The sequence below is a fragment of the Urocampus carinirostris genome, chromosome 11, assembly GCF_059441175.1.
Source record: "Urocampus carinirostris isolate Australia breed hairy pipefish chromosome 11, RoL_Ucar_1.0, whole genome shotgun sequence".
NCBI classification, from domain to species: domain Eukaryota; kingdom Metazoa; phylum Chordata; class Actinopteri; order Syngnathiformes; family Syngnathidae; genus Urocampus; species Urocampus carinirostris.
In genome coordinates this window covers 35,717,000-35,996,756 of record NC_142359.1, presented here as the reverse complement: position 1 = coordinate 35,996,756, position 279,757 = coordinate 35,717,000, and the positions used below count along the sequence as shown (strand labels likewise).

At 40.3% G+C, this 279,757-nt stretch overlaps 11 protein-coding genes and 1 long non-coding RNA gene across 24 annotated transcripts; 7 read left to right on the top strand and 5 right to left on the bottom strand.

The window, feature by feature from the left end:
* The first annotated feature begins 3,098 nt into the window (after nucleotides 1–3,098).
* On the top strand, nucleotides 3,099–27,944 carry chpt1 (choline phosphotransferase 1). The gene is made up of 8 exons (XM_088348598.1): nucleotides 3,099–3,496; nucleotides 15,327–15,474; nucleotides 15,543–15,684; nucleotides 15,754–15,838; nucleotides 16,982–17,113; nucleotides 21,895–22,053; nucleotides 24,273–24,398; nucleotides 25,107–27,944. The coding sequence occupies exons 1-8, from the start codon at nucleotides 3,257–3,259 to the stop codon at nucleotides 25,221–25,223; spliced, it is 1,149 nt and encodes a 382-aa protein (XP_088204724.1). The 5' UTR covers nucleotides 3,099–3,256; the 3' UTR covers nucleotides 25,224–27,944.
* A 41-nt stretch (nucleotides 27,945–27,985) lies between these two features.
* On the bottom strand, nucleotides 27,986–85,314 carry gnptab (N-acetylglucosamine-1-phosphate transferase subunits alpha and beta). Of its 8 annotated transcripts, none has more exons than XM_088348597.1 (22): nucleotides 85,010–85,314; nucleotides 83,710–83,796; nucleotides 80,805–80,924; nucleotides 77,374–77,424; nucleotides 77,101–77,303; nucleotides 75,734–75,798; nucleotides 75,524–75,658; nucleotides 61,208–61,369; nucleotides 57,180–57,359; nucleotides 56,928–57,098; nucleotides 55,977–56,100; nucleotides 53,458–53,670; nucleotides 53,270–53,378; nucleotides 46,425–47,121; nucleotides 45,142–45,341; nucleotides 43,114–43,333; nucleotides 41,693–41,806; nucleotides 41,532–41,617; nucleotides 41,371–41,469; nucleotides 39,529–39,696; nucleotides 34,777–34,867; nucleotides 27,986–31,575 (listed from the first exon to the last, which is right to left on the bottom strand). In XM_088348597.1, exons 1-22 carry the CDS (start codon nucleotides 85,195–85,197, stop codon nucleotides 31,504–31,506), a joined length of 3,555 nt encoding a protein of 1,184 aa, XP_088204723.1. In that variant the 5' UTR covers nucleotides 85,198–85,314; the 3' UTR covers nucleotides 27,986–31,503. The 8 variants fall into 8 exon arrangements, 6 of the variants coding, with proteins under 6 accessions (XP_088204723.1, XP_088204721.1, XP_088204717.1 ...); XM_088348595.1 differs by having other exon boundaries at nucleotides 83,710–83,795; nucleotides 85,032–85,314; XR_015852129.1 differs by lacking the exon at nucleotides 27,986–31,575 and adding an exon at nucleotides 36,376–36,667 and having other exon boundaries at nucleotides 83,710–83,795; nucleotides 85,032–85,314.
* Nucleotides 85,315–94,109: 8,795 nt separating this feature from the next.
* dram1 (DNA-damage regulated autophagy modulator 1) lies at nucleotides 94,110–109,356 on the top strand. The gene is made up of 7 exons (XM_088348303.1): nucleotides 94,110–94,380; nucleotides 98,221–98,288; nucleotides 105,413–105,555; nucleotides 105,624–105,801; nucleotides 107,856–107,914; nucleotides 107,998–108,090; nucleotides 108,902–109,356. The coding sequence occupies exons 1-7, from the start codon at nucleotides 94,250–94,252 to the stop codon at nucleotides 108,935–108,937; spliced, it is 708 nt and encodes a 235-aa protein (XP_088204429.1). The 5' UTR covers nucleotides 94,110–94,249; the 3' UTR covers nucleotides 108,938–109,356.
* A 7,525-nt stretch (nucleotides 109,357–116,881) lies between these two features.
* On the top strand, nucleotides 116,882–130,200 carry LOC148357233 (N-acetylglucosamine-1-phosphotransferase subunits alpha/beta-like). 3 transcript variants are annotated; one of them, XM_088347299.1, is made up of 18 exons: nucleotides 116,882–117,029; nucleotides 118,271–118,365; nucleotides 118,639–118,758; nucleotides 120,621–120,823; nucleotides 120,944–121,005; nucleotides 121,080–121,214; nucleotides 121,316–121,480; nucleotides 121,582–121,791; nucleotides 121,923–122,093; nucleotides 122,167–122,218; nucleotides 122,351–122,437; nucleotides 122,514–122,749; nucleotides 124,064–124,266; nucleotides 124,347–124,566; nucleotides 128,528–128,617; nucleotides 128,691–128,776; nucleotides 128,842–128,940; nucleotides 129,024–130,200. In XM_088347299.1, exons 1-18 carry the CDS (start codon nucleotides 116,922–116,924, stop codon nucleotides 129,181–129,183), a joined length of 2,502 nt encoding a protein of 833 aa, XP_088203425.1. In that variant the 5' UTR covers nucleotides 116,882–116,921; the 3' UTR covers nucleotides 129,184–130,200. The 3 variants fall into 3 exon arrangements, 2 of the variants coding, with proteins under 2 accessions (XP_088203425.1, XP_088203426.1); XR_015851994.1 differs by lacking the exons at nucleotides 128,842–128,940; nucleotides 129,024–130,200 and adding an exon at nucleotides 128,406–128,444 and having other exon boundaries at nucleotides 128,691–128,778; XM_088347300.1 differs by lacking the exon at nucleotides 122,167–122,218 and having other exon boundaries at nucleotides 122,314–122,437.
* A 7,963-nt stretch (nucleotides 130,201–138,163) lies between these two features.
* On the bottom strand, nucleotides 138,164–140,847 carry LOC148357232 (cerebellin-1-like). Its single transcript, XM_088347014.1, has 4 exons — nucleotides 140,706–140,847; nucleotides 139,473–139,901; nucleotides 139,284–139,403; nucleotides 138,164–139,202 (listed from the first exon to the last, which is right to left on the bottom strand). The coding sequence occupies exons 2-4, from the start codon at nucleotides 139,740–139,742 to the stop codon at nucleotides 139,005–139,007; spliced, it is 588 nt and encodes a 195-aa protein (XP_088203140.1). The 5' UTR covers nucleotides 139,743–139,901; nucleotides 140,706–140,847; the 3' UTR covers nucleotides 138,164–139,004.
* Nucleotides 140,848–144,767: 3,920 nt separating this feature from the next.
* Nucleotides 144,768–158,302, top strand: LOC148357230 (E3 ubiquitin-protein ligase TRIM39-like). Its single transcript, XM_088347013.1, has 9 exons — nucleotides 144,768–144,913; nucleotides 148,420–148,635; nucleotides 150,036–150,403; nucleotides 153,120–153,215; nucleotides 153,280–153,513; nucleotides 154,022–154,169; nucleotides 156,326–156,352; nucleotides 156,416–156,591; nucleotides 157,821–158,302. The coding sequence occupies exons 1-9, from the start codon at nucleotides 144,832–144,834 to the stop codon at nucleotides 158,247–158,249; spliced, it is 1,776 nt and encodes a 591-aa protein (XP_088203139.1). The 5' UTR covers nucleotides 144,768–144,831; the 3' UTR covers nucleotides 158,250–158,302.
* LOC148357231 (uncharacterized) lies at nucleotides 150,049–150,793 on the bottom strand. Its single transcript, XR_015851983.1, has 3 exons — nucleotides 150,698–150,793; nucleotides 150,487–150,601; nucleotides 150,049–150,341 (listed from the first exon to the last, which is right to left on the bottom strand). It is a non-coding gene; the product is annotated as an uncharacterized LOC148357231 (long non-coding RNA).
* Nucleotides 158,303–163,974: 5,672 nt separating the features above from the next.
* On the top strand, nucleotides 163,975–178,020 carry vbp1 (von Hippel-Lindau binding protein 1). Of its 2 annotated transcripts, XM_088347660.1 has the most exons (7): nucleotides 164,115–164,139; nucleotides 171,575–171,675; nucleotides 173,672–173,796; nucleotides 173,867–173,933; nucleotides 176,225–176,323; nucleotides 176,403–176,541; nucleotides 177,489–178,020. In XM_088347660.1, exons 3-7 carry the CDS (start codon nucleotides 173,690–173,692, stop codon nucleotides 177,563–177,565), a joined length of 489 nt encoding a protein of 162 aa, XP_088203786.1. In that variant the 5' UTR covers nucleotides 164,115–164,139; nucleotides 171,575–171,675; nucleotides 173,672–173,689; the 3' UTR covers nucleotides 177,566–178,020. The 2 variants fall into 2 exon arrangements, with proteins under 2 accessions (XP_088203785.1, XP_088203786.1); XM_088347659.1 differs by lacking the exon at nucleotides 171,575–171,675 and having other exon boundaries at nucleotides 163,975–164,139.
* A 1,597-nt stretch (nucleotides 178,021–179,617) lies between these two features.
* Nucleotides 179,618–232,273, bottom strand: LOC148357227 (ras-related protein Rab-39B). 3 transcript variants are annotated; one of them, XM_088347655.1, is made up of 8 exons: nucleotides 232,243–232,273; nucleotides 223,524–223,707; nucleotides 210,982–211,089; nucleotides 210,763–210,918; nucleotides 204,305–204,444; nucleotides 195,913–196,174; nucleotides 191,890–192,070; nucleotides 179,618–184,230 (listed from the first exon to the last, which is right to left on the bottom strand). In XM_088347655.1, the coding sequence occupies exons 6-8, from the start codon at nucleotides 196,125–196,127 to the stop codon at nucleotides 183,985–183,987; spliced, it is 642 nt and encodes a 213-aa protein (XP_088203781.1). In that variant the 5' UTR covers nucleotides 196,128–196,174; nucleotides 204,305–204,444; nucleotides 210,763–210,918; nucleotides 210,982–211,089; nucleotides 223,524–223,707; nucleotides 232,243–232,273; the 3' UTR covers nucleotides 179,618–183,984. The 3 variants fall into 3 exon arrangements, with proteins under 3 accessions (XP_088203781.1, XP_088203782.1, XP_088203784.1); XM_088347656.1 differs by lacking the exons at nucleotides 210,763–210,918; nucleotides 210,982–211,089; nucleotides 223,524–223,707; nucleotides 232,243–232,273 and adding an exon at nucleotides 205,337–205,388 and having other exon boundaries at nucleotides 204,305–204,441; XM_088347658.1 differs by lacking the exons at nucleotides 204,305–204,444; nucleotides 210,763–210,918; nucleotides 210,982–211,089; nucleotides 223,524–223,707; nucleotides 232,243–232,273 and adding an exon at nucleotides 200,852–200,893.
* LOC148357228 (ras-related protein Rab-38) lies at nucleotides 205,615–222,815 on the top strand. The gene is made up of 5 exons (XM_088347654.1): nucleotides 205,615–205,758; nucleotides 210,805–211,069; nucleotides 218,275–218,405; nucleotides 218,463–218,612; nucleotides 222,409–222,815. The coding sequence occupies exons 2-5, from the start codon at nucleotides 210,874–210,876 to the stop codon at nucleotides 222,607–222,609; spliced, it is 678 nt and encodes a 225-aa protein (XP_088203780.1). The 5' UTR covers nucleotides 205,615–205,758; nucleotides 210,805–210,873; the 3' UTR covers nucleotides 222,610–222,815.
* An 8,999-nt stretch (nucleotides 232,274–241,272) lies between the features above and the next one.
* Nucleotides 241,273–255,334, bottom strand: rasl11a (RAS-like, family 11, member A). The gene is made up of 8 exons (XM_088347653.1): nucleotides 254,852–255,334; nucleotides 250,835–250,891; nucleotides 250,687–250,769; nucleotides 245,763–245,803; nucleotides 245,575–245,704; nucleotides 242,306–242,381; nucleotides 241,685–241,761; nucleotides 241,273–241,601 (listed from the first exon to the last, which is right to left on the bottom strand). The coding sequence occupies exons 1-8, from the start codon at nucleotides 254,973–254,975 to the stop codon at nucleotides 241,455–241,457; spliced, it is 735 nt and encodes a 244-aa protein (XP_088203779.1). The 5' UTR covers nucleotides 254,976–255,334; the 3' UTR covers nucleotides 241,273–241,454.
* A 6,984-nt stretch (nucleotides 255,335–262,318) lies between these two features.
* Nucleotides 262,319–279,431, top strand: usp12b (ubiquitin specific peptidase 12b). The gene is made up of 11 exons (XM_088347444.1): nucleotides 262,319–262,576; nucleotides 262,671–262,745; nucleotides 265,399–265,479; nucleotides 265,560–265,643; nucleotides 267,939–268,068; nucleotides 269,685–269,965; nucleotides 272,090–272,166; nucleotides 273,411–273,494; nucleotides 273,566–273,763; nucleotides 275,608–275,686; nucleotides 275,755–279,431. The coding sequence occupies exons 1-11, from the start codon at nucleotides 262,481–262,483 to the stop codon at nucleotides 275,854–275,856; spliced, it is 1,287 nt and encodes a 428-aa protein (XP_088203570.1). The 5' UTR covers nucleotides 262,319–262,480; the 3' UTR covers nucleotides 275,857–279,431.
* The last annotated feature ends 326 nt before the right edge of the window (nucleotides 279,432–279,757 follow it).

The following is a 279,757-nucleotide window of genomic DNA, read 5'->3' as shown; positions in this document are numbered from 1 at the left end:
TGTCATGCTTTTTGCACCTCACCAGCAACATATTTATTCTACACTTCAAGTGCAACACGTATAAACAGTAAACAATACAGTAATAAAATAACTATCAGCAGTCAACAATATAAAGCGAGTTTAATACATTACATCTAACTCCTACAACCTGAGACAACTGGTCAAGTACACATAGCCTACTGTACTTTTAATTATTCTTCCACAACAAAAGTCAATAGTAAAACAATATAAAGTGAGTTTCACTCTGTAGAAAAAATCACAATCTCTGGTCAGACAACTGCTCAAGTAGACATATGCTACTGTACTTCAAGTATTTTCACACAGCAAAAGTTAAGCATTCGTGCTGGTTGACAGTGGTGGAAGGGAACGAGGCAGGCATTCAGCCTTAGCGAACAGAAACGTTAAGCCCTGCGCATTTTGCTTGTGGCGTCAGCTCTGCGCACTCAACTCATCTGTCGAAAATGTTTCAAAATACATTTCTGGCACCAGTTTTTTTTTTTTAAAGCTAAACCAGAGGTGTCCAAACTTTTCATAAAGCGGGGCAGTGAGATGGGCTGACTATTCAGCCAAGAATTCTTTGTATTGCTTGTCAATCAGCGTCGTGACCTTGTAGCTCACCTTTGTGGCATTTTCATTTGACTCACGGTCTCATGACAATGCACTGTTGTGCCGTAAAACAGCTTCCTGTAGCTCCGACTTTTCCCAGTGATCTCTTACAGTTAACTTTTTGTAATCAGCATGGTTTGTCTGGCAGTGCCTCTTGATATTATATTCTTTGAGAACAGCCACAGTCTCTTGGTAAATTAGGTTAGATGCAGTTGTTTTAGTTTTTGATCAAATAAAAAAACAAAGACAAATTCCACTTGTCCTGGAAGTGGTGGCCCTCACAATCAACTTTTCTTTTACAGTCAACATGTCGGAAATGGGGTGGGCTAAATTTCTCACAGGAAAGTCAAGGGCAAGGTGGCCAAAACGCTAGTATCGTAATGTGCTGAAATGGTGATTTATTTTTTTTGTACGGGCCATACATAAATTCTATGTCAGAGGCCGCGGGCCAGTAAAAATATAATCACGGCCAGTAACTGCCCCCCAGGCCAGAGTTTTGAAATGCCTGGCTTAAGCTATTATGTGGCCTAAATTGACAGTAGAAGGTGTGTTGTCACTGTGGTTCAGGAGGTAACGCAGGCTGTTTTTAATTTTGCTTAATACTTTTACGGTAACAAGGCATTTTACAATATTTTTATGAACTATTTCATACAGTTTTTCTAGAAAAGAATGATAAAATAAAACTTAAAATGGGCAAAATGTTGTGTAACAGCTTGTGGAACAAAAAACTTTCAACCGTTGTTCTTTTTTTTCTTTTCAGTAAAAATAGCAGTACAACAATGAAAATAAACAACATTATGAGCAAGACGTTTTACTATGTTGGATTTGTTTTAGAATTTTTTTGCAGTGCAGTCTTAAAAGGCTTTTGTCATGAGCACATAGTTAGTTTACAAAAAGGAAATAAATATTACCCTTTGCTATGGATGAGTTTTACAGTTACTCGACTGATCACTGGAAGAAACCTGTTTTTGCAAAGATAAAATTAAGGTCCCTTTTCAAGGTTTCTTCATTTTCCTCACGCTGAGGTTTTGAGTTTTTCCTTGTCCTCATGTAGGTTTTAGATCAGGGGATGGTGTAATAATAGTATGTAGTCTGTTCTAGTCATTGGTCTGTGCAGCACTTTGAGACTCCTTGTGATTAAGGGCTATACAAGTAAACATGACTTCACTTCGCAGTTTCCTGCAGCACAAGACAAAGTCTCACCCAAACTAGTGTGTCCACGTGCACTGTCTGAAAAACACTGAAATATTGGGTTAACAATGAGAATTCATTACCTGATAAAAAAAGAAGTAAACCTTGCAATTAGTTAACTTCATCTTTTAAAGGTAGTGTAAACCAAATACATTTTATGAAATATTTTCCTTTTTAAAGGAGCAGTACGCAATTTGGAACTTTGTTACTCTCTGCCGCCATCTTGTGGCTTGAAGTCATAATTAGTCAGCTCGTTAATGATGCGTGTGCAAGTGGGGGCATTTCTTCGACGCACTCAAATAAACTCTTCTTTTTCCATCTTTTTTGTGTTTTGGGTTGGTGTTTGCTCTCTACAATAATATAATAATAATAATTTCCTTTGTATTGTCATTCTTTGTAACAATGTACACAGAACGAAATGTCGATACACCTGACCCGTTGTAGCGAGTCGGTGCAGCCACAGCCAGAGGGCGCCGCCATTATACCAATTAGGTATGTCTCGGTCGAGGCGCGAACCAGCGACCTCCCAGTCTCAAAGCCGGCACACTACCATCTAGGGCTTTTCTTACTTTCACCATTTTCATGCTATACTAATAGAAGCAGAATATAGAGCATAAAGGCTCTTTTAACCAAATTGGACATTGTTAAAGGGATGCTGAGTAATATTTAGTGCCCCCTAGTGGTCCAAAAAAACTTTGTTCAAGTTAAAAAAAAAACATTTATTTAGATTCTGGGCAAACTATCAACAATGTTTTTTTTAAATCTAAAAAAATACATATTAATAAATGTGTATTTGTTTTACACCGTGGACTCCCCACTTAAGTCAGCGCCATGACTGTCCATTATCCTGCTGCCACACTCTGGCTTTGGCTCGTATCAGACAACCCAGTGCAATCTAGTGGGCAAAATTTCACATTGGGGCTTTAACTAAACAAATACTGTACTTAACAGAGAAAATATTTCAATGTCAACTCATCCAAGGGCTCCTCAAAAGATGCACCCCACCTTTAAAAATGGCATGCTTTTTTTGCAAAGATGAAATTTAGACCAAAAAAAACGAGGCACACTGGTTGAAAAACACGGACATATTGAGTTACTAAAGATAATTCACTCCCTGATCAAAAAGGAGTAAACCATGCCAATGGCAGGTTTCATTTTTTGTACTTAATGAGAACCAAATGAATTTTATGAAAAAAAAAATGTTTTAAAATGAAAATAATCGTCTGTTTGCCTGATGCGGAAGTGACTCGCATTTCCGGAGTTTAACTTCCTGTACGTACTCAACCCTGTCCGAAACGTCATTGCTCGCTTCGGGTTCCGCCTTGGAAATGGCCTAGCCACTATCGCGTCCTTCGACTGGTTTAATGCGCTGCTATGTTTTGGGATTGCTTGAGATTATATATCCGAATTTGAGCTTCCTTCCCTGGGGAATCGTCGCAGTCCATTTCAAGGCGAAACTATGGCCCATTTGCTGTGGCCGGAGCCGCTGACAAGCGCTCAACTCAAGCGACTGGAAGAGCACAAATACAGCGCTTCGGGTCGCTCCTTGCTGGAGCCTCCGTGTCAGATTTACTGGAACTGGCTGGTCCAGCAAATACCGACTTCGGTTGCCCCCAATACGCTCACTATCGTCGGCTTAGTGGTCAACATCGCTTCCACGCTCTTGCTCGTCTTTTTTTGTCCCACGGCAACAGAAGAGGTGAGTGGAGGCGACCTTGGATACCGAAACCCTGCTCGCGCATGGAAGAGTTACTTTATATTTGTAGCTTTTTATTTAGGCATAGCGCAAAAAAAACAAAAACAAAAAAACCCGACAACAATATCAATGATGTATTAACCAAAATGACCCAATTAGCCATTTTCACGAAAAATAACAATAATACATTTATACAATACATAAACATGTGCACAAACAGAGTAGGCTAAAGCCGTGGCGTTTAAAAGTGTTTATCATTGTTTTTCTTGCAGGGAAGACATACCGTAACCGAAATCAAAACAAAACAGCACCATAACCCACAATAGAAAATTAGATAACAAAGAAATGACATTGACCCACTCCCAACAAATATTGAACAGTTGTGTAACTTCAGAGCACTCATTTTTCTCAGGCGAATCCATAACTTCTGGGTCCAATATTCTCATAAAATATTGAAAAGCCTTTTCTCCACTCGAAAAGGTGTTCGTTATCATTAGATGATGACCTTTTAAAAGTCCCTTATTGACATCATCCATCCATCCATTATCTGCACCGCTTATCCTTAGTAGGGTCGCGGGGGTGCTGGAGCCCATCCCAGCTATCTTTGGGCGTAGGCAGGGGACACCCTTAACTGGTTGACAGCCAGTCACAAGGCACACAGACAACTCACTCGCTCATTCACACCTAGGGACTATTTGGAACGGCCAATTAACCTGATATGCATGTTTTTGGAATGTTGGAGGAAATCAGAGTGCCCAAGGGAAACCAACGCAAGCACGGGGAGAACGTGCAAACTCCACACAGGAAGGTTCGATCTCATGACCGCAGAACTGTGCCGCACATGCGCTAACCTCTGTGCTGTCATGCTGCCCTTATTGACTTAAATTTAATATCAAGTCATGTTTATTTGTATGGCCCTCAATCATAAGATGTCTCAAAATACTACACAGGCCACAATTACACCATCCTCCCTTCTACAACCGACATGGGGCAATGAAAAACTTCAGCATGAGGCAAATAAGAAACCTTGAAAAGGGGGCAGCCAAATGGTAATCCCCCCTTTCAGGATGACCAGGGTGCATTGTGTAAAACTACATGGAGCATAGTCAAGATCCACAAAAAAACATAGCTAATATGTAAAATTGTCCAAAAGTTCCATAACAACAATGACGCGGCTTCCCATCTCAGCCGTATGGTCGATACAGATGATGGATGACATGCTTCATGTCCAGGTGCTAGTCTGCTGACTCTTCCGGATTCGTCCTTCTCACTCAATTCACCTTCAACTGAGCAGCCGGAAAGGACAGGAAAAGAAAAGTATGAGGTCGTCATCAACCATAACCTATAGAAGTATTGTTTAAGTCACGATTTAAAAACTTCCACCGATGTTGCAAATTTGATCTCATAGCATACCCCAGCACTGGTCCCCTACAGATTTCTTCTTGGCTCTTGGAGTCACAAGTAGACCAGCATTTTTCTAAGCAGGGGTTCTGTGCAGGAGCATAAGGGGGAAATCAAATCAGAGAGATAAGTGGTGGCAAATCCGTGCAAACATTTGTATGTTAGTAAGAGTATCTTACAGCCACATCTTAAGCGGACCAGGAGCCAGTGCAAGTTAGCTAATATTGGAGTGATATGGTCAAACTTCCTTGTCTTAGTCAACTGTCTCACTGCTACTTTTTGACTAAGCTTCAAACTTTTAATTCCAGTCATCGGGAGACCAGAGAGCATACATTTCAGTAAGCAAGCCGAGAAGTAATAAACGCAAGTATTCTAATTCCAGCATATGATTTCAACAGCATTGGGAAAGCAAAAAAAAAATCATATACTATACAAATAACAAAATCGCGCAGCAACAGAGACAAAAACACACGTATCAACCAATTAACTAAAAGCGAGTGACTCTACAAAAGAGTTCAAGCGAGCACACTATGGAGTTTGCGATCTTTTATGTAATGATATATCATTGTTATTTTGATCAACTTTGCATTTATACATATTTGAAAATATGTAATTTTAAGATAATTTTATGAGAGTCTGGTGGGCACCTAGACTTTCAACAGTATGGGGAGCACTGGTATTCTATGAGTCACTAACAATACTATTATAAGTTTGAAATACAGTGGAACCTCGGTTCTCGACCAAAATCCGTTCCAGAACCCTGTTCGAAAAACGATTTGTTTGAACACCGAAATCATTTTTCCCATTACAAATAATGTAAATCGTTTTAATCTGTTCCAACACCCTGAATGTTTACCTTTGTTTACCTTTAAGACACAAATAACATAAACATAAATGTAACCCAGGCTAATCGTACGTTCGCGTTGTAGTAATCTTCCGTACGAAAGATTACGCTAACATGAACGTGTAAAAATTAAAAAAAAAAGGATAAAGAAAAGAATTATGAATAGGATTTTTTACCTTTGTGGTGGTCAGCAGAAGGCGCAGGTGGACGGTGGAGAGAGATGGAGGAGGAAGGAAAATTGTTGTTTGGAAGGAGAGTCCCCTTCCATAAAATCTTCGGGGAGCTCTTCTGTCTGAGGGGTGCTCAGACGTTCAAATCTCTTTGCTACGGATGACTCTGCTACAGGATGTTCTTTTCTCTTAAAATATCTATCCAATGACACTTGCTTCTGCCTTCTTTTTAGCACTTTTCGGAAGTGGTTCATGACAGTGTCGTTAAAGTCATTGATGACTCTGGTGGCTGCAGCTTCATCGGGGTGGTGGAGTTCGACGAAATTCTGTAACTCGGCCCATTTGCTACACATTTGTTTAATCTCGGACGTTCCCTAGTGTAGTGGAGGTGCAATTGCACCTGAGAAAATTAAAAGGAGTAAAATAATGTGATGTGAAACATCCACCCCTAGACGGTACCACTGCACTACAGTTAGCCATAGCTGTAGTACCGGCGTTCGAACTCCGATTTTTGTTCGAACCTCGAAGCAAGAATTTCTCGAATTTTTTGTTCGGACTCCGATTTGTTCGAACTGTGAGTCGTTCAAAAACCGAGGTTCCACTGTATCATACCTTCGTTATCTTTTTTTTCTTTGTGGGGTAACATTGTGTTTTCAATTTTTGATTTTGAATATGTCTTCCCAGCAAGGAAATAATGGAACAGGGGTAATCACTTAAAAGCTTCTGCTTCAGCTTTGGGCTCATGTTCAACGATAGTACTATTGTATTGTAGAGCTGGTTTTGTGCAATTGGTTTATTGTTTCCTTGTACTAACTAATGATTGGTGCTGTTTTTGTGCTGTGCCTAGATACAAAACTCACAAAATACAAATAAATAAACATTTCAAATTTATATCACAGGATTTGAAAACTTATGATTTCTTGTGTTGTTACATGCACCGTACTGGGTCAACAGTATGAATTTAATGTTGTTCTTTCCAGTACATATAGGGCATAGTTTTAAATACAGTTTACAGTTTCCTTCATGCCCTCTCCTAGTGGCGTCTGCACCGTGGGTAAATACAGTGTTATCCTCATTTTTCAACATTTTTACTAAAGAACCTTTTGGAAGCCATTATTTATGACAAAAATGCTGGTCAAAATCAGCCTCAACATTCTTAAGTAACTGCGGGATGGAGACACATTTCAAGTTGTGTTTTTGTTGATATGGGACAAAGGGTCTGTCATTATTATTGTTTTTAATAGATTTTATCAAATCATGAAACGTCACACAATAAAAAAGTATGTGCTGAAGAATTAGCTTTTGTCTGGATCGCGGGTTTAGCGGTTTTGTTGAGTTTTCTCTTAAAATACTGTATATAATGTGGCTCTCTGAAAAAAAAACCTGAATATTTTTGATTTTATGGCTCCTTGGGTCAAAAAGGTCCCCGACCCCTTTTATAATAGTAATAACTCCTTAAACTTACAATACCCAAATAAAGTCGACCTATTAGTCTACTTTAGTATACTTATCTAAAATACGAATCGTTAATTATTTTTTAACGGATGTAAATTTGGGACTGTTTTAAAGTCATCATCTAAATTAATAACTGTTCGAGTGGCGCAATGGATTTTTAATGTTGTGCGAAAATATTAGAACTCAATGTATACCCCTCATATGAGTGTCTGCTCTGTAGAAAAACAACTGTTGAAGATTTGTTGGGAGTTGGTGCTTTCTTGCTATGTATCCTAATAATAGGAATTTAAGTTTCACTATATCTTCAAATATTAACATGTTGGATTTCATAAACTGTACGTTCTTTATATCCAGTGTTATGCACAATCCCGATAGCTTTCTTCTGTAATCGAATAAGCAATTCTATATTGCTCTTATATGTATCTTCCCAAATGTCTATACAGTACCACAAATCAAGTAAGGCTAAAATAATTAACTTTACATCAATTGAAGGCTTTTTGGGTCAAAAATATCCCTGCATCTACTTTTAACTGCCATGTACTTTGCTAATGGGGATTGTATGCTATTTATATGAGGTCTCCAGCTAATATCATTGTTAGTTTGATCATTTACGGGATCGGTTTGGTTTAAACCAGTGTTTGCCACCCTTTTTTGTGCCAAGGCACACTTTTCATTAAAAATCTTGAGGCACACCATCAAAAATGTTTACAAATTGATTTCTGGCATCAATTTAAAATATTTTCTTAACCTTAAATTATCATCTTACCTAAATTAACTATAAAACATGTTTCATTTTAAGTGTGTTCACCGTGGTTACAGGTTATCTATTCTAATAAATGTTTTTATTTTTATTTAGGGTTTTACTATATTTTTGAACAAGTTTTTCAAGTGTTACTTTATTTCTTTTTTTATTCTTTTTTTTTCAAAAATATAACAAAAGACGCTTGAAAATAAGCAAACATTATCGGGCTTTGGAACATTTTTTACTACTTTCTAACTTTTTTTAACAGTAAATGTAAGAATTAATTGAACTGATTTATCATTTTTTGCAGTGCTTTCTTAAACACCTTCAAACAAAATAAGTTGTTAAATATACTAAACTATTTTATGAGCAGATAGTTTAAAAAATAAGAAGTCAAATAAAGTAGCCACCTACTGATGAGGATGAATCTTTCAGTTACTCTGCTGATTACTGGAAAAAAAACAAAGATACTGAACAATGCCATGCTTTTTTCCAAAGATAAAAATGGGGAATTTTTCTGCAGCACATGGGACAACGTCTCATTGCACACTGTTTGAAAAACCCTAGTTTAATCCACTCACTTTGTTTATTAACAGCAGAAAGTAGTTTCTTTTTGGAGTTGGCTGTAGAAATTATGTCACCAGTCACTGAAATATGTCATGCCAGATATAATTGTAAAGCTTAAACTCTAGGGATTCATCATATTATGACCATTTTAAAACGTACTCATCACAGAGAAGTCACGAGCAGTCTGAAACAAGATACCTGAAATCTATAAAGCCAGTATAACTCACCAATTATGTCTCCTTGTTTTTCGTGGAAGATCTGAACAGCATGCACTTACACTTCGGCGCTGAAGTATGCGCGGCGCCGAAATGTAGCTTCGGGGTTACTCCGGGTTCGGTTCCTCAAATCAAGTTATTCGGTCAGGTTCAGGCTGGTTTGGGCTTTTATACCCGCGGGCCGGGTCGGGTTGTTTTTTTCCTAGGCCTAATCTTACCTCTAGCATGGTACAGGCACATCTGTACTAGGTATCCTGAGAGGCTGGGCGATTGGGTGTATCTTTTACCCTTTTCCAAGCCACATCTTATCCGAGACAAGTTGGATAAAATTTTGTGGTCAAACACAGCAACAAATCGACATGGATAATGTTAATAAAGAAGTCTACATCTGTTCTAAGGTAAGTCGACATAGTGTTGAGACAACATATTGTCACCTTGATGGAGAGAAATATAAAGTTACACAATACATCCCTAAAGTTAGCTTTTGGCTGCGTTGTATTTCACGTCACATTGCTTTCTGGGAGTTCAGTGGCCTGTTATGTGCCAGCTTTTTACTTTGGTGATTAGTAATCGTTACCCCTACTGACGGTCAAAAGCAGTGCGTTACTTTGGTTCAGAATGGTAACTGCGGAATGCCCACGCAGACCTGGTGCCATTTTCAGCTGCACGATTTTCGCTCAGTTTTTCACATCACGTCTTTTGGGATCATCTCACCATTGAAAATAGCGACTACTATATAGATAGATAGTGATTACGCATATAGTGTTTACTAAAGCACCGAAAGAAAAAGCAAATGAGTCGCAAAAAATGTGAGACTTATATCTGAAAGCGTCATCAGTCGATGCAGCAGCAACCAACTCGTGTTGTTCGCGAACAAAATGCGGAAGAAGGGAGCCGGCTTCCCACCAATCAACAAGTCAAGTCATGATTATTTGTATAGTCCTTAATCATAAGAAGTCTCAAAGGGCTGCTTAGACTATAAAGACTCCCCAGACTAAAGGCTACCTTACACCAAGCACTTAAATCGTAAACACACTTTGCCCGAAGACAAAAATTCATCACAAATCCAGTACCGTGCACGTTGCATCCAATTAAGATTCAGTTCAACAGTGCTAATGATCTCCCTCCGCCACTAATCCAAGGTTGGTTTAATTGTGGAGGTTAGGTCTAATAATACACCTTCTAGTTTGAGAGGAAATCCAAAACGAAAGTGATGCCCCATTTTCACTTTGAAAAAAAAAATGACCACACAAAACGATACACTAAATTAGGTAGATGTATTCAATAGTTCGCAGAAATACTTTTGTCATCAATGTCACAGCTGGTTTCCTTTCGAGGTGCCTTTTTTCTCCAATCATTGGTCAATATGCATTTTGGGTGGATTCGGTGTTGTTGACTTTAAATTTGTTAAGCATATTAAAGGTTTACATTGTTTTGTATTTGATGTTTTTTTTGTATACAGTGGAACCTCGGTTCTCGACCATAATCCGTTCCAGAACCCTGTTCGAAAACCGATTTGTTCGATCACCGAAAATCGTTTTTCCCATTAAAAGTAATGTAAAATCGTTTTAAACACCCTGAATGCTTACCATGAACGTAAACATGAAGCTAACCCAGGCTAATCGTACGTTCGCGTTAGCGTAATCTTCCTTACGAAAGATTACACTAACATGAACGTGTACAACTAAAAAAATCAGGTCGTTTACACGTCATTTAGCACCCGGGTCTCCACAAAAAGTGGTGAGCGGTTAAAGGATAAAGAAAAGAATTATGAATAGGATTTCTTACCTTTGTGAAGGTCTGCAGAAGCCATGCTCTATTCCCTCGAAAGAAGGAAAACTCGCACACCTTCTTCATATTTTGCTATTATTTCTTTCTTAAATGCAATCGTTGTATGCACTACCTTTCTTTTTTCACCTGTAGCAACTTTGCTGCTTGCACCAACCTTCTTCGGAGGCATAATTAGGGGCTAAAACACTCCGTTCACCGATATCTAAAGCGAAAAGAAGTGCGCGCGCACGTCATAACAGTTCTTCACGAGGGGTGGGGGCAATCTACACCCGTATGCCGCTCAGCATCGCACTCTAGCGTACCGGCGTACGAAATCCGATTTTTTGAACGAAGTCGAGAACCGATTTGTTCGAACTGAGAGGCTTTCGGAAACTGAGGTTCCACTGTATTTATAAATATTTTAATTGTATGTCCTCTTTTTTAGTGTTGATATAAAGTGTTTATATAAATATATAAAGTCTTCTTTTTTCTTCTATTATCCCTTTTTTCCTTTGATTGTGTTTTTCTCTTTTGTTTCCTTTCCCCACCTATTTTCCCATTTAATCTATTAAACTCAATTTATATTGTTTACTGTTTGGATTTTTTGACCATCAACTGTAAGAAAAACCTGTAGCTGTTGAAGTGCAGTAAATACGACTACATGCCTGTTTTTTCCCTAATGGACTGACTCAAATGCTGCACAGAATATTTAAAATTATTTGTCATACAACTTTTTTATAAAATGAATGGAAATAATTACTTTTCCTGGTAACTAGTTACTCTTACTGTAGAGTATTTCAGTTGCCAACTCTATTACCTTTTGGTAGAAGTAGTGAGTAACTATAATTACTTTTTTATTTTAGCAGGCCCAACACTGATGACATAGAACTTGCTAATGTATGAAAACAGATAGTTACAAAAGATAGTTGCTATATTTTTAAATTGCTTTAATAGAAAAGTTTTTGTTAGGCTAACACGACGCTTTAAGGTAAGTTTAGAATAATAAAAGCTAGTAGCAGTAACAAAGCCTATTTTACAAGTCACGACAAGTTAGGTTAATCAGTTGAATGTAAATCACATGTCTTACCCTGCAGCGTATAAACAATATTGATCCTCTATATTGTTGCTTAATATGTTGATGACAACGAGATTTATCTCGTTTACATTGCGACCTGTACATTTTTGCCTGAAGCTGAAGATTTTTATTGACCTCAACTATGAAATCAATAATTTAAATTGCTAATGCAGATCATAATGCATATTTCAGGCCTTTTTGGTTACTTTGAGAGGATATGTGATCATTCTGGGCCCAAAAAGCATCAGTTGCCTCCTGCCAAATGTCTCCTACTGTGACACTCGCCATTGCGCTCTTCACTGAATGTTGAATGTTTTTACAAGTGAGTAAAGTGGGGCTGCCTGTATTTTCTCGAGTTTATCAATCAAGAACCATGAATATGTATTTCATTCCAACCAGAGTGGACCTGACAAACATGTGACCACGAAGTCAAATGCGGTGCACAACACCTCCCTTATCTCTAACAAGAAAGCTCTTTTTAGATGAAAATTTAGCCTGCTCGCCACCCATGGTGATGTCACTAATCCTGGAGCACTTTTTTTTGGCCCCTCTCAAATTACACAGTCTCCGTGTGTTGCTCCCGTTTCATGCTTGGAACACTCACAAAGTCCACGTTTTATCTGTTGCATGCTTATCTGTGCTGATTATTCACTCATTAAGCTACAAGCCATTCCAGTACACTTTAGTTAGTTATGCAGAACCTAACACTTACAATTTATTTTTTGAAATTGGCAAATGCCACGAATACAGTTTATTTTCTTAAAAGGGCTTGACTCACTTTCAGGAACTCCCTACAGTATATCAGTGACATATGGTTAGGTTTGTGTCTGGCCTGGCACAGTCAGATTTAATAATAAATTAACCTACATCTTATTTGATTGGCAGAACAAGAGAGCAATATATAAATTCTAGCATAGAAAGCAATCGTTTTATTGTCTTAACACGCTGCCCTCTTTGAATAGATCGGTAATGCTCCGTTATGAAAAAAAAAAAAAGTCAATGCAACGATAAATAAATGACTGGATGGCTTGACTAGCTGTTGTTGGTAATACTATCACTGATTCTATTGTTCGTAGATAAGGTGTGTGCCAAATCAGAATCCTTGGTCTCTTTATCGCCATCTTCCATCTGCAGACCCTTAGGCCAATAATACGCTACATTCTTAATTAAAGGTGAGGTGAGACTTCCTTAAAAAGTTGAACATTTTTCTCTATTAATTCCTGTATATGTTAACAACCGACTGAGTTCAAAGAGGGCTTATGCTTCTATTGCGCCAATCTGCTTTTATCTTGCTTTTATCAAGATGAAAAAAATTATTCAACAAATTTCATGTTCTTGGTCGCAAATCTTGGCCCCAGCCCAATGATAACATTAGTAATAATAACAATGATAATAATAATTATAATATACTCAAATCCACTGTCTAATCACTAGAACACTAGAGATATAGATGACATAGAAAAAAGCATTAGATTTTATCACACTACTTCTACTCATGGTACACCGTTGTCCAACGTTGTTTTGGCCGAACTATTTCCCATAACGCGCCATTATGGCGTTGTACAATTTGGCACCAAGATAAAATCAAATTATGTTTATTTGTCTTCTACAATCCTAGTGGCCTTGTGATTTGGTATCAGCGCTCTCACAAGCGCAATCAGGGTTCAATTCCCATTGCATCCAGTGCTGAGCAAAGAGGTCAGCGATATTTGTTGCCCGATCAATCATTGCTCAATCTCGTTGATATACAACCGTAAAACCTTGGATGAACGCGCACCCAAACTTTTAGTTTTGTTTTCAGAATCAGAATCACCTTTATTATCATTGTGTTGCTACAATGAAATAAGGGTTGCAAAATATACAATATAAAAAATGATACAAAGTGTTTATCTCTATTATGAAGTACTGTATTCACATCCAAAAGAAAAACTTTACACAACTGGGATTTTGCACTTTAGACAGTGTTCCAAAACTGGTTTAGCGTGTTGATAGCGCTGGAAAGAAGCTATCCCTTAGTCTGTTAGTTCAGACCTTGTGGCATCTGAACCATCGGCTCCATGGTTACAGTTCAGAAAAGCGGTTGCTGGAGCAAGATTAACCCAAATCTAATCAATACTGCAATGTGACTACGATTGTGTCATCGCAAGACGGTGTTTTTTTTTTCAAGAATGTACAATGAAGCAACCCAACAAAGCTCCCAAGAAGAGGGTGCTGTTTACTTAAGTTTAACCCCTTAACAATCTTGTAAAATTCACCCAAAGTAAACTGAATGCTGTTGTCAAGCCGTTGAACAGTTTAGGTCTCTTTTGAAAGGTAGCACTCTGAAGTTTTGTCCCTTACGAAAATAATCACTGCAAATGCTACTAACATTTACTTCTTTTTATTTTCTTTGGGTTTTTTTCTTTTTTTGTTGCTGCAAAATGAAACTGCAAAAAATATTAGCTATATTGCAGGAAACTATACATACACCTTGTGAATTATATTTGGTTTTTAAAATTGCTGCTGCTAAATGTTTTTTCACTTACTGTCTTTGTTCTACTATTAAAGTGCACTATTATTTTTCCCTGCATTATTACAACTTAGGAGAGCTACTTAGGCCAGTTTTTCTTAGCACTAGCGTTGTAACAATTTTCTTTTTTCTCTATGCTGATCGTCTTTAGTCTTTTATCATTTTTCTCTTCAAAGTCTTTATTAGATGTTTCACCCTGGAGTGTCATGCGTTATCTCGTTGCATAAAATGTTTCAAAGTCTTGATATCAATGACAATTCTAGTCTAATATTGAAAAATCTACGTTGAAACACACAGAAATGGAACACTTTTATTCTCGCCTGAATATTGTTTTATTATCACATGCCTGAACATGAGTGTAGCATGGGCATCTTTACTGGAAAATAGCTGGGACAATAGCATGAAGCCTTACCTGGTTCCAGGTCAAAGTTGATCAAAATTTGAAAAACTAAACATTAGTATTCTACACACATTTCTAAAGGTATGTCTAGGCGTTTCCAGAAGGAGCAGTGACTGGTGACATCATACAGACTTGTTTTTCCTTCTTAAAAGTTTGATGTCCCTGTCACTAGTATTGGCCATTGGATGCATTAGTGGGATCAAAAGTGACCTCATGCGCTTTTATTCTTCAAGATCTTTAAAAATAAAAAGTTGTAATATTGTCATATTCCTCATAAAACATGTTTATGACTTAATGCCATTAGGATTTTTGAAACCACTCATGGAAGAGTGTATGCACTGGTAGTTCATGCATCCAAGGGTTATTCACAAAAAAACAAAACTAGCACAGAAAATTAACTTTTCTTTTAAAATCAAGAATTGCATCTAAATCGCAATACTGGTCTGAAAAATCGCAATTAGGGTTTTCTTACCCAAAACTGTGCAGCCCTAATACACAAGTAAATACGGTATAAGCCACAAATAAGCCCTTTTTTTCCTTTCCTTACGGTGGTTGCGGACTACTGATATACAGTACATGCAGTTTCAACATGAATTTAATTTCTCCATCACACATTGATTCAGGTGTGTTCAGAGTCCAAGGATTGTCCTGCTTCCTTAAAATTTAAATCAAATATAATTTTTAGGCTCCAGCTTGGGCTTTTATCCTGAGTGCTCTGGGCCTGTTCGTGTACCAGTCTCTGGACGCCATTGATGGCAAACAGGCCCGCAGAACCAACAGCAGCTCTGCCCTCGGCGAGCTCTTTGACCACGGCTGCGACGCCGTCTCCACAGGTATGCCATAATCCTGTTTACGGTTTTCAACACAGTTGTTGCCAAAGTACTACGTTGTCTCACCACAGTGTTTGTCGCCGTGGGGACGTGCATCTCCTGCGGCATCGGCCGATACCCTCACTGGATATTCTTCTGCGGCTTCATTGGGATGTTCATGTTCTTCTGTGCCCACTGGCAGACTTACGTGTCTGGAACGCTACGCTTTGGCTTGTGAGTCTTCAAGCTCAGGAACATGCCAATTTATGCTTGTCCACACCAACCACTAGGTCTTCTTCCTAGGGTCGACGTTACAGAGGTACAGTTTTCCATCATGGTCATGTACCTTATGTCTGCCTTCGGAGGGGTGAGCCTCTGGCAAACAACGGTAACTATTCCGCCTTGTCCAAATTTGCAACGGTAAAGGTTTTTCAGGACGATACTGATTATAAGTATTAAGAGGAGGCGCATAACCGATATTTGAAGCCAATAGTGATTCTCTGTAAAAGCTTTAAAATTGGCGTTAGAAATTGCGTTTTTGAAAATACAGCATTACGTTGGAGCTTTACCTACAGTCAGTCCCTAATGCACTGTCATTGTTAGAGTAACTTTGGGATGGAAAAGTGAAACTGATGCCCAAACCCTTCGTGGCGGGGTAACGGCGGCAGTCGGTCGGGAACTTTCGTCACAAGGTCGACAAGCTGATGTCCGGAACCCGTTGCTGTGGTGGTGTTGGGTGCGGCGGGGATAACCGCGGTAGTCAGGCACGGAGCTCCGTCACAAGGTTGCCTGGCTGATGTCCCAAACCGTTGCAGTGGTGTGTCACTACGCCACCCCGGATGGTTCCGGTTAGCCCGCCTCTGCACCCACCCACCTGGAACCTAAGAGAACCAGGAGTGTGTGCGGGCTTTATGGGTCAGAGAGAGCGGTCGCCCCAACACGCCAGTGCGGCCTGGTTGTCCCCAGGGGAGTTAAGTTCCAATGGATGGTCCCCCAGGTGCATCACATTCTGCGGTATTCCCCAGGGGCGCCCCATACTCCACATGTCTCACTCTTACCCTTACTGCTCGGGCACCCTTGCAAAAATTAGCCGCTTCATTTCATAAGCCGCAGGGTTGAAAGCTTGGGGGAAAAGTCGTGGCTTATAGTTCGAACTTAAGGTATATTACTCTTGTCGAACACTTAATTGATACCGCCTTTGCATGTCTCTTTTTGAATGAATGTCAAAAACGGAAATTATGTATATATTTATCAATTTGACAAGCATTTTTAATTTGCATAACAACAAAGCACATGCTATAAAACCTGTTGAGTTTTTTAGTAGAAAAAGCCTGTTCTGGAGCTGGCTTACTGTATCTGGAGCTGGCTTACTGTAATCGTCATAGTAAGTAAGCTGAGCTAAATTTGAATTGCTTCCATGCAACCGACTTGAGTCTAAATTCAGCCAAAATTAGAAACATATACCAGCTCATTCCCTTATCTTGGTTTCGTACAATACCCTCAAGAAGTCTTCATTCTTTGTCTTTTTCAGTTGCCCCTCATTGGACTGAAGCTGTACGTGTTTCCCATTATGGGGATCATCGGCGGGGCCCTCTACTCCTGCCACAACTATTTCTACGTTATTCTCAATGGGGGCGTTGGTAAAAACGGTTCCACCGTGGCAGTAAGTTTTGCTCAGTAACATAACACCAAAAGATTGCTTTGTTTTTATGTTTACTTTCTTCCCTCTGTTCATCCAAATACAAATTTTTGAAATTCAGTAATCCTTCGTTTCTCGCGGGATACGTTCCAAAAATAACCCACGATAGGGAAGATCTTCTAAGTAGATTTTTTTAATTATTTGGCAATTTCATAATTCTGAATTAAAACCAAAGAACAAACCCTATTTACAGCCTAAAGCATTTGTTTAAAGGGACAGTGTGTGATATTTAGTGCCCAAACATTGATTTGAATATTGGGCAAATATACATGAACTATCATAACAAAATTCATTTTTATTAAAAAAAAATCCTAGGTCAAGTAATTTGTATTTCTCTTACACAGTGGACTTCACTTTTAGGTCGCCACCATGTTTGTCCAACATCTTGCCGCCACGCTGTGCTATGTGGCACTGGCCCTCGCTCACACAGACAACACAGCCATTTAGTGGTCAAATGTTACACACTGGGGGCTTTGACAAATATAAGTAATGTACCTTACAAGCGTTTTATGTTTTTACAAATAACCTCTGTATTGTCAAATTGTAATTTTAATCATCAATGTGAACTGACTGATTCAAATTGCCGAGATTAGCACCACCTGCCACGACACGAGTAATTGAATTGAACAGGAGAAAATGAAAAATAATTAGGAAGAAAATGCAAAGTACGGTCTAATAGTGACGCAGGTGTATGTTTTTGTGTTTACGGGCTTTTATAATAAGAATGAGGCAGGTAAACGTGCATATGTTTAAGTGAACAGTATTTAACTCCTGCGTGTGCGACATGTCACAACACTGCCACTGGGGCATTCCATTGCACAATGGGGGAAAGGAGGGGCTCACATTCCCTCTAACAGTGTATTTCACTGCTCTTCACTGCAGGTTTGTTTTTTTGAGAAAAAAATTCATACATTTTATGGGTTTACGTTCATTTCTGTGCATGTTTAAGTACATGCTGATTATTATTACTGTTAACTTTTTATATGTATTTTTGTTGCATTTCAAGTGTAGGATAAATATGTTGCTGGTGAGGTGCTAATTTTTTTTAAGTAACGTGCCCAAAACTGCTCAAAGGTGAATGAATGAATGAATGAATGAACTTTATTTCGAACATTATAAAATAAAAACAGGGTAAAAACAATGACTCTACCACAAAAATAATGTTAACATACCATGTTCGAAAAGGGGAAGTAAGAAGAAGACGCTTATTTTTCCTACTCTTTCATCTTCCTTATTAATTACATTTTACAGATAGCTCCTCTTTTGTGTCTAAATATAAAAAAATCTCATGGATATACATGTTACATAGGTTAGATATCAATAATTATAATAAGAACAATATTCACATTTTATACACTAATCACCGTAGTACCCATCTATTAACGTTGTAATGCCACTAGTCACTAAATATCATTGTGACACCAATGATAATAATAACAATAGCAATAATAAAAGTTATGATACAATAATAGTAACAATAACAACAAGGTTAACTCTAGTTGTAAACGCAGTATTTCCAATCTCTCGTATCACTCATACCACATTTTCTTCATCTCTGTATTCTGCCAGTCATGTTTTTTTTGTATTTAAATTTGAACACGTGAATAGTTGGATATTGTTTGATCTCGTCTTGTAAATTGTTCCAAAGTTTGACTCCACACACAGACACACACATACTTTTCCTGGTGGTTCTCACCTTTGGGATTTTGAATTTACAACAGCCCCATAAGTTATAATTTACCTCTTTCCGAGTGAATAATTTTGGGATGTTTTCTGGCACTTTTTTGTTGACCTTAAATAGCAGTTGTGAAGTGAAAAATTTTACTAAATAATCCAATTTTAATACTTTGGATTGCAGGAATAAAATATTTGTATGATCCTGATATCTGCCTTGGGTATGGTTCTAATTGCACGTTTTTGGAGGATAAAAAGGGGCTGTAGTGAAGTGTTGTTATTATTGCCCCAGACTTCTGCACGATATGTTAAGTATGGCAGAACTGGAGAACAATATAATAAATACAATGCATTATAGTTTAAAAGGAATTTGGCTTTATTAATTATTGAAATGCTTTTAGATACCTTAGTTTGTATGGGTCTGGTGTGTGTTTTCCAGCTTAATTTATTGTCTATTATGCAGGGATCAGAATGGAGATTTTCATTTTCAGCTGAAATAGCCAGGGTCCAGGGGCCGCAGGCCCCGGCCAGGTCCAGGGCCAACAGCATTTATCTTATTTGCTATGTGAAAATTGCACTTGAATGAATTAAATCCAACAAAACAGAAACCTTGTATTATATATATATATATATATATATATATATATATATATTGACATTAAAAGCATTTGTAATATTGAACATGATCATGATGATACAAAATAATTTATTTTAATCATGTTTATAACAAATTTTAAATTTTGTTTATCCTGTTCTAAATATTGTATAAACACAAAAGATAAAATCATTTCATAAATAAATAGATTTATAAATACCTCAGATTGGGATTTTCTGTCACACAGGGGAACCAGTGGTTGACTGCTGCTAGTATTTGAAGTGGAAGGATTTGGAACGGCCAATAATGTTGAACCGGTGGTGTTACTGTTAGTTTCACTGCCGATTTTAAATGCGGATCCGAGTGCATCATTTGATCGCCGGCAGGCTAATTTTGCTTTGTGCTTGTTCATTTTAGCATGATCGATCAGTGCCACACAACCTCGCGTACCATAATTGATCAGATCGACACAGTATAGACACTTTGCTTTCCCTGGAACATCACACTTTGCGTTGAACTGGCTCAAAGTTTCTGTAACTTCCTCGATCTTTGCGCCGATTTTAACGTTTACTGTGACAGTCTTCTCCAGCCATGACCACTTAAATTTATTCTTGATTCCTTTATCAATCTCGGAGACAAAAGCCTCGTCTTCTTTTCTTAGTATTTTCATATTTACTTTTTCAAACACTCATTTCACCGTTTGAAAAGAAAGGAGGAAGGAGCACCATGTTTGAGAAAGCCAATGCTCTGAACAAAAGCTCCGCTGATTGGTTATCAGCGAACCTATCGACCAATGGTCTAAATGCTAACTTGGGGTGATGAAACAGTCACGTATCATACCTCACCCCCCCCAAAATATTTTCTCATCGAATTTAGACGATTTACGGGAATGACCTTTGGGGTTCAAAAACAGCGGAAATCCGCGGATCCGCGGAAAATTCTGATCCCTGATTATGACCCCTAAAAACTTAATTTCTGATACAATGTCTATTGAGCCATACAATATGATTTGAGACAAAAGTCAACAAAACCGCCAAACGAAAAAGTTAATTCTTAAGCACATTTTATTTCACTGTGATGTTTGATCATTTGAAAAACTCTATGAAATAAAAATAATACCAGAGCGTGTGCCCTATAATCATTCCCGCAGTTATTTAAGAGTATTGAGGCTTATTTTGACTGGCATTTTTGTCATAAATAATAGTTTCCAAAAAAGTGTCACAAAATACTAACGAGGATACCAACGTATTTACCTGGGTGAGGGGAAGAGGAAATGTGCTCGCTGTTTGGATAGCTCCACTCATTCCTATAGATCACCCAATTTAACTGCTGTGCTTTACTATAACTTGCTGTTTAAAATTTTCTGTGGCTTTTCATCATAAAGTGTCTCAACAATGAACAGAAACTGTTAAATGAGCTCCTATATAAGGACTATTTAGCCATTTACAGTCAAAAATGGTCTTTTGGTGTGACACTTTGACTGTTAACTCGAGTTAAAATTGTGTCCCACATTATGTCTCGGCTTGTCACATGCGTCAATCCCGACCTTTGCCATAAAGGATCAGCATTGTTTACCTTCAACTAGTTAACCTAACGTGGCGTGACTTGTAAAAGTTTTTTTTTCAACTAGCTTTTATTAGCCTAAGCGTAGGTCAAAGCTCCGTGTTAGCCCAGCTATATTTTCTGCCAAAGCAGAGTTTAATGATATACTAGGTTTTGGTAAATATCTGTTCATGTGCACTAACAAGTTTGATCTCATTGATTAGACACGTCATCTGGATTAAATCCATAGGGAAACCGGTTACTGCTCCGTTCCACTAAGTGGACCAGCTGCGGGGGAAGCAAATTTTACGCTCCATAAGTTAACGTTTAGATGACTTTGGACAACAGCTAACAATCATGTATGATTACCAAAGTACAAAACTAACACATTACAGGCCACTGAACTCCCAGTAAATAAAGTGACGTGATGTACTACCTAGTCAAGAGCTAACGTTAGCTAACGTCCGCCTAAAGTTGGAGATGTTAAGGCTATTAATAACTTTATATTTCTCTCCAGCAAACTGACAGTACCATGCCTTACCTTAGCAGTTATTAACATTATCCACATTGAGTTGGTGCTGTGGTCGACTATTTAAATGTGGCTTGGGGAAGGATTAAAAAGAAAACACACGCCATAGCCCAGCCTCGCCAGTTACCTTGTATCAGATTTTCACGTACCGCATGTACACCGTTGGACCATTTTAGAATTTGAAATGTAAGAAAAAACACCAAAAACGAAATAAAAATGACAAAACTGCAATGCATTTAAATGAACATGCCAGCAGAGAATGTCCAAGTGTACTGGCTTGGCTATGCAGACTGATTGGCTCATTACATTTGAGGGCGGGGCTTAGCCATAGGTCAATTTCCCTGATAGCCTCAAGATGCCTTGATGTTGCACAGCACCACTAAATCCACATTTTTTGCGGTGCAGGACACCAGCGTGCTGAGTCCGGGTTTACACATCGGCCTCATCCTCACGCTGGCCTTTATCATCTTCAAGAAGGCCTCCAGTCAGCTGTTTGAGCACCACCCTTGCCTTTACCTGCTCACCTTCGGCATGGTCATTGCAAAGATCTCCAATAAGCTTGTGGTGGGTTGGTCTTCTGACAGTGGTCAGCAACTACCCGACTGCGGACCGGTCGTGGGTACGGGGCCTCGCAGAAAGAAAGAAAAATGCCTTTTTTTTTTTTTTGCTTTTACAATTTTTTTTTGTGCGTACAAACATTTTTTCACCTACCCCAAAAAAACTCAAGTTTGGGTGTGCAATCTGCGTATTACAGAGATTTTGAGTAGTCCAGGTTTTTTCTAGAGTGAGGCTACTTTTTGCTAGTAATTGCCCCAAAACACACCCAGTTTGATAAGCATTTCTAAAATAGCAACTTAGCTAGATTGCTTGCTAAATAGCTCAAAAGTAGCTTCATAGCTAGAAAAGTAAACGGGTAAAAGGGGAGCTAGTTAAGAGTAAAAATCTAACTAAATAGTGAGGTAGTAAGCTAAAAAAGCTAGATAGGAGGCTAAAATTTAGCTTGATAACTAGCAAAAAAAAGTTTGCTAAATAGCAGAAATTGTAAGACGATATGTAGCTAGAAAGCTAAAAATGTATCCAGATAGCTAGCTAAAAAAACATCTTTTGCTCATTCACTTTATAAAACCCATAAGTTAGAATTTAGAGGGTTTTCCTATTAAATACATCAATAAAAAGATGAATGAATAAATGTGTTGAATAGATTCAGATTCTATTATCTAAATTAATATCTTAAAACAAATTATCAATACTTTTTTTTGTCCATGAACTGATATTTATTTGAATTTCTAAAATAACATTTTCTCATGTTATTACTATGTTGTTATCAGGTTAATTATTAGAAAATAGGGTTAAATAGACTCAGTTAACCAATAAAAAAATATTTTACTAGAAAATCACAATGACAGTTCTGGTGGCCTACTTTCACAACAGGTCTGCAGGCAACTCAACTGTCCTTAGGGACCACGATCGCTAACCTATTTGCACAGCATTTAATGCAATGGGAATGGAACCCCGCATCCCGGCGGTGAGGGCACCAAAAACACTACGCAATAAGGATTGTAGATGGCAGGAAAAGGCATACGAAAGCATTAGATTTTCTCTCAACCCTTTTTTGGAACGTACTAACGGTTTCATGTTGTGCAACGTTGTAAGGGAGCATTATTGGAAAGAGTTCAGCCCAAACATTGTTGTACAAAGTGGTTAAAAGATCCCTTAATCTCCAAGGTCGTGGGGGCACAACTTCCTGTGTTGTGTCCTGGGCAAGTACACCCTCTCCAGGCTGTTTTTAAGGGTAGGGGTTTGCCTCCTCCACATATTTTTTTAAAATTCATTTAAATTATTCATTTTTCATGGAAAAGGTAAAAATATATCAGTTGTATCTTTTAAATGTATTTTTTTATTTTACACTTTTAACTTATCCTTAATCAAAATGTTAAAAGAAAAAAGTAAATAATGAAAAAAAACACGTGTAAAAATATATAAAACCAAGAGACTTCACAAAATTGTCATCGCCACAAAGTATGAATCGCCAACCAAAATATGAACGTCACAAGACGGTACCGGGTGTAAAAAGTGTCATGAGATAAAATCGAATGCCTTTTCCTACGTCAACTAGATGCCTAGTGGTCAAGCCTTAACATTAGGGATTTGGGCAACGCCGCTAAACAGAGACACGAAAGCCGGGGGGAATCGGAGAGGAAGCGGACTTGCTAACACGAGGTGGTGTATCCCTGGATTTTCACAAAGAAAAGTTTTTCACCTGCCGCAGGGATGTCGAACTTTTGGACTGGCGTGACGTCATCCACTCCGCTAAAGCACCCCTAGGGCATCATGTTAATCTGTTAATAAACAACGGGGTAGACTGCTGGAAGTGTGAATTTCCCTACGGGGAAGAATAAAGTATCTATCTATTGTTTTCGTAGTTCAGCGGTCAGCACATTCAACTAACACGCGAAAAATCTGTTCAAGACCGAGTGGAAACATATGTTGGCCTTAAGAAGGATGGGTAGCACCAGGCTGTACTTGCCCAAGACACACCACAGGGAATGGTTCCCATACGACCTTAGTGGTTAAAGGATCCAACCATTATTACTAATGTTAGAGTTGGGCTGGGAGAATATAGTTTTATAATGAACTGGTCTGTGGTACACACAATATTGTGGACCACTGTTCTAACATGTGGTAGGGGCTGCTGTCCATGACATAACTTTTTTTTTTTTTTTTTTTTAGAAGTGCAGGATTAACGATAAATCTGATAAAAGACTGTTTCCCCCATGGCACAGGTGGCGCACATGACGAAAAGTGAGCTTCACCTCCCGGACACGGCCTTCATCGGCCCAGGTCTCCTGTTCCTCAACCAGTACTTCAACAGCTTCATCGATGAGTATATTGTTCTCTGGATTGCCATGGTTAGTCCTGCTATTTTACTTTACAAATTACATTTTCTTTTCCTCACGGGTTTGCATCCCCCAAGTCAGGTATGCCCTAAGTCCAGCTCGGGGGCCAGCTACGGCCCTGATCAAGTTTGTACTGCCCCCCGGTCTCTCTCACAAAGTTAATATATGGCCAGCCAGTAATGTTGTCCACAGTATATATTCCATTTTTACCCCAGAAAGTCACCATTTCACCAAATGTCATTATATGGATAAAAAAAGAAAGTTGACTGTGGTGCGCTGTTTCAGGACAAGAGTAATTGGAGTATAATTTCACCGAAATTGCCCAAATTGCCAAAAGACTGTGACTGTTTTCAAATATATCAAGAGGCACTCCCAGACAAAACATACTGACTACAAGACGCTAACAGGAAACAAACGCTGTGAAAAGGTGAAGCAAGTGGAAGCTGTTTTAACGGCACAGGAGCGTTATTTCACGAGACCCTGCGAGTCAAATGAAAATGCTACAAGGTCGCGACAATGATCGCCAAGCACTGCAAAAATATCATATACTGTTAAAAGAATGCCAGGCTCAATAGTTGGCCCTCACACATTTTCAGCTTAGCAAATCTGCCCCGCTCTCTGAAAAGTTTGTACACCCCTGCCTTAACTAATACCAACACATGCTTTTACAAAGGAATCTTTTTATGTATAGCTCATATCGGAATACTTTATGGGTTTTAGGTTCTCTCCCTGTTGGACCTGACATGCTATTGCACAGCCGTGTGCCTCCAGATCGCCGGCCACTTGCGTATCCACGTTTTTAGCATCACGCCAGCTAGCCCCGCACACAGTGACTGACAGCTTGCCCGGCGGGAAGAGGCAGGGGGGGACGCTGACTTCTCCCCGCTTCTGAAAGTAGAGGACGAAGATGATGATAAAATATCCTGCACCCAAAGCCTTGTTCAAGTGACCACCTCTGCCTAAAACAAACACCAAAATATAGGGTGTTTCCAAAAGATTGAGATGTAAATATCACAAAACATAAACGATTAAGGCAAATTAAACTAGAATACCTGTGCGCCATTAAAGCATAGACCGCGTATGAGTTGCAAATTTATTTTTGGGGTAGCATTTCCCTATTTGGCAGGGTCGTTCACCTCTAGAGTGACTTACCTGATTGCTTGTAAAAGATTGTTGTTCTGGCCCTCGGAGAGTAGAATGTCTTTTTGGGAAAGCTACAGAGTCAGCAAAACCAAAAAACACAAGTCAGCTTTTTCAGAACATAGAGTGTAAAAGATTGTATTGATATTCAATAGCATTATGGCTGGGTAGAGTGGAATGTCTATCTGGAAAAAAAATACTGGGTCAGCAAAACCAAAAGTGCTGAGTCAAGCCTTCCAAGTGTCTGAAAGACATTGTGTTGAAATAGAATGCTGTTCTGTCCTGGAAGAGGTAAATTGTTTTCTGGGTAAACTGGTGAGTTGGCATAACCAAAATAGCTGAGTCAGGGTTTTTCTTTTTGCATTTTAACCTCTATAGATACTTACCCTATTGCTCACTATGATAATGGCCAAAGTTGTTCTGCCCTGGGAGAGAAGAATATCTAGGAAAGCTGCTGAGTCAGCAAAAGCTAAAATTCTGAATCAGCTTTTTTGGGGCAGTTTTCATACGTGAGGTAACCTGCCTGACTGTCCATCAAAGATTGTGTTGATATTCAATGTCGTTCTTGGCTGAGAGAGTGAATTATCTTCCTGCAAAAAAATGCTGGGTCAGCCAAACAAAAAGTGCTGAGTCGATTTTTTGCGACATTTTTTCACATACAAGTCATTCTTCATAACTGTCTGCAAGAGATTGTGTTGAAATTGAATGTTTTGGGCTAGAGCAGTAGAATGTCCTTCTGGAAAAGCTGCAGAGTCAGCAAAACCAAAGTGCCGTCGTTTTTTTGTCACCTCTAAAGTGACATATGTGAATGCTTGTAAGAAAAAAAAATGTGTTCCTGGCCAAAGTTGTGGCCTGGGAAAGCTGCTGAGTCAGCAAAACCGAAAATGCCATGTCAGGCTTTTTTTCTGTGATATTTTCATCTCAAAGGATATCAAATTTTTTGAAACATTCTATTTAGAAAATTAAAAAAAAAAAAAAACTATGTATACCAAAGTGTTTTTAAACGATTTTTATCTGTGAATATTTGTCCAAAAATTGATTTTTTTTTTTCAAATTGGCGAACAAATGTGACTAAATCAAGGTGGATTCAATGCGTAAAAAAAAACCTTGAGAGGTGTTTTGGTCAGAAGGCAGTGTCACTTTTCATCTCATCTCCTTTTGTTCTGCTTTCTGGCTTCTCCCTTAAGGGCTAATAATGATTGTATGTGATTGTAATGAAATTCAGATGAAGTCGCCTTAATTTTTTGTAATTAAAACTAGTGTCGATATTGCAAACCAAATCACTTCTGTTTTGCAATACAGAAGTTTTTTTGTCTACATTTTGATTATTTTTCAAACTGGTACATTTCTTTTTAAGCTAATCTGTCATTTTGGGTTGTTGTGGATAATAGGGATGTCTTCCGTGGTACTGATTGTATTCTGGAAAGTAGCGTCTGTTTCTATGACCAACGATTAGGGATCGACCGATATGGGGCGGATACAATTATTAGTATGAAGAGGCTGATAACCGATATTTGGAGTAGATATTCATTTGCTGTAAAAGCAAAAAAATTGCCGTAAGAAATATTCACTAATGCAAAAAGAAATCCAAGAATATTTGTTATAATTTCAAATAAATATAGCTCTCTGAAACCTTTTGCAGTTAAAAACATTTGAATTTCAACACAACTAACTTGACTTATCTTTCACTTAAACCAAAAACAGTCCAGGAAATAAATCTAGCAGCAACTCGTATAAAGGTAAAGAAAACGTAAATAGCTCCCCTGATTTTTTTCTTCAATAAATGAATAAAACTGTCAATAAAACCAACATGACTTATAACAAAAAGTGCATCGAAATTCAAACGAAGCTGGCCAGATTGACGAACTAATGTTATGGTAACAGCTAATCACCATCACTTTTAGTGTGCTTTTTTTTTTGCTGTCAATCATAAACACTAATGCTTGATTGAGGAACTAATGTTATAAAAGCTAATATATTGGTGTCCACCTAAATGTGCCTTTCTAAAACGCAACACTTTTTACGCCATCTCCTAATTGAAAACACGCTCTCCTATAAGTCTGGACGAGTTATTCGAGCTGCTGTTTTAACATTGTTCCTGCTTTAGTGGCTCCGCTCATTCAAGAAGGCGCAGGGTGGGTAGCGAGGAGGGGAGCAAAAGAGAGTGAGTCTCAGCTCCATCTGAGACTTAATCAACCAGTCAAATAAATAAAAATGCTGATACGATATCTGTCAAATTCTCAAATATCTGTGCCGGTAATCGGCCCGCCCGATAATCTGTCGACCTCTACCAACAATGTATTGAAATGTTCAAGACTTTCCACTGTTCACTAATACAAACTCTATGACATTTTTTTACTAACAGTGTGTAGAAAGGTGGTAAAAGTTTATTATAATAAAGAAACTATTTTTCATGCATTTTGTCGTCATGTTTTTTTTTTTAAAAAGCAGACAGAGAACATGGCCGAAGACTTTTATTTCAGTTGGAAGAACCTGAGGCTTTTTAAAGGGCGGCGACACAGAATTACAAAGCGCTCGGTCTCCACGTCACAGTTACAATCCCGAGAAATAAGTTAAGAACTGATGTGTCTGAATTTCAGACATGATAACGCTTCTGCTGGGTCCCACGGGGACACGTGCGTGCAGATGACAAAGGGGGAAGCTGCCGCCGTCCAAAAAAGATAAAGTTCCATTGAGTCCAAAACACACACAGGTAGACATCTTTTCACAATAACATTGAACAGAATGAACATACAAGGCACTTCTAGATCCTCTATCCGGCATTAACTTACTTCAAGGGTGGGCAAACCGTGGGCACCTAAATGACAGGCTATGTAAAAAATCATATCAAAGGTAAACACTTTTACTGTAAATTCTGGATGACAGGGTTTGTCTGCTTAAAAGATAAAAGCAGATAGCTGAGAAAAAAATCTATAGGTTCTTTGTTAATACATAGAGAAAATATTCTACCTTCGACTTTACGGTCAGCTCAAACGATGAACCCCACCTTTGAAAAAGGTACATAGTATTTTGCTTTGCTTTAGTTCATTGCAGCCTGGTCATCCTGGAAGGAGGATTACCTCATGTGCGGTCCCTTCTCAAGGTTTTATTTTCCTCATGTTGAGGTTTTTGAGGTTTTCCTTGCCCTCATGTAGGTTTTAGATCAGGGGATGGTCTATACAGTCTGTGTCATGCAATCTGTGGTCTGTGCCGCCCTTTGAGACTGTGTGATTAAGGGCTATGCAAATAAACATGACTTCTTCAAAACCAATTTCAATAGATGATCTATTCATAGAGGAATAATAATGTACTGTACTATATATGTATCAAAGCTGCACGATTAACTGAAATCTAATCGATATCGCCATGTGACGTGGCGCGATTGTGTCATCGCAAGACACTTTTTTCAAGGCTTTATTGTTCCAGTTTGTTAATAGAGTGATTAGATTTGTCACAGTTTGGGTTTCAACAGTGCCGGCCAATCAGAGGCACATTTTACTGGCACTAGCCAATAAAGGCGAAGTAAAGATTGCAAGAGTGCACAACTGTGAGAGGCTGGTGTAAGCCGCCAGTCAGTCAAATAGCCCTTGCATGAATGCAATGTTAACAATAATAAAATTAGATTAAAAAGGCCCACAAATGGAAATCTGTCTTTTTCAAATAACAGCAAAGATATGAGAAGAATTGGATGGTCCTACATCTATTTAGGGCGGTATGAGCTCTCAGGAGGTAGAGCGCTCGTCTTGGAGGTTGCAGGTTCGATTCCCGGCTCCTATGTGTTATATGTCGAAGTGTCCTTGGGCAAGACACCGAGTCCCTAATGCCCTCGATAGCATGGAGTTGCCTTGCATGGCTGACTCTGCTATCGGTTAGTTAGTGTGTGTGAAAGGGAAAGTGTGAAGCACATTGTAAAGTGCTTTGGGAGGTCTTCATTGACTTCATTAAATGCAGACCATTTACGTGATTTTTTTCCCCCTCATGTATTGCAGACGTATCTATCGAGATTCTGTGTTGAAATATACAAAAATATCAAATCGATCATTTTTTTTTCTTCTTGGATCAAGAAAATGGCAAAGGAGTGCAACTAACGTGGCCCTGCACTCAAAAAGGTTGCCCACCCCTGACTAACTATGAATCCTGTCATAAAATTCTGCTAAAACAGATGAATCAAATGCTTAAGACAATCCCAAAAATATCCTTAAAGAATATGTCACCTGCCAAATTATTGTCAGTTCATCATTCAGCACACAAATAGTAAACGGAGTGTTCAACGTCTTCATTGGCGGTAACTTCGGGGAAAAAAAAAAAAAAACATTTTCCGGACTACAAGTTGCAGGTTTTTTTTTTTTTGTCAGTTCGGCTGCAGGCGCGTCTTACACTCCGGTGAGTCTTACAAGGTTACAACACCTTTTACATGGCCAAATGAAAGCATTTTAAGGACTTTCAAAGCCAATTTCCCATTTTTCCAGTACCATTCAAAAATAAATCCAGCGCATATCAAAACAAATGAGCCTAAACCTTAGTTTCAAACCTCAACTCTAGCCCAAACCTTATTTCGTAAACATAATATTGGTTTAAAATCTTAACTTGTTGCCCAAACCCTAGCTCCTAACCCTACACCTAACTCTAGCTGTAACCCGAGCCTTAACCCCGTTTCAGACTGTAACCTTAGCTCTAAACCTATTTTGGAACCCTAATCTGGAGCCCAAATCGAAGTTCAACTAACTCTAGGTGTAACCCTTGCCCTATCCCTATTTCAGAACCCTAAATTCAGTTTAACACCCCAATAAGGAGCCTAAACCTTAGATTTTAACCCTAGCCTACATCCTATTTTAGAACCATTAAATATGTTTAAAACACTTATTTGAAGCACAAACCCAAACACCTAACCTAAAAAACATGGCAACAATTTCAAGCATTTACATGCATTTCACCTAATAGTCGACCACTTTTCAAACCTTATAAACATGATTGAAATTCAAGCATTTTTAAGGCTTTCAAGCACTCGTATAAACCCTGAACTTATATGTAAAACTATCAACAGATGTTATATCATTGAGTTTTACATTTTTCTTACCGAAACATTATTTTAAATGTTATTTTCACACTAAACTGCAAGAGGCCGCTATAGGAGACATAGAAGCAGGAAGAGGAAGCGGCTTATTGTTTACCTCTTAAGTTAGAGGAGTTGTTACTGTTACTGGTAAAAGTGAAACAAAGGATGAATATTTGAATAGATTCAGTGATTTGGAGTAAAGATAATATGTTGGTAAGTATGTTCTTTATGTTAGGAAGTCATATTATCTTAATCAGATAGTGTTAGATATGACCTCAAAACGTGGAAGTCAGAGTTTTCCAACCAGGAAAATATAATTAAAATGACATATCAGGAGGGAGGTCCTAGTTGCGAAATTGGGATACATAGCTTTTCTCTTGGTCAGAGATTTCTAAACGAGCAGCAATAATCTGAATGCGAATAACTCTCAAAATGGTCCTTTGATACTGACATTACCAGGCAGGTCAATCATGTAAGGTTCGCATACAGTTATTCAGCCTGTTCTCTTATTTCATTTTTCATATTAAATTACATTTCAAAATGACAAGTATGTTTTGGTGCTGGGTTTTATCAAATTTCCTTTTAAAAATGAGCCTTATACTGCGGGTGCAACTTATGTATGTTTTTTTTTATTTCTTAATAAAAGCATATTTTGGCTGGTGGTTTTTTTTTCGACTTAATCCTGCATTTTTGACTGGTGCAATTTATACTCCGGAGCAAACGTTATAAGTTTTCCTTCTTAATTATTTATTTTATGGGTTGGTGCGACTTGCGTATGTTTTCTTCCTTCTTTATGATGCATTCTTGACTGGTGCGACTTATACTCCGAAGCAACTTCTAGTCCGAAAAATACGGTACATTGATCCATGTAGGAGGTGCTGACACTGCTGATTACGCTGAGGCGTTGGAGAACTTCCAGGCTCAAACTCTCTCAGGGTTGTCGTCCTTGGCCAGTTTGCGTCGAGGGAACAGCCTGCGTTTTAAGCGGATCAGCTGTGAAAAACAAATAGGAGATATAACTGAAAAATGTGTCTTGATACAGATATCCAACATTACAATTTTGAACCCCTGACCGTTCCTGTAAAAATCCCAATCAAAGACGCACCCAAAGTAAATTGAATGCTGTTCTTGAACCGTTTGGAGAATATGGACGGTTTCGGTCTCTTTTGAAAGTTTGGTCCTAAACTGAAATAATCACTGCAAGTGCTACTAACATTGAGTAATCGAGTTGGAACACACAAAAATAGAATTTTTTTATTCTCGCCTGGATTTTCTATTTGCAATCAAATGTCTGAACAAGAATGTAGCATGAGCATCTTAGCTGGAAAGAATGATTGTGATGTTTCTGTGACAAGTACAGTGGCTTGAAAAACGATTTGGCCCGCTTGAACTTTGTGACCTTTTGCCACATTTCAGACCTCAAACAAAGATATAAAAATAATTTCCTTTTAAGCATCAACAATAAATGGGACACAATCATGAAGTGGAACACACTTTATTGGATATTTTAAACTTTTTTAACAAATAAAAAACAAAAAAGTGGGTGTGCGAAATTATTCTGCCGCTTTACTTTCAGTGCAGTAAACTCTGCCCAAAGGTTCACAGTGGGGATCTCTGAATGATTCAATGTTGATCTGAATGACTAATGATGCTAAATGGAATCCACCTGTGTGTAATCAAGTCTTTGTATAAATGCACCTGCACTGTGATAGTCTCAGAGGTCTGTTTAAAACGCAGAGTGCATCAGGAAGAACGAAGAACACACCAGGCAGGTCTGAGCTACTGTTGGGGAGAAGTTTAAAGCTGGATTTGGATACAAAAAGATTTCCCAAGATTTAAACATCCCAAGGAGCACTTTGGTAGCAATAATATTGAAATGGAAGGAGTATAAGACCACTGCAAATCTACCAAGATCGGGCCGTCCCCCTAAACTTTCAGCTCAAGGAGAAAGCTGATCAAAGATGCAGACAAGAGACCCATGATTACTCTGGATGAACTGCAGAGGTCTAGAGCTGAGGTGGGAGAATCTGTCCATAGACAACAAGCAGTCGTATACTGCACAAATCTGGCCTTTATGGAAGAGTGGCAAGGAGGAAGCCATTTCCTAAATATATCCATTAAAAGTGTCGTTTAAAGTTTGCCAAACGCCACCTGGGAGACACACCAAACATGTGGAAGAAGGTGCTCTGGTCAGATGAGACAAATCGAACTTTTTGGCAACAATGAAAGACGTTATGTTTGGCGTAAAAGCAGCACAGCTCATCACCCTCAACACACCATTCCCTCAGTCAAAAATGGTGGTGGCAGCATCACGGTTCTGGCCTGATTTTCTTCAGCAGGGACAGGGAAGATGGTTAAAAGTGATGGGAAGATGAATGGAGTCCGCAAAAGACCTGAGACTGGGGCGGAGATTTGTATTCCAACAAGACAATGATCCAAAACAAAGCAAAAGCTAAAATTGAATGGTTCACCAAAAAACATATCAGGGTGTTAGAATGGCCAAGTCAAAGTCCAGACCTCAATCCAATTGAGAATCTGTGGAAAGAACTGAAAACTGCTGTTCACAAACGCTTTCCATCCAACCTCACTGAGCTCGAGCTGTTTTGCAAGGAGGAATGGGCAAAAATATCAGTTTCTCGATGTGCAAAACTGATAAAGATATACCCCAAGCGACTTGCAGCTGTAATCGCAGCAAAAGGTGGCGCGACAAAGTATTAACTCAATGGGGCTGAATAATTTTGCACACCCACTTTTTTTTTATTATTTAAAAAAGTTTAAAATACCCAATAAAGTATTTTCCACTTCATGATTGTGTCACACTTATTGTTGATTCTTCACAAGAATTTACAGTTTTATGTCTTGATGTTTGAAGTCTGAAATGTGGCAAAAGGTAAAAGTTCAAGGGGCCAAATAGTTTCGCAAGCCACTGTATATTTTGAAATGGTCACCATATCTTGAATCCCAAGAGTTTAAACTTTCCAATGTGACTGGTGACATGGTGAAGACACGACTGTTTATCAAAGGAGGGCCGTCAGAATGTCTCAAACTTGTGGCCCTCAAGGTGATGGTTTGAGGCCTTATATTAAAGTAACTGTCAAAAATACAATACAAGACTGGAAACGATTGCTTTCACCTAACCCGTTGCAGAGGGCATTGATTTAAAATCACTGTGAAACCTTCTATAGAATAGAATTGTCTTTTTTGTCATTTATTTCAAAGTTGTGAAACATTGTAAACATCGAGATTAGACGCGGCACATGTAGAAGAGATTTCAAAGAGAAAAAAAGATAAAAGATGATCAGGATAAATAGGCAAAAAAATATAAATTACAACATAGTGCTTAGAAAAACTGTCCTAACTTATAATCATAATGCAATGAAAGTAAGATGAATAAGAAAAGGGTAAGAATATAAAGCTAGCTGAAGAGCCATTAGCCCGGGGTTGGCAACAGGCTGCTCTGCATGCGGGTCCCTAGAGGCTCTCTGGCACTTTAAGAAAATAATAATGATAATGAAAAATTATATGGTTTCTCTAGGAGGAAAAACATCACACAAACATTCTTACAATCATCCAATGAATATGAACATATACAGTATGAATGGTTTTTGTTGTTTTTTTGGCTCTTTCAACATTTTGGGTTGCTATCCCCTGCATTGACTGCAGCTGCGTGCGCCGCCATCTTGAATGTAGTACATGGCCCTTAATTAAGGTCCATATTTGATACATAATTCTTGCACTAATAGTCATAGTGCACTTTTAGGTGTAGCAAGCATTTTCCTAGGTTTCAAGCACCCGTACGAACCCTGGTTATAAGGCTTTCATATTTTAATGCAACTCCTAAGATTTTTGTTTTATTGCCGACCTCTGCCCTAGCTCTAAAGGCTCTCAACTCAATTGAGTTTGTGACCCCTGCTTTAAGGGCAGAATGGGTGTTTAGTAGCACAATTCCTGAAAGGTCTAGCCCCCTAAAGCAAGATTTTGGGCAACAAAAATGGTGGAAAAAGGGCAACTGGCTTCTAAGAGAGAAGGATGCCAAAGAGCCAAGGGAGGGGAGGGGTTTGTCTTCGGTTTCAGCCGAGTCAGGTCCTGGCATTGCCCGCAAAACATGAGATGAGCGAGACGGCGGTTCGGGAATTTGGGCGGCCATGGGGCAAAACGCAGAAACTGAGAAAAAAAAGCACGGAGGACACGGACCTGTTCAGCGAAGAACGATACCACGGTGAAGGCCACCAGGGTCACCAGTACGCAGTGTGTCCAGAACTTCAACTTGTCTCGGTAGGCTCGCCTAAATGGGGGAAGGTGGAAGGTTACATGAAAACTTATTTTAGCTCAGGGGCCACATGGTAGAAAAAACACTCACGTGGGCTGGACGAGCAAATGAATGGCATAAAAAGTGTGCCTTAGCTGGAGGGGTGGGGGTCTTTTTGGAGGCACAGAATTACACGACAATTCAGGCATGTAAAATTTGAGGGTTTCATTTTCCCAATACTTTCTTGCTTCACTAAGATGTAATCTCTTGTTGTGTTCGCCAACTGCATTTGCAACTATAAGCAAAACATTGACATTGAATTGAATTCATTTCCACTTAACAAAGGAAACTTATGCAAACTGGAAAGTGAGCATACAAACACGAAATCAAATGATTGTTTTAATATTTCAAGACTTTCAGTTTTTTATTTTTATGAAACGTTAAACATGGATATGGGAACTTTTTGTATCTTTCCTATTGCCCTAAATTCAGTGACTTTTAAGTAAAATAACGCCGAGATTGGTTGAATAATGTTAGTCAGCAAATACAGCTACATTGGGTGCTTAGCAAGTGGTGCTTTGCTTTTGTGACATCGAGTGGACATATTCAAAACCGCAGGTCATTTTTTTCTCTTGTGCTTCTCATATGTTGCAAGCCACATTTAGCCCCGGGGCCATGAGTTTAAAACATGTGCATTAGAAGATATGTGAATGGGTTTTTAGCAGAGGTGGGTAGAGTATCCAAATGTTTTACTTAGGTAAAAGTTCTGTTACTTCAGAATAATGTGACTCAAGTAGAAGTTAAAAGTAGCCATCCAAATAATTAAGTCAAAGTAAAAAAGTACTTCGTTAAAAAACTACTATACTACTTGAGTAACTGTAGCAACCTCTTATTTATTGATTTTTATTTCAAAACAACCATTCAATCAGATCATCAAAGTCCATCCAATCAAACAAAAAAATGACAAGGCTGTTTTATAGTAAGTGCGAGTACTCAGTTTGTTTGGGCTAACGCTCTGTGAATTTAAAAAAAAATAAATAATAATAATTATCTATCTATATATATATATATATATATATATATATATATATATATATATGTAAGGCTACAGCTATATACACATACAGTACCAAGAAAAATGTTCCTTATCCTGTTCACAAGTGCCACCGGCTGGTGGTTTGGGTCACTGGTCAACTCTAATTGAAAGAAACAAAGTCTGACAAAATTAATGTGCCTGAGCAGGGACAGAAAGACCCGTACTTACTTAGAGGGGAGAGGGGATTTAAGTAATGGGTTCAATGTAACCTGATGTAAGAGTAGTTTCTTCTTTGCAAATCTACTCAAAAGTAAAAAAGAAAAATGATTTAAATATACTTCTAGAAGTACAGAATGACCCCAAACGTATTCAAGTAAATGTAACTGAGTAAATCTAACTTATTACCCACCTCTGGTTTTAAATAGGTAAACAAAAACAAATGTGGAAGCGTCTAGTGGTGACAAAATTTCACTGCTAGTGAACTTAGGTGATGAAACGCTCAGCTTACCACTTCCATGTGAGGAGCTCTTCTAATTTTAAAGTCTCTGCGTGGGGCCTGACACAGACCCCACCCCAACCCCTTGAAGAGCGGCGAAAGTCTTTGGATATGATTAAGCGTCCTTCCCTCGGGGTCCCTATGGTGACGAGCTGGCAACACTCGACCCAGCGTGCTGACAGCCACTTGGGTGCTTGTGATGTTATGATGTTGCCATTATTAGCAGCAGGCTCCCAAAACAAGTGCTGAGAGACGTATTGATAACCTCTGCCAGGGAGTTTATTTTGAAGGGAGGAAAATTCACCTTTGTGTAAAAATCCATATTTTTAGGTTTTACTTTTCAGTGAAATAAGACCTAGACCAAATAAATCTGATTTGTATATCGAACATCTTTTTTTTTTTAATCTTAAAAAGAACTCAAAGTTTGTGTGTGCATTATAAACAAGGTTTTACGTTAGTACTGTATAATCTGGACTGTAAGTCGCTCGGGATTTAGAAATCGCAATAGAAAAGAAATGCATAATTAAGAAGGATAGAACATATATAAGTCACACCTGGAGTATAAGTCATGGTTTGGGGGGAATTTATTTGATGAAATCCAACACCAAAAACATATATGTCAACTTAAAAGGCAATTTAAAATAAAAGACAAAAGCAACAGGCTGAATGAGTGTACTGTATACTCCTAACGTTACATGATTGACATGCCTTGTAATGTCAGTAACGAAGTACCGTTTTAAGTTTTTCAGATAACTCTAGCATAAAGAACACGCTTACCAAACTATCAGTTTCACTCCAAATCACTAAATCATCTGTGTCACTCTTATCAAAGATCTCGAGAGGTAGACAATGTGCTGCTTCCTCTGCTGTTTCAACGTCGCTAATGTCAGACTCATTGTCCTCTTTGCTTTATGCTTATCCACCGCATATTTCACTATTTGTAGCTTGTATAGTCATCATCTCTCGAATTCAAAGAGTTTAAGCTTTCCAATGATATGTGGCATAATGTATTTTAGTGACTGTTGACATCGTGAAGACGCGACTCAGTCTGACGGCACGCAGTGCTAAAGAGTTAAGTCGTGTATAATATAAGTTATGATATGTAATCATTAAATAATTGTTTTTACTCTGCAGGTTTTTACTCCCGCAAGACTGTTTTGGAATGCAACCCCTGCAAAAAAATAAGGGATATCTGTATTTAATGTTATAGTCAATTCAGTAATTTTCTTATTTTTAATGAGATATTGGTACCCGTCAGATGGCCACATGGGATACGAAGAGGAAACACTGCATTTTACGCTTCTTTCAAGCTCAAAGTTGCCGATCATGCAGACCATTTACGGAAATCGAGCAATAAGACGAAAATTCACGTTACCATAGACAAATCTTAAACGGAGAAAATGGAAAGTCATCTTGAAAGATATAAATAAACACAAAACAGCTTGACGAGGAAAACAACTCTTTGGTGTATCTGATCATGAATCGGATTTTGAATGACATTCAATTTTGTAATTTTATTTTAGTATTGTGTTCACAGTTTACATTGTCAAATTATTTTAATCATGGCAACAATGTTTGTCACTTACAAAGCTTAGTTTTGTTGAGCTGAGACCGAGTGACACAAAATTTTATACTGATGTTTTTAATTAAAAATTAAGGGTGCATGTTATACACTAGTGCACAATAAACTTCAACTTAATCCGAAGCGGCACATTTTTATTCTCTGTGTGCAGGAAATTTTAAAATAGAACGTAAATGTCACCATATGTGCATACAGTACATATCTGCATCAAAGCGTTGTGTATCTGGACTTCTATTTAGGTTGATCAATCCGTCAGTTTTAAGGTGAACGAGTAGAACATTTTACAAAAACTAGTGTTTAAGAGTACAATTTGAATATCGACACCTAATTTTCCTACTTTGTATTTCATTTTTTTAGGAAATGTTTTGGAACAGTTAAGCACAGAGAATTTGCACTTTGTATAGAAATTACTTTAGAGCAAGTTGAAAATATTTATTCATGCAAAATGACACCACCTTTTCTTACTAATCGGGACCGCGGATGCCCATAAGATAAGGCATAATTTCGCTAAAGTAAATGTTTTAAACTTGCTCAAAATTTATAAAAATAACTGATCAGAATGGCACTGAAAAGAAAATCATATTCTGCAGATTACAAGCTGAAAATAGTGAAATATGCAGCCGAAAAGCAGAAAGCGTAGGAGACGATGAGTCTGAAGTAGGCGATGTAAAAGCATAAGCGGTGAGATTGTTTACGATCACGGGGACATAGAGGATGAAAATTTCATTGGATTTAGTGATTAATAGTTTGGTAAGCATGTTATTTATGCTAGTTATCTGAATATCTCTTAATATGTTACGTCGTTACTTAAATTAACAGACACGTCAATAATGTAATGTTCGTATGCTGCACAAACGTATTTAGCCCCTTGCTTTCTTTTATTTCAAATTGCCTTAAGATGACATGTAATTTTTTGGTGTTGGGTTTTATCAAAGACATTTCCCCCAACAATGAGATCTATACTGCAGTGCGATTAATATATAGTTTTTCCTTCTTGATATGCATGTTTTGGCTGGTGCGACTTATAGTCCAGAAAATACAGTGCCCGTGCCTTGGCGGACGTCACTGATTATGATTCAAAGGCACTACCTCAAACGCCTGATTCAATAAGGTAAATTTCGTAACACCCGCCAACCAATCTCAGAACATTTTCTCTTCGGATCTATACAATTCACGTAGGTCACCTTTTTTTTTTTTACTTTAAAATAATGAATTGCTCCTAAAAGTGAGATTTTAAAGCCTGAGCAATGCTTAACTCAAATTTCAGTGTGGACAAGGCGAGGAACGAAGTGAAAAGGCAAGAAGTACCGTAATCATTATATCCAGTTATATAGCCACACAAGCGATTTTGACATTTTTATTAAAAACCAAAACTTGTGGGTGGAGAGATGTGGTTGAATTCAATGTTGTGCCATTCTGGTCAGCGATATTTTCGACCAGATATACAACCCTAATACATCAGATAGATTACACGTTACACTCGAATAAATACAGTACCCTAAACTGGTACTGAGAGTAAGTCATGAGTTCTGAGTGTTAAATTGCCATTAAAACTGGAGCCACCTGCAGTGGGAATGACCTACCATTCATGGAGCTCGTCCATGTGCAGGAAGCGGTTGCGGTACTCTCTGGGCAGCTCAAACTGAGACGGCAGCGGGAACATGGAGTCGTAAAAGTCTCTCAGCACGGCCTTGACGGTGGCGGCGTCCTTGTGGGCATGATCGATGTTGTCATTGAGACAGATGAACTTCCTGCGGAGGAGCGCAAGGTGTTAGGTAGGGCTGCAACGATTGGTCGTTGTTGTCGACATTGTGAAAAGTCAAAAATTCCACTGTCGACAACTGTTGTTTTTCCATATATGGCTCAGAGATCAAATAGGACTTGCGCAATCACTTTATGTTTACATAGAGAGCTGATTGTTGTACGTGTCTAGCCGAGACAATACAGACTGCTATGGGGTTCGCTCCAGATAATATAGGACACAATTTTGACTACAGTTTAGAGTCAAGGTCTCACACCAACAGACCCCATTTTGGCTGTAAATAACCAACTGATCCTGTATTCGGAAACTCAATAAGCTCAATCAAAAGCCCTAACAAAGCACATAGAGCAATTTGATTAAGTACAAGGTCTAAATGGGCAGTGCTATTCACAGGGCGCGTGCATTCCATCTCCTCCTCACCCAGCGCCATCTGCATTGGTTTGCAGTATTTTGTGACCTTTTTACAAAAGAACTTTGCTCGCACCTTGTTTTGAAACCATCATTTAGGACAAAAATGACTCAAAACTTAAGTAACTGCGGGAGTGAGACAAATTACAGGTGGCATATTTGTTAATATGGGGGAAAAAGGGTCTGGCAAAAAGGTTATTCAATAAATTGATCAAATCGTGAAATATCACACGGTGAAAAACATGTGCTGGAGAATGAGTTTTTTCCTGGAGAGGTGGTTTGGTTGAATTTGGTTTAAAAATATATGATGTGGCTCTCTCAAAAAATATATATATTAATATTTTTTGCTTTTATGGGTCAAAAAGGTTCACGACCCTCGCAATACTCAGCTAGTCCCAGACTATTAACTCATTCAATGCCAGATGTTTTTCTCAAATTGGAAGTGCCTGTGCAAGTCAATTTTTGCTGTTTTGACTCAATTTTAATAAAGGCCTGTTAACCCTCATCTTTCATTAAAAAATAAAGTATGTTTCGAGCTTTTATCATTGTTTAGTGAAAACAGTCGAACATTGCAAGTTTCTCGTTTCTAAGAAAACCTCTGAGAACAATGGATTCCTGCGAAAGGATCAATTTTAAGCAGGACTTGATACGTCTAATGTCCGAAGAATGCTTTCAATAAACTCAAGGGCACTTCGCTTACAAAATAACATTTTACTGCATAAAAATTTGCATAAAAGATGCATGAACTTTCAGTCACCATGGCACTTGTGTTTCCTCAGGCAACCGCGTTCCTGGGGCCGTGCACAAAACGTCATCCTTCCCGGACGAGACAATGGGACTTTTTAATCCTTTTTTGAAAGGAATAAACTCTGTTGAGGAGTTAACTGCCTATTAATATTCGACCGTATCCCGCAACGATCACCACACTGCTTCAATATGCCTACTCGCCGTATGGGGCTGCCTACACACACACAACAAATGGAAGCAACACTAAAAAAACGGGGGCTTCCTTGATGTGTTGGCAAATATCTGATAAAAGCCACTTTTGCCATCCAATGGTAATTTGTTATAGTGAAATCATTTCCAGAGGCTTGGTACTTACTGATGCACCCAACCCTTTAGAATACTTTTTATTAAATAAAACAATAAAAACGTATTTACACATTATTCATTAAATAAGTCAAAATAGTTGTTAGTCGCTGCCCTAGTGTTAGGTAGCGAAACCAATAAGGTTCCCTGTCGGGATGGAAACTACCTGGGATTCTTCCTGATGTCGTCCAGCTGGCCCACTACATGCGACACATTGGTGCGGACCATTTTAAAGGCGATGTCCTCTTCGCCTTTAATCTCAAACCTGCGGAAGTAGCCAACTCGTAAGTGTTTTAAAAACGTCCGTGTTGTCCTTGGTCATCTCACTTGTACTTGTTCTGGTCCACAAAGGCTTTGCGAATGCGTTCCGCGATGGGCAGGCAATTCACGATGAGGCCTTTAGTGACTGGCGGCTGGAAGAATAGAATAAAAAAGCTAGATTTTAAAGTGCAAAATCAAGAGTTTTAAGTGTCACTTTAAGGGCTCACCATGCTGTGGTCATAGTAGGCCTCCTGCGTGGGGTTCACCAGGTGGACCTGGCTCAGGTTTCTTGGGATTGTTTTGGAGCAGTTGATCAACATCTGCTCCAAACTTGTAAGGTCCTGGAAGCACGGGATAAATAAATGAAAACAAAGTACTGTATTTTTGTTCTACTTACCAATAGATAAAAGAAAATACAGCGATTGATCTACAACGTACTTCACTAAGGATGCCAGTATCTCTACCACTATTTTCTTGGTACATCTGTCCCTGCTGCAAGTTTTCAAATGTGCATGTTGAAAAAAAAGCATTTCCGCCTTTTGAAATTAACACTAACAACCAAAACATTTTACAGACAATTTTGTCTTTAAATACCTTATGCAGGCATTTTGTGCAGGTTTATTTCCCTCCTTGTACAAATAACTCACCTTCAACTTTAAACCTGCATTATTAACATTCCTTATTTTACAGCACCTGTGGTCTACCTTTAGGAACGATATTCAGCTATACAGTAAGTATCAAACCTCTGACAATAATTAAAAATAAAATCACTATTAAATGGCAGGAAGGATTAGATCTTGGCACACACATCAAGGGAATCCCCTTTTTCTAGAGTTGTTTCCTGTATCAAGCGATCAAATTGTGTGGGCGGCCCCATATGGCGAATAGGTAAGTGCAGCAATGTGTGAGAGAAGTGATCATATGGATGCATACATACAAAGCCTTTTTCTTTCTAAAACTGATGACTAAGTCCTTTGGTCACCGTCAGAGGAGAGAGGAATGAGGTTTTGTGCATTGTGATCACGTCACCAGAAACATCGGGTGCTGAAAGGTTCTTTAAAAGTATGCTTGTTCATGGACAAGTTCACTGCTCTTGCAATAAAACGTTATATTGCAAACAAGTGCACAGTTTGTTTACTTTTTAATGAAACAAAAGTAATTTAAAGGCTTTGGCGCTGCTGATCAGAAAATATCAAGCCTCTGGGAATGATTTCGGTATGATAAATCACCACTAGATTTCAGAAGTCGCAATTATCGGAGCTTTGTCTTCACATCGAGGAGCCCACACTTCCATGTGTTGCTTTGCTCTCTCTAGCAATCTAGCAATTGAGTGTGCAGGTAGCCACAGAGACACAGAAATTGTCTGATCACTGAAAGGCTCTCACAGAGATAATGCATAAGTTTAGCGTTCTTGAAATAACAAGAACGCTAAATGACTAGGTTAGATAGATCTAATGAAATACTATTTTGAAGCATTATTTTAAATAGTGCTATTCCTATATAGCTACAGAACAAAAAATTTTGTAGGCATTTAAAAAATGGCAGCGGCTCTTCCAGTTTGAGAGAAATGTCTGGCATTGAATGAGCTAATGGAGGACCTCTTGAATAATCAACAAAGGATGGAATACAACCGATTAAGGAGACAGACCTGAAGGCTAAGCGGCAGTTCGTGAATCCTGGTTGCGAGAGTCCTTATCTCGCGATCGGAGAGAACTCCGGAGTGGTCAGTGTCTACGTCGTCGAACACCTCGGATACATTGAGCTGCTGCTGAGTGCTCATCAAGAAGTAGAAGTAAGAGAACGCGAACTGCATGTCGTCCGAGTGGCGCACACGATGGCCAGACGTCATGTCAAAGTGTTCTGGGAATCTGCGGAGAATTTAAAAGTCAAAAGTGATGCAGCTCCACGACTAAGACTCTCCGCAAACGGTCCCCTAACTATGGCCGGCCTCCACATTCTGTCTGGCACACTAACAATACTAGTGAGCAATTTGACGCTTATTAATTTTATCACCAAGAAAATAGTTCAAAGACTGAGTGTGTGGGGATTTAATCCCAGGACATGGCAGCGTGCACACCAAACTCTTACCACTGGACTACCAGTGATATAGATCAGTGTTCTACTACTGGTAGGTCACCCCCAAAAGTAGGTCACGAACCTGTTTTCACAATACAGAGACCACTAGGTTTTCACAGGTAAAGGGGACCAAAACCACAGGCGAAAAGTAAAAATCCGCAAAAGTAGTTTCGCACCTTTTTTTTTCGGTGCCTTGAATTAGAGCGGATTTATCGACAGACTGAGACAGAGAGATGGGAAGAGAGAGAGAGAGAGAGAGAACGAGAGAGAGAAAACAAATAGAAAAAGTTTAATTTTAAGGTTATTCTTTTTTGTAATTTTTTGATTGGGGGGGGACTTGCCCTGTTAGGGAAAGAGATAGAAAGAGTGAGAATAGAAAACAGTTTGATTTTAAAGGTATACAGTATTCTAAATTAGTTCATGTATTATTGAAGGGCACGCCTACATTAGAGCAACTTTCTGACTTACTGACAGAGCAAGGGAGAGAGCGAGAGAGAAAAATTGAAATGCAGGAAATATTTTAAAATGGCCAAAGTTTTTGTTTTTAGGGACGCACCTTGACTAAAAGCCTTGCCTACCGAAAGCACGAGAGGGAGACGGAGTGAGAGAGAGACAGAGAGAGATGCATGGTTTAGCAGGCACGACCAAAGGAGCGAGACACAAACTCTTGTCAGCGAGTTGTAGAAGAACGCAGAGTCATAGTTCAGTATGAAAGACCCTATGATTTAGTTTGGCTAATCGGCATAGGAGATCTCAAATCAAGAGAACCTTGCCAATTGGCTTGAATCTTGGCTACCTGAAACATTCCTCGGAAAAATGGAACAAAGAATAATTGAGGGTCATTTAAACTCCTTAACAGTGGATGGCGACTATTCCCTGCAAATGAGAGTTGACGCCCACCATTTCATACCAAAGAAAACGACTGATAAAGTTTGTTTACAGCGTTTAGCATAGCCTAACGCAGAGGCAGCGGAGAATTATATATATCCAGGAGGCACGGCGGCGTAGTGGCTAGCTGGTGTGCGGCACAGTTCTGAGGTCATGAGATCGAACCATCCTGTGTGGAGTTTGCATGTTTCCTTTGGGCACTTCGGTTTCCTCCCACATTCCAAAAACATGCATGTCAGGTTAATTGGCCGGTCCAAATTGTCCCTAGGTATGAATGAGATAGTGAGTTGTTTGTCCCTGTGTGCCCTGCGACTGGCTGGTTACCGGTTCAGGGAGTCCCTTGCCCACTGCCTGAAGTCAGCTGAGATGGGCTCCAGCACCCCCGCGACCCTACTGAGGATAAGCGGTGCAGATAATAGATGGATGGATGGATATTTATATATACGTATAAGTGAATTTTATAATATTAAATACTAAGCTGCAAAAGTGAAGCATATTGGATTTCATTTAAAATGCAGCTGATTGGGCAGAGAAAATTAAAACTTGAAGTTGTTTTGGTTTCACTAGTGTTTCCTATATGATTATATTCTATTATCTCTCATTAAAACTATACTGTCCTTGAATTCATACATACATTTGAGGAGTGATTTTCTTAATTTGTGTTAATTTTTGACAGAGAATAATTGAGCTGCACTGCTCTACGCTAACTCACGTGTCTTGCAGCTCTTGCATGACGAGCCTGTCGATCATATGCGGCATGTGTGCGGGGACTTTGCGAGACGCAAAGCCAAACTGGCGGTTGAGCAGCTTGTTAACATGGCGCAGCGAGTCAGCAAACGTGTCCTGTAGTTTGCGTCTGCTTGCCCGGCTGTCTGTGGCGTACATCAACGCTGTTTGCAGGCGCTCTTCCTCCTAGGAGACAACACAAAAACACTGGAATGGCAAACGCATTCAGATGCTTCAGATCAGTGTTTCTCAATTGATGGTTCACGACCATTGTTGTTTTTCTCAGTAACGAGTACTGTAAGGATTTATTATTACAATTTTCAGCTCAAATGCCGTTACAACAAGATGCGTTACTCCACTACTTGTTAAAAACCGTTCATGAATTTCAATGTTATCTATTTGAGCGTGATTATTTAGGCCCGGATGCAGCAGAGCTTCTCTCCCTATCTCTTGCTTTTTATCTCGGACGCTACACACCCCTCACCTTTTGATTGGATAAGCGACCAAGCCACTAAAGAAGGAGGCAGTACGTTCAAGCGGAGTAAACATCGGGAGCTGTGTTAACTCCTGAGTCCTGACATGCCTGTGAATAAAGATCACTAATAATAATAAGATTTTATAAAGTCTGTTGTAGAAAAGCGTGCGTAATTAAGAAATAGTGTAAAAAGTGTAGTTAACTTGTTTTAAGGAAGCACATTCAGTAGTTTTAGATCCTATCATTACATTGGTTCGTCCATCAAGCATGTTTTGTTGTGACCGAAAGAGCATAAAAAGCCCACCAAAGTGGAAGGCTGAGTGATTAGTGGTTACCATTACATTAGTTTGACAATCTTGATCCAAAACATTGCCTACACTTTTCAAATCGGGAGATTAGTCATGTTAGTTGTGTTTGAAATTCTAATTTACCGTAAAAAAATTCAGGGAGCTATTAAAGTTTTATCAGAATTTGTACCAAATATCCTTTGTTTCCTTTTGTGTTATTAAAATTTTCATACGCATATTTGAAAGCTTTTACAGCAAATGAATATCAGCTCCAAATATCAATTGTCTGGCTCCTCTTAATAGTAATAATCGATATTGGTATCAGCCCTGAAAAGCCATATCAGTTGATCCTTAGTTAGAACTTTACAATCCTTCCATTCAATAAATTTGAAAAGTGGATTTTTTTTCTTGATTTGGGTAGTGGTTTGTGATTAAGGTGGGTCCTGAAGTCAGACCAGTTGAGAACCACTGCTTTAGATTACAGGAGCGGAATTTTGGCTATCTCACCTCCAGCAGGTCTTTGAAGTACTTCCTTTTCTCCCACGGCATAAAGCCTCTGTCAGCAGGGACAAAATGCTGGAGCTTTCTCTCCACTGGGACAAAGTGAGGACGCTCTACTTGCCACTCTGAGTATTTCCCTTCGGTGATGTGGTTCAGGAGCTTGGAAGTTTTGGGTCTTTCCACAACATTATCAACTTTGATTCTGTCACGTCCTTCAAGGAACGAAGTTAGCATTTGAGCCTTGGTGAGGTTGAAACCCTTCAGTGTGATGTCTCCACTTAGGAGTTTCTCATCCAGCTTCTGAAGCTCTCTGCGTACCGAAGCCGGCAAAAGTGACACATTGAAATGGGGAACCTCTACAACGGACTCCAGTTCGCCAGGCTTTCTTCTCTGAATTTTGGGGCCTAGCTTGTACTCGGGTATATCTGAGAATAAGAAGGGCGCTTCTGTCGTCATGGGAGTTCTCTTGCTGGAACTCTCCCTGCTGACCTGAGTCCTGTTGGATTTCGGAAGTTGCCGTGTGTCCACGGCCACATTGAAGATCTTAGTAAACGATGTGCCATCCTGTCTTTGGAAGGTGACATTGTAATGGAGCAGGGTGGCGTTGTGGCCGACATGGAGCAAAAGGTGGATGGTCTTCCACTTGTTGGCCACAGATGTGTGACGTACTGCTAGGTTGTCACTCACGTGGGCTTCTGTGGCTCTGTGAGTAGGAGGCAAAGTACTAGGAAGTTGTATTTTTTTACCTCTGCTAGGTTTATCAAGTACAGGACTGTCTCAGAAAATTAGAATATTGTGATAATGTTCTTTATTTTCTGTAATGCAATTAAAAAAACAAAAATGTCATACATTCTGGATTCATTACACATCAACTGAACTATTTCAAGCCTTTTATTATTTTAATATTGCTGAATTTGGCTTACAGCTTAAGAAGACTCAAAAATCCTATCTCAAAATATTAGAATATCATGAAAAAGTATACAAGTAGGCTATTCAACTAATCACCTGAATCATCTAATTAACTCGAAACACCTTGCGAGGGTTTCCTGAGCCTTAAAAACACTCAGCTTGGTTCAGTAAACTAAATCACAAGTATGGGGAAGACTGCTGATCTGACTGCTGTCCAGAGGACCATCATTGATACCCTGCATCAGGAGGGTAAGACACAAAAAGAAAATTCTCAAAGAGCAGGCTGTTCACAGAGTGCAGTTTCAAAGCATATCCACAAAAAGTCTGTTGGAAGGGAAAAATGTGGCCGGAAACGCTGCACAACCAAGAGAGATGACCGCAGCCTTAACAAAATTGTGGAGAAGAGCCGCTTCCAGAATTTGGGGGAGCTTCAAAGACAGTGGGCTGAAGCTGGACTCCAGGTATCAAAAGCCACAGTTCACAGACGTGTCCGGGAAATGGGCTACAATAGCCGTATTCCCATGGTCAAGCCACTTCTGAACTCAAGACAACGGAAGAAGCGTCTGACTTGGGCTATGGAGAAGAAGCACTGGACAGTTGCAGAGTGGTGCAAAGTCCTCTTTTCAGACGAAAGCAAGTTTTGCATTTCATTTGGAAGTCAAGGCGCCAGAGTCTGGAGAAAGGCTGGAGAGGAGCAAAATCCAAGTTGCTTGAAATCCAGTGTGAAGTTCCCACAGTCAGCAATGGTTTGGGGAGCCATGTCAGCTGCTGGTGTTGGTCCACTGTGTTTCATCAAGTCCAGAGTAAATGCAACTGTGTACCAAGATATTTTAGAGCACTACATGCTTCCATCTGCTGAAAAGCTCTATGGAGATGAGGATTTCATTTTCCAGCATGATCTGGCACCTGCCCACAGTGCCAAAACCACCATTAACTGGTGCACTGACCATGGCATCACTGTCCTTGATTGGCCTGCTAATTCCCCTGACCTGAACCCCATCGAGAATTTGTGGGGTATAGTTAAGAAGAAGATGAAAGACACCAGACCTACAAATGCAAATGAGCTGAAGGCCGCTATCGAAGCATCCTGGGCATCAATAACACCTCAGCAATGCCACAGGCTGATTGCCTCCATGCCACGCCGGATTGATGCAGTAATCCGTGCAAAAGGATTCCCAACCAAGTACTGAGTGCATCAATGGACATTTTCAAATGTTTGATTTAGTTTTTCTGTTATAAAATTATTTTTTTTACTTGGTCTGAGGAAGTATTCTAATATTTTGAGATAGGATTTTTGAGTTTTTTTCAGCTGTAAGCCAAAATCAGCAATATTCAAATAATAAAAGGCTTGAAATAGTTCAGTTGATGTGTAATGAATCCAGAATGTATGACATTTTTGTTTTTTTAATTGCATTACAGAAAATAAAGAACTTTATCACAATATTCTAATTTTCTGAGACAGTCCTGTATATCAAAAATAAAACTATTGAAAATGAAGAACCTACAAGCAAAAAACGTGAGGCCAGGCCAGGGGTAGACAAATCAAAATGTTGAAAGAGCCATATGGGACCAAAAAAAACCCCCAAAACAAATATCGCCGGAGACGCGAAAAATGTAGTCTTTTATAAGCGTTATAATGGGTGCAAAGCATGCTGCATGCATCTATACTAGCTATGTTAACATACTATACAAAACAACTACGTTTAATGCACTGCATTAAATGTCGGACACCTCTTGAAGTTTAACGTCATTATAATATTGAAAAAATAAATAATTAATTAATTACAGTTATTTATTTAGTATTATTTATTTATTTATGAATTTATGAATACAATTTTTGATGTCATTTTCATTTTGAGGATTGGAAAAAAAGTACGACATGGAACATGCAACAGAGTGCAATGAAACGTAGAATGCATTTCTAAAAATAAAACAACAGCCTTTTGATAAGGTAAAATAAATAAAATCAGATTAATGCAGTTTAAGTTTGTTCTCTGTACAAATGTCAAAAAGTTCAGTGCATGGGTAAAACACAGCAGCATCCTCTTCTTTCTCTTGATACTACATGTTGGGTTAAGAACAGACAATGGTGTCATTGTAATCCTGTGCAGTCCTTTAAGACATTTTTGTGATTAAGGGCTATACACATAAATGTGACTGACTAAAAGCAGCCATCCTGGGGCCTGATCAAAAAGTGTCATTCAAAATATACACTGACTGAAATCAGCTACTTTGTTCCTAAAAAAAAGTGCCTTGGACATCATTGTGCTTTTACCAATTTAATGCGACGCTGCTAGTTTAAAAGGGGCGGAGTTGCGCTCCCCTCGGCTCAAACAGGAAAGATGGGAGAGAAGATACAAGTGAAGGAGCTGATTTGCCTCTTGTCTCGTACCAGTAGTAAAATCCATAGTTGAAATGTAATATTAATTCTACACATTTTTACAGCATTGGCAAACGTTACTTTTTGTCATGTTTGTCTTCCTACAAAAACCATATGAAAAGAAAAATATATTTCCATCCTCCTTTTTCTATTTATAATTTTTTTTGAAAAAGTGCCAGGGTGCCACTCAGCAGGGCTAAAGAGCTGCATGCGACTTATGAGACGCACAATGCCAACCACGGTGGGGTTGGCATAAAAGCTTAGGAAATATTTTTCTTCTATTTTTGTTGCTGCCGTTCTAAAAACACTTATCACCATTTCATTGGGACCTTTTAATGTATATGTTTTGCATTAATGGAATGTTAACAATGAAAATAGTGCAAAGATGCAAGACATTTTTAAAAAAAAGCCTAAAAATTTGAGTTGTTTTTTTTTTAATAGCAGGAAATATTTGAAAGGTGACATGCACAGTTATATATTTAGATGAGAACTTGCTTTGCTTACAATGCAAAAAGTCAAGTTCTTATCGTTCCAAGAACGGGGTTTCATTGGCAGATCATTTTGTGCATTTTACATATTTTTCTAATTACATTTTAAAATAGGAAAAATAAACTTAAAACAAGCAAAATGATCTGCCATTTTACATATCAATTAATTTGAATCATTTTAAATGTTGTTTTAGTCTGAGTATTTTACAATATTTAAAGAAAATCAGTAACAGAAAACTGCAATGAAATAATATAATATAAAATGGTAAATAAGTTTGATCATTTTGAATAGGATTTTTTTAGTTTCACTATATTTTTGTATTTTCCTGGCGAAATGGAAAATGAAATGAAATGATCTGCATTTATATAGCGCTTTTCAAGTCAATGACTTCCCAAAGCGCTTTACATTAACGGTTTGCTCTCTCTGCCAATGGAAGCATAACTCCGATTGAAAAAAAAGAACATTTGTTCTTTGAAACACATCCCCCATTCCCCCAAACCGTTTTGTAGTAGTCAATAAATCTCCTTTTGATTAAATCTGGAAAGCTGTCTTTTGGTTGTGTGTTTTCAAGTAAATACCAAAAAAAAGATCCATAAAATAAGAAAATTAAATGGAATGGAAGATGTCTGATATTTTAATATTAATAAAAGTAGTTTAAAATATATCTAAACTTATATATAAATCCCAGTTTGTGTGTGTGTTTTTGTTCGTATGTGGCTTATTAGGCTCCACAACCTCTAAACTGATTTTCGTGAAATTTTACAAAGTTGAGCTTTAGGCCTCTGGGAGTGTTTTAGCTAGGTTCCATGTTAAGACACCCCAAACAAATACCAAAAAAATTGATAGACATGTGCCTTTGTTATGGAAACCCAAGCCCCTACCCTACAAGGCAGACTGCACTGGGTGGGCTGGCACGCCCTTTCCTATGGGCGTGGTTGTGAACCACAGTTACTCGCCAATAAACGCCCTGCAATCGATTGGCTTCTGGGAATGGTCCTACCTGAGGGCAATCTGCAAATTACACAGGGATCTGTATTTACGGACAGCTGCCTAAAGAGAAGACTAGATCACCAAGCTGGGGAAGAGAGAGCACAAGTCCCTCCAAAACTCTGGGGCAGGCGGCCAGTGGCGGAATCTTTTGTGGGAAAGTAAAAACAGGAATTGGGTTTGGTTTAGAGTGATGAAAAGTCAAAACTGAACGGACCTTTCGAACATTACTGGAAGGCAGGCCTGGTTTAATTTTAACGGTTTGCTCTCTCTGCCACAGGAAGCATAACTCTGATTGAAAAAAAGAACATTTGTTCTTTGAAACACATCCCCCATTTCCCCAAACCGTTTTGTAGTAGTCAATAAATCTCCTTTTGATTAAATCTGGAAAGCTTTCTCTTGGTTGTGTGTTTTCAAGAGTAAAACCTGCCGTTGTTTCTGGGGTTGCCACATCGTGTACAAACGGCTGTGGAGGTGCTGGCAGCCATTTGGCTCTTTGGCACTCCCAAGTGGCTCCCTGGTGCTTTTTCTACAATCCTCCAAAACTTGGCCCAAGGAGATTTCCCAGCAACGCCGAGCCATTCTGCTTGTTTAAACAAGAGTACCGTAAATTCCGGACTATAAGCCGCCACTTTTTTCCCTAACTTTCAACCCTGCGGCTTATTCAGTGCTTCGGCCAATTTATGTAATTTTTCTTTTTCTAGCGGCGCCCGAGTGTTGCTACCATTAACTGCCCTGTCAAAGCTATATTATTATTATTAAAGCTTTGAAAACTCTCTCGGTGTACCTTCATTGTAAATATGTGTAACCCATATATAATATGTATTTGCAACTGTATATTTTTGTAATGGATTTATTTGTATTTATTTTAGACACTTATTCTGATATGTTTTGCACGGGTGAACGAAAAATGAGGGGCGGAACAAACACGGGGTGCCGAGTTTAAGTGGGGACCGCTAAAGGTGAGGGACAGACAAGGAAAGAAGAGGGGGTAAAAAGTTGGTTAAAGAAAAAGAAGTTGCGTGAGTAAATGTGTTCATCTGATATATTTTTTCCACCCTTACCCTTGGAAATATACACTATTTTCCTTGGATTACTTTCAACGGGACCAAAACTCTGCAGGTCTGCATCAAACCTAAAGTATTGGTATCATTTTCCGTTCATTTTGCCGGCTGTGATTTTTGGATTGTGGACTTTAATGAAAGACGTTTAGCTTCAATCGTGGGACTTGAAGTTGGGTTTGGGTTAATTTTGTGTTTGTGTTACATGTTTAAATGTGGGCGCATGCGGCTTATATACAGGTGCGGTTTGTGTATGTACGAAATCGGTTTTCCTCCTAAAATGTGGTGGGTGCGGCTTATAATCAGGTGCGCTCTATAGTCCGGAATTTACGGTAGTTAAAAAATTGGGTCAGATATCTATTTTTTTGTCCTGATTTTATCTAACCCATTTTTCCAATAAAATAATACTTTTTTTAAAAGCCCAATTGTCAGGTGAACAAGCTTTTTGATTAAGATTAATAAATAAAATATTATTTTAAATAATAATAAATATTTATATTTTTGTTTTACAGTGGGAGAAAAATCTGGTGCCTTCCTAACAATTTTGTTTTGTAATTTTTGTTTCCTTTTCATATGATTAACTTTCAGTCCATCCCTATAAATCTTATGAATAGAAGACATTTGACCTTTGTCATGCTAAGACAAGTAAATGTGACCAAGTCAAGTCACATTTATTTATATAGCCCTTAATCACAAAATGTCTAAGGACTGCACAGGATTACAATTACAAAATTGCACAATTACCTGAGCCTAAGGAACAACTCAAAAACCTCAGTGTGAGGAAAAAAGAAACTTTGAGAAAGGACCTCACACGTGGTAATCTCCCTTCCAGGATTGACCAGGGTGAATTACAATTAGCATTACTGTACACAGAATAGTAAACATTAGGTAAGATGTTGAAGATGTCCGGAAAAAGCATGACACCAACGACGCCCCCAGCCTGTAAACTAGTCCAGTCTATGACGGCCACGACGCAGCTTCCCATCTCTGCAGGCTTGTAAATGCAGGAGTTGACCCCAGCTTACCTGTGAGCCAGCCTGTCAAAGCTGAAGTAAGGTCGAATTTCTCCAATTGGGAGGATGTACAAAGTCTGGTTACTCATCAAGGTCACACGGTACAGCTCACCAAAATGATCTGCCACGGCAAAACACCGGGTGGATCCATGATTTTACCATTATTTGAGGCTTATTCTTGCATTTAGTCCAAAACTCACCTGTGCCACAGTCGCCCACATCAAAGCCACATGAGAGCACATTGCAGGCCTGGTCGCAAAATTTGTCTGCAAGCCAGGAGGTGGCGCAACCTTGGTTACAGTACAATGCTGCGGCAAGGCCGACGTGACCACCAGCAAACTGCCACATCTGCCCAGCAGCTCCGCCAAGATTGCTAACGGCCACTCCTTGGAACCTGCTGCTCCCTGCTGCCCCTGAGTTGAAAAAAAGGAACACAAAGTCTGTATTATTCGAATTTGACTAAACTACCGTATTTTATAAGTCTTTCCGGAGTATAAGTCGCAAAGGCCAAAAAATGCATAATTTAGAAGAAAATAACATAAGTACAACTCGAGTATAAGTCGCATTTTATAGGGGAAAATTATTTGATAGAACCCAAAACCAAATACATACATGCTCCTACGATATACGAACTATATTGATTGGCATGCCTGTGAATTTCATTAAAGTCTTAACATATTAAGAGTTATTCAGATACCTCTAGCATAAATAATTTGCTTACCAAACTATCATTCTCACTTAAAATCACTAAATGTATTTTTCATCCTTGGTGTCACTATAACAGTAAACAATCCATATTTGATCGCGCGCTAAGGCGGCCCGCTAACCTCGGTGGATGCCATATTGGTCAGGACAACGGTACCATTAAGGAAATGTATGTACATTAAAAATAAATCATAACTTGATCAATTAACAACCGTTTTAGAGCGAGTAACTTTTTTGTCAACATTTAAAATACACAAACTGAAAAAGTTTTTTTAAAAACTTTTTTGAAACAATGATTTTTATTTTGTGAATTAAGGTAAATGAATACCATCTACATACACAAATAACCATATGCATAATAACTTATAGTCACCCGCTAGTCTAGGCTAAAATAAAAATCCTGCATGTATAAACATATTTCAAGACACAGAGTTAAGGAAGTTGTTCATTCAGTTTTGAGGTCTACTGGTGTGACTATATACAGTATGGTCACTTGCCACATAAAGGGTTATAACTATAAAACGGTTCTAGAAACCCTGAAAGAAGACCATTTTGCCATTTTCTTGTACTTCCACGTTGCAAATCAATGGAAGTGAGTCTGGTGGTATGGTGCACCCTTATTTCAAAAACATTGAAACAATATAAGCCGACAGGAGGGACTGGAGCTACTGAAGCTCTCACCGGAAATAAAAAATAGCACCAAAAACATTTTTACCAAATCAAGATTATTCCAGGTTTCCGGGACTATGGTACAGCGTTGAATGCACCCACAGGCAGCACAATGAGCTGGCATTTTCTGTTTTATTTTTTGGCTCTGTCTGTACTGGAACATTCTTATAGTTTGACCCCACAAGCTTAGGCTTGCAGTAAGCATGCCGCTCAAATGGGCATGTCATATCTAGTCTTTTATAAAGAGAATATATGTGATTAAACCGGTCTGTGGTACAGAAAGGGTTGGTGAAAACTGAAATACAGTATTGTATCGCCGACTTTCAGTCTTTACGAAGCGCATGAGATTCTGAACTGAGGAAGAGAAAGGCATTGTGGGAAGTAATTTGACTGTTCTTAACTGAAAGAAGGAAAAGGAATTGTAATTTGGTCTTTTTGTCACTGTTTGAGCTGAAAAAAAAGGTGTAACTAAATTTTATACCGATTTTAATCACTTTCAGTATTCTCATTTTTCTAGACATATTTGGCACTTCAAATAAAAATAGTACGATAATGAGATCATACCTTTTCATGTGTTTAGTGGATAGAACCCATCCGCGATCCTGGTTAGATTCAATGTTGGATCCACTGTTATGCAAATGTAAACAATCATTCATGCACCTAACTAGCGGCCAGGTGGTTAGGATCCAGTGCTCGTACCATTGCCATCCGGTTCAATCCCCGTTGCCACCATTGTTATGCAATTGAAGTGATAAAGGCGCATGTTTGAATTTCTGGCCGATTTGGGTCTTTTGGGAAGGCTTTACAGTCAAAAAAAATCGGTACTAACACTGATAAAAGGACTATTTTTCTTGTTTTTATCGTGCATTGTCCTTTTGTCTCTCTCACAGTATCGGGAATAACGCAATTATTTTACCAGGGATTTCTAACTACTTTTTCTACCGTTACGATGCCGTTGCAGTTACTGATGGCTGTCTTCTTTACCAGTTGACTGACTTGAAATTGTGATACATGCTAAAGTGAGGCTCACCATTTCTTGTTTTACTATCGACTTTTGTTGTGAAGAAAATATTTTAAGTTCAGTTGCAAATGTCTACTTGACCAGTTGTCTCAGATTGTGAGAGTTGGATTTAATTTATTAAACTCACATATTGTTTACTGCTGATTGTTATTTTGTTATATAGTTAACTGTCTCTAACATTTGTTTATCTTAAAGACAAACTAAAAAATGATGATAATAATTATGCCTGAATACAATACATATTCCTTAAATTGTGATAAATTTCAAGTTGTTCCCACATATTCAAATCTCTATTGCAATTTACAGAATACTGTGCATCTTTACCAGTGCAGTCTCCTCCATCCCAATCACATGCAGAGTTGTTGCAAGCCTTGTCACAATAGCCATCCTTTATCCAAGATCCCGGGCAGCCTTCCGCACAATTGGGAACAGGCCAGGTTAGATACACCTGCACGGAAGGAAAAGTTCAATCATTTTCTGTATATTATAAATAGTACTGACTTGATAGGAAGTTTAGAAACACAACTCTTCAATGTAGATTTTTCAAAAGTGTACTGTATATGATAATAGCAATTACCGGTAAATTGTACTTCAGATGTTTCTACATACAGACAGTCAATGTAGTGCTCATATAGGTGATTTAGTAAATTACAGTTTTAAATATCAGTACTGCTGCTTTTATGATTGCTGCTGTGACAGGATGCCGGTTCCTCTTAAATGGTTTACATAGATTATTTCGTACCCGTTTACCTCAGCCAATAGCTCCCCTTATTAAATATTACAATTCCCTTATTAAGTGATAATAAACCTTACAAACACAATATGACACTTATCAATTTACAGCAAGACAATAAAACAAAAAATATGTTGAGTTTTTTTCACATTCAAATTTGTTAATATGGAGAATACAATTTGAAATGATCAAAAAACTTATATGATATGGGGAAAACGTACAAGTTGACCGGTGTGATGTTATTGTAACGTGCAACCCTTTAGTGATTGGAATTCCGGTTCTTTTTAGAGAACGGACTCTTGCAAACTGAGCTCCAAAACGGCTCTTCAAATTGTGTTGTTGCTTTAACCGATATACTACCAATCATAATGTAACATTATGCATGAAATGAATGGTCCTCGCCTATGGAATGGTCTGCCGGAGGACATCGGGTCTGTGGGGACCCAAGAAATTTTTAATAGAAGGCTCAAGACCCACTCTATAAATTGTTGAATGTTTGTCTGAGTGAGTAAGGCGGTGGGGCTTTGGCATAGTTAATTTACCTTCTGCCCTTTAGAATGGCTGTAGAAGTCATCAGGCCAGACGTCTTTGCCAAACATCACATCATCATTGAGGTAAATAAACTTCTGAGAGAGTCCTGGGATGCGGTGGATGTGACTCTCGATGGCAGGAGAGCTGAAGGTGGGAAGGTGGCTGTGGTTCAAAAAGAGCTCCTGCGGTTTCAGGGGTGAAAAGAGAAAAAGGTTAACGGATTGAGTTTTGCTTGAGTACTCGGTGCACGCTTTGCATAATACCTGATGAGTGATCACTGAGACGCGGGGATTATCGAGATTGAGCCAGGAGGGAATCTGCCCGTTGGTGACGACAAAGACGTGTCGAACCCATGGAGCGTGTTTCTCCACGGAACGTAAAGAATAGCGCAGCTCCTCGTTGTCCTCGAAGCGGCTGGCTGAGACATCCTCATCCTGCTTGGACTGCAAAGCATGAGTAAATTATACTCGAGTTTTCAAAACAAAAAACAAAAAAGAAGATATTCTATTGTGGCATTGACAGTTCTAATTCGTCTGTACCGACCGTCACAGACGGGGGCTTCAAGCACTGAATGTTACCTTTGTGCATGTGTAGTTTGAGAAATGCATACTAAAAATTTGTTATTTATTACACCCGTGCCATCAGGAATGTCTATAAATTCCAGTCTCACCACAGGTACGTTTATCTTGTTGCGTGGCGGGTGCATGCCGCTATCTTCATCTTAGAGGAACTGGCATTTTTGCCGTCCCTACTGCTTTTAGCATTTGACTGTTGGTTTTTTTTTTTGCCCTCCTAAAAGGCTGCGTATGGTTTGCTCGCCTGCTACCTATGCGGTTTACATTCTGGCTTGCCTAAGCCTCCCTTCAGCTAGTCAAGTGTGACCTTTCGTTTTTTTTCGTCGCTGTTGACTTCTTTTCTGGCAAGCTCCCCGTTAGCATCGCAGCTAGCCTGGCTGTTGTCCCTGGTCTAGGGGGCGCCTGGTGCTGCCCCCTGCCTACTGAGGTGCCCTGCCTTTCAACCACGGCAATTGCCACTTCCTTGTCCTTGGACGACATCTGTTCTGCCGCCTCTAGTTCTACAGCACTAGATGTGAACTCCCACACACTGTAAGGCATTGCCTTTGGTCCAGCTGAGGCTTCCCATTGAGGATTGTTTCTGGGGTTCCTTGTGACTACACTGGTATTAGTCATTCAGAGCTTGAAGTACCGCAGTCGGTAAAGATGAAAAAAAACGAAAGTTACGAATGCATCTACGGTTCTATGAGTCCTGCAAGACTGCCAGAGAATCTTGTCATTGAAAGTCCTCGTGTATACGCGAGAATATTCGGAAGGAAATGTACCTGTGGTGAGACTGGAATTAACAGACATTCCTGATAGCACAGAGGTGTGATGAATGAAGGAGACATTTTTGGTATGCATTTCTCGAACTGCGAATGCACGAAGGTAACATTCAGTGCTAGAAGCATTGCATCTGGCAGTCATACGGGACCTCACAGAACCGTAGTTACATTCGTAACTTTCATTTTAGTCATTCTCTGTTTATTGAGTCTTTAACCAAAATTCAGTTATTCTTGTTAAGTGGTTTTGCATTGACTGGGAAAAAAAAGCTTTACTGACAAACAATCTTAGGGGCTTTTGATTTGGATTATTATTCAAAGATCTGTTTTATCGAATAATTTCTTTCTGGTTTCTGAAATCGTTTTTGTTTTTCAAAATATTTTTTCCAGGTTTTTTAAAGGTGGGGTGAGTCTTTTGGTGTGTACTTAAAAAGTTGAAATTTAAATATTTTCTCTATTAGGTACGTGTAAACAATGCGCAATTGAGTTCAAATAGCCCATATGCTTTTTTCCCACTGCGCCTATCTTCTTTTATCTTACTTTTAGCAGAGTTGTTCGGGCCGGAACACATTTTGCTCAAGAAATAGGGGTTAAAGTCAGTGCTGGAGAATGATGTCATGCTCGTCCACGCAGGTTTTTCATTTTACATCAATTTGTCAGTGGAGCATGAAAAGGGTGAAAGTAGAAAAAGGCCCGTCTCAAGTTGCCTCCAAACGTCAACCCACACCTCAAGAAAGATGAATAAAGAAAAGTTATTCGAGCACATCTTAGAAATGCACGTACTTGCAAACGACGCGCTCCATGATTGAGCTGAGTGAGGCTGCATTGACGACACAAACCAGTAGATGGAGCAGAGAGTAACAGACTACCAAATACCAGACAGCTGGTTTAAACTTGTTTTCACGTTTTTCCCATTTTTTTCTATAAGAGAAAAATATTCATCCCCAAAAAAACAGAAATAAATACTTAGAAAAACACAACTTCAATTTGTTTTTCTAAGTCATTTTTCAAACCTCTGAAATGATGTGTGCAAAATAATAGCGGACATTTTACCTCGCAAAAAATGGAAGGTTTTGGGGAAAAAAAACAATAAATAAAACAAATAAAATAAAATATATAGCTCGGTGGCAGCACGGCGGCGCAGTGGTTAGCGCATGTGCGGACCAGTTCATGTCTTGGAAACCTCCTGCGTGGGTTCAAATCTAGCTCCAGACTTCCTGTGCGGAGTTTGTATGTTCTCCCCGTGCTTGCGTGGGTTTCCTCCGGGCACTCCGGTTTCCTCCCACATTCCAAAAACATGCATGTCAGGTGAATTGGCCGGTCCAAATTGTCCATAGGGTGTGATTGAGCGAGTGAGTTGTCTGTCCCCGTGTGCCCTGTGATTGGCTGGCAACTAGTTCAGGGTGTCCCCTGCCCACTGCCTGATGATTGCTGGGATGGGCTCCAGCACCCCCGCGACCCTACTGAGGATAAGCGGTGTAGCTAATGAGATGAGATGAGATATAGCTCGGTTTAAAGAACTTTCACTTTTGTGATCACTAAAAGAATTTCAAACTTTCAGCAATGTTTTTCAGTATTATGCTCTATATTTCAGCCTACATCAGTAACCTGCCCCACATATTCACAAGTGACAACGATTTTTTTCTCAACGCAACACATATATTCACAAACAATGGTGTTTGGCATTGAAAGTGTTTACCAATTTAGGTTAAGACATTTCTTTTACCTAGAGGAATCCATACCTAAGGGCCACCATGTTTGACTGCAGACAAGCTGCTTGCTGTGGCACTGGCTTTCGTGCACATTAGACAACAGTGCCCTCGAGTGTTCAAATATTACACACTGGGGCTTTAAGGACTTTCTTGGCCAATTGTTCAGAAATCCGGTGTGAATCATGTGGTTTGCAAATGCACAAATATATCCGATTTTTAATTGTGCATTTATCAAGACATAGGACTTTTAGATCTTGAGTAAGCTGCGAAAACATTTGTGGATCTGAACAATACGTGTGTCAAATTTTTTTTAGACAAATCTCATGGAAAATATGAATTTAAAGAGATTTTAATGGACCGATTTATTTTTCAATTAGGCGCAGAACATAAAGTATTCCTCTGCAGAATCATGCAGATATGTTGGAAAATATTCCATGTGTTGCGAGATTTAAGAAAATTAGTCACAAAGTTGAGTTATTTGGGTCATATCCTTTAGAGCTGTGAGGTCACTGCACAACAACAAAGATGGACAATGGCATGCAAAATAAAGCATAAGGGCTCTTTGGAATAAGTTGGGAATTGTTAACGTACACTTTAGAGAGACAATATTTAACTTTCAACTTTAAGGACACCTAAAACTACGCACCCCACCTTTATAGCCCCAAAGTGTAATATTTGACCACTTGACTGGTATGAGCAAAGGCCAGTGATACAAGCCACAGCGTGGCGACAGGATGCCGAACAAACATGGCGATCTAAGTGGGGATTCCACAGTGTAAAAGAAATAAATATCCTCGACCTATGATTTTTTTTTTTTTTTTTTTTTTAAATTAACATTGGTATGAGAGTTCATGTATTTTTTCCCAGTATACAAATTCACGTTTTCTTTTAACTGGATCAAAAATGTACCACAAAGGAATTAAAAAAAATAAAAATGTTTACCCTGCAGCAATGTCTTGTCTTTTTAAACAACGTTCTTTACATTATTAAAGACAATAAAGGCATTTCTAATTCTAATAATTTTCTCAGTTACTGGTAAAGAAAACAGTCTTTATTAAAAGTCAGATAAAAGCAGATAGATGCAGTGGAAAACAAAGCATAAATGCTCTTTGAACTCAGGTGGGCATTGTTAACACATACGTGATAGAGAAAATATTTATCTTTCAACTTTTCAAGGACACTTCAATTTACGCAGCCCACCTTTTAAGATAAGAAGAAATTATCTCCAGTGTATAAACATTACCTGTGAAATAGCAGTCAGGTCCCAAAAGAGGTAGGCGGGGCTAATGTTCAGCTCCTTCTCATCAAGTGTCAGGTTCTTCTTGGCTTTCTGCACAAGGTCAGTGAAGTCTTGCGGGCCTTTGAGCTGCAGCAATGCGATGCTGGCTTCTGAATATAACTCAAACTGAGGAGCACAAAATTGAACACACGTCGGGACACCATTTTAAACCCTGGCACAAAGAGATGTTCTTTTAAGGGACGGTGTCCAACATTGACCACTAGATGTCGCTGTATTGTTATTGCAACTAAAAAAAACGAGTGCTAAAAAACACAAGAGGAAGCATTATATGACAGACTCAAAGTGATGAGCTTTTTTCTAATTTTTTTGCCAGTTTGTGAACAAAAAAAGAGGAAAAAAGGAAGAAAAAAACGAGGAGAAAAGAAAAGGGGGAAGAGGGGAAATAATGAAAAAACTAAGAAAAAGAAACAGGAAAAGCAAAAAAGACCAGAAAAGGAAAAAAAAACTAAAAAAGAAAGATGTTAAATAGAAAAAAGAAATGAAAAAGGAAAAAGAAAAAAATACAATTTTGGGGGGTACCCGTAGCAGAAAGATGGTGGATAATCATGTATGCTAACCTCATGGTGAGCCCAATCTTATGTCAAAAAAATGCAAATTTCCCAACCTTCCACTAGTCAAAAAAAATCTGTGTCACATATATTTTGCCTATTTAAATTAAAAATATTTTTCTTTAAGGGTGGGTTGGTTCAATTGAGGTATCCTTAAAAACTTCAAAGAATATTTTCTTAACGATGCCAAACGCAGTCCGAATGCAAAATAAGATAGAAAAATAAGTTTTTTCGAGGGCATCTAAAAAAGGCCTATACTCATTAAAGAGCTGACTGAGGTTGCGATCACAATTTTAAACCAGGACATGAAGGCAGTGAGTAACAATGTTTCCAATTATGTACAGTACCTTTAATGATTTTTTTGCCACTAGGACAGGGATGGGCATTGAGTTCAAAAATTTGGCCAAGCGGCCAATCCATGAGACTGATCCAGTAATTTTCATTTATGAATAAAAATGCACGCAGACAAGAAAATGTTTTACATTAATATATATATATATATATATATATATATATATAAACAAATACTTAAGTTTGATCAAAGTGGTTCTAAAAACTTACAATTAAACCAAATAACATACAACATGTTTTTGTATAATAGTAATACTGTAGTATTTCTTTATTGGTTTTTTTTTTCAGAACAAAAGAAAAATGATAAATGAGGTCCTTTTTTCTGCATTAAATGTGATATTTAGTTTTGTAGTAGGTTTGTAGTATTTCTGTTGTAGATACACAAACTTAAAATGGGAACAAAGTTAGCACCCAAATAAAACATGTTTTAAAAATATTAGTACTTTATTTATTTTTATATATATATATATATATATATATATTATTATTATATTAAATTATAATGTAACCATTTTCATTTGGTGTGGTGGATAAAAATGCTAAAAGGCTGCATGTGGCCTGTGGGCCTTAGTTTTCACACATCTTCTCTAGGAGTGCTAAATATTACACACTGTCCCTTTAACAAGCAAATCCGTTTTCTTTGGGAAATTCTCTGATGGCATCCGCACCAAATAACTGTGTGTGTGAGACGTTACTGTGTGTGAAAACTCCCCCTTCCAAATCTAAGCCTCCCAGGAAAACATTTTGCTCTCTGCCTTACTCCATCATCGAGCGTATCACATGCGCCACCTCCTATTTCTCCGTTTAGGTGAGGATTACTCGGGTCTTAGGGCGCCAGCGCAGCCCAGCTCACATTGCATCTCTATTATGGTTCTCGGCGGAAGGCTGATAATTCTTTCGCGTGTACACTAAGAGGGTGCTGGCAGGCAATCTCACGCCACCACCTTTCATTGCAGTCCAGTGTCAACAATATACTCACACAAATAATAGAGCACACAAACACCAAAAAGATAACAAATAAAAGCAAAACACTTTTAGTTGTTCATGCACCACAAAGAACCACCATTTTCCGGACTATAAGGCACACCCGAAAACCCCAAATAGGCAAATCGGGGCCTTGTGTACGTCAAAGATTGAAAATGCTTACCCTTATATAATAATGTATGTGCAATCATTGATCAGTTGATAAATATTTATTGGTGAACACACTTGCATATCAATGGTGGCAACAGGGGTAAAACAGGATAGCGATGGTAAGAGCTTCAAATCCCATCAACCAGGCCACTCAGGACATTGATGTCATAGGAACAGACATTAAGTCAGGGGTGTGCAAACTTTTCAGAAAGCGGGCAAGATTTGGTGAGCTGAAAATGTGTGTGGGCCGAATTTTCAGTCTGGCATTCTTGAACAGTCTTATAAATTCACCCTCAGTTCAAGATTTGCAGTGCTCAGCGTTTAGCGTCACGATTTTATAGATTGCCTTTGTAGAATTTTCATCTGACTTGCAGCATGTTTTGTCTGGCAGCCAAAGTCTCTTTGTAAATTAGACAGACGCAGTTGTTAAGGTTTTGGTGAAAAATACTCCAATTTCCACTTGTCCTGTAAGCGGCGGCACTCACAGTCAACTTTCCTTTTTTTTGCCAGGTAGGGATTGGGGTGGGCTTAAATTCTCACAGAAAGCCAATGACAAGGTGGCCAAAAGGAATACTGTAATAATCTCGTGAAATGGTGATTTTTTTTTTGGTACGAAAGTATTTTATACTAAGGTCAACATTACTGGCGGGCCACATATTAATAATTTTATGACAGAGACTGCGGGCCAGGAAAAACCTGATACGGGCTGTAACTGGCCACTGGGCTGGACTTTTGACATGCCTGCATTGGGTCTCATCTCTGGGCGATAAAACTAACTATCATCAGAAAAAATTTGCCCTGATAAATAAAAACGTTCGATGAAAGTTGATCATTTAAGCCAGGGGTCGGGAACCTTTTTGACTCAAAGAGCCATAAAAGCAAAAAATATTAATTTTATTTTGGGAAAGAGCCACACCATATATTATGAGACAAATTTACTAAATTGCTAAACCCGCGCCCCAGACAAAAGCTTAGTCTTCAGCACATTTATTTTTGATGATTTGATAAAAATTATGAAAAGAGAATAATGCCAGAGCCCCTGTCCCAAAATCAACAAACATACCACTTTAAACTTGTCTCTTTCTTGCAATGACTCAAGATCGGTTAAACTCCTTTTGACCCTTTTTTATCATACATATTGGTTTCAAAACCAGATGCAAGCATTTATTTTGTAAAAACGTCACAACATTCTGAGAATAGGGAGCCTTATGTGCTTACCTTTGGCGAGAGATGGGAAGGAGTGCTTGTACTTTTTGCATAGCTCCACCCATCCCTCCCACTCACCCAATCAAATGACTAAGTTCTCTTCCGGTGTTTTGGCGTATTTACAGTTCTGTGGATTCATCATAAGGTATCTGAACACTGAACACAGATTACATAGTGAACTTTTATATAAAGGATTCTTTAGCGTTGTACAGCTAAAACGAGTTTTTTTTTTCCCCATTTTTTTGTGTGACACCTTGACTGTAAATTGTAGTGAAAAACGTGCCATATATATACTGCGAAGTAATCATTTAACAATAAGTTTCGGTTTGGCTTTGCGTGTAACTTAACAGGATAGACGAATCAAGTTTTGGACAAGATGGAGAAATTTTGCATGCAATCAAATCTGTCTCTGAGCCACAGATACTCGTAGAAAGAGCCATATATGGCTCGCGAGCCATAGGTTCCCGACCCCTGATTTAAGCTGTAATTACCACCCAAACGCCGGAAAAGAAATGGGGGAGCTAAAGCAACCAAAACAGAAGTTATTCCACCATTTAAGACAGTATCACTGGAATAAGCTAAAGAAAAAAACAAGTGCTAGCGAAAATTCAACAACGACCGGGGCAGTGAGTGTTGAGCCCCACGGATAGCTAGCAAAGGGGGTCCCTGGGTATCCCTGCAAACAGGTGGGAACATTGTGACCTGCCGCAGAGCAGCATTAAAGCCCGCAACCTTTAAAGCAATGGCTGTTTTGTTTGTTTAGTTGTATCATTTTTTTAAACTTAAAGTTTTCTGTTATGTATTTATTTTGTTAACACTGTCAGACACCTTAGGACTTCATGCACAGTTAGATAGTTTATTTATGGTTATTTACTTTTAGGGGATTGCAATTCTTTGAAAGATTATGTGCAACATTTTTTGCGTTTTAAATAACCTTTGTTAAATTTTAATTTTGTTTGATGTTCCTCATATTAATTAAATGCTGTTTAGTTGTTTGTCACCATGCCTCTTTGTTCTAACATTGAAGGTTGGTTGAAGCCGCATCTGGTTTTGTCACCTTTCATTCAGGAGGAAAATTTGACTTAAATAAAAATATGTGATAACTATCGATATCCACTGATAATTATTTTAGCATTATCTACTTATTTCATCATCACACTATTTTTAGTCACAGTACCATAAGTGATTTTAATTATTTGAGGGGGGATCTGGTCCCCAAATACCGCGAAAACCGAGGGATCGCTGTACATTGTACTGATATGATGAACAGGACAAATTTAGCCTGCCCCAGTAGCATACGTAGTACTTATCTACACAAGCACACGAAAATTAGGGAAGCAACTGAAAATAATTCCAGCGAAAAAAGTATGTTGTGATAATGTCATATCAAACGTAAGATTATTATGCTTTTGCCCAGGGAGAATTTGTGTTCGACATGAATGCATAATTTAAATTTTACGCAAGAGAAGGAAGTCAAAGCAGGAGCTCTGCCAAACTTGTATTAACAAGATATTTTCTCTGAAGTTCATGCGTCCCTCTGCTCCCACTTATTTTTAGCCAGACTTTGGCTTATGTTGACATGTAAATGCTAAAGAGCTAACTAACTACACTTGAGTGAGCCGTTTTAATTTGGAAACACGTCATTTGTGTGTAATTTTAAGTTTCTTTGTTACAGAAGTATATTAGCTGGCACTTAACTATGTGCGGCGAGAGATTCACCCTTAGATGCATAAGTAGGGTCAAGAAATGAGGTCGGCTGATTATTGGCACCCATATTTAGGAGTTTGACAGTATCGGCATTTTAATTTATTCAATGAGCCGATTGTTTAGGCTCAGATGCAGCCGAGCCTTTCTGTCCCTCTCTCCCTTCTGCCCTCTGTATCACACGATGCATACGACTTCTGATTGGATAAGCAACCGGGGGTGGAGCTACTAAGGAAAGCATACGAACATTAAAGCAGAATTAACTTTGGCAGCACTGCCAACTCCTGAGTCCTGACATTTCAGTGAGTAAAGACCGCTGATAATAGAGATTTTAAAAAGTCAGTGAAAAGTGTGTGTGTGTGTGTGAGTGTGTGATTAAGAAATAGCGTAAACAGTGTAATTTACTTGTTTTTATGGAAGCATGTTCAAGTGAAGGACAAACATATTAGCTCTTATCATAACATCATCATAACATTATGTAAGTATGCTTAAGAGAAAGCCTGAGTTATTAGCTGTTACCATAACATTAGTTTGTTAATCTTGCTCTAAAAAAGGAGTGGCCACACTATTCCCTCCTTGAGCTTTGTTGAAATGTCGATGCTCATTTTGTTTTAGGTTAATTTAAATTATGTTGGGTATTTTGACACTCCACCTTGATCTGCTACCTTATCGTGGTGGAGGAGTTTGTGTGTCCCAATGATCCTAGGAGCTATGTTGTCGGGGGCTTTAAGCCCCTGGTAGGGTCACCCATGGCAAACAGGTCCTAGGTGAGTGGCCAGACAAAACGCAGATCAGAAGACCCCTAATGATGAGACAAAACTTTGGTCCTCGATTTCCCTCGCCCGGACGCGGGTTACCGGGGCCCCCTTCTGGAGCCAGGCCTGGAGGTGGGGTCCGCTGGCGAGCGCCTGGTGGCCGGACCTTTACCCACGGGGGCCGGCCGGGCACGGCCCGAAGGGACGACGTGGGACCCTCTTCCCATGGGCTCACCACCTGTAGGAGGGGCCAAAGGGGTCGGGTGCGCAGAGAGCTGGGTAGCAGCCAAGGGAGGGGTCCTTGGCGCGACGATCCCCGGCTACAGAAACTGGCTTTTGGGACATGGAACGTTACCTCTCTGGCAGGGAAGGAGCCCGAGTTGGTGCGTGAGGTTGAGAAATTCCGACTAGATATAGTCGGACTCACCTCTACGCACGGCTTGGGCTCTGGTACCAGTCCTCTCGAGAGGGGTTGGACTCTCTTCCACTCTGGAGTTGCCCGTGGTGAGAGGCGCAGAGCCGGTGTGGGCATATTAATTGCTCCACGGCTCGGCGCCTGTACGTTGGGGTTCACCCCGGTAGACGAGAGGGTAGCCTCCCTCCGCCTTCGGGTGGGGGGACGGGTCCTGACTGTTGTTTGTGCTTATGCACCAAATAGCAGTTCGGAGTACCCACCCTTCTTGGGGTCCTTAGAGGGTGTGCTTGAGAGCGCGCCCCCTGGGGACTCCCTCGTACTGCTGGGAGACTTCAACGCTCACGTGGGCAATGACAGTGAGACCTGGAGGGGCGTGATTGGGAAGAACGGGCCCCCCTGACCTGAACCCGAGTGGTGTTTCGTTATTGGACTTCTGTGCTCGTCACGGTCTGTCCATAATGAACACCATGTTCAGACATAAGGGTATCCATATGTGCACTTGGCACCAGGACACCCTAGGCCATAGTTCGATGATCGACATTGTCATCGTTTCGTCGGACCTGCGGCCGCATGTTCTGGACACTCGGGTGAAAAGAGGGGCGGAGCTGTCAACTGATCACCACCTAGTGGTGGGTTGGCTTCGATGGTGGGGGAAGATGCCGGCCCAACCCGGCAGACCCAAGCGTGTTGTGAGGGTCTGTTGGGAACGGCTGGCAGAATCTCCTGTCAGAAGAAGTTTCAATTCACACCTCCGGCAGAACTTCGCCCATGTCCCGAGGGAGGCGGGGGACATTGAGTCCGAGTGGTCCATGTTCCGCGCCTCCATTGTCGAGGCAGCTGATCGGAGCTGTGGCCGTAAGGTAGTCGGTGCCTGCCGCGGCGGCAACCCTCAGACCCGTTGGTGGTCACCGGCGGTGAGGGATGCCGTCAAGCTGAAGAAGGAGGCTTATCGGGCCTTCCTGGCCTGTGGGACTCTGGAAGCAGCTGGCAGGTCTCGGCTGGCCAAGCGGAATGCGGCTTTGACGGTTGCCGAGGCAAAAACTCGGGCATGGGAGGAGTTTGGCGAGGCCATGGAAGCCGACTTCCGAACGGCTTCGAGGAAATTCTGGTCCACCATCCGACGTCTTAGGGGGGGGGAAGCGGTGTGCCATCGACACTGTGTATAGTGCCGATGGGGCGCTGCTGACCTCGACCCGGGACGTTGTGAATCGGTGGGCGGAGTACTTCGAAGACCTCCTCAATTCCACCGGCACGTCTTCTGCTGGGGAAGCAGAGCCGGAGGACTCTGGGTTGGGCTCTCGTATCACTGGGGTTGAAGTCACCGAGGTTGTCAAAAAACTCCTCGGTGGCAGGGCCCCGGGGGTCGATGAGATCCGCCCGGACTTCATTAAGGCTCTGGATGTTGTGGGCGTGTCATGGTTGACGCGCCTCTGCAACATCGCGTGGACATCGGGGACAGTGCCTCTGGACTGGCAGACTGGGGTGGTGGTTCCCGTCTTTAAGAAGGGGGACCGGAGAGTGTGTTCCAACTACAGGGGAATCACACTTCTCAGCCTCCCTGGTAAGGTCTATTCAGGGGTACTGGAGAGGAGGGTCGGCCAGGAAGTCGAATCTCGGATTCAGGAGGAACAGTGTGGTTTTCGTCCTGGCCGTGGAACACTGGACCAGCTCTATACACTCTTCAGGGTCTTTGAGGGTGCATGGGAGTTTGCCGGTCTACATGTGTTTTGTAGACTTGGAGAAGGCATTCGACCGTGTTCCTCGGGAGGCCCTGTGGGGGGTGCTTCGGGAGTATGGGGTACCGCACAGTCTCATCCGGGCTGTGCGGTCCCTGTATGCCCGGTGCCAGAGTCTGGTCTGCATTGCCGGCACTAAGTCGGATTCGTTCCCGGTGAGGGTTGGGCTCCGCCAGGGCTGCCCTTTGTCACCGATTCTGATCATAACTTTTATGGACAGAATTTCTAGGCGCAGCCTTGGCGGGGATGGAGTCCGGTTTGGGGGCCTCAGCATTGCGTCACTGCTTTTTGCAGATGACGTGGTGCTGTTGGCTTCCTCAGGCCGTGATCTTCAGCTCTCGCTGGAGCGATTCGCAGCAGAGTGTGAAGCGGTCGGGATGGGGATCAGCACCTCCAAGTCCGAGGCCATGGTTCTCAGTCGGAAAAGGGTGGTATGCTCCCTCCGGGTCGGGGAGGAGGTCTTGCCCCAAGTGGAGGAGTTCAAGTATCTTGGGGTCTTGTTCACGAGTGAGGGTAGGATGGAACGGGAGATCGACAGACGGGTCGGTGCAGCGTCTGCCGTCATTCGGACCCTGTACCGGTCCGTCGTGGTGAAGAGGGAGCTGAGCCGAAAGGCAAAGCTCTCGATCTACCGGTCGATTTTCGTTCCTACCCTCACCTATGGTCATGAACTTTGGGTCATGACCGAAAGAACTCGATCCCGGATACAAGTGGCTGAAATGAGTTTCCTCCGCAGGGTGGCTGGGTTCTCCCTTAGAGATAAGGTGAGAAGCTCAGTGATCCGAGTGGGACTCGGTGTAGAGCCACTGCTCCTCCGCGTTGAGAGGAGCCAGTTGAGGTGGCTCGGGCATCTAATAAGGATGCCTCCTGGACGCCTCCCTCGGGAGGTGTTCCGGGCAAGTCCCACCGGCAAGAGGCCCCGGGGGCGGCCCAGGACACGTTGGAGAGACTATGTCTCTCGGCTGGCTTGGGAACGCCTCGGGGTCCCGTCGGATGAGCTGGAGGTGGTGGCTGGGGATAGGGACGTCTGGGCTTCCCTTTTAACGCTGCTGCCCCCGCGACCTGACCTCGGATAAGCGGAAGACAATGGATGGATGGATGGGGTATTTTGACATTTATATTTATTTATTGTAAAAAAAAATCCAGTATCTATTCAAGTTTTTATATACCTTAACACGAGTTTCTACTTAACCTTTTGGTCTAAGTGAAAAAATAGTAATATTTGTTGTGTTGAAATTCTAATGTATTACCTGTAATAGGTTTCAAAGAGTTATTAAAGTTTGATTTGAATTTAAAACAAATATTTTTCGGTTCTTTTTGCATTATTAAAAATGTCTTATTGGCCTCCTACTAATAATTGGTAACAGCCCTAGAAACTTAGTATCAACGATAGAAAAACATTCTAACAATGGAGATGGTTTAACAGCACTCGTGCTACCACCAGCTCTAAATATGGGCCGTCTCTTGCCACCAACTCCTACACCCCTTTGATTCACTAGCACCCTATTTCATAGAATTGGCTTGGCGACACCAGGAAACACCATCAGTCCACAATTCCTTACACCCACCCCTGTGCTTAAAATGGAACAAATAGGCTAGGGGAGGTCACATGCGGGACGGGGCATAAAAATCCTGATGACTTTCCAGTGGCATTGTTCCACTATAAACTGTTGCTCTAATATTACACATCACAATGGTGGCTTAGGTAAGGGCAGTGCTTCCCAATTATTTTTCTTTACTTCTTAAGGTGATCAGACAATATTGGTGTTGACAAAACAACAATTGAACGACATAGGTTGTAACACATCACCTACATCAATGCCAAATCTACGCCTTTCAGCACATTTTTGCTGAAAAAAAAACCTCAAGCATCTTATCAGCGTGATTGGGTTGTAATGTATTTAAGTGACGGTTTAAGTTATTTGGTTTTGTGTTGCCCTCTGCAAAAATTTCAACATAGCAAGAACACTGGTCTTTGCTCGTCTCCCTCTGTGGTTGCACTGAAGTAATACACACGCTTCATCAGACTTCCTTGTCTAAGCTTTAGGGAGGAGACTTTTGTTTGTCTCTTTACCCTGTCCCTCTGTCTCTGCATCCGTGTTAATATTTTTTCACTGGGTCACTTGAGGGCCTGGCTTCACTTTGTGTCTACACTTTATTTTCAATGCTTTTACTCCGTGTTTAATACACTGCGTGTAGGCTAAATGTTAACAAAACACTCTGCCAATGAGAATGACACTGCACCCTACTGTAGTGGAGGTGCAATTGCACTTGGTTCTCGAAAATTAAAAAAAATGAAGTCCCCCAAAGTTAAACGCGCCTGCACCCTCCATGACAGGGCCTAGTGCACTCCAGGAGGGGGCTGCCCCACTATTTGAGAGCCACTGGCTATGGGTGATCATTTCAAGGGTAGTGTGTTAACTCCCAAATTATCTTTTCCCATTGATATTTAATAAATGGAAACCCCACTCTTCTGTCGCACATCCACACAAACAAAAAAGTGATTTATGATTTCATGCTATTGGAAACTGTGCTTCATTTATACTGCACTTAACCCAACTGCAACATGCCTATGGACGGATAAAATTATCATTAATGTTGTGCTGCATTGTTTTTATTATTAATCTAGTGGATGCCTGCAATCCATCAATCAATAAAAAAGGATTATTTCTTTCAAGTCAATCTTTTTTGTAATGAAAAATTACTGAAGCGTGAAGTAGCGAGGGGGGTTAATAATATTAATTAGGCCAAGCTCTAAGCACTACGTTGTCATTTTTTTCCTACCTTTCATCCTCCTTATTAGATGTTTACCCTAGAATGTCATGTCCAATCTCGTTGCATACAATGTTTCACAACATCGATTTTAATGACAAGTAGGGCAATTCAAATTCAATTCAGTTATGTTTTGTGCAAGCCCATTTGTGATAGCAAAATAATATCAAATAATATGCTGTGAAAGTACCTCACTGGCTGGCACGAAATGGCTCCTGCATATGTATTTTTTTGTGTTTGGATAATTTTGCCTAGTAATCCACGCTGATATATGCACATAACCCTATATCCTGCTCGCTACATGACACTTCAGCTCCTTAAAAGATGATGAGACAATCTATGAATAGCCTTGCATTGGGTTACATTCCTTTAAAGCAGAAGTCAGGAACCTATGGCTCGCGAGCCATATATGGCTCTTTTCATGAGTACATCTGGCTCGGAGAGTCAAGACAAGTCATGTTCATTTGTATAGCCCTTAATCTGCTGCACATTTCTCTGTGGCGTTCAAAGGTTGGTTGATCAGATCATGATTTTGGTACATGCAAAGTCCAGATTATTTTGGGCATATTTTCTACAGTTTAAAGTCAGGGTGTCACCAATATACCCTGTTTTGACACTGGATCGTTAAGGAATCTTTTCAATTGAAGTTTACTAAACTATATATGTTCACCGTTGAGATACTTTGATGAAAACCCACAGAACAAACTATCACCCAAAAATGCCAGAAAACCACATAGAGCATTTTGAATGAGTGAGCGGTAGAGGTGGGCAGATCTCTGCACACAGCACTCCCTTAGCTCACCAAGTGCAGTCCGTGCCAAAAGTAAATACGACGATATCCTCATCGTTTGCAGTATTTTGTGACATTTTTACAAAAGAACTTTACTTGCACCTTGTTTTGAAACCATTATTTAGGACAAAAATGACGGTCAAAATGAACCAACACCAGTGGCGTCACCAGACATCAGTCTCACGGAGTGGGTGAGGCATATCAAATGCATGGGGGGCACCACTATTATTATCCCAGTGTTTGTTCTCCACAGCATTTAAGCGCACGGGCGCGCACGGGCACACACAGGCACGCTCGCGCACACGCGCACACGCGCGCACGCACACACCTTCGCAAACGGAGACAAAGACCCTTTGCACTGCGACTTGCATTTTGGCACGTGCACGATTCTTTTGCAACCTGGAAGCTGGGGGTAACAGCTCAATGCTGGGAGGGGCTGCTCTTTTTGCAGGGACAGATGAAGACACTGTGTGCTGTAGGGGGCAGGCGACACTAGTGTCTGCTGACATACACATAATGAATAAGATAGCAAATGCGCTGCCCAGACTGCAGTCAGTACGACTTCAACATTTCTTTTGGGGGGCAGTTTGTCTGTGGGTGGGCACTGCCATCACCAACCCCCCAAATCTAAATATTTTTTTCTTTTATGGCACTCTGGGTCAAAAAGGTTCCCGACCCCTGCTGTAAGGTATGGGGAAGATTTATTTGTGCACGCTTACTCAAGGAAAGCTTCGCATGGAAAAGTGCAATATCGCCACCTGCTGCTTTTTTCTTGTAACACCCATCATGTTTGAGGTCACTGATATTTCAATAAATATTATTGTATTGAATATTTTTGTGTTTGGCCATCCTGGGTGAAAATGGATTATTTAATCGAGTGTTGTTTGTTACTGATGTCTTGATAACATTGACTCCACTTGTCGAGGCCGTGTTTCAATTAAGTGTATTTAAGCTTTACTTATACTTCAACAGTTTTTTTTACTAGAAAGTAATTTTTTTAATGTGAATAATTCATCGTCTGGTTTGACTTCCTCACACATTCCAGCAGTCAAGACGCCTTAATTTTGATATGACACAAAAACGATGTGCTTAACTGTGGGGAAACTACATCCTGTCAAAAGCTTCTCACAAGAGAACAACTATGTGTCTTTTCCTATGCCAGAATTCTGTCATGTTATTAAATTACTGCAGAAGCTTGTTGAGCAAGTTTTATTTTAGCTCAGCAATATTGAAACACGACGCACAGAACATACATACATATTAACAGCTACAACATTTCAGACACAGTCATCTATCAAAGGGAAAAATGGTAAAAAGATTGACGCATTTTCTGTCCACAAGGCGCACTGGGTTGTAAGGCACACCCCAGATAGTCAGTTGATGTATATTGCATAGATAAGGTGTGTCTCGAAATATTGTCAGGTGTGCCGTAAGAAATTATTTGTCCGCCTGTGCGTGAAGTCTAGCACTGGCAGAGTAATTATGTAGTACTCTTCTCTAGCAGCAGCACCAGCAAGTGGCCAATTTCCTTGTGCTTGGAGACAAGTGAATTAGAGATGGTTCACAATTCCGACTAAATATGACTTATAAGCGATATCCTGTGACTTTTGTGCAATCTCCTGTGTGAACGCCACATATCCGCATGCGCAGAAGAGGGCACGTGACGTCACAAACAATGCGCTCAGTGTTTACCGAAGTACTCATGAAAGTTAGTGTACTCTGCATGTTTTTTCTGCATGTTTTTTTTAAATAAAAACTATTTGTGTTTATTTCATTCTGATTCAGACGTTATAATATAGCGTCATTCTTCAATGATAAGAAACACTTGTATTGTGAATACTGTCCTTTTTTCCAATTTTCAGTTGGTGGTGTCCCGTGGGATTTTTTTAATGAAAACAGAAAAGTGACGGTGCTCTAACTACCACTAATTGGGTTTGATTGCCGCTGAAAAACAATGTTTTTGCGATATTGGTCAGCAATGTTTAATCAATTATTGCACAACTAAGGTATCATATGGTAACGCATATCTATAATTACCGTAAGTACAGACGCTACTCCACTTACAAACCAGTCCTGGACGAATGCTTGTGAGTTGAATTTGTTCGTAAGTTGCTCTAGTGCTATATTTTATATGTTTAAGGTTTATATAAGTATGTTAAAGGCTTGTATAAGTAACCTGTATTGTTTTTTAGGAAAAAATAAACATTTTATAAAATAATATGCTCTATAAAAGATAAATGAAGTGAAGATTATCTTACTTGTAGAAGATAGGCTTCAAGAGTTAGGCTACTTCCTCCACCGTGGTAGAAAGTGGGCGATCCAACCATTTTTTCAACCGCATTAATCTTTCTTATTCCACTTTCATTTCAAAAGAAACGGCTCACCTCTTATTTACACAAACCATATTAAATGGATGCACGAGATATTAAACAATAACAACGTCAAAAATCTTAGATACAGTATGTTTACACACGAAATATAAAGTAGAAGCCGGATTTCTTTTTTGGGGTGATTGCTGGGTGACTTCTCACAGCGCCATGCGGCAGAAAGAAGCACAACAGTACTGTCTTCTACTCTGAAAAAGGTGCACACAATACAAAATCCAATTTACAGCAATGTCCTGATATTTTTCGACATCCCGAAAAAAAAAAAAATTCATATCTAACATTTTTTTGTAAATCGAATGGTCGTAAGTAGGGGAGCATTTGTGTTACCAAACAGATCCACTGTATTCTGCGGTATATAAAGCAAACCGGGGTATAAAGTGCGCTTTTAAATTTCTGGCAAAGTTGGGGTTTTTGGGTGCGCCTTATAATCTGGAAAATACAGTACACAGATTTACACTAACCTGTTTTATTTTGTTGGTGACATAAGAGGGCAGCTTTGTTCTTAGCTGCTGGGTCTCCTTAAAGGACCCCGGGAATCCACTGAGGTAGGCCAGCGTCTGCATACGGATCAGACCCGGAGCCTCTTTATCTGTGGTCTGAAGAAAAACAAGGACAAGATGATGGTAGTATGCCTTGACTATCGCAGGTAGGGAAATTAAAGCCATATTTACCAGGTAACATCTAGAAACAGAGAATTTCTTATCTTCTTTGCACACGTCAATGTAGGCTTTCTCAGCTAGAAGGATAAAATATCAGATCATGTTATGTATCTCATCATCCACACGCAATAGAAGTTAGGGCTGCATGATTAATCAAAATCTAATCGATATTGCATTGTGTAATCGAAATTCACTCCGTTTTTTTCAAGGATTTATAGGTCAATGATGGTTTGTTTTCTTTCCCCTTTGTCAATTGACTGATAGAATGTTGGCTAACCAGAATTGCCACAGTTATGGTTTTAACGACGCCGTCCAGTTTGAGGCAAGTTTTAACGACACTAGCCAACAAAGGCAGGGGAAAAGTTTGCAAGAAGCACGTTACGAATTGTTGGGTCATTATGGTGGAATCCCAAAATGCAGCCCCAGGTTTACAAACGACCGAGCAACGCTACAGCTAGTAGCTTTAGCAGCTCATTACATAGTAAAGACTCTGAGGAAAGTCAGAAGAGCGCAAAGAAATGGTGAGCACCAGCCGGTGCTTCGTGGATTGTTAGCACATCAGTGAGGCGATGTCGGAAGAGAAAGCAATAGCAATGCTGCTGGTCTGGCCTACTGCTAAAGCTAGGCTAACAACTATCACAAGCCACCCCTGCCATGCCTTGGTAGTCCCAAACGCCAGATCCATTACCCATGAAAAAAAATGACCTGGAGCTACAACTCGTGGGAAACCGTTATATTTGTAACTCTTGCATTTTAAATCATTGCAGAGACCTTGCTGAAGTCACGGTTACCTGATGCTAGCATGCAGCTAGACAACTGCTCTATAAAATCGCTCTGTAATGTCAATCTTGCCCTGCTATGGGTGGACATGTTTCGAACCAGAAGAAGAGGCTTAGCGTCCAAGTTAGAGTTGTTGTTTACCGGTACAAAAGGCACAGAGGATTAAGACTTGACTGGATTAAGTGATTTGGAGTGAAGCTGATTGTTTAATAAGCAAGTTCTTTATACTTTGAGTTTTTTTTAAATATTTCTTATCATGTTACATTTCTTACTGACATTTCCTATTAGCGTGTCCAAGCAATACACGTTCGTGTAACGTACTGTACCATATTGTGGTCTTCATTTTATTTATTTTTTTAAATTGTTTTTGGGGTGTTGGTGTTAATTAAAATAATTTCCCCCAAGAATGTGACTTATGCTCCAGATGCCAGTTTTCTATGTTTTTTCCTTCTAAATTCTTCATTTTCGAGCTTGTGCAATTTATAGTCTGGAGCGACTTATAGCCCGAAAAATACGATTTTTGCCAAAGAAATATTTTTGCCAAAATCGTGCAGCCCTAATAGAAGTGGATCGCCGCTTATCAAAGAATTTAGACCCACCGTCAGCCTGGGAATCAAACACCAGCACTGTGGCGGCTGTTGATGGGTGGACGGGTTTGCGGAGTTGTAGCAGTTCTTTGGCGGCCGCAAGAGAAGGCGAGACCGACGGCAAATCCTGGAGCGTTTTGTTGGCAAACAGGGCGGGCTCCAGCGCTAGCATGGGCGCTACAATGCAATGCGACAGCAAGCATTCTGCTTTGGCCCTGGAAAAGTTCACCGCAGTGGTCAGAGCAAAATACGCTTGCGCAAAAAAATTGTGATATTTGGTATTACCTGACTTTCGGTTCTTCTGTTGGCTCACTTGCATTTTTTCCCAGACGCTCTCTATGTGTATGAGAAAAACAAAACATTAGGAGATAATCACCGTTGTTGAACTGGAGCTTAGAGAACAGAGCATGCACTTTGCACGTAACAATGGGTTTCTACTTTTGAGCTAGAGGTGAGATGTTAGGCCCAAGTTGAGTCAGACACAAATTTTGGCCAGAGACGGGCCTAAAATCTCAAATATTACGTTCAGATTGGTCGAGCTTCTCTCCCGCTGACTTTTTATATCCTCCCCCAGTCATGGTTCTTCCTTGACTCACTACTTGTCAAGTCATGTTTATTTGTATAACCCTCCCTCTTAAAGTGTCGTGTTAGGGTTTTAGGGAGGTATGGCTGCTTTGGTTTATGGCCCAAATTTTGACCTGTCAATGACGGACAAACGTAATTTTCTCCCATCAACTCCGTCAATGATGGAAAATTGTCGGTTAATGTAATCTCTGCAGATACAGAAATATAAAATATGAAAATGTTTATAGTCTTGTTTTAAGTTGGATTTTGTTACCAAGGACAGGCTTTATTTGTTAAATCAAAAGTCACCACTCCTCCCCACAAATAAAATGTAGAATTTATTTATTTATGTGCTTCGGGCTCGGTCCTGCAAATCAAGTTCACCACTGCAGCGAAAGCGGTTCCAAATCAGGACGAAAGAGCACTCCACCTGGACTCATCTGACGTGAGGAAGACCCTGAGAAGGGTCAACACAAGGAAGGCTCCAGGCCCGGACAACATTCCGGGGCGGGTACTTAGGGAGTGCGCCGATCAGCTGGCTTGTGTACTAACAGACATTTTCAACACCTCGCTAGACCAAGCCAAAGTACCATCATGCTTCAAATTTGCCAACATCATCCCAGTGCCAAAGAAACCCCAGATCTTATCATTCAACGATTACCGGCCCGTTGCACTGACTCCTATCATAATGAAGTGCTTTGAGAGACTGGTTAAAGAGCACATCACCTCCAGTCTCCCCTCCTCATTCGACCCCTTTCAGTTTGCCTACAGGACAAACCGCTCCACCAGGGATGCCATCTCCTCTGCGCTTCACCTGAGCCTGACACATCTACAGGAGAAGAACACCCATGTGCGGATGCTGTTCCTGGACTTCAGTTCAGCATTCAACACCATCATCCCACAACATCTGGTAGACAAAATGAGACTCCTGGGTTTCAACACCCCCCTGCGGAACTGGCTGCTGGACTTCCTCTGCGACAGACCCCAATCAGTGCGGATAGGTCAGAACAGTTCAGATGTCATCTACCTCAGCACGGGCTCCCCCCAAGGCTGCGTCCTAAGCCCCTTGCTGTTCACCTTGATGACACACGACTGCGTCCCTAGGTCCGCCACAAACCACATCGTGAAGTATGCTGACGACACGACAATGGTGGGCCTCATCAGGGATGACAACGACCTAGCCTACAGAGAGGAGGTGGAGCAGTTGGTGGGCTGGTGCAGGGACAACAGCCTGGTCCTGAATGTTGACAAAACTAAAGAGATCATTGTCGACTTTAGGAAAAACCAGCCCAACCATGCCCCACTTTGCATCAACAACAAGGCTGTGGAGGTTGTCAGCAGTATCAAGTTCCTAGGGGTGCACATTACAAACAAACTCACCTGGTCCGTGAACACTGCATCACTGGTTAAGAGGGCACAGCAGCGCCTGTACTTCCTGCGGAGGATGAGGAGAGCCCACCTGCCCCCACCCTCCCTCATCACATTCTACAGGGGCACCATAGAGAGTATCCTGACCAGCTGTATCTCTGTGTGGTGTGGAGGCTGCAGCGCTACCGACTGGGGTAGTGTGAGGAGGGTAACGAGGACAGCAGAGAAAATAATCGGGACTACACTTCCCTCCATTCAGGACATTGGCCAGAAGCGCTGCCTATCCCATGCTAAGAACATTACCGGGGACCCCTCTCACCCCCATCATGGACTGTTCACTCTGCTAGCCTCTGGGAAGAGGTTCTGCAGTGTGCGGTGCAGGACCACCAGGCTCCGCAATAGTCTAGTCCCCCTGGCCATTAGACTGTTAAATGGTCAATCTAACATATAGTTAACTTAAATCTAAACGGCTGCTAATCTGACTTTTTGCACTACTGGCAGTTTTTTATAGCTTGCCACTCATTGCACATTGCTCTCTGCACTATGGTAATTACAGCGTTATTGTTACAGTGTTAATGTTACTGTGTACCTGACTTGTTAACCTGACTGCCCATTTTGCACATCTGGTTAGCTACTCTTCTTGCACTATCGGCACTATGGTAAAATACTATACGTAGCCAAAATACAATACAACTTTATTTATATCTGTACATTCAAGGAAACTGTGGGGGTCAGATGCATCGACATTTCGTTCTGTATACACGTGTACTAGAATGACAATAAAGTAGATCTGAATCTGAATCTGAAATCTGATCGGGCATGGGGTAGGTCGGGCTATATCACCCGCAGGCCTGGATTTTTTTAGGCCCAATTTTACCTTTACTTTGACCCGAGTGTGTTTAACATGTTTCTTCCTCCTTGACCCTGGTTAAATTTTTTGGTTTGTTCGTATTTGGCTGCTGCTGCTGATTTTAACCACGATAAGGAATCCGTACTTTTTCATGGGTTGTTGAAGCAAATACATTTTACATTACAATAAACTTGAAATGTAAGATATGGCCATGCTGTATAGCAACAGCAGGACATTGAGCCCAGGAACGTTTCAAGAGACATTGCAATATAAAGGACAAAAAAAGAGATTTTAAAAAATGAGTAAAAACAGGAAAATTATCCTAATTTTGATTCATTTAATATTATTAATGGCTCCAAAACATTGTACATTGTCTATCACTAAAAAAAGAATCTGAATCAGTCCCTTAAAGCCCAACAATTCGTGTTCCAAAATACCAATATTCAGTAGAGACTAAAGATATTAAGGGGATTGGGAAATGCAGGGAACACGCCAACAGGCATGCCGCTTGACTGTCCATTCTATGGTGTCTCACAAAATTCTATGAGAAACACTGAAGTGTGATTATGTACTGTACTGTGAAACCAACTAAATGAATCCACAAAATGTGAGTAATGCAACAAAATACACTGTTTGTCGTGGAAAAGTGGATGTAAATCTTGCTTGCGAGCTGTGCAGCTTTGTCCAATCACACGCAACCAAATTTGGTAAAATCTGAAAAATAAACTAGTTTTTGGAACCCCAACATAATTTAGCTGGATCTTACTCTGTGTGAAAAGGGTTTGGTTTTCACACGCATGACTAATGTTGCTGACACTCTTGTGTGAATCTTCAGACGAATGGAAAATTAGAGGTATGGTTTGTCACATCCCTTAAAGCCACACGCTTTTCATATTTTCGAAGCAATAAAAACAATCAGTCTGGGTCACAATACCTCAGAGCTCTCTGTTCCTCCGCCAATTGCTCCCTCACAGCCTTCAGCTCCCTCAGGAGAGCGACATCAGTGCCATTCACCCACGTGTACACAACATCGATAGGCATAGGCAAGCAGAGTCTACAAGGAATATAAAGGAAGCTCAGTCTTCAGACAGCGCAAAGTACCATATTTTCTGGACTGTAAGGCAAACCCAAAAACCCAGAAATTTGAATATGTGCCTCAATCTACTAGGATGGCAATGGTAAGAGCTACGGCTGCACCATTAACCGAAATCTAATTGATATCGCGATGTGACGAAGTGTGGTTGTGTCATCGCAAGACACTGCTGCTTTTTCAAGGATTTATAGTTCTGTTTGTTATTTTACTGAGTGTTTTCCAACTAGAATTGTCACAATTCAGGTTTAAACAGCGCCAGACAATCAGAGGCACGTTTTAATGGAACCAGCCTATAAAGGGGAGGCAAAGTTTGCATGCAGTGTGTGCGCGACTGTGATAGGCTGGTCAGTCAAACAGCCAATTCATGGCCACCAGAAACAACACGACAGCTCGTAGCTTTAGCGCCTTGTTATATTAAAAATAATTTCATCCATTCAAACGAACTCTGAGAAAAGTCAGAAGCGCGCAAAGAAATGCTCATAATCAGAGATTGCTATGAGGATTGTTATTGCGTCCATGAATAATTTGAGGCGGCGTCGGAAGGGAATGGTAACAGCTGGACTAACAACTCTTAAGCCACCACTGCCGAACGTGGCTCGTCACCAACGCCAGATCCATTACCCATGAAATGGATGACCTGGAGCTAGAATTTGTAGGAAACTGATACATTCGTGACTCAAACTGAAGTTGGGGATACCCGATGCTAGCGTGCAGCTAGCCAGCCGCTCAAATCCCTTTCTTGCACTGAGTGGAGAACCCCAATTTTGTCCAATATTGTTGTACTTATGTATAATGACAATAAAGACCATCTATTCAGGGATCAGAATGGAGATTTTTATTTTCAGCTGAAATAGCCAGGGTCCAGGGGCCGCAGGCCCCGGCTAGGTCCTGGGCGGAGCCCGGTGGGGGGCTCAGGGGGGCAAACCCACCCGAAGCCAACGGCATTTATCTTATTTGCTATGTAAAAATTGCACTAGAATGAATTAAATCCAACAAAACAGAAACCATGTATTTTTTTTCAGTTTTAAGATGTTTAAAACAATTGGGGGATTACAATGTTACAACCATCACTATTGTTGTTGTGTTTTGATGATGAAGATGGACCTTGTATTTAGCTACTAATCAACAATATATATGAAAATATATACATTAATAACCATTCATCATTAATTTGAAAATAGAATGCACAAACTGAACATGCTTAAAGAAAATACATGTCAGTCTGTGACAGTCTTCTCCAGCCATGATCACTTACATTTATTCTTGATTCCTTTATCAATCTCGGAGACAAAAGCCTCGTCTTCTTTTCTTAGTATTTTCATATTTACTTTTTCAAACACTCATTTCACCGTTTGAAAAGACCGGAAGGAGCGCCATGTTTGAGAAAGCCAATGCTCTGAACAAAAGCTCCGCTGATTGGTTATCAGCGAACCTATCGACCAATGGTAGGAGTCGAACTATTTGTTGTGTGTTATAGATCTAATGCGCTGCGCTTCTTTTTGCCGATTTTTCTCGCGATCTCTAACTGCTAACTTGGGGTGATGAAACAGTCACGTATCATACCTCACCCCCCCAAAATATTTTCTCATCGAATTTAGACAATTTACGGGAATGACCTTTGGGGTTCAAAAACAGCGGAAATCCGCGGATCCGCGGAAAATTCTGATCCCTATTTATTCAACGGAAATTCTGTTTTTATTTCTTGATCTATAGTTGTTGTTTGTTACAGTTGTATACTCCCAGTCAGTAATAGCGTCATCTCTAGGTAAGTTTGCATGTCACGATGTTTAAGTTCTCCCAAAAACAAATTTAAGACAGAACATGCACTTTTCTTTTAAACTCAAAAATCACATTTAAATTGCCATACAAGTCTGTATGAAAAATCGCAATTGTTTTTTTTTTTCTAAAATTGCAAATTGTAGAGCACCCAATCCTAACCACATGGATGGTTGACCACAATAGCATATTATTGAATGCAACAGGAATAGAACCAGGACTGCGGCAGGGAGAGCACCAAATCCTATCCACTAGACTACTAGGAGTTTAAGCGACACAAGAAAAGGCATTATGTCGTTGTCACACTATTTTTAATCACCAAATATGTTTCACTTTTTCTCATCACAAACTAAGCATTGTAGATGCCAAATATTTTCAATATGTCCGGCCATGAGTCTTTTTAATATATTTTAGGACGACTGGATTACTTTCCATTATGCTGTGCTCTTCATTCAGTTCATAACAACGGAATTACTTTTCACAAAGCCTTTCTCATCATTCAATTTACAACAACCGAATTACTTTTCACAATACCTTTCTCATCATTCAGTTCAGAGTTTTGTGTGCTTCATAAAAAGACTTCTGCAGCTGTACCACGGACCGGTTTAATGTCTGACAATATAGTCGCGGCCCGGCCCAATAACAAAATCAACAATTTGGTACCGTGACTAAAAATGGTGTGACGACGAGAGAAGACTTTGTCTTTTCATGTGTTGTTTGTATCCCTAGTGGTGTAGTGGATAGGATCCGGCGTACTCCACGCAGCAATCTGTGTTCAATGCCCATTGCATTCATATGGCACTTTTTATTATGTGCAACCTAAGCCCTTGGGGTAGTTCTAATTCCATGCGGTTTATTGTCCAGTTGACCTTGTATTTGAAAAAAAAAATCACATAAGTCTATTTTTGGGAGGGTGTGCCTTATAATACAGTGCGGCTTATAGTACGGAAAAGAAACATAATTTTCTCACCTGCTTTGAAATGATTTGCCACCCAAGTTGTCTCTGTAGGAATCAAACAGCACATGGTACTGGTCTCGGCTCCACTCAACCACAACCTGAAAGGAGAGAGCAAATGTTGTGAAATTGTTATGATTCCCTGTGTGTCCCGATTCAACTTTTTTAACTTCCAATACAACGGCGATCTAACAGCCCGGGGTGTTTTGTCCAAGAAGAATATTACCCGACCCAATATTAGCAGAAGCTTTACATGCCGATATTGTTTTTACAGAACTAGATCGGTGCAGTTTGTTATAAAAACAATCCTGTTTCATCAGTATCATTCAGAATTTCATTATCAACCTTAATTTGGTCTGCGCCTCTCAAATTTGGGTTATCCATGGTCAGTTCAAAAATCAGATCGCTAAAGACTAAGAGTTCTTTTGATCAATTATCTGAATGCAACAACCAGAAATCTGATCAAATATAAGATTGTTTAGAAGGCTGATTCCAGACCGATATCTGATATTAGGAACTACATTCCCCCATTTCCTCCTTAACGCTTTCTTATCGACAGGTTAGTTCTATGTTGCTCGTTAAAGGTGGGTGCGGCATAAGAAAACGTATTGCTGCAATCATGAATTTAAGCCAGGGGATGGAGGCAGAGTTACACATTATTTGCGTGCAAGTGCATAGCATTTATTAGACGCGTTCGATTAAACTTCCATTTTTCTTTTCGGAGGGGGGTTGTTCCACACCAAATGGGCCTAATAAAATAAAATATTGAAAAAGGATAGGTGCAATGGAAAATAAAGCATAAGGGCTCTTACAACTGAGTTTGATATTGTTGACGTATACTTAATAAACATTTAACGTTCAACTTTTTAAGGACACTTAAAGTTTAAGGCGGCAGAGTTACACACGATTTGCGTGCAAGTGCTAAGGCTTAAACTAAGCACCCCACATTAACTATTGCAACAAAGTTCAACTTAAGGCGACGTCAGAATGGTCACGTACTGCATCCAATTTCGTCATTGTGATAGTAGCCTGACATAGCCAATATAGACTCATACGGCATGCGTTGTATTCATTATAATGCATAAAAAGCCTTTTATTTCTTTGCAGCTCCGGGCAAATATATTTTTTGGGTCCAATATGGCGCTTTCAGTATTTAGGATTGTCCACCCTAAGACTAAAACAACTAAAGGAAGGCACACAACTTCATGCTTGGTTATTCTATGCATGAATTTATTTTTATTTTGAATCTGAACAGCTGCCGAGAATAGACAACTAGAAAAAAAACAAATGTGTGATGAAATGCTAATCGTGTAAACAAATACACGGAGGCGCCTTACCTCCCCGAACTGGAAGGCAGACACAATCATAAGGACGATGCCTCCGAAGCAAAGGTAGAGCCCATAGCGGTGGGACAGACATGTGTACGTCTGCCTCTGAAGCAACTTCAGCACCGAGTTGACGACTACCATGGCTCTCCTGGGCCAACCATAGCGCCGCATTCATTCGACCCCAACGGGTTTAAACAATTCACTCGTCAAAAGAAAATTATAAGCGAGTCGGAATTGTCAGCTGACTATTTGCACACATGACGGCCATTCGTGTCGACTCTTCTTCGATGGCATTTCCGATAACCCTCATTCGAATGTTGCTGCAGACTAGCGGTGGGGAGGTATAACGGCAACAATTATTTGAATTGACTTTATTATTATTGATAACAACGAAGTAAACATTGTTCGAAACGAGATCCAAAACATATTTACAACGTAGTATTTATATCAGTGTTTTTCAACCCTTTTCGAACCAAGGTACACTTTTATTTATAAAAAAGTTCCGAGGCACCCTGTCCGTAGAAAATGTTTGAAAATGAAGTTATGTCAAATGTTTAAAAAAATAAGAAAATAATACTTAAAACTAAAAAATAATTATTTGCTTTATTTATGTTTTTATTTTTGCAGTCCAATCTCAAACCGCTTTGTTAAACAAATTAAGTTATTAAATGTACTGTGCTACCTCATGAGCAGATAATTAGTATATAAAAACTAGATAACAATCTACTGTCACCTACTGACATGAATGACTATTACAGTTACTCGTCTGAAGATCGTAAAAATACTGAATAATGGTCTGATTTTTTTGGAAAGATAAAATTGGGCAAATTCCAGCTGCACACAAGATAAGGACTCACGGCACACTGGTTGAAAAACATTGATTTAGATACTGGCCTAAGTAATAAAACCCATGATAAGGTCTCCGTACTATACGCAATATTGTGATTGAAATAGAACAGTGAATCGGTACAATAGTGCAATAACATTTAGCAGCAATAGTCCATCCACTATCTGTCAAGATTGCCGATTGAGAGCACCTGCGACGGCTTGATTGGCGCCAACAGCCCGGACAGCTGATTGGCTGTCACTCTCTTTTTAAACCCCCGGCTTCCTGTTGGAAGCCGTCAGATCGTTGCGAACTGTTGCTTTCTAGCCTTTTCGTCCAACTCCGTTTTTGCCCAGCCTTTTTCTGCCTGATCTTTGTCAATGACCTGTTTCCGGACCTGATTTCGCCCCGTTCTGCTTGCCTCCTGCCACCGACCTTGATTACGAACTCGATATCGCCTTTAATCTCCAGTCCCGGCCAACGGCTTGCCATTCCCGCCTGTCTCTGTCCCTCCTCGCCCGACACGGAAGTGTCACTCCTTGCTCCTGTTGTCCGTCAGCCATCGGATCGTGGAAGAAAGCCTTACTTTCCCTCTTTTTTCAATAAAAAATGGAGAAAACGAGCGCTATTGGGTCCTGTGTCCGTTTCTGGTCTGTGACACTATCTTTTGCTAATCTTGTCACTGATGCAGCAGCCTCAGCAGGAAAGACCAAACAGTCTCTGCAGCATGTCCTGGGTCGTCCCCAGGGCGTTCTGCCAGTGTGACATGCCCAAACCACCTCATTTAGCTTCTCTTAATGCGTAGGAAGGAGCAGCAGCTATCGGGAGACCGAGCTTCTCACCCGAGATCTAACGTAGAACCCAGCCACCCTCCGAAGGAAACTAATTTCAGCTGCTTGTATCTTGTTCTTACCAATTGTGACCATAGGTGAGGGTTGCAACACCGATAGACCTGTAAATCGAGATCTTTGCCCTTCGGCTCAGCTCCTTCTGCCCAAATAATTTTGTCGATCTCCCGATTTTAGCAGCTAGAAAATCCCCCCAAAATAAGTCACAAGATTTATATTTTTACAGTTTTGTGCAATAACAATTAGCAGAAACAACAACAAAAAAGCAAGACAATTTGCAAGGAGTTGCAAGTTTGACTCAGTTTTGTGCACTTGTTTGGGGGTGTGAAGGCTCTGCGGAAGAAGCTGTCCCTGAGGCTGCTTGTACTTATATTAAGGAACCTCCTGTAGCGCTAGAAGGTAACAGGTCAAAAAGGTAGTGGCCGTGGTGGGAAGAGTATGTTATAATGGCTATGGTATCACAAGCTGGCAATGTCCTCCCAACTGTGCAGAGATTAGTTAATGAAATTTTGGGCTGTGTTGATTACTGTCACCATGTCTCCTGTCCACTATCAGCATACCACACGGTGACACCGTATACCACAAAGCTCTCCACTGTGGCTTTGTGCAGGGACACCAGGAGCTTCTTCCTGAAAATCTTCAGGTAGTGGAGTCACTGCAGGGCCTTCCCAAACACAGCCTTGGTGTTACCGGACCAGGAGAGGTCATCAGAGAAGTGCACACGCAGGATTTGTTTGCTTGTGCAAAACATTGTGTTGACTTGAGCAAAGTTTTTCAACCAGTGTGCCTTGTACAGATCAATGGTTCACACCTGGTCTGAATTCAGCATCCACTGAATTATAATGCACAACCCAAATCAAAAACAAAATTTAAGAAATGGCTTCCTTCTTGCCACTCTTCCATAAAGGCCGGTATGTGTGCAGTATACGTCTGATTTTTGTCCTATGGACAGATACTCCCACCTCAGCTGTAGACCTCTGCAGTTCATCCAGAGTGATCATGAGCCTTTTGGCTGCATCTCTGATCTGTTTTCTCCTTGTATGAGCTGAAAGTTTAGGGAGACGGCCTGATCTTGGTAGATTTGCAGTGGTCCGATACTCTTTCCATTTCAATATTATTGCTTGCACAGTGCTTCTTGGGATGTTTAAAGCTTGGGAAATCTTTTTGTATCCAAATACAGTTTTAAACTTCTCCATGACAGTATCTCGGACCTGCCTGGTGTGTTCCTCGTTCTTCATGATGCTCTCTGCGCTTTAAACAGACCTCTGAGACTATCACAGTGCAGGTGCATTTATACAGAGACTTGATTACGCACAGTTGGATTCCATTTATCATCGTTAGTCCTTTAGATCAACATTGAATCATTCAGAGATCCTCACTGAACTTCTGGACAGAGTTTGCTGCACTGAAAGTAAAGGGTCTGAATTATTTTGCACCCCCACTTTTGTTTTTTTTTATATGTTAAAAAAGTTTAAAATATCAAATTAAGTGTGTTCCACTTCATGATTGTGTCCCACTAATTGTTGATGCTTCACAAGAAATTACAGTTTTATATTTTGATGTTTGATGTCTGAAATGTGGCAAAAGGTCACAAAGTTCAAGGGGGCAAAATAGTTTCGCAAGCCACTGTATGTAGGTATATATATATATATATATATATATATATATATATATATATATATATATAATTTAGATATGAGGGATTGATGTCATGTATTTTGTAGTATATTTTGTTGTGTATTTTGTTGTGGATTTTTTTCATCTATTTTGTCATGCATTTTGCCATAAGAAAATGTTATTTAAATGAGGAAGTGGCCCTGTAGAATGGATTAACTTTTCACCTGTCTATCAGTAATGCCTGCTCTGCAGTTGCCTGGGGGAAGAAAGGAATTGCAGTTGATTTTTGTACTCATCGGTCAACCAATAGGTGAAAAGCTCAGTGAGCTCGACCTGCTCCCTTATTTAAATAACATTTTGTTGTGACAAAACACACAACAAAATACATGAAAAAATAAATGAAAAATACACACAAATATAATTGTCAAAATGCACGACAAAATGAATGACAAAACAAATGACAAAACAAATGAAAAAAAATATAAATATATGATTAAATTCTATCCTTGCTACATATTTAGGTATTATGAGATATATTTATGTCTTCAGTGGTTTACGTGGCATATATTTGAAGGTATTTATTTATCTATAATATCGTTCAAAAGTTTGGGGTCGCTTAAAAATGTCCTGTTTTTTTAAGGAAACACATTGGTTTTTTTTTGTTTGTTTTTCAATAAAAATGAAACTAATGTGAAATACACCCCTATATAGCTTTAACAAAGTAAATGATAATTTTAGCTGCAAATGGCTGGTTCTTATTGCAATATCTTCATAGGGGTATTGAGGCCAATTTCCAGCAAGCAGCACTCCTGTGTTCTAAAAGTACATTGTGTTTTATAATGACTTCAGTAGGCTGATAGGTGACTAGAAAACCGTTTTGCAATTATGTTAGCACATCTGACACAGCTTAGCTGATTACCTTATGTGCGGTCCCTTCTCAAGGTTTCTTCATTTTCCTCATTCTGAGGTTTTGAACTTTTCCTTGCCCTCATGTGGGTTTTAGATCAAAGAATGCTGTAATAATAATCTGTAATTTGTACTAGTCTTCTGTCTGTGCAGCCCTTTGAGACTTCTTGTGATTAAGGGCTATACAAATAAACATGACTTGACTTGACTAGAGAAGCTATAAAACTGATCTACTTTTGAGCCAGAAGAGTATCTACAGTACAATATCACATTTGTGGGTGTGATTCAGTCTTCAAAATGGCTAGAAAAAAAATCATTCATATCAAACTCGATGGTTGATTCTTGCTCTAAGAAATGAAGCCTGTTCCATGCAAAAAATTGCCAAGATCTGAAGATCTCTTACAACGGTGTGTACTTCTCCCTCAGAGAACTGCACAAACAAAATAGAAAAAGAAGTGGGAGGGCCTGCTGAACAACCAATCAAGAGAACAAGTACAGTACACTAGAGTCTCTAGTTAGAGAAATATGTGCCCTACAGGTCTTCAATTAGCAGCTTGGTTAAATAATACCCGAGAAACAGCAGTGTCAACTTCTGCAGTAAAAAGTCCACCCCAAGATGCTGGCCTCTAAGGCAGAGTGGCAAAGAAAAAGCCATAACTGAGACTGGTTAACAAAAGGAAGAGATTGATATGGGTAAAAGAATAAAGACATTGCACAACATATTTGTTGAATAAAAGTGTGACATTTTCCTGGAAATTACAAAATTGTCTGGGTGGCTACAAACTTTTGCACAGTAATGTACACATGTACTTATACATATGGCAGATTGGTCCTCCATATCAGTCCTGCATAGTATTCAGTGAATTGTCAGTGTCCAAACTATGTTTGTTAGGGACCACATTTGATCTTATTGTGAGTTTGTTGGTTTGTTTCTTTTTTAATTTCTGTCTATAATAATGGGTCCCAAGAAAGTTTGTGAGAAGAGGAAGGAAAAGTGGAAACAATGATAACCACGATCACATTGAAGAAGAAAATGATTGAAAATACAAAAATGGTGTAAGTCAAGTCAAGTCACGTTTATTTGTATAGCCCTTAATCCCAAAGAGTCTCAAAGGGCTGCACAGATCAGAGATTATTGCAAACTACAAACTATTATGACACAATTTTACACCATATCTAAAACCTACATGAGAGCAAATAATACACATATTAATATAGATTATTTATATGCTATAGAGTATAAGTGAGTTTTAAGCTTAGATTTAAACATTTCCACTGAGGTTACAGATCGAATCTCAGGGGGAAGAGCATTCCACAGCAGCAGGGCCCGGATGGAGAACGCTCTCGAACCTGCGTATCTCTTCTTGGCTCTTGGGATCACCGGTAGACCAGCGTCCCCGGAGAGGAGGCTCCGGACCGGAACATAGGGGGAAATTAAATCTGAAAGATATGAGGGAGCAAGTCCATGCATGATTTTGTATAATACCAACAGAACCTTAAAATCACATCTTAAGCTAACAGGGAGCCAATGAAGGTTAGCTAAAATAGGGGTAATGTGATCAAACTTTCTTGTCTTAGTTAAAAGCCTCGCTGCAGCATTTTGTACCAGCTGAAGGCTCTTGATTTTGGACTTCGGGAGACCGGATAGATCACTACAGTAATCGAGACGGGAAGTAACAAACGCGTGAATTATAATCTCCGCATCTGACTGAGACAGCATAGGACGAATTCTAGCAATGTTGCGAAGATGGAAAAAACCTGTTCTAGTAATATTCTTCACGTGTGTTTGAAAGGACCTACATTTTTAACTGAGTCACTCTGGGTAATATTACATTTGTCAATGTTCAGAGCAGTTTTTGAGAACAGGTCACGGCATTCACATGGACCAATAACTAACATTTTGGTCTTTTCAGAGTTAAGGCGCAAGAAGTTGAGTGACATTCACTCTTTTATCTTAGTGAGGCAGGCCTCCAAATTTCCACAATTTAGTGTGGCAGATTCCTCCATCAGAAGATATAGTTGAGTGTCATCTGCGTAGCAATGGAAACTGATATTATACTTGCGAATAATGTCACCTAATGGAAGTATGTAAATGCTGAAAAGAAGGGGGGCAAGTAGTGAACCCTGTGGAACACCACAGGTAACACTAAAGGGCTCAGATGTCATTTCACCATATTTAACACAGTGCGTCCTATCTGAGAGGTAGGATCTGAACCATAAGAGGACGGTTCCTGAGAGACAAAGATATTACGGTCCACAGTGTCAAAAGCAGCACTAAGGTCCAGAAGCAGCGAGAGTGTTGAAGCGCCGGAGTCCATTCCCAGCAGAAGATCATTGGTTACCTTAATCAGGGCTGTCTCAGTAGAGTGGTTAGCCCTGAATCCTGATTGCATTGATTCAAAAAGATTGTTCTCGGATATGAAATCATTTGGCTGCTGTGCCACAACTTTTTCAAGTACTTTAGAAAGAAACGGTAGGTTTGACACAGGTCTATAAATACATAAGCTTTCTAGATCAAGGTTGGGTCGTTTCAGTGTAGGTTTAATAACAACGGACTTAAAAGCCATTGGAACTACACTTGAGGAGAGTGATAGGTTAATAATATTTAGAACTGAATGTCCAAGGACCCCAAAAATACCTTTATTCAGCGAACCCGGGCAAGTAGTCAGTTCGGCCGTATTCACCACCTGTTTAAGATAATCGGGTGACAGAACACTAAATTGGGAAAAATTCCCTGGACAGCCACCATGTCGCACATCTATAGATTTCAGCCCATTAATATGTCCCGTATGCGTTGAATCTTCTTATTAAAGAAGACCATAAAGTCATGGGCTGAATGGGTAGAACTATCTGGGATATTCTGTTGCCTTGTTAGCGATGCTACAGTGACGAAAAGGATTTTGGGGTTATTCTTTTGTGCCGCAATTACCTTTGAAAAATAGGCTGATTTTGCAGAGGCAAGGACTGCTGTATACTTTAGTAAGTTGTCACACCAGGTTTGACGGAAAACCTCAAGTTTGGTAGCGCGCCATTTTCTTTCAGACTTCCTGCATTCTTGTTTAAGCGATCTAATTTAATCAGTAAACCAAGGCGTGAGTCTTTTCGGTCGTGATTGTCGCTTCACCAGCACGAACAAGACGGAGACTCCAGTAAAAACAGGGGTTGGAGACTACGCGCTACAATAACAGCCGAATCATTGACATACACTGCTCACTCGATATGGAGTTTCTAGCGGTATCGTGCAGACACTTCTATCTACCGGGAGAGCTAACTGTGGTCATTGTGCTTGCTGTTTATGCTAACGTTAGCATAGCGCTAAATCTCCTGCCCGCTGCTATCAATAAACAGCAGCTTGCACACCCCAACGGAGCTTTTATCGTTGCCGGCGACTTTAATCGGGCATGTTTATGGACTGTACCCCCCAAATCCATTCAATACGTGGACTGAGCAATTCGGGAAAATACACTGGACTGTGTGTACTGTAAGATCAAACATCCAGTTCGATCCACCGTTTCTGTTTGTCCCTCACCCCCTCGTCACCTGAGTGGAGCCCCATGCAAGATATCACCTCATGGGGTCTCAATGATTCTGAGAAAGGTGAGGAATCAGCCCGGAACTACACGACAGGAGTTGGTCAATGACCTGAAAAGAACTGGGACCACCGTTTCCAAGGTTACTGTAGGTAAAACATTAAGACATCATGATTTGAAATCATGCATGGCACAAAAGGTTCCCCTGTTTAAACCAGCACATGTCAAGGCCCGTCTTAAGTTTGCATATGACCATTTGGATGATACAGAGGAGTCATGGGAGAAATTTTTGTGGTCAGATGAGACCAAAATAAAACTTTTTGGTCATAATTCCACTAAGCGTGTTTGGAGGAAGAATGAAGAGGACAACCCAAAGAACACCACCCCAACTGTGAAGCATGGGGTGGTAGCATCAAGCATCATAAATTGGGGGTGTTTTTCTCCACATGGTACAGGGCGAGTGCACTGGATTGAAGAGAGGATCGTGTCTTGTGAGATTTTTGGGAACAACCTCCTACCCTCAGTCAGAGTATTGAAGATGGGTCGTGGCTGGGTCTTCCAACACAATACCGACCCGAAGCACACAGACAGGAAAACCAAGGAGTGGCTCCGTAAGAAGCATATCAAAGTTCTAGCACGGTCCAGCCAGTCTCCAAACCTGAACTCAATCCAAAATCTTTAGAGGGAGCTCAAACTCTGTGTTTCTCAGCGTCAGCCCAGAAACCTGATTGAACTAAAGAAGATCTGGGTGGAGGAGTGAGCGAAGATCCCTCCTGTAGTGTGTGCCAACCTGATGAAAAGCTACAGGAAACGTTTGACCTCTTTAATAGCAAAAAAGCTACTGTACCAGATATTAACATTCATTTTCTCAGGTGTTCAAACTACTTTTTTGCAGCTATATCACACAAGTAAATTGTTAAAAAAATCATGCATTGCGATTTCAGGATTTTTCTTTTTAGTTTATCTCTAACAGTGGACATGCACCTACGATGAAAATTTCATACTTGTCCATTTTCCGATAAATGAAACTTAAACTATATATGTTTTAATCTACTTTAAAATTAAATGTAATTTGTTGTTGATTGAACAAACGGTTGTTTAAAGAAATCAATACATAAGACATTGCTAGTTACAGGTACATTTTTTTTACCAAGTACTTTTTTTAATGACTACAGAGCTTTTTACTTGTACTTGATTCCTATTATTCTGAAGCAACAGTACTTTTAATTCAGTAAAATCTTTAGCTACTCTACCCACCTCTAACCGGTACATTGATTGAAAAACACTTAGCAAGTGTATATATTTCCCTTTAAAAATACTGAAAATTGTAGCAAACTAGAGCCTGAGGCACAGCACCACATGACAAACTTGAATCATTTTAAGGAAGCCACCCACGTGACTAGCGGTTTCGAAAAATTACACTTCTTCCCAGTCCCCACCTCCCCAACTCTCTCTGAGGTCACCCCAGGACAGAACCGCTCGTCCTGATCGCTGCGAGCCATGTGGTGGTTCACACAAGGTTCATGCTTCTTGCCCGTTTTCTTGGTGGTTTGGTCTTCCAGCACCTTCATCGTGTCTTACGTCATCGCACTGTTTATGCACGACGTGGACGTGTTTTTCCCCTACATAAGGTGAGACAAAAACGATTAACTCTTCTCTTTAAAGTTTTCTTTCGCTTTCCTGCTTAGAGGGAAAACTCCCTGCCGCCCGAGTGATTGTTCAACTCCCACGCTTCGAAAGAAAAAACGAAACTTACGAGAGAACGGGTACAGTTGTAACACACGTTGCTTTCTCCCTGCCTAATTTAATATCTTCTGTGCTAGTCGAACTTTAGACATGGTACCTTAATTAGTCTTTCGTAAGTAGACATCAGTGGTAGAGCGTTAAGTTGATCCAAAGTCTGTGACAGTCTCTCAAACAGAGATATACAGAGTTTTAGAATTGGGAATTTCAGGTTCAGAGCTTTGGGGGTGAGCACCCAGAGCAGCATGTCCAAAGCCCGGCCCGGGGTCGGTTACGGCTCATGATAAAAATTTTACTGGCCCGTGACCTCTCTCGTACAATCATCAATATGTAGCCCGCCACCATGAAACAAAGTATGAAATAAATTTGCGCTTACAAAAATATAATATATATATATATATATATATCAATATATATATATATATATATATATATATATATATATACAGTGGAACTTCGGTTTTCGATCGCCTCAGTTCGAACAAATAGGTTCTCGACCAAAAATTTAGAGAAATTCTTGCTTCGCTTTTCGTTCAAAAAATCGGAGTTCGAACGCCGGTACGCTAGGGTGCGATGCTGAGCAGCGTACGGGTGTAGATCGTGTAGATTGCCCCCACCCCTCGTGAAGAACTGTTATGACATGCGCGCGCACTTCTTTTCACTTTCGCTTTTAATATAGGTGTACCAAGTGTTTTAGCCCCTAATTATGCCTCCAAAGAAAGTCAGTGCAAGCAGCAAAGTTGCTACAGGTGAAAAAAAAAAAGTAGTCGGTACAACTATTGCATTTAAGAAATAAATACTAACAAAATATGAAGAAGGTGTGCGAGTTTCCGATCTTGCTATACATACAGCATGGCTTCTGTTGAGCACCACAAAGGTAAGAAATCCTATTCATAATTCTTTTCTTTATCCTTTAACCGCTCACCACTTTTTGTGGAGACCCGGGTGCTAAATGACGTATAGACGACCTGATTTTTTTATTTTTACACGTTCATGTTAGCGTAATCTTTGGTACGGAAGATTACGCTAACGCAAACGTACGATTAGCCTGGGTTAGCTTCATGTTTACGTTCATGGTAAACATTCAGGTTGTTGGAACGGATTAAAACGATTTTACACTACTTTTAATGGGAAAAACGATTTTCGGTGATCGAACAAATCGGTTTTCGAACAGGGTTCTGGAACGGATTATGGTCGAGAACCGAGGTTCCACTGTGTATATATATCACCATTTTAACAGATGATGGCAGTAGCCCTTCTGCCACCTTGCCCTTGGAATTTTGTGAGAATTTCAAACAACCTCGTCTGCCTAATTTCCCAAGAAACTGAGGCAGATTTCAAAGAATATAATATCAAAAGGTACTGCCAGACAAAACATGCTGACTACGACAAGCTAACTGTAAACAAACGCTGTGAAAAGGTAAAGCAACTGGAATCTATTTTAAAGGTACAGCAGCACTTTTTAACAAGATTGGCGAGTTAAATGAAAATGCTACTAAAGCGAGCTACGAGGTTGCGACTCTAATCGCCAGCACTGCAAACCTTTTCACGGAGGGTGAATTTATTTAAGACTGTTTAAAGAATGCTAGGCTGAATAGTCGTCCTTTTACATTTTCAACTTACCAAATCTAGCCCGCTTTCTTTTTTCATAGAGGTCCACAAAACCTTTATTCTGTAAAAAAAAAAAAACAACCTCGATTAGAATACTAGGAAAAAACTACCTGAATTATCCTACCAATGTACATTTTTATTTAAAAATTATAGTTCAAAAATATGTATTTCTTTTACACAGTTGAATCCCTGCTTTGGTCACCACCATGTTTTTCCTGCAACTTGCCGCTACGCTGGGCTCTGTGGCACTGGTTTTCCTTCCCATTGGAAAATACTTTGCCATCTAGTGGTCAGATATAACACACATGGGCTTCAAAGTGATTTAGGATCACTCAACGCTGTTCAGGAGAGTCACTTCCCATTTGTGAACATCACATTACAGTTTGTGTTTAGCAGAAACACTATTACTACGGCCCTGCGATTGGCTGGCAACCAGTTCAGGGTGTCCCCTGCCCACTGCCCGGAGATGGTTGGGATGGGCTCCAGCCCCCCCACAACCCTAATAAGGATAAGCGGTACAGCTGATGAGATGAGATGAAACTATTACTACGATCCAATGCAGCTAAAATGAGGACTTTTATCTGTTAAAAAGAACAAAGTCACGGTGTTGGGTGGTAAAATACCGTACATTCCGGACTATAAGCCGCTACTTTTTCCCCAAACGTTCAACCCTGCGGCTTATTCAGTGATGCAGCCAATTTATGTAATTTTTCGAACAGCCGCCAGCGGCGCTCGAGTACAAAAGGTAAGATTTTGACCGGTGGAATATATGCGCCGAGGAAGACTGCAACTTCTTAGCTTGTGCACAAAAATAAATTAGCGTAAAAAACTCCTCACCATGCAAATTGCAAAAAGAAAGGAACATGACGCAGCTTTCAAATGCAATCGAGCAGTCGAATAAGAAGGAAACAGAGCTACTGCACGTAAACTTTACTTTGCGTGGGACGATGTCTATATGACGTCTCTTTCCCATACTGGAGAAGACGACTCTGATGACCTTAGTTATAAGGAGGAAGATGGGGACGGTTTACCGTGATTACTACAAGTACGGTATGTTTTTTTAACGGAGCCGTTTACTGTGTTGCGAGCGTGTTGCTAGTAGCGTTTTGCTACCCTTCACAGGCACGGTTTGGGATTAAAGTTATAATATTATTAATGCTTTGAAAACTCTCTCGGTGTACCTTCTTTCTTTGTAAATATGTGTAACCATGTATAATATGTATTTGCAACTGTATATTTTTGTAATGTATTTATTTTAGAGACTTATTCTGATATGTTTTCTACGGGCGAATCAAAAAGAAGGGGTGAAAACAACGGGGGCTGACGGGAAGTGGAGTAAAGGTGAGACGTGTTTGTGGACGCAGCCAACAATAGTGGATATATATTTTTCCCACCCTTACCTTTGGAAATATACTTTTTTTTTTTCTTGGATTATTTTCAACAGGACCCGGACTCTGCAGGTCTGCATCAAAACTTAAGTACCGGTATCGTTTTCCGTTTATTTTGCCGGCTGTGGTTTTTTGGACTGTGTACTTTACAATCAGTTACAATCGCGGATCATATCTAGGACTATCCTGTCCTTTATTGAGGGATAAAGAGTTCTGAAAATGCTTTAATTTTTGGGGGGTGCTTGGGTTGAATGTTAAGCGTCCTTAAAAATGGGTTTGTTACGCCAATGGTTACAACTGTACCCAGTCCCCGTACCTAGCAGCCATCAACATTTCTCTATGTGGTTTTTGGCTAGCATGAAAAAAAACCCAAATTGATAGAAGCAAATAATGTGGACACTACAGCCACGTGCCAGAAATGTGTCAATCTTTGGCATAATTGAAATCAAAACAAAACAGTGAGACAGAAAAAGTTTGAAATCTTACCCATACGTGTGTTTTCGACATAAAATTTGAGACCATGTAATTTGAGTCTTCAGACGTCTTGTGTTAGATCAAAATGGAAAGGGGAGTATTCTATAACAGTCGCATCAATTAAAACTCTCTTCCAATTGCTCAAACTTTGACACTTTCAACTGTCCCCGTTTTACAACGGTCCCCGATCTCCCCTATTTGGCAGCCATCTTGTAGTTGTTTTTATTTCCTCTTGAAAGTGATTTCAACTTGCAGTGACACAGGAGCAAACCCCCCGGAGAGCTGCATATTCGGCTTGATGACCTTTGTTTCTGCGTGTGCAGGTATTCTACACATTCACCCACTTTCTTGAGTTGTTTTTATTTTTGAAATACTTATATTAAGTGTTTAAACCATGGGTAGGGAACCTATGGGCTCTTTTCATGAGTAAAAATGGTTTGGTGATAAGACTTTGTCCATGCAAGTTTTCTCTTAGTCACCCCGATCATTCCGAAGCTCATTAAACAATGTATGTTCACTGATGAGACATTTTATGATGAAAACCCAATGAACAAACTGTAAAGATCCCAAAATGCAAGAAAGGCACGCTTAACAATTTGATTGGGTTAGCGGTAGGGATGGGTAAGGCTATGCACACACAGAACGCTTCATTCTCTCTCTGTGTCTCTCTGTGTGTGTCTCTCTGTCTCTCTCTGTCTCTCACTCTCTCTACGCTAAAGGGGAATACAGCTGAAAACTATCTGCTGTATTTTGTGGCAATTTTACAAAAGACCTGCTTGCATCTTGTTCTGAAAGTATTACATTTTAAAAAAATGAGCCGCATTCATTCTAAGTTATGGCAAGAGGGAGACCATTTCAAAGTGATTTATTTGTTGATATGGGCATTATTATCATTATTTTATAGATTTCATCAAATCATCTGATGTCATACAAATGTGCAGAAAATTTTGCTTTGGTCTGGAGAGAGTGTTTGGCGGTTTTGTTGAATTTGGTCTTTAAATATATGGTATAACTCTCTCTCAAAAAAAAAATCAAAATATTTTGCAATTATGGCTCTTTGTGTTAGAAATATTCCTGACCCATGCTTTGAAGGGACAGTGTGTAATATTGAGTGCCTCCAAATGGTACAAGAAAACTTTTATTCAGTAAACAACAAAAAAAACATTATTTGGATTACCAGGCAAAAATGCATACTATTGCACCAATGCTATTTTTTTCTTTAAAAGAAATTATAGGTAAACCATTTATGTCTAGCATCATGCCGCCACGCTGTGCTCTGTGGTACGGGACCTCGCTTGCACCAGACAACAGAGCCATCTAGTGCTTCAATGTTACACATTGGGGCTTTAAATTATTATGCTGACTTAATTGACAGCACAGTATTACAGGTGTTTTTTTCTTCTCATCATTTGTGGTCAACGTGACTCGGGAGGTAATATAGGTTATTCATTTTTTAATAATTTTGCTGTCATATTGGATTTAAGTATTATTTTTGAACTGAATGGGCCCTGTCAGGTTAAAACTTGAGATTGTATTAGGATGAAGAAAAGAACACACTCTGAGTCATTTTGATAGCCCTTCCAACGGAGGCGCGTGGTTCCAAAATAGGCTCAGCAAGGAATCACGCCTATGGCTAGAGCAGGGGTGGCGAACAAGTTTGACACAAAGAGCCGAGATTTTTAACTGTGAGAGTCAAAGAGCCACACCACGCGCTGACCTGCCATGACAGACAGACACACACAAACACACACAATCAAAAACATATTATTTCCTATAACACACTCCTCCCCTTACAATACAACAAGTATTTTTCTTGTGTTGATTTCAAGGAAAGTGTCCACCCTCAATACACACCAAAAAAAAAAAAAACATGAAACAAAGCAAAGAGCCAGAGTATATAGAAAATATGATGAGGCAAAGAGCCGCATTCTTTTTGGCCAAGAGCCGCATTCGGCTCTAGAGCCACGTGTTCGCCACCCCTGGGCTAGAGGCTCATTTATTGGAAAGCACAAAAATAGAACAACACATCTGATTGGCTTAAGTGAGGTCTTATGAATGTAAGAAAATAATCTGACTGGTTTAGACAAAAAAAACACATTTAAATGAAGTGAATAATGCTGGTCGCTAGATGGCGTTTAAGCATAATAAATGGGCAGTAAGGAAAAGAAAATAAAAGAATGCAGGGAGGGAAACTCTTGAGCAGGCTTCCCGGCACTTCCCAGCATCAAAGTGAAGGCCATCTTGATTTAATAGTTGGCGGGCCCCAAGAGGACACAATTGTAAGCTCTTCCCAGCACCAAAATGAAGCGCATCTTGATTAATAGTTAGCTTGCCCCTAGACTCTAGGGCAGGGGTCGGGAACCTATGGCTCGCGAGCCATATATGGCTCTTTCTATGAGTATCTGTGGCTCAGAGACCAATTTGATTGCATGCAAAATTTCTCCATCTTGTTCAAAACCGTAGTTGTCTATCCTATCCAAGTACACGTAAAGCCAAACCAAAGCTAAACACGAGAGTAACATTTCGCAGTATATATAGGGCACGTTTTTCACTACAATTTACAGTCGAGGTGTCACACAAAAAAAGGGGGGAAAAAAAACTCGTTTTGGCTGTACAACGCTAACGAATCCTTTATTTAAAAGTTCACTATATAATCTGTGTTCAGTGTTCAGATACTTTATGATGAATCCACAGAACTGTTAATACGCCAAAACACCGGAAGAGAACTTAGTCATTTGATTGGGTGAGTGGGAGGGATGGGTGGAGCTATGCAAAAAGTACAAGCATTCCCTCCCATCTCTCGCCAAAGGTAAGCACATAAGGCTCCCTATTCTCAGAATGTTGTGACGTTTTTACAAAATAAATGCTTGCATCTGGTTTTGAAACCAATATGTATGAAAAAAAGGGTCAAAAGGAGTTTAACTGATCTTGAGTAATTTCAAGAAAGAGACAAGTTTAAAGTGGTATGTTTGTTGAATTTGGGACAGGGGCTCTGGCATTATTCTATTTTCATAATTTTTATCAAATCATCAAAAATAAATGTGCTGAAGACTAAGCTTTTGTCTGGGGCGCCGGTTTAGCAATTTAGTAAATTTGTCTCATAATATATGGTGTGGCTCTTTCCCAAAATAAAATTAATATTTTTTGCTTTTATGGCTCTTTGAGTCAAAAAGGTTCCCGACCCCTGCTCTAGGCCCTAGAGCAGGGGTCGGGAATCTTTTTGACTTAAAGAGCCATACAAGCAAAATACAGGTATATTAATTTTATTTTGGGAGCCAGACCATATATTATGAGACAAATTTACTAAATTGCTAAACCCGCGCCCCAGACAAAAGCTTAGTCTTCAGCACACTTATTTTTGATGATTTGATGAAAAATTATGAAAAGAGAATAATGCCAGAGCCCGTGTCCCAAAATCAACAAACATACCACTTTAAACTTGTCTCTTTCTTGCAATTACTCAAGATGGGTTAAACTCATTTTGACCCTTTTTTCATACATATTGTTTTCAAAACCAGATGCAAGCAGTTATTTTGTAAAATCGTCACAACACTCTGCAAACAGGGAGCCTGATGTGCTTACCTTTGGCGCAGACGGCGTAGGGCGAGAGATGGAAAGGAGTGCTTGCACTTTTTGCATAGCTCCACCCATCCCTCCCACTCACCCAATCAAATAACTAAGTTCTCTTCCGGTGTTTTGGCGTATTTACAGTTTGTTCTGTGGATTCATCATAAGTTATCTGAACACTGAACACAGATTACATAGTGAGCTTTTATATAAAGGATTTTTTTAGCGTTGTACAGCCAAAACGAGGTATTTTTATTTTTTATTTTATTTATTTATTTATTTTTGCGTATGACACCTTGACTGTAAATTGTAGTGAAAAACGTGCACTATATATTCTGCAAAGTACTGCCATGTAGTTCAGCTTTGGTTTTGCGCGTATCTGAACAGGTTTTAAAGTTTTGAACAAGATGGAGAAAATTTGCATGCAATCAAATTTGTCCCTGAGCCACAGGTACTCCTAGAAAGAGCCATAGGTTCCCTACCCCTGGCCTAGAGGATACAATTGTTGCAAGAATACAAACAGCGCCAGGATATAATCTTTGGCTTTGTTAAGCCACTTTTGAGGAAAACATCACACAAAGGCACATTCAAACTATAATCCAACTATAATTTCCCTTACAGCACCGCCAGGCTGTACTTGCCCAAGACACACCACAGGAAGTGGTGCCCTGACGACACAAGTGGTTAAGGGATCCGTGAACCGTTAATACTTAAAGGAGCTGTAGGGAATTTGGCATTTTGTGTCATCATTAGAGCTACTGTCTAGCTCCTTATGATGCAAGTACATGCTTTTCTTCGATGTGCTTAAATAAGGCCTTTCCTTTCACAATTTTCATGCTACACTAACAAAACAAAACAAAAGTGCAGGGATGAGCATGAAGTCATTGTTAATTAGTTTTTAAAATAGTTTATAGGTTTTCTTAAATCTCTAAAAGTAGTTAATTTTTAATAGCTCCCAGTAGTACAAAAGAACTTTTATTCAGGAAAAAAAGCATTGATTAAACTACTAGGCAAAAAAATAAACCATCCTACCAATGTTAATTTTTTATAAAAATACATATAGGTGTCACCGGAGTATGAAAAAAAATTGCAACTTAAAGTCCGAAAAATACAGTAATATTTTTTTACCAATACCTACTACTCTGTTAGGGACTGCTTACCATGGGTGTAAAATTCATTTTGGCTTGGGGGCAACATGATAGAAAAAAAACTCACTGGGGCCGGACTAGTGGATAAGGGGGAGGGAGATCGACAGAAATAGATAGAGGGTGTGTGAGAGAGAGAGAGGGAGGCTGAGAGAAGGAAAGAGACAGAGAAAGAGGACGAGAGAGAAAGAGATGGAGAGAGAGTGTAAGAGAGAGAGATGGAGAGAGAGGGTGAGAGAGAAGAAAAGAGATGGCGATAGTGGGTGAAAAAGAGGGTGAGTCAGAGAAAGAAGGTGAGAGAGGGTGAGAGAGAAAAAGAAAACAGAAAAAAGCGGATGAGAGAGAATAAAGCAGGGAAAGAACGCTGCGTTGTTGCTGTCATGGACTTTTCGGACAAATTCAGAGGCCTTAGGCGTCATTGCTGTCGGGCACTTTCGGGACAAATCTTTACTTTTCACCTATGTTTTTCTTACTGCTGTTCAATTTGTTTTGTGTATTGTTACCCAATGCAAAATCTATTGCACCCTGGTCATCCTGGAAGGGCAATTACTGCTTGTTGAGGACACTTCTCAAGGTTTATTTTCCTCATGTTGAGGTTTTAGAATTTTTCCTTGCCCGCATGTTGGTTTCAGATTAGGGGATGGTGTAATTGTAGCCCGTGGAGTCCTTTGAGACATTTTGTGATTAAGAGCTATACAAATAAATATGACTTAATTGGACTTGACTTGAAATAAAGAGTGACAATAAGAGAAAGAAAGAAAGAGAGAGGGACATAAAGGAGGGATATAAAGAGAAGAAAGAAGGAGACAGAAAAAAATAAATGAATGGAAAGAAAGACAAAAATGTGAACAGAGAGAACAAATGACAGTGAAGGAAAGAGAGGGTGAGAGAATGAAACGGATACTCCGAAAAAAGAGACAGAAAAAACGTGTAAAAGAGTGAAAGAAAGAGAAAGGAAGAGAAAGAGAGGAAAAGAGAAATAGAGAAAAAAACAGTAAGGGAGAGAAAGAGAGCGAGAAAGAAAGCATGAGCGAGAGTTAAAATACAGCTACAGTTGCTTTAGGATTGGCGACTGACTTTGACTACATCAGGTGGTAATATTTAAATATTCAGTTAATTTTTCTCTTATGCTTCTTTCTGAATTGTCCCGCGGACCAAATTCAATCGGTTGGCAGGCCTGATCGGGTTTGCGGGTCGCTTGTTTGACACATGTGGTTCAGCCAATCAGAATGCAAAGCACAATGCATGATGAAAATCCATGAAGTTGCGAGACCGTCAAAGGTGAATCTCCTGATAGCAAAGAATTGCTACTTTACCTGGAAAATGACTACTATATGCTTTACAACTATAGTTATGTATTCATTAGGAATAAGTGCCTCTTCCGGTCGACTAGGTTTGTGTTGTTACTTGCTATTCACTGTTAGTCACTCGTTCCCAGTAACAAAGCAACATGAATTCATCAATGCACTCTTCTGTCCTAACTTCCCACAATTGACTCACTTCTTCTTTCAAAGGAAAACGAAAGGTAAAAGAAAAGCTGTGCGCAGAAGGAAAAAAAAAATATCTGTTTATTTTAGAATAAAATGGACAGGTGATAGAAATCCTTGAAAATGCTTGAATATTGTTTTCAAGGTCAGTAAAATGCTTAAATTTTGGGTGAAGTGCTTGGAACGGCTTGTAATTGTTGTCATTGCCATGTTTCTTGGCAGTCTGACCATATACCACGCAGTAAATGAAGATGTCTTTTTAAAAAAGTGTGCAAAAATGATGCTGACATGCCTACTCTGGTGGCCCCGGATATCAATGTTGTTGCAACGTGATTAGACAAGGCACTCTAGGGTAAAACATGTAATAAAGACTTTGAAGAAAAAAAGGATAAAAGACTATTATCTGCAAAAGAAAAATTACAATGTAGCGCTTAGACACTAAGGATGGCGTCCAGGGCGCATCCTTATCAGATGCCCGAGCCATCTCAGCTTAGAAAACTGGCCTGAGTTATAATTTTATCACAATGAAGAGGTGCATCGTAACGATATTGCAATGAAAATAAGTGCAATAGCATTCAGGAGCAGTAATTTAAAAAAATCTATGTATAATTCACAAGGTCTATATATAATATAAATAAATTTATTTATTTCCCTACCGTTTCGTGCAATAGTATCATCTTCATTCAGCAACATCAAAAAGAAATTGTCGCAAAATGTGTTTGTTTTTTTTTGGTATGTTTGTTTTTACAGTTTTGTGCACTCGTATAGGGTTGTGATGGCCCTTAGGAAGTAACTGTCTGAGCCTGTTTGTATTAGTTTTGAAAGACCTGTAGCGCCCACCAGAGGGCAGCAAGTGTCTCAACGGTCTTTTATTGTGTTAATGGATCTGCTTCGGTACCGGCAATGTTTTCTTGACTGGTCTTTTAGATTGTTATTTTTTGTATGAAATCATAGGTGGAGAAATTTGTATTTCTTTTACAGAGTGGAATCCCCACTTAGGTCTTCGCCATGTTTGTCCGGCATCTTGCCGCCACGCTGTGCACTGTGGCACTGGTCCTTGCTCGCACTAGACAGCACAGTGATATCTGCTGGTCGAATAATACACATTGGGGCTTTACTATTAATTCATAGTGGTTATCAAACCTCAAACAGTTAAAATCAAATGTGCTGAAAAATTTGCATTCAATGCCCCCTACATACCATCAAACATTTATACATCAACACAACAAAATGTGTTTACATGTGTAGGCATGGCCACCATCTACTACAGGTTCAAGTTTGTGGAGAGGTTGAGCGAGTTGGCCCGGCCGGAGAGTCTGCACCTCAACAAAACAGCGCTGGTGCTGGGGATGCTCTCCTGCTTGGGAATGTGTGTGGTGGCCACGTTCCAGGTAGTGTCTTCGTCCCCATCATGTTATCGCTCTGTTTTAAACCTCAAATGCTCTGCTTTGTGCGGCAGGAGACAAACGTGACGGCGGTTCATGACTTGGGCGCTTTGCTCTTCTTTGTGACGGGCGTCCTTTACATCGTCTTGCAGTGCGTCATCTCCTATCGCAATTTTCCGAACGACTCGTCTTTGAGAGTATGCCGAGCGCGCCTTGTCGTGGCAGTCATCGCCTCACTGGCCTTCTTCCCCAGTATCCTTTTTTTTCTCCTGGTCAACAGATAATACACCAATTGGGGACTAATCCTGCCATGTGTGGAAAGAAAAGTAGAAATAAATGAATAGCTAAAAATAAACGCCACATAAATAAATTACACAAATAAATAAATCACGTAATACCTACTACATAGAGTGCCGTGAAAAGGTATTTGCCCCCATTAAACCACTTTTAGTATCACACACAACCCTAGGAAATACAAAATGCGTTTTGAAATGTTGATTCTATCAATTAGGGCACACAAAAAAAAATCAAAACCTATCTGGCGTTATGTGAAAAAGTAATTCCTCTTTGAACCTAATAGTGGGGCCACCTCAGGCAGCGATAAAATGAACTATTTACGATTATTGGTAATGTGTCACAATAGTCCAGAAATTTTGGCCTACTCTTCTTTTCAAAATGATTTCAAACCTGTCATACTGGAGTTTTTTTTTTAACATAACATGGTTTTATGTCACACCCCTCAATTGGATTTTATCCACTCTTTAATTGGCCACTCCAGAACCATTTTGCTATTTTTTTTAACACATTCAGAGATGGACTTGGTGCATTTCAGATTGTTGTCATGCTGCATAATCCAAGAGCGCTTGAGTTTGGGGACAAGAACTAATGGCATGACGTTCTCCATCAGGATCTACTGGTAAACCCGATAAGTTATTAATCCGTCAACCACAGCAAGTTGTTGTAGTCCTGAGGCAGCAAAGCAGCTACAGACCATCACACTGCCACCACCATGCTTTACAGTTGGCATCATGTTCATTTGACAAATGCTGTGCCATTTTTACGCCAGATGTAACGGGCAGCACCCCTTCCAGAAAGTTCCATTTTCAACTCATCAGTCCACACAATGTCACTCCAAATGTCTTCAGGGTACTCTTAGATCATGCAGCAAGACAATGATTCAACGACACATACAAGTCTACCTCTCAATTGCTTAAAAGAAACAAAATTAAGGTTCTGGGGTGGCCAAATCAAGGAACTGATTAAAATCCAATTGAGATGCTGTGGTGTGACCTTAAACGGGCAGGTCATGCTAGAAAGCCCTCCAATACAGCAGATTTGCAACAATTTTGCTAAGAAGAGTTTGCCAAAATTCCTCCACCGTAATGTTAAAGACTCATTGGCAATTATCATGAATGTTTAAATTCTGTCATTACTGCCAAAGGTGCCCAAACTCGCTGTTAGGTCCAGGGAGCAATTACTTGTTCACATAGAGCCAGATGTGTTTTATTACTTTTTTGTGCCTCGATAAATAGAACCAACATTTCAAAATTGGTTTTTGTATTTCCTTGGGTTGTGTGTGATAATAAAACTAGTTTAATGATCTGAAACCCTTATGAGTAATGAATATGAGGGGAAAAAAAAATCAGAGAGGGGGCAAATACTATTTCACGGCACTGTTTATGGCATAAATGCAATTTATTCATTTTTTGAAAGCATTTTGTCTTTTATTTTGGTATTTTGTTATTTATTATCTTGTTTACTTTTTCACAACAGAATGTTATTCAAATGAGGGGGGCAGGTCAAGCTGGTTGAGCTTTTCACCTATTGGTTGATTGATGAGTGCACCAATTGATTATCACTGATCTACCAAAAGGTCAAAAGCTCAGGCAGTTTGACCTGTCTTCTCATTTTAATAACACATTGTTGTGACAAGATATCCTACAAAATACACAACTAAATAAATGACAAAATAAATTCCAGTCACTTGAGAGTCTGCTCCACTTCGTGCCTCCACTGCATACTTAGGAATTGCACTTCATGTTTTGGAAAGGTAAAGAAAAAAATTCCCTGAATTCAAACGTGCCTGCGCTTCCCTTGACAGAGCCTCACGCACCCCCAGGGGGGCCCGCCTCAGTCTTTGAGAACCGCTGATATAAATCGAGCATTGTAACACAATTACTATTTTACTCTAAGGCACAGACTGGAGTATTTCCCCTCAAAACTTCTCAACCTGTATGATTTCATGAAAAAAAAAAAAGATTTTTGTTGAAAATGGCATGTGAAATGTTTTTCCTTAACAGCCTCAGCCATTATTTGTGCATTTTTCGTTCAGCAAAAGGACTTGCATAGAGATGCAGGAAGCAAGGTAGGCATCAGAGCTATAGCAAGAGACACTGGAGTACATGCATGGTTTGCCAAACACAAAAACGCTGATTTGTCATTTTTCAGGATTATCCATTTCATGTGGCCAGCGCCGCGTGTGAGTGGATCGTTGCCTTCAGCTTCGTCTGCTTTTTCCTCACATACATCGAAGACTTTAAAGTCAGTGTAACTCAGGGATTCCTTTTTAAAAGCATTCTTCCAAAAATGTTTATACATTGAAAAAAAATGGGGTGGAAAATATATTTTTATTTTATATTATTATGGTTTTGTAGGAGGACAAACATGGCAAAAACACTTTTAGCTCCCAAAATTAGAAAAGCGCAAAAATAGATTTAAGAGGTGGATTGCATGTCCAAACTACACTACTGCCGCAACACGGGAGATAATAAAGTGGGAAAAACCATTCACAGATGATGACTACATGAAGGAGTCATTCATCAAGATATCAGAACACCTATTTGCAGACTTCCAGAACAAAAGTGAAACAATGCAGAAAATAAAACACGTGCCTCGCTCCACTAAGACAGTGAAGGAAAAGGCCGTTAAAATGGCATGCAATATCACTGAACAGCAAATATAGGAAATTCTGGGCCAGAATACTCAATTGCCTGCGATGAGACGTGTGATGTGATGGATTTCTCTATTGCATTTTTTTAATCTTGTCAACGCAATGAAACCTACTGGAATTCATTGATATTATAATTAAGTTTAATTTGAGGAGATATCCTACAACAGATTAGTCACGTGGTGCCTTATTATCCATAGAATGTGCTGCATCCAGCCTGGTCATTTTGATATTAGGCTAACATGGCTAATAAAAATACATACAGCATGCGTTGCATTCATTATAAGACTTATAAAAGGATTTTAGGTTTTTGCGGCTCCGGACAATTTTTTTTTTTCCTTCAACATTTTAGATTGCCTACCCTTGTTCCAAATTAACCGTCGTTCACATCTTATTGTCTCACAGCTGTTTACCCTGCGAGTGAAGATTGAGATGAGGTAGAGGAGCACCGAGAAACTCTTGCACTTTGCTCCACATTTGCAACTTGGCTGCAGGAAAAAACGAAATATATAAGGAGCGGACGCATGATCGACTAGAAATGTGGTCACTTGACGCCGTTCAAAAGGCCACTTTTATTTTTATACCTTTTTACAACTTACCAGTATACCTGTATGTGACTGAATGCCCCTTTTAACAGTTTGTATATGGTTTGAAAGTAAAATAGCACTATTATGTATACAGGTGAGCATCATGTAAGAATTTTGTGTGAGTAGTGTTGAAGTTGATGTTTGTGACCCAATGATTGAGTAATTCATTAGCACTTCTCGGCCAGCTAGCAGTTATTGTTTGTGTACTTTCCATCTGTGTTACAAAAATAATATGTTTTTATATTTTTTCAATTAAATGGATACACTTTGGAATTTTTATTTTGTGTTTTTGTTTTGTTTTATGGGAAGCTGTGTGTGTGTGTGTGTGTGTGTGTGTGTGTGTGTGTGTGTGTGTGTGTGTGTGTGTGTGTGTGTGTGTGTGTGTGTGTGTGTGTGTGTGTGTGTGTGTGTGTGTGTGTGTGTGTGTGTGTGTGTGTGTGTGTGTGTGTGTGTGTGTGTGTGTGTGTGTTTTTGAAAAAGACAAAGAACATAGTTTCCATACCCTTTTTGGTGCAAAAATAAACAATTAAATACAACCCTTGTTGAATTGAAAACTGATTATTTCAAGCGCATGCATGACCACACCTGCTTACATCTACCTAGGCAATTGGCCCCCGGTTTGCATAAAAATACAAATTTTTCTTCATCTATTTTTCACTTGCACTCAATTATCAATTATGTGTTTTGATGTTCTATCTGGGGGGGAAATAAACAACGATAAAAAAAATTCCCTTACAGAGCAAAAATTAAAACACCTTTTTTATTATACAGTTTGCATATTCTTTGTTTTGTAAATACATTATTTTGAAGAAAATGAGTGTTTTGTGTGTCTTGTTGTAGATAATAGACCCATGTGGGGGAGGCTGGAACTTGAGGGCAGAGGTGCTCAAAAACAAGAATGGTATTAACAAAATCAGGACAAAAGTACCAAACAAGTAGGCACTTAACAACAAACAGAATGCCCAAACAAAAATTATAGACCCAAACCCGAAATGAGAAATGCAAGGTATCAAATAAAAGAAAAAGTCCAAACAATAAACCAGAAACAAAAAACCGACCTGGGGTGGAAATGAAATGACCATGACCTGACTGCATGTAATGTTCATAATGTCCTTTTAAAGGGTTCTGGATAATTGGGTACAGGTGTGTCCAATTATCACACTGTTCAAACCCTTGTTTGGGGCACTGGTGATAGGAGATATGCCAGATGCTAACACGTATCTATTAAAGTGACACTGTGTAATATTTAACTACTACATGTTGTTGGTGTGGGCAATCAGTGTCTAGCGGGGTCTTTAATTCCGGTGTTCTGACCAGGTTTTTGGACGAAGAAACAAGCTTAAGAGAGCAGTTTAGTTGAGAACTTTTATTACATAGAAAAAGAATAAGAAACTGAACATTATGGGCTTGTGACTAGGACAAAGTGCCCACCCACAAACATGCTCTGTCCACCCAAAGAAAAGTGGATCACATCTCCGACGACCTCTCATGGTCTGCAAACAACAGAGCGGTGGTAGGAAAGGCCCAGCAGCGACTCCATTTTCTGAGAGTGCTCAGGAAAAATCATCTGGAACAGCAGCTGCTGGTGTCCTTCTACAGAACCACAGTGGAGAGCATACTGCATTACGGTGTGGTATGCTGGGTGCATGGCAGCAGACACGAAAACACTTCAGAGGGTCATCAACACAGCCCAGAGAATCGTTGGTTGCTCTCTTCACAGTTTTGGAGGACATTGCCTGCTCTCACTACCTCAGCAGAGCAGAAAACATCATCAAGGACTCTTCTCACCCCGGCTACCACCTCTTTGACCTGCTTCACTTTTTCCACATTTTGTTATGTTACAGCCTCATTCCAAATTGTATTAATTTAATCTCTTATCGCAAAATTCTACACAAAATACTCCATTATGACAATGTGAAAACGTTTTTTTTTTTTTTTTTACTTTTTTTGAATTTATTAAAAATAGAAAACTAAGAAATCACATTTACACAAGTATTCACAGCCTTTGCCATGAATCTTAAAATCAAGCTCAGGTGCATCTTTTTTCCACTAATCATCCTTGAGATCTTTCTACAGCTTAATTGTAGTCCACCTGCACTAAATTTAGTTGATTGGACATGATTTGGAAAGGCACACACCTGTCTATATAAGGTCCCACAGTTGAGTGTGCATGTCAGAGCATAAACACCAAGCATGAAGTCAAAAGAACTGTCTGTAGACCTGCGAGACAGGATTGTCTTGAGGCACAAATCTGGGGAAGGATACGGAAAAAATTCTGCTGCTTTGAAGCTCCCAATGAGCACAGTGGCCTCCATTATTAGTAAATGGAAGACATTTGGAACCACCAAACTCTTCCTAGAGCTGGCCGGCCTTCTAAACTGAGCGATCGGGGAAGAAGGGCCTTAGTCAGAGAGGTGACCAAGAACCCGATGGTCACTCTGTCAGAGCTCCAGCGTTCCTCTGTGGAGAGAGGAGAGCCTTCCAGAAGGAAAACCCATCTCTGCAGCAATCCACCAATCAGGCCTGTATGGTAGAGTGGCCAGACCAAAGCCACTCCTTAGTATGTATATGTACTGTATATGTATTCTGTGTAGCACTATTTAGTTATTCTATATAACACGCTACAGTGGGCATTTGCACGACACACTGTTTTTTTTTATATTGTTTTCTTTTGACATTCTTTTGGCTTTATTATTGTACTGTTCTCAGCTCAGGGATGCTGCTGGAAATGTGAATTTCCCTTCGGGGATGAATAAAGTATCTATCTATCTATCCATCTATCTATCTATCTATCTATCTATCTATCTATCTATATCTAGTAAAAGGAACATGGAAGCCCGTCTGGAATTTGCCAAAAAGCACCTGAATGACTCTCAGACCATGAGAAACAAAATTCTCTGGTCTGATGAGACAAAGATTGAACACTTTGGTGTGAATGCCAGGCGCCATGTTTAGAGGAAACCAGGCACCGCTCATCACCAGGCCAATACCATCCCTACAGTGAAGCATGGTGGTGGCAGCATCACGCTATGGGGATGTTTTTCAGCAGCAGGAACTGGCAGACTAGTCAGGATAGAAGGAAAAATGAATGCAGCAATATATAGAGATATCCTGGATGAAAACCTGCTCCAGAGCGCTCTTGACCTCAGGCTGGGGCGAAGGTTCATTTTTCAGCAGGACAACGACCCAAAGCACACAGCCAAGATCTCAAAAGATTGGCTTCAGAACCACTCCGTGAATGTCCTGGAGTGGCCCAGCCAGAGTCCAGACTTGAATCCGATCGAACATCTCTGGAGAGATCTGAAAATGGCTGTGCACAAACGTCTCCCATCCAACCTGATTGAACTTGAGACTTATTGCAAAGAAGAATGGGCAAAACTGCCTAAAGATAGGTGTGTTAAACTTGTGGGATCATATTCAAAAAGACTTGAGGCTGTATTTGCTGCCAAAGGTGGATCAACAAAGTATTAAGCAAAGGCTGTGAATATTTATGTAAATGTGATTTCTTAGTTTTCTATTTTTAATAAATTCCAAAAAAATAAAAAAATAAACTTTTTCACATTGTCATAATGGAGTATTTTGTGTAGAATTTTGCGATAAGAGATTAAATTAATACAATTTGGAATGAGGCTGTAACATAACAAAATGTGGAAAAAGTGAAGCGCTGTGAATACTTTCCGGATGCACTGTACTGCACAAAAAAACTGAAACTCTCCACAAATGCTCTTTAAGGAGGAATACCAATGCAAACACGCTACCTCATACGGATGTAAAATTGTATTCATGCCTATGCTTATTTAGCACAATGTTGCCTATTTGCACTACGGCATATTGCACCTCTAAGATCCCCTGTAAGTAAACACCCAATGTAAATATCTTCTGCTTATACATGCCCACACTTTCTTGTGTAAATATTTTGTGTTCATGTATATCAAAATTATTTTCATCTTTTTGTCTTTTTTAATCTTTTATCTTTAAAGTTAAATGTGTAACTGGAGTGCCACGTCCAATTTCGTTTTTCACAATATGTTCTGTTCATTTTGTAACAAGGATGATAAAGGTATATTCTATTCGATTCGATCTAATATCCACGGAGCAGCCCCTCCCAGCAGATCCCTTTTCATGGTGATGGAAATTCCGTCTCTTTTTAGAGAAGCGGCTTTTTCAGCTTGGCTGACTAAAAACAGCCTTTTGTGCTCGCAAGCGGATGTTCACATTGTTTTGTTGCGTTAATACATATATAACTAATTATTATGTAACATTATGCAACAAATAACTTAAAAGGTGGAAAAATACTGCAAAAATAAAAATATAAAAGAAACGAAATGAAGAAAAACATTGGGAAGCAATAAAAAAATATGTAAAAAGCTAGGAAACCGAAGCAAAAAAGCAGGTAATAAATAAGGCAAAAATAAGTGAAAAGCTAAGAAAAATAAATGAAAAAAGAATAAATAAAAGTGGAAAATTGGCAATAAAATGCCTGAGTCGAATTTTCGAAAGTCTGAAAAATTTGAACACATTATTGCGATTTTTATTCTTTTAAAAATAAAAAGATTCAATAAAAAAGTAATTTGTTATGTCATCACAAAAATGTTTCATGAATGTATCAGAAAAGTTAGTAAGTAGCCGGTTTTGGCTGAGAATCCATATTGTACTGTAAATATCTTTTTTTATCTATTGTTTTCTATGACTAAATCTTTGGGGATGAAGAGTTTTCAGCTAGACCAAAATGAGATTTAAATTAAAAAACAAAACAAAAACAAAAAAAAGTTGTTTAAAACTGCCTCTAAGTTTTTTCGCATGTTTTTTTTTTGTCGACTTGGTCTTCAATTTGATATCAAAAGGCATTAAAAAAGTCTTCAAAAGTATTGAATTTAACTTGCCTTAAGTTGTAGGAACGCTGATACTGAAGCTTATTGTAAGATGTTGCTTAATGTGTTGTAGGTTATGTTTAACGTGCATCAATGCTATGCAAAGATTTTCGGAGGGTAATAAAAGTTTTTTTTTCCCGCTAGGAGGGGCTAAATGATGCACAATGTCCATTTAAAAATGCCTAAAGGATGCAATTTACAGACCTGCGTCTACAGCGACAATCCACCTCGTAAAACCAAAATTATGAGTACCAGCTCACCGTGTTTTGTTTAATACTTTCAAAATGTTGACTTTTTGATTGCAACATTGACTTCATTTCATATGTGCATGACATAAATTCTTTATTGACAAAGCACAGCTCAGACACACCCAACCCCCTACACGCACAAACAAAGTCCATTAGCGCATATAATTCCAAAAGTAGTTAAACAATTGTTAAAATAAAACCCACACTTTGTTGTACAAAAAAAGGAAGGAGAAGAAATAATTGATTTCAACTCGAAAGACTTTCCTTCCATACAGAACAATAGATACATATTTTTTCACATAGCAGTAATTGGAGTGAAGTATATTTGCCCTGAATCTGTCAGTTAGTACAATACTTTTGTAAAAGGGGTGTATTATGTTCACAGTAGAATTAGTTGTGTAATATTTTTAATCGCTCATGGTAAAAATGTTTAGCAAATATCCGGTTTTACCAGTTTATTTTTTCATTGCTGGCAAGGAAGAGACATACAAAGCTCCCTCAACTGTATTTAATGCTTATAAAACAACGAGGTTTATATTATTAAAAAGAAAAAAACCTTCAGTTCAGTCAATTTGGGAATATAATGGGTACTACTACTGCTGAACAGTATTGAGCACGTTTCTATAAAAGTAATTAGTTATAATTACTACTTCTTCCAAAAAGTTAGTAATTGCATTACTCTATTGTATAATTAACTAGTTACCAGGGAAATTAACTATTTTCGTTATTTTAAAGATAAGCTGTTGTATGTCAAATAATTTGAAGTTTTCCGAGCAGTATTTAAGTTAGTTGAACAGAAAAGAAAAGACAGGTGTTACAAAACCTTGTAATATTTATTGCACCTCACCAGGAACATATTTATCCTACACTCGAAGTGCGACAAAAATAAACAATACAATAAATTAACAATCAGTAGTAAACAATATAAAGTGAGTAATAAATTAAGTAAAACTCTGGGGCAGCACGGTACGGTGGTTGAGTGGTTAGCGCGTCTGCAGCACAGTTCTGAGCCTTCCTGTGTGGAGTTTGCATGTTCACCCGTGCTTGCGTGGGTTTTCTCCGGGCACTTCGGCTTCCTCCCACATTCCCAAAACATGCATGTCAGATTAATTGACCAGTCCAAATTGTCCCTAAGTGTGAGTGAGCGAGTGAGTTGTCTGCCTCTGTGTGCCCTGCAACTGGCTGGCAACCAGTTCAGGGTGTCCCCTGCCCACTGCCCGAAGACAGCCAGGATGGGATCCAGCACCCCCGCGGCCCTACTGAGGATGAGTGGTGCCAGATAATCGATTGATGGAAGTCTAACTCTCAAAACTTGAAACAACTGGTCAAGTTGACATTGGCAACATAAATTACAGTATTTTCTTCACAACAAAAGTCGATAGTAAAACGATATGTAGTGAGTTTCACTCTGTATCATAAATCACAGTCTAGGATCAAGTCAAACAATTGGTCAAGTAGACACATGCTACTGTACGTCAAATATTTGTTCAAAACAAAAGTTAAGATCTCAACAATAAAATACACAACATAGCGTGTTTAACATTGCAGTGTGAATCTAACAACCCGAGACAAAAGATACATTCTGTACTTATTCTATCATGTACACAGCCAAACAGACTATGGTACCCCTTCTCAAACCAGTGATTACATCTGAGGAACAGATGCCTCTCAAACCTCACGTCAGACAGCTTGGTCTCCAACACAAAAGACATTAGTAACAAGGGTTAACAACAAACCAGCATTACTGATTATCCTGATTTTTAACTGTTGGTTATATAAAGGTTGGTTATGCGATGCAGTTTTTGTATAGGAGCATGAATGCAATTTATTCAATAAAGCATTTAAAAGCAGACAAAAAAACAGCTTTCGCATTGCACAGTTTTCGCGTCTCGCAGATTTGGCGTAGTGCAGCTTTCACGCGGCGCAACTTTTCACTCTATGGAAAAAACAAGAATAACAATGAATGACACACATACATTTTGGCTCCAACAATTCTCAAACCTGCGCATATAATTCCAAAAGTAGTGAAACAATTCGATTTAAAAAACATACACTTTGTTGGAAAAAAATAATTTGATTTCAACTGAAAAGACTTTAATTCCATATAAAACACTGGATACATATTTTTCCACATATTGGTAATTGGAGTGAAATGTTTTTGCCCTGAATCTGTCGCAGTTATGACAAGGCATTTGTCATAACGTTACTTTACTTTTTTTGAATGCTTCTAAGGTCTCGTTCTGTTATATATAGCAGTATTATTCCCAACACTGCTACTGAATAAACTTTGCAATTTAGGATGTACCGACTACAAAACCAGAATCCCAAAACATTTACAATTCATTTGACCTAAACTTTAAAACAAAGTTTTAGGGATAAAAATACTAAAATGGGATTAGTTACCCAAGTGAAAAAGTAACTGTAAACAATAAAACTAAGTTGTGCTTCAAAATTCCATGAAGATAAATAAAACATACCATAGAATTCAAAATAACCACAATTGGTTAACTGCAGGATAAAACCTTGGAATATAAAGCACAAACAATTTGGCGAGACTTGCTGCTCCACTAAAGCTCGGCAGTGTTGTAATTTCCATAAGTGAAACCAAAATTGCTGACGCCCTTTCTGGAAGGTGAATATTTCTAGACATTGCATCGACATTACTCAGTTCATAGCAATCCAACACCTCGCACTTTCAAGTACAGTGGCATGTGTGAATATGGCACCCAAGCAGTACGCGAGAATTTTTCGGCCTCGTCCATTTAGGATTGCAATTTACAGCTTGGGACTCATTTCTATTGTAATATCGCTTCATCAGATCGGACAGGTGAGTTAACTTACCTTTTTTTTGTATATCCTAGAATTGGCAAGTTTTAGACACTCACTTTTCTCATTATTTTTGTTTTTTGTGGAAAAATATTCGTAAGCAGCCAAGAAATTTGAAATGTGTTAAACTATTTATCACCCGATTGGTTTGTTTATTATTTCATTTTTAAAACAAAGAAAAGCTGACTGTGTTCAAAAGGCCTTAAATAAAGTTGGATGAAAAGCAGTAGAAAGAGGACCGGTTTGTCTCCATGCTTCACTTACAGCTGTAGGCTACTCAAAAAACCATCTACACACGCATATCCTAATTCATATTCCAGGACAAACAAGTAACAAGTTTGGCCTTAGAACGGACCCCTGAGGTACTTCATGCTGTGTATTCTTCATGGAAAAAAAACTGTCATATATTTTCCTCTCGATGGATTTCTTTGCAACACCCCAGAACCGCATTTGCTCTTATTTGAAAATAGTATGGTGTAATCGATGGACTTTAAAAGCTTTTTTAAAGTTTGCAAAATTACTTTTTACCGATATATTGCGTAGGCTACTCTTTATTCCAAATCTGTCTGTTTAGGTGTTTTTTTTTCTTTTTTTGTGCTTCTAAGGCCTTGTTATATCTGTTTTCGATTATTTCTAATGAAATAATATCCTTTGTATTACATTATTCATTTTTATGAAATGTAAAAGCGGGTGAATCAATTTTAGAAATTTTGAATCATTAATTTTTATTCTCTGGGAGGAGGACATAACGCATTTTTAAGTCATGTTTATTTGTATAGCCCTTAAACACAAGAAGTCTCAAAGGGCTGTACAGACTACAGACTGTTTTACACCATCCCTGATCTAAAAACCTACATGAGGGCAAGGGAAAACTCAAAATCTCAGCATGAGAAAAAATAAGTAAAATAAAAAAAATAAATAGAGAAAAGAGCGTTCCACAGAACTTGGGCCCGAAAAGAGAACGCTCTCGAACCTGCAGATTTCTTCTTGGCTCTTGGGATCACAAATAAAGAAGCATTTTCCAAACGAAGGCTCCGAGCAGGAACATTGGGGGAAATTAAATATGAAAGATATGAGGTACTTAGTGGCTATTAGTCCATTAGTTTTCAAATCTTAACATTGTGGTTAAAAATATTTTTCTACATTGATTTATAGTGTACATTGTCATATAACAAAAAATAAAATGTTGCACTCTTTGACTGTTTTATGTGTTTTAACTTGATGACAACAATTTATTGACAGTTTGTGGACGAGTGGAGGTGGGACCGGTCCAGCCAGTTTCAAGACGTATCAGATTTGGAAAAGAAAGTGGATGATTGTATGTCATTCCATAGCAGGTGAGTATTCAACCTTTCAAATATTTATCAAACTCAATCTTTGTCATGATTCAACACATGTATTTTTCCTCCATTGTATTAAAAATATAAAAATGTGTTCTCTTAAAAATATATATCCTGGCCGACATGTCCAGTATGTGAGCCTAAAGTTTCTTTTGAGTTTTTTCCCCACGTTTGACATTTCTTGCTAGCATTAGAATAAGCAAGAGATTGGTGCATGAGCTTGAGAAAAACATGCTCGTCCTAGTGTCTGAATTTGTTTTTTTCTTTCAGAGAATGCACGCCCATACCCATTGATCTGGTATACACATGGGTGAATGGCTCAGATGTGGTCCTTCTGGGGGACCTCATGAAGGCCAAAGAACAACTAGAGGAGGAACAAAATGGACTGAGGTAGGTAAAGGAGTACAAAGATGGCGAGAGAACTGCATTGATGAAATATTGCAACACTTCATTTGAGCAAATTAAGGATCATGACTAGTATTGCATACTTGTATGAACATGTATGCAGAGCTTAAATATTTCTCCATACTTAAAGTCCTAAAAGTAAACAACAGAGTCAGGTAGGCTCCAACACATCACATTCATAAAGTCAGGAAACTATACAGAATCCCAATAATTATCCTTATTTGTATGATCAGGTGTATTGGAGGGTAAGAAAAATCAAAAACTTGTGGACTCCACCCTCTAGGACAGGGGTAGGGAACCTATGGCTCGGGAGCTATATATGGCTCTTTTCATGAGTACATATGGCTCCGAAATAAAATGTAAGTATTGCACATCTCTCTGTGGCATTTCAAAGTCAAGTGATTTCATCCCGATTTTGGTCCATTTAAAGCCGAAGCAACTTAATGCAGAAGTTCGATAAGAAACCATTTAAACTGATTAATAAAAACGCTGGCAAACAACTTTGATTGGGCAAGCAGTACAGGTGGGCGGATCCCTGCACACAGCGCAAGGCACTTCCTTCTCTCTCTCCATCTCAGTGCAGTCTACACCGAAAGTGAATATGACGATATGCTTATTGTTTTCAGTAATTTGTGACATTTTTACAAAAGAACTTTGCATGTACATTGTTTTGAAACCGTTATTAAGGACAAATTTCATGGAAAAAAATCGCCTCAACACTCTTAATTTAAGGTGGAAGACAAATTGTAAATGGCATATTTACATTGATTTGGGACACAGGTTTTGGCACTATTATCATTTCATACATTTGATTAAATCATCAAATGACTCACAGTGAAATAAAATGTGCTGAAGAATTAGCTTTTGTCTAGAGAGCGTGTTTGGCAGTTATTTCAATTTTGTCTGAAAATATATGATGTGGCTCTCTCAATTTCTTTTTAAAAGATTTTTTGCTTTTATGGCTCTTTGGGTCAAAAAGGTTCCTGACCCCTGCTCGAGAACCAAGATTGGGGAACTAGCAGTAAATTGACTGTTCTACTATACTATAGTCTAGTACAGGGGTGGCGAACAAGTTTGACACAAAGAGCCGAAATTTTTAACTGAACTTATGGTGTTTACCAGAAGATACACAAGGAGAACGTCCGGTCTTCTGTTTATGCCCTCAAAATCAAGCACTCTTTGATCATGCAGCAAGACAACAATCTAAAACACACCAACAAGTCCAACTCTGAATGCCTCCAAAAAAAACAAAAAAGAAAGTTCTGGAGTGGCCAGGTAAAAGTCTGGTTTTTAATTTAATTCAGATATTGCTTTGTGACCTCAAAGTGCTGTTTATCCTAGAAACCTCTTCAATATGTCAGATTTGAATCATTTTGCAAAAAAAAAGTGGCCCAAAAAATCCTCCACAGTGATACAAAAGACTCATTACCAATTATCGTAAATGTTTGCTTTCTGTTATTGCTGCCAAAGGTGGGCCAACTCGCTATTAGGTTTAGGGGGCAATTACTTATTCACATAGGTTTTTACTTTTTATTTTTTGTGCCTTACCAAATGTAATCAACATTTCAAAACTGCATTTTGTATTTCCTTGGATTGTCTCTGTGTGATGTTAAAAAATGGTTTGATGTTCTGAAACATTTGTGAGTGATAAATATGTAAAAAACACAGAAATCAGGAAGGGGGTGAATCCTTTTTCACGGCACTGTATGAAAAAAACATCAATTTGAACTCCCACATAAAGGCTCAAAGCTTGCCTGGAATGCACAAATTTACTTTCTTTGTTAATTTCCTCAACACGTGCAAGTAATAATGAAAACTATTCCTGTCTTTTCCCATCTTGTGTCCAGAAAAATATCACAATGCCCGCTGTCTCAATGCATTGCAGCTCCTTTGGTGGTGCTCGATCCTGCCCTTCCCACCAGTATCAACAATCAAGTGCTACCTTCAATCTTGCCTTCTTTTCCACCTGCCAAGTTGTTGCTTCGGCTTAACAAACCCCTCCAACCCTCCAACGCTGTCTCCGTGGTTGTCTTCCATTCACGGGCAGAAAGTACGGCTTTGCAAAGAAATACTAATGTTATGGAAGTGATGGTTGTCTCCATAATGGCAGGAAATTACCTATTGTTTTTACACTGTTTATTGTATCTCTTTTTGTTGGATTGTCTTCCAGCTACAATAGCCTTGACAGACAAACTCAAAGATGTGAACTTCTCTATGGCCCAATGTTACCTGGTAAATCTTGTTTTTTTTCAAACATTTTCTATTGATAATGAAAGTAGTGTAAGGCTGTGTGTTGTATTTTTCAGACAACAGACAAAGATATCCCAGGTCTAATTCAAATGCCAACTATTGCCTACCTGAGTGGGTTCTCCAAATCATTCAAAGAATCAGAGGAGCTAAAAGCGAGACTGCCACGTCCCATCACTGACAAGATAATTGCGGTATAGCTACCCATTTTGGGGAAAATTTTGTCCTATTTGCGATTTGATTTTTTTCATCCAGTTATGGGATGTCACGGCTCATTAGTTTTTGTGATCATCAGCTTGAATTGTACCCAGAGGCTGGTATCGCCCTGGTCCACCTCAAAACACAACAGCATTTGACTGATCTCCTTCAAGTTGATGAGAAAAAACTCATGATGGATGGGAAGGCGCTGGCAGTCTCTCCTGCTTACATGTTCTGGGACCTGAGCGCCATCATAAAAGTTGTATGCTGCTACCGACTATGTGAATAGTTGTATTAAATTTATTGATTGGAGGATGGAGATGTGAGTACCTCAATGATATTTCTGAAATCTTTTGTGTTCAGTTTTCCCAAATGCACCCTGCACCAATGAAAAAAGAGACCAGAGACTTTCTCACAGCTAACCGCTTCCAAGACAACAACGCACTTCTCTATTCCTTACGGTCCGTGGAGAAACATGCTCCATGGGTGCGTCACATCTTTATCGTCACAAATGGACAAATTCCATCCTGGCTCAACCTGCAAAACCCAAGGGTTTCGATTGTCACGCATCAGGTAAGCCTCTCCCATTTCAGCTCTCAACTTATCAGCATGAAGATTATCTGATTTGAATTCCCTCACACAAGCATGGTGTTTGATATGCTTTTTCTATCCAAAACAATAACAGTAATGCTTCAAAATTATAGGAAATTTTCTTAAACCAGAGCGACCTCCCCACATTCAGCTCCCCTGCTATAGAAAGCAACCTCCACCGCATCCAAGGCATATCACAAAAGTTCATTTACCTCAATGATGACGTGATGTTTGGCAAAGACGTGTGGTTGGACGACTTCTACAACCCATCCGATGGGCAGAAAGTAAGCAAATAAAGACAGATGTGAATGTCTGATTTGATTTAATGTTCTGTTAAAATGCCATTCTTGTTTGTAGAAGTGGTACCCTGCAATGTTCTGTCTTTCTACAATTGACACTAACATCCCAGGTGCATTATCATGTCTGGATGGATTTAAAATGTCACCTATTCTTCCAATTTTAGTGTGACAGCTCACCAACAAGTGTATTTTTACTTCCTGGAAGGTTTATCTTGCTTGGCTTGTTCCTGCTTGTTCAAAAGGCTGTGAAGGATACATGATCAAGAATGGGCAATGTGACCAGCGGTGCAATAATTCTGCCTGTCAATGGGATGGTGGAGACTGCAAAGGTAAAATGACCAACAACTGTTTAGCCGCCTCAGTAAGACGATCCTGATTTGAAATTGTATTTTCTGGCTTGTGCAGTAAGCAATGAAAATTTTCCTAAAGCCAACATGAGTCGGGCAACCAGCCTTGGGTCAGGACCCAAACAAAAAGTATCAAACTTCTTCTCAAATCAGGACAAAAGAAATCCCCAAATTCTGAGCATGATACACAGGGAAAAAATGATCGACGTTGATTTTGTGGACGATAAAGCACCAGTACGGATGAAGTTTGATGATTTTGTGCCTTCAAACAAAAGATTCCTTCCCTGGAAGAAGGTAAATACTTTCAAGATATACTCAGTGTTGGGAATAATGCTGTTATGAATAATGGCGTTACTTCACGTCATTATTTTTTCAGTAACCGAGTAATCTTACTATTTCTTCTGCCGTAACAACGCTGTCATTACTGATGCTCAAAACTGATGCATTACTTTGTCTAGTACAAATCAGCATGTTGTCTTAGCGTGCAGTCTTTTTGTGAGTAAGGAAAATAAGCATGATGTCCTCGATCAGCCTTTTGGCATATTTATTCATTAACAACACGCAAACGTGAACGCAGCAGCCATCAACACTAACACAAAAACGGTGCGTGATGACATCACACAATAGAAAACATCCTGCCGTAATTGTCACGAGGAAGAGCGCTATTAAATTCCCAATACTTAACATCTCATTTGGGGTAAACTAGTATAGGATTCTTTCTCAATGGTTACCACACCTTTACACACTACATGTTCTAAAACTGCTGCTCTACTGAGAGAAATAATGTCAGCTATCTTAGACAGAGAGGAGGAGGACAGAGATGGAGGGAGAGAGGGGAGGAAGTGAGATAGCTAGAGAGAGGGATTGGATAGTCACTTTATATCGTTTTAAAGTTGAATTTTGTTGCAAAAAAAAAAATTTGAAGTGCAGTTGCTTAATTCTACTTAAACAGTTGTCTCAGTTTGAGAGTTTGATTTATTTATTTTAGACTGCAGTGTTAAACACACTTTATATTGTTGAACTGTTTACTTAAGTTGTTTGAAAATATTTAAAGTACAGCACTTTACGTCTACTTGAGCAGTTGTCTGATAGAGATTGTGATTTATTCTATAGTCTATAGAGTAAAACTGAATTTATATTGTTTTACAAATTACTTTTGTTGCAAACAAAATACTTTAAGTACAGTAGGCTATGTCTACCTGACCAGTTGTTGCAGGTTGTGAGAGTTTGTTTATTTCTTATTTTTGTTTCACTTCAAGTATATGATAAATCTCTTGCTGGTGAGGTTCAATTATTATTACAAGGTTCTATAAAACAACTACTTGTCTGTTCTTGTCTACTCAGCTGACTCAAACTCTGCTCACGAAATTTCACAAAAAGTTTTTTGACATAAAACAACTTATTTTCAAAGTAGCAGAAATAATGACTTTCCCTGGTGACTAGATACTTTAAATATCGAGTAATTCAGTTACTTACTCAGTTACTTTTTTAGAAAAAATAGGGAATAACTGTAACTAAAACACTGGATATACTTAATATCTACTTTCACTTAAACTAAACATTTTAAGGAAACTTGTAATCTTAAGTGGTATACGTTTTATTCAACAGGAAGAGGATCATCTCAGAAAAGCCTTCATGTATGAGACAAACCGTGTCGCCACTCGCCGAAAGCTGCACGATTCTTATAGTGACTCTTTGCGCTACGTGGATATGCTATACAACCAAAAGCTCGAAAGAATAAGGGAACGAAGAGTGATCGCGCATGCGCCTCATATGATTGACAAGCTCGTAATGCAGGAGTTGCAGGAAACGTAAGACCCACCAAGGTCTAATATTAAGTCTTCTTTAAGGGATGCTTACTGAGCCTCATTTGCACTTTTTTTTATTACAGATTTCCAAAAGAATTTCAAAAGACCTCAAGCCACCATTTGCGTCATTCAGATGACATGCAGTTTGCCTTTTCCTACTTTTATTTCATGATGGGTGTCAAGAAGCAAGCAAACATCTCAGAATTGTTTGACACTGCTGATAAAGACCACTCTGGGATTCTGTCTAACAGTGAAATTGAAACTCTGGCAAAGCTAAATGACATGGAATCGGTCAAACGAGAGGTGGGTAGTGTTATGCAGGCTTGGGGAGTAACGAAATACATGTAACCGTGTTATGTAATTAGGATACCCCCAAAAAATGTAATTGTATTCCGTTACAGTTATAGGAAAAACAGACGTAATCAAATTACTGATACATTTAGTAAAAATAAGGATAACTTTGCAGAGTTACAATTTGATTTAAAAACATATTCATGTTGCACTCTTTTAGGGAAAATGGTTTTAACTTTTTATTCTTTTACTTGTTCGCATTAACTTTGTTTAGACTTGCCATTTGCCATGTCTGGTCGCTCCTTTCTCTCTGCTGTATTATTCATTACACACACACACACACACATACACACACACACACACACACACACACATACACTTGCTTGCTTGCGCTTGGGGTTGTCCATCGATTCGATGATGACCATCTTCTTTTAATTGTGAGTCTGCTGATGTTTGAAGAGTCCGATCCTGGATCCACAGATGCGGCCACAGACAGAGCATGTGAAGGGGGTGATGGGGGGAGCAGGGGCGGCCCGGCAAGCATGTCTCCTTGCACGCTTTGCTGCACGGTGTTGCATGCGCTGTTCCTCCATGTAATCCACTCCCTGTGAGCAGTGGGAGCGCCAGAGGTCTCGGCAGGAAGCAAGTTCCTCCAGTGAGGAAGGGTTTATCCGACATCTCTTCAGGATGTTCTTCATTTGGTCTTTGAACCGCTTCTTCTGCCCACCAGCACTACGTTGGCCTAGATGTAACTGACCATAGAGGATACGGCGTGGCAGTCTGTGGCTGGGCATTCAAACAACATGCCCCAGCCACCTAAGTTGGCGTTGGGCCATAATGGATTCCATGCTGCAGCTGCCTGCCCTCTCCAACACCTCTGTGTGCGGCACTCTATCCCTCCATGTGATGCCAAGGATCTTCTGAAGACATCTTACATGGAAGGTCTCGAGGCTCTTCAGATGGCGGCTGTAGATAGTCCATGCCTCACATCCATACAGTAATGTAGTGATGCATACAGCTCTGTAGACCAGCATTTTGGTGTGGAGTCTAAGGTTGTTGTTTTGAAAGACCCTTCTCCTTAGTCGACCGAAAGATGCTGATGCTTGCTTGAGACGGCTCTGGATCTCATCATCCAATGAGCAGGTGTCAGACACTATGCTCTGCTGCAGTGAGGATTATTGGATTTGGTAAGAGGTCAGCACTGGACTGACAGAGTACCTCTGTCTTCTGGGTGTTGATCGTCAGTCCCATTCTGGTGTATGCAGTTACAGCTGCCGAGAGAATGTTTTGCAGAGCCTCCGGTGTATGGGCAACCAGGGCACAGTCATCAGCATACTGTAGCTCAATGATGGTCTCTGAAGTCAGTTTGGTAGTTGCCTGTAGCCTCCTGATGTTAAACAGGTTACCATCAAACCTGAAGTTGATGGTAACTCCAGCCTGCTTCTCCATCCTTCTACGTAGCAGTGTTGTAACACAGACGAGGAAGATGTTGAAGAGAACTGGAGCCAGCACACAGCCTTGCCTCACTCCAGTTTTGACGCCAAAGGGCTCTGAGCTGTGTCTTCCAACTACCACTCTGGCTGTCATCCCTAAATGGAACTGTGCAAGAATGGTGAGAAACTTGGGTGGACACCCAAATCTCTTCAGGACTTGCCACAGTAGGTCCCTGTTCACTGTGTCAAATGCCTTTGAGAGATCGACAAAGGCGATGAACAAGTCCTTGTGCTGCTCCCAGCATTTCTCTTGGAGCTGACTTGTCACAAAGATCATGTCGACTGTTCCCCTGTCCTTTCGAAAACCACACTGTGACTCTGGGATGACGCGTTCCGATATTTTGGAGATGAGTCTGCGGAGCATGACCTTGGCAAGGACCTTTCCAGCAGTGGCCAACAAAGAGATACCCCTACTGTTGGAGCAGATGGATTTATCTCCTTTATTCTTGAAGATGGTCACAATGTTCGCATCTTTCCACAGTTGCGGGACACACTCTCGTCTCCACACCTCTGAAATGTATTGAAACAGTGTCCGTGTACAGAGGTAGCCTCCTACCTTGAGAAGTTCAGCTGGGATGTTGTCAGGTCCAGGGGATTTATTGTTTTTCAGGGTTTTGACTGCATGCAGGATTTCATTGAAAGTTGGCGGGAGGTCGAGGTCTGGCAATGTAGGATGTTCAGGGAGCTCTGAAAGGACAGTTGGGTCCACTGGGGTGGGCTGGTTGAGCAGGGTGTTGAAATGCTCAGCCCACCGCTCCACTATCATAGCCTGATCCTTGATTAGAGATGTTCCATCAGCAGATCTAACAGGTGCCAGGGAGCAGTTTCTGGGGCCATAGATGGTTTTTACTGCATCATAGAAACTGTGCATATCGCTTCTATCAGCGTGAGACTGGATTTCATTGGCTTTTGAGATCCACCACTCATCTTGCAGTTTTCTGAGAGTTCTCTGGGCCTCGGAACGAAGGGCTTGCCATAGCTTTTTATGGAATTGAGATTGTGGGTTGTTCAGGGTGGCTCTGTGCGCCTTGTGCATTCTGTCCAGGAGGGTTGAGATCTCTCCGGCATTCTGGTCAAACCAGTCCTGGTGTTTTTTAGTTTTAAAACCAACGGTTTGGGCTGCAGTGTCAAAGAGGGTGGTAGATATATAGGTCCACTTCTCATCCATCCCAGCCTCTGACATGACCAGCTGCTCAATGTTTGCCAGCCTCTCAGCTAGAGAGCAACGGAAGTTGTCAAGGGTGTCGCTACTGGAGAGTTTGGCACAGTTGAGTGTCTTCCTCTTTGAACCACCCTGACGTGCTAAGGGCCGGACATGCATTCTGACCTTTGTCAGAATCATGCGGTGGTCGGTCCAACAGTCTGCCCCACGCATAGCTCTTGTAATGAGCACGTCCTTCAGGTCAGCCCTCCTCACGATCGCGTAGTCGATCAGGTGCCAGTGTTTGGACCTGGGATGCATCCAGGATGCCTTATATTTATTCTTTTGTTGGAAGATGGTGTTTGTGATGGTAAGGTTATGTTCCGCGCACAGACTAAGAAGTCTCATGCCATTGGAATTAACTTTTCCAATGCCATGGGCACCAATCACACCATTCCAGTTTTGCAAGTTCTTTCCGACACACACACACACACACACACACACACACGCTTGTGCGCTCATTCCCACGAACTCCGCAGCAGCCCTAGGTGCCTGAGTACAAAACATGACTATAACAGAAACGTGCCACGTAATTAAAGTGTAACTAACGAGACAACATGAGCAAATATGAACATATAAAAGGAAATATCAAATTATCAATGCAATATAATTCCCTCTTGGAATGACCCTTTCAAGCATCCATTCATTCACTTCTTGCACTCATTCCCATGTCTCACGTTTACATAAACATAAAGCACTGATAGACTAACTGTGTCCAATCCTGATTTCAATTACTGACCGTGAGAGATGACAAGATATCCCAGATTTTTGGGGAAATTTAGAAAGTAATCGCTTTGTTTGTTTAAAACAATATGAGGTGAACTAAAACAGCATATTTTGTATACCATGTGAAAAACAATGTTTTTTTTTGCTCAATTCACTATACTATGTGGTTAAAATGTTAGCACTTTTTAGTTGGACTACAAAAAAACTACCGGTACATGATCTTGGTTTTTCTTTTTCAAGGTTATATTGTTCAGTAATCTTTAACACAATTTTGTATTATATATATTTTATATTATATTTTATTTAGTTTATTTTGTCTTTTATTAGCATATTTGATATTGGAGTAATTCAAAAGTAATTGAAAGTAACCAAATTACATTACTTTAATATTATGGTGTTCGGATTACGTTACTGATTACATTTTTCAACAGGCAACTACCGGTACTACTGTATCGGATTAAATTTTTAAGGTAACCCTCCCAACCCTGTCGTTATGAGATTATTAATGAACAACTGTGTATTAAATCAGACATTACTCTGTGATCACCTACAGGACTTGATAAGTCTAAAGAGTCAGTTAATCATGTGCTCTGAAAAATCTGTGACAAACGACAGCCAATTGGTCTACCATAAGCATCACTCGGTATGTTTTTGCCTTGTTATTTTTATGAACTCAAGCACATCCTGACAAGTCAATATTCTCATCTGTTATGTAGTTTGGAATCACAAAGGAACTCCTTATGAACTGCAAACCTGTCACGGATCGCATCCGCAGTATCTTTGCCACCCAGAAGAAGTACAAGTGAGAGCTTTTCAGACAAAATATCAAGATGAACAAACTCCACTCATCTGGTAAAATGTCAACAGGTATAAAATCTTGGGTTCAGATGACATACACTTCAAGATGATTCGCAATGACCTGGATTATGCAGAGCGCATATTTGATGACATTCGTAAGAGACCGAGGTGAGAAGAACCCACGTTCGGTTGAGGAAAAAAGTCTATTGCGTGTTCCAGTGTTTGAACAGCTTCTCAATTCAATCTTTCAGGAAATTCATTTGCATCAATGATGACATCGACCACACCAAAAACAATGCGAGGGACATAAAAGAAAAGTTGTTGGACTTTTACCAATCCATGTTCCCTCAACCATCCCAGTTTGAGCTCCACCAAAACAGGTCCCTGTCCACGGATGAGCATCAGGAATAGTTGGAAGTTACCATGATTAAGAAGGAAGAACAGTAGTGAGAAAAGTAGTAAGAAAAGCGTAGCAGACCAGCTATTCCTGCAAAATGACACTAGATACCCACCAACATTAACTCCAAAACGTAACTATCCCACCCATTTCCGAGGCAAGCTTACCAGAACAGCACACGCTTCTACATATACTGCATATACATTCTAATTGCAGTATACATCCTCAAGTTCTATGCCAGCAGTGGCACGCAAGGGGTTAACCAGTGGCACGCGAGCGCACGGAAAAGTAATACGAATAATAATGATATATATGTAGATTTTTTTTTTTTTAAGTGCATTTTTATCTGAAATTTAGACATTTCAGTTGCGCGCCGTGTTTATGGTAGCGCCCCTCCTCCTCTTCTCCGTGTGTGAGTGTGTGTCTGCGCCGCGCCTAACAGAGGAGGAAAGATCCGTGTTTTCCGTGTTAAACGTCATTACGAGACGAAACATGAACACGAATTCAAGGATGAGTCTGACAAGGCGGGGACATGAGAACGCGCTGCGTCCAACAAACACAGACCCTGAAAACCTTTGTCACTGCTAAAATCACCACCACTGAAGCAAGTTATCACATTGCTCACTGCATAACAAAGCACGGAAAATCATTTATATCCGCGACCAAATCAGCTGTTATTTCTGTTGCCTTTATTTTCTAGTAGCCTTCTGCCTTGTTGCTGTTATTTCAAGTTTTGATATTTTCTGCAATAAGATTACATCGATAAATGTTATGGTAGCTGTCCATATCACTTGTTTTTGATTGTAGTTCATTGTTGATGAAGAATGATTGATTCTGGTTAATTCATGTGTTACAATGTTGAAGTCATGGATGGCTTCAGGCCTTTCCACATGTTGCTCACATGCATTTTTTAGTTTATTGATGAACAAGAATAGTGGAAGATAAATTGGTCAATTATACGATTTCAATGTATATCCATGTTGTATATCCGGACTGGTGTTAAATTACAGATCTGTTGGATTTAAAAGAAATTGTTGTGCGAGTCATTGATCTTGGTATGGCACACGGATTTAAAAGGAAATTTGAAAGTGGCACTCCACATCGAAAGGGTTGTTGACCCCTAGCTTACATGATACACAAATGCAAATTTGCTACTTACAAGAAATTACTGCTAATATGAAGAAGGATGAGGATATCTAGTGGTGAAATGAAGAGGAGCTATGAACTATGACAGGGGTTGGGAACCTTTTTGACCCAAAGAGCCATAATAGCAACATTTTTTTATTTTTTAAGAAAGCACCACACCATATGTTTGAAGAAACAGTTCAACAAAACCGCCAAACACGCTCTCCAGACAAAAGCAAATCTTTCCGCACTTTTTATTTCACTGAGTGAGGTTAGATTATTTTATAACATCTTTGAAATAGTAATAATGCCAGACCCTGTGACCCATATCGACAAATATACAACTTTAAACCCGTCTCCTTCGCGCAGTTTTTAGGATTTGACTTAAAGATTGTTGAGGTTAATTTTTGACCTTCATTTTTTTTAAACAAATAAGGGTTTCAGAACAAGGTGCAAGCAGTTCTTTGCTAAAATGTCACAGAATACTGCAAACAAAATAATTCCAGCTATACGGTATTCCCCTTCAGTGTACTGTGTGCAGAGATCAGCCCCCCCACCACTCACCCAATCAAATCATTCCAATCCTATCACTTACTCTATCAAATTGCAGTTACAGTTTGTTCCGTGGGTTTTGATAATAAAGTGTCATAACAGTGAACAAACATTATTTAACAGGCTTCCATAAAAAGGATTCCTTAACGACATACAGGCAAAACACGCTATGTTGTCGTGACAGTTTGGCCCTAAACCGTAGTGGAAACTGCCCTTTATATACTGGACCGAATCAACTTCTCTTCCTGCATTACATTGGCTTTGTATGTGCTTAACTCAGTTCAGGGCAAATTAGAATTTGATCATCCCAGATGAAATTTGCATGAACAAACTTTTATCTCCGAACCTTTTGTACTCATGAAAACAGCCATATATGGCTCGTAAGCCAACGGTTTCTGACCCTGAGCTACGATGAAAGTAAGTTCAACTAAATGAAGGGAGAGAGCGTGGTCTCTTCTAAACATATTTACATTCGGGTTTTACAAGAGTTCAACATGTGAAACAAAGTGACGGAGCATAGCATCCCGGTTGAAGTTTTCATTACAAAAACCACAAAAAAATGGTTATATCCTGGGCCTTGTGAAAAACAGAAAAAGACATTTGTTGAGTCATAATATTCATGGCTGACCAGAGAGAGAAAAAGACAGAGAGGACAAGTACATACTTGACTCAAATACATGGATAATCATGAGGTCGATTGATTACAACTCTATATATATATATATATATATATATATATATATATATATATATATATATATATATATCTCCATCTCCAAACGGAAGAGCAGCTGTCTCAGTCTAGTTCCACGGACGGACTGAGGAGATCATTTCTTCCCCATGCCATGCCGCTCTTTAACTCCACCTGGGGGAGTAAAAGCCCACATTAAACCACACCCCCACATTGCATATTACCCTATTTTTATTACAGTGTGTATTTTATGTAGCACTATTTAAATACTCTATATCAACACGTTACATTGGGTATTTATGTATTATATTCCTTTTACTTTATGATTGTTTTATCTTCAACACAAGGATACTGTTGGGGATGAATAAAGTATCTATCTATCATATATATATACAGTATATATAAAATGTGATTATTAAAACTATTAAACGGACTGGAAAGTTCACACAATAATGACTATATACAGTGACTTATTTCAACATCTCCCAAAATACTGTAATTCATGTGTAAGCAGTTTAATGTACAGTATACAAGTCGCAACTTTTTGATGAAAACAGCGTCAGATTTGTAGGGAAACGCCACAGTTGGCGTTTTGCAGCCAAAGAAACATTAACGGTGTTGAAATTCCAAAATAATTAGTTGGATTACTTCTCTACTGAATAAATACCGCTATTACGTAACGCCGTCATTTATAACACGATAATCCCAACACTTCTCACGAGTAGATAATTAGTATGTAAAAAAAACAATGAAATCCGCTGCCACCTACAGATATGGATGACTATTACAGTTACTTGTTTGATCAATAAAAGAAAGCAAAGATATTGAATAATGGCATGTTTTTTGTCAAGTCAAGTCATTTTTATTTGTATAGCCCTTAATCACAAAGAGTCTCAAAGGGCTTCACATGTTATTACACAGACTATATTACACAGACTATTTTTCAGACTAGTATTACACCATCCCCTGCTCTGGAACCAACATGAGGGCAAGGAAAAACTCAAAAAAACTCAACATGTGTAAAATGACGAAACCTTGAGAAGGAACCCCCCTTTGGTATCCCCCTTCCAGGATTACCAGACAGCAAAGGATGTTGCAATCCCAAATAATACAGAGATATTTTCCACGAAAAATATAGGTTATTCATATGCTATAGAGTAGAAGTGAGTTTTAAGCTTAGATTTAAACATTTCCACTGAAGTTGCAGATCGGATCTCAGGGGGAAGAGCATTACACAGCACCGGTGCCCGGATGGAGAACGCTCTCGAACCAGCGGAACACTTCTTGGCTCTTGGGATCACCAGAAGACAGGCGCTCTCAGAACGAAGGCTTCGGACCGGAACATAGGGGGAAATCAGATTTGAAAGATATGAGGGAGCAAGTCCATGTATGATTTTGTATAATACTAAGAGAACCTTGAAATCACATCTTAGGCTAACAGGGAGCCAATGCAGGTTAGCCAAAATCGGGGTGATGTGATCGGACTAGTTAAAAGCCTCGCTGCGGCATTTTGTAGCAGCTGAAGACTCTTGATTCTGGTCTTCGGGAGACCGGAGAGTAGTGCATTACAGTGATCGAGACGGGAGGTAACAAACGCGTGAATTATAATCTCCGCATCCGACTGAGACAGTATAGGACAAATTTTAGCAACGTTACGAAGATGGAAGAAAGCGGTTCTAGTAATTTTCTTCACATGTGTTTGAAAGGACAGATCGGGGTCAAATATGACACCTAAATTTTTTGCTGAGTCACTCTGTGTGATGTGACATTTGTAAATGTTCACAGCAGTTTTTGAGAATAAGTCGCGGTATTTAGATGGACCAATAACTAACATTTCGGTCTTTTCAGAGTTAAGACGCAAGAAATTGAGTGACATTCACTCTTATCTCAATGAGGCAGGCCTCCAAATTTCCACAATTTAGTGGCAGATTCCTCAAATGTAGCAGTGGAAACTGATATTGTACTTGCGAATAATATCCCCTAATGGAAGCATGTGAATGCTGAAAAGAAGGGGCCCAAGCACTGAACCCTGCGGAACACCACAGGTAACACTAAAGGGCTCAGACGTGATTTCGCCATATTTAACTCAGTGCGTCCTATCTGAGAGGTAGGATCTGAACTATGAGAGGACGGTTCCTGAGAGACCAATCCATTTTTCCTAACCGTTCTAGGCCGTATTCACCACCTGTTTGAGATTATCGAGTGACAGTTCACTAAAACGGGACAAATTCCCTGGACAGCCTCCATGTCGTGCATCTATAGATTTCAGCCCTTTAGTTTGTGTTGTATTAATCCCGTCTTTAGCAGTTTCTTCCTGTATGCATTGAATCTTCTTGGTAAAGAAAACCATTAAGTCATGGGCTGAATGGATGGAACTATCTGGGAGTCTGTTGCCTTGTAAGCGATGCTACAGTGTCAAAAAGGACTTTGGGATTGTTCTTTTGTGATGCAATCACCTTCGAAAGGTAGGCTGATTTTGCAGAGGCAAGGGCCGCTTTATACTTTAACAAGCTGTCACACCAGGTTTGATGGAAACCCTCAAGCATGGTAGCGGGCCATTTTCTTTCAGATTTCCTGCATTCTTGTTTAAGGGATCTAGTGCAAAGATAAAATTGGGCAATTTCCACTAGACAAGGTCCCTGGGCACACTCGTGTGCATATTGATTGAAAAACACAGGTCAAAACTAAAGATACAGGAAAAAAAATGGAAAAATAGACATAAGCTTTGATGTATTTTTAATGTCACATTACTTGGCCACATGGACACGTGCTAACAACACCGGCCGATCCGCTTGGACTAGCATTTTACGACGGTCCAAATTGAACCCAGCAGGGCTCTGGCACTGGACCGTTTACTTTGCTGCTGATCCTCCATCTGCCACCGGATGCTTTGTTAAGAGTCACTGTGAGAACAACAAATAAACTAATTCCTTGGCTTTTATTTTTGTGTTATTTTACTCAATGACGAAAAGTGATTGCTACATTTAATAGTTTTAATGAGGGGCTACTCTCTGTTAAACTGCTGAGCCATCTGTCTGGCTAGTTGGTGGAGGTCAGACTAATGGCTTGTGCCATAGACAAGGGCAGAGTCGAGAAACTTGAGTTTCTTTTAAAAAATGGGTTCCAATACGGAAGTCAACGGCATGTTAGTCTGAGGTCGCACTGCTACGGATGCCCAGAGAAACAAAAAATGCCATGTGTCTTGAATTTTACGCAAAGCTCGCGATTTGTCTGAGACTTCTTGCAACTTGGACATACGTAACATATTACGCATTACGTTTGGCCAAATCCTAACAATGGCAAGACAAAGACAACAGACATTCTTCCGGTCCGCCTAAGTTTAGAGTACAACGAAGAAATATTTTGGTTCTCTCTAAAAGCATTGAGAAGTCACTCGGTATTAGATTTGGAAATTCAATCTGAAAGTCTAAAAAAAAAAAATCTCAAATGGACGACCACACGTATTGGGGCTGCATTTCCAAGTTAAAGAGATTTTAAGGGGAAAACTACAGATGAAAAGTGACGCTGTCTTTGCCAGCTATTTACTTGACTGGCAAGAGGACTTTGTGTTTTGGAGAAAAGAGAATCGACTTCGTGAAATGCCGCAGTAATGCCCAAGATTCACGTCCTCTCCCTCTACCGCCCCTTCGTCTTTGCCCAGTGTTCCAAAAGTCTAAGCCTTAGACTCTAAGGCATGGACTTGATGAGTGACAAACAGTATTCTTCATCAATCTGGTGCCAACTCTCTTTGATTGCAGTTGCCAGATGATCTTTGCAGGTTGGAGCGTTGTGGACAATTTTCTTATATTCTCACCACCGGTTTTCAGTTGGGTTGAGATCTGGGCTATTTGCAGGCCATGACATTGACTGGATGTCTCCAAGGAATGCTTTCAGTTTTTGCTCTGTGACATGATGCATTGTCATCTTGGAAAAGGAGTTCATCATTTCCAAACATTTTTTCAATTGCAGGCTGTTCAAAATGTCAATGCAAAGTGGTGCATTTCTTGCAGATTTCACTAAATCTCCCCAGTGCCCTTGCCTGACATTAAGGACTGTGGGAATTTGGATGTTTTCTTTAGGCAGTCCTTTTTGTAAATATCACCGGAACGGCACCAAAAAAAAAGTTAAAGCATCATCACCTTGTCCTATACAGATTCGTGACTGAGGATTACCTTTATTCAGTCATTCACACACCATGTTTACCTCTCCTTAGCCCATCTTTGGTCTTAAAAGACATCTCTCTTGTTGCAGCCATGATGCTTGCCAACACACTTAGTCCAGGAGCCGTCCAAGGTGTGATAACTGCACTGTTTTTAACTGCTAACTAACGAGCAGACTTAATCTAGGGCAGGTGTCCAAGTAAGGAAAGCAAATTGACTGGGTGTGTCCTTATCTTCTACTCAAAATGCACTGATTCCATATTTTTCTTCTCAGAATTGAGTGATTCTATATTTAGTTCCCTGCACTTGCTCTATAAAAGTAACATTTACTGACAATTGCAATGTTTTTTATGAATTTTTTAGTGTTTCTGAATGCCAATATGATACTTTGGAATGAAATTACGATAGTTTCATGTTTGCGATCTGACTTTCTTCTACAGAACGAAATGTCTGAGTGAGGTACATTTTGCTTGGGGTTGTACATTAGCCTGTTGTCAAAATGACTAAGTTGAATGCGTCACATTTTGTGTAGAATGACGTGACTACTCTGTTGTATAATACCGCCTTAAGTTTAACTTTGTTACTATATTAATAAATTACTGAATGATTAATTGTTTTGATACAATTAAAGAAATGCAATTAAGAAATTCAATTTTTGATGTCATTTTTATCTTGAGGATTGGAAAAAAGGTGCATAATGTGCCCCTTGTCTGGGCAACAAAAAGAGTGCAATAAAACGCGTCATGCATTCAGAAAAGTAAAAGAGCAATCTTTTGAAAAGGGTAAAATGAATAAAATCACATTGATACAGATTCGGTTTGATTTCTGTTCAGTTATTTTTCTCTGTTATCTTTGGGCTCCAAGGCCAATCAAACACATGCCGGTTTGCTACCTGCACGGCTCCTTTAAAATGGGAGGGACTTGGGCTGCAGAGCCCTGCTCTCAGTGAGAGCCTCTCACTCAGGGGACATGGGAGAGGAGTGAAGGAGAGTAGAAGACAACAATCAAAGGAGGAATTCGTGCACTAACTAAAGTAACGGGTTCAATGTAGCCTAAGATAGCGGAGTAAGAGTACTGTTCTTTCTCCACAAGTCTACTCTAGTAAAAAGTATAGTGATTGAAAATACTCCTAGAAGTACAAAATGTCCCAAAACTTACTCAAGTAAACGCAATGGAGTAAATGTTACTCGTTACTACCCACTTCTGCACAAGGGCAACAAATAGTCCTGGGCAGTCCCAAACATGAGCCTGGTGTCATTGTTTTATCCGTATTACACAATGATACCCTCGCGGTATCCCATTTAGCATTTAGAATTTTTTCTATTACTTGGGTATCTAAGATTTACTGGGATTTACAGGAAATTAAGTCAACCAAATCGTCTAAGACAAACTAACCATGTGTTGTGGTATACATGAAATTACAATGAAACTGAACAAGTATGGTGTCCAAACAGTCGTTTATACAAAGGTATAACATAATTAGGTGCAGGTGTGTGGATATTGGACACACCTGTGCCCAATTCCAAAGCTGGTTAGAGCCCTCAGGAGAATGCAGGCTTATTAGACTCAAAATCCCCCTCAAAGGCGCAGCCTAGGTTTTACCAGACAACTTCAACAAAAAAAAGGAAAAAAAAAATCACTGAGTCAGCAGTAACGGGACGAAGTTTTTTGCCCCTCACCGACAAGACATGAAACCATGATGCAGCTGAGTGGCTTTCTCCTCAATGCAGGAGCCAGGCAAATCCGAGGGGCCTTCTTCTCACTGCCGAGACAGAAACCAGGCGCAGCTGAGGAGCCTTTTCGCCACCACGACAGGAAAGCAGGCGTGGCTGAGGTGCTTTCTGCTCGCTGCGAGGACAGTAAACCAGGCAGGGCCGAAGTGTTTTCTCCTCCCCGGCAAGACAGGAATCGGAAACTGCCATCAGGACAGGGATTTGGAAGCTCCATACTAACCCACTACCCCCCAATGTCCCCCTGGGGGCTTTTGATGTTCGGGTCATTTTGTTACGTCTTTACGGGTGATGGACCCATGGGGTGGAGACAGTAACTGGAAACGAGTGCTCAAAACATGGACGGTTTTTATTAAGAATATAATATTAAGAAAATGAATACTGTCGTACCAAATAAACAAGTGGTCACAAATCAACAAACTGCCAACACAAGAAACCAGAAATAAAAATGTGACTGTGAGGATCCAAGTAACAAAAAAATAGTCATATATCAAGGGCTAGGATAATTGGCACAGGTATGCGGAGATTGGACACATCTTTGCCCAGTTCGAAACCCGGTTGGGGACCCTTAATGAAAGGAGGGCACCTAGACCCCAACATACTGCAAATTGTAACCATTTCTGTTTCTCACGGTAAATACTGTACATTATCATTGTCTTCAATGATTGATGACGTAGTATCTTTGTGTGCAATCAAGATATATAATTTCGCAGACATTGAAATGAGACATCATTGGTCAAAATTTATTAAATGTTTTATTTTTTTTCTCAAAATTCTAGCCAGGTGTGACTGGTATTTTTACACATTTTTAAAAATGATCAACATGTTGACACGCTATGTTCTGAATCAGTAGCTAAAATAAATTGTGTTTTTTTTTACAACTCATTTATCCATCCATCCATCCATTTTCAACACCAGTAGTGTCACTGGGGTGCTGGAGCCCATCCAAGCTGCCTTCGAGCAGTGGTTGCTAGCCAGTCACAGGGCACAGCTGGATTTGATCCCATGACCTCAGAACTGTGCCGCGGATAAGGCTAACCACTCATCCGCCGTGCTGCCACTCATTCATCCAAATACATGAAAATTAGAGGTTTGCTGTCTATAGCCATCAATGAATATGTAACATGAAAAAAATGCTCTGTTTTTAATACAATAATCAAATGGTCGGATCGAGCAAATCATAAAATTAAAACCTCTCACCTGATTGTCTGGATATGTTTTCAACATCTCCTGCCGAGAACATTTTTTCAGCTAATATGCACATTCATAATTTAGTTTTCAATATCTGGTCATAGTGAAATACTGATCTTTAAACGAGTAGAAGATTTAAAAAGACAAATACAGTTGATTCATGCGTTTGAGACTATACCAAGCCTTATGATGCAAGCAAAAAGAGACAATAGCTTGCAGAAACAGGTAGCCACAAAAATGCAATGAGAAATCTGGCCAGAATGTTTTTTCCACGTGACAACTCCAGTAGCAGACATCTCGCCAAGTATTTTACATACTCAGCAATCTGCCTTGTTAAACAAAATTCTTAGCTTTAGTCTGGCCTCAAATCTTTACCCTTCCACCATCTACAAGGGAAAGACCAGAAATCCAGAGAAAGTGGAGTACTTCCATCCTCCCATCAGGTTGCCTCTCTCCAGTTTGAGATACGCCTTGTCCCCCCTTTCCATCATCACTAGCCCCGCATTAGTGGCAGCTTCCCTGGTCACATCCTGGTCGCCTGCAAAGGCTGAGATGACGGGCCATCCGTTGAGAGCCAAACTAACCTTAAAAAAATAAGAACACGGGGGAAAGTTAGAAAAAGTCTTCAAAAGTTTGGGAAAAGGTACAAAAATGGCGGAAAACACCTGTACTGTTTGCCGGTTGTAGACTTTGACCACATGAAAGCTGAAACTGTAGACTCCCTTACTTGGGGCCACAAAGAGACTCCTAGCAGGATCAAAATGGCTGCCAACGTTTACCAAGATCTGCCGTAAAAGTAGGCATCTGTCGGTTTCACTGTTGCTCGTCTCTCAGGATGGAAAAGACCAACTCACCTGGTCAAAGTAGATGGTCATAGTCCGGTTGCTCATCTCTGAGGGTTCGTGGTTGTTGTTGCGGATGGCCGAGAACGCCACCCTGCCTGTTCCAGACCTCACTGACATCCCAAGAGCATTTCCTGAGGGCTCTGAGGTGGGACTAGAGTCGCAAACCACCAGACATTTGCCTTCTAACACAATTGGCTCTGTGTCATTCTGGCAAAAGACCCCTGGGGGTGTCCAGCGTGTAACCAGGAGTAGTCCAGCAATGAAGGAGATAAATGTCATCTTCCTAATTGTGTTTTGGTGGGATCTTCAGCAATGTGAATGGCGGCTTGCTACAAGGTGACATGACATGATCCGAAACCCCATGGAGCAGTTTGACCTAGAGTGGGTGGAGCTCTCATAGCAGTGTGATCTTGATCTTAGAGGGAAATACTCCCACACCTGCAAAATTTTAACTTGTTGGTGCAATTCGTTGTCCAGGTGAGTAACAGAAAAAACGTAAACATCTACGGAAAAGGTGGGCAACCTGCTCCTTGAGAGCCACGCATATTTTGCAAGGTTTCCCTTCTTCAACTTAGGTGATACAAATTATTAGCTCCATTAGCAAGCTAGCAGCAGCTTGTTAAAGATCCTGGTGATTGGAGTTAAACAAGAGAAACTTCCAAAAACATACAGGACATGCCCTCCTCTGATGTATGGATGTATGGACTGTTCTTCCGGTCCATTGTCCTACCTTTGAATTTAATACCGCTAATACAGTATTTATCAAATCAGCTGTGAGGGAGGAATACATGGAAAACAGGTGGGACTTTGGCTCTTGACGAACAGGGCTCCCTACCTCTGTTTTACTGTGCGGACAGTGACAGCCGGAGACATAAGGCCAGGGGTGACGAACCCAGTCCTCAAGAGCTGCTTGTCCTCCACGTTTTTGGAGTTTTTCCGTTTCTAATACAGGTTATTTTAATCACTAGGATCACGTACCCGACCCCTGCACAGCTTGTTAATGAGCTGATAATTTTTTATCACATGACCTGGACAAGAGAAACCTTCAAAACATGCTGGACATGAGGCTCTCAGGGACTAAGTTGCCGAACCTTACTGTGGGCTACCGCTATTCTGTTGGTGCAAAAAAAAATGTTGTTTTAATTTTTAGCTAGTGGGATTTAGGAATAAAATAAAGAACTGTTTGAACCCCAAAAACTAAACAAAAAAGTCACAATCGTGAACAATCATTTTAAAGCTTACCTTTTTATTTGTGCGCTCAACTTGTCGACTTCAGCTTCAGCCTCTGCAATCTCTTACCACAAGATCCTGGCGAGATTTGCTTTTCTCTACTGTCTCTCCTCCGTGTTTTGGCTGCCAGCATCCTACTCCCTCCGCCTCTACCTCCAGCACCCCTACTCCCACCTGCTTCCCTTCCTGTTTGCTCAGTTACAATTGGCTGAGAGGACAACATTGCACTCCAAGAAAAATGCTGGCTTACTGGAGTGGATATTTTCTCCTGCAGACTGAGCATGAAGTCATCAAAAACAAACATACTATTTTAGTCCATCTTGCAATATGGCATCTTTTGTTGTCACACTGCTAATACAGTATTAGCTATCATAAACTAATCTTTTCCCTTCAAGTTTTCTTTTGCAAAGTTGGTTTCTTTGCCCAGGTTACTCATATTTGATTTCAACCCAGAAGATCATTGGGTGCTCTCTGCCCAGTTTGGAGCCAGCTTGCGATACTGCAGCAGAGCCGTCAACATTATTCCGGCCACCACCTCTTTCACCTGTTGCCCTCTGGTAGACACTCACAGTTCACGAATCCCAACCGCTTTGGTCGTTGGGGCACCAATGAGGATGAAACTCTGGACATCCTTCTCCACTGTTGACGTCCCTGGGCTGTTCTTGGGTCATGACAAAGTTGGCACAAGGCCATTCCTTTATGTTGTTGCCCAGTTCTTTTTCAGTCTCCCTCTCCTCCTACCCCATTGAACTGTTCCCTGAAGAACTGTCTTGGTCAGTCCTGATGATCTTGTGACGTGATCATGCCACCGAAGTTTCCGTCGGCACACAGTTGACAGTTCACAGTTCTTTGTGGGGTCCAATGTGCCCTCTGATGTTGATTTGCAAGTCAATTTAAGTCAAATCATGTTTATTTGCACCCTTTCCTTTGTCACATGGGCTGAGTAGCTGATGCCTAAAAGTTTCCTGAAGCATCACATCTCCACAGCCTGGATTTTCTTTTCCAGTTTTGCTGTGTGAGTCCATGTCTCACAAGCGTAGAGGGAGATGGAAGTCACCAGTGCTTGCATGAGTCTGATCGTTTATTTTACTGCTATGTTTTTGCCCCGTCAGATGGATTTAAGTCTGGCAAGTGCGGCAGTGGTTTGAGCTAACCTGGCCATGATTTCTGGTTCTGACCGCTTTGCTGATATGACAGCTCCAACATATTTACATTTGATTCCCTCTTCGAACTCCAAGCATTGGTCTTCGATCCATTTCTCTTCTGCTTCTCTCAAGCTTTTTCTTGTTGGCCGCTTTACACTTGGCTGCTCCTACAGGGCTGTTTCTTTTCTTCCTTAGTTCTCGCCTCGCATCGCACTGTTGGAGAATTTCGTGAGCAACGGCGGTGTTTTCCTACAATTTAATTTGCTGCTACAGTCATCGTCTCTAAGAACTTGGTTGTCAGGGTTTCGACGTCTTCGTTTAAGATGAGCGAAGGAGAAAATTTCCCGCCGAAAAGGCAAGAAGCTCTCAGTGGATCTTTCAGTCGCTTAAGGTCGTGATCGCTTCCCACATCGGCTACTGGATATGTGCGCGTGCTTGCTGTCTTGATTCCACTTTTGAAGCGTTGTGTAATCATGATGTACTCAACCTGACAGTGATGGATTCCATCCGGATGGTGCCATGTCTATTTTCTGGAGTTCTTGTGGTTGCCAAGAGTGTTTGCCAGCACCAAGTTGAAGCTAGCTAGTTTAAGAAGCCGTTGTCCTCTTATTCATTTGTAGGTTAGAGCTTGTTCCACATGTTTTCCCTACGAGCATTCACACCAATTTGGGCGATACAGTCGTCTTGGAGGATGATATCTTTCTTTGGTGCTTTGTCTACTATATCTTGAACCTGGGCATAAAACCCTCAGTGGTCTAAGGTTGGTGCATATGTAACGGAACACAGGTGGATGGTCTAGCTCCAGCTTGTGTTACACATTTGTTTTATATATATATTTTTTTTCCTTTTGGTTTTGTTGTTCTTTTACCTAATCTGCAAAATAGATGGTAAATGTCAGTCTCACACGACACCATTTACTGGTTGCCGTTAAGAGTGATTTATTGAACAAGTCTCATTCAATCACGTGATATCCCTTTTAACATATAAATACAAAATAACATTTTCATCAATTGGTACTTTTCAAGAATCATTTAACAAAAACACCATAATTGTACCTTCCAAAACAACTCACTTTGTGTTATATGGTAACCAAATATACATATTAACATCACAGTACACTCTTAACCCAGCCCCGCATTACGTAGCATACCTCACTCTGTTGCTTATGCTAACGGACAACTCACTCGTACTATTTCACTTTTTGTAAACTACAGACATCACAAAACAACCTTTACAAACATATTTTCACATATTATCATCCTCACAGTAAGTGTGTTACCAGTCTAAACATCACCTACGAAATAGATGGTAAATGTCAGTCTCACACGACACCATTTACTTGTTGCCATTAAGAGTGATTTATTGAACAAGTCTCATTAAATCACGTGAGACTTGCCCCAAAACACCCTTCTCTGACCTATGAGACTATGTCATCTAGTGGTGATATACCGGTACTTCACTTTTTCTGCTTTACAAATCAACACCAAAATCCCAAAATATAACATTTTAACTAGTCAGCAACCCTTGTTGCGCCACACATAGGCCTGGATGACTGTGATAATAAACCATGAGGCACTGCGGCGTATTTTGATAAACCTGTTTGAGATTGGGCAACATCCTAATACAGAGGCCTTGGTGTTTTTGTGTACTAATAATCCCAAACCATACATGTGCTTTTTGTCATTTCTGATGTTTTTCTTTCTTGTCTCACATAGACGCAAAATGTCCAAAGAATGTGTTTTCATTCCGTAGGTAAGTTATTTCAACTCTCCTTGTTGGTTCAAGGTGCGGACGTTCCATGTGGCAGGGGTAAAGGTGTTCTTACCACGCAATCTAGATGTCTTTCTATCAGGCACAGAATTCTCACCTCCGACCTGGTAGTAAGCGGAAGACATGGTCCATTTTGACCTGGGTGACGACCGAGCCGGTATCAAGAGTAAGTTGTTGTTGTCCATCATGTAGTATGTCTTGGGCAAGTACAGCCTGGCGGCGCCAATCCCAGACCGTTTTTTGGAGTTGGGATTTGCTCCCCCACATGTAACAGATAGCACTGGTTTCCATGGTTTCCAGTAGCAGAAGAATCCCCCTGATCTTACTATGCGTACATAAGCAACTGGTAGGGACTACACGTCCCTTAAAACAAGGACAAACAAAGCTCAGAGACAGTTCTTTCCCCTAGGCCATCACCACCCTAAACAAGCGCGCAGAACTGTAGAAATATATGTCTTCCAAATTACTTTGGAATTTTGGTTGCTGTTGATGTTATTGCACTTCTTTTCATTGCACTATTGTTATGAATCACTATTTTTTATTGTACTATTATTATAACTACGGCCAATCTCTAAGCACTATGTTGTACGAATTTTTACCGATTTATTCTCTGGGGGCGGCAGTAGCTCAGGAGGTAGAGCGCTCGTCTTGGGATCAAGGGATCCCAGTTTGAATCCCGGCTCGTCTGTGTTACATGTCGAAGTGTCCTTGGGTAAGACACTGAACCCCTAATACCCCCAATAAGCAGGTTAGCGCCTTACATGGCTGCAAGGCCGCTATTGGGAAATGTGGAGCACATTGTAAAGCGCTTTGGGAAGTAATTGACTTGAAAAGCGCTATATAAATGCAGATCATTTCATTTCATTTCATTCTTACAGCCTTTAATCCTATTTTCTTTCTAAGGGGACAGTGTGTAATATTTTGTGCATCCGAGTGGTACAAAAAGCTTTTATTCAGTAAACAAAATCAAAAAAGTATTTATTTGAATACTTTTTCATCCATCCATCCATGGTTCCGTCCGTCAAAACGCAAACTAAAGCAACACATACTCAGAAAATAGGCATTTCTGTAAAAGCAAAAAAATGCCATGACTGTCAAGTTCCTGAATGCACCACATGATTGGAAAGTGAAATCATGTGACAAGACGAAACAATGCTCAGTGTTAAGCAGAACAACAACATTCCTCCCTGTCTTAGTTTTCAGGTGAGTCACAGGCCGAATACATGAAGCATTGGACCTTGATCGGGCACGATTCTTCCGATTGTTGCAATACCAAGGGGCAGACGTGTGTGCAAGATCATTGCGGTAAGTGAAAATATTTTTTTCTGTCCAATATGAAAAAATAATGCTTTTGACAAGTCTTACAAGGGAGTCTTTCAGTAGACAAACATTGAGAAGAAGTTGTCTATGTGTTACGGAGGTTAAAAAACCTTACATTTAAAAAATACTGTAAAACCCATGATGGAGCAAAAGATTATGTGTGTGTGTGTGTGTGTTCTCCAGTGGCTGAGTAGAGTTGGGGGTAGTAGGAGGAGATGGGTCCGGGCTTACTCACCACGGCTCTGGAAGACCGGGGCAGAAGAGAAGGCAGAAGGGTCAAACAGTTCTAGGTTCAGAGTCAGACGCGCAGACAATCCGGTTCCGGGAGTAGGTTTTGCAGACGATTTGAAAAAGGTAGGCTGTAAGGCATGGCTTTAAATACAGAGGTTGATTGGCAGGGAATTCAAAACAGCTGGTAGTGAACGAGAACAGACTGGTGGAACAAAACAGCGTGCAGTGACAGAGTAGGGAGATGATTGGTGCTGGTTACCTGTAGAGCGAGAGCTCATGACAGATTGGTCCAAACAATATCATCTTAGTCAGGGCTGGAAGCTGACAGACAATTTGGAATTATTTTGTAAGTATTGATGGACAAAATTTAATTAATGAATCAGACATTATTAAAGCCTTCATTGGGCCCTAAGCAAAATAAGATTCAAGGGCCCCCTATTACTTGATAATTTGTATACCTACTGGAGCTCATTTTATGTTCTATTCTGTCATTACCATACACATAAAATACTAGATGTGAAATGTTTCTGTTGTGGCTGGATTTTAATCCACAGTAAATCGGGCCAGTGAAACAACAGATTTGTAGATTTGCAAAAAAAAAAAAAAAAAAAAATTGTTTTGGCAAAGTGAGAAACTTCCCCTACCGGCCACACAGGAATACATACATACAACCTCCATGGCATGTTTTACCTAATGTATATAATCTAAAATGGTAAAAGACTAAAAATTCAACTACGGTACAAGAGCAGCCAGGAAATTATTTAGTCTAAATATTCAAAGTGCTATAGTACAAAGTGGGATACTAAACGTCATCTAGGCCATCTAAAAGTAACAAAATAAACCAATTATGTACTACAAACATAATCTGCTTTAGTATTTGTGTTTTAAACGAACGGCAACAACAAATCAACAAAGGTACTGAATATAAACCCAAACAAACACTTAAGTATATTTGATAGAAAAGTATATATTAAGAAACATCACACGAAATAAATATACACTGTATACTGTATACAGCATTTAATTATAGTAGTAGTAATGTTTATTGAAAGTATTGTTAGATACATTAATCAAAACATGACACAAAACTAATGCTGAGAGTGAGCATGGCCAAATTTGGTCACCTTACGCCCCCTCCCCTAAGAAAATTTGAAAAATCTATCTCTGCCAACCTTTGCTTAAAAGTTTGCACCGAATTTGCACTAACAACCCGGTCAGGCAAAAAAAAAAATCAAAATTTTTGGTATCCTGAAAGAAATAAAGTTTCCATGCAAGTTGCTGGTAGGTCTAGGCACCTGTAACTTATATCTGTGGCCACGTAAACAATCAACACGACAGAACTCAAAAAATTGATCTAAGGGCACATTGATCATTCCATGTCGTACTTTGAACACAAAAATTAAATCAAATTGAATTCTGCGGAGTTCCAAAAAGTCCAAGTTCAGCCTTTGTAGTCTTTCCGCATATGACAAATTGTGCATCCCAGGTATCCGCTTCGTATACCGACGTTGAACTCCTTCCAGTAGGTTGATGTCTTTGAGTAAGTAAGGGTTCCACACAACGCTATTGTATCTAACATACACGCAAAACATTTGAACAAAGAATGCTGGTTTCTTGTTGTAAAAATTTCTGTAAATGTTTGATGCTGCGTTATTGGCTTTGTTGGTAATTTTGGCGATATGCGTGATAAACTTTAGGTTTGAAGTAAGAGTGACACCCAGATCCTTATGTTCAGTAACAACATGCAAATCATGATAATGCTATACAGCGGAACAGAACCATGAAAAAACGACTGTGCTAAGCATTTATTAGATGACAGTTGCAGTTGCCACTGTTGGGCCCAAAGAAAAACTGATTTAATGTCATTTTGAAGGGAATCAATTGTTCCTGCAACCTGGGTTTTCGGTAAGAAAGCCGACAGTTTAGCATTATCGGCAAAATTGAGATTTCACTACTTTGAATGACCTCGGGTAGGTCGTTCACAAAGTAGTACTGAGCCCTGTGGTACCCCACTACAAACTTCCGACCACGCTGAAAGAACATCGTCAATTTTTACGCATTGTTTACGATATGACAAGTATGCAGTTATCCATTCAAGCTGTTTTCCACTAATACCATAACATTTCAGTTTTTGTAAAAGCTTGACATGAGACACTTTTTTTTAAGTTAACCGCTCTTGCGGGCTCCCTGGGGGTCGTGGACTCCTAAGCAGCTGTTTAGTTCACGTATACAGTACCTCGAGCTCTGATCTTAGTAAAACGTTTCCCTTACCTCCATTAGAATCCATTTAAATCATTGTTTTATTTCCATGAGAATCAAGACTCATGTAGGCGTGTCAAGAATTTCACAACATGAGAGAACAAACACTCGTTTTAGGTGGAGTCTACATTCATGTCAATCGAGTAAAATGTCAATCCAAACATGTTTCAGTTCTTATTTTAGCTTTTTAAAGTCCAATAACAGGATTCCAATATGTGGACACGTACGTATTGCTTAGAGACAGGAATTTCCCCAATATGCCATATTTTAACATTGTTTTGGTCGATTCTGCAGTCAATTTATTACTTTATCTGACCCTGCATCAATTCTGAATTACCCAAAATGTGAACATTATGTGAGAGTAGCACACTTGAAAAGCCTTACAAGAAAGCAGTGCTGGGCCGTGTGGGGCCGCAAGACCTTCTATGCTGGCTTTAAAAATATCTGAATCATGTGATGTTAATTAGATTTTTCCCATTAATGCTCATAAAATAATTCCTGTTGGCTGCGCTGCTTTCATGTGTTCTTTCATATTTAAGAATTCAACCAATCATTTCAGCCAGTTGTTGCCCAGCTCAGATATCTGCTTCTAGGAAGCAGAAGCAGATCTGCAGGCCTTTGTGAGACCTTACAAGTGACAATGATGGCCACATGAACGTCTTCTTGCAGGCGTCACATAGGGGGCAGTAATGCACCAAAGTGATCGCGCCGACAACCAACATGTAAATACATTGTTGCGTTGATTAAAGTGAGCAAGCCTTTCGCAAGCAGGAAAAAATTGTTTTCATCACTATTAGCCCACAAGCGGTACTAGATATTATGTTCTCGAGTAATTATCTTTTTTTTTTAAATGAAAATGTTTACCTAAAGTTGCTGCGTGACTGTATACCAGGGTTTAAATTGTAAACAGAAATTTGAGCAAGTTAATGTGTTTGTGCCCCTCCCCCCCTATCAAACTGAATGCTGTCCATGTAAATGACAGAAAGTGTTTTTTGTTGCAGAAATGGCCACCACAGGCAACAGCCAGGCACAAAAGCAACTGGAGTGCTCCTTGTGTGAGCAGGTGCTAAATGACCCAGTAACCACACCTTGCGGTCACAACTTCTGCCAGGCTTGCCTCCAACGCCGATGGGATGGCGACGAGGCCTGCAGCTGTCCTACCTGCAACAAGGCCTTCTCCAGCCGGCCTGAAATCAGTGTCAACGCTGCTTTTAAAGGTATTCCCCAATTCTTAGATATGCAAATATGTGAGGAAATAGTGCATTATTTTTGCATGAAATCCATATATATATATATATATATATATATATATATATATATATATATACTGTATATATATATATATATATACTGTATATATATATATATATATATTACATCTGTATATTTCACTAATATTTGAAGATAATGCATTTTTAAGACAGTCATGGTCATCCTGAGCTGTGACGTCATTGGAGAAACACCAACACTCTAGCAAGACAGTTGCCATATGTTTTTACATCTTAAAAGTTGAATAGTTTACAAGTGTTTTAAACAAAGTTTTCATAATTTTTTGTGCAGAATGATTAGGCGTTGTGTCACAGGTGGATGCAACAAAGGTACAATAAAAGGCCAAGCAGCCAAAAAACGCTAAGTGGCAATCACCTACCAAAAGGAGGCGAAGGCAAACTAGGAACGCACGCTGTAACGACGACGGGTAAACTTACACCACGCAGCTTTTGGAGGTAAAAACACAAAACTGGGACCAGACAGTAACAAGGCCCCAAGCAAACAAGCAAGCAAAATTCCAATTCCTCTAAGCAGAAACAAGCGGTATGCACTCGCTGTTCACCACAATTGGTGTCTGTTTCGGAGCTGCCTCACATGTTGTGTTAATGCAGTTGTTTTCAACTAGTGGGGTACCTTGAGGTTCCGTCACATAGAGCGGGTGGCGCATTTGAGATTGGTGAACTTTTTCCCAGAATCAAGTGAAATTGCACCTCCACTACACTTGGGAAGCAGTGGCACTTTCTTGACAGAGTGCTTTGTTTACTTTCCGCCTATATATAGCATATAGCACAGAATATGAGCATTGAGTTGTGTAGAGAAGATTTGGAACAGACCTTCAAATGACCCTATGAAAAAATATTTAACCTAGATGAGGAGACAGGTAAGGAGAGACTGGGTAAAGAGGAAAAAAAAGTCTCCTCCCGAGGAAGTATGACGTAGCCGTTCATTGCGACCACGGTAGTGGAGACGAGGAAAGACCAAATTGCCTGCAATGTTAAAAAGTATGAAGACAAGCTGTGACTTTAAGAAATTACACTCCAAACACGCTGATAAGACACTTTTTTTTCTTGTTTTTTTTTGTGGGGCGCGAAAGGATTTCTACTTCCAAGGCGTGACAGAAAATAATTGAATCACTGTGTTAATGGGATTTGCCATTCTCAAACTGTTGTGTTCTTTCAATAACGTCACAGCTCTGCAGCAAACCAGCCAGATGGGTGAACTTTCAAAATTTCTCAAGTCACCCGGCATGTGGAATATTTTACAACATATTTGCATGTTCCTAGTGAGGACCAGTACATGATCTGTACCTAATTGGAAAAAAAAATTCTGTTTGGGAATACCTTTAAAGAACTGGCTGACACCTTCAGGAAGATGACGCTGGGTCGCTCCTCCTCGCCTCCGGCCCAAAACGGTGAGGTGGTGTGCGACGTTTGCGCCGCGGCATCCCTGCAAGTGCGGGCCCTCAAGTCTTGCTTGGTGTGCCTCACCTCGTACTGCGAAGCCCACCTGGAGGCCCACCGCAGCGTGACCACCTTGATGATGCACAGATTGATGGAGCCAGCATCCGACTTGCGGGAGCGTCTTTGCGCACAGCACGACCAACTCCTGGAGATGTTCTGTCGGGACGAGCAGCGGTGCGTGTGCCGCTTCTGCACTGAAAGCCAGCACAAAGACCACCACGTTGTCCACATCAACGAGGAAAGCGATGAGAGAAAGGTGATGCCTGTCTCTCACCGCTGTGACAAACACACGTTTATAGAATTGCATTTGGGTCAAATGTTTTGTACCAAAACCCCTACCAAAAACATGGCCCGGAGAGGGATGGGCGCCGCCAGGCTGTACTTGCCCGAGACACGCGACAGGAAGTCCGGCTCCTTAGCGCTGTCGAGCGGCTCACTGGCGTTTTTCCAAAAACTTTTGCACATTGAAAAAGATTAAGGAAAGTATATATTTATTTATAATGTTTTTTTATAGGAAGATAAACATGACACAAACACGTTTAACGTTTACCAGTGCTGTAAATGTGTGAAATATTACATTTCAACGAGGAGCTGGTCCGAGTCCACAGACTATAAACTGAACTTCAAGGCATTGCTCCTCGGCTTTACTCTCTCTCTTTACTGTCTCGTGTCGCTGTGTGGCCAAGATTCGCCCCTTTTAAAGGGGAAGCGTCACCAGCAAGGCAGGCCGCTGTTTTCAGCAAATCGGCCATTGACCCCAAAGTTATAAAGATAAATTTAACTGAGGAGACAGAGGGTTCAAAGTTTCGTGGACCAAATGATTTGCATTCATTGCCAATGTGGATGGATTGCCTGAATGATTGCTCTGTAGAAAGAAGTTATCAAATACTGAAAAGAGTAATATGGAAACATACCCGTCTACCTGTACGTTTTTGCCGAACAAAGTACGTTTCTTATGCATTTTAAAACGTGTATGACGTACAAGAAAATCTGTACGGAAAAACGCAAATTTGTCAATTATGGGTACTATCCAGTATACACCGACTATCACGAAACGGCAAATCAATCAAGTCAAACGAGTTTGAGTAGTGTAGAGAAAGGAATTCCGTCTCTTTTAGGGAACCGGCTTTTTCGGCTCAACTCATTAAAGAGTTGAGCCGAAACTCTCAAACGGCTCACTTGCTTTGATGCATTATATTATGAATTATTATGTTGTATAAAGAAGTTAAGAAAAAAATTGAAGTATAAAAAGAGAAAATGAAAAAAGACAGGTTTGTGGTTATCTCTTTAATCAGCATATTACCAACAATAATTTAATGCAGAAAATTAATTAATAATTTGAATATGAAAATGTATTATTCTACTTAATTATATTTGCACGTATTTTTTCCTTCTACAGTGAACGTCCAAGCTATTTAATTGTTTAACTTTTTTTATAATAAACCTCATTTATGTCGAGCAACTCAGTATCTCTCAACAAAATGTTAATTAACAATATATATGATATAACGAAACACATGTACAATATAACATGTTAAACTACATAAATAAACACGTTTGGAAAAAAAACTATGGTGTAAGATTATTTTGTATGGGAAAATACGACAGTTTGTAAGGGCATGGAGCCGTGGAGGTTGACAGGTATGTGGAAAGAACTTTCCAAGGAGAGCATGCCACATTTGTGGCAGAGTACCCAGTTGGAAGTAAGAGAAAAAGTCTATTTGCATCACTTCTGGAAAAATAGATTTAAAAACTGGATTGCTTCTCCAAACTACATTAATGTCACGAGTTTTGTTGCAATCCAGAAGATAACAAAGTAAGAAAAAACGTTCACAGATGGTGACTCCATAAAGGAGTCATTCACTAAGATATTAAAACTCCGATTTTTAGACCGCAAGAAAAAAAGTGAAATATTGCAGAAAATTAAAGCCTTTCCACTAAGACAGTGAAGGAAAAGGCGGTTAAAATGGCAAGTGACATCACCTAACAGCCAATCAAGGACATTCAGAATACTCAATTGCCTGTAATGAGTCTTGTGAAGTGATGTATTTCTTTATTGCATCTCTTTAATTTAGTCAAAGCAATGAAACATACTGTTATTCATTAATAGTGTAATAAAGTTAAACTAGAGGCGGTATCCTACAATAGAGTAGACAAGTGGTGCATTATTCTCTACAAGGTGCGCTGCATCCAACTTACTCCTTTTGATAGTAGGCTAACATAACTAATATAAATACATACAGCATGCGTTACATTTACATGGTTTATAAAGGGTTGTTGATTTTTGGCAGCTTCGGATAAATTTGTTTTTTGTTTCTTTTAGTCCAGTATGGCTCTTTCAAAATTTTGGGTTGCCTACCCTTGGTATAGTGCAACTGAAAACGAATGCTGAAAAGCATGAGGAAGAATACAAACTATGGAGCCTCAAAGTGACCAAACGGAACCATTTTTATTGTAGTTTTTCTGCCAAATCTTTTGTAAGTTTTTTTTTGTTTTCCTAAGGGTACCCGTAGCTGTAAGATGGCAGATGATTATGTCAGCTCCCTCTAAGTGAGGCTCATGTTGTGTAAAATAATAAACAGTCCATCGACAGTGTACATTTTTATTGCAGTTCATGTATTTTTGCTTATTATTTTAATTTATTAATGAATATTGTTTACAACTAAATAGCACTGTCCCTTTTTGATTTTTTAAATATTTATGCATTATATTTTGACATTAAGGGCATGTACGTTTAAGCCTAATGTATCATTGGACATAAGAGTGTGGAATTCTTTTAAGTGCCCACAATGACACTTTCTTCTAAAAAGAAAAAAAAATGAAACCGGGGCTGAAATTCGGGTCTGACTCAGGTTGGACTTAAAATTGTATTTCTACGAAGAAATAACTTCCAATTTCTTTCATTGTCTCCATTCAAATATCAATATTTGTGTCCTAAAATATAACTAAACATAATCCTGAATCCATTCCAGGTCAAAATGAAGACAACACAGGCTGATTTTGAACAAAAGATCCAGGAGCGCCAGAACAAAGTGGAAGAAATCCAAAATGCAGTACAACTTAGCAAAGTGCGTTCTAACCCCAGAAAATGTCCCCATCTTGACCATTCCTGACGCTATCCTCTTTAACAAGATGGAGACGGCAAATCAGTGCCAGAAGAACCAGGAGCTATTCTCCCGCCTGATAGCTTTGATTGAGGAACGAAAAGCAGCGCTGGATACCGAGGTAGAGCAGAGTCAAAGAGCATCCGAGCAGCGATGCGACGGGCTGATGGACGAACTCCACCGGGAGATTTCTGAGCTTCGGTCCAGGAATGTAGAGCTGGCAAAGCTGATTGACACGGACGATCATCTGCACCTCCTCCAGGTAATGATGCATAAAATAAAGCCTTTTGAATCAATGAGACATTGGCCTAACTGTTCCATCCAGAGCAGGGATGTAAAAGTCAGTTTGGCTCTGAGGCCAGATCCAGAATTTCTGTACAGAGGTGGGCCGGATCAGTGAACGAAATTCAACTCCAAATGTTTAGCCTTGTTTTTCAGTATTATCCTTTATCATTCAGCTTACATTAATCACGTACCCTAAATAATATAATCATGGATGTCAACGGATCTTTTCTAAATACAACACATGTATTCACAAACAATAGTAAAGAAAGATTTTCATGTTTAACACTAAATGTTTCAACTGTTTATTATAACAGTAGAGTAAATGCAGTTTTACACCTAAACCAACTCACCACGCCATACAAACTCAACACTGCCCTCATGCTTATGGAGGATTTGATTTAACTTTTTTCCAAAAAATATCATAACTTTTAATATAAATGACCTGGTAGTCTGACTTTTGAAATCTACAAGTTCATGTGTGACAGAGATTTTCCACACTGACCTCACCCTCTCCAATGAGAGAGTGGGCCGAGATCATTGTGCACACTGAGAACGGCCTGGGGGCATCGAGGAGGGCCCTGTCCCAAATGGTCGCCGGCCTGAAGAGTGAACTTGATGGCCTGAAGATTGACGGTAAGTTACTTGCACCTCTTAGCTTTTTGACTTTAAAACTGATTTACCATAAATTCAAAATACAAGCGGTTAGACTCTTCCCCTACATTTTAAACTCGGCAGCTTTAGATACAGTGTGGCTTGTTCTTTTTTTTTCATGGGCCTGATGTTCGCCAGGGTGACGCCGGCGACCTCCTATGCGTGCCTGGCCCTTCTGGGGATTTCCCTAGCTGCGGCCCCGTTGGGGCCCAGCGTCTAAGCTGCCCGCCCCGTCTGACGATGCCTAGCGCCTGGTTCAGAACCAGGGGTATCTCACTATTTAACTAAAACTAAGCATGGCAGTTTCTGCCAAGTGCTCTGAATGTCAAAGTGAAAAAAAATCAATGAAGCGCAGGTAAACAACGAGAGTAACTATAACTCCCTTTGGTAGCAGATTGCCTTATAATCGAATTAGTGACACGCATGAATGGATGAACGAGATTACCACTGTCCCTATGAAATAAGGTCGCGGTGTCCAAGAAAACGCATTGTGCCACGATTAAGACTCCTTTGCGGACTGTGTCTGCAGCTGTTAATCTCAATCAATTGGCAAATTAGTCAATAATAATTGAATTCGCATTATCATATCTGCACAAATACGACAAAAATCATTACCAGTGGTACCACTTCTTTCAAATTTGATTTGTTCTGGGAATAACTTTGTAACCTGAAACATCTGTAAGTAGAGACACATTTTTAAGCCCCGCAAAAGTATGATATGTTTTTAAATAAATCATAAAACCAATACATATTAAAATTACATTACTGCACAATAAACAAAAAACAAGAGGCACATAATGTAAAAACACAAATAATAAAGGAAATTCATTTACCTTTTTGCCTCCGGTTTCTTGAAAAACTGTACAATCACGTCTGCTTATGCTGGCTTCTGACAATCCGTCCGAAATGCGCGAGGCAGACATCATAATGAGTGATAGCCCGACTTGTCAACACTTTTTCTGGGTGATTCCTTTCCACAAAATTCTGAGACTTCATGGAATTTTGCCAAAATGTCTTTAATTTGGGTTGATGGAATGATAATTGCATGCTTCTCCTCCTGCACAGCAGTGTGTGTTTTCATTCCTTTCTTTTATCTCTTGCTTTGCTTCGATGGCCAGAAAAAAGTATCTTCTCTTCTTTTCTCCTCATCCACTTTCTGGCATGTCTTTCGCGGGGTCCATTGTGAATGATAGCTATTCGTAGCAGTACCATACAGTAGACTGTTTACAGAGTGGGAAGGGGGAACGAAGATCATGCCGTACTTTACTTTACTGTATTTTTGTATCCTGAAAAGCCTTTGTAACTAGAGACAATATTTTACCATTGAGGTAATTTGTGACCTGAAACTTTTGTATGTAGAGACATTTGTAAGTTGAGGTACCACTGTACGATGCCTGGAATCTTTCTAACAATGTCACGGTTGCCCATTGTCCCCAATTGGCCCCGGCTCGTTGACTGATTGGCTTCCCTCCTATTTAAGCTCAGTGCTCTCACTCACCCTTTGTCACTCCGTCAACAAACCTCTGCACCTGCAAGACGTGTGTTTTGACTCTGTCCAGTATCCTGCTTGTGTATCCTGTCCGGTATCGATCCCGTCTATATCGCCCTGTTTGATATCTGACTCCAGTCTCCAGTGTTTGGTATCGATCCCGTCTGTCTCGTCCTGTCTGATATCTGTCTCCAGTCTCCTATATCTGATATCAATCCTGTCTGTCCCATCTTGTCCGGTATCGACCCCATCTGCTCGTGTAACTGGTATCGATCTCATTGGCCTCTCGCTTCCTGTTGTTCCATGCCAGACTTCTGCCTTACTTCTTCCGTCCAGTGATCGCCGAATCACCAACGTTTGTGTTAACGTGCATGACTGCCCCATTCCCGTAAAATGAAGCTTGTGTGAGAAATGTTACGCATCTGGGTCCTCCTCCTGTTCTGGTTCTGACAAACAACTTGTATTAGCTGATTGAAAATGATAGTGTGGCAGTGGGTGACTGATTCTCTGTATATTTTTTTGAATACAATGTGAACGTTTTTGGGCCGATAGAAAATTGAGATTTGTTCTTAAATTTCAGCATGTGGCTTTCAATCTGGTGCGCTCTGTTGTTCAGAATTTACGGTAATATTTTTCTCCTTGCCAACAGAAATGAAGACCATGCAGAGTTATGCAGGTAACGCCTTCATTGCTGAACTCATCTGCGCCAGCATTCAAAATAACACCCTGGTTCTGGCAGTGGACGTGGAGCTGGACCCAGACACGGCACACCCCAATATTTCCCTGTCCGACAACGGAAAGCAGGCGGGCCGCGCCGAACTGATGCGAGCAGTGCCCGACAACCCTGAACGCTTTGACCCAGTCATCTGCGTCTTGGCCAAGAGAGGATTCTTATCCGGAAGGTTTTATTTCCAGGTCATGTTCCTTGCTGAGCCACTAAACTTTTTTTTTCTTCTAAGTTTACATTTACCCTCTATGTAGTGCATTAAGCATCGCATAGTACAAGCATTGAGCATGAAGTGTGTAGCAGACCCTCAAGTGACCCCATTAAAAATATTTAACACATATGCGGGGACAGGCAAAGAGAGACAGGGTAAAGAGACAAACAAAAACCTCTTCCCGAAAGCTCAGACAAGGAAGTTGGTCAAAGCGCATGTAGTACTTTACTGCGACCACAGAGGGAGACGAGCAAAGACCGTTGTATTTGTTAGGTTAAAAATGTTGGCAGCGGACAGCACAAAGCCAAATGAATAAAGCGGTCACTTCAGAGCATTCCAACCCAATCACGTTGATGACACGTAGACTTGGCATGGACAGAGGTGACGTGTCACCACAGAGATTAAGCAATCGTTGTTTCCTCCAGATCGATCAAATTTTTTGTATTTGTAAGTTATAATGTATGTATAATTTTATGACCCAGTAACACCATTATTATAGTGATAGTTAAAATTATGTTCCTTTGGACACTGGCAGTTTAGTTTATCAGGCAGTTTAGATAATCTAGTACTCCAATAGGAACAGAAATAAGGACAGGAAAAAGAAAAGGTCTCGTGGGACAAAGTGTGAGTCTTTTTGGGGCTCCTTCTTTTTGGTAGAGTCTGTGATTGGAAAAAGTTAGGGGTAATCTATTTGTAACAAGGAATTTCCCTTACAATAACAATTGACATTTTAGGCCTGACCCCACCTGAATTTTGGGCTGGTCTTGGGTTCAAGATCTCACCTCTACTCAGCATTGTCTTGCGGGCCACACATAGGCCATGAGTAGAATAGAATAGAATAGAATAGAATAGAATATGCCTTTATTGTCATTGTTACAACATGGGATATGCTAGGGGTAATCTATTTGTAACAAGGAATTTCCCTTACAATAACAATTGACATTTAAGGCCTGACCCCACCTGAATTTTGGGCTGGTCTTGGGTTCAAGATCTCACCTCTACTCAGCATTGTCTTGCGGGCCACATATAGGCCATGAGTAGAATAGAATAGAATAGAATAGAATATGCCTTTATTGTCGTCCGTCGTTGTCATTGTCGGCAGGCGGCAAATCTTCCAGGGAGATCCGGTGGTCTCTGTATATCCCTCGGGATGTAGTGGATATATATAGTAGGTCACATTTGTACTAAATCTTTGTCTCCCACAAGGTGGAGGTTGGGACGAAGACTTTTTGGGATGTAGGAGTGGTCAAGGAGTCCGTAAACAGGAAAGGCTTGATCACCTCCAAGCCGGAGAACGGATTCTGGACCATGCGTCTGAGGGGCGGCGATGAGTACCGCGCTTTGGACTCGCCATCTGTCCTCCTCACTTTCAACATCAAACCGCAAACAGTTGGCGTATTCACCGATTACGAGGGGGGAACCGTATCGTTTTTTGACGTGGATACCCGTTCTCATATCTATACTTTCACCGGGTGTGAGTTCTCTGAGAGAGTTTTCCCGTTTTTTAGCCCCGGAGTTTGTGACGACGGGAGGAACTCAGCTCCGCTGATCATCTCAACTATAAATCTGGACACGCTGGCCAGGCAAGATGGTGATCCTCTTGTTATCAATGGATTGGCATCATTGCAAACATAGAAAAATTGTTTTATTTGTTTTTTTTTCTCTCAATAAAAATGAGTAAAAGTGAAGTGAACCACTTCTTTTAGATGTTCAATACACACTGCGTATAATTTGACCACTAAGCTTTGCTAAGATGCTTAGTGCAACCGAAAATCGGTGCTACAATGCACGAGGAAGAATATAAACAACAGAGACTCAGAGTGACCCAACCGCATCATTCATCTCAGTGGTTCTCAAACAGTACGGTAGGTCTCCCTAGGGAGGGGGGCACAGGCGCGTCTGACTTCGGGGAACTTTTTTGAACTCTTCCAGAATAAAGTACAATTGCACTTCCACTACACCAGGGCGCAGTGGCGTTCTCACAGTGTTTTATTGATTTTATTTGCATAAAGCACAGAGTATAAGCATTGAGTTGTCACGAGGTGGAGTGGAAGGGGGCTGTCACGAGGCGTGGTGGAGTGGAAGGGGTGACCGGACCGGAACGGAGGCAGGAGGCAGGAAGGGAGAACTCAATTGCGTAACGATCCAAAAGTTTTATTTAACAAAATAAAAGTTGTCCAAAACTCTGGGACATGACAACACAAACAGTTGTTTCTTCCAACTCAACTAAACAGGACAAGGCATAACAGAACCGACAATGTTTAAAACTAAAACAGGATAAGGCATAACAGACCGGGGAATGTGTAATGAGCCAGCGCCCGCCAAACCCACAACCCAGCCTTAAGTAGCAGACCAGCAATCAGCTGATCTGCTACAGCTTGAGTTCGGGGGTGCGGCAGACTGGTCGCCACGGCGACCGTGACAGAGCCCCCCCTTTAAGGGACAGCTCCTGATGTCCCCAAAAAAGGAAAAAAAAAAAAAATACTACCTCACGCCCCGGAATGGTTCGACGCTCGGCAGGGTTGGGGGGGTCCGGCAGGCAAACTGGACCGGCGAACACGAGGACAGACTGAAACAGGACCGGCAAACAGGTGAGAGACAGACGGAATCAGGACCGGCAAACAGGCGAGAGACAGACGGAATCAGGACCGGCAAACAGGCGAGAGACAGACGGAATCAGGACCGGCAAACAGGCGAGAGACAGACGGAATCAGACCCGGCAAACAGGCGAGAGACAGACGGAATCAGACCCGGCAAACAGGCGAGAGACAGACGGAATCAGACCCGGCAAACAGGCGAGAGACAGACGGAATCTGACCCGGCAAACAGGCGAGAGACAGACGGAATCAGACCCGGCAAACAGGCGAGAGACGGAATCAAACCCGGCAAAAACAGGTGAGAGACGGAATCAGACCCGGCAAAAACAGGCGAGTGACAGAATCAAAACCGGCAAAAACAGGCGAGAGACAGAATCAAAACCGGCAAAAACAGGCGAGAGACAGAATCAAAACCGGCAAAAACAGGCGAGTCAAAATCAGAACCGGCAAACACGGAGGACAGACCGAATCAGAACCGGCAAACACGGAGGAGAGACAGAATCAGAACCGGCAAACACGGAGGAGAGACAGAATCAGAACCGGCAAACACGGAGGAGAGACAGAATCAGAACCGGCAAACTCGGAGGAGAGACAGAATGAGAACCGGCAAACACGGAGGAGGGACAAAATCAGAAACGGCAAACAGGCGAGTCAGAATCGGAACCGGCAAAAACAGGCAAGTCAGAATCAGAACCGGCAAACGGGAGAGTCAGAATCAGAACCGGCAAAAACAAGCGAGTCAAAATCAGAACCGGTAAAACAGGCGAGTCAAAATCAGAACCGGCAAAACAGGAGCAGCAGAGTCGGACTGGCAGGCAGCAGAGTCGGACTGGCAGGCAGCTGAGTCGGAGTCGGACTGGCAGGCAGCAGAGTCGGAGTCGGACTGGCAGGCTGCAGAGTCGGAGTCGGACTGGCAGGCTGCAGAGTCAGACTGGCAGGCAGCAGAGTCGGACTGGCAGGCAGCAGAGTCTGAGTCGGCCCGGCAGGCCGCGGAGTCGGAGTCGGCCCGGCAGGCCGCGGAGTCGGAGTCGGCCCGGCAGCCCGCGGAGTCGGAGTCGGCCCGGCAGGCAGCGGAGTCGGAGTCGGCCCGACGGGCAGCGGAGTCGGAGTCGGACTGGCACGCAGGGGAGACGGAATAGCAGGCAATCGGCACGGGAGTCGGGCAGGCAGGCATGAGAGTCGAACAGGCAGGCATCAATTCTTCCCGGGACCCCATTCGAGGCACAGCAATGGCCACGACGGGCGGGGCCGTGGTTCGAACGGGCAGGGAAGGTTACCTCAGTAGACGCTTGCCAAACTGCGTTCTCCAGCTCTCCCAAAGTCGCGCTGGGATCGTTCGCTGAGTTCTAGTCGAGGCTGGCTCATTCTGTCACGAGGTGGAGTGGAAGGGGGCTGTCACGAGGCGTGGTGGAGTGGAAGGGGTGACCGGACCGGAACGGAGGCAGGAGGCAGGAAGGGAGAACTCAATTGCGTAACGATCTAAAAGTTTTATTTAACAAAATAAAAGTTGTCCAAAACTCTGGGACATGACAAAACAAACAGTTGTTTCTTCCAACTCAACTAAACAGGACAAGGCATAACAGAACCGACAATGTTTAAAACTAAAACAGGATAAGGCATAACAGACCGGGGAATGTGTAATGAGCCAGCGCCCGCCAAACCCACAACCCAGCCTTAAGTAGCAGACCAGCAATCAGCTGATCTGCTACAGCTTGAGTTCGGGGGCGCGGCAGACTGGTCGCCACGGCGACCGTGACATGAGTATGAAGTGTATATACAAAGTGTAACTGGCCCTTAAACGACCCCATGAATAAAATCTTTAACACGGATGCTGAGACAGCTGAAGAAATAAAGGGCTAAATGGACAAACAAAATTCTCCTCCTATAGCACTTCACTGCGACCACGGAGGGAGACGGGCAAAGAACCGTGTACGTGCTTTGTTAAAAATGTTGGCAGTAGACAGCACAAATCCAAATGAATTAAGAAGACACTTGAAGAGATTATATACCTACCACGCTTTCTTTACAGCGAAAATGTGCCAAAAGGTGTAGAAGTGCATGGACGGAGGTAACATGTTACAACTAATATAAAGGGGTAGGAAAAATAAGCATCTGCTTCTGACTACCCCTTTTCGAACATTTTGTGGGACATTATTTCGTTGTTGACTCATTGTTTTTGTCCTGTTTTTATTTTTATGTTCGAAATAAAATTTTCATTCATTCATTCAATATCGAGCAATCATTTTTTAATCCCCACCAATATTACAGTGGCTTGCAAAACTATTTGACCTTTTGCCACATTTCAGACTTCAAACATAAAGATATAAAACTGTAATTTCTTGTGAAGAATCTACAATAATTAGGACACAATCCTGAAGTGGAACACACTTTATTGGATATTTTGAACTTTTTTAACAAATAAAAAACGAAAGAGTGGGTGTGCAAAATTATTCAGCCCCATTGAGTTAATACTTTGTAGCGCCTTTGGCTGTGATTACAGCCGCAAGTCGCTTGGGGTATGTCTTTATCAGTTTTGCACATCAAGAAACTAATATTTTTGCCCATTCCTCCTTGCAAAATAGCTCAAGCTCAGTGAGGTTAGATGGAAAGCGTTCGTGAACAGCAGTTTTCAGTTCTTTCCACAGATTCTCAATTGGATTGAGGTCTGGACTTTGACTTGGCCATTCTAACAACTTGATATGTTTTTGGGTGAACCATTCAATTGTAGCTTTTGATTTATGTTTTGGATCATTGTCCTTTTGGAAGACAAATCTCCGTCCCAGTCTCAGGTCTTTTGCGAACTCCATCAGGTTTTCTTCCAGAATGGTCCTGTATTTGGCTCCATCCATCTTCCCATCAATTTTAACCATCTTCCTTGTCACTGCTAAAGAAAAGCAGACCCAAACCACGATGCTGCCACCACTATGTTTGACTGTGGGGATGGTGTGTTGAGGGTGATACCACTACACAATACTGTAATACAATAGAGAAATATCATTACAGAAATACTACTACAGAAGTGATTCAACAGACATACTGCAAAAATGCAACTACAGTGGCACTAGAAAAAAATATACTACAAAAATAAAACTACAATACCGGTAATACTGTACTACAAAATACTACAGAAATACTACAGATATACAACTAAAATCCTACTTAGGAAATACTAAGAAATACAACAGAAGTAGAACAATTCTAAAAAATAATACTAGAGTAATACTATGAAAATGCTAAAGTCATAAAATTACGTTTATACTACAAAAATACCGCCGATATACAACATAAATTGTACTTATCGAAATACAACAAAATCACTCCAGAAATACGACTAAAAAAACTACTGCAGAAATACTACAAAAATACTACAAAACAAAACTCCAGTAATACCAAGAAAATACAGAACTTCAACAAAATCCGACTGTTAGAAAAAGAAATATTAAAATAAATTACAACCACAGTAATACCGCAAAACTAAATATCAAACGAAGCGCTTAGAACATGGACCTAAAATATTATTTTGCTTTAATTCTGATCGTTTCAAAACTAATTTGATGAGACTAATTTATTTAAAAAGAAATAGAACATGTAAATGTCTACACGTATATTTATTCATAAAACAAAAAAATGGATCTGTCTGTGATTGATCCTTTGGCTGCAAGTAATCAAATGGACTAAACCATTTCAAGGCAGTGGAGTATTTCCGACACTGCGTTGTTCAAATTTTTGTTTTGTTTTATTTTATTTTTTTTAAACATTTTAGCTTGCGTTTGTCACCATATCAAAGCCTAACCTTTTCATCAATTAATGAAAAAATACATTTTATAGATAGCTCCTCTTGTTTAAATATAAATCTATAATTTTCGGGGTGGCTTAAGTTGAATTAAACAGGCTGGTTACGCCTATTTTTTATTCTATTCTGTTCTAATCTATAATTTTCGGGGTGGCTTAAGTTGAATTAAACAGGCTGGTTACGCCTATTGTCTATTAATAATAATAATAATAATAATAATAATTTCCTTGTATTGTCATTCTGTGTAACAATGTACACAGAACGAAATGTCGATTGCACCTGACCCGTTGTAGCGAGCCGATGCAGCCGCAGCCAACAGAGGGCGCCGCCGACCACTTTTTCTATTCTATTCCATTTCATTCCATTCTATTCTCATCTCATCTCATTAGCTACACCGCTTATCCTCAGTAGGGTCGCGGGGGTGCTGGAGCCCATCCCAGCAATCATTGGGCAGTGGGCAGGGGACACCCTGAACTGGTTGCCACCCAATCGCAGGGCACACAGGGACAGACAACTCGCTCACTCATTCACACCTAGGGTGAATTTGAACCGGCCAATCCACCTGAAATGCATGTCTTTGGAATGTGGGAGGAAACCGGGGTGCCCGGAGGAAACCCACGCAAGCACGGGGAGAACACACAAACTCCGCACAGGTAGGCTGGCAGATGGATTTGAACCCACACAGGAGGTTAGAACTGTGCCGCACACGCGCTAACCACTGCGCCGCCGTGCTGCCCCTACCCTATTCTATTCTATTCTATTAAAAAAAAAAAACAGGAGTGCGTGACTACGTTTGAATTTGTATGATCTTTTTCCTGATATCCTTTCCCCCAAAATGTTGGTCCCCGTTTATAGAATATTGAGAAAAAAAGAAATGTTAAAATAAATTGTGAACTAGGCGAAATCAGAGGTCTGGCAAGATTATTTTTTTGTCTCGAAGCTAGCGCACTTGCGCCCATTGGTCGCTAGGAGAAGACAGTCATCACTGCGTCTCGTAAGAAAGAACGAAAGAGCCGAGGAAGAGAAAGCACCAAGGAAGACGGAACCTCACCCCACGATGGCGGCCACTGTTGACAGCAACGGCGTCCAGGCACCCAAGAAAAAGCATCTTGGTATCCCCGAAGCCGTGTTCGTGGTATGTGACGCCGGCTCAAGTGGAATGCTTCGGTTTGTTACTTGAGGGTGGTTCGGTACTGGTACGAAGTGTTTTAGGAGCCCCATGCTAACCTAAAGCTAACCGGCTAACGTGCAACTCACTGTGTTCCAGACGAGTATTTTCACCTAGGGGTTTCTTATGTCGAGCTTTGTTTTAGCTTCAACTTCTATTGTTCTCGTCAATGCATTCTAATGCCCCCAAAACGACGGTTCATCCAAAGTAGGGAACAAGCATAGATCTACCCCAGGGCTCAGCTACCCAAAATGTTGAAAGAGCCATATTGGACCTAAAAATACCCAATAAACGAATTTGTCTGCAGCTGCATAAAATAATTGCATTTTATAAGCCTTTTTAATGAATGCAACACATTTTGTTTGTATCTTCATTAGTCAACTATCAAAATGACTAAGTTGCATGTGATGTGGAGAATGGCTATTTGCTTTAGTATACTGCTTCGAGTTTAACGTCATTACTATATTGAACTTATTAGATTACAGTATCTTTTATTGCACAACGTGCCTCTTATTTTGGGCAACAAAAATCTATTTAAAAAAAAAAGATTCTGAAGATGCAAATACAATAAAAGTAAATTCTATTCTATTCTAATGTAGCTGACAAACTCTGATAGAAGTGAAATGAAGTTTCTAGAATTTACAGATAGTGTGCAATAATGACTTGAATGAATGAAAACTTATTTCGAACATAAAAATAAAAACAGGACAAAAACGATGAGTCAACAACAGAATAATGTCACATAACATGTTCGAAAAGGGGTAGTCAGAAGCAGATGCTTATTTTTCCTACCCCTTTATCTTCCCTATTAAATACATTTTATAGATAGCTCCTCTTGTGTCCAATACAACAAAATCTCATGGATATGCTTATTACATGGGTCAGATATCAATAATTATAATAGTTACAATAATCACATATTTTATACACTAATCTTCGCAATACCATCCCTCAACGTCATAATGCGCATAATATCACTGCGCATATCACTAATATATAAATTAAATAACTTTGGTCCCAGGACAGAACCCAGTGGTACTCCACAACAGATGTCCAAATATTCAGATGAAAACTCTCCCATTTTTACATATTGCTTCCTCCCCGCCAAATAACTTTGAATCCATTGTAAAGCCACTCCCCTGATGCCATATCTTTCCAGTTTTTTGAATAGTATATTATGATTAATGGTATCAAATGCTTTTTTTTTAAGTCAATGAATACCCCGACTGCGTACCTCTTCTTTTCTATACTATGGGTGATTTCTTCTACTGCATCAATAATCAGGGATCAGAATTTTCCGCGGATCCGCGGATTTCCGCTGTTTTTGAACCCCAAAGGCATTCCGACTTTTTCACCTTTTCTCTTGCGTAGCAAACAAATTCAAAATCCGACTGTCTCACTCTTTCCTTTATTGCTCTGGCGTACCCTGGCGGCCGTTAGAAAAATTGGCCGCATTGTTGCTCAAGCTGCAGGGACTGAACTGCATTTGAACTTATCTTGCAGTATTTACAAAAAAATCAGTTATGTGGGCAAATTATTTTAATCTTCTAAAAATGTTACTTAAATGATAAATATAAGCATAACCATTCTGATCCCTGAATAATTGCCATTGTTGCTGATCTGTTTGCTCTAAAACCATATTGACTTTCATTAATCAATTTATGTTTATCTACAAATTGTTCTAGTCTATTATTGTAAAGTCTCTCTAATATTTTAGAGAACTGAGGAAGCAGAGATACCGGTCTATAGTTTGTAAAATTGTGCTTGTTTCCATTTTGTGTTATTTTTCGATTGTTCTCAGTTATTTTCGATTAGGGATGCTGCTGGAAAAGTGAATTTCCCTTCGGGGATGAATAAAGTATCTATCTATCTATCTATCTATCTATCTATCTATCTATCTATCTATCTATTTTTGTATATTGGTATAACTTTTGCTATTTTCATTTGATTTGGAAATTTGCCTGTTAGAAATGATAGATTACAGATGTAGGTCAAAGGTTTCACAATGCTATTTATAATTTGCTTAACTAGTACCATATCGATGTCAAAACAATCCATAGACGTTTTGTTTTTACAGTTGTTAATCACGTCTAAGATTTCTGATTCCGTAACCCCAGATAAAAACATGGTCTTGGAGTTCATTTTTATCAGTGACTCAAATTGTTTACCACGGCACTGTGGGATATTTGCAGCGAGCTCTGGTCCAACATTTACAAAATAACTATTGAAATTATCCACAACTTGATTTAAATTATAATTTTCACTGTTCTTATCGATAAAATAGTTTGGATATGCATTGCTTACATTCTTTCCTTTTATTATACTATTTAATATATCCCAAATACCTTTGATATTACTTTTGTTATGATGTAATAAATTGGTATAGTATAATTTCTTGCTTGCTCTTAATATTCCTGTCAATTTGTTTTTATACGTTTTATATCGGGATTTGGCTTCCTCAGTTCTTAGTTTAATACATTTTCTATATAAGGTGTTTTTTTCCCACAAGCATTGTGTAAACCCTTAGTTATCCATGGATGGTTTACAGGTTTATTCTTAATATTACCGTATTTTCCGCACTATAAGGCGCACCTAAAAGTCTTAATTTTTTTCAAAAGCTGACCATGCGCCTTATAACACAGTGCGCCTTATATATGGGTCAATATTAAATTCGCAAGGTCTCGCAACTTACTCAACGGCCGCCGACTCGATTTTCCCCCGAAGGCGAAGTAGTCCGCGGTGTATGCTGGGATTTATATACCGGCGTTTCATTGGCTAACCAATGTGTCAATCATCATTTGAATCGATCACTATTGACTGAAGTTATTCGGAGCCTCGGATTGGCTAGATGCCCAAAACAAACCCTTCGATCGGCCGAGTTTAGCAATGGCGTAGCAAGCTTGCTACAGTACGCCATATAGAAACATGTTTCATTAGTCTGTATTTGTAAATATTCTACTCTCCTGGATTTACTTCACTCACGGTTGTAAGAAGACCATGATTGCGTATCATTATTGAACGTGAGAACTTAGGTGAGTTATGCGGCTTTATATTTTCCCGGTATCTTGTTTTAGAACGATCTTGATGTTGCTGTGATGAGTTGAGTGAATTAAACTCAATTCCAAGTGTCTATTGTCATATGCACAGTAAAGTTGTGAGCGAAAAAGAAAATAGAAACACAGAAATGTTTGGCATTTCTTGAATCCCAAGACTTCAACCTTCCGAAAATATTTGAAATGACGCATTTAGGTGACATCGTACGGACACCGCATCCGCACGTGTCTACGACACGTATTTGCTTCTTTGCAAGCTTTGGGAATGTTAAGGGGGTAATCAGTTTGACTGAATCATCTGACTGTTTTGTCGACGTTCCCATTGTAGCTCCTTATAATCCGGTGCGCCTTATCTATGGAAGATATAGGACCAAAAACTATTTTTTGGGGATGCGCCCTATAACCCGGTGCGCCCTATAGTGCGGAAAATACGGTAGTTTGTCTCATTGGGCAATTTTTGTTATACTTGTTGGTGAATATTTCCAAAAATATGTCAAACGCACGATCCACATCATCTGTACCATATATAGCTTTCCAGTTTTGTTTAACTAGGTCATCATAGAGTGATATAATAGTTTCTTCAGTTCTAACTCGTTTGTAAACATAATCCTTAATTGATTCTTGTCTAGTAACCTTTTCATCATACACTGTAAATACTGGTAGGTGATCAGAAATATCACAAACCAGTAATCCGCTGACGTTTGTAAATTCCATATTATTTGTAAATATATTGTCAATGAGTGTTGCACTGTGTGAAGTGAATCTACTAGGCCTTAATATAGTTGGGTACAAACTCATACTGTACATCATATTAATATAGTCATCAATGTTTTTATGTTGTTTGGATTCATTAGATCAATTTTGAAATCTCCACAAATGAATAGTGTTTTGGCGCTTATTGTTGAATATGTTTTTTCCAGCCCGAGTTTGTGAAGGTTTCCAGATTTGAGCCCGGTGATCTATATGCACAATAATATTATAATATTTTTCCTTTAAAAAAAAAGACATGTTTTGTAATATTTTCGATTTTAATCTTTTGTGCACATATATAGCTACTCCACCTCCTATTTTGTTTGTTCTGTTTACACAGTTCAAATTATAGTTGTTTAATTCAAAATTTACACCCCTTTCCTCACTGAACCACGTTTCAGAAACTGCAATAACACTAAACGAGTTCTCAAATTGCTGTAAGTATTCAGTGATGTCATCAAAATTTGCGTACATGCTTCTACTGTTAAAGTGTATTATTGAGAATTTGCCTTCAGATTTAACAAAAGTATTATATTCATTTCCAGTATAATATTTGCAATTGTCTGAGCTAGCTGATAGGAATTTGTGGTCAGGATCGAAGTCATCTAATCTTGAATTATTGGAGTCAGTGTGATCAACAATGCTCAGTTCTAGACCTAAGATTTATGGCCCGAGCCCGAACCCGAACCCGAGGCAATTTCGGGCCGGGTCGGGCCTGAAATGTCAGTCATACGGTCGGGTCGGGTCGGGTTCGGTCCTGCTTTTTTTTTTTTTTTTTTTTTTAATTAATTAATAATTATAAATATATGTTCATTAAAAATATATACTTAAACTATGTATGGATACTAGACCAAGGAATACTTGTTATAAAATAAATAATTTGGATAGAACGGAGAAGGAGCTGTAATTGCTTTTAACGGAGCCAGAGCATGCTCTGTGCACGTGACGTGACGTGAATGCTGTCCTCTTAATAATAATTTGTTTACACCGCGGGATCCAATGCAACCAGGGTTTCATTCACAATAAAAAAGACATTACATACGGATATTATAGTAAATCAAATAAATATTATTTGTGTACAATTAGTTGTGATTGCGGAAATCATAGCGTACAGTGACGTTGGTGACTTTTCCATCCGCATTAACAAACGCATTTTGTAAAATACGATCGCGCTTTATTGTTTAAATAAACGCGTTATATAGACTAGGATCTCCCAATTGTTATAATTAGCCCGCTTTATTGTTTTAATAAGCGTTTTATATAGAATACGATCGCTTTTGTCGGAAGCGTACATTGACGTTGGTGACATTTTCATCTGCGTTAAAAAACGCAATTTGCAGAATAAAATCACGCTTTATTGTTTAAATAAACGCGTTATATAGACTAGGATCTCCCAATTATTATAATTAGCTCGCTTTATTGTTTTAATAAGCGTTTTATATAGAATACGATCGCTTTTGTCGGAAGCGTACATTGACGTTGGTGACATTTTCATCCGCGTTAAAAAACGCAATTTGCAGAATAAAATCACGCTTTATTGTTTAAATAAACGCGTTATATAGACTAGGATCTCCCAATTATTATAATTAGCTCGCTTTATTGTTTTAATAAGCGTTTTATATAGAATACGATCAGGGGGGGGGGGGGGGGGATTTGCATAGGAGTCGGAAAAGGGCACAACACGTCAACACCCCCTCAGTGAAAGTGCTGCGCTAAAATCTTAAGGACGTACTACTACTGCTGCTGTGGATTATGGCCCAATGATCAAGTCGTCAAAATGACGGACGCCCTTAAATGTTTTCGCTACCTCAAAAAAAAAAAAACCGTCAATGACAGATTGTCACTTAATGTAACATCTGCAGTGCAGACACCGAAATATAAAAGATGTAAATGTTTATACAGTTTTATTTAACTTAGGCCTAGATGTTGTAACAAAAGGCAGAGTTTAATTTGTTATCATAAATCACCCCTCCTTATAAATAAAATATGTAATTTCGGGCCCCTTTCGGGCCGGGCCAGCAAATCCAGTTAATTAGTCGGGCTCGGTCCGGGTCGGGTTTAATACCCCTCGGGCCTGCGTCGGGCTCGGGTGCTTTTTTTTGGCCCGATCTTACCTCTACTCAGTTCTGGTAGATCATGGCGTAAAATATTATGATGGATTTTTTTTATTGTTATCTGTAATAAAGGTGTCCATATTGTCAGTCCAGGATGCCATTGTTACACTTCAGGCAAATCTGTCCAGCTCCTGCATTTCTCGGACCCAAAGAATTTTTGCTTCTTCTGGAGTGCCGTTTAACTTTATGTATATTCTACAGTTTGAAGTCCAAGTTCCTTGTATCTTGTTCGTTTTCCTCAAAAATCGAGCCTGTCTTGCAATGTCAGAGTTTTTTTTTTGCTTAAGTGTTGATTTAAATAAACATTTGTCCCTTTTTGTTTTTTTCCTTGCTTAAGGATTTCATGTTTCCGTTTTCTGTTGACAAATCTCACGATGGTCGCCTTAGGTCGGTTCTCACCTCTTGTTAATTGATGGCATGCTTCTATGTCCTCAGCATTGATGGATATGCCGTTTTTGCTCATAAAAGCAATGACCTGTTGCTCAGCAGAATCTTCATCAGCATCCGTTGCAATATTTTTGGCATAGGTCCGAGGTTTAATGTCCAGACCGGTGATAATAATGTCATTTATCCTGGTGTACTGTTCCAGATCTGCTACTCGTCCTTCTAGCGCAATAATCCTCTTGTCTTTCTCCACGTTTTCGTTTTTTAGGTCTTTTATTTCAGCCATTAAACTCAAGATTGTGTCTTGTTGTTTAGTGACTATACCCATTTTGTCCATTAAAAGCCGAGTGACTTTTTAATTTCCTCGAGTTCTTCATCTCTGCTCGGCATCTTGAAAACTTCACGCTTCTCTTACGGCACCGTCCGCTGATCACCTCACCCGATCGCCCTCGGACTCTCAAGTTTTTATTTCGCCGGACTTAGTTTCCCCGACTTTTGGTCGCTTTACAAAGCAGCGCCGCCATGTTTGCCAGCGTCAACATTGGCCGATCTCGGAAAGCAGGCGAATCGGCCTCCTTCCTGCACTGGTTTTCGAAAGAAATCCCCTGAGTCAACGACAACGTCGACTCCGTGCTTTATTTTCTTTTCGAAACCCACGGACGCCAAAATCATGGCATTCAAGTGGCCATAGCACATTAGCGGCTACGCTAGCTTCACTCGCGGTGCGGTGCGTTCACGTGCAGTCCTAGACTTAAACTAAACCAAGCGGTTGCATACATTTGGGCACCCCGCCTCAAAATTGACACAATAGTAGCTCATTGTAGTATCCAGCTCAATATAATGACCATTCTCCTTTTACAAAACATCTCCAGTACAGTCATGTTTGATAATTTTCCCGCATGAAAGACCTGTTTTAAATCACCACGGAGGTTCAATAATCGTCAGGTCTGGGATCTTAGATGGCCATACCAAAACATTGTGCTTGGTCCTCTCCTTAGAATTTGAGTCGTGTTTAAGGTCATTGTTTAAGTACCCAGCCCCAGTGCAACATAAACCTGTTCTCTCATTATGAATATTTTTCATAAATATGTGCTGATACAAACTGGAATACATGCGACCTTCAACTTTTAAAAGATTGCCAGTACCTACCATGGCCACACAGCCCTACAGCATGATGGAGCCAACACTAACCTTTACTAAGGGTAGGTAGCAAGTTTTCAAGTGATTTGTTTTCCGTCTGGCATGTGTACTGCCCTTTTGTTATCTCCCAATTACTCAGATCTAGTTTTATGTCCACGGCACCTTGTCCAAAAATGAAGCTGGCTTGTACAGATGTGTTTTAGAATACCTCAGGTGACAGAAAAGGTTTTTGCCAAATTACTCTTAGCACATGGTTTTTCATGTGCAAAGTGTTTTACATAGTTGAATGATTCACAGTGACACCATCTGCAGCAAGATCATGTTGTTGGTCTTTGGGGCTTGTTTGGGGGTTTTGTTTGACTGTTCTCACCATTCTTCGATACTTATCTGAGATTTTTCTTGGGCTGTCACTTAAGGCCTGAACTAGAAATGGGCCTCTGGAATTCTATTTTTTGAGTTGACATCTTTGAATGCTATGTGTATCCTTCTCTGTAATCAGTATGTTGAACACTGTTTGTTTTCCGGTTATTTGACAGTTGTTGTGAGGTTCCCATTCTTCAGGGAAGATACAAAGAGGAAAACTTCTAACTAGCCACCCTAAACCCCTTTCTCTTCATTAGCTTTGCCTGTGAAGATTGAGGGTCATTGAGCTTACCAAACAAATTTGTTACTCCAATATTTTGTGCTATCGATATGAAAATCAATAAAAAAAGTGCCCACATTTATGCACCATTTTCCTGCTGTTTTTATTAAAAATGTCACTCTTTCTCTAAATATCAGAAACTTAATTTAACTTATAAGTGTTCTCACTGTGTTTGTCTGCTATATGATTATCCAGACAAAAAGTGATTTGTAAAGGAAAATCTTTGAAATGATTCGGTGTGGCCAAACTTATTCATACGACTGTGTGTTAAGCTCGTATTTAGGGGGGGTACGGCCAAAATCAGAAGGCGCCGATATTTGGGAATGTGACGCATAACAGTATCGGCGATCTGATTTATCTGGCAGGGCGATTATTTGGGCTCAGATACAGCCGCGCCTTTCTCTCTTCTCCTGCCTTCAGTCTCTCACGCTACCCACACCGCCCCTTCTGATTGGATAAGCGACCGGGAGAGAGCCACTAAGGCAGAAAGAATGACATTAGAGCTGACTAAGCAGTGGCAGCTCTGCTAACTCCTCTGAGTCCAGACATGGCTGGGAGTCAAGATCGCGGATAATATTGAGATTTTAAGAATTCAGTTAATAGCATGTGTGTGGACAAGAGACTGAATAAAAAGTGCAGTTATTTTTTCTTAAGGGAGCACGTTCAGGTGAAAACTGATATATAAGCTGTTATCAAAACATTAGTTAGTGTGTGTTTGTAATTGATCGCGTTGAAGCCTGAGTGATTTCTGTCACCGTAACATTAATTTGTAAATATGGCTTTAAAACCGGAGTCCCCACACTATATGTCGCTACCTCCGTTAAAAATGCAATGTACTTTTTGGTTCGAGTTATTTTAGGTCTTTTTGGTTCTATTGACTTTTTTATCTGTTTAAAAAAAATCAGGAAGCTAATTAAGTTTGTATGTATTTTTTATACGAGTTGCTACAAAGCTTAATTCTATTTCCTACTTTTAGTAAAGTGAAAGATTAGTCGTGTTATTTGTGATGAAATTCAAATTTATATTCTGCAAAATGTTTCTGTGAGCTAAAAAAGTTTTATTTGAATTTATAACAAATATATGTATTTTTTGTGCATTATTGAAAAAAATCTTAAATTTTTAAGCCTTTACGCAAAAAAGTATTGGTTATCTGCCTCCTGTTAATACTAATAATTGGTATCGATATCGGCCCTGAAAAACCTATATTGGTTCATCCTAAGCTAAAAGGCCTTGTTTCTGGGCATACTATCACAGGGTATTTTTGTCCCTTCAACAAAGGCCCCTGTTGAGAAATGTTTATATTTTAGCTCCAGTGTTTTCTCATTAGAGGCTGTGGAAAATCCCTTTCAATTGCCACCCTTATCTTGCGAATGGGCTTTCAGAAGTTTCTAGATGTCTTGTATGGATTTTGGCAGGAGGATGTTGACTCTTTCATGAAGCTGCCCGGAAACGAGAAGGCCGACTCAGCATTGAGGAAGCTGGATGAGCAATACCAAAAGTACAAATACATGGAAGTAAACCTGACTCAGAAGAAGCTCAGGTAAGAGTGGCACAGAGCCTGGGCTTTGCGTCCTCTCACCCAATGTAATTGATCATCTTTGTGTTTTCAGGTTGAGTAATCAAATCCCCCAGATCAAACAGACGCTAGAAATCTTGCGACACATGCAAAAGAAAAAGGTTTGTTTGACTTTCAACGGGGCCTGCGTGATTAAATGATAATGATTATTATTGTAATACAATTTGTGCCAAAATGAATAATAATAACGGTTGATAAGTCGACAATTTAGACTTTAATTATGCCACCTGAACACCAGATAAAGTAGAGGCGCTCATGCAATGGTAAATGGTCTTTATGTAGCGCGTTGCAAGTCAATGAAGACCTCCCAAAGCACTTTACAATGTGCTTCACACTTACCTATTCACACACACACACACACACACACACACACACACACACACACACCAATAGTGGCCATGCAGCCATGCAAGGCGCCCACCTGCTTATTGTTATTGGGGGCAATGAAAACGCAAGTTCCTGACCAACATTCAGGAAACGAAGAAGGTGACGAGGACCAGCAAATCATTTCGCAGGACTAGCGTCCCACACAGTAAGACCGGAAAGGCTAAAACACGTTCAAACTGAAAGATAGAGACGAAGGACAACACCCAGCAGACCCACTCAAAGCATGCTTAAAGAGTCACAAACAGGAAGGATTCCCATGTTAAGTTGTTTGGGGGGGTACAGACGTTGCCCTACTTACGAACGATCGTTCGTAAGTTAAATTTGTTCGTAAGTTGAATTTGTCTCTAAGTTGCTTCAGTGCTATATTTTGGATGTTTAAGTTTTATATAAGTATGTTTAAGGATTGTATAAGTAACCTGTATTGTTTTGTACTAAAAAATAAACATTTCATAAAATATTCTCTATAAAGATGAAAAATGTTCAGTTTAACTTACACTTGCAAGATGATCTTCAAGAGGTCCTCCCCCATCGTAAATAGTGGCCCAAAAAAGCATTCCGACCATTCTCTCAACCGCATCAAGCTTTGTTATTCCACTTTCATTTCAAAAGAAACTGCTTGCATCTTCCTTACACCTTACACCATCTATATTGAACGGATGCTCAAGATATTAAACAAAAAAAAAAAACATCAACGTTCTTGGCGTGCTAGCGATACAGTACAAGTTGTTTACATACGAGCCAGGAAGTAGAAGCCGGATCTCTTCTTCGGGGTGGATGCTGGGTGACCTCTCACAGCGCCACTGCTGCGGAAAGAAGCACTACAGTACTGTCCTATACTCAGAAAAATGTCCACACAATACAAAATCTAACTTACAGCAATATCCGAATATTTTTCGGCATCCTGAAATGTTCATATCTACCATTGTACGTAAGTCGGATCGTTGTAAGTAGGGAAGCATCTGTATTTTGGTAACATTAGAATCTCGTTTAAAAAGAAACCGAACGGTGATGTGCATTGCAAACGAAGCCGACAGCATGTACACCAAGAAGGGCAAAAATACACACTTATTTCACCATTTAAAGTGGTATCGCCAGCTAGAATACGGTAACGGTAGATTTAAATCAAGTACTAGCGGACCTTCAACAAGCACTGTATAAAATTAAAATTTTTCCCCAGAAAAATTATTTCCCCAGATGATGGCAGTAGCCCTCTGGCCACCATGCCCTTGTATTTCTCTGAGAATTTTGGCTCACCCTGTTTTTGACATACCAACTATAAATAAAAAAAGGAGAGTTGCGCGTGAGGGCCGCTGCTTCCTGGACATTTGTAAATTGGAGTGTTTACTCACTGTAATCCATAAAAACCACATCTGCCTAATATGCCAAGCGACTATGCTGACTATGACTTGCTCACTGGAAACAAACGCTGTGAAAAGGTGAAGCAACTGGAAGCTGTTTTCACCACCAAAGGACTGTTCATACAATGCCAGGGTGAATAGTTGTCTTCCACACATTTTCAGCTTACTAAATCCGGCATGCTCTGAAACGTTTGGACACCCCTGCCTCAGGACCTAATGCACAAAAGGCTTTAACACTGTTCTGAGTGTACAGTATAATATAATTAGTTTGTCAAGTATCGTTACTGATATTTTTGGCATAGTAGGTCTACTTTCAATTATGTGTAATGCTCTGTGTTATAATGACCTCTTTCTGTTAACTTTTTTTTGTTTAATATTCCTCATATTTGTGAAATGCTGTGTACTAGTTTTTCACTATACGTCATTAAAGATTGGTGAAAGCAGGATCTGGTTCTGTCAACTTACTCGAGGGCTAAAATTAGACTTAAAATGTGAAAGAACAAAAGATTTGACCATTATTGTGACAATTTTCGATATCTACTGATGAGAAATATTTTACTGTGACAATAATTTATGTCATACCGGCCAGGCCTAATTTCTTCCGACCACAATCTTGATCTCGTGACTTTTTCTTTCCTTGCCACCAGGAGACCACAGAACCCATGGAGACACATTTCATGTTGGCTGACAATGTTTACTGCAAGGCTTCGGTACCGCCGACCGACAAAGTGTGCCTATGGTTAGGAGTAAGTTACCTGTTCGAACCCCCCCAGCCGCCCCTCTTCCCCTCCTAAGTTTATGGTAAAGGAGTTTGACTCTGGACAGGCAAACGTCATGCTGGAGTACGACATTGATGACGCCCAAGCCTTGCTGGAGAAAAACCTGTGCACCGCCTCTCGGAATTTGGAGACGCTTGAGGAGGATCTGGATTTCTTGCGAGATCAGTTCACCACCACCGAAGTCAGTATCCTTCCCAGATGTGCCTGTGGCAGATGTGTGCGTAGTTTAGGAAGAACCTAATTCGGGTTGAAAGGGACTGATCTTTTACTCCTGGGGTCGGGAACTTTTTTCTCCAAAAGAGCCATAAAAGCAAAATATTCTTTTTTGGCAGAGTTTATTCACTTCTACTCTCGGGACCACTTTGTAGGAAGTTGTTTTGGCTTAACTATTTCCTCTTATGCTCCATCACAACATTGTACAATGTGGCACCGTGAGTAAAAATTATGACTATGAGTTTAAATCTAACGCCTTTTCCTTCTTCATCTGCAACCCCAATGGCCTAGATGTTGGTATTCGGTTATTTAGCCGCCATGATTCGAATTGGATTCCTGTTGCATCCAATACTGACCAAAAGTGATCAGCGGTATTTGTCGACTGATTAACCATTTTTTAAATACAGTAATACACAACAATAAGGCCTCTTGTATGATGTACACACAGACTTGGAAGTCGTTTTTTTCCTAGGTTAATGTGAAATTTCACCTCCAAAACACTATGCCCCCAGTTTTGGGATGTTTACAGTTTGTTCTGTGGGTTTTCAACATAGTGTCTCAACAGTGAACATATAGTGTTTAATTAGCTTCCATTTTAAGGATTCATTAGCGACATACAGCTGAAACGGGGTCTGTTGGTGTGGCACAGTTTACTGGACTGAACCATAATCCATCATGGTGTCAACTGGGCATGGCATGCACTACAGTTGGCTTCGGTCTTGCCATACAAGGAATGACAGAGTAATTTGGTTGATTCCAATTTTGTCTCTGAGCCAGGTGCACTCATGAAAAGATCCATATGTGGCCCATAAGCCATAGTTTCCTGTCCGCTGCTCTGGTGAATGGTTCCATTTTTGACCCAAGTCGGTTTTGAGTGTTGCTGTATTGTACCAGTTAACCCTTGACCCGCTCGTCTAAGACATGGCTCGAGTCTACAACTGGGATGTGAAGAGAAGGAGCAAAGAGAACCTCCTTAAATCAGGAGACAAGTCTTAATCATGATCAGATGCCCCACCACCACATTATCACCATCACCGCTGCCAGTGATTATTGTCTTCAATATGCGACCTGGATGGAAGGGGGCGCTTGTTTTTATGTCCAAATGAACAAATAAGACTTTTTGCGTTGGTTACCGGCGGATATGCAGATCCCCAAATCACGCATGGAGAGTCAACATCACCTGCCAGTTTACTTTTTTTCTTGGAAGTATTTATTTGTTGTCATCACAACACAAAGAACAGTCATGGGCCAGCCGACAAAACTGAAGTTTATCAATCTTTTTCTCTTATCAATTCCAGATCATAAAAAGTGCTGTGGGGCGTTCGGGGAGAGACGGGGGCAAACAATGTAGAATGTATTAATGTTTCTCGGCTACAAGGGTCGCAGAAAAGTGGCCGCGTGCTTTGACTGAGAAAAACAATGTGAGCAGGTCAAATAAAAGATTTTCAACATTCCTGTGCAAGTTTTTGCGTCTTGGTTGAAATTGCACACTTTGTCTGCAGGTTTATTTCAGAAACTATCAGAGCCAATTTATGTTTCCACCCGGTCTCGAACCGAGACTTTTCGCATGTCAGCCGAATGTGCTAACCACTGCACTTCGGAAACGCAGTAAGTTGCTAATTTCAAGAGAAGAATGGTTCCCTTGCACTTACCAAAGAAGTGGAAGGGTGAGGACAAAGATAAGCAAGACAAAATTAAAAGGTGAAAGATGTGTAGTAACGGGTTACATTTACTCTGTTACATTTAATGGAGTTAGTTTAAAAATATTTTGTAATTGGACTTTTTTTAATCACTGTATTTTTTTACTTGAGTATACTTGTGAAAAAGAAACTGTACTCTTACTCCATTACATTAATCCCGGTACCTAAATGCCCTCCACGCAAGTACATGTCTCTCTGCTAAGGTGCATTTCTATTGTCAGAGACCTCATTTCTTTTATCTGGATTTGACCAGTGGATTAAACAACCACCAGGTAGCACTTGTGAGCAAGGTTAACGTTTTTCTTTTCTTTTTTTTACTGTATTGTATACAGCTTTAGCCTCACATGCTTATTACATTACTTTTTTCAATCCACACAGGGTTCACCCAAACAAACGCGTTAAACATACAATTACACATTGATGAAATATAGTGTTGTTGAGATGGACTTTGACGATCTGGATGGTTGTTTAAAAAAAGACGTTACGACTTATTCAGTAGATGAGTAGTTTTTTTCACTTAGTACTTTTCACTTTTACTTTTATTCTGAAGCAACCAGTAGCACTTTTACTCTGGTAGATTTTAGGTGTTTTTCAACCTTTTGGAGCCTTGGTACACTTTTTTTCCCTTTTCAAAATTTCGAGACACAAAGTCTGGAAACTCAATAAATCCTGGTTCAAGTCTCATGGTTTGTTTTTAAAGCTTGAATGATCACACTGCCTTAATTGACTGCAGCTTTATTTTAATGACTTGCGGTCAACGTGGCTCAGGAGGTAATACAGGTTATCCATTTTTTTTTAAATAATTTTGCTGACATTGGATTTAAGTATTGTTTTTTTAACCGTTTTAATATATTATTTAAAGTAAAACTTATAGGAATAGTATAGATTTCTTTATTTGTGGCAGATATTTCCTGCCTTGTGTCATCATTGCGGTTACTGTCTATTTCCTTTTGATGCGTGTGCAAGTGCGTGCATTCCTTAGAAATGCTCGAATAAGGCCTTTTCTTACTTTCACTATTTTCATGCTACTCCGACAAATAAAACAAAAAGTGCAGAGATGAGCATGAAGTCACTGTCCACTGACCCACGCAAATACCCAGTCCCCCTGTGTGCCACCCTGAATAGCGTGCTAAAATAAAGATGCAATCAGATAGGTGCAGTGTAAGGAAGCAAAGTGCACTTTGAACTCTATCCATTAACAAATATTTGATGAAGAAAATATTCAACCCCAAACGACGCGCACCACCTTTAAAATGAACAAAAATGATCTGCCAGTGCAGCAAAAGAATCTTATGGTTTCACTTTTTTCGGGTTTTTTTTCAACATAGGAAAATAATTGTCAGCATAGTTATGTGCAAGGATTTATTGTTGTGATCATTTTTGCATAGCAATTTCAAACAGCTTCATAAAACAAAATGAGATATTAAATATATTTTCCTGTACTTTCTCGTGAGCATGAGATTAGCATAATAAAAGATGACGAAAATACGATACTGATCTGCTGCAAAGATAAAATTTGTCAATTTTCTGCAACACACCGGTTTAAAAACACTGCCTTAGTGCATTGGTCGGCAACATTTTCTGTACTGTGGACCGGTTTTATGTCTGACTATTTTATTAAAAAAAAACAAAACGATAGGACCAAATCCACTGTGTAATCACTACACCACTAGGGATATAGATGACATGGGAAAAGGCATTCGATTTTATCTCATCACACTATTTGTACTCATTGTACCATGTTGTTTTGGTTGAACTATTCCCCATTTTGCTCCATTTCAATGTACAACGTGGTGCCATGAGTAAAAACATTACTATGAGTTCAAAACGAATGCTTTTTCATTCTTCTTTTACAATCTTAGTGACCCTGTAATTAAAATATTTTGTGTACGTGAATAAAAGCGGCATAAGCAAAATATGTGCCACCCAGGACCAAACAACCCACGTCCCAGAACCGGTTTTACGGAGCAGTGGTTGCCGACCACTGCCTTAGTTCTGTGTTTTTAGAGCCACGGATTACTTTTTGGGTCCAAAAATCGTGAGGCACACCGTCCATCCAAAATGTTTAAAAAGAGTTCCTGGCGCTGGTTTTATGTTGTTGTTTCTTAATCATAAACTATCGTAATGCCTAAATTAACACTACAAAAATTAATTAATCGTTTGTGGTCTCTGTGGCTCAGGATGTGAAACGGGTTATTATATTTAGGTAATAAATAGGTAGTAATTTTTAATTTTACTACATTTTTAGGCTGTTTTAATATATGTGTGTCTTATTTAAAAAAAATAAACTTAAAAGGGACAGATTGTACTATTTATTGCCTCCTAGTGGTACAAAAAACTTCCAATCAGTAAAAAAAAACATTGAGTGGAATGGCAGGCAAAAATACGCGAACTTTCATACCAATATTATTATTATTATTATTTTTATAGTTAGAGGTCGAGAAATTTGTATTTATTTTACATAGTGTAATCCCCCTACCTAAAGTGCCGCCATATTTGTCTGCCGTGGCACTGGATTTCGTTCGCATTGGACAAATGTGCCACCTAGTGGTAAATAATGCACACTCGGGCTTTAGAGCGACAAAAAAACATCTGCCAGTGAAAAACATTTCTTACTACGCTCTAATATTTGTCACTTTTTTTGCAACACAAACTATAAAAATGTACAAAATAAAACAACTTAATCAACAAAATCAGTAAGGTCCCTGGTTCGAGACTGGGTAGAAAACATTTGTTGGGCTGGAGAGGGATGTGCGCCACCAGGCTGTACTTGCCTAAGACACACCACAGGGAATGGTGTCCCTAAACCCCAGTGGTTATGGGAAAACTACACCAACCCACTCGCAACGACACACCCACCCTACTACCTCAAGAGCAGTTAATTGGTACATTTCAGCCAGCGTGCCAGTGCAAACTAGTGTGCCTTGGGACCTTGAATAGTGTGCCGCAAGAAATTGATCAATTTTATCTTTTCAAAAAAAGCAGGAGATTCTTTACTGTCTTTGATTTCTTCCAGTCATCAGCCAGGTAAATGTAATATTCATCCATATCAGTAGGTGACAGCAGATCACCATTTAAAAAAATATATATTTTCAAATACAAATCATATGATCGTGGGGTAGCACAGGGAAATATAATCACTTTTTAAAAAAATTTGGAATAGAAATGATTAGTTTAAACTTAAGCAGACACTAAATATATGGAGAGAAGACATCAATGCATTCTGAACTTGCGAGATTAGGGAGAGAAGCCTTCAAATATGGAAGTCCAACCTGCTCTAAAGATCGTTTACTGAGCCCTTTCTTTTATAATAAATGTTTAAGTTTGCACAGAAAATTAACAATAATACATCACAAAATGTAATCACATTGCATATGATTTTGATGATTTATTTGATTTCAATTATTTTTTTTTCAAATAAAGTAAAAAAAATCCTCTTGCAGATACCGTTTGATCATTTTAAGTATTATTTTTGTTACTTTTTATTTTTTTTATGTTGAAAATAACATTCCAAAATGACAGCAAAATAATACCCCAAAATGAATAACTTGCATTACCTCCTGAGCCAAAATAACCACATAAGATTAAGAAAATCTATACTGTCAATTTAAGCTACCTCCGTGACCCGACCCTGGATAAGCGCAAGATGGAGGGTACCGAAAAGATCATCAAATTCTGCAGATTACAAGGTGCAAATAGTAAATTATGCAGTAAAAAATATTAAGAAAGTTTGTAAGGCTTGTAAGCTATTGGAGAGAAGCGGAAATGATGTCTGATATGAGCGAGGTGGAAGGAGGAAGCGGCGCATTTTTTTTTTACCTCATGTAGGTTTTAGATCAGGGGATAGTGTAATAATAGGCTGTGGTTTGCAATAATCTGTGGTCTGTGCAGCCCTTTGAGACTCTTTGTGATTAAGGGCTGTACAAATAAACATGACTTGACTTGACTTCAGCCAAAAATAAACCCCAACAACAACATGAAACCGGTGGCAGGGATTCTTTTTTTAAACATTTTTGATGGTGTGCTTTGAAATTTTTTTTAATGAAAAAATTGTGCATTGGCTCATAAAAGCTTGAAAAACACTGAATTAGTGTACGGAAATAAAGAATAACAGTAATCTGCTGGCACTTACTGATAGGATGAATGTTACACTTACTCTGCTAATAACTGGAAGAAAGCAAAAATACTGAACAATGGCTTCTTTTTTTTCCGAAAAACAAAACTAGGAGTTATCAATTGAATGTTTGTTTTAAAGCTGTTTTTATTCACTGAATGTCCCAATTTTTAAAGGAATTACAACACTCTTGGGCTTCCGTAATGACAAACTCTCACCATAACATACCAGAGCCTTTACAGACTCCGCCACTATGCCACAAGTGACACTAGCCGAGAAAAATGGAAGCAGGGAGGAGCGCGAGATCGGCGCTAGGAAGCTAATGGACTGAACCACTGGTGTATTTACGACGCTGCTTTGTTAACATTTTAGTTTTGTTATCCTTTTTTAGATTTTAGCTAGTCTCATCTCATTAGCTACACCGCTTATCCTAAGTAGGGTCGCGGGGGTGCTGGAGCCCATCCCAGCAATCATGGGACACCCTGAACTGGTTGCCAGCCAATCCTAGGGCACATGGGGACAGACAACTCACTCGCTCATTTACGCCTAGGGACAATTTGGACCGACCAATTTACCTGAAATGCATGTTTTTGGAATGTGGGAGGAAACCGGAGTGCCTGGAGGAAACCCACGCAAGCACGGGGAGGACATACAAACTCCGCACAGGAAGTCTGGAGCTGGATTTGAACCCACGCAATACATGAACTGTGCCGCACATGCGCTAACCACTGCGCTGCCGTGCTGCCCGATTTTAGCTTGTGTTTCAGCCCCCCCGCGACCCTAATGAGGATAAGCGGTACGGATGATGAGATGAGATGAGATAAGCCTATCTGGTCCTTTATTAAAGGTGGGATGCGGCAGTTGAAGCCCTTTGAGACTCTTTGTGATTAAGGGCTATACTAATAAAAATGACTTGACTTGAAAACTTAAGGCTACAATCATGACTTTAAGCCAGGAGATGGCGGCAGAGTAACATGATTTCTGTGCAAGTACATGGCATTTCTTAGACTAGCTCGAACGTACTCTTCTATTTCCATTTTTAAGGGGTTTGTTTTGTCCTGACCAGGCCTATTAAAAAATAGGCACAATGGAGAATAAAGCATAAGGGCTCTTTGAACTCAGTCGTGCATTTTTAACACCTACTTCATAGAAAAAAATATTCAAATTTAAACTTCAAACTACGCATCCCGCCTTAAGGGAAAATAGAGTTTTAAAAATGCTATAATTTTCGGGGGCTTGGCTTGAAAAACGGTCTGGTTACGCCCATGTTTAACAGGGACAATTTTTAAGGTTTGACGTCCGGTGTAGTTTTGAGTTCAACAATGAGCCCATGTACATTTTGGGACGGGGGGTTATTGTGAACTTTGATTTTGTGTCTGCTCGGTTCTGCACTTTAGCGCATCCTTGAACAGCATGGACCTCTCAGTCCCGCGTGAGGCTCCAACAACTCATAATCCGGTCCAGTTTCCGATTTAGCTCCACTCAAAGGAGTCCTTCCCGGATGAGAACACGAGCGGTGCTTTATGTAGGGATTGTGAAAGTCTGTTGGTACTCTATATGGCGAGCGTCTTTATCCGGTGACGATCCAAAAACCGTCCGGATCAGCAGAGGCAGCTGCGCTCGCTCTTGGTCACCTCCTCGGAAGAGTGGACCACGTTGGGGACGAAGCCGCTCTTCACGCCCTCCCAGCCCTCCTGGATGCTGATGTCGCCCGAACGCACCAAGGTGAAAATATCTTTGGTCAGCTCGGTGAAGGCGCGCTCCACGTTGATGGCGTCGCGCGCCGACGTTTCGATGTAGCGCATCCCGTAAACGCCCGCCAGCCGTTCGGCCTCCTGCCGGCTCACCTGCGAAATGGGTGGGGGGAAACGGGTTCATTTTTGCCTTATAGAAACGTTTCAAAAGATAATTGCCTGAAAAGTGTGGACATAAACGCATTCCTCAATCATTCAACTATTTTAAGCAGAGGTTAATCCTCATACCTGTCAACCTGTACGGTTTTGCCGTACAAAGTATGTTCACTATGCATTTTAAGACGTGTACGACGTACGAGAAAATCTGTACAGAAAAACGCAAATTTGTCAATGATGGGTACCATCCGGTATACACCAACTATCACAAAACGGCAAATCAATGAAGTCAAACAAGTTCGCCGCGGAAGCCTCTATCACGGTATCGTTTTTTTTCGTTGGAACTGAAGCGAGCGGTTTGATGTAGTGAAAGGAAGTCTGTCTCTTTTTAGATAGCTGGCTTTTTCGGCTCAACTCATTAAAGAGAGCCGGCTCTCAAACGGCTCACTTGCTGCATTATATTATGAATTATTATGTTGTATAAAGAAGTATAAAAGGAGAAAATGAAAAAGACAGGTTTGTGGTTATCCCTTTAATCAGTATATTACCAACAAGAATTTAATGCAGAAAATGAATTAATAATTTGAATAAGAAAACTTAATTATATTTGCATGTATTTTTTCCTTCTACAGTGAACGTCTAAGCTACTTAATTTTTGAACTTTTTTTATAATAAACCTCATTCATGTCGAGCAACTCAGTATCTCACAACAAAATGTAATTAACAATATATATGATATAACGAAACACATGTACAATATAACATGTTAAACTACATAAAAAAACACATTTGAAAAAAATATGGTGTAAGATTATTTTGTCAGGGAAAATAAGACAGTTTGTAAGGGCATGGAGCCGTGGACAGGTATGAATCCTAGTTGCGGTAACCAGACATAAGTCGCAGAGGGAGGATATCAAATGCATGGGGGGCACAACCATTGTACCCCCCCAAAAAAAACAAAAAAAAAACAAAAAAGAAAGACAACATGAATACACTAATGTTTCTTTATGTAAAACAATAGACAGCCAGCTCCCTTCTAGACGCCCGCCCCCTTGTAATTGGTCAACATGCATTATTTTCCATGGATTCTGTCTTGACTTTTCACATGAATTAAATCATGAAATCTAATTTTTATAATGAATATAATGTTGGCCTTGAGAGGGATCGGCGCCACCAGGCTGTACTTGCCCTAGACACACCACAGAAAATGGTGCCCCTACATCCCTAGTGGTTAAGGGATCCAACCAACCAATGCTTTAGAAATAGAGAAATAATCATAAAAACATTATTAAAAAATCCACATGATCATGTACATTATACAATATAAATTTCAGTAAAATTATATAATTTCTTTTAATTACTTTCTACAGTTAATGATACCTTATTTCCCGGACTATAAGACACATCTACAAACCCCAAATTGGCCGGAAATTTGAAAGTGCGCCCTATAACCCGTACGCCTTATATACCACAAAATACGTTTGGAAATGCGTACAGAAATTTTCTAAAAATGTTTGCTTTTTGCTCATCTTCCTAGTGGTTAAATTAAATGGGAGGTGTACAGTCCCTTCTTAAGGTTTCTTCATTTTCCTCATGTTGAGGTTTGTGAGTTTTTCCTTGCCCTCGTGTAGGTTTTAGATCAGGGGATGGTGTAATAATAGTCTGTAGTTTGCAATAATCTGTGGTCTGTGCAGCCCTTTGAGACTCCTTGTTATTAAGGGGTTTACAAATAAACATGACTTGACTTTAAAGTTTTTGAGTACATAGAAGGTTAAAACTGTCTTGTATTTATTTTATTGTGTTTTTTTTACATTGGTAAATATTTTCAATCTTTCCAGTGTTTTACAAGGATGTCTTTTATGATAAGCGTTTTAAAAAAACTTACGTTTATTCTTGTAGTTCGTAGATTATTTATTGCTACACTGAAAAGTCAACACGTATTATAGATGGACATTTGATTGTTTTACGCAGGGATTCCAGACTTTAAATTTGTATAGTATAAAAAGTTTGTAAGTTTAAATGAGTTAAAAGTTCATTGGAGAGTAAAAAATAAATGTTATATAATTGAATATACTTATTTTCAATTAAAAAAAGAATCATTATTTATTTTCTACGTAATGTAACGTTATTATTGGTAATATGCTGATCAAGTCTGTCTTTTTTCCTGCTTTTTTTTTTTTTTAAATTTTTTATTTTTTCTTCTGTTTTGCTTATTTTTTCCTAACTTTTGACCTATTTTTTCCTGCTTTTTTTCTTAAATCATCATGTACATAAACACATACAAAAACGTATGTAAACACAAACAAAGGCGTACGTAAACACGCACAAAAGCGTACGTAAAAAAGCACAAAAGCGTATGGAAACAAAGACAAAAATGTATGTAAACACACAAAAAATGTATGTCAACAGATGAAACATCTATAAATACACACAAAAACGTACGCAACAACACACAAAAACATATGTGAACATGCTATACATTTTTTCTGTCCACATGATGGCTGGTCGAGGGAATGAATCATCTTGACACCCCTACAATGCGTCTCATTTCTGACATGGGCATCTTATATATACACGTATGTATATATATATATATATATATATATATATATATATATATATATATATATATATATATATATATATATATATATATATATATATATACATAAATATACACATGTATATACTGGACTGTCTCAGAAAATTAGAATATTGTGATAAACTACTTTATTTTCTGTAATGCAATTAAAAAAACAAAAATGTCATACATTCTGGATTCATTACACATCAACTGAACTATTTCAAGCCTTTTATTATTTTAATATTGCTGAATTTGGCTTACAGCTTAAGAAAACTCAAAAATCCTATCTCAAAATATTAGAATATCATGAAAAAGTATACAAGTAGGCTATTCAACTAATCACCCGAGTCATCTAATTAACTCGAAACACCTTGCGAGGGTTTCCTGAGCCTTAAAAACACTCAGCTTGGTTCAGTAAACTAAATCACTGCTGATCTGACTGCTGTCCAGAGGACCATCATTGATACCCTCCATCAGGAGGGTAAGACACAAAAAGAAATTTCTCAAAGAGCAGGCTGTTCACAGAGTGCAGTTTCAAAGCATATCCACAAAAAGTCTGTTGGAAGGGAAAAATGTGGCCGGAAACGCTGCACAACCAAGAGAGATGACCGCAGGGAGCTTCAAAGACAGTGGGCTGAAGCTGGAGTCCAGGTATCAAAAGCCACAGTTCACAGACGTGTCCGGGAAATGGGCTACAATAGCCGTATTCCCATGGTCAAGCCACTTCTGAACTCAAGACAACGGAAGAAGCGTTTGACTTGGGCTATGGAGAAGAAGCACTGGACAGTTGCAGAGTGGTCCAAAGTCCTCTTTTCAGACGAAAGCAAGTTTTGCATTTCATTTGGAAGTCAAGGCGCCAGAGTCTGGAGAAAGGCTGGAGAAGAGCAAAATCCAAGTTGCTTGAAATCCAGTGTGAAGTTCCCACAGTCAGCAATGGTTTGGGGAGCCATGTCAGCTGCTGGTGTTGGTCCACTGTGTTTCATCAAGTCCAGAGTAAATGCAACTGTGTACCAAGAGATTTTAGAGCACTACATGCTTCCATCTGCTGAAAAGCTCTATGGAGATGAGGATTTCATTTTCCAGCATGATCTGGCACCTGCCCACAGTGCCAAAACCACCAGTAACTGGTGCACTGACCATGGCATCACTGTCCTTGATTGGCCTGCTAATTCCCCTGACCTGAACCCCATCGAGAATTTGTGGGGTATAGTTAAGAAGAAGATGAAAGACACCAGACCTACAAATGCAAATGAGCTGAAGGCTGCTATCGAAGCATCCTGGGCATCAATAACACCTCAGCAATGCCACAGGCTGATTGCCTCCATGCCACGCCGGATTGATGCAGTAATCCGTGCAAAAGGATTCCCAACCAAGTACTGATTGCATCAATGGACATTTTCAAATGTTTGATTTAGTTTTGCTGTTATAAAATTATTTTTTTACTTGGTCTGAGGAAGTATTCTAATATTTTGAGATAGGATTTTTGAGTTTTTTTCAGCTGTAAGCCAAAATCAGCAATATTCAAATAATAAAAGGCTTGAAATAGTTCAGTTGTTGTGTAATGAATCCAGAATGTATGACATTTTTGTTTTTTTAATTGCATTACAGAAAATAAAGAAGTTTATCACAATATTCTAATTTTCTGAGACAGTCCAGTATATATATATATATATATATATATATATATATATATATATATATATATATATATATATATATGTATATATATACATATATATATATATATATATATGTATATATATACTATTACACACACTTCTAATCAGTCACTCAAACCATGACTGTAGCCTTCAACCAGGAGAAGATGTCGTCAGGTGGTGTCCAACCGTCACTGGGCGCTTCAACCCTTAACCACAACGCCCTCGAGTTGGCGGGCCGGCAGTGATGGCCAGTCACTACCCATCTTCTCCTGGTCCCCAGCTAAACTCCTCTCTCCTACTCCATAGCCAGCAAGAGGCTCTCTCCGCGGCTTCCCCCACCCTTTTGGCAGCTGCCTTCCTCTCCCTTCCACGTATCCCCAGAGCTGTTAATGTGTCCCATACAGGCTGTGCTGGGAAGCCCCTGCACCCGACCTCCACTGGGAATAGCCATGTCTGCCATCCCTTGTCCCTGCACTGTTGGACCAGCTCTTGATATTTGGCGTTTTTCCTTTCATGGGCTTCGCTGCATCCTTCTTCCAATGGTACAGTTAGCTCAATCAGGATGATTTTTTTGAGCCTCTTCTGACCAAATCACGATGTCTGGCCTCAAGGAAGTTTGGACTACCTGGGGAAAGTGTAATTTCCTTCCCAGGTCTACCCTCACCTCCCACGCTGGTACTGTTTGCAGGAGGCTGGATTTCTGGGAGGATGCTGGTTTCTCCCCTTCCCTTACGAACTGGATGGAATGTATTGGACTGGGTTGAGGTTGGTGCTTCTTCCCCCTTTCCTGCTCCAAGATGTAAGCCAGTGCACCGAGGACCTTGTCATGGCGCCAGCGGTATCTGCCCTGGCTAAGAGCAATCTGGCATCCTGCTAGAATATGCGCCAGTGTCCCTTTCCTACCACATAGCCTGCACGTTGGGTCCTCCCTCAACCCCCACCTGTACAGGTTGGTTGGTGTTGGAAGAGTGACCGGAGCAAGAAAGAGATCCGGAACGGTTCAAACCTCCAGAGTTCTGGCCAGATGATCCTTCGCTTTGGTCGCTCCCACTTCGTCCAGGCTCCTTGGACTCCAAGTTCCACCGCCCTGGACCACCTGCCTTCCTCCTCCAGTTGACGGACCTCGGCCTGCACCATGTCTCTCCTCTGCCTCGGATCAGCTTTTGACCATTGCTGGAAATGAGTAGACCCCAGTCCTTGACGCCCTACGCATGCATTTCCGATGACATCTTTCAACCTCAGCCTGCCTTCTGCCTGATGTACTTGGCTGTCTGCTGCCCACTACGCCCCGATCTTGTAATCACTCCCGCGCCCCTAATCCCTAATCATCTCGTCGCTGGAATCTTTGAGCATCATGACAGCCCTCTCCTACCACATAGCCTGCACCTTAAACTCTTCCACTACAGAAGACAGGGGAAACTGCAGCTGCCCTGACCTGATGTAAAGCCCTAATGATGTGAGGCTTGGTGGAATCCCAAGCCACCTGTGGAGATGTTTATTTGCCCTCCTCTCAATTCCTTCAACCGCCGTCACAGAGATCTCATAGATCGTTAGCAGCTACAGCAGTCTTGGTAGCAGACCGTACTGGAACAACCAAGTCTTGAACTTGTCTTGTAGTCCTGATCGCTCAATCCTTTGCAGCCACTCATTAGCCTGCTCTACTGTCCTGAGAACGCTGCCCCTCTCCCCCAGAAATGAATCGTACCACTTTCCGAGGCATTTTATTGGGTTATTTTTGATTGATGGTATGTTTTCTCCTTGGATTCGAAGTTGAAACCTGCTTGTGACCTTCCCACTCCTGATCACCATGCTTCTTGACTTTCTAGACTTGCATTTCATACGAGCCCAGGATGCTACCTTGTCAAGTGCCTTCAGGATCAATCTTGCTTGCACATAGGTTACTGTTGTAATAGTGAGGTCGTCCATAAAGCATCTCGGAGGTTGACATATGCCAGACCTTGTCATTGGCCCTCTGGTCTCCTTCACCGCGGCAGTGATGAAGTCTTGCCAGTGGGTGGTAAACTGGGTGGTTTGGAACCGAAACTTGAATCCACTGAAGTAGGAGGTGATCATTCCCCTTATGTGCTGTGGGATATGGTAATGCTCCATAGCAGTGTTGACGAGATCATGGGGAATTGACCCATATGCATTGGCCAAGTCTAGCCAGACGACTGCTAAGTCTCCTTTACTTTCCTTGGCCTCGCGGATCAACTGGCTGATGATGCTTGTGTGCTCCAGACATCCAGAGGACCCTGGGATGCCACCTTTCTGGATTGAAGTGTCGATATATTTGTTCTTGACCATGTACGTTGTCAGCCTCTGTGCCAGGACTGAGAAGAAGATCTTACATTCAACACTTAGTAGAGAAATAGTTCGGAATTGGCTTATGTCAGATGAGTATTTTTCCTTGGGCACAAAGCACCCATCCGCTCTCTTCCAGGATGTTGGGATTATGCCCTGTATCCAAATTCTCCGCAGTAGCTTCCACATCCTCCGTAGAAGCATTGGACATATCTTGTACACTTTGTAAGGTGTACCGCTGGGTCCTGGGGCAGATGATGACCGGGCTGTTTTCACCACGTTCTGGAACTCTCTCCATGATGGCTCGTTAGTGTTGATCTTCTCTTTCGAGGATTTGCTGCTTACAATCCTTGGGTGGATGTCCAGGGCGTGGCCTCGAAAAGGTGTCGCTGTGACTTTCTTCAAAGAAACCTTCTACCGTTCTTTAGGGCTGGTATAAACGGTAATGTTTTTTTTAATGATTGCTTTTCTTTTATTATCTCTTGTAAAGCACAGAGTTTTCACACCTGCGAAAAGCAGCACTGAATCTAACGATACAGTAAATACTCACGCAAATTCTATTTTATCTCTGAGCCAGTACTCATGAAAAGAGCCATGTATGGCTGGCGAGCCATAGGTTCCCGGCCCCTGTATTCCAACATCTTGCTGATACAGGTAACCCTGAAAACTTTATGAATGGCTGTGAAAAAAAAATTAGAAAAAAAATGGTGCGATTGTATCCTTCCTTTGTAGCACTTGTTTTTGGTTGCACTACACATTGCAGCGACACCTTGTTGTCAAATAATACACACTCTCCCTTTAAACTGTCGCAGTTGATTTTGATTCCTCTTCAATACCTTTTTGGGAGTGCCGTCCAAAGGTAAGCTCTCTTCATTCTGTGTTAACTCAAAAGTTAATGCAGGTTTCAAACTTTAACTCTGAGTTAAATTTTGACAGCACGAATCCTTGTTTCATTCGCATTATTGGTGAACTTAATGACGAAAAAGACAAATGAAATGCAAACTATGCATATGCCTTGGAAATCACTGCTGTGAGTTGTTTTTCCAGTTTCAATTAAGCCAGACTACTTCCTCGTTGCTCAAAAGCGGAACGTTGCACTCCAGTACTTACCTGACGCTGAGCCTCCAAGTCGCATTTGTGGCCCACCAACAGGAAAACGATTTTATGCGGCTGTACGTGGCTGCGGGCTTCCTCCAGCCACTCGTGCACGTTCTGGAAAGAACGCCGGTTGGTGATGTCGAACAAGAGCAGCCCCCCAACAGAGTTGCGGTAGTACGCCCTGGTAATGGATCTGCGGGCGACAACGTTTTAGAAATCAAATACCAGGAAGTTGAACGAAATGTGTTCCTCAACCTTTTGTGTGAATCATCTTAAGCAGAGGTTAATCCTTAATTTTTAGTAATAATAGACCCTTTCATTTGTTTGTAAACATTGTGACGTATCCAGTCAGTAGGGCATTACCTCGGGGCAAAACAATACTTGCGCTGGTCAGAATACAGAGGAAAAGAAAGCTGTTGTTGCTGCTAATTGTCGTCATGTTGTGTGTTTGTGTGCCCGAATCTGAGAAAAAATGTTAGTGATCAAAATTATTTTACAGTTTTACAGGATCCCAGAAAAGAAAAAAAAAAAGAGTCGTGCATTTAAGCGAAATTATTGGACTGAGGCACTCATCAAAAAGGCCCGTGTAGCCGCGCACCTTTAATATCAGATAAAATAAATTAAATCTTTATGATCATTGTTATCTCATAAATATTACTAATTACATCGTCAAAATATCTTCTTAGCCTAGGCTAACTGTTAGCGTTTAGCCTAAATGCCAGCGGTAGCCTTGTAAACACTGTGTCGATCAAACATGAAAACAGGTATGCATTGCAAACAATCGTTGGGCACATAATCTAAATAATTTATTAGATGCTTAATACATACCTGGATTAGTTTTAATACTTCAATTGTCTACCCAACTATTGTTTGCATTGCGTTTCTGTTTTTTTTTTTTTTTTTTTTTTTTGACACACTCAGTGTTACAAGGCTTCATTGGTATTTAGGCTACACGCTGACAGTTGGCTAAAGCTAGGAAAATAACCTGATATTTTGCCAATATAATAAATAATAGAGACTCGATAGCATCAATCATAAACATTTAATTTCTCTTACCTAATATTAAGTGTGTGGGACCCCTCTCACCCCCATCATGGACTGTTCACTCTGCTAGCCTCTGGGAAGAGGTACTGCAGTGTGCGGTGCAGGACCACCAGGTTCCGCAGTAGTCTAGTACCCCTGGCCATTAGACTGTTAAATGGTCAATCTAACATATAGTTAACCTAAATCTAAAAGGCTGCTAATCTGACTTTTTGCACTACTGGCAGTTCTTTATAGCTTGCCACTCCTTGCACATTTGCTCTCTGCACTATTGTACTTACAGCGTTATTGTTACAGTGTTAATGTTACTGTTTACCTGACTTGTTAACCTGACTGCCCATTTTGCACATCCGGTTAGCTACTCCTCTTGCACTATCGGCACTATGGTAAATACTATACGTAGCCATAATACAATACAACTTTTACTTATATCTGTACATTCAAGGAAACTGTGCGGGTCAGATGTATCGACATTTCGTTCTGTATACACGTGTACTAGAATGATAATAAAGTAGATCTGAATCTGATTCTGAATCTGAATCTGCTGCAAACCCGAGCAATTTGGATGAGTGCCTCGGTCCAATCTTTTCGCTGTAATGCACAACTCCCTTCCTTTTTCTTTGATAAGGACTGTCTGCTGGGATCCTGTTAAACTTCAATTTACAATCACTGACTTTTTTTTCTCAGATTCTGGCATTCAAACACATAAATGACATTTTAGCACCAAACTAGCAGAAATGAAAGCATGGTTTCTTCAGTGTTTTGACCTGCCAAAGTATTTTTCTGCCTCCAGGTTCGACTGCGACGTCATGCATGACGTAAGCCACGATAGGGGTAGCACTCCAGTCTGTTTTACATTGGCTTGTTCAATTAAATGTACAAAAAGTACTACCCCACTACAGCTTTTCTTCTCTTAAAAATGCCCACTAATTCATTATTCCGTCAACCAGAGCAAGTTGTCCAAATTCTGAGGCAGCAAAGCAGCCACAGACAATCACACTGCCACCAACATGCTATACTGTTGGCATCATGTTCTTTTTATCTAATGCTGCGCCGTTTTAACGCCAAATTTAACGGGTTGCACACTCTTCCAAAAATCCAATTTTTGACTCTTCATTCCACATAACGTTTCTCCAAAAGTCTTGAGGATGATCATGATGCTTTTGGGAAATGGGAGAATACTCTTTGTGTTCTTTTAAACCAGTAGTGCTTTTTGCCTGGGAACCCTCCCATGGATGCCATTTTGCCAGTGTTTTTTCTAACAGTGAAGTCATTAACATTGACCTTGACTGGGCTTCATTTTGGATTTCCTTAGTTTTTTTCTGTGTAATATTAAGGTCAAGTCAAGTCATGTTTATTTGTATAGCCCTTAATTACAAGGAGTCTCAAAGGGCTGCACAGACCACAGACTATTGCAAACTACAGATTATTGTTACACCATCTGATCTAAAACCTACATTAGGGCAAGGAAAAACTCAAGGAAGTGGACATGTAAGCCACAGTATAGTGTTGACCCGTTTGCAACAGCAGACAACTTAACAAGCAAACAGTAAAAGGTTTTATAACCATATCAGACCAACTAACAACAGTAGCAACATAAATACCCTAGGGAGAAGCAGACAATTGATTTAATACCTTACCTGTAGCGTCCTGCTCAATCAGCATTTGTGAAGATGTAATTCCGTATTTGTTCTGGTTTTATGGCTGCCCCGGATATACTGACAACACATGCCCCCAACCAACCCGCTGAGGTCACCCTCTCACCTAATCACATGTTAACTTTACCCGCAGCACAACAGTTTGCTTTAACTAAAACCCCAAAAATATTTAAAATCGGTTGATTGCTGATCTCAAACCTTTGCGAGTGATAAATATACAAAAAACACATACATTAGGAAAGGGCCATTTTCACCGCACTGTAAGACATTGTGCGTAAATAAAAGGCTACATTAGATTTGCATTTTGGTAAAAGTTTGCTACTTCGTTTTTTTCACACAAGCACAAGTTGATGTGTTTATTAAGTACTCTGGAAACAGATTGTGTTTTGCGTTGGCGAAAGTAGCTTAGGAGGTAAAGCGGTTGTCTTGGGACCATAGAGGTCACAGGTTTGATTCCCAGGTCCTCTGAGTTGAATGTCAAAGGGTCCTTGGGCAAAACACTGAACCCCTGATGCCTCTGATAAGCAGGTAGGCACCTTGCATGGCTTACCTCGCAATGGGTGTGTGTGCGTGTGTGTGTGAATGGGTAGAGTGTAAAGGGCTTCTAAGGTCCTCAGTGACTGGTTAAAGCGCTATAGAAATGCAGTCCGTTACCCATTCATATAAATTTAGGTTTTTAGGTGCGTCTTACGGTATATACTGTATTAATGCAAGAATTGAACCATCACGTTGCATTGAACATCCATCCGTTGCCTGCGTCGCTCATCCTAAGTAGTGTCGCGGGGGCATCTCAGCCATCTTCAGGGGACACCCTGAACTGGTTGCACACAGAGATGGAAAACTCACTCGCTCATTCACACCTAGGAAAAATTTGGACCGGCCAATTAACCAATGGCCGGTCCAATGTTTTAGGGAATGTGGGAGGAAACCGGCGTGCCTGGCAGAAATAGACACAGGCACGGGGAGAACCTGCAAACTCCACACGGGAGGCTGCGGTAGCTGGACTTGAACCCTGAATCTCTGTACCGTGGGGCTGCGCGCTAACCACCCATCTGCCGTGCCGCTCGTTATATTGAACAATATGTTTCAATTCTTTATGTCACTGTGTCTACAATCGCACCAGGATTGTCTCGAACATTTCCTTCCAAATCAAGAGTGCTTAAACAAACACTGAACACGTATACCTACACGAGAGCAAACACTAGAGGTGGTAATTCTTGTTTTTGCACCTTCGGGCCTTAACATTTCCCCGCCTGGCTTTAAATGCACATTCACTCACGCCACCCAAAAGTTCTTCGATGACCAAATTAAGGACAATTGTGCGGACGCTTCCCACCTGAATCGCTCCTGGCCAGCGGTGTCCCAAATCTGCAGCTTGATCCTCTTCCCCGGTTCGATCTCCACCAGCCGGGAGAAGAAGTCCACGCCCACCGTGGGGTCCGAAACTTGGGCGAAGCGGCCCTCGGTGAAACGGCGGATTAGGCACGACTTGCCCACCGTGGAGTCGCCGATTACGATAAGACGAAACTGATACAACCAGATGGCCTCCATGACTCGCCTATACTCGGCTGTCGCTCGACCGGTTTTGGTCCTCTCGTCTGCACAAACGGCACGTTTGCAGAACACAAAAGAGGAGGAAAGAGAGAGAGAGCGAGAGAGAACAGAAAGAATAAGTTAGATCGTCAGCTCACGTTTTCAAGTCAAGTTTCCGTTTTCAAGTCAAGTTTCCGTATGTCAACAAACAAGGGTGCGTTGAGATGTGAATTCTGCAACCACTCTCGTATCACTCATATCTCTGATATGATCTTTTCCCATTAAACTCATTCAAAGCCATAACGTATAAATACATTTTCAGACGCATTGTCCCTGTGTTCCAAAACCTAGAAATACGTTGTTTTTTGTTTTGTTTTAAACTATTACAAAGGTTTGGCGAATCTCATCAGTAAGTATCAATCCTCTGGGAATGATTTCAGTATGAGACCTAACCGTTACATGACAGTAGTGGCTCCGAGGACACCCAACTTCCTTGGGTAGCTTCCTGTATCCAGTGATTGAAGTGTGTCGGCGGCCCCATATGATGACTAGGTTGAGAAGTGGTGTGTGAGAGAAGCAATTTATATATATATATACTGGACTGTCTCAGAAAATTAGAATATTGTGATAAAGTTCTTTATTTTCTGTAATGCAATTAAAAAAACAAAAATGTCATACATTCTGGATTCATTACACATCAACTGAACTATTTCAAGCCTTTTATTATTTGAATATTGCTGATTTTGGCTTACAGCTGAAAAAAACTCAAAAATCCTATCTCAAAATATTAGAATACTTCCTCAGACCAAGTAAAAAAATAATTTTATAACAGCAAAACTAAATCAAACATTTGAAAATGTCCATTGATGCACTCAGTACTTGGTTGGGAATCCTTTTGCACGGATTACTGCATCAATCCGGCGTGGCATTGAGGCAATCAGCCTGTGGCATTGCTGAGGTGTTATTGATGCCCAGGATGCTTCGATAGCGGCCTTCAGCTCATTTGCATTTGTAGGTCTGGTGTCTTTCATCTTCTTCTTAACTATACCCCACAAATTCTCGATGGGGTTCAGGTCAGGGGAATTAGCAGGCCAATCAAGGACAGTGATGCCATGGTCAGTGCACCAGTTACTGGTGGTTTTGGCACTGTGGGCAGGTGCCAGATCATGCTGGAAAATGAAATCCTCATCTCCATAGAGCTTTTCAGCAGATGGAAGCATGTAGTGCTCTAAAATCTCTTGGTACACAGTTGCATTTACTCTGGACTTGATGAAACACAGTGGACCAACACCAGCAGCTGACATGGCTCCCCAAACCATTGCTGACTGTGGGAACTTCACACTGGATTTCAAGCAACTTGGATTTTGCTCCTCTCCAGCCTTTCTCCAGACTCTGGCGCCTTGACTTCCAAATGAAATGCAAAACTTGCTTTCGTCTGAAAAGAGGACTTTGGACCACTCTGCAACTGTCCAGTGCTTCTTCTCCATAGCCCAAGTCAGACGCTTCTTCCGTTGTCTTGAGTTCAGAAGTGGCTTGACCATGGGAATACGGCTATTGTAGCCCATTTCCCGGACACGTCTGTGAACTGTGGCTTTTGATACCTGGACTCCGGCTTCAGCCCACTGTCTTTGAAGCTCCCCCAAATTCTGGAAGCGGCTCTTCTTCACAATTTTGTTAAGGCTGCGGTCATCTCTCGTGGTTGTGCAGCGTTTCCGGCCACATTTTTCCCTTCCAACAGACTTTTTGTGGATATGCTTTGAAACTGCACTCTGTGAACAGCCTGCTCTTTGAGAAATTTCTTTTTGTGTCTTACCCTCCTAATGGAGGGTATCAATGATGGTCCTCTGGACAGCAGTCAGATCAGCAGTCTTCCCCATACTTTTGATTTAGTTTACTGAACCAAGCTGAGTGTTTTTAAGGCTCAGGAAACCCTCGCAAGGTGTTTCGAGTTAATTAGATGATTCAGGTGATTAGTTGAATAGCCTACTTGTATACTTTTTCATGATATTCTAATATTTTGAGATAGGATTTTTGAGTTTTCTTAAGCTGTAAGCCAAATTCAGCAATATTCAAATAATAAAAGGCTTGAAATAGTTCAGTTGATGTGTAATGAATCCAGAATGTATGACATTTTTGTTTTTTTAATTGCATTACAGAAAATAAATAACTTTATCACAATATTCTAATTTTCTGAGACAGTCCAGTATATATATATATATATATATATATATATATATATATATATATATATATATATATATATATATATATATATATATATATATATATATATATATACATACATTCATTATCCGTTTACCCTCAGTAGGCCCGCGGGGTGCTGGGGCCCATCACAGCTGTCTTTGGGCAGTGGTCAGGGGACACCCTGAACCGGTTGCCAAACTGTTGCAGGGCACACAGAGACTGCGCCGTGGCAAAACAAAGTTCAAGGGGGCCAAATAGTTTTGCAAGCCACTGTATAAATATATATATATATATATATATGTATATATATATATATATATATATATATATATATATATATATATATATATATATATATATATATATATATATATATATATATTGGCTGGCAACCAGTTCAGGGTGTCCCCTGCCCGATGATTGCTGGGATGGGGTCCAGCACCCCCGCGACCCTACTGAGGATAAGCGGTGCAGCTAATGAGATGAGATATATATGTATACACAGTTCAGACTACAAACATCAAGATATAAAACTGTAATTTCTTGTGAAGCATCAACAATGAGTGGGACACAATCATGAAGTGGAAGACACTTTATTGGATATTTTAAACTTTTTTAACAGATAAAAAAACGAAAGAGTGGGTGTGCAATATTCAGCCCCATTGAGTTAATACTTTGTAGCGCCTATTTTGGCTGCAATTACAGCTGCAAGTCGCTTGGAGTATGTCTCTATCAGTTTTGCACACCGAGAAACTGATATTTTTGCCCATTCCTCCTTGCAAAACAGCTCGAGCTCAGTGAGGTTGGATGGAAAGCATTTGTGAACAGCAGTTTTCAGTTCTTTCCACAGTTTCTCAATTGGATTGAGGTCTGGACTTTGACTTGGCCTTTCTAACACTTTTATATGTTTTTGGGTGAACCATTCCATTGTAGCTTTTGCTTTATGTTTTGGATCATTGTCTTGTTGGAAGACAAATCTCTGTCCCAGTCTCAGGTCTTTTGCGGGCTCCATCAGGTTTTCTTCCAGAATGGTGCTGTATTTGGCTCCATCCATCTTCCCATCAATTTTAACCATCTTCCATGTCCCTACTGAAGAAAAGTAGGCCCAAACCATGATGTTGCCACCACCATGTTTGACTGTGGATATGGTGTGTTGAGGGTAAGGAGCTGTGCTGCTTTTATGCCAAACATAACGTCTTGCATTGTTGCCAAAAAGTTCGATTTTGGTCTCATCTGACCAGAGTACCTTCTTCCACATGTTTGGTATGTCTCCCAGGTGGCTTGTGGCAAACTTTAAACGACACCTTTTATGGTTATCTTTAAGAAATGGCTTCCTTCTTGACACTTTTCCATAAAGGCCAGATTTGTGCAGTATACGACTGATTGTTGTCCTATGGACAGATTTTCCCACCTCAGCTGTAGACCTTTGCCGTTCATCCAGAGTGATCATGGGCCTCTAGACTGCATCTCTGATCAGTTTTCTCCTTGTATGACCTGAAAGTTTAGGGGGACGGCCTGATCTTGGTAGCTTTGCAGTGGTCTGATACTCCTTCCATTTCAATATTATTGCTTGCAAAGTGCTCCTTGGGATGTTTAAAGCTTGGGAAATCTCTTTGTATCCAAATCCAGCTTTAAACTTCTCCCCAACAGTATCTCGGACCTGCCTGGTGTGTTTCTAGTTCTTCATGATGCTCTCTGCCGTTTAAACAATCCTCTGAGACTATCACAATGCAGGTTCATTTATACAGAGACTTTATTACACACAGGTGGTTTCAATTTATCATTGTTAGTCATTTAGATCAACATTGAATCATTCAGAGATCCTCGCTGAACTTCTGGACAGAGTTTGCTGCACTGAAAGTAAAGGGGCTGAATAATTTTGCACACCCACATTTTCGTTTTTATTTGTTAAAAAAGGTTTAAATTATCCAATAAAGTGTGGTCCACTTCATGATTGTGTCCCACTTATTGTTCATGCTTCCCAAGAAATTAAAGTTTCATATCTCTATGTTTGAAGTCTGAAATGTGTCAAAAGGTCACAAAGTTCCAGGGGGACAAATAGTAAGCAACTGTAAACAGTTATATATATATATATATATATATATATATATAATATATATATGTAACCGCGGTGTACGTGTCCCACCAAAGATCCACATTCACGCTGGACTGGATGATGAGGTTTTTATTATTACAGTTTCTGCAAATGGATGAGTCACAACATTAGCTTTTTCTGCTGGGTTTGATCTCTTTGATCTCTTTGTAGTTCTCTCTAGTAAGACTAACAACAAAGCATATCAAAGAGCTTTCTTTTCACTTGACAGAAAATACATTTTAGAATATCACAATACATTTTTACATCTTTACATTTTAACAAGATACTTTTAACAAGAGATCGTATAGTGGATTTTTAACGTTTACAATGAATTCAACATGTTTTTCTTTAGTCTGAATTTTAACCAACATCATCCTTTTTTAATGTATATGAGAAAATAGGAATAAAAACAATAATGAGTATAAAAATGGGTACAATTTACCTGCAAATGGATGAGTCACAACATTAGCTTTTTCTGCTGGGTTTGATCTCTTTGATCTCTACAAGGGGAATTAATATTTAGTAAAACAGAAACAAAACAAAAATATACCTAAACAGCTTGACAATATCAATCACATTACTATGCATGGTGAGAGATTTGTCAGCTGGGGTTATAATGTTTAAAATTAACTTCTTTTGTGGAGCACCAAAAGATATGTCTTACCTTTGTAGTTCTCTCTAGTAAGACTAACAACAAACCCCGCCTCCTGGTCACATGTTAGAAGCCAAAACCAAACCCCACCCCATACCAGCAGATGGCACTGTTGGACTCAGCATTGCAGGACATTTACCAAAAACTATACACATATTTCAGCAGGAATTTCAATAAAACAAAAGTTATTATTACACCCGTTACATATATATAAAAATAAAATAATAATAAATAATAAATTAAAAAAACTTGTGAAAAGCGGGAAAAACAATTAAAAATAAAAAGGGCCCCATTTGCTCACTTTGAGTCTTTGAACTTTGTATTTTTCCTTCCTCAGCAGAGTGTCATCTGGGGCTCAAGGAGTACACACTCCCCCGTTGAGAATGGTTGAGGCACAGAGCAACCGTTTAAGGAAATTCTACCAATGTGGAGTGGAGGTCATATCTAGTCTTCCTCTACAACACCCTTAACCAAACATGCATTGATTGTTACTGGGAAAAGTACACATTTGCATCCTGTTGTAGAATTTTTAAATAAATGATCAGTTTTCTGCAGGACGATGCACTGTAAAGTCAATGTAATAGGAAAGGAGGATTTGTAAAAATGTATTTAATAGGGAAGATAAAGGGGTAGGAAAAATAAGCATCTGCTTCTGACTACCCCTTTTTGAACATGTTAAGTGACATTATTTTGTTGTTGACTCATTGTTTTTGTCCTGTTTTTATTTTAATGTTTGAAATAAAAGTTTTCATTAAAAAAAAAAGTTTCTATTTAACATTGTGTGGTGTGTTTTTCAGAGATTCTTTGTTGCTTGACATTGAATTTGCTTAGTATAGAAAAATTCTAAGTTTAAATGAGTTAAAAATTCACTGAAAAGTAAAACAATCAATGCTATCATAATTTAAAATAACAGATTTTCCCCTAGTGGACGTCATTGCCAAATCAAAGTCTGATTGGCTAAACAAGTGCTTCTCAACGGTTTCTGTCAAGCCGTTCCCCGAAAGAAGAAATCCTCTACCCTCACAACCCCTTTCACCAAGCCTGATCTTTTTATCTTTAAGTGAGCACTTAATATTGGTGGTGGGAAAAAAACCTTGCTTGATATTAAAAGTAGCACGTCCCCTCATCCACGGCAAATTTACCCTTTGACACATTTTTGCTAAAAAAGAATTCAAGCGTCTTATCAGCGTGATTGGGTTGTAATGTCTTTAGGTGACAGCTTAATTTATCTGGGTTTGTGCTGTCCGCTGCCAACATCTTTAATATAGCAAGCACACCGGTCTTTGCTCGTCCCCCAAGGTCGCAGTGCAGTGCTACAAAAAGAGACTTTTGTTTTAATCTTTGCCCCAGGGGTGCGCGACTATTTGGAATCGGGGGCCACATCGGGTTTGAAAATTTGGCCAAGGGGCCCATCCTGAAAACCTATCCTATTTTTTCATTTAAGAATAAATATTCTTGAAGCATCTACAGTACATGTTATATTTCATTTGCACTGCGTGGAAGCTAAATGTAAATGGTAAAACACTCTGCCATTGAGAACGCCACTGCCCCCAGTGTAGTGGAGATGCAATTGCACTTTATTCAGGGAAAAGTGAAAAAAAAAAGGTTACCCCTTGCGCCTCCGAGTGGGGCCTGCCCCACTATTTTAGAACCACTGAGCTAAACCAACAGAATTATGTTATGAACACAAGAGGCCTTCAAAACCAATTCTTAGGGCAGTTTCCTGACATTGGCAATAAGTAATGGCTAAAATGTAATTGGTCAAATGCCTTAATATGATTGCACACATCTGGAAGTAATGCAAGCAGGGGGAGAGCAATTATAGGGAGCTGACAAATTATATGTAATTATTTAATAGGTATTCATGGACAAAACATAAATACATCACATGATTCAGATATTTTTCAGGCCAGCAGAGAAGGACTTGCAGGTCTACCACTGGCATTTAGGTGTTAAATTGACACTGGTTATTCTCCTGTGTGCTTCTGAGAATCGAAGAAGTCAGTAAAAGATGCAAAAATATTACTTAGTAACAGGGGCGATTTAAGGTTTAGAGCTTTGGAGGTGCTGAGCACCCAGTTCGGGGACGGCCAAAAAAAAAAACAGCTCAGGCTTTTCTTATCCGTCCCGCCGAACAAAAATGGTAAAAAGCCCATCTCAGCTATCTTCAGGCAGTGGGCAGGGGACACCCCGAACTGGTTACACAGAGACAGACAACTCACTCGCTCATTCTCACTTAGGGACAATTTGGACCGGCCAATTAACCTGACATGCATGTTTTTAGGAATGAAGGATGAAACCGGAGTGCCCGGAAGAAACCCATGCAAGCACGGGGAGAACATGCAAACTCCACACAGGAAGGGTTGATTCCATGACCTCAGAACTGTGCTGCTATTTCAAGGATACTGGTGTGTAAGTACTTCCTAATACTTCTACAGTATTACTACAAAATACCACTTCAGTAACGTTACAATACAAAAATACTTTAAAATTAATATTACAACAGAAATACTACAAAAAATAATGATATACTACCAAAATTGTACCATGGAAATAGAACAAAATTACTTTAGGGATACTACAGAATCCATCCGTCCATTTTCTGTGCTGCTCATACAAAACAACAACAAAACACTTCAAACAAAAGTAGATAGATAGATAGATAGATACTTTATTCATCCCCGTGTGGAAATTCACACTTCCAGCAGTCTACCCCGCTGTTTATTAACACTTCAAACAAAGGTAGAGTAATACTATAAAAATACTACAGAAATACTGCAAAAATCTGACTGCAGATATACTACAAAAATACAACTAAAGTAACACTATAAAAATACTACAGATATAATACAAATATTCTACTATGGAAATACCACAAAAATACAACAGCAAAAATATTACAAAAACGTCCAAAAATAAAACTACAGAAATACTACAGAAAGACTAAAAATGTACTACAAACACACAACTACAGATATATAACAAAACTGAATATAACAAAATTACTACTGCAGTAATACAGTACTGCAGAAATACTACAATGTGGTGATAGGAATCAAATAGACTCAACCAAAAACGGGCTGGTTACGCCCATGCTTAGTAATATAAATAGTACCAATTGTCAGGAAACAGACACGTTTTTTGGCTTTAGTTTTTGCGCTTACAATGAGTATTTAGCACAGAATAGAACAACTTCGAAAGAGTGCACAAAAGCTCGTTGAAATGCAGAAGAAGTGGACTTACTTTTTTCCTCGAGCTGCTGTTGCGCTTTAAGACCTGCAAGACGGCCCAAACTCCATCTGCGAATCGCTGGAGGTGACGAAAGAGGCGCACAGGCCCCGAAGTTACGGGTTGGGTCTTTTTCTTGCTCTCTGCTTCTACTGCTAAGGCAAACGAGAGGAGAGGCAACCGTCACTGAAACCTTGAATGGGATTTAGTGGCCGCACGAAAAACACGCACAATATGCGAGTGTCTTGCGGTGAAATGGAAGCGAAAGCAGCATCATAACGCCTGACTCATCCCGCATCAGTACCACTACCGTATAGTGATTTGTCGTTCGGGAACAAAACGGCGCTATGAGAAGGCTCTTGGAAGTAGAGGTCGGGAGCCGGCTGACCACCAATCAAGAGCCGGTTCCCTTCGAGACGCCTTTTTCGTATCTTGTGATTGGTCAATGTGCATTTGTTTTAGGGATTATGTGTTGTGGACTCAGTTTTTTCTTCTTTTGTTTCTCCCCCTAGCTTTCTACTGGTTTTCATGACTTTTTTTTGCCTTTTGATCACATTTTACTTTTTAGCTTTCTTCTTTTATTTAGTGTTTCCTAGATCTTTACTTTTTCGTGGCTTTTCTTCTGCTTTTTGTCTTTTTCTTGTACTTTTCTTCTTCTGTTTCAAATTTTCCTAGCGGTCTATGCATTTTTTCTTGCTTTTGCCTCCTTGTTTTTCTCCTATCTTTTATTTTTTTTCCCGTAAACTCTTTTTTTAATCCCCCTTACTCTCTTTCCCCTTTTCCCCATTTCTTGCTTTTTTTATTTTCTCCTTGTGTTTCTTTTTTTTTTTCAATTTTGTATTTTTTTTGTGTTTGTTTTTTCATTTAATGATCCCCCCCTTTTAAGTCAATTTGTGTTTGACATTACATAATGATTGGTACTATATGGATTGAAGCAACCAAAACAATCAAACGAGTCGTTTGGGAGCCGAAGGAGCCAGCTCGTTTAGTGAGCTGAGCCGAAAAAGCCGTTTCTTGAGAAAAAGCCGGAATTCCCAACACTCCTACCGTAAAGGACCGCTGCCAGGCACAACGCGGAAGTCAAACTCGTCCCAACAAAAATACCCAGGATATGTTACACAACATAACAGAAAAATATTTGTTATTATAATTAAGTAGGAATTCAAAACTAATTTACAGTTTTTAAATACAAAATAAAATACACTAAAGGAATAACCGTCTGCGTCAACCCGGAAACGACATGCTACTGGGAATAGTAGTTCTACCAGCTAGTGAACTTCCGATTGCTGCCATTGGCCGTGACAGATAAGGGGTGCGGCCGTGGAAGAGGACGCGCACACATTACACAAACCGCAGGCTAAATAGATAATAAAATTACATCTCCATTTTGTCTTATTTTCACTACGAGCAAGACGAACCTACTGCTGGGGCTTCTTCTCAGAACATTTGCAAATAGACTCAACATAAAAGTAAGACATACCTCGACAACAACATAATAACACTTTGACTTACGAGATAAATTTCTTCTGCCAACAACTTCTTAATTGTTGTATCCACTTGAAATTCCTTTTAAAAAATAACAGCAATTCGGAGCAGCCCAAAAAAACGTTTGTTTTGTGTTTAAAACAAGAAACAGAACGCACTTCTTTTTAGAGATTAAGGCCCAATCCCATTTCTCTCACTCGGCCCTGAGGACCCTCCAGTGAGGTCCCTCGATAGAGGAGTGCCCTCCGCCGGTGGAGTGCAAAGTGGAGATGGTTTGGACAAGACTTGCAAGGTTCCACCCCTGTCCAGGAGATGGCGGTAATATTAATTGGCTGTAGACCTCAGTGACGTATTGGTCTACGTCACATGTAAACAACTCGAGTCTCAACCTGTGGTGTGTCAGTTGGAGAGTTCGTGCAACGTTAAAAATGCCCGCTACAGCTGTGTTATTACCGATTGCCTGAAAGCTCATCATCTTTTCCGTGTCTCCAATCAACGGAGGAGAAATGTGCTATACTGAAGACAGCTTCGGCGCTATGTAGTGCTGATTCATCTTTACAAGGTACGTACACTCATTAAAAAAAATGACCCGTTCGGTCAAATACAGTAAAAGTTAGCATACAATGCACGTTCACATAATACCTTATGTTTGTGTAGACATAAATGGCAATCTACTTATTAGTATCTTAATGCCATTTTATGACATATAGTAGGGGTCTTTAGTGTGTGACATGATGAAAAGTAAACAAACAAGAACAGTCCACCTGACCCTTAAGCTGACATAATATCGTCACCAAACTTCCCTGTACGACCCAAAAACCTTAGTTCATAAGGAATTTAATTCAAAAGAGTTGTCATTGGATATAAAAAAGCTCATTTCAACATTTTTTCATGATGCTTACATCATCTATGCCCACATTTATGTCTAAATTGTTTGTTATCTATTGTGTTCCAGAGTGGCTGTCCCATAAGCGTGGACAGGTTGGACAGGAATGTTCCCATCCTGTGCTTATGGTTCGATGTGAAGTCAAAACTCATTCAGGACTTAAGGTTGAGCAAGAAGGTCATGTGGGCCCTGCAGGAGCTGCTAAAGAGGGAACAGGGCCATGGCTGGAGGGCCTATACTGGCTGGCCCACGGTCTGTCCTACCGTGTGGTGTCACGGGTCTTCAGGGTTCCCAGGTCCACAATACACAGAATTGTCCACAGTTAATATGGAATAAATTGCCCAAAAGCCATGTTTTAGGCTTTGGAAGTCAGACCCACATTTGCATTCCGTGCTTTTCTGCATTACTATTCAATAAACATCTTTATTTTGAGTAACACCTTGGTGGTTTATTTCGTAATGATGTGAGATACTGTGTGTGAACTATGTGACTGTTGGACAGAAAACAACTACAAATCACTCCAGTTTAAATAATAGTTTACTTTCAGAAAAACAAAATCACATTGGGCCGAAATACATAATAGTAAATAAATAATATGTCACAAATTGTAACAAAAATATACCAATACTTCCATAAAGCTGGAAAACACAAACTGGAACTTCATTGAGTTCTTAATAAAATAAAATATTTTCCTTTTATAAAACAAAGGGAAACATTGCAGGGATGTCACTGTTCTGGAAATTTGTCCACGAGCTTCCCAAAAAGGACGGGAACCGCTCAGTTTTGGCCACAGTTTCCTCGAGCATTTTCCTCACTCCGGCAGACTCCGCTTTCAAAAAGTCAAGGAGTGTATCGTGCTTCCTTTTTTTTCTGGGTGATTTGGGGTTTGGTGCCGGATTAGAAGATGCCAACGACGTGCCCGTCGGTGTGGATGGCGTGGTAGCTGTGATGGTGGCCAGCTCTTCCACGGGACGTTCTACATTGGCCTTTAGGTTGGGTGGAAAAAACAAGAATTACTTAATGCTTGTGTATTGCACAAAAACAACTGTGTATAGGATGCTCAACAAGTTGATGTGAGAAATTATAGGATGTGTTCTGGATAATTATTTGATAGTGAATAGATACACAAAATTGACATGTTATTCTTATGGCTGTAAGAGCCTTCTATTGGCCAGCATCACATATGCTTTAGAATTGACTCCACATTTGGACAACATTTTGAGAAGGTAATTAGTTTACTTAATATGTGTTTACAGAGAAGGCAGTGGACTGTGTGATAGTAATTTGTTTCAACTGTATTTCCACGTGAAATTCGGAAACATTACTCATAATGCATGATGAAAACTAATGCATTCTGATCTCACATGAAATAATCATATTGTAAATAAAACACGACACCCGAAATTGTGTGCAGTAAACAAGCGCGTATGTCCAGAACGTTATTCTGACTATGCTCCTTTAGCGACTGGCCATGTAGATAATAATGTAAAAGCACGACTCGTTTAAGATACAAACAGGGATGGGCTGAACCGTGATTTTCTGCACAGTTATCCTACTTTAGAGTTTGTAGCGTGAAGATTATTTTTTGGCAGCTCCCTTGGTAGATTTTTGCACTTCGTAAAGTAGCGATTTTGCAATGTTCATGTTTTAACGCGAAAATACGATTTTCTATTGCATTTACGTCTAACTAAGATATCTCAATACATTTTGTTGCAAATACATGCGTGGTTGTGGAAAACTACTTACATTTGTGCGGTTCCTTTCCGGGCATGTTTGTTGATATTGAGAATTCGCAAAGACTTCTGGGTAGTCACTTCGCCGCCAAGTGAGGTAGGGAGCCCCCTCGGTCTTGAAGTGGTTACGAGATGGTTTGAGGTCACTTCTGCCTCGGACTTGAGAGTATCGGGACACACCCCATTTTCACGTGAACGCGCAAACCGAGTGACTAGGGCACATAGCGAGTGAAAGTGCGAAGAATGGGACTCAGCCTAAAACTTGAACTGAAGAAAGTGTTAGTGTATGACGCGCCTCCGTCCACCAGAGGGCGTCTAATCGGATAGTAATTGGGACAGGTGTCTCCAATCACTCCACACATGTCCCTAAGTAGCCACATCCTTCATAAGGACATTTTGGACAGCACTCAGGGTTGGGTGATTTTAATTTTCCACCATCACCTTTTCCAGTCCTTCCTGATTTCTAAGGTTTGTTTTTGTTTTCTGTGACAGTTATATTGCTTTTTAAATTTTACTTTTTGTTTTCTACTTTGTTGATGATTATGTTAATAAATGCTGTCTGCTTTCGAGGACCTTGCCTAGCTTCCTGCTTCATATATGTCAATTGTCAAACCCGTGACAACTACAGTTGACATTCTTCTTGTCTGGCCAGTCTCATTGAAACGTAGGCATTGTATGGAAGAATTGGTTATTTCTATTTCATTGACTTATTTGGGATTTTGTGTTGTTGTTAAATGTTACTGCACTACTTTTAAAAGCAGTATTGTTCCGGCACACTATCTATTCATTTAATTATTATCATTATGAAAGAAAATTGCACTTAAAACTAGGCCAGTCTTCAAGCACTACCATGTGTACATTTTGTATTTTTTATCCTGATATTTTTTTACTTAATTTTTATCTTATGTCTTCATTAGCTGTTTTTCTTGTTTATCCTGGATTGTCATGTCTAATCTTGCTCTAAACAACATTTACTAAGCTGTTATAAATGACAATGAAGCCTATTCTGTCCTACCCTACCCAATGCCATTGTATAAAAAAAGGTGAAAGGCAAAGAGTAGGGATCCAATGCAGAAATAACTACTGTCAAAACAATTTGAATTACATTATTAAATGTTTACCACATCATTTAAGCACTGCACTGCATGTTCTGTTCTATTCTTTGCCGTAGTGTAAAAAAAGTAGGAGGCCTATGCATTACTACAGGAGTGTTCAACCTTTTCAGAAATGTGTGAGGGCAGACTATTCAGAATGGTGTTTTTTGAACAGTCAACATCTGTGAAAGGTTTGCAGTGCTTGGAGTTCAGCATTGCAACCTCGTAGCTCGCTCTTGTATCTTTATCATTTGACTCGCTGGATTTCGTGAAAAGGTGCTTCTGTGCCGTCAAAACAGCTTCTAGTTGCTTCACCTTTTCACAGCTTTTATTTCCAGTTTGCTTTAGGTAGTCACCATGTTATGTCTGGCAGTGCCTTTTGATATTATATTCATTGAAAGCAGCCAGTCTCTTGGCAAATTCGGCAGACTGTTAATTTTGATTTCGGTGAGGAAACAATCCAATTTTCCCTTATACAGTACTTGAAGCGGTGTTCCACAGTCTCTATCTTTTTTTTTTTTATTTGAGTCGCCATGTCAATGGCTACATATTAATTTAATGACCGAGGGCCAGTAACAATTCGAACAATGGTTGTAACTGGCCCCCAGGCTGGACTTTGGGAACTCCTGCAGTAATAACTACTCAAAGTTAAAGTTACACTTTAAAATGTGTTTACCACATCATTTAACCGTTATGTTTCATGTTCCATTCTATGCTGGGGTGTAAAAAAGGCAAGCGGGTGCTCAAGAACACCCAAGTTCAACCCAAGCACCCTCAAAAGTTACACCATTTTAAAAACGTTCCCTTAATAAAGGACAGGATAGGCTTAAATATGCTAATAACGCAAAAAAAAAAAGTAAGACAAAACAAAAATGTGAACAACGCAGCGTCAGAATTAATCCACTGCCTTGAAATGCTTCAGTCAATTTAGTTCCTACTTCAGAAAATAATTGAGAAGCACTGCCATAGCGTAATTGGTGCGTGAGCAATGTGTGTGGCCATCCTCCCAGCACCAGCATGGATATTTGCAGTTTTTCTGTAAAAAAAGTTCAGGTGAGAAACTATTCCCCATAGTTACTATAAAGAAAGAAACAAAAACTGTTCACAAATGGGAAGTGACGTTCCTAAACAATGCTGAATGATCCTAAATCACTAAGTGGAAGGAAAAATTACTGTTTTAACATGTCAGACACTCAAAGCTCGGAATCTAAAATCCTGGAAAGGACTAAGTACATATATTGTGTTGTATATGTACATATGAAAAAGTCACGTTACTGATGTTTTCGCTTCCCCGGGTAACATTTTGGCGTCCTTCAGGTGGACATGAGCTCTTCTAGGGACCTGTGACATCATTGGAGACGTTGGCTTGGATTGGAAGCCCGGGCCATGCAGCCGCAGCAGCGTCTCCTGAAGGTGCTGGTCATTGGTGACCTGGGGGTCGGCAAGACCTCCATCATCAAGCGTTACGTGCACCAGGTCTTCTCGCAGCATTACCGAGCCACCATTGGCGTGGACTTTGCTCTCAAAGTGCTTCAGTGGGACCATGCCACAGTGGTGCGCCTGCAGCTGTGGGATATCGCTGGTGTGTTGCACTTTCTTTGTCTATGAAAGATAATGTTCAAACAGATCAAGGTCAGTGGCAAGCACAGAGATTTATGGGGTCAAGGGTGGTGGGTGGGTGGATCCCTAAACCACTAAGGTTGTTTCCTGTGGTGTGTCTTGGGCAAGTACACTTTGGTTTTGCCACTCCCTCTCCAGGCCAAGGAAGAAGGACACATTTTCTTATGAAGTGTCAATTGTTGTCTTTGATGTAACCGGGGGGTCAAAAACCTTTTAGACTCCAAGCTAAATATTTAGATTTTTTTTCTTTTTAGAGCCACACCATATATTTCAAAAGGGACAGTGTGTAATATTTAGTGCCTCCTAGTGGTACAAAAAACTTCCATCCACTAATAAAACATTCATTTGAATGCAAGGCAAAAAGACATAAACTATCATATCAATCTTTTTATAAAAAAATCATAGGTTGAGAAATTTGTATTTCTTCTACATCGTGGAATCCCTTCTTATGTCCGCCCCAAATTTGTCGGACATTTCACCGCCATGTTGTGTTTTGTATCACTGGCCCTCGCTCGTACCAGACAACACAGTGCCATCTCGTGGTCAAATATTACACATTGGGGTTTTAAGACAAAATTCAACAAAACTCTCAAAAACAGCTCTCCAGGCAAAATCTTGTTCTTCAGCACATTCTTTTTCACTGTTTAATTTTTGATAAGTCAATAGAATTTATGAACTAATAATAATTCCAGACCCTGTGTCCCGTATCGACAAATATACCACTTAAACTTTGTTCATGAGCATTTTGACCGTCATGTTTATCATCACTAATGGTTTCAAAACTATGTGCAAGCAAGGTTCTTTTGTGAAAATGTCACAAATTACTGCAAACAAAAATTGTATAGATGTGTTTCCGGTCAGCACAGTAGGCGCGTGCGAGAGAGAGGTGACTGTGCTTTGTGCGTAGGTATACCTCCCATCCATACAGTTTACCCAATCAAATTACTTGGGGTACTTGGTTGGCATTTTTGGGTGTTTACAGTTTGGTCTGTGGCTTTTCACTATTTTCAACAGTGAACTTAGTGTTTAATGGGCTTCCATATAAAGGATTCCTTCCAGAACTGCAGCCAAAACAGGGTCTGTTGGTGTAACAGCGTGACTGTAAACTGTAGTTGAAACTTTGCCCTATACATTTAGACCTAAACATATAATGTGTTTTTTCTGCCTTGCAAACACTACATTTAGAAAGACACAGAGGAGATAACTGTGGCACGAATTTGTTATCCAAGCCAGATATACTCATGAAAAGAGCCATATCTGGCTCACAAGCCATACATTTCGACCCCTGATGTAAACAAACAAAATATACCCAAAAATATTTTCATTCTTAAAAAGTTCATGTGGTTGCCTTTATATTTCCTTTGGCCAATTTTTCAAAAGGGTACTATGTATCAAAAGTGGGCAGGAGGAGGAGTACAGGAAATTGATTCAGGACTTTGTCCAATGGACAAGGGAGATGGTGGTGGACTTCGGGAGAACTAGAACTCACCCGGTTCCTGTAACCATCAAAGGAGAATGTGTAGAATTTGTCCAGACCTAAAAATACCTGGTTGTGCAGCTGGACAACAAACTGGACTGGACTGCCAACACAGAAGCTCTATGTAGGAAAGGTCAAAGCCGACTTTACTTCCTCAGAAGGCTGGTCTCCTTCAACATCTGCAAAAAGCTCCTGAAAATATTCTATGAGACAGTTGTGGCAAGCACCCTCTTCTATGCGGCAGCGTGTTGGGGAGGCAGCGTCATGAAGAAGGATGCCTCTCGTCTCTGGCGAGGAAAGCGAGCTCTGTTGTGGGCAAAGAGCTGGACAGCCTGACAACAGTAGCTGAGAGATGGGCACTGAAAAAGCTGCAGTCAATCATGTACAATTCATCACATCCACTACACAGCAATATATCCAGACAGAAAAGCAGCTTCAGCGACAGACTGCTGTCACTGTCTTGTACCACGAACAGACTGAAGAGATATTTTCTTCTTCATACCATGAGGCTCTTTAACTCCACCCGGCAGAGTAAAGGCCCACATTAAACCACGCCCCCTACATTGCATATTACCGAATTTTATTGCAATGTGTATTCTGTGTATCTCGGTACTCTATATAACACGCTACAGTGGGTATTAACACTTCACATTGGGTATTTGTATATTGTATTCTTTTTGCTTTATTATTGTATTGTTCTCAGTGCAGGGACACTGCTGGAAATGTGAATTTCCCTGCGAGGATGAATAAAGTATCTATCTATCTATTGAAAGAGGGCAGAGGGGCAGCAGGTCCAGCACTACCTCTGTGCTCACCACTGATCCAAGTAGATCAAAACTGCTATTTGCACCCCGAAAACTTGAGTAGAAAATGTGTTGGAAATTTAAGTGACGGTTATGTTTATAGCCTCCTAAAAAGAACTTATATTCAAAAAAAGGGAGATTTAAATAATAAGCAAAACTTCTACAAACTATTACATAAACAAGGCTTTTTCAAAATACTTGTGGGTTGAGAAATTTGCATTTATTTTACATAACATGAACCTCACCTAAAAGGAGCTGACATAATAGTCACTCATCTTGCTGCTATGGGTACCCCAAAAAGCAAAAAACCTTGTCAAAGGCCGGGGAAAATCAATTAGAAGGAAAAGAGTGCTTTTTGGTCACTTTGTGTCTCTGTAGTTTTGTTTTCTTCTTTGTTCCTTTTAGCACTCTTTTTTTAGTTAATGTAGGGGTCAAAGAATACAGTCCATTTAAAAACACCATTGTTCTATTGGCAGATAACTTTACTCATTTTAGGATTGATCTTTAATATATCAAACTCTATATTTTGATTTTTTTTTTTCAATTTAACTTTTGGTACCCTCCCTGATGTATGGCTCAGAGTTGTGGGGTTTAAGAGCAAATGAGCGTGATGGGTTAAATGTTTTTGAAATTAGATTTTTGCGTAGGTTAAAGAATGAGGAAGTAAGGAGAAGAACTGGTGTGGTGAGGGAGTTCACTGAGATGGATGATGAAAATGCTCAGAGGTGGTTGGAAAGAACGGATAAAGGACTAAAAGAGTATGTAGTGCAGAAGTGGTGGGAAATAGAATGAGAGAAAGACCCAAATATGCTTGGAAACATGCTCTGGATGTGAGGTCGGTTAATTTAATGGATCCAAGGGTGTGTGCTAGGGATAGATGTGAATGACAAAGAATAGTTAAGAATGACTGATATCGAGTTGGTGAACCAGTGTATGCTTTCGAGGCTCTCTGCTGATGCAGGCTCGCATGGTACAGCAACAACCCTTTGTTGTGATTTGGGCTTCATGTTTGGTGAAAAGCCAAATAGATTGAATGTTTTGTGAATGTGAGTGGCAGGGATAGTTGAGAATGATTGATATCGACCCATATGATGTCGAGGGGGTAAACCAGTGTATGCTTTCGGGCCTTTCAGCTGATTACTGGTAGCAAGACACATCAACTCACCCCTTGTTGTGCTGTGGGCTTAGTATTCGGTGTCAGGTTGGGAAAAACAAAATGGAATAAATGTTTGGTCATTGTGAGTGTGTTTTTGACTTTAGCCGTTTCCCACCAGGAGGGGTATAGCCTGGGTATATTGATTGATTGATTTTTTTTTCTCATTTAAAGTGTATGTTTTGCAATGTAAAGCTCCAAAAGTTGGAACATATTTTTTTCCCAATTTTTGCAGGTTCCCACATCAACACAGTCAAGTGCAAAATTAAGAAAGGATATTTATTTGTACCATTTTTTTATGATGCAATGTGGCAATTCAATGTATTTTAGATACAGGATCAGCCAGAAAGGCACAGTATGTGGCAAAATATAAGAACATTTCCAATTGTTTTTATTTGCTGGATTTGGACAAATCAATAGATTTGACTCAAAAACTGGACTTTTATTCTTTCCAAAATGCAGTATTTCTCTGTTAATTGCATCAAAATTGCCTGTCAGGTACACTCAAGGTTATGTGGTGTGTGTGGGTTTAAAGTACAGAAAATTGAGAAGAAATACAATACAGAAGGTTTTCACTGTTTACTATCATGGAGGCAAGAATTTTGACGCAGGAAAACGAAAACAAAGGTTTTGTGGTGCACGTCCAGCCACGATAGTGCATTTTACAGGTTTAATCTGGTTAAAATTTTTATTTTTGGGAACAAGGGTTTCATGTTTGCACCGAGGCGGCCGCTAGATTAGCATCATGCGGACGACATTAGCTCGCCTATGCTCGTCCACGCATTCACACAAGGACAACAAAAGGTGCTTTTTATGAGCAGACCTATTATATCCCTGGGTCAGCACTGTTCCTATTAGTGGGGCAGAATCAAATACAAATATCTGTATTTAGATACAACACAGAGCAGTAACAAGTACATGGGCTTTAGGAATTGCTTATAAAATCTTTAGTGGCAGAAAGGTACGAATAAAGGTTTTTGTGACCTTCAAAGAAACAGACAAGATATAGATTTCATAAAAATAATGTTTACTTTCAATTCTGTATTGAAGACGCTCCTTTTTTTCTTTATTACAAACACTGGGTTACAATACAATGTGGCTCATACTTTTCACGAGGCGGATGGTCGCTAGGGTGTCGGCGGCGACTACTGATGTGCAACGGGCCCTAGAAGTGGTGAGGATCATGGGAATCTGACTGTTTAATCAAAATAAAGCATCATGAGGACATGTGGCAATGTGGTGATAATGTGATGTGATTTCTGCCAAGTGCTCTGAATGTGAAGAAAGTGAAGAAATTCAATGAAGCACAGGTAAACAGCCGGAATAAGTATGACTTCCGTCGTTCGCCAAATCCCTCGTCATCTAATAAGTGACGCACATGAACAGATGAATGTGATTCCTACTGTCCCTATGGAGTAAGATCACAATCATTGCAGGATCAGTGGAGGAATGTCTAGTATGAAAAAGGAACGCGTTGTGCGGTGATGAAAACACTTGTTAGCAGACTTTGTCCGCAGCTGTCAATCTCAATCAACTAGCACAGATGTTAATATTAATTAAATGTGCATTAACACATACGCAGGAGAGTGACAATTTTTTTTCCGAAACAAAACTCAATGTACTGTACTAAATAAAATTTAAAAGCTCAAGCATACTACATCAGGTTGATAACATATTGTTAGCACCTGTAAATCAATTAGGTTGAAATCAAATATTTTTGGACAACACGTCACTTCTACCATATACATTTAAATATTTATTTCCAATCTCTCTTCTCCTACTCATTTTGATCCATATCAAAGGGCAGAAATTTTTAATGTGACATTGCAGTTGGTCATTTGCAAATCTTGGCTAATCTTAATTTTTCTTAACCCGACTTGTGATTGGACAAAATCGATGATATATTTTGGTGCACTGCCCATCGCGCACCTCAATTTTTTTTGGTTGATTTAAAGATGTTAGCAAATACAGCTCCAGGGGGTGTTACGCAAGTGCCTTCAGCAACATCCATTGGAAATGTTTAAAACCACAGACTGTTTTTGACTAATATTTCTCTTGTGCTTCTTAGCATTGTCTCATGGTCTACATAAAATGTTGTGGTGGACTACACTTGGCCCACAGGCCTTAAGTTTGACACATGTGGACCACACAATACAGCGATATTTAGGGGGTCAAATATTACTCACAGTCCTTTTAAAGTTTGCTAGAAAGTTGTAATTTGGGGCGGCAGTAGCTCAGGAGGTAGAGCGCTCGTTTTGGGATCATGGGATCCCAGTTGAATCCCGGCTCGTCCGTGTTACATGTTGAAGTGTCCTTGGGTAAGACACTGAACCCCTAATACCCCCAATAAGCAGGTTAGCGTCTTACATGGCTGCAAGGCCGCTATTGGGAAATCTGAAGCACATTGTAAAGCGCTTTGGGAAGTCATTGACTTGAAAAGCGCTATATAAATGCAGATCATTTCATTTTCATTTCATTTCATAATTTGGAAACAAAGACATTTTTTTTGAGCCAAAGAGTCATAATGGCAATATATGATTTTTTTTTTTTTAAGAGGGAGCCATACTATATATTTTAAGACAAAATACAGCAAAACCACCAAACCCACTCTCCAGACAAAAGCTTATCCCTCAGCACATTTTATTAAACTTTGTGATGTTAAATGATTTGAAAAACATTCATGAAATAAGAATAATGCCATGGGCTGTGTCCCATATCAACAAACTAAACTTGTCTCCCTTCCACAGGTAGTTAAGATAAGTGAGGCTCATTTTGACTTTCATTTTTTTCCACAAATAATGGTTTCAAAACATGGTGAAAGCAGAGTTCTTTTTGTAAAAATATTAGAAAAAAATGAAAACAAAAAGTTTATTGATGTATATCTCTTCAATGCAGTGGGCGCGTGTGAGAGAGAGGGGAGCGTGCTGTGTATACATAACTCCACCTACCAATACCGCTCACTCAATTGAACTGCTCTGTCTGATAGGCTGGCCTTTTTGGGTGTTTACAGTTTGTTCTGTGGGTTTTTATCATAAAGCGCCTTAACAGTGAACATACATTTTTGAATGAGTTTCTATATAAAGGGTTGTACGGCCAAAACAGGGTCTGTTGGTATAACACCTTGAATGTAAATGATAGTTAAAACTGTGCTCTTTATTTATGAGATTGAATGGCTTGCTTGTCCATCCACGCACAAAATTTGACTTTGAGTTCATCACAATTGGAGCACCATAGGGGGAATTTGCACACGCAGCATTTTATCTTCGAGCCATATGTACTCATGAAATGAGTCATATCTGTCTCGCGAACTATAGGAATACCAGTGAACAAAGATGCCAGTTAAAAGGTGAATGATTTTTTTTATTATTATTATTTCCTTTATTCTTCGTTTATTTTTTCATTATGTGCCTCCTGTTTGATGCTTATTGTGCGGTTATCTAATTTTAACATGTATTTGTTTCATGTTCTAATGCTCTTTTATGATTTATTCAAAGAAATTTCATACTTTTGCGGGGCTTGGAACAGATTAGTGCATTTACATTCAAAAGTCGTCTCGACTTACAAATGCCTCAGGTTACAAAAGCTACTCGCAGAACAAATTAAATTCGTAAGTAGAGGTACCAATGTTATTGCAATCCATCTGGAGTTCACATTGCTACGTCAGAAGTGACCATTTACAAAGAGCCTTTTTCTGACCCTAATGGCACCATCATTTGACCTTCTCCCCCACAAAGGTCAGGAGAGATACGGCAACATGACCCGCGTTTACTACAAAGAGGCCGTCGGTGCGCTAGTCGTCTTCGATATGACACGGCTCTCCACCTTCCAGGCTGTCCTCAAGTGGAAAGGAGACCTGGACTCCAAGGTGAAGCAAGAAGAAAGAAAAGTGGCGGACATTTTTTTTTAATCTTGTTGTTTTCAGGTTGCCCTGAGCAACGGGAGGCCGGTCCCGACCGTCCTGTTGGCCAACAAGTGTGACGAGCGCCGACTCGGTTTGTGCCCGAAACTTCCCAAACTGGAGAAGTTCTCCAGGGAATATGGATTTGTGGACTGGTTTGAAACTTCAGCCAAGGTAAAACTAATACAGTAATCCCTCGTTGTTCACAGGAGTTGCGTTCCAAAAAGGTCCCGCCATAGTAAACCTAAAGAAAACCTTTATTTATTTACAGTGCCTTGCAAAGGTATTGCACATCTTGAAACAGAAATATTTACCTATTCTTCTTTACAAAACTGCTCAAGTTTTTTTTTAGCTTTGACCGCGATGGTTTGTGCACAGCATTTTTCATAAACTGGTGTGGCTTATAGTGCAGAGAATACGGTATATCCAATGATATTCTGTTGCCATAATGTGGACAACAAAACGGTGGTGTGAAAAGAACATTCCAAACAAAAAAAAAAGAAAGTACTTAGTGTGTAATATTTAGTGCCTTCTAGTAGTACCCAGAAATACACCCAAAACATTTGATTTAAATAATGGGCAAACATACATGAACTATTATCATTATCTGCACCTTTTATCCTCAGTAGGGTCGCGGGGGTGCTGGATCCCATCCCAGCTATCATCGGGCAGTGGGGAGGGGACACCCCGAACTGGTCTCCAGCCAGTCGCAGAGCACACAGACACAAACAACTCATTTGCTCCTTCACACCTAGGGACAATTTACCTGACATGCATGTTTTTGGAATGTGGGAGGAAACCGGAGTTCCCGCAGGAAACCCACGCAAGCACGGGGAGAACATGCAAACTCCACACAGGAAGGTTCGATCTCATGACCTCAGAACTGTGCCGCACACACGCTAACCACTGCGCCGCCGTGCTGCCCTATGAACTATTATATCAATGTTAATTTTTATTTTAAAAAAAAAACATAGGTCGAGAAATTTGTATGTCTTCAACATTGTGAAATCCCTACCTAGAAATCACCGCCTTGTTTGTCTAACATCGTGCTGTATTTGGCACTGGTTTGCGTTCGCATTGGAAAATACAGTGGCATCTAGTGGTCAAATTTTACACAATGGGGCTTTGAGTTTATAAACGTTTTTTTACAAATAACTTCTCTACTGTGAAATTATAACTCTGAAAATAATCTTGGCACCATATTGAACTATTGTTTGTTATATGAAATCTGATATGTTGACCGACTCGGGCACTTGAGCAGATAAAGCAGCTTTCTATGGGAACATGATTTTCGCAAAAATATTAATCTGTCCCCAAAAAGCGAATTACATTAAAAGCGTGACGATATATGCGTTATCCAGATGTGGGTAGCGTAACCAAAAGTTTCACTTAAGTAAAAGTTAAAGTAGCCTACTATCAAAATGACTAAGTTGGATGCAGCGCATCTTGTGGAGAATGACGTGACTATGGGCTGGACGAAAAAGCATGGGCTGTAGTTTAACACCCACTTTAGTTTAAAAACATGTACCTAATGTATTCTTCTTCTTTTATTCTGAAAAGAAAAATAACTATGAAAATACTACAAAAACACTAGTACAGTAATACTATAATACAGAAATACTACTACTGAAATGACAAAAAAGCTATTGCAGAAATACTACAAAATATTACTAGAGAAATACATTTACAGTACTACTACAAAACTACTACAAACATATTACATTAAAACAAATACGAAAATACTACAAAAATTATATTACAGAAATATTGAAGAGATACTACATTAATACTAAACGGAATACTAAAATAATCCTATCACGTAAATAATACAAAAACATTACAAAAGAAATGCTATAAAATACTAGTACAGTCTTTTCATAATAAAAAACACTACAGAAATAGTACTACAGCAATACTGCTGCAGAAATTCTAAAACAATATACTGTACTACAGAAATATTATAAAATACTAAAAAATTCTACTGCAGTATACCACAAAACTAAATATCAAATGCTTAAAACACTAAATTTGTATGAGGGGTGCAGCGTTTAAATTATGACGCCGCCACTTTAAAAGTCGCCGAGCTTGAGTTCCTGCAGAGAGAAAAGCAAGCAAAGGAGCTGATTTCCCTCTCGTCTTATACTTTAGTTATGTAGTACCACCACAGTTTAAATGTAAAACTTATTCTACACTTTTTTTACAGCATCGGAAAACTTAAATTTGTGTCATGTTTGTCTTTCTAGAGCAGGGACCGGGAACCTATGGCTCTTTCTATGAGTACCTGTGGCTCAGAGACAAATTTGATTGCATGCAAATTTTCTCTATCTCATTCAAAACTTGAGACTTTAATCCTGTCCAGATACACGCAAAGCCAAACCAAAGCTGAATGCTATGCAGTATTTCGCAAAATATATAGGGCACGTTTTTCACTACAATTTACAGTCAAGGTGTCACAAAAAAAAAAAAAAAAAAAAAAAAAATCTCGTTTTGGCTGTACAACGCTAAAGAATCCTTTTTATAAAAGCTCACTAAATAATCTGTGTTCAGTGTTCAGATACCTTATGATGAATCCACAGAACAAACTGTAAATGTGCCAAAACACCGGAAAGAGAACTTAAAGTTATTTGATTGGGTGAGTAGGAGGAATGTGTGGAGCCATGCAAAAAGTGCAAGCACTCCCTCCCATCTCTCGCCCCGCGCCGTCTGTGCCAAAGGTAAGCACATCAGGCTCCGTTTGCAGAACGCTGTGACGTTTTTACAAAATAACTGCTTGCATCTGGTTTTGAAACCAATATGTATGAAAAAAAAAGGGTCAAAATGAGTTTAACCGATCTTGACTAATTGCAAGAAAGAAAGTTTAAAGTGGTATGTTTGTTGATTTTCGGACACGGGTTCTGGCATTATTCTCTTTTCATAATTTTTATTAAATCATCAAAAATAAATGTGCTGAAGATTAAGCTTTTGTCTGGGGTGCAGGTTTAGCAATTTAGTAAATTTGTCTCATAACATATGTTGTGGCTCTTTCCCAAAATAAAATTAATATATTTTGCTTTTATGGAACATGGAGTCAAAAAGGTTCCCGCCCCCTGTGCTAGAGAAACCATATTAAAAGAAAGATATATTTCCCTCCTTCATTTTTTTTCAATTTGTAAAATTTTGGGAAGTGACTGGGAGCCACTACGCAGCATAAAATAACCGCGTGCAGCTCTTAACCGCGGGTTGCCGACCATGGGTCTAGCGCAGGGGTGTCAAACTCATTTTAACTCGGGGGCCACACGATAGAACAAACATTCTGTCGCGGGCCGGACTACAAGATTAAAGAGAAAGAAAAAGAGAGATAAAGATATAAGAGAAAGAGGGAAGGAAAAGGACAGAGGGCAGGACAAATAGAGAGAGAGAGAGAGAGGGAGAGAGCGTGAGAAACAAAAGGGATAAAAAGTTGTGAGAGAGGGGAAAAAGAAAGGAAGAGGAAGAAAGAAATCCAAAGAGAAATGGAAAGACAGAAGGAGAGAAAAGAGAAAGAAAGCTTAAAGGGTAGGAAGAGAGAAAGAGAACAGAGAGAAAAGGAAAAAAGGCAGTTAGAGCAAAATAAGTTAAAAAAAACACAGAGAGAGAAAAAAACAAAGAGCAACAAAGGAAGGGAAAAAGAGACACACAGAGTGAAAGAGACAGAGACAGAGAGCGGGAGAAAAGGGGTGGAAGAGAGAGAGAGAGAGAGAGACAGAGAGAAATAAATACAGTCTCTTTGTACGAGGCACCTTTCTTTGGCAACATCAAGTTTACATATTTCAACCTGCAGCTTGTTTTTCTCTTGCGCTTCTCTAAGTGTTGTCTCGCGGGCCAGATTCAATCCCTTAGCGGGCCTGATCTGGCCCGCGGGCCGCCTGTTTGACACCTGTGGTCTAGCGGATACAAAACAGAAAGCATACTGGAACGTTGGAAACTTTGTTTCAGTGTCCTTTTTTATCAGGACAACACCAACATTGATGCGGCCATCTTGTGCCTGGTGAAGAACATCATGGCGGCCGAGGATGCTCGTCCGTTGTCCAGGAACGAAACGGACGGCGGAGTTTTGGTGCTGCCGCGTTTGGAACACGGCACCGGAGACAGGAAAATGCCCGGATGTTCCGGATGCTCGGGACTTAAGGCCCGAGGCAAAGATGGCGACTGATTCTCAAGCGCCATCTGGTGTGATCTTTATAACATTATTTATTTGTCTATTTCAGGGGTTTACCAACCTTTTTGAAAACTGAGAGCTACTTTTTGTATTGCCTCGAGGGGCTACCAGTATAACCCTGGTGGCATTATTTGGAGGTAAAGTTTAAAGTGTGAGAACTCTGCCATATATGAATATATTTTGGCTCCCAACCACTAAAAATGTTCAACGGCATCAGACCTATCCATACACACATCGTTTTTGATGTATTTATCCCCCTGTCAACCCCCGACCCCCACCACCGCCCCCTTGGGACAGTACAATTCCCATAAGTGCCTGTAAAGAAAACTAACCGAACTGTCTATACATATAAATAACATTTATAGTTCAATATGCCATATAGCCTAATTTGAGCATTGAATTAGTCAAAAAGTAGGGACTAATTTATTATCAATACTGTACATGCTATTTTTTGAAAATAGCACAGGGTTCCCCCAAGTTCTTAAAACTTAAAAAAAGGTTAACCCAAAATAAGGCATTGTAAAGGTCTTTAGTTTTGTCTACAAGTCTTAAATTGAACCCTCAAATGTAATAATTGGACCCTGTCTTGTCTCTGTGATGGAGCTAATAACTGTATTACAGGTAAACTAACAAAAGTATGGAGGGTTGTGTCTAAAAATAATTTTTCATTTTCACCGACTATCGATCTCTGACCAATAAATGCAATGTTTTGATTGGAAAATCCAGATTTCAGCGTTTTCGAAAATGCACCATTACGTTGGAATTTTACGTAGTCAGTCTCTAACCCTCTTTTATCGTTGGAGTAACTTTGGGATGGGAAAGTGTAACTTTAACCCGTTGCGGTTGACTTATTCTCAGTATAAGTGGTTTTTGTCTGTACCAGGGAATGAGTGGGCAGAAGCACAAACCTGTCCGTGGCAGGAAAGGCCACCCTTAGTCCAGTCAAATCCTGGCAGCGGCTGGGTCTGGGGCCAGTCGTACCTCGGTGCCAGTGCGATCCGGCCGCCCTTGCAAACCAAACCTTAGCCGCCTGGGACACAATACCTTCGTTGCCGCCGGGTGGCTGAGTCGAACGGACCCCGGCGCCCGCCTCTGTATGTCAAAATACGTGCAAGATTGGTCTTAAACTTCATTAGAGGTGGTGTTGAAAAGTTCTGAAGGAGTCTTAGATTTCAATAGAAAAACCTGGGGGAACCCTGTAGCAGTTTCCCCAAAAACCTCTCACTATTCACATCAGTGTACATGATTTGGAAGTGAACTTGAAGTGCGATAACTCAGTCATTTATGAATATTTTTTCACTTGCAACCACCCAAAATGTTCAGTGGCATTAGACTTATATGTACATGTATAGGTTTTCATTTATTTATTCATTCCCCCCGCCCTTTAGGAGAGTGCATGTCATAAAAGTGTCAAAAACCAGGACGGAATCTCGGACCCAATTGCGTTTGTTTTAAAGGAATCTTTATTGGAATGAGTTGTCAGAGCTTGCTTTGGACGCCTGCGTTTGTCGGTCATCAGCCGCTTCGGACGGAATGGCAGTTCTGTGACTGGTAGGCAAAATCAGTACAGCTTAGCGGGCGTAAACGTGGGGCAGAAACAAATCAAAACAGAAGGCAGGCAGGAATAAAGCAGGAGAAGTCTTTGGTACTGGTAATCTGGCAAAACACACAGAGAGACACAAGTACGGTATGACACTCTCCTCTGGGCGCTGACAGCTTAAGAGGAGAGTGCCAACCAATCAGAGAGCTCGCTCCTGCGCGCCAAACGATTGCCCCAAGTGTCTTCATTTTGTCAATCATGACAGAACCCCCCCTCAAGGTACGGCTCCAGAAGTCCCAAACAAAAAAATTAATCCAAGGCTCGTCACAGGTAATCCAAGGATAAATCACAGGAAAACACAGGTAATCCACGGGAAAGTCACAGGTAATCCAAGGAAAAGTCACAGGTGAACACAGGCAAATCACAAGTAATTCCAAAAATACGTCACCGATAATCCCAAGGTAGTCCCCAGGCGAGTCACAGATCGTCCCCAGGCATGTCACCGACAATCCCCAGGAAAGGATAAACAATCCACTGGTCAGAACAGAAAAGTTCACAGGTAAAAGCAAAACGTAACAGTACAGTACCTCTCAGAATTCCTCTGAGTGGACGGCGACCCCATCTTCAGCATCCGAAGGGGTGGCAGGGGGTGGGTCAGAAAGGTGGACGGGTTGCGGTACCGGACCCTCGGGGACGACCACGGCGCGGCGCTGGTTGGTCCGGGTGTAGGCGGTGGCACTCCGCCACGAGAGACTGGTCCAGGATCTGCCGGTCCAGGATCTGCCGAGTGGGAACCCATGACCTCTCCTCCGTACTGTATCCTTCCCAGTCAACCGAGTACTGGAGTCCCCAACCTCTGCGTCGGGAGCGGAGCAGGCAACGTATTGTGTAGACACGCTCCCCGTCCAGCAGGGGTGGAGCCGGGGGAGGAGGCACCTCGGGTGCCAACGGGCTCTGACTGACGGGCTTGATCCGGGAAACATGGAACGTGGGGTGCACCTTTATTGACCTCGGCAGGCGGAAACGGACCGCTGCGGGGTTGATTATCTTCTCTATGGGGAACGGGCCTAGAAATCGAAGGGCCAGTTTCCTTGACTCAACCATCAGCGGAGGACAGCCAAACACTTTGGCCCACCTGGTAATTCGGACCGGGAATCCTTCTTTGAATAGCTCCGGCTGATAGCCATATACGCACTCGAAGGGGCGACATTACCGTAGAGGAGCTGACCGTGGAGTTGTGGGCGTACTCCACCCATACCAATTGCCGAGCCCAAGACAACGGTTCTCAAGAAACCATACAGCGGAGTGCTGTCTCCAGGTCCTGGTTAACTCGGTCTGACTGACCGTTGGACTGTCGGTGGAACCCCGATGAGAGGCTAACTGAGGCCCACAGCAGTTGGCAGAACTCCTTCCAAAAACCGGACGGGAACTGGGGACCCCGGTCTGAAACAATGTCCTGAGGGATGCCATGGAGGCGGAATACGTGTTGCTGAACCGCGGTTTCTTTGGCGGAGGGGAGCCTGGGTAGTGCCACGAAATGGACCATCTTGCTGAACCGGTCCACAATTGTAAGGACTGTTGTCATCCCTTCCAATTCCAGCAATCATGTCACAAAGTCCATGGCGATATGGGATCCCGGCCGGCGGGGAACCGGCAGAGGATGTAGTAGACCGGCCGGGCGTTGGTGAGAGGACTTGTTCTGGGCACATACTTGACAAGCCAGGACGTATCCTTGTATATCTTTGGCCATGGAAGGCCACCAGAAACGCAGAGACAAGAAACTGTGGGTCCAAGCTGACCACAAGTGGCAAGAAAGGCGATAATCGTGCCCCCACTGAATGAGCACTGAACGTAAGGAATCTGGGACAAATAGTCGACCCTCGGGACCGGTGCTGGTAGTGCCTCTCTGACTCGGTTTTCAATGTCCCAGGAAAAAGCCGGAACCATGCGGGATGCCGGGAGAACCTTTGCTGGGCCCTGAGGTTGCTCGTCTGGTTTCTGGAATTGCCAGGCGAGGGCGTCGGGCTTTACGTTGCGGGACCTGGGCTGGCAGGACAGGGTAAAATTGACAGGGGTAACGAACAGGAAACAACGCGACTGACATGGGTTTAGTCGTTTTGCCGATCTAATATATTCCAGATTTTTATGATTTGTCCAGACTAAGAACGGCACCGTCACCCCCTCCAGCCAGATCCGCCACTCCTCTAGCGCTAGCTTGATGGCCAACAACTCACGATCCCCCACATCGTAGTTGCGTTCGGCCGGGGATGACCGCCGGGAAAAGAAGGCGCACGGGTGCATCTTCTGGTCCTCGGTCGATCTCTGGGACAGGACAGCCCCAACTCCCACATCCGAGGCATCCACCTCAACTACGAGTTGCCGAGTGGGGTCTGGTACCTGGAGTATAGGAGCCGTTGAAAAATGGTTCTTTAAGATATTGAAGGCCTCCTTGGCCGCGGTGGACCACCGGAACGGCTCTTTAGGGCTGGTGAGGGCCGTGAGAGGGACTGCCACCGATCTGTAAATCCTGATGAACCTCCGGTAAAAGTTGGCGAACCCTAGCAATTGTTGGAGCTTTTCTCGAGAATCCGGGATAGGGTGGTCCTTAATGGGGGTCGAAATTTTTTTTTTTGAAATATTGGGCTCTGACCCCCCGCATATGTTCTTATATCGATAAAAACACACTGTGTGCAATTTTGAACAATTTGGATAATATTTAGAGGTAGCTCAACGACTTTGAAATTTCCCAAAATGATAAAATTTTGGCAATTTTCGAGAAAAAACGGAAATCTTAACCCTATGTGTACGGCGTTTTAGAACATCCAATTTCAGTCCATTGCTTATAATTGTAACACAAGAAAAGTTACAAGTAACTTTGTACACTAGGTCTGATATAATGTGCGAAAAATCCTTATTTTTCATACCAAAATTTCAGAGGCCTTGAGCGACCTCTAAATATCCTTTGATTTTGATGAAACTTTGCCTAATTACGTTTTGTATATATTGGAACATATTCAAGGGGTCAGAACATGAAATTTTAAAAGTCGAAAAATAAGGACCACCCTAATCCGGGACAGGCCAAGAGGTAACTGCCGATACCTTGGCAGAGTCCATCTGAAGACTCCCCTTGGACACAATGTAGCCCAGGAACGACACTTTCTCGGCATGAAACAAGCATTTTTCTGCCTTCACAAATAGAGAGTTCTCCAGGAGACGTCGGAGAACGAGCTGGAAATGTTTTTGGTGCTCCTCGAGGGACTTTGAAAAAAATCTGAATATCATCCAGGTACACAAATACGAAGCGATTAAGCACATCTCGTAATACGTCATAAATTAATGATTGGACAACAGTGGGGGCATTGGTCAATGGCATTACCAGATACTCGTGGTGGCCGGTGGGTGTGTTGAACGCCGTCTTCCATTCATCTCCCTCCCGGATTCGGACCAAATGGTAGGCATTTCGCAGGTCTAGCTTGGTGAAGATTGTGGCCCCCTGTTGTAATTCAAAAGCAGAGGCGAGCAGAGGCAAAGGGTAACGATTCTTAACCGTAATGTCATTGAGCCCTCGATAGTCTATGCAGGGCCGGAGTGACCCGTCTTTCTTTCCGACAAAGAAGAACCCCGCCCCCGCTGGTGAAGAGGAGGGCTGAATAATGCCGGCTGCCAGAGCATCAGAAATGTACTCCTCCGTTGCCTCTCTCTCTCGGGAACTGACAGGAAGTATCGACCCAGTACGCCAGTCAAAGTGGGGGTTGTGTTGGACCAACCATCGATGGCCCAGAACGAGAGGTTGGTCCGGGCTGACGAATAACCAGAATCAAACACTTGAGTCATTTCTTGGGCCAGGAGATAGGTGATTTATTACGAAGGCCACTTTCGCCGCTGCGGTCGCGAAGTTGCGGGGCTGGAGGTCGAAAATCAGACGGCAGTTTACTAAGAAGGGGTGGATCTGGGCGGGATCCCCACAGAAATTCTCCGGCGCGCCCACTCGCGGCTCAGCGAACCCGGCGCCGAGCTGCTCTGGAAGGGGCGGAGCCGGATTTCGCCGCCGTCTACTCGGGGAAGTATTGCCAGGGTTCGGCACCGATGACGTCGTTCGTTCTGACAACATGTCGGATAAACTCGCCCAACGCTGCTGTTGTTGCTCGAACAAGTGCTGGTGTTGTTGCACTTGTTGAACCAGGGTGGTGACGTCATTGGCAATTTGCTGTACTGCACCTTCGGTCAGGAGTAGGCGCGGTAACGCGGATGGCTGATCGGCATTTCCACGTTCTCCGGTGGGGAGAGAAACATTTGCGGAATCCATTCTCTGGTCAGACCGTTCTGTCAACAACCAGGACAGAATTTCGGACCCAATTGCGTTTGTTTTAAAGGAATCTTTATTGGAATGAGTTGTCCGAGCTTGCTTTGGACGCCGGCGTTTGTCGGTCATCAGCCGCTTCGGACGGAATGGCAGTTCTGTGACTGGTAGGCAGAATCGGTACAGCTTAGCGGGCAGGTCGATGGCCAGGGCAGGAGAGCAGGTCGTAAACGTGGGGCAGAAACATATCAAAACGGAAGGCAGGCAGGAATCAAGCAGGGGAAGTCTTTGGTACTGGTAATCTGGCGAAACACACAGAGAGACACTAGTACGGTCTGACACTCTCCTCTGGGAGCTGACAGCTTAAGAGGAGAGTGCCAGCCAATCAGAGAGCATGCTCCTGCGCGCCAAACGATTGCCCCAGGTGCCTTCATTTTGTCAATCATGACAAAAAGTGCCCAAAAAAATGACTAACTAAACTATAAAAATCCATAGAATTTTAGAGGTGATTATTTCATAATGCCTGAAGTGGTGACAAAATTATTTTCAATACATGCCATTTTTTTGACAATAGCAATTTCCCCCAAAAACTTTAATATTGCCTGCAAACCACTATTATTTGTGCTTTGGTGACAAAAATATTTCCTTCGCATAGAATTGACTCCAGTGCACTAAAGAAAAAAAATTCTAAATCACAAGAAATGTATTGAAATACACCAAATTTGTTACGTCAAAGATTATGAATGAATGTCGATATATGCAAATGATGTACATAGCATGTTTGGTGTATAGTATGTGGTTGACTCACAAATGCAATAACGTATAAATGACAGCGCATTGTCATTTTGAACATCTGCATGTTCTCACAACCTGGGAAAAATTTGAGCTCACAAGTGTTTTCAAGGTTTTTCTTTTTAATTAAGAATACAAAAAGCATGAATGTGTACATGCAGGCCAGGTGGATTTAATATAAATTTTTAAAATAGGGTCAAACAGAGTTCCCGGACACAACCGAATGTTTGATCTTACATTACACAGTCCAGCGTTTTTCCGAATTGCTCAGTCCACAATTTAGTAGATTTGGGAGTCCACAATTGAAAGGATTTGGGAGTACAAAAGAAACAAACCTCCATCTTTGTCACATTAGTGTTTCACATGTTACTTTCAAAAGGTAATTAGGTGTAGTTACTCTGCTACGGTCTGACATACCTTCTACCACCAGAGGGCCCCAACTTTCGTCGGAAATGGCCACAGATGTGTCCAATTATCACACACCTGTTTACAATTATCCCGAACTCTTTAAAAAGGACATTTTTTGAATAAGATTCTTGGTCGGGTCATTTTGAGTTCTTCTGTCATCCTCCTTGTGTCATTTCATTCCACCACTGTGCCAGGTTTGTTTGTGTCTTCGTTATTTTGCTCATTGCAGTTTTTATTTCCAGTTTCAGTTGTTATTTCTAGTTTGAACTTTGTTATGTTTGAATTTTTGTTTCTTGTTTGGATATTTTGTTAGTTTATTTGTGCCCAAATCTTTGTTTGCTACTTTGGTACTGGTTTGTGATTAAAAACAATCCCTTGTTTTGAGCACCTCTGTCTGCTGTTCCTGCCTCCCCCACATGGGTCCATCTACCTCAAAACCTTAACATACTCACTACTTCTTCTGTAGAGTTACTGAATCACGCGATTGTAAAAGTAATTAGTTAACAGGGAAAGAACGATGCCTGTTGCGTTAAAAAGTTTCTGTATGTCAAAAAATTTGAAATTTGCTGAGCAGTATTCAACATCAAAGAACAGACAGGTAGTTGTGTTTTAGAGCCTTATCATTCATATTTCTTTTCACCAGCAACAGATTTATCCTACACTTGAGGTGTAACAAAATAGACCAGTAAAAATATGATAAACTAACAATCGGAAGTAGACCAAAGTGATTTGACTAAATTACATCTAATTCATACTGCCATGATACAACTAGTCATAATCTCTAGTCAGACAACTGCTCAAGTACACATACGCTACTGTACTTCAAGTATTTTCACGCAACAAAAGCATTCTTGCTGGCTCACTGAAGAGTTACTTTATGCTTGGCACTGCAGTTTTTTTTTGTCAGGATGAAAGTTGTGAGAATAAGAAAACGCCCGTTTCAAGTACAGTTCAAACACCAACAGGAACCCCCCAAAGATGAAGAAAGAGGAGTTTAGTCAACCGCGTAGAAGAAATGCACATACTGTACCTGCACATACAACATAAGCTTGACAGAGGCTTCAAGGATGACACAAGCCAGAAGATGGCGTCAGTGGGCACATGTTAAGATTTCTTCACAGCACCATTAACTTACTAATAAAGTATATGTGCTGCTCATTTTGAAAATGAGGAAGTTTGTTACAGAGAAAAAAAAAGTACTGTATAGCTTGACTTACTCTTTGCTTGTTAATACTATCACCAATTATTGTGTGAGGCTGAGGTATACGGCAAATCAACATCCTTGGTCTCACTGTTGTCCTCGTCCATACGGAAAGAGTATTGCATGCCTCATACTGAATCTGCACAGTAATGGGTTCTGTACTACTCTGTATTAATGATATTCATAATGTAATGTGAAAACGCTGTGATTTTAAAAAATGAAAATCTAAAAATTGTTAGTTTAATGAGAAAGAACTTTAACACTGAATAAAAATGACCATTTATTTTCTCAATTGTATATTCCCATGATTATTGGTGAGACTGTGTGTCAGCTGCCTCCATCGACTGCACCTCACCAACAAGATTCATTATCCCTTCTCAGCTGGTGAAGCTCTAAATATATGTCGATGGACAACTGATCCCTGCCACTCTAAATCGCCAAACACACTGATGATTTCCAACGATTATCCTCTAATAATTGACAACATTGGTAGATAGATACCGTCTTTGCAAATGTCTCATCTCATTAGCGGCACCGCTTATCCTGAGTAGGGTCGCGGGGGTGCTGGAGCCCATCCCAGCAATCATCGGGCAGTGGGCAGAGGACACCCTGAACAGGTTGCCAGCCGATCGCAGGGCACATGGGGACAGACAACTCGCTCGCTCAGTCACACCTAGGGACAATTTGGACCGGCCAATTCACCTGATATTCATGTTTTTGGAAGGAAACCGGAGTGCCCGGAGGAAACCCACGCAAGCACCGGGTGAACATACAAACTCCGCACAGGAAGTCTGGAGCTGGATTTGAACCCACACAGGAGGTTCCCATGACATGAATTGTGCCGCACTTGCGCTAACCACTGCGCTGCCGTGCTGCCCTCTTTGCAGATGTGCTTTTTAATAATTTTAATTTAGTTTAGAACGGTGATTCCTAACTGGTCCGACTTCAGGACTCACAATCCCACCATCATTACAAGCAGAGACCAAAACAAAACAAAAAAATAATCCCATCAAATCTATTTGTAAAGCAATTTTTATGCAATGAATTGTCACTCAAAGTGCTGTATAAACACATTCGTGTACAATAAGACAAATTACCCTCCTTTATCCCCAATTATTTTCCTCATCGATTCGTTGTGTGGTGCGATTTATGAGCCACTAACTAAGCACATTAAATCAGTGCAAATAAGTGCAATTTTTAATGAAGCTGTAGGCTTGTAGTACCACTATCTTCAGTTAGAAAGCGTTATGAGACCGTGCCTATAAAAGTAAACATTTTCAAGGGAACCTAATAGGAAACAGGTAGAACTTTAAGAGTGCCTCATAAAAGTACAGTATAAGACATTTAAAAAAACTAAAACTAAGGAGAGTAAAAGTTGAAGCTTACCTTTTTTCCCCGCAGTTGAACTCCCGCCAAGAGTAAGGAAATGTCACTTCCTGTAAATGGCTTTTATGGAATTGTAGTCTTTCGTTAGGGGCAACTGAGCAATATTCTAACAGGGTGGAAAATTACTACTGGCATAATTTGAAGAAAATAGCAAGTAGAAATATAAACTCGGAAAATTTAATGGCATAGGAAATTTGATTTGGTGTAGTTTATCAAATTATTAAAGATTTTTTTTTATATAATTTAATGTCCTTGAGGAAGTTGATTACGTTGCACTACTGACAACAATTGAGCATGTGTGATACCAAAACGTTATATATCACAGGTGTCAACCAGGCGGCCCGCGGGCCAGATCAGGCCCACTAAGGGATTGAATCCAGCCCGCGAGACAACAGTCAGAGAAGCGCAAGAGAAAAACAAACTGCAGGTTGAAATATGTCAACTTGATGTTGTCGGTTCAGGGGTGTCCCCTGCCCACTGCCCGATGATTGCTGGGATGGGCTCCAGGACCCCCGCGACCCTACTGAGGATAAGCGGTGCAGCTAATGAGATGAGATGAGATACACTTAGTAGCTTTTAGACATAAATCAGGGTAATCAAAAAATGCAGACATTTAATATTGCTACAGAGTATGGAAAATGAATTCTTACTGTCCTTAAGGTCATTTTGATGTTTCAACTCACATAGTGTGTTCATGAGAAGGGAAGAAAAGTAGTGGCCTCCTGGGAAAAGGCAAAAATAGACACGACCTAAGTATGCGCCAAAAAGTCAAAACGTCTCAGTAAAATATTTGCACACCAGAAACCTTGAAATCACTTTTTGTCATCATCCCAAATGTTCCAGTCGGAATATCACACCTTGCAATCATCCTCAGTTGATCCTTCTTGCGTTTCTGTTTCCTCCGAAAGACACACACAAAGGCACAATCGCACAGCTGGCTTTTGTCAGCTGCACAGCTTTCTTTTTTTGCTGAAGTGTGTTCCCACAAGTAGGGGAGCAAATGCACTTTGGGGCTTTTATTGGGCTGACCTTTGACTTGGAGCATTCCTGCCGACAATGAGAAAGTAGACTTTGCATATATAGTGCCGTGAAAAAGTATTTACCCTCTCCTGATGCTAGAAAACCCTCCAATATGGCAGATTAGAAACAATTTTGCAGAGAAGAGTGGGCTAAAATCCCTCCACAGCGTTGTGAAAGATTTATTACCAATTACCGAAAACATCTGATTTCTGTTATCGCTGCCAAAAGTGGCCCAATTCGCTTTTATGTTCAGGAGGCCATTATTTTTTCACATAGGGCCAGATAGGTTTTAATTTTTTTTGTGCCTTAATAAATGGAATCAGCATTTCCAAACAGCATTTTGTATTTCCTTTGGTTATCTCTGCGTGATATTAAAATTGGTTTGGTGATCTGAAAACTTTTGGAGTGATAAATACACAAAAAACACAGACATCCGGAAGGGGGCAACTACTTTTTCACGGCACTGTAGTGGAGAAGTGGCAGTAAAAGAGACCGGATTTCAGGAGTTGGTATCATTAAAGGTGAGGTGTGTAGTTTGAGGTGAGCTCAAAAAGTTGAAAGTTAAATATTTTCTCTATAAGTATGTTAACAATGCCCAACTGAGTTCAAAGCGCTCTTAAGCTTTATTGCACTGCGGTTGTCTGATTTCATCTTACTTTTAGCAAAGCTGTTTGGGATGTCCGACACATTAGGTAGAAAGAAGGGGCTCCGGGGGCTTGAAGAGTGACTTTTGCTCGATTTTTTGTTAGTTTAGTATAAAAACGATAAAAGTAAGTAAAGGCCTCTTTCAAATAAAACCCAAACGCCAACCCAAACCCACCTCCAAAAAACAAAAAACAATTAAATATTTTATCTGATCAGTCTAAGAAATGCACGTTCTTGCTCGGCCATAATGGACGAGCTGACTGTGGCTGCAATGATGACAGAAGCCAGGAGATGGCGACCGCGGGTAAAAAAGTTACAAATTCCGTACAGCTTCCTTAAAAAAAAAAAGACCACAATGATTATGCCAATGTTGTCCATTTTTGTTTGTTGGTTTGGTTGTTTGGTTTTTCCTCCAAATGCAAAACGGAGATTAAAATGTTTTTAAAACTCAAATTTCAACAGAACCCCAAACGACAAATTCGCTTGAAGCTACTGCTGCTAACATGCGCTACGGTGCTGAATATTTTCCCCAAATGTTTTAACGAATGCACCTTTCCTCTTTTCACAAGACTAAGGCCTTGGCCCAAATAGTGAACATTAGAGGAGCTCTCCATTGAATAACACCAAAAAAAACAAATCACAGTTGAAACTTATGTTTTTCTTTCACATTCATTAATCTTCACCTCCAAAAGAGTTTTGCGCTACTCTATGTATTATTCTCTTGGAGCCTGTCTGCCATTTTGGGGTCAAAAGTCCCAAGTTGGGGTCATGTATGCAGTGCAAGGTGCGTCAGCGAGCCAGACACATTCCAGCAGTGACGTGCCGTCAGTGTAGGCAAGTGAGGCTGTGCCCCACCAGTCATCATGGAAATATAGAGTTTAAATATATAGAGGGTGTTCCAAAAGTCACTGACAGATTTGAAGTCCCCATATCTCTTTAACTATGGATGGTAATAAAATAAAAGTTATGCCATTTTCAAGGTTATTACCATAAGATTTATATTCAGCAATGCACGGCGGCGCAGTGGTTAGCGCTTGTGCGGCACAGTTCATGTCATGGGAACCTGTCGTGGGTTCAAATCCCGCTCCAGACTTCCTGTGCGGAGTTTGTATGTTCTCCCCGTGCTTGCGTGGGTTTCCTCCGGGCACTCCGGTTTCCTCCCACGTTCCAAAAACATGCAATTCAGGTGAATTGGCCGGTCCAAATTGTCCCTAGGTGTGAATGAGCGAATGAGTTGTCTGTCCCTGTGTGCCCTGCGATTGGCTGGCAACCAGTTCAGGGTGTCCCCTGCCCACTGCCCGGAGTTGGCTGGGATGGGCTCCAGCCCCCCGCGACCCTAATGAGAATAAGCGGTACCGCTAATGAGATGAGATGAGATTTTTTAATGTTTTTTAAGCGCCAATAATGACATTTATTCAAAAAGAAAAGGCTCTTTATGTGCTTTAATTTGCAGAAACTGAATCATAGACTGTTGTTCAATGTACATTTTGCAAAAAAATAAAAATAAAATTCAAAATAGATTTCTGACAGAATAGGGCGCCACCACACTGAAGCCCCAGGGTCAAACAGTTTCTGAGCACAATACTGTGTAATGGATGGGATGGTCTGGGCAAAATGATCACGATTTCTTGTCCTGGCCACCCAGATATCAAGATCTCACACCGTGCAATCTATTTTTGTGGGGATTTCCAAAAGGATTGGTCGACGTGCCCCCTATTCCAAGAGACGTGGATGAGCTGAAGGCACAAATAACAGAAGCGAATCCATCCATTGATAATGCAATGGTGGCATGCGTTTGGCAGTAATTTGACTATCGGCTTGATGTGTGTTGCGTTTTTGAAAATTCCATGTAAAAATTGAGATTACATGCTTCCTGTATTTACCACTAATGCTCTGTTATCTTTAATAGTTCCCAAGATATTCAATGCCAAAATGTGCCCAAGACTTTTGGAACACCCTGTAGTAAACTGTTATATTTATTCAGTATTAAATTTCTTTCTCATTTAACGTCACTCTTTTTCTATTTTCTTTTTCAAAATTCCTGGATTTTTATATAGGTTTATGAATATTGATAATATAATTAGTTTGTAAGATATTACTATGCTGAGAGCCAACAGATGCAGAGTGAGGCGTGAAATTCTCTTGCCTTATAGCATGGGCAATAGTGAGACCAAGGATTTTACAATAGAATTAAGGATAATTTTAGCAGGTTAAGAGAAAGTCAAGCCATACAGTATTTTGTTTTCTCCTAGCATGGACTTTTTTTCATTAATACCTTTCTACTGATCACAGTTCACGGGTCTCTTAACCGCATGGGTCTTAGGTCAACAATGAGGACGCAACTCTGGACAACCTTCTCCACTGTGGCCTGTTTTTGGGTCATGGCAAAGTTGGCACCAGTCCATTCCTTAACGGCCCAGTTCTTTTTCTGTCTTCCTCTCCTCCTTCCCCTTTGGACTGTGTCCTGGAGAATTGTCAAACCTGATCTTGTGGCTTGACCATACCACTGAAGTTTCCGTCTGCGCACAGTTGACAACAGTTCCTTATAGGGTCCAGGTGCCCTCTAATGGTGTTGCGCACTTTTTCGTTTTTCTCATGGGCTGAGTAGCTTTTGCTTTGAAGTTTTTTGTAGCATCACATCGCCAAGGCCTAGATTTTCTTTTCCAGTTTAACAGTGAGAGTCCCTGTCTCGCAAGTGTAGAAGAACTAGCACTTGCATTAATCCGATCTTTGATTTCACTGCTATGTTCTTGCTTTCATTAAAACGGGGCAGTGCACAGACTTTATAAGTCAAAGTAAGACAATATTTTTTTTTTTCTATTCTACAGTTTATATGTTGCTTTCTTGCTCTGCCACCCTGTCACAGTTTGGCACCTGCAATCCCTATCCTTGTCCAAGGGAAGGCAGCCCTATGCCATTTTCTAGTCCCCCCTCACAATTCCAGGCGTGCCCAATCAGGCAAACACTTCTACCATAAATACTCCGGGCTCCCACCTCACGTTGCTGAACTTTTTTGATTCCCGCTCAAACATTTACTTCCGTAGACGAACAGTTTGTCCTCCCAAGACTTTCTTAATCCAGTTTCCTCCTGGTTTCAAGAACATCCACTTCAAGACCTGCCACTCCAACTTTCTACTTAAAGGTATTCCCAAGTATCCTTTCTAAAATTCTTGCCACCCCAACATCTTTTCTGAAGTCTTCCTCTCAAGTTTTCCAGCCTTGTCCTAAGACCTGCACCTCCAACCGTATTTTCAAAGGTATTCCCAAGCAATGTTCCCTCTAAGCTGCGCTTGTGCGCAATCGCGCACCGCCTGCACATTCTCATCGCACAAGAAAATTTAGCCAGCGCACAAAAATCAGTGCTCGAAATTGCTGATTAAGAAGCGAATTAAGTCAAAGTTACAGTGCATGAAGGTAAAAATACATGGGTTCCCCTGACGCTGTTTTCTAAATGCGGTATTTTGAAGTCAATGTTGAACAAATTTGAAAAGTATAGTCAGTAGAGTTTTTCGAGAACCGGCTTCTTCGGCTCGGCTCACTAAAGAGAACCGGCTCTTTTGGGTCCCAAGCGGCTCTTCAGGTTGTTTTTGCTTCTTTTATCCCTACACGACCAAATATAATGTAAAATTGTACACAAAATGACTTAAAGGAAGCGGGTAAATAGAACAAAAAATAAAAAAATACCAAAATGAAAAAGTAGTGAAAAGCTGAGAAAAAAGAAACAAAAGGAAGAGAAAAAAGAAAGAAAATTTCAGAAAAAAAGACAGAAAAAAAGAAAAGAAAGAAACAAAGGAAAAAAAGTAAATAGAGAACAATAAGAAAAAAGTAACAGCTAGGAAAAAAATAAACACAATGAGATTTTTAAAGGAATTAAAAAAAAATAGAAAAGAAAACAGGGAAAAAGAAGAAAAAGTTTGTGTTGCATTCAAATAATTTCCAATTATACCAAGTCAGTCTTGTTGACAACATTGTACTTCCACTAAAAAAATGTGATTAAATAAAGTTCTGTATCTTGCAACCGACTAAATAAGCCCCCAAAAATGTTAGTCAAGACAAGTCAAGTCATTTTTATTTGTATAGCCTTTAATCAGTCTCAAAGGGCTGCACAGGTTATTGCACAGAATATTATTTCATACTATTATTACACCATCCCCTGATCTGAAACCAACATGCTCAAAAGATACCAGAAAAAAAAAATGAAAATCTTGTGAAAGAATTGTTGTAAAAACAAATGACATTTGTAGGCAGTAAAACCTTTGCAATAATACATTAGTCAATTCATTCAAAAGTGAAATTTTTTTTTGCATTGCCGGAAACTCAGCAAAATGTAACTTGACGTCAAGTTTTGGACATGTTAGATAATGATTTAGTTGCCACACTTGGGATTGCCGTTGCTCACTGTTGTTTCAAGCGTTGCTCACTGACTTTGTGTGAACGCTCAGACCCGTCGAAAATTAGAGGGAACATTGTTCCCAAGTCACCTTTTCAAGATTCTTACTTGACTTGACTTAAATAAACACAGCTTTTTGGGGTTTGATCAACTCCCCGTTTTAACATCTCCTTTTGTCCTGCATTTGGTGCTGTCGGACATCTCGTAACACAACCAAATGAATAAGAATGTAGGTTCATTTATTTATCTGACTGTACCTCACCAGAGACAAACCTAATTGGACGTCACTACATTCCAAATGCAAAACAAATGACAATATGAATTAGGAGGTCAAGAGTACTTCATGACATGTGTGCAGCATCTTTATTTTCATTAGAGTGAAAGCAGTTTGCTTGTTTTTTATTTGACGGTGCCCCACTGGAAAAGTCTCCATGTGATGGGGGAGCGCAGCTAAGCTGATGATGTTGAATGTTTTCATTGGCTGGATCCAAAACTAAAATGTGGAAGAGCAGCTCGATTCCACACTTGTCACCCGAGATTGTTTTTTTACGCTAAACTTTCCGCTTCCATTTTTCATCAGGCGATTTTCCATACTCAGAGTTACAAGTTTCATTTTAATCCAACCGATATTTGAGGGAATACAATATAAAATGGACTCATTCAGTACCATAGTCTCATCTCATCTCATCTCATCAGCCGTACCGCTTATCCTCAATGGGGTCGCGGGGGGGCTGGAGCCCATCCCAGCCATCTCCGGGCAGTGGGCAGGGGACACCCTGAACTGGTTGCCAACCAATCGCAGGGCACACAGGGACAGACAACTCATTCGCTCATTCACACCTAGGGACAATTTGGACCGGCCAATTAACCTGACATGCATGTTTTTGGAATGTGGGAGGAAACCGGAGTGCCCGGAGGAAACCCACGCAAGCACGGGGAGAACATACAAACTCCGCACAGGAAGTCTGGAGCTGGATTTGAACCCACGACAGGTTCCCATGACATGAACTGTGCCGCACAAGCGCTAACCACTGCGCCGCCGTGCTGCCCCAGTACCATAGTATACCTGCCAAAAGTACTTCTTTACAAGTTAGAGTACTACACTACCCCTTTAAAACATATACTGTACGAATCGATTAAAAAAAATCTACTGCTTTTTTAAATATCAACAAAATCATTTTCGGCTGCTTTATCTTGGAGCAAGACTTTAGTGCTGTGAAAAAGTATTTGTCCCTTTCCTGATTTCATTTTTTTTTTCACATTTATCACTAACACAGGTTTCATATCATCAAACCAATTTTCGAGGGTTTTCTAGCATGAACTGCCTGTTTAGGGTCACACCACAGCATTTCAATTGGATTTAAATCTGGACTTTGACTCTTGGTCAATTCAGAACTTTCATTTTCTTTATTTTAGCCATTCAGAGGAGGACTTGCTGCTGCATTTCGGATCGTTGTCCTGCTTACGTTTCAGGAGCGCTTGAGGTTGAGGGCACAAATTAATGACACGTTCTCCTTCAGGATCTTCTGGTAGACACCAACATTCATTATTTTGTCAACCACAGCAAGTTGTCCTGGTCCTGAGGCAGAAAAGCAGCCCCAGACCATCACATCACCACCACCATGCTTTACTGTTGGCATCATGCTCTTTTTGTCAAGTCAAGTCATTTTTATTTGTATAGCCCTAAATCACGAAGAGTCTCAAAGGGCTTCACAGATTATTACACTATATTACACAGACTATTTTTCAGCCGACGAGAAGAGTAGGTTATTCATATGCTATGGAGTAGAAGTGAGTTTTAAGCTTAGATTTAAACATTGTCAAATGCGGTTTCATTTTTACACCAGGTGTAATTGGCTGCACACCTTTCAAAAGGTTCCATTTTTGACTAGTTCAGATAATGTTTCTCCAAAAGTCTTGGGGATAGATAAAACGCTTTTTGTCAAATGTGAGACCACACTTTGTGTACTTTTGTGACGGCAGTGCTTTTCGCCTGGGAACCCTTCCATGGATGCCATTTTTGGCCTGTGTCTATCTTATAGTGAAGTCATGAACACTGACCTTAACTGGGTTGCTTTGCTGCCTCAGGACCATGACAACTTGCTGCGTTTCACAGAACAATAAATTCTGGTGTTCACCAGAAGATCCTGTAGGAAAAACATCCGACCATTGGTTCGTGCCCTCAAACCAAGTGCCTTTGGATCATGCAGCAGGACAACAATCCGAAACACACCAGCAAGTCCACCTCTGAATGCCTCCAATAAATCAAAATGAGGGTTGTTTAGAGGCCAAGTTAGTCCAGATTTAAGTCCAATTGAGATGCTGTGTGTGTGGCCCTAAATTGACAATTCATGCTAGGAAACCCTCCAAAATGTCAAATTTAAAACAATTTGGTGGAGGAGTGGGACAAAATTTCTTCATAGTATTGTGAAAGACTCATTTGCAAATATCGTAACCGCTTGATTTTTGTTATTACAGTGAAAGTTAGACCAGCAATGTGAAACATACATCCCGCAACATCGATCCAATCGGTTGGATACTTCAATCTGGCTCACCGTGGATTTCTGAGTGGGTCTGCTTATGTAAAAGACAATATTGTCCCGGTATTTTCTCAGCTTCAGTAGGCCCAACCTAGTAATTCGATCTGATGTTATTGCCTGTTAACCGCTAAAACTCTTTTTTTTTAATTGTAATTTTAGCTCCCACTTGAGGTTTTGTGGGGAATTGGTTCAGGTGTAAAAGTAGCATTTGGATAAGGTTCAAATGTAGGCTGAACGATAAAGCAAAGTCCTGAAAAAAAAACCTAAGTATTTGGCATTAACATTTTTTACTGACCCAGCCCACCTGAGAAAATAGTATGAATCCAGCCCCCGAGCCTCCTTAACGTGCCTGTGATAGACGACCATGGCAGTGAAAAAGAGAACTACATAGTTACAAACTAAAAACCTCAGCAGTAGTGAATGATGAACACAGGGTAAGAAATTCCAATCAATCTTCATTTGTTTACAATAAAAATACAACAGAAGAAGCAAACAGGAAGTCCTGGTCCTCGTAGCATGCTAACGGAAAGTTCATAAGAACACCGATCCTGCCGGTTGAGGCAGACAAATTTGTGCTTTTTAGGTGACAAAGATTGGCCCAGATGGTCTCCAGGCCGTCATAACGCAGTTGTTGATTTGACTTTGGAGGACAGGACCTGTCTAAACCTCCTCTTGAGCTCCTGCATGTTGGGAGATTTTGGTCGGGCAAGGTGGAGGCCGCCTCGCCGTTTCTCATTGTTGCCTCCTCCCAAAGCACGTGATACCTGCACAATGGAGAACACGTGACATAAAGACAAAGAAATAGAAAATGAATAAAATCAGTTTGTGCTTGATAGGGATAGCCAACCTCGTGGCACAGCTGCAGAAAAGCGGCATGGACACCCTCGTGGTTCTCCCTCGCAGAGGCCTCAAAGTAGGCACCCCCTGCGGGAAGGAGCGGGATTATTGTTGAGTGCAAGAGCGTTCATCACAATCTGTATACAGGGTTCGTAGACCTTTTTTGCAGAGCCACAAATATATCTGTGATAAATGCCATTTTTAATCTCGCATATATGTATATATACATATACACACATATACATATACTGTGTATATATACTATATATACATATACTGTGTATGTATACTATATATGCTATATATAAATATATATATATTTCTCATTTTCACATCCACCACTCTTACCTCTGCAAAATCTGGTTAGATTCCCGTTTTCTCCAATACTGTGCAAATGTGATCAGCAAAACATTTTGACCGATCAGTCATAGCCGTTAACAGTAACATATTACAGTAAAAACCTTGTGAAGAGTGCACCCAAACTTTGAGTTATTTTATAGATTTAAAAAAAGTGCATTATACACAAAAATACATACAGTACAAGAAAAAAAATACGGCAAATTTGTTTTTCTGTGTGGCCCTATACCAAAATACCCAGAGTGGTTGTGGACCACTGTTCATGAGCACCCACCAAGAGAGGACGCTAATGCCTCGCCTTCATCCGCCGGAACTTGCCGCGCTCTCAGCAAATCGCTCTTGTTTCCGATCTGCAACAGATTATGCGGCAGATCAGATTAGCGGGATTATCAAAGGTGCATTTGCAGCAAGTCGCTGAACAACTCGCGTTGATCTGATATGCTGCAGAAAAAAATTGAAATTGTTTTCTTGTTGCTCATCTTATGTATTATTTAGAGTATTATTTTTTCTCATTGTACGTTTGAAAAGAGAGGGTAAAGAAAATGATAAAGGTAGGGTTAAATTAAATGGAAATGCAGTAAAAAAAAAAATGTTTTACCAGAACTTCAAATCACTGTACTTTCCGTATTTTCACGAACATAGGATGCACATAAAAGCCTTCAATTTTTTTTGTCCTGTGTGTGTGTTGTAAGGGGGACATAATAGAAGAGACCGTGGGAATGTTAAAGGGTGAAGTGTGGGCGTGTATATAAAAGGAGGGGAATGTGCGTTGTGCAGAACATGTTGTTTTAACAACCCTGGAAATGGCAAAGGGACACGCTTATGGAGCACAATTTAACCAGACGGCCCTCAACTACTGGAAGGAACATGGAAACCGAGCAGCTGTGCGAGAATTTAAGATTAATAAATCGATGGTTCGCAAGTGGAGGAAGCTGAAGAAACGAACTCCGTCGAATAAAGAAAACGCAGCAATGCTTCTGTGGAAATAAGGCATGGTGGCCCAAATTGGAGGAGGGACTCGAGTGGTGGATCATCAACCAAAACTGGGAGAAGCGTTTCGATGTTCACCATTCAGCTAAACGCTGTAACGCTAGCATAAGAAATGAAAATTGAACATTTCTAAAGAGGTCCGTCTTGGTGCTTTCTTTTCATGAAACTGTGTCATTTTTCCATCCGGACCAGGACTACGGTAGCACAGAAACCTCCAGCATATTGTAATGAAATGCTGGGCATCTTTCGCTCTTACTGCAGCAAACACATCACCGATGAGGACTTGAATGGGTGTGATTGATAACGATTACCGGTAAAAAACTACCAAACTCAGTATTGCGCCAGCTCTTTTTTATATAGCATGCTTTGAGATTTAAACATGTCAATACTTTGTAATCCATCCTTCCATCCATTTTCTACACCGCTTATCCTCAGTAGGGTCGCGGAGGGTGCTGGAGCCCATCCCAGCCATCTTCGGGCAGTGGGCAGCGGACACCCTGAACTAATTGCCAGCCAGTTGAAGGGCATACGTTGTAATCAATAGTTAAAAAAAAACACAACCAAAACTTTGTCTTGCTCCCGCTGTATTTTGACACATACACACTTGAATGCTTTTTTTGTGTTGTAAGGCCGAAGTAGCAGAGGACATCCGCACCCGAAAATCAGGTGCGCCGTATGTATGTGTTAAATACAGAAATAGAACCGGCAACTGAGACTACGCCTTTTAACACGGTGCGCCCGATTCTTCTGAAACACTATTTACTATATATTTCTTTATTTGACCTAAAACAATTTACTCGCTGCTGCTATATTCTGGTTTGTATCATCATTGCAGCCTCAGTCAGCTCTTTGATGATGCACATGCAAGTTTGTGCACCTCTTTGATGCACTCAAATAAAATCTTATAGTTTGGTTGGTATTTGGACTGTACTTGAAGAAGGCATCCTATTACCTTCACCATTTTCATGTTACACTAACAAATAGGAAAAAAATAACCCTGGGGACGAGCATGTCGTCACTCTTCAGCACTTCCCACACCCTTCATTCCCCCTACCTAATGTGTTTCATCCACAGCTATTCTAAAGGTAAGCTAAAAGCATACAAACTATAAAAGTACAATAAATTCAAGACTACAAGCCGTTACTTTTTTCTACATCTTATCCACTGCCGCTTACAACATGATGCACCTTATTCTTTTTCTTTTATTCGTGAAGTGAATGGTTGACAGCTACAGTGTCTGTCAGGGCCCCGCATTTACACAGTTTTTGGCCCGATAGGTTAAAAAATATACTCGATAATTAGTCACCAGCTGCCACACTGGAAAATTTATTTAGCTGACACTACTTGGTAGAAAGTGTTTATGCATTATGACTTTTTATATAGTAGCAATAATACTATATAATACTCCTCTCTATCACTTTGTCATGTGTGCAAGAGATGGGAAAGCTTAAGATCAGTCGCATGGCTCACATGCGTAAATGCTGTTGTTATTGAACAGGCTTCTGAATTTTTGCTTGTACAGTACATTAAGAATTTATTGGTCAAGGCCAATCAACTCGATATTGACTCCTGCGTTAGTGATTAAGATAGATTACGTTTGTGGACACAGTCTACAAACATAAATCATATCTTTCAGATTTAATTTCCCCCTAATTTCCGGTCCGGAGCCTTCGCTCTGAAAACGCTGGTCTACTAGTGATCCCAAGAGCCAAGAAGAGGTTCGAGAGAGTGCTCCATTCGGGCCCCGGTGCTGTGGAATGCTCTTCCCCCTGAGATTCGATCTGCAACCTCAGTGGAAATGTTTAAATATAAGCTTAAAACACACTTCTATTCTATAGCATATGAATAACCTATATTTTATGTTGACAATATCAATGTATTATTTACCCTCGTGTAGGTTTTAGATCAGGGGATGGTGTCATGATAGTCTGTGGTTTGCACTAATCTGTGCTCTGTGCAGCCCTTTGAAACTCTTTGTGATTAAGGGCTATAGAAATAAACATGACTTGACTTGACAAGTGTCTTAATCCCGGCACAATGTGTTACTTTTCTGTGGTAGATATTCTCCCACTGATTTTTAAAAATGTAAGTATTTACATGAAATAGTTCATTTAAGTAGGTGTTTAAACCTGCGGCTTAAAATCGGGTCAAGCTTGTAAAAAAACGAAAATGCATTTCCTCCTTAAATTTGCACATGCGACTTTAAATCCGGTGTGCTCTGTAGTTTGAATCTACGGTGGTAAGTAATCGTCACCTCCAACATGGCAGCCCTTACTTTATCATAACCTAGCTATTATATAATATAAGTGAAAATATTACAACAGGAAACCACAAAAAATGGCGTCCATATTGCAGGCAATATGGCACCGTGTAAAAAATTAATCCAGCTTTGAATGCTGAGCTAGCAAAGTCAACAAAAGACTAGAGAAGGTCACTTAGAGTATTTCTGATTATTTGACGCGGGATTGATACAGACTTTTGACTGGTGACTAAATTTCAAACTACATTTCCGAAAAAAAAAAAAAAAAAAAAGCTCTCAAAGCTCCCACTGACCAATATTACTGGGATATTTCCGGACGGGTGGATGCGTCTGACGTGCTGGTACAAAGGCCGAATGGTGTGATAGCTGCTGGGGTCCGTGATGGAGAAGACCAGCACGTAGCCGTCGGCCCAGTAGATGGACCTGCCGGGTAAAAGCAGATAAGCACAAAAGACAAACTATGGGGCGGCCAGTGACCAACCTGTTGATCTGCTCCTGGCAGTAGAGGCCCTCTGCATTGTCCTGCGCCCAAACAAGAGCAAAGATGTTGTTATTTTGGGGTGGACCAAAAGGCAGGAAGCAGGAAAAAGCAAGGTGCTTAAATAATAAACTAATCAACAAAGTAACAGTCAAAAATAACAATAAAACTGAACCAAGAACCTTTGATAGAAATAGGCGCGCCAGACCATAACAAGAAAGTGGCTGAAATTTGCAAATTTTTCACGAGAACAGATTTCCAAATATATATATTATTCAATTAGACACAGAACATGTAGTGTTCCTCTCCACAATTATGCAAAATATTTGGCTGCTCGCCATGTCCTTTTTTGGGAGATTATCAACCAAATAGGACTCTGAGGAAAGACCGAAAAGCGCAAAGAATTTCTAATGGTCCTCCGTGGATTGTTATCGGGTTCGGGAAACAATGGCATGGCGGGAGAGAAGCGGTAGGTCCGCACAACTGCTAATTGTTAGGCTAACAACTCTCACAAGATACCCCTGTTGAGCCTGCTGTATCCCACCAACGCCAGATCCATTAGGCATGAAGTGGATAAACTAGAGCTACAATTCGTGGGAAACCACTACATTCGGGACGATTGCACATTAGTCATCGCTGTGACTTGGCCCCTATACTAGAGTGCAGCTGGCCTGATGCTCTCTAAATCGCTTACTTACACTGAAAGAAGCCCTCCAGTTTTGTGCACTTTTGTGTCATGACAATGAAGACCATTCATTCAACTGCAATTATGTGTTGTTTTTTTTTGTTGATCTATAGTTGTTAATTTGTTACAGACTTATATTCTCAGTCGGTAATGACGTCATCTCGAGGTAAGTTTGACCCCTGGGGGTTTTTATGAACGTGCGACACTACTTGCAGATTTTCACTGGGGCGGCATTAGCTCAGGAGGTAGAGCGGTCTTGGGACCGAAAAGGTCGCAGTTTCGAATTATGGCTCCATCGAGTTAAATGTCCTGAGTGTAAGACACTGAACCCCAACATGCAGGCAGGTGCCTTGCATGGCTGTCTCCGGTATCTGTGACTAGTGTGTGAATTGGTAAAGTGTGAAGTGTATTGTAGAGTGCTTTGGATATTCTTAGAGGCTGGTTAAAGTGTTGTGTAAATGCAGTCCATTTAACATTTTTCGCAGGGGGGATTTGGTCCCTATTAACCGCAAGAACCGAGGGATCTCTGTATACCGATGAGATACAGTGTATGAATACATTTTATGCAAAAAACATGGACTATTTCCTCACATTCAGCATGTTTAATAATTTGGGATTAAGTTTAAAGGAGGTAATCTGAATTTTAGAGAAATGTGACCGGGAAGCCCTTTGGGACTCTTGTGGCATTTTTCAGGCAAGCAAGATACGCAGAGCACCATCTAAGGCTTCCTGAACCCTCGTTATCTTCTCATCGTAGGAAGCGAATGTCTACAAGGACACAGCTTTGAGGACATAATTGTCCCCCTCCCACCCCGCTTGCCCCTCTGTTCCTTCTTATTCGCTTCTGCAGCATAACCATTGATAGTGCAGCAATTTTTCTGATCTTTGTGAAAAATCATGTAGTGCCTAAACTTTGAACAAGCATTTGTCATATCAAAGCCTTTCACAGATTTAAAGGGACAGTGTGCAATACTTAGTGCCTCCGAGTGGTACAAAAAACTTTAAATCAGTGAAAAAACAAACAAACATTGATTTGAAAACCAGGCAAACAAACAATGAACCATCATACCAATTTTTATTTAAAAAAATCAAAGGTCAAGATATTTGTATTTGTTTTACACTGTGGAATCCCTACTAAGGTCGGCTACATGTTTGTCCGGCATCCTGCCCATCTGCCGCGTATCACTGACCCTCGTTTGTACCAGACAACACAGCGCCATTTAGTGGTTGAATATTACACATTGAGGCTTTAAAGGGACACTGTGTATTGTGTAATGTCAAAAAAGAGCTCTAAAAAGCACAAGTAAGACTTAAAATGACCAAAGCGCACTATTTTTCTTCCTATTTTTGCCCAACCTTTGACAAGGTTTTGGTTTTTAAGAGAACTTGACGCAGCAAGATGGTGGACAATATTTTTAGCTTCATCTAGTCCAATAAATGCAAATTTGTAATCCTACGAGCATTTGAAAAAATACACGTTTATATGCTAGTTAATGCTTTTTGGCCAGGAGGTGCTAATAATAGACAATGTCCCTTTAAAATAATAGAATGGGGCACAGAATTATCTCTATTCCTTTTTTTTTGCGCTGATGCAGGAGTTAGTATTAGTGACTAGTGTGTCAAAGTAACATAATAGCACCGCTTAGTAGGGTCGCGGGGTTGCTGAAGTCCATCCCAGCTGTCCTAAGGCAGTGGGGAGGAGACACCCTGAACTGGTTGCCAGCCAGTCGCAGGGCACACAGAGACAGACAACTCACTCGCTCAATCACACCAAGGGACAATTTAGACCGGCCAATTAACCTGACATGCATGTTTTACAAATGTGGGAGAAAACCCCGGAGGAAACGAACGCAGGCACGGAGAGAACATGCAAATTCCATAAGGGGAGGCTGCGATAGCTGTACTTGAACCCTGAACCTCTGCACCATGAGCCTGCATGCTAACCACCCAGCCGCTGTGCCGCACTTGTTTTATGTAATATTGTGAATGTCTTGTTATTGATTTCAGCAATTTAGTTCCTTGGATACACAGAATATTTTTTTAAATATAATTTTAACTAAAATAATGTTTTGAGTCATATTTATGTTTATTGTTCACTTGTTTTATCATCGTCACCATCATTCAAATGAGTATTATATAACTGTGTTTTTAACATATTTTTCTCATGGAAAAAATAACTCTCTAATAAACTCTCATATTAAGATTTTTTTTCCACAAAAATGATAAATAGAAATAATACTTTAAATGAGTAAAATTGTCTGCTATTTGTTTATGAGACAATTTCCCCAATTTAAAAAGTAGTATTATTTATCTTATTTAACGAGAAAATTAAAAAGAAAAAAAATACCAAGAAATATGGAGAGTAATTCTAAAAACTAGCAATATTTTTTGCCAGTTTCATTTATTGAGTTGTACGAGCAACATATGTAGAGTGTTTCTACTGATTTTTTTTGCCTATAAACATTTGTTCCAGAATGTATACCATTAAACCAATGATTTCAACTGTGGTAATGTTCTGTCAGCAAATTGCCAATTGCCCATTATTATGTTTTAGTTTTTTGCAATTTAAAAAAAAAAAACCACATACATTGAACAAACAAATACAGAAACGTTCACAAGGAAGAGAGGCAGCCAGCAGATGTACCAGAATTTTCAAAATGTCATTGGATTTAGTGATTTGAAGTGAAATTATAGTTTGGTATGCAAGTTCTTTATGCTAAAGGTATCTGAATAATATGTTACGTCGTTACTGAAATTATACCCTTAACATTCCAGTAAAATCCCAATCAAGACATAACCAAAGTAAATTGAATGCTGTTCTTGAAAAGGTTTTGGTCTCTTTTAAAAGGTTACGCTCTAGTTTTGACACCAACTGAAATAATCTTTCAAATGTTACAAACATTGAATAATCTACGTCGGAACACACAGAAATAGAATGTCTTTATTATCGCCTGAATTTATTTGTATTTATTTATTTGCAATTACATGCCTGCAGAAGAGTGTAGCCTGGGCATCTTAGCTGGAAAACAGCTGGGACAATAGCATGAAGCCTTACCTGGTCCCAGATCATGTTTGATCAGAATCTGAAAAACTAAAGATATTTTACACATTTTTCTCAAGGTGCAGTACTTCAAAGCATTTTCATTGTGTTTTTTTTTTAATACAGGCTGTAATAGGCTATCGCAGGCTAAGGACCGTGAAAAAAAGCTTGCAAATGGCCGAGAGTGGTGTCAGTCAAAAGGTCAGAGGCTAACGGCTATATTGGAAATCATTTGACGAGTCTGTTTATACTCATAGCGGCATTATGAAATGAAACAAATTGAACACAACAAGGATCTTCAAACAATGCAGGAATGCTTTAAGGAAGATTTTTTATTTCATTTTATCTGTTGGCATTATTGTGTGTTTTGGAGCAAATATTTTACACGGTTGGATTCACTGGGGGACGGGACTGCAACTGGGTGGTTAGCACGCACCCCCACGGTGCAGAGGTTCAGGGTTCAAGTCCAACTACCGCGTGTGGAGTTTGCATGTTCTCCCCGTGCTTGGGTGGGTTTCCTTTCGGGCAGTCCGGTTTCCTCCCACGTTTCAAAAACATGCATGTCGGATAATTTGGCCAGTCCAAATTGTCCCTAGGTGTGAATGGGCGAGTGAGTTGTCTGTCTCTGTGTGCCCAGCGACTAGCTGGCAACCAGTTCACGGTGTCCCCTGCTCACTGCACCCCCGCGACCCTGCTGAGCATGAGCGGCTCAGATAATGGTTAATGGATGGATTCACTGGGCTCTCATGAATGTTACCAGACTATGTGTTTGAATCGTTTCATGAGAGAAATACTACAAGACTTTTTGGTTGGGTTTTATAGTTAGTTGTGACGTTTCTACAATGAGTACATTTGGAAATGGTCATTATATCTTGGATCCCAAGATTTTAAGCTTTCCAATGATATGTGGCATGTTGTATTTCAGTGACTGGTGACATCGTGAAGACACGACTTCGGAATGTTGGGGGTTAACAGGCATGTCAATCATGTAACTTAATCAGTTCAGTGCTCTCTTTCATTTTAAATTGCCTTTCACGACTACATGTATGTTTTTGGTGATGGGTTTTATTGAATAATTTTCCCCCCAAAATGCAACTTATACTCTGGTGCGACTTACATATTGTTTTCCCTTCTTAACTCTGCATTTTTTGCCGGGTGCGACTTATACTCCGGAGAGACTTATAGTCCGGAACATATGGTACCTGCAGAGCGACACAGGGCGTGTCCTGGATCTGAAGCGAGACCTCCTCGCCTTCCAGGGTGACTTTTCTGGAGTAGAGTGCGCCTGGTGGCAAGCAGATCAGTGGTTTCATTGAGAGCACACATAGGGAAACTGTGTCGTTATTTTACCTGTGTTGGCTTCATAGTCTCCAATGAAACGCTTGGTGAGGAACCTGACGATGAGAGCTGCAAAAAGCAGAGCGAGTTATTTTGAAATGATTTGCAATGATTAACGGGTTAATGTTAGTTGTAACCCTAACATCTAACCCTATCCCTGTGGTCAGCTACCAAAACTGTTGAATGAGACAAAGAATTGTCTGAAGCTGCAAAAAAAACAAAAAAAACAAAACAAAAAAAAACAATACAAGCCTTAAAATGAATGCAACACATCCTGTATGTATCTATATTAGCATACTACCTTTATGAGTCAGTTAGATGCAGCACATCCAGTGGAGAATAATGCACCACGTGACTTCTCTGTTGTGGAATACCACCTCAGGCTTAACTTCATTACAATATCAATGAATTATTGTATGTTTCATTGCTTTGATAATATTAAAGATGTGCAATAAGGAAATCCAATTTTTGATGTCATTCAATTTGAAGGATTTGAATAAAATCTATAAAATGGACACTTATCTGGGCAACAAAAAGAGATCAAGAAAACACAGCATGTGTTCATTAAAATAAAAATAAAACCTTTTGAAAAGCTAAATAAAATAAAATAATACAATTTAAGTTTTATTTTTGTGCAAATATCACAAGTCAGTGCGTGGCTCAAATGCAACAGCATCCTCTTCTCTCTCATTTGATACTAAATCAAGGCACCCATGTATCGGCCTGCTCAGTAAAACACAAATAATCTACCTAAGTGTCCATCCATCCATCCATTATCTGCACCACTTATCCTCAGTAGGGTTGCGGGAGTACTGGAGCCCATCCTAGCCGTCTTCGGGCAGTGGGTAGGGGACACCCCGAACTGGTTGCCAGCCAGTCGCAGGGTGCACAGAGACAGACAACTCACACGTACATTCAAACATAGGGAGAATTTGGACCTGCCAATTAACCTGACATGCATGTTTTTGGAATGTGGGGGGGAAATCACACAGGCACAGAGAGAACATGCAACAACATGCAAACTCCACACAAGGTGGTTGCTGGACTTGAACCCTGAGCCTCTGCATCATGCTAACCACCCAGTCCCCGTGCCGCCCTACCTAAGTGTCACTTAGGTAGGGCGGCAACAACAAGTTAACCATAGTTTGAAATGCAGTATTTCCAATCTCCCTCATATCCCATTTTCTTCATCCCTGTATTTCTCCAGTAATGCTTTTTTGTATTTAAATTTGAACACATGGATAGTTGGACATTGTTTGATATCATTTTGCAAATTATTCCAAAGTCTGACTCCACACACAGACACACACATACTTTTCCTGGTGGTTCTCACCTTTGGGATTTTGAATTCACCACAGCCCCTCAAGTTATAATTTCCCTCTTTCCGAGTGAATAATTTTTGTATGTTTTCTGGCACTATGTTTTTTTTTACCTTAAATAACAGTTGTGAAGTGAAAAATTGTATTAAATCATCCAATTTTAATAATTTGGACTGCATGAATAAAATATTGGTATGATCCCGATATCCTACCCTGTGTATGGTTCTTATTGCACGTTTTTGAAGGATAAAAATGGGCTGTAGTGAACTTTTGTAATTATTGCCCCAGACTTCTGCACAATATGTTAAATATGGCAGAACAAGAGAACAATATAATAAATACAATGCATTATAATTTAAAAGAAATTTGACTTTATTAATTATTGAAATGCTTTTAGATACCTTAGTTTGTATGTGTCTGATGTGTGTTTTCCAACTTAATTTATTGTCTATTATGACCCCTAAAAACGTAATTTCTGATACAATGTCTATTGCGACACCATCCATTTTTACTTCTAAATCTTGATTTGCCTTACGATTACCAAAGAATATTACTTTGGTTTTATTTAAATGTAAAGATAATTTATTTATATCCATCCATACTTTTAGACAGTATAATATTAAAAGGGGTCACTACACCCCCAAAATAAGATATCAAAATAACTAAAAGGCAAATTTTTCAATTCTTCCAGTACCTTCAAAGGAAGAAATCCATAGCTGATCAAAATAATGTTTTTTGGTGACTTCGAGGACTAAAATAAAGTCGCTACCTTGTTGCTAGCACATACTTTTGAGATGTTCCTATCCATAATCTACAATATTTTTTGTGTCAATGGGGTGCTATAAACTGACATGAATTCTGCCATTTGAATTAAACAATGCACACGCAGCTTGGCTGCTTCACACTTGAACTGGTAGCCATCCAGTCGCAGGGCACACAGAGACAGACAACTCACTCGCTCATTCAAGCATTCAACCTGCCATGCATCTTTTTGGAATGTGGAGAATGTGCCTTGAGTAAACCCACACAGGAACGGGGAGAACATACAAACTCCATTTGGGGAGCTGGACTTGAACCCTGGGCGCAAACCACCAATCCACCGCCCGCACTAAAACATTTATATTCTTAATTATACTGTAGTAGATTTTGTGTTAATGTTCCGACTTTAAATCTGTTCAATGTGTAAAATGCTTTTGGTGCATAATCTTTTATCATACTGTATACTGTATATCATTAAAAACCGAAAAATCTTAAGAGCCGTTTGGTAGCCGAAAAGAGACGGTTTTCTAAATATAGCTGTCCTCTAGGGTCCCATCTCTAAGGGGCGGTGATGCTTCACGTGACACCATAATAAAAAGCCACCAGAGCATGTGTTTCAGCATTATTTTTATGCACTATTTTAAAAAAGGATTTCTTCATTTATTGCTTGTCTATGGAGTCAGACTGCCAAGAAACCTGGCAATAGCAACAATTTCAAGCATTTTCAAGAACTCCACCCAAAATTCAAGCATTTTCCTGACTTTGAAAACACAAAATTAAGGATTTCAAGCACCCAAACAAGCCCTGTGAATATGATGAAAAACACTACATAAAAATATTGAAAAAGTAAAAGAAAACAAAAATGTGAACAACACAGCGTCAGAAATACTCAACTGCCTTGAAATGATTCAGTCCATTTGATTCCTAGCACAGCTCTCGGCCATCTTTCCCTCTCCTATTTTGCTCTGCTAGTGTCTCTTGCAGCATAGCAAGAGTCTGTGGAGCCTCCGATGTATTACGGTAAGAGAATGTTATATAGTTGTTATGTATACCATGACTAGTAGATTATTAGCATGAGATAGATAGAACAAGAGATTGAGTGTGAGAGATGAATAGAGAGAAAGAGATAAAACATGAGAGTACAAGGGATAAAGCTACTAAGTGAGAGAGGGGGAGAAATAACAAGAGAGAGAGAGAGCAGAAGACAGGGGGGGGGAAACAGAGAGAGAAAGAATGAGGGAGACAAGGAGGGAGATGAATAAGGATAAAGAGAGAGAATAAGAGAAACATAGAGAAGAGAGAAAGTTAAAGAAAGCACAAGAGAGAGAGGGCACAAGAGAGAGAGAGAGTGAGATACTAAGAGAGAAAGAGAAAATGAGAGAGAAAAAAAGAAGACAATAAAGATAGAGAGAGACAGATATAGAGAGATATAGAGAAAAAGAGAATGAAACAGTGAAAGAGTGTTGAGAGAGAGAGAGAGAGAGAGAGAGAGAGAGAGAGAGAGAGAGAGAGAGAGAGAGAGAGAGAGAGAGAGAGAGAGAGAGAGCAAGTATGTAGTTCCAGTTGCTCTGCTGGTAGCCCCTGGCTATTGTCAACATCAAGTGATCATATTTAAACTGCAGCTGATTTTTATCTTGCGCATCTCTTGGTGATGTCTTGCGGGCTGAAGTAAAATCCTTAGCAGGCCTGATATGCCCCGTGTGTCGTATGGTTGACACCTTTGCTTTAAGCGAACAACAACAACAAAAAACATTTTGGCCAGCCAGACACTCTGGGTGCTCAGCACCCCCAAAGCCATGAACCTAAAACCACCCCTGCTCCTTTTTATTCCGCGCTTTGTTGTTTTCTGGCTATGCATTAAGCTGACAGTAATCCTCCATGGACGAATTATTATCATTCCTCCGTCGTTGAGCTAAATTGGGAATTGAGAAGTTTGCTTTGCAATGCTCACCAGTTTTTCCGACGTTGCTGGCCCCCAGCACCACCAGTTTGACCGTCTTCGTGTGCACACAGTCCAGCAGAGGATACTCGGGGATGGGCACCAGCAGAAAGTTGGCCGATCCGCTGTTGTTCATGGCTCCCGGTGCAGGGGAGAAGGGGGTCGTTGCAGCAGCATTGACCTCGGCTCCGTGTGGGAAAGAGAAAACCCTCCTCTTCCACCACCACGACCACTTACTTTTCCTCCTCCTCTTCTTTCTCCTCCTTACCGCCCCGAGGACAAGCCAGTCCGATATTCCCAGGACGTTTCTTCTCCGTTATCCCTCGATCTGCTTCTGCTGCAGGTCAGCACTTGAGGGCTTTGCCAAACGCATGCGGTAATAGTCCAAAAGTGGCAGTGGAGTGACAACATTCTCCAGGCCACTTCGCTAGATGTGCCAAACAAGGACTTCGGGTCGAAGTGAGAGTCCAACTCACGATGGGAAAAACGTCAGGTTGTCCCTGAGTAGTGATGTTTCATTCGTGAACGACGCGGCTCTAAGAACCGGCTCTAGGAAGTGAACCACGGAGCCAGTGTTCTGCCGAGAGTTTCAACTCAGAAGTGGCTTGAGTAGCCTTAAAGTTTTACTCAAGTAAAAGTACTGTTACTTCAGAATAGTGCGACTCAAGTAGTAGTAAAAAGTAGTCATCCAAATGATTACTTGAGTAAAAAAGTACTTGGTGAAAAACTTGCCTGAGTACAGAGTAACTGTAGCAACATCTTCTTTGTTGATTTTTTTAAACAACCATTCAATCAGATCATCAACTCATCAAAGTCCATCCAATCGCCAATAAACTACATTTCATTCAAGGTAAATTCACGTACTTTAATAAACAATCAAATAACAAGAGTAAAAATCCAACAACGGGCTAGCCCAGGTTTCAGTAGTAACTCTAATTCCTCCCTCCCTTTTTTTAACGATTTCTTTTGCTCCTTTTTTTCCCTAGCTTGTAGTTGCTTTTTCCTACTTAAAAAAAAATCATTTTTTCTTTTATTGTTTTCTTCCTCTCCCTTTTTTCTTTTCTTTTATTCTTTTGTTATTCCTTTCCTATCCTTTTTCTTTCTTTTCTTCTTCTTTTTATTCTGGTTGGTTGACTGGTTGGCTGGCTTAACAACTAGGGTCATAGGGGCATCATTTCCTGTGGTGTTTCTTGGACAAGTACAGCCTGGTGTTGCCCATCCCACTCCAGGCAAACAAAGGTTTCCACCTGGTCTTGAACCGGGTACCTTTAACGTGCTAGGCAGATGTGCTACCCACTTTTCCTTTTTTCCTTTTATAATTTTCTTGTTTTGTTTTTTTCCCTACCTGTTTTCATTTTTTCTAGTTTTTGATTCCTTTCAATCTTTTTTTTTCCTTTTTTCGCCCGTTTTCTTTTTTCCTCTTTTTGTCTTATTTTTTTCTGTTTTAACGTTATGTTTTCCCAACTTTTTAATTCATTGCGTGAATAATGTTACATCATAATTGGTACAGTAGTCTAGGAATGTGGATTCAAGCAACTAAAACAATCTGATGAGCAGTTTGGGAGCCGAAAGAGTTGGCTCTTTTTGGTGAGTAGAGCCGAAAAAGCCGGTTCTCGAGAAAGGACCGGAATTCCCATCACTGGTTCCTGAGAATTTAGTGAACGCGAGGTCAATACACTTGCACAAAGACATAACTCAATCGGGCGGCGTCTGTTTTCGTCGTTTCTCTTACTGTCCTATGAAGAACGAATTCGCAATGTGGAGATCCAAAACGCTTTAATACATTTGTCTGATAAGAACTATCTTCAATAAGAAAAAAAAACACAATGCAAAATGTTTAAGCACCGCATGCAGGAACTATCCTTAAGGATAATCAAACAAACTCCCTTCGCTCAATGCAAGTCAGGTTGTGGTTTCAAGTTACACAGTAAGTACCAAAACAACAAGAAGTTGTAGTATTTGAATTTCAAAATAAAAAACAATTATTCAAATAAAAGTAACTTTGTGCTAAAGGTAAAGTGAGATAACCTGTAAATAAATATATTCTGTCGCGTATTTTGTCACTACACAATATTTTGCGAATGGAGGTGGGGGTCAGCCAGGCTGAACTTTTCATTAGGAGTCAATTGAGAGGAAGCAAAGTGCGCCTCATTGAGCTTGACAGAGTAGTAAACAAGAAAAACAAAACCTTGGGTCTAGACCAGGGGTCAGCAACCCAAAATGTTGAGAGAGCCATTTTAGACTTCTTTCTATTCGTTTAGTTTTTGTTTTTAAATATTGCATTGCTGCAAAATTTCCCCCCAAAAATTCCAAATGGCATTGTATGATACCTGGGGTAATAAGGGTAAAAATGATATGTAGAAAATGAAAAAGGTGTATTCTTAACTACGAGTGTGGTGCAAGAACTGTGAGTTTCAAAAAATAATTGGAAAATGTTTAACTAACACAAAAAGGAGATATTATACATGGTTTGTACATTGGAATTATTTGTTATTCTGCTTTAACATTGCATCGCGTTGACTTGCCCGCCATTTTACACATGGCAGCTATGCTCGGGTAACGAATGCTAATAATGCATATCACAATCCCACGCAAATAACTTTCAACTGCTCACGGATCCCTTCACCACCTGGGTCGTGGGGGCACCACCTTCTGTGGTGTGCCTTGGGCAATTACAATTACCGCGGCGCCCATTCTTTTCCAGCCCGGATTTCTGGGTAGAGGTTTGCACCCCGACAAGAAACAGATGGAACTGGTTTCCATGGCTACCAATAGTAGAAGAAGGCCTCTGATCTGACTTAGATACAGCACCTTTATTATCTGGTCGCTGTTTTTTTTCGGTGTATGGCGTCATTCCATTCTTCAGATATGAGCCGGACTAGGCAATGACAGGCAGCGGAGTTTTTTTTATATAACTGATTCGAGGTTGGCATTTTTATTTATTCGACGGGTCGATTATTAAGTCTCGGATGCAGCAGAAACTCTCTCTTCCTTGCTCCTACTCCTCTACCATCTCTCCCCTCCTACTCTTTCCTCGCTATAGACTCTGTGCCTTCTGATTGGATAAGTGACCGGGGGCAAAGCTATTGAAGCACGAACAGTAATAAACTCTTTATATCACGTTTTACCCTGGAATATCATGTCAATCTCGTTTTATACAATGTTTCACAACGTTGCTATAAGTGACAATAAAGACAATTCTAAGGACGTTAGAGCGGCAGGTCAGTTAACCCATCGTGACATGCCTGCGTCCGTGATAGAAAAGAGCGTTTGCGATAAAGAGACAGTGTAAAAAGTGTTGTAAACTTGTTTGTGAAAGTAGGTTCAGGTGGATACTGATATATTAGCTCTTATCATAGCATTAGTTCGTCAATCAAGCGTGTGTGTTTGTGATTGAGAGAGATGATAAAAAGCACGCTAAAGTAGGAGTTATTAGCTGTTACCATTACATTTCATTAGCTGTTACCATAACATTAGTTTGTAAATCTGTCTCTAAAACAGGAGTGCCCATACTTATCAATTACCCAGCTCCATTGAAATTAGTATTCACTTTTTGTTTTGGGTTAATTGAAGTCACGGTGGTTGCATTGAAATTTTTATTTTTGTACTGTTAAAGTTTTTTTGTACCTTTTATACCAGTTGCTGCTAGGGCTCATTTTATTACCTGCATTGTTAGTTTTTTGTTTAAGTGAAAGATTAGTCATGTTAGTTGAGTTGAAATTCTAATATATTTAATGTAAAACGTCTCAGAGAGCAGTTAAAGATTTATCTGAATTTATAACAAATTGTTGGGACCAGAACAAAGACAGGACCCACTTGCGTTACGTTTCTCTCAGTTTTATTGGAAGAAAGGGAAGGGTTGCCCCCACGATCTGTTGATCGCTGGGCACATGAAGCAGATCGCTCCGAATGCGGAAGTGGGACTTCCGTGGCGAGCGATGGCGGTGTCGGGAACGGAAAAACGGGTCAGCAGCTAAGACAAGAGAGCAAAAACGTGGTCGTGGTCGGAAACGAGTCTTAAGCCAGGAAAAGAGAGTAGACGTGGTCAGGATAAAAAACGGGTCGAAACTGGGGGACAGACAGGAGCAAAAAACAGGTTAGACTCAGGGTCGAAGAAAAGGCTTGCCTAGTGTAAACTGAGGTTCGCAGATGGACTGACAACAGGGGACAGATAGGAGTGGGTTTAAATAGGGACAGAGAGCCAATCATAGTCCGAGACAGTTGGCCCGAAAGGAGCAGGCACAGGTGAAACATATCGGTAATCATGACACAAATATTCTCTGTTTCTTTTTGCATTATTAAAAATGTGTTACACAATTTTTTTAAGCTTTTACAGCAAATGAATATCTTCTCCAAATATCGGTTACCGGCCTCATTTTAATAAAAATAATCGGTATCTGTATCGGCCCTGAAAATCCCATATCGGTCGATCCCTAATACTGATACTAGATCCTAAATCAATGGGGAACAATTATTGGGAAATATTGTAGTTCAGATTGTACAATATGCATTGCATCATATGTGATTCTTGTATTTTTGTTAAAAAATAAACTTTGTAGTCACGTTCTTTGCTTTTGTGACATATTAAAACACACAGGTAAATGTTTTTGTTTCCTGCACTTCATTTAAGATCATTTATATATATATATATATACCGCAGCCATATCCCCTTAGTTGGAGGTGGCTAGAGTCATTTCTGACTCTTTTTGGGAGATTGATACAGAGGAGGGGATTCCCAGCCCCCTCGCTCAACCCAACTGAGGTGTTGGGAGTCAATCCCCCCAATTCCAACCCCTAATGCCGAACGCCAAGCAGGGAAGCAACGGGTACCAATGTTTAAGTCTTAGGTATGACTCGGCCGAGGCTTGAACCACAACCTCCCAGTCTCGAGGCGGGCGTCATACCCCCAAGGCCACCGAGCTGGAAGATAATTCATTGTAAATATATTCATCATATCAAACATTTTAAGTCTCAGCAATGGAAAAAAATATCAATAATGACCACAAGTCAAGTCAAAATCAAGTCAAGTCAAATTTATTTATATAGCCCTTAATCACAAAAATGTCTCAAAGGACTGCACAGGATTACAGTTACAAAATTACACAATTACCTGATCTTTAACCAGCATGCGGGCAAGGAAAAACTCAAAAACCTCAGTGTGAGGAGAAAAGAGAAACCTTGAGATAGGACCTCACATGTGGTAATCCCCCTTCCAGGATTGACCAGGGTGAATTACAATTAGCATTACTGTACACATAATAGTAAACATTAGGTAAGATGTTGAAAATGTCCGGAAAGTAAGTAAAATTAAAACTGACAAACTTAAATCCTAATTGAACATTCATGCATAATTCCTTGTAGTACTGTATACTTTATGCCCCAGATAAGCAGGAAGGTGCCTTGCATGGCTGACACCGTTATCGGTGAGTGTGTGTGTGTGTGTGTGTGTGTGTGTGTGTGTGTGTGTGTGTGTGTGTGTGTGTGTGTGAATGAGTAAATTGTAAAGTGCATTGTAAAGTACTTTGGGAGGTCTTCAGTGACTGGTTAAAGTGATATATAAATCTAGTCCACTTCACCATTTACCGTTTATTATCATGTAGGTAAAAAAATTCTCATGTTATGAACAACAAGTAGTACAGTAGTACTTAAAACTGCTTACCTACTGCTCAAATCAATAAAGAGCAAAGTAGTCTCACCAAAACTAAGTTTATGTTTCCAAAGGCTTGCAAAAAGTTGCTTTGCACTTCGCAGAGCAACTTCTTCTGGTCAAGGGAGAGAGTGTAATATTTAGTGTCTCGCAGTGGTGCAAAAAAAACTTTCATCCGGTAAAAAAAATAAAAACATTATTTGAATACTAGGCAAACATACACGAACTATCTTACAAATGTTCATTTTTATTTTAAAAAATTATAGGTCGAGATATTTGTATTTATTTTACACTGTGGAATCCGCTCTTAGGTCGGCGCCATGTTTCTCCGGCATCCTGCCACCACGCTGTTCCGTGTATCACTGGCCCTTGAAGTACCAGACAACACAGTGCCATCTAGTGGTCAACTATTATACATTGGGGCTTTAAAATTACAATAATAAAAACGTAGCGCCTTGTGATACATTGCAGTCCTTAACCACAACAAACCACAATAATAGCAATTTTAAAAAAACACCAGCAGGAAATGAAATCTCCATTTCATCTAGACTATTATATAAATCCCAATTATAGACTCACAAAAGAAGAGTATTTTTTCATGCTCCTTTAATCATTCATCCAAGCTCATTGTCTTACTGTCTCTGGGAATGGACGTTACCCTCGATTTCCCCGGTCAACTCCTGACACAGGCACATTAGTTGGGCCAATTGGTTCCTACCAATACAGAGTGCCATTGCTACTTTGCGCTTCGGTTATCGCTGGTTTATTACTTTGCAGATTTTGAATTAAATTAACTGTGCCTTTATTGTTATTTATATGATTGTATCGTGCATTGTGTTCTGTTTGACCGCAGACAGAGCAGGGACACATCAGGGAGGGCGCTCTGTGTTTGGTGGGTGAGACTGCGATAGGCTTGTGTGACTGTTTGTGCGACTGTGATAGGCTGGTTTATGCTATCAGTCATCAGCGGGTGGGCGCTGGCTCCATCAACAAACCAGGAGGCATAGCGACCGATAGCTTTTAGCGTCTCATTACATTGAAAACACATTCATCAATTAAATCAGACTCTGAAGAAAGTCAGAAGAGCGCAAGGAAATGGTGATCACCAACGGGTGTTCCGCGGATTATTATCGGGTTCCAGAAGCAACACTGGTGGTGTCAGTGAAAATGGTGCTGCTGGTCCGGCCTACTACTAAGGGCTAGGCTAATAAATCTCTTAAACCACTGCTGCGGACCCTGTACCTTTCCAATGCCAGGTCCATTAGTCAATATCTGGAGCTACAGTTCATGGGAAAACATTCAGGACGGTTTTATTTTAATCATCGAGGAGATTTGGCCCAAATCGAAGACTAGCAAGCCGCTCTGTAAATTGCTTTCTTAAGCTGATGGGAGAAACCCATCGATTTTATTTTACTTTTGGTTAGTGACAATAAAATCATTCAACTGCAATTATTTGTGGTGGATTACAAGGGGCGCTGATTAATTTAACATGTTGGTTTCAGATCAGGGGGTGTTTAATAATAGTCCGTGGTTTGCAATTATACGTGGTCTGCACAGCCTGTTGAGACTCTTTGTAAAAAAGGGCTATACAAATAAACATGACTTGACTTGATTTGTTATTGTTTGTCAACATGTAAATATTATTATGTTACATTCATGTACGCTCATTCAGTAATGATGTAATCTCGATGTAAGTTTACCTATTTTTATGAACGTGCAACGCTTCTACGAGGACTTTCACCTTCCGCGGGTGGTTCTGGTACCCCCTTAACCGCAAAAACCAAGGGATCTCTGTTATCCCACATATCCACCTTTAAGTGACTTACCCACATTTTCTTTTAACTGCATCAAAAATACAATTGACAACTGCTTTTTATAAAATACAGATATTTAGTCCTTTGTCACTGCTCTTCTAATCCTGCACTCAAAATCTATTTAAAATAAATTTTGATTGGATTCAAACAACGTTTTAGAATCAGCTCTACGTCCTATGAATGGATGAAATCCCAAATGAGCATATCCAATATGGCGGCAATATAGACGCACAACAAGTGGCTCGAGATCTCACCTCTGCGCACGTCGTCTACGTGGTAAAGTATGCTTTGAAGGCTCGGAAGCCACTTCGCTCTCTAGCCTGTCCCGGAACTCACAGCAGCCGCATCGGCTGCACAATTTCACCGTCAGGGTTTGGTCCAACATGGCGGCGCACAGATGGAAATACTGATGACAGTCCGAAAAATCGCTTCGATTTGTACCATGGTGAGCATTTGACATTGTGGGCCCCCTTCTTAGCTAGCCACTACGCTAGCGTTCCTTGCTAGGTATTTACTCCACGGCAATTAAACACTCTTAAGTCACTACTTTCGCTATGTACGGTATTTAAAAAGAGGCGACGTCAGTTAGTAGTAGCGTGGCAGCACTGAGATCCAAAGGCTGAGGTTGAATTAACTTGTTTTCCTTTCTTGGTGTTTTGTGTTTTGGTCTGATTTTCACCTCCTGTCATGTGATGAAAGCTGCAAATGTTTCCGCTCGTTCCACAAATTCACTTTTGAGAGTTTCTATTCAACATGTGCTTCTAAAGGGAGGTCAAAGTTGAAAGGGGCTAGGAAAACAATGTTTGTTGGTGGCTTTTTATTTGGGCACGGCACAAAAATGACACCAACTGATAAAAGGAAACAACAAAATCTTTGCACACAAACCGCTGTATACGACATTCATTTACAATGCCGAAGTGACTACTCGGGAAGAATGGGAGATTTCCCGAAGGTCCGGCTTATTTCAAGGTGGAGTTCAGGCTGGCTGGATGAGAAAAAAAATCATTTGAACACGTATCTGCCACTTGCACTAACTAAACTTACTCGTGCATTCATCCTCTAATCAGCTATTTGGCCACATTCAGCGCAACAGATCAGGTGAGTTTTACTATCTCGGAAATTCCTCCCTCCCAAATTTGAAGTTGGTCACCTCCCTTTTCCGTAGAAATAAAAGGAACACATAACAGCGCAAATGATATGAGTCAGGTATGATGGATGGCAGAAAGGTGTTAGTTGAAGCCGAAAAAGCCAGGAAAATAAAAGCAACGACTCCTAGTATTAATTTCACTCGTATTGCACTTTTTGCCTGTCATCTTTGTGTTCCTAGTGGTGTGTTGTGCTACATGTTTGCAGAATTTAGCTGTTAAATGGCTTCATCAGGTAGCTACTCATGCAGCTCTTTTGGCTCGTCTCACTAAAAAGAGATGACTCTTTCAGCTCCAGAAAGCCTCTTCAGGTGTTTTTTGTTGCCATCTATCCACATGTTGATAATTATTATGTAACATTATGCACAAATTTACTCTTTTTAAATATGTGAAGACTCGGCCAAGAAGCTCACTGTTTTCATGCTGATATACACTGAAAGGGAAATTCCCATGTCTATAGACAAAGGAATTTTCATCCACAAAGTTGCATAGACCAGTGCTTCGCTTAGGAAATTTTGATGTCTTAAGCAGTCTACTTAAAATGTGTGTAGTGAAGCTACTTCATAAGAGTTCAGTGTAAAGCCCAACAATCTGTTGTTATAGGCAAATGCAATTTGGATACGTTTTCATCTATGTTAGAATCTTTTTCAAATTTTCCTTTCAATTAAAATGGTCTACTGTTTTTTGTAAACTTATCAACATATACCTGAATTTATTTACCATAAAAATGCATTAAAAGAGTTTGCTGCTGTTCCATTCATTCAAATTCCTCCTCTATTGCCAAGTGGGTATAAAACTCCCGGGCTGAAAAAGCAGCCCTGTTCATATAACACATAATCAAGTCAAGTCATGTTTATTTCTATAGCCCTTAATCACAAGAAGTCTCAAAGGGCTGTATGTGCCAAAATGGGGTGGGCTGAAGCAGAGGCTTTAAATTGTTCACCCCTGTCCCATTTTTTAAATTCCAAATCAGAAATGAGAACAAACAGAAATCTGTGGCCACAGAGAGAAAAAGACCTTTCATGCCTGTAATTATACTACTAGCGAATTCTATAACATAATACAGGCCAAAGTCCGGCCTGGGGGTCAGTTTCAGCCCATGATTAAATTTTGACTGGCCTGCAGCCCCTGTCATAAAATTAGTTGTATGTGGCCCGCCAGTAATGTTGACCGCAGTATAAAATAGATTTGTACTAGAAAAAGGAATTCTCACCAGATGATGGTAGTATCCCTTTGGCCACCTTGCCCATGGATTTTTGTGAGGACTTTATTCCACCCCATTTCTGACAAAGTGACTGTAAATTAAAAAAATGAAAGTTGACCGTGACAGGACAAGTGGAAATTGGTGTATGTTTTTACCTGAATTCGAAACAACTGTGCCTGCCTAATTTGCCAAGAGACTGTGGCTGTTTCAAAATAATATAAAATCAAGTGGCACTGTCAGATGAAACATGCTGACTACAAAAGCTAACTGGAAACAACGCTGTGAAAAGTGGAAGCAACTGGATGCTGCTTTAACGGCACAGGAGCACTTTTTCACTATACCCTGTGAGTTAAATAAATATACTACAAAGGCGAGCTATTCAGTCGCAATGCTGATCGTCAAGTCCTGAGGGGCAATTTATTAAAGAATGCCAGGCCCTCACACCTATTCAGCTTAGCAAATCTGGCTCGCTTTCTGAAATGTTTGGACACCTCTGACATAATACTTTAAGAGACTCTTGATATATTAATGCTTCTTGGCATAGTTACTGAATTTTAAATACTACCATTTCTTGACTTAAAGTGTTATGATAAATTTCTCCTGTAATTCCTGTAAATGTGTACCAGAGCCTATTATTATGGTGTCGTCAGCCAAATGGAATATGCATCAATTCCAATCATACATTACACAAGTCCTATTGATCAGCTTTTCAGTTTTATAACTAATTGTTCCTTTTTTCCCCTCTAAAGGGCGCCAATGCCTCTGCGTTGGAGAAGGAGATCGGACCGGAACAGTTTCCTGTTAACGAGCACTACTTTGGCTTAGTCAATGTCAGTATATTGTTGTTTTTCTTTCAATCTCCACTTTGAATCACTTATTCTGACAAGAGTTTGGTCTGCTTATTCCCCAGTTTGGCAACACCTGCTACTGTAACTCAGTGCTGCAGGCTCTCTATTTCTGTCGTCCGTTCAGGGAGAAGGTTTTAGCCTATAAGGTAAATTGAACACACCACAGCTAGTGGAGTTCCTTGGACGACCAAATTTGCCATATGTAGAAATGAATGTGTAAATCCAGAGATCCCTTGGGTTTCGCAGTTAATGCGTACCAGAACCACCTGCGAAAAGTGAAAATCTGCAAAGTAGCGTCGTACCTTCATAAAAGCCCCAAAAGGGCAGATTTGCAGGTTGGCTATTTCTTTCCCTTCTGACGCCGCCTTAGTCTATTCCTAGATGCGATAACAATTCACAGAGCACTGGCTTTTCTTACTTTCCTTGAAGTCCTATTTAATTGAGGATTTTATTTTCAATGTAACGAGTCGCTAAAAGTTAGCAAAGTTGACCGCGCATGCCGAAACCGGCTGTTTGACTGAAAAGATAACACCATCCTAACACAGTCATGCACATAGACAGTCACACCCACCCAACACCGAGCGCCCTCCCTAATCTGTTCCGCGCTGTCTTTTAGAAACACAATGACCGAACGTTGCTATCAATGACAATAAAGACAATTCAATTAAATGTAAAATCCGTGTACCAGCGATAACCTAAGCGGGAAAGTAGAGTGGGGTCTCTGTACCTACAAATCTTTAGAGGGCCATGAATTTCACACCCAGCTTTTTAGTAATGAAATGAAATGATCTGCATTTTATATAGCGCTTTTCAAGTCAATGACTTCTCAAAGCGCTTTACAATGTGCTCCAGATTTCCCAATAGCGGCCTTGCAGCCATGTAAGGCGCTAACCTGCTTATTGGGGGTATTAGGGGTTCAGTGTCTTACCCAAGGACACTTCGACATGTAACACAGAAGAGCCGGGATTCGAACTGGGATCCCTTGATCCCAAGACGAGCGCTCTACCTCCTGAGCTAATGCTACTTTTGAATCAGTCCACCCCTCAATAACCCTTTTATGGCTATAAAACATTTACTGCAGCTACAGCTGCAACACATAAAATTAAGCATCAGTAATAACCTCATAAAATTGCACTATTATTTTGTATTATAGCCACATTTTACTCACTAAAATCCTTCTTATTTGTGCACAAAATCCATCCTTCTTTCTAAACTATTTTGTACAGCTTTTTCCGTGTGTTTCAGTTCCATCAAGTATTTCTTTTCTATCACCATTAAAGCTAATGTCGATAATTGAGGCTTTCCTAACATATTTCTGGCATACGTTTTTATTTGATTTAGGGCTGAAAATGTCCGTTCGACAGAAGCAGTGGAACAGGGATATCTTTTTTTGCCTTTTCGTTGTGATGCATACGTTATCACCCTCTAGCCAATCATAGTTTTTGAAACCGTTGAGGTTTCCTTACGCCTGCTAGAATTGAATTGATGTCAACGTTGTGAACTTCTTATGCAACAAGATTAGACATGATGCTCCAGGGTAAATATCAAATAAAGACTTAAAATTGTACCCTTTTTTTTCTCTTTTATCAGAATAAAAGGCAGATTTTTTTTATTTTTTTTTAACGTCTTGCTTAGAGACTGGTCTAAGTTATAATGACAGTGCAATGTTTGTGAATGAAAAATAATACTGCATTGTATAGTATTGCAAAGAAAATAAGTGCAATAACATTTAGCGGCAACAAAAAAAAGTCGCAAGGTATACATATATTTTCTCCGTTTTGTGCAAATCCATTTAGCAGCAAAAAAATAAGTCAGAATACATGTTTTCAAGGTTTTGTGCGCTAGTTAAAGGTGGTGGGTGGTGATGGCCTTGGGGAAGAACCTGTCTCTGCGACTGTTTCCCCTTGTTTTGAGAGCATCCCATCGTTTTCTGGGTTGTGCTGATTACTCCCAGCATCCCACTTAATGATACTGTATGCCAAAATGCTCTCAACTGTGGCTTTGCAGAAGGACACAAGCAGCTTCTTTTCCAGGTTGTTCTTCCTGAGATCTCTCAGGAAGGGGAGTTGCCGCTTGGCTTTCCCCACCATACTTAAAATCTGATTTGCTAAACCAACAACATTTATGTTAACCTCAAGGCCCTCATAAAAATAACACTTTCACTTTGCACTTCGGTTAAATACAAAATACACGACAAAAAAAACCTAAATACAATTTAAAAATTTAAATGACAAAAAAAAGGCCTCGTTAAATGAATACATTGCATGTATGTCATATTTGGGTATTACATGATTTATTTGTTTTCATTCGTTTGTATGGCATATATTATTATACATTTTTTTTCAGATTTCTATTCAGACTATTATTTCTATATATGGCAGGATCGGTCCCCATAGAGTTCTGCCTGGGTCAATTCTCTGCCTTTTTATTTCTTCTGGCAGGTGCAACCCCGACGCAAGGAGTCTCTCCTTACCTGCCTGGCTGACTTGTTCAACAGCATCGCCACACAGAAGAAGAAAGTGGGAGTTATCCCACCCAAGAAGTTCATCTCGCGGCTGAGAAAGGAAAATGGTCAACATTTTTAACAAAATTATATTAAGGTTAAGGATCGACCGATATGGGCTTTTCTGCGCTGATACCGATTATTAGTATTAAGATGAGGCCGATAACTGATATTTGGAGCTAAAAGTCATTTGCTGTAAAAGCTAAAAGAATTTTTTACTATTGCAAAAAGAAACAAAGAATCCTTGTTATGATTTAAATAAAACTTGAATATCTCTCTGAAACCTTTACAGTAAATAAATTAGAATTTCAACACAACTAAAATGACCAATCCTTCACCTAAATCAAAAAACTTATAGTGCAGGAAATAAAATTGGGTTTTGCAGCAACTCGTCTAAAGCAAACCTAAAAACTTAAATAGCTCTCTGATTTTTGTCTTTTTCAACAAATAAATGAAAATATCAATACAACCAACATGAGTTGAATTAAACCGAGAGCATCCCTAAAACCCCTCATAAAATCGTATTGCAAAAGCAATGAAATTTCCACGTAACTTGCGAATTGAAAAGTTTGTTCATTCCTGTTTTAGAGCCAGATTGACAGACTATTGTTATGGTAAGAGCTAATCACTCAGCCTTCCACTTTAGCATGCTTTTTATGCTCTCTCTAAATCACAAAACACACGCTTGATTGATGAACTAATGTCATGATAAGAACTAATATCTACCTTACCATGCTTACCTAAAAAAAGTTAACTATTTACGCTATCTTTCACACACACACACACACACACACACGTTTTTCTACAGCTGACCTTTATAAATCTCAATGTTATCAGCAATCTTGACTCACAGGCATTTCAGGACTTGCGAGTTAGCTGAACTGCCGCTGTATACTTGGCTCTAATGTAATTCCCTTGCTCATTGTAAAGTTAGTAATGGTTGGTTGGTTTATTGGTTCCCTTATCCACTGAGTCGTAGGGGGCACCATTCCCTGTGGTGCTTCTTCGGCAAGTACAGCCTGGTGGCGCCCATCCCTCTTGGGGCTAAAATAAGTTATCACTTGGTCTTGAACTGGGGACCTCTCCCATACCAGCTCAGTAGCCTAGATGGTAGTGTGCCGGCTTTGAGACTGGGAGGTCGCTGGTTCGCGCCTCGACCGGTATAATGGCGGCGCCCTCTGGCTGCGGCTGCACCGACTCGCTACAACGGGTCAGGTGTATCGACATTTCGTTCTGTGTACATTGTTACAAAGAATGACAATACAAAGGAAATTATTATTATTATTATAAAATTTGTGAAATATAGAGCACTGACATGTTTATTACATTTTCGGGGCAGTTTTCTCTTTTTACCTTATACATGACTGTACTCTCGCTCTGTTCTGAAGTCTGTGACTGCGGAGTCTGGAGAGCTTCTCCATCAGTGGCTCCTCTCCTGTCCTTTATCCAATCACAACCCACGGGGTGGGTAGCGACCAAGACAGAAAGCAGGAGAGAGGGCGAGAGAGGCTTGGCTGCATCTGAGCCTGTCAAATAAATAAAAATACCAATATCCGGCAAATTCCCAAATATCGGTGCAGATAATCCGACCGCCCGATAATCAGTCGACCTCTAATTAAGATAGCAAAATCCAGCTAAAAGTGGAGTAAGGAATAACATTGTCCACGTCCGTCTTCACCCGCAGAACTTTTTGACAACTACATGCAGCAAGATGCCCATGAGTTCCTCAACTACCTCCTCAATACCATCGCTGATCTGCTCCAGGAGGAGAAGAGCCAGGAGCGACAGCAAAACGGAAAGCTTCTGCAGAATGGCGGAGGAGGGAACGGCGAGGTAGTAATCGGAGGAGGGGGCAGCAGTGGCGAGGGGGAAGACGAAAGCGGGAAGGAGACACAGCAGACGTGGGTCCACGAGATCTTCCAAGGGACGCTCACAAACGAGACACGCTGCCTCAACTGTGAAGCTGTGAGTTGCATTAAGGCAAAAAACGCTATACATCTTTCCATAAATACCCCTTCAATTCTATTTCAAATTTGAGACGCTAGGGCTGCAATTAACGACCATGTTAATTTGACTAGTCAGACTATTCAAACGAAGCTTGAGCGATATGACACAAATTGTTTTCACGATAAAACCTTTTTTATTGGTCTCTCTTTAATTATTACGTCTTTTTTTTTCCTTTTGTATTTCATGTCTTAATTTCTGCTCCTAAGTGAAAATCTGATGCTGCTCTAACCAATGTTTAATTTCAGATCAAAGATGCACGTTGACAAAGTATTACACAGCATTTCACATCTAGCTATCTCCATCCATCCAATATCCCCTTAGTGGGCCTTGGCTAGAGTAATGAACACTCATAATCACCAAAACATTCATTTCATTTCGCTTTTCCAGACATGACACTGAACATAAAGCCCATAGCACAACAACAGGTTAGTTGCTGTGCCATGCAACCTTTAATCAGCAGAGAGGCCCGTCAGCATCATATACGTCAATATCAGTCATTCTTAAGTATCCCTGCTACTCACATCTATCATGAGTACACACCCATGCATCCGTTAAATTAACCGACCCAACATCCAGGGCATGTTTGACCCCATCCATCCAACCATATTTTGGCCCGAAGAAACATGAGGTGCTTTGCTAGCTGGCTCAGTCGTGAAAAGTTTTTTTCATAGGACCAGGTCCTTGTTGAACGTACGTGAGCACTCGTTTGGGGCTGAACTGTATTTCCTTCATTGCATTCTAGCAGGCGATACTGTTTTAAATGGTGGATTAAGTTTGTCATGTTGCCTGTCATTGTCGGCAAAGTTTGCACTGCCCGTCATCACTCTGTTTCTTTTATCAGACTCCTAAGTAGCCAAAATACCTCCAAACAACTGAAGATGGGGGGCCTCTCCTGTCTACGACTCTTTCAGTATAGTTTGAGTGGATATGCTGGTTATCCTTCGTCTCTAACGCTCTACTGTGTGAGACACTATCTCTGCAAAATGACTAGCTCGTCCTCGTAACCTTATTCATCTCAATATTGGTCTGGAAATTGTCTTTTCATTGCATTAGCATCCCCACTTTTGTTGTTGTTCAGGTGGTGTAATTACAGTTCTGTCAAATGTTTTTTTATAATTTATCGTGGCAAACATATCAAGACCTTATTTGAAACAATTGGATGAATTATTCTATTAGTAAATTCTTTCCTAAATTTAGCATGATTTTTATTATATGACGAATGATAATATACACGACAAAAATGTTTACAATAAGAAATCTTTTATTGAACATACTGCAGATTTCTACGAAAATGTAATAAAAATGCCCCATGTTAAAACAATTTAGACACAGTAGAGACATAAACCCATAAATAAACTTTTGTCCATTTAGGAATAAGCAACTAAATTAAAAATCAGGCAACCCTTTTGTAATCCTTGTCAACTAAGAACAAGCTCTTTAGCAGCAGTAGTACAGTAAATAAAACAAATATGTGCTTTTTGTGAAGTATATTCAGTGGTCAACAATAAAGTCTGTAACATACGTACATAACATTTCCTAACAGTTTGAGATCAAACAGTTTTTAACAACTGAGGTTTGTCAATTTTTAACGTTGTAACAACTGATATTTGTTCTTTGAAGGGCATGCATTTTTTTTCATATAATTTAGTCGGGCACAGTCTGGCATAACACTCAATCTCTCTTTTATAACAAGTTATACGTGTATAAAATGTACTATGCATTTCATCAAAACCGTATTGGCTTAAATGTTGCTTGAATCTAACCGAGGCGGTTCAGACTCTGTTTTGTTCAATTGTCTTTAAATGTTGGCGCATCACTGAGGTACTGCCATGATAACCAAGATCTGCTTTGCAGACTTTGCAAGTAGTATTTTTATCTGCTTTATTCAGGCTAAAATGCTCCCAAACTTAAGAAGTTTTGGTATGCATTTTTGATTTTTACGCAGTTATTTCTGTATGTCACCACCGCTCTAGAAACTCTCAGCAGAGATTATATCCATGTAGACATGTCTCACTCTTTGAATAATGTGTCTGGCGACAAAAGTCGACAATAGAATTCAATGTCGACTATTTTCCGTTGCAGGTGAGCAGCAAGGACGAGGATTTCCTGGATTTGTCAGTAGATGTGGAGCAGAATACGTCGATTACGCATTGCCTCAGGTGATAGTGGCATTTATTTAGGAAATGGGTGTTAAGAGAGGGAATAATTGTGCATTTAAAGAAAAAGTGTACATTCAAACAAAAACATCCTGTGACACAAAAAATAAAAAAATTATATGGGTGATTCTTTTTTGCAGCGACATTGATGTTTGTAATAAATAAACGTGTGTGTGTGTGTGTGTGTGTGTGTGTGTGTGTGTGTGTACAGTAATCCCTCGGTTATCGCGGTTAATAGGGACCAAAACCACCCGCGAAAAGTGAAAATCCGCGAAGTAGCGACGCCCCTTCAAAAATGCTTAAAAAAATGTTTTTTTATTTTATTATTATTAACACCAGCTCGGTGGCCTTGGGGGTATGGCGCCCGCCCCGAGACTGGGAGGTTGTGGTTCAAGCCTCGGCCGAGTCATACCTAACTTAAACATTGGTACCCATTGCCTCCCTGCTTGGCAATCAGCATTAGGGGTTGGAATTGGAGGGTTTGGTCAACTAATGACTCCCAACACCTCAGTTGGGTTGAGCGAGGGGGCTGGGAATCCCCTCCTCTGAATCAATCTCCCAAAAAGAGTCAGAAATGACTCTAGCCACCTCCTACTAGGGGGATATGGCTGTGGTGTATATATTTATTATTATTATTATTATTTTTTTTTTTTTTAGACCCGCCAACGTGGAACCGCGAAGTAGCGAGGTCCCACTGTATATATATATATGTGTGTGTGTGTGTGTGTGTATATGTATATATATATGTATATGTATGCGTATATATTTATATATATACCCATCCATCCTTTGTTTCATGTTTTCAAATTTTGCTACAACAATAATACATCTAGCAATATGAAATACTTAGTGGTCAAGTTGAGAGATGAATACAATTAAAATTATATCTTATATATTTCTTAAACAGTTTCTCTGAATGTTTTCCACCCTGCCATTCCCTAACAAACATTTTATCAACAAGGTTTTTTTAAAATGTTTTGTTCATAAATACATGCATCTATTCGATATGAAGTTAATATTATTTTTTATAATATTAATAATGTAGAATATTATTATTATTACTCCTTAACTAGTGTGTATCCTTACATCCCCACTTATTATTGGTGCTTCTTGAGGAGATTTTGGTTGTTAAGAGGATGGTTGTTTTTGTTGTTACTTTGTTTTGTTTTTTAGCTAAGGTTTTTTTTTTTTTGAAGGTGGACTAAAAGGACAGATCATTTATATGACCTTCCTGTTTCTTCTCACAGGGGCTTCAGCAACACCGAGACCCTGTGCAGCGAGTACAAATACTACTGCGAACAGTGCCGCAGCAAACAGGAAGCCCAGAAAAGGTTAGTCCCTCCTTCTTGAGTTACCCAGTAGCGGATTTGTTCCCTTGGTTCAACAATTTTCCCCTGCTCAGGATGAGGGTGAAGAAGCTTCCCATGATCCTAGCGCTGCACCTGAAGCGCTTCAAGTACATGGACCAGCTGCACCGCTACACCAAGTTGTCCTACCGTGTGGTCTTCCCCCTGGAGCTGCGCCTCTTCAACACGTCGGGTGACGCCACCAACCCAGACCGCATGTATGACTTGGTAGCCGTGGTGGTGCACTGTGGCAGGTAAGCTGTAATCACAATGACCCCCTAGCCCTCTCATTTGCCTCCGTCAGTACCTCTCAATAGTAATCCCAGATTCTTAAACATGCAAATTGTGAGGAAATAGTACATGGTTTTGAATAAAAACTGTATGTATTTAATCTGTACCCTATCTACACCCTAGCATTGCAGTCGCCATATTATTTTATGTGTTAATTAGTCAAAGAGGTTACAAGTGTTTGAAGATAAGTTTGGTAGTCTTTTATGGTGATTGCCTAGGCGTTTCAATGCAGGTGGATGCATTAATAGTACAACGAAGGGTGAGCATCTAAAGAGGGGCTAACTCGGGCCCCGATCGTCAAAAGGCATCCACAGCCTCTTTAAAAAAACGTGTGGCTGGCAGACTGAAAACACGTGCTGAGCAGCCAGGCTAACAGGGAACCAACAACAAAAAGCGGCTACTGCACTAAAAGTGAAACCTGCCGGAAATAAACAAACTTAAATGCACGACTAAACCAGCACAACGTCACACTAGTGGATTAAAACCCCAAAACCCAAAGACAGCTGATCCAAAAGTATGTCATAAGCAGCCAGGCTAACCTGGAACCAACAACGAAAATCAGCAAGGGCTACAGTGGTTAACATCAAGCCGGCTAGGAATAAACAAGCCAAGGAACACGCCAAAACCAGCGCTAACGCCAGGCTAGCCAATCAAAAAACATATAGTGAGCAGCCAGTTTAACAGGGAACCAACAACAAAAAGAGGCAATAGATACAGTGATAAAAGTAAAATCGGCCAGGAATAAAAAAAAAAAAAAAAAAAACAAGCAACACAACCTGCGCTAACAATAGACTAGCCAATCAAAAAACCCGCGGTCAGCAGCCAAGCTAAGGGAACAAACAACCAAAAGCAGCAACAACTACTGCGATAGACATGAAACTGGATGGAAAAAAACAAACCAAGGAACACTGTAAAAACGGCTTTAACAACAGGCTAACCGATCAAAACACACGCAGTGAGCAGCCAGGCTAACGGGGTACGAGTGACAAAAAGCAGCTACGCCAATGAACGCGAAGCCTGCAATAAATCAAGGGACCTGGCAAAACCTGAGCTAACGTTCGGCTAGCTGGCCAGATAACTTCCCAAAGGTAGCTGAGGAAAGCCAACCGGGAAAAACAAAACAGGAAAACCCTCGGCAGCCCATCGCCAACAGGGAGCTTGCAGGACAATATTATACAAACTGCGACAGGCGGCGAAAAACACAATCGAAAATCCACGATTGCCTACCTCCAAGCAGAAATGGGAGTATGCACTCGCTGTTCACTACAATCGGTGTTTCGGAGCTGGCCTAATGGGATTCGACATTTTGACAGTGTTGAGTTCCTTCAATGACGTCACAGCTCCAGAGAAAGGAAGACAGACTGGTCGAATCCCCCGGCGCGTGGATAATTGTGGGCAAGAACACTACACATTTGTGCCTAATTCAGTGCTGTCCACATTTTTCAGAAAACCAAAAATGTTTGCGGGCCAACTATTCAGCATGGCATTCTTTGAACAGTCTTTAATAAATTCACCCTCTGTGAAAGGTTTGCGGTGCTCTGCAATCAGTGTACCTCGCCTTTTTAACGTTTTCATTCGACCCGCAGGGTCTCGTGAAAAAGCGCTGCTATTCTTTAAAACATTTTGCAGTTGCTTCACCTTTTCACAGCGTTGATTTCCAGTTTGCGTTTTGTAGTCAGCATGTCTCGTCTGGCAGTGTCTCTTGATGTTATATTCTTTGAAAACAACCACAGTCTTTTGTCAATTGAAAAGAAAAAAAATGGTTTGGAAATGCCCTTAACTGTGTTGTATCCCCCCATCTATGCAGCGGGCCCAACCGGGGACACTACATCACCATAGTCAAGAGCCACGGATTTTGGCTGCTCTTCGATGACGACATCGTAGAGGTTGACAATACTTTTTCATCAACGATCTTCTTTCTATTTCTCCAATAAATCTTGTGTCGATTGTACAGAAAATAGACGCGCAGGCCATTGAGGAGTTCTATGGGCTGACGTCGGACATTTCCAAAAACTCAGAGTCTGGGTACATCCTCTTCTACCAGTCTAGAGACTGATCCGGCTGGCTGAGCGGTCTTGCTGCACTCCCACCGACCCTGAAGGCAAATCTTGACCCCGGAAACCGGCCGAGAAGGAAGAAGAAGTGGCCTAGCTGTGCCTGAGCAGCAGACGTTTCGTTCAGTCACTCACTTTTGTGGACCCGGCCAACCGGGTGACTCCAAAGAGGCCCCAAGGTAACTTCTGGAGTCTTCACTGCCTTGAAAGCAAGAACGATTGTGGAATTGATCGTTTCTGCGTGACGCACACTGCAGAATGTAAACATTCGGCCATATTGGATGGGTTGACAGTGTGGTTTGATGTTGTCATGGGTGTACACTGTTTAGGTTGGATTTTCAGATGGGAGAAGAATGTATAAGACGTTGTGTTTTGTGACTTTAACATTTACAGAGATCCCTCCTTTTTTGTGGTTAATAAAGACCAGAACCACCCACGAAAAGTTAAAATCCACAAAGTAGTATCGCACCGTCATTTAAAGCACCAAAGGTAAAACTTACCTTGAGATGACATCATTACCAATTGAGAGTATGGGACTGAAACAAAATAACAATTATACACCTACAAATAATAACACAAAACGCATAATTACAGTTAAATTAACTGTTTTATTGCCATTATACAAAAGTTAGACGGAATTGGAGGATTTCTCCTTTCAGTGTAAGACGGTAATTTAGAGAGCAACTGGCTAGCTGCGCGCTAGCATTGGGTGTCCTCGAATTAAGCCAGATCTCCGCTATGATTAAAATAAAACCATCCTGAATGTTGCCGTGTCCCAGGAGTTGCTTCAGGGCATCCGTTTCATGGCTAATGGACCTGGCATGGCAAGATACAGGGCCCGCTTGGGTGGCTTCGTAGAGTTGTTAACCTAGCCGCAGTATTAGGCCAGACCAGCAGCACAGCTTTTGCCTTCTCCCCTACACCCCTTCTGGAACCCGATAATAATCCACGCAGCACCCACTGGAGATCACCATTCTGTTGCACTCTTCTGACTTTCCTCAGCGTCCATTATAATTGATGAATTTATTTTCAATGTAACAAGCGGCTAAAAGCTAGTGGTCACTGTCCTTCCCAGTTTGTTTTAGTGGCCAAATTGACTTGAGCACCTGCCCTGTGTTTGACTGTCGACATACATACACAGCCTATCAAAGTCCCACACTTACAGTCAAGCCCGCCCGATACATGCAGCATTTGCTGTGTGTTCTCTATCGACCACATGAACGATAGTTTTATCAATGATAATAAAGACAATTCAATTGAAAATCCACGAAGGAGTGAACCAGGAATAACTGAAGCGCAAAATAATGAGGGATCTCTGTATTTATAAGTGCTGTTACCTGGTAAATGGAGGCAAGAGTGAGAACCTCACTTGCAATGCGATTTTTGGTTCACAGCTGAAATAAGCTCCAAAGAAAGAGTGTCACTGAAAGCCTTATTAGGTGAGTGGAGGGTAGAAATGGGCTCCGAATTAATGCAATGCGATCCCTTGGGATAGACCGGGCACGCCTAGGCGATGATAGTGCGCCGTTCGTCAGGTAAAACAAGAACCAGAGATCGCGTTAAATGAACCCTAACCCCTACATCCGAGTTTTTCAACCAGTGTCCCAGGGCACATTAGTGTGCCGTGAGTGTACTGCAGTGAATTGCCCAATTGTATTTTTGCAAAAAAAACATGATAAGCATTGATCAGACGAGTAACTGTACACCCACCAGTCTCAGTAGGTGGTTGATTACAATTTTTTTTTCTTTAAACACATTATCACCTTGTGAGGTATTACAGTATATTTATTAACTTATTGTGTTCTTTAAAGCTGTTTACCACATTGCTCTGATCAATCAATTAAAATATTGCACCTAGTTTGGTTGATTTTAAATGATTTTCTTTAACATTTTTTGGTTCTACTGGCAGGTAATATTTGCCTTTTTCAAAGTATTTCTTTTTTGTTATATCCCTAGAAAAGAAACAAGATGAAAATAAAGTAAAACTGTTGTAAAATCTCAAATAGCAAAATTATTAACCATTGTGATCACAAAGACTTGATACTGCAGATCAGGCAGTAGGATAATTTTAGGCTTTTTTTCTTCTTTTTTTTCCCCAAAAAGGACTGTATGCCTCGAGATTCTTTACTAAAGAAAAGTGTACCTTGGCTCAAAAAGGTTGGGAAACACAAGCACGGCACGTGATCAGATTTTAACTGGCCCGCAGCCTCTGTTAAAAAATTAGTAATGTGTGGCCTGCCAGTAATGTTGACTGCAGTATGAAAAAAATTGTACACAGGAAAAAAAACAATATTTCACCAGATGACGACAGTAGCCCTTTGGCCACCTTGCCCTTGGCGTTCTGTGAGAATTTTAGCCCACCCCATTTCTGACATGACTAAAGACAAAAAAATTGTGAGGGTCGTCACTTCCGGGAAAAGTGTAAATTGGGGGTATTTTTTTCATCCAAATCCGAAACAGCGTCTGCCTAGTTTTCCAAGAGACTATGGCTATTTTCAAAGAATATAATATCAAGAGGACAGCATGGCGGCGCAGTGGTTAGCGCGTGTGCGGCACAGTTCTGAGGTCATGAGATCGAACCTCCTGTGTGGAGTTTGCTCTTCTCTCCGTGCTTGCGTGGGTTTCCTCCGGGCACTCCGGTTTCCTCCCACATTCCAAAAACATGCATGTCAGGTTAATTGGCTGGTCCAAATTGTCCCTAGGTGTGAATGAGCGAGCAAATTGTCTGTCCCTGTGTGCCCTGCGACTGACTGGCAACTAGCTCAGGGTATCCCTGCCCACTGCCTGAAGACAGCTGAGATGGGCTCCAGCACCCCCCGTGACCTTACTGAGGATAACCAGTGCAGATAATGGATGGATGGGTGGATAATATCAAGAGGCACTGCCAGACGAAAAATGTTGACTACAAAATGTCCAGTAATCACTGGACACGAACGCTGTGAAAATGTGGAGCAACTAGTAGCTGTTTTAACGGCACAGCAGCGTTTTTTCAAGGGACCCTGCTAGTCAAATGAAAATGCTACAAAGGGGAGCTATGAGGTCTGCAAAAATCTACTGGCGGATGAATTTATTAATGACTGGTCAAAGAATGCCAGTCTGAATAGTCAGCCCTCACACATTTTCAGTTTACCAAATCTGGCCCACTTTCAGGAAAGTTTGGACACCCCTGCTTTAGTGCATTTGAGTTTTGTTTGTTCATCAGTAAACAGCCAAACTAGAGCTTTAATAGCGACACTGTATTTTGAATATCAATCACAATAATGACTAGATAAACTTACACCCATCCAGTATGGCCACTTAACTCCTGTTGGCTGGATGTAATTACGTGATAGTAACTATCAAGAAAGACTTTGGGTTTGTCATGAGCGGATTTGCTCCGAAAGCCTTTAACTTTAAATGACATTATTTATTCATGTTGTCATGAACTCACTTGAATGCCACGATTTACTAATGCTTTTTGTCCATCACTACAATGTGTGATTATTTTTACTTTCATTTTAGGAAAGTGTGCATGTGTACATATATACAGATGTTGTGAGTGGAAATAAACTTTCTTGAAGTACAAAATTTAAGAATTAGTGGGATGAGTATTTTCTTCAGGGATAAAATTCCTCTTTTTCGTGTTTTAAAATTACTCAATCTGCTTACCCTCTTGTTTTATTTGCATGCTCAGTTTGTAGAAGCTTGTGCAGAGGTCAGGGACCTATTGCTTGCTATATGAGTGTTTTCAAAGGTACATATGGCTCGCGAGCCAGACATGGGTGCTTTCATAGGTACATATGGCTCGGAGACAAAAAGACGAAAAATTCCTCTACAGTGTTCCAATCCTGATAAGCGAAGAGCTGAGACTAGTGCGCACAAAGTAGAGCTAATAGATGTGCGGTTCGGTCCGGTATATGAAGA

What these genes read in the sequence shown, in the direction of transcription:
- chpt1 (XM_088348598.1), top strand. Translation starts at nt 3,257, where the DNA reads ATGGCCCATTTGCTGTGGCCGGAGCCGCTGACAAGCGCTCAACTCAAG. An exon ending in CTGCGACGCCGTCTCCACAG is followed by an intron (nt 15,475 to 15,542) that starts GTATGCCATAAT and finishes GTCTCACCACAG; the next exon opens with TGTTTGTCGCCGTGGGGACG. An exon ending in AAAACGGTTCCACCGTGGCA is followed by an intron (nt 17,114 to 21,894) that starts GTAAGTTTTGCT and finishes TTTGCGGTGCAG; the next exon opens with GACACCAGCGTGCTGAGTCC.
- gnptab (XM_088348591.1), bottom strand. Translation starts at nt 85,193, where the DNA reads ATGCGGCGCTATGGTTGGCCCAGGAGAGCCATGGTAGTCGTCAACTCG. An exon ending in GTGGACCAGAACAAGTACAA is followed by an intron (nt 41,470 to 41,531) that starts GTGAGATGACCA and finishes CTACTTCCGCAG; the next exon opens with GTTTGAGATTAAAGGCGAAG. An exon ending in ATGGACGAGCTCCATGAATG is followed by an intron (nt 34,868 to 39,528) that starts GTAGGTCATTCC and finishes TCCCCCATTTAG; the next exon opens with GCGAGCCTACCGAGACAAGT.
- dram1 (XM_088348303.1), top strand. Translation starts at nt 94,250, where the DNA reads ATGTGGTGGTTCACACAAGGTTCATGCTTCTTGCCCGTTTTCTTGGTG. An exon ending in GTGTTTTTCCCCTACATAAG is followed by an intron (nt 94,381 to 98,220) that starts GTGAGACAAAAA and finishes TTCAACTTGCAG; the next exon opens with TGACACAGGAGCAAACCCCC. An exon ending in CATACATCGAAGACTTTAAA is followed by an intron (nt 108,091 to 108,901) that starts GTCAGTGTAACT and finishes ATTGTCTCACAG; the next exon opens with CTGTTTACCCTGCGAGTGAA.
- LOC148357233 (XM_088347299.1), top strand. Translation starts at nt 116,922, where the DNA reads ATGGCACCCAAGCAGTACGCGAGAATTTTTCGGCCTCGTCCATTTAGG. An exon ending in ACCCATCCGATGGGCAGAAA is followed by an intron (nt 122,094 to 122,166) that starts GTAAGCAAATAA and finishes TCTTGTTTGTAG; the next exon opens with AAGTGGTACCCTGCAATGTT. An exon ending in ATGCAGGAGTTGCAGGAAAC is followed by an intron (nt 124,267 to 124,346) that starts GTAAGACCCACC and finishes TTTTTATTACAG; the next exon opens with ATTTCCAAAAGAATTTCAAA.
- LOC148357232 (XM_088347014.1), bottom strand. Translation starts at nt 139,742, where the DNA reads ATGACATTTATCTCCTTCATTGCTGGACTACTCCTGGTTACACGCTGG. An exon ending in TGACCATCTACTTTGACCAG is followed by an intron (nt 139,404 to 139,472) that starts GTGAGTTGGTCT and finishes CTTTTACGGCAG; the next exon opens with ATCTTGGTAAACGTTGGCAG. An exon ending in ACAACCGGCAAACAGTACAG is followed by an intron (nt 139,203 to 139,283) that starts GTGTTTTCCGCC and finishes TATTTTTTTAAG; the next exon opens with GTTAGTTTGGCTCTCAACGG.
- LOC148357230 (XM_088347013.1), top strand. Translation starts at nt 144,832, where the DNA reads ATGAAGCATTGGACCTTGATCGGGCACGATTCTTCCGATTGTTGCAAT. An exon ending in ATGCAGTACAACTTAGCAAA is followed by an intron (nt 153,216 to 153,279) that starts GTGCGTTCTAAC and finishes CTCTTTAACAAG; the next exon opens with ATGGAGACGGCAAATCAGTG. An exon ending in GACCATGCAGAGTTATGCAG is followed by an intron (nt 156,353 to 156,415) that starts GTAACGCCTTCA and finishes TGGTTCTGGCAG; the next exon opens with TGGACGTGGAGCTGGACCCA.
- vbp1 (XM_088347659.1), top strand. Translation starts at nt 164,062, where the DNA reads ATGGCGGCCACTGTTGACAGCAACGGCGTCCAGGCACCCAAGAAAAAG. An exon ending in GACACATGCAAAAGAAAAAG is followed by an intron (nt 173,934 to 176,224) that starts GTTTGTTTGACT and finishes CCTTGCCACCAG; the next exon opens with GAGACCACAGAACCCATGGA. An exon ending in GTTCACCACCACCGAAGTCA is followed by an intron (nt 176,542 to 177,488) that starts GTATCCTTCCCA and finishes CGCTCGTCTAAG; the next exon opens with ACATGGCTCGAGTCTACAAC.
- LOC148357227 (XM_088347655.1), bottom strand. Translation starts at nt 196,127, where the DNA reads ATGGAGGCCATCTGGTTGTATCAGTTTCGTCTTATCGTAATCGGCGAC. An exon ending in GCTGGCCAGGAGCGATTCAG is followed by an intron (nt 192,071 to 195,912) that starts GTGGGAAGCGTC and finishes TGTCGCCCGCAG; the next exon opens with ATCCATTACCAGGGCGTACT. An exon ending in ACTTGGAGGCTCAGCGTCAG is followed by an intron (nt 184,231 to 191,889) that starts GTAAGTACTGGA and finishes CCCATTTCGCAG; the next exon opens with GTGAGCCGGCAGGAGGCCGA.
- LOC148357228 (XM_088347654.1), top strand. Translation starts at nt 210,874, where the DNA reads ATGCAGCCGCAGCAGCGTCTCCTGAAGGTGCTGGTCATTGGTGACCTG. An exon ending in GCAGCTGTGGGATATCGCTG is followed by an intron (nt 211,070 to 218,274) that starts GTGTGTTGCACT and finishes TCCCCCACAAAG; the next exon opens with GTCAGGAGAGATACGGCAAC. An exon ending in GGTTTGAAACTTCAGCCAAG is followed by an intron (nt 218,613 to 222,408) that starts GTAAAACTAATA and finishes CTTTTTTATCAG; the next exon opens with GACAACACCAACATTGATGC.
- rasl11a (XM_088347653.1), bottom strand. Translation starts at nt 254,975, where the DNA reads ATGAACAACAGCGGATCGGCCAACTTTCTGCTGGTGCCCATCCCCGAG. An exon ending in CGCCCTGTGTCGCTCTGCAG is followed by an intron (nt 245,804 to 250,686) that starts GTACCATATGTT and finishes GTTTGGGCGCAG; the next exon opens with GACAATGCAGAGGGCCTCTA. An exon ending in TTCTGCAGCTGTGCCACGAG is followed by an intron (nt 241,602 to 241,684) that starts GTTGGCTATCCC and finishes TCCATTGTGCAG; the next exon opens with GTATCACGTGCTTTGGGAGG.
- usp12b (XM_088347444.1), top strand. Translation starts at nt 262,481, where the DNA reads ATGGATGAAATCCCAAATGAGCATATCCAATATGGCGGCAATATAGAC. An exon ending in ACTACTTTGGCTTAGTCAAT is followed by an intron (nt 265,480 to 265,559) that starts GTCAGTATATTG and finishes CTTATTCCCCAG; the next exon opens with TTTGGCAACACCTGCTACTG. An exon ending in GCTGCCTCAACTGTGAAGCT is followed by an intron (nt 269,966 to 272,089) that starts GTGAGTTGCATT and finishes TTTCCGTTGCAG; the next exon opens with GTGAGCAGCAAGGACGAGGA.